The sequence below is a fragment of the Urocampus carinirostris genome, chromosome 1 (genome assembly GCF_059441175.1).
Source record: "Urocampus carinirostris isolate Australia breed hairy pipefish chromosome 1, RoL_Ucar_1.0, whole genome shotgun sequence".
NCBI classification, from domain to species: Eukaryota; Metazoa; Chordata; class Actinopteri; order Syngnathiformes; family Syngnathidae; genus Urocampus; species Urocampus carinirostris.
The window spans coordinates 2575110-2863467 of NC_142349.1; the positions used below are offsets into that span (position 1 = coordinate 2575110).

The window sequence follows — 288358 nt, forward strand, 5'->3', positions numbered from 1 at the left end:
CTCATTAAAGAGAGCCGGCTCTCAAACGGCTCACTTGCTTTGATGCATTACATTACGAATTATTATGTTGTATAAAGAAGTTAAGAAAAAAAGCAAGTATAAAATGAGAAAATGAAAAAAGAGAGGTTTGTGGTTATCCCTTCAATCAGTATATTCCCAACAATAATTTAATGCAGAAAATGAATTAATAATTTGAATAAGGAAATGTATTTCTACTTAGCTATATTTGCATCTATTTTTTACATAAATAAACACGTTCGAAAAAAAAATATGGTGTAAGAATATTTTGTATTTTGTAAGGGAAAATACGACAGTTTGTAAGGGCATGAAGCCGTGGTGGTTGACAGGTGTGAGTTACAAATGATTGTGATGTTGAACTATGTCCCCTGCCTTAAATTTAATCATTATTAATAATTTCTTCATTGACAACTTTTTCGTTTATTTAGTGGTAATTATTTATCTTCAGTTGTGTTTTACTTTGTAGTCAGAAGTTGCCTTAAGCACCCTTGTTAGGACTATAACCGTGCTTTAAATGGAATACACCAGGTGTCACTTATGCGCCCTCTCACCCGTGCTGGGTCATTGTGATTTTCACTTTTCTGAAAAAGGGAATGACACTTTACACCATAAAACAACAGTGACCAGATGATAAAGGTGCTGTATCTGAGTCAGATCAGGGGGCTTCACCTGCAAACCCCTACCCATTAAAACTGGACTGGAGAGGGACAGGCACCACCAGGCTGTACTTGCCCAAGACACACCACAGGACGTGATGCCCCATCGAGTCTGGTGTTTAAGGAATCCTTGAACTGTGAATAACATAGTAACAGCATAGTAATAACATAATTAGTTGTGATTTTAGAAAAAAATATCCAACTGGGTGCCCTTTGCCCTAATTTGTAACAGAAAGTAGCTCTCGGCTTCAAAAAGGTTAGAGACCCCTTAAATGCATAATAACAGACAGGAAATGTCAAATTCAGCTCATGAATAACAGCGCAGAAGATCACATGAAGCTACATCAAGCTTTTTTCCCTCTCAACATAATACAATTGATTTTTGTGCGTAAATATTGAGGGGTTTGAGCAAGGATATGATATCAGTATCATCAGTAGGATAGAGCGCTATTTAACTCTTTCAACGCCAGATGTTTTACCCAAACGGGTAGTGCGGGTGCCAGCCCAATTTGGCTATTTTGACTTATATTTCAAGGCCTACAGAAAATGTACTTCTGTAGCAATGTAGGGATGTGGAGTTTACCACTGTTAAGTAAACAAGAATGGAAAAATGCAAAATTTCTTGAAAATACTCGTCTACAAAAAAACTGAGAAAAAAACAACTTTTTGTGGAAGGATACAATTCAAGTAGCGCTTTTACTTTGGCGCTCTTTTTTGCCTTTTTGATACGTCTATTATCTAAACAATGCTTTCCATGAACACAAGGGCACTTTGCTTAAAAGATGTTAATTATATTGCAATAACACTGAACCTATGCACTAATGATGCATGAACTTTGCAAGAACTGTTCAGGGCTCTATGTATCCGGTGACGCGATCACATGATTTCGGTCACTTGGGGGCCGCCCACCTACTCTCAATCGCTGGATAAAGAAAGCAACAGGAGGAAGTGGGAGCTCCTCGATATTTGGACAAAGATCTGATCAAAGCCATTCCTGCCATCACGTGGTGATTTATCATACTGAAACCATTTCCAAAGATTTGATACTTATTGATCAGCAGAGCCAAAGCCTTAATGATAGTTTTTTTTCTTTGTTTAGAAAAAAAACAACAAAGCAAAAATGTTTCTGAAAATGTGTTTATATATTATGGCATGGAATGAATTACCTTTGTAAAATATCTACAATGAGGGTTTGAGCCGTTTTTTTTTGTATATAATGATGGTAAACCACCTCAGTCTTTGCACAAATTAATTTCTACAGGCATTGGTCCGTAGGTCATTTGTGCTTGGGATATTCTGTGATCAAACCTTTGAAGGATGTCACAATCACATGTATTGGGAACACCTGTGCTCAGGTTTTGGCGCCAACAGCCAGGACAGCGGATTGGCGCACCCTGTACATTTAAATCCCCAGCTTCCGGTAACACTTTGTCTGATTGTACTCATGCTACCTGTTGCCTTCAGCTCAATAAGCCCGTACCTCTGACTCTTTGCCTGCTCCCTGTTTTCTTCTGATTGATCTCCGTTGCCGACCCGTTTCTGTAATCTGCCCTGCCCGTCTGACTCCTGAACTCTTTTCCGAACACTACGATTACGCCTGTCCGCGACCATTCCCGCCAAGCCTTCACCCGCCTGTCAAGTTCCGTCAATCCGCCAACCAACGGATCGAAGAGTCCCACCTTGTCATTTCCTTCCTTTCAATAAAACCAAGAAACGAGCGCAAGTGATCTCAGTCTTCCTTTCGTCCTGTCTGACAAAGGAACTTTTCATCTCAGCCTTTAATTTAAAAACCTCCCACCTCACCAGAGGTAATTGGGCCCGGGGGTATTAAGGCCCGACAAATTTACAAGATTTGCAATTGCGAGCTCGAAGCAAACACAAAATTTCACATCTTATTTGGGATGACTCGGGAGGAGGAGAGGTGATATATAATAACAAATTAAAGCCTGCCTTTTGTTACAAAATTAAAGTTAAACAAGAAGGTAGAAATATTTGAATTTTTAATATTTCTGTGTCTGCAGCTTTCATTAACCGACAATTTTCTATCATTACCAGATTTTTTTAAGAGTTGACAGGAAAATTTTAAGGCCGTCCGTCATTTAATGAGTTGAAAATTGGGCCATAAACCACAGCAGCAGTACATTCTTAAGAATCTAGCGCGGTACTTTAAGATAGAGAGAGACAGAGAGAGCTTTTAATGTATGGTCTGCAAGAGCAGAATCACAGAGATTTTTCTTTAAAAAGTATTTTTTTGTTTAGTATCCACACATTACTTAGTATCCATCCATCGATCCATCCATCCATCTATCCATCCATCAATTATCTGCACGGCTTATCCTCAGTAGGGTCGCGGGGTTGCTGGAGCCAATCCCAGCCATCTTCGGGCAGTGGGCACGGGACACCCTGAACTGGTTGCCAGCCACAGAGACAGACAACTCACTTGCTCATTCACACTTAAGAACAATTTGATCTGGCCAATTAACCTGACATGCATGTTTTTAGAATGTTGTAAAGAAACTAGAGTGCCCGGAGTAAACCCACGCGACCACGGGGAGAACATGCAAACTCCACACAGGAAAGTTCGATCTCATGACCTCAGAAATGTGCCGCGGACGCGCTGCCCACTCAGCCGCCGTGCTGCCCATTTAATATACATTTTTATAAATATATGTTTAGAGAAGGTCGGCCGACCCGGACGTAATGATTGACATTTTAGGCTCGACTCGGGCCGAATTTTGGGTTCGGTTGGGTTTAGGTCAGGGCTCGGACTGAAGATCTTACCTCTGCTCCTCACCTCACAGAATCACGCAAACATGCAGAAGAAAAAAATACATTTTACAACATTACTTTTGCACCAGTTACATGTCCGTAGTGGTAAAATTACAGTAAACGTATTATTACAGTTTTAAGTTTGCTGCAAATATGTATGTAATAATTTGCACGGATGTAGCATATATGGATTTAATTGTTACCTATGTTATCCTGATTAGGTCAACAATTCATTGACAGCTATAAAGAAGCAATGAATTGATGCTGATACAATCAATATAACTATTTGGGTCTGATTTTTTTGTACCTCTTTTTGTTATTAAATACCATCTCGATTTTTGAACACCCCTGCCACCAATTCCTGCTTCCCCCACATTCCATCACCACCAAAACCTAACGATAACTAAACCAATTTTCAGTTAGGAAGAAACTGATTTCGAATGCAATACTGTACTATTACTGTCAATTCATCTTCAATACTGTGTCAGTGCAAATATCTGGATTTCTTAGTTGGAATATAAAACATTTAAAAATATTACCTAACCTTTGAAAACCATACTCTAAAGGTAAATGCCATGATGTCTGAATTTTCTCACTTTGGCATTGGACAGAAAACAATGCAAGGAATGTATTTTGTACAAAGAAAATACATTTTTTATTTCAAAGAGTTTTCATTATGCTCTGTAAAACACAAATCAACAATGTTCATGTGGATATTTATTATATATGTAAATACATAGGAAATCGATGGAGAGTGTGTAAATGCGTAGTAGGAAGGCGTTTGTATTGATACAGAAGTTCGGGATTGAGGACATTGTGGAATTACTTCTTTATAGGGCCTTGAAATCAACAATCATCTTGTACATTTTCCAGGCCAAATCCAAAATTCTGAAAATGTGAGCTAATAATGCAAAAATATTTAAAAATCTAGTTGAAATATTAAATGCATTTTAATTCAACACTCTTGCTCATGTGCCTCTGCAATAATTAGGAGGATAAGCGGTTGGGCAAAGAATGAATAGAAGAATGGATAATCCCCAATCTTTGGATAGCTTCCAGAATCGACAGATACCATGTGGATGGTACCTGCGTTTTAAGTCGCCAAGAAACAGCAATGCTTAATGACCCCAAAATGATCCGGTTAAAAAAAAATGAAAAGATGAACAGGAACTACAATGTGGTATGTATAAAGCTCGGTAGCCTAGATGGTAGGGCGCCCGCTCCGAGACTGGGAGGTCGCTGGTTCGAGCCTTGGCTGAGTCATACCTGAGACTCAGAACATTGGTACTCATTGCCTCAATGCTTGGCGCACGCCATTAAGGGTTGGAATTGGGGGGTTTGGTCACCTAATGACTCCCAACTCAGCAGTTGGGTCTAAAATGGCGCCCTGTTTGGCTGCAGCTGCATCGGCTTGCTACAGTTTAACTGTAAGGGTCAGGTGTATCGGCATTTCGGTCTGTGTGCATGGTTACAAAGAATGACAATAAAAGTAAATTCTATTCTTCTAGTTTCATTTACGTGAAATTATTTAAGTCCTTTTTCATTTATTTGAAAAAGTAGAAAAACAGCTAGAGGACAAGCAGAATTTTTGGGAAATAATTCTGAATTATTTGATTGATTCAATTAAGACTCTTCAGGACTTAATGCTATCTATTAAAAGCGAATTGATTAAGCTAAACTAAATTAGGTAATATTAAGACACACATCTATAAACCTAGTAGTTTGGAAATACGCTAGATATGTTAGTGTTAAGCAGTCAAATTGTTTGTCAGACAATTAAATCAAAACCTAGCTTCCCATGATTGTATTGGACACCCGCGTAAAGAATAATATTCAGTTTGCAGTTTGACAAAAATAAATAAAAACAAAATAAATGAAACTGGCCACTAGGGGGGCAAGAGGATTTAGAGTATCCATAGCCCCCTCGGTAGCATGTTACAGCACGGCCTGGAAAACTCCGAGATACATTAAACTTGACTTGTTCTGACATGAAAATAAATATATGCTAGTGTTTAGCCAAAATGCATAAGCACTGTTTATGAAAATATAGCTTTTAGTAAGTGTAAAATAAAAACACAGATGAGCCTATAGTGCATGTGTCAGAATCAGTTAGCTGGACCTCTGTACAGTGAGGCGGACATGCTAACCAGTCATCCACCGTAGCCCTGTTAGTTCAAGATAAAATTTATAAATGTTGCTTACTTGTGAAATTAACCACAGTTAAACCATAAAGGTTTATGCTGTTGATCAAAAGTTAAATAATTTTAAAAGTCTATTATTAATGAAATGGCTGTAAAAATTATAAACAGATCTGAATGTGTCATTTGCGTTCTTATTCGTAGCTGTGACTTCAAGGTGATACTATAAACTGTAAGTAATACACAATTATGCTTATTACATGAAAGAATAGCAGAGAATACAACAAAGTATTTGACAGACAACCCAGAAAACACAACATCCAAAAAAATACAACAAAACAAAAATAAAAACAACTTTAATAATAGCTCCAAATGACCGGGAACAATTCATAGAGTTTCAACAATCACAATTGTGCACCACCATGAGTTTAAAAGGTCTGTAAATCTAGACACGTAAGAGCAGGGCTCTCCAACGTGGTTCCCTCGGACACCAGGGTGCCCTCTAAGAACACTTCAGGTGCCCGTGGACCCATTCTGAATATAGCTCAACAATGCTGGTGCATTGTGATATTCTAGTAAAATGTCTTTGTGGTTGACTGAGTCTATTTGCCCTTAGTTCCAATTATTAACCTGATAATAACATAGTGACGACATAGTGATAACGCGATAAGCTGTTGTTTTAGAAATACATATCATACTGAGTCCCCTTTGCACTAATTAGTCACAAAAGTAGCTCTCAGCATGAAAAGCTATGTTAGAGTTACACCTTAATACTTCTCAGTTAGACTTGAAGCGTTGAAAAGCCTAACGTACTGTATTATAAACAGTATATGAATTTGAGGGTTGGGAAAAAAAGAAAAAAAAGAATGGAATATACAGTACATTGGCCTTTCTCAAAGAAACAACGTACCCTGCCCCAAGAACTACAGCACGAATGTGATTATCTATTCCATCAGACACACTGGAAGTAAAACATGAGAACATGCTCTTAATCTTAATATACAAATACGCAAAACTATTTGCCAATAGTTCACACTTTGTTTCTTTTGGACAAAGCATCGGCTTTTACGTCTCAAACTTACTTTCAAGTGAAAACAACACACGAAGGGTTAAACAATCAATATACTGTAACTAGCATGCCATATGCAGGTTGCCATGAAGTGTGAGTGAAAGGTAGGCATAATGGGTTTTTAGGGATTTAGTTGAAACATTGGTCCAAATAATTTTGAAAATCAAATATGTAATTCAAACCCCTTCACTTGTTTAATTAAGTTTATGTAATGCCTTGGTCAAGGTCAAAAAACAGAAAAAAATTCTACCCAGATTGGAAAACTGTACTTTTACAAGGCTACTAATAACTAGGATAAAATAAAAGTTGTTAGCACTTGCACATTTGACTTGAATACATTTTCTCAACCTTCAAAATGACATCCGCGATGATGCCTATCATACGAACAGAACATGCCTATGTATGTGACATTCAAAAATATTTATATTTTTATTCAACTGTATAAAAAGTGTTCTTTAAACAAACAAATTGTCCATCAACAACAAAAATTGTTGTGAAAAAGTCACTCTTGTGCCATCATTAATGAGAGGAGATGGGTTGCATCATTCCTTGAAGAGGTCAAGGCTGACAAAGGCATCAGAGGTGGCTGTCGGATTCACATTTATCAGTAGTTCCATTTTCCAGCAGCTCAAGAGAAAGTCCTTGTTGGATGAAATTGATGTTACTCTCATTAAGCCGGCGTACACGATACGTTTCATAGTGAATGTTGTGTGTAACGTCTTTCAGGTCCTGCAGGTGAGACCTTCAAGGAAAGATTAAAAATAAAGATTGTCACTTGTCAAATTGTTTTACTTGACTTCTTCAAATAAATTGTACAGCCAAGCTAAGCAAAATACACTACTGTAAGTCTATAAGGCACAAACAAAAGAACAAGATTTTCTTCAAAATCTTCTGCGTGCATAGAAGTGGGGTGCCCCCTTTGTGTTTGATTTGTCATAATAAAGACATGATGAGAACATAGGGTAAAGCCTAAAGTGTGGGCGAAAGAAAAAGTAACAGACGTTGTCCTTACATGCACAGTATTCACCATATAATGGAGGATACTACTGAAAAGTGTAGAAAAGAAAAATCTATGTATCGTGGGGGCTGGTGCAGTGGGTGTTGTGTCAAGTTCTGCACGGTTGCCATGGCGCCCAGCTGGCACCGCCCCTTGACACCAGCCGACTTGCATTTACCGATTACTTCTGTGGGTACTTAAACGCGCTCTTTTGAACTGCGCTTTGCCAGATCGTTGTTGAAAATGTGATTATGCTTGGTTATACTTGTTGTGCTTGTTGGACTTTGTTGTAAATTCTGAGAGATTCCTGCATGTTCTGTTTAATTCTGGAAATGCCTCGTTTGTAGTTTTGCCTGTGTTTGACCCATTTTGTTTTTTGGTCTGGTCCTACTTCTTGCTTCCCGTTCGGTTTTGTGACATGTTGTGGACAGGGGCAAGTGTCCGTGGTTAACACATTTTGCCACTTAGGTGTTTCCCATTTTAGTCCTTGTCCTCTATTTTTTTTCATTTTCAATCTCATTTGCAAAAATCCCATGAATGCATAAGTCATAAAAGCAAGCTGACCTGATGAGAAGATCTCGAAGGTTGGCAAACTCACAGTGCGCCACATTTTCAACTGCGAAAAAAGGGACAAAGATAAAACCATTAGGGGTCATAATTTATTAAGGGGGAGTATTTGTTTTAAAATATATGCTTTTAGTTGTTTCAATATTAACAGTTGGCTAATTTGGAATCCCCTCCTATGCATTGAATGCAACATTACACAATTCATTCTTTAGGGGGATGCCTGTGTCCAAAAAAATTGACGTTAAATATACTGTCGCTAAACAATTAATGTAACGTGTATGTTTATTGAGATTTAATGCAGTTTTGATGACATGCATTGTAAAATTTATGCGCTTATATTTGGCTATAAAAGAGAGCTTGAGCATTATGCCGGACTTTGCCTGACAAACACATTTGAGATTAAATGCATGCAGTTCGGAGAACAAGCATCAGTTGTTAAAACGTTAAAAACTACAGAAATCAGTTTTTTAAAAGGTTGTATTTTAAAATGTTGCGATCGTTCTTTTGTTGCAAAACTTTGCATTTGACCACTGAATATACTTCACAAAATTCACATAATATTTGTTTTGTTTACTGTTCTACTGCTGCTAATGAGCCTGTTCTTGGTCTACAGGGATTAAAAAAAATGTTAACTTGATTTTAATTTATTATTTATTGTTTTTTCCTTAAAAATGGACGGAGGTTTATTTATGGATTAGTGTCTCTATTGCACCTTATTGGTTTTAGATGAGATTTTAGACAAATGTATTTAATTTTTGTACGGATCAGCAAAAGATGTATTTTTCAGTGAAACAATTTTTCTTGTGTTTTTTGTCATTTTCCACATAATTAAATCAACTTCATGCTTGATTTAACAAAATAAAAATAATCCAATTATTCGACTAATTGTTTCAACAGTTTGTAACTATTGAAATATTGACAGTTCTGCAAACTACATGAGCGGAAAGAACTAAGAAAGATGCTGACATATTTATTTGTGTTTATTTGGTAAATAAAATGTTTTACACAAACTGTCTTTGTGTTTTTTCAACAAAGTCTGTCTTGCTGTGAGTAAATAGGTGCCACGTTGTGTTTGTAAGGTTTACTATTGGTTAATAAAGGGAATTGTTATCATTAATAAGGGAAGCGATTGGTTGAGGTTGACAAGTATGCCGCATTGGCTTTGGGACAGAAGTTCACATCAGCCATGGTAACATTCTACCATGTGTAAACTGAACATTCCAACCACACTAAACTGGACTGTCATACAACATTAGTCATTCAAATTGTTAAACAATTTCTGCATAGTCTTATTTATCAATTGTATATTTCAACTTAACATTACTCCACTGAGGTCAAGAATGCCTTTGTTGTCATAGATAAGAATTTAGTAAACATTGCTGACAACGAGATTAGAAATGACACTCCAGGTTAAAGATGCAATAAAGACTTAAAAAGGTATAGTAGGATAAAAAGAATGTCAGTATAGACAACATGATTCTTAAGGTAGTGCTTGGAGACTGTCCCAAGTTGTAAGTGCATTGTAAAGTAGTGCAAGAACATTCAGGCTCCATCAGGGGTGTCAAACTCAATTGAGCTTGGGAGCCACAACGTAGAATAAAAACTGTGACGGTAACCAGACTGGAACACTAAAGAGAGAGAGAATGAGATAGTGGTGGGGATAGAGAGGAATTGAGGGGAAAAGAAAGAAAATGAAGTGAGGGAGAGAAAAAAATATATAGAGAGAAAACAAAGTAAGAGGCACAGTGAGAAAGAGAAAGAGAAAAGAGAGAGAAGAAAATAGAGAAAAAGGGAAGAGAAACTGAGAGACAAAGACAAAGTGAGAAGAGAGAAAAGAAAGCTGAGAAAAAAGAGAGAAGAGAAGAGAGAAAAAGAGAAGAGAAAGCGAGAGACAAGACAGAACGAGAGAAGAGAGAAGCAGAGAAGCAGAGAAGAAAAGAGACAAAGAAAGAGAGTAAAGAGAGAAAGAAACTGACAAAGACAAAAAAAGAGGGAGACAAAGAGAGAGAAAACAAAATACAGCTCAAGCATCTTTGTGAGTGGTGTCTGGCTTTCAATCTGTTGACACGCCTGATCCGGATCCGGATTGACACCCCTGCCCTACATAAATGATGTTTTCTTTTGCCGTTGGTCACTTCTCATTTCGTAATATAAATTCTTGTTTCTATGCTTTGAAACTGTTCTCTAAAGATAGAAACAGGTCACATTTCATAGAACTCTGGATTGTGGTCTATCAACTTGTGTCAGGAATTCTTCTCACCTTCAATAATCCCCCACTTGGTTTTACGTCCTAACACCTTATTTCCGTTCACCTGGTGCTCCTTGTCAGTCCCCACCACTGCAAAGGGAATACTTTCCTAGATACAAAAAATAAACACATTTCCTCAGCTTTATTTAATCAACGAGATGGCAAGACGCCTGTGGGCAAATCCTGTCCTGGAATTTTGCGGTCCTTTATATTTGCCTCCTGCAACACAAGTTACTCAAATGATCAGCTCATTGTTAAGTTCTGCAGGACTTCTATAACAATCCATTTCAATCATCTGTGTTAACTTATATTCAGTAGCACTGTCCCTGAGTGCCAAAACATGAAAATGTGTTTTTTTTTAATGTTTTATTTTAAAAATAGTCTTTTAAATAATTGGCGCTGCTGATCAGTAAGTATCAAGCGTCTAGGAAGGATTTCTATATGATAAATCACCACAGGACTAGCGTTGATCAGATCTTTGTTCACACTGAGGACCCCACAAATCTTCTTGTTGCACTGCTTCCTCTGTCCAGAGCAGGGATTGGTAACCATATGTGGCTATTTTCATGAGTATGCGTGGCTAGGAGATAAAATAGAACTTGCGCAATAATTTATAGTTTATCGTTACATGCTTAGCCGATTTTTGCATGTACAAACCAACTATTAAAGAGTTTGGTCCAGTGCATATAGGACACCATTTTTACTCCAGTTTACAGTCAAAACGTCACATCAACAGACCTCGTTTTGGCTGTAATTTACTAAATAATCCTGTATATGGAAGATAAATAAGCATACTATGTCCATTATTTAGAGACTTAATAGGTAAAATCCACACAACAAACTTCAAATATCCAGAAGCTCTAGCAAAGCGCCAAAGCAGTTTTCTTGGGTGAGCAGTAGGAATGGGCGCAGCTATACACAGGACAGGACGCAAACACTCTTTCTTGCTCAGCGCCGTCTGCACTGAAGGTAAATACATTCGTATCCTCGTTTGCGATATTTTGTGACATTTTAACAAAATAACTTGCTTTCACCCTTTTTTGAACCATTATTTAGCACAAAATGAGCCTCAACACTCTTAAGTAACTGCGGGAGGGAGACACATTTTAAATAGTATACGTACATTTAAAAGTAAGTATACCAGACACAGGCTCTGGTTTTATTATGTTTCATAGATTTGATCAAATCATCAAACAACATACCGTGAAATAAAATGTGCAAAAGAATTTGATTTTGTCTGGAGAGCAGGTTTGGCGGTTTTGTTGAATTTTGTCTTCAAATATATGGTGTGGCTTTCTCTCTCTCAAAAAACAAAAACAAAATAGTTTCGCTTTTATTTTTATGCTTTTGGTCAAAAAGATTCCCGACTTGTGTGTGAGCTGCCCACGAGTGACCGAAGTACTGTGATCCTGTTACCGGAAAGACCAGGTGCTGAAAGGTTTTTGCAAAATTCATGCATCGTTCATGCATAAGTTAACTGTTCTTGCAATAAAACATGATTTTGCAAGCAAGGTGCCCTTGTGTTTATGGAAAGCTTTGTTTAGATCAGGAGTCTTAAACTCAATTGAGTTAGGGGGCAGCTGAAGCTTGGGTCCGGTTGGGCCCAATGGGTTTTTTTCACAAAAAGTCTGCTGTTTTGAAAGGGACAATGTTTTATTGTTGTCCAATAGAAGTCGCTGTAATGTATACTGCAACCAAAAATGAGTCCAATTTAAATTTTTACCTTGGCTATCTCAAAGATGGAAAAAAAGAAAGTTTTTTTTTTTAAGGAAATAAAAAGTAGGGAAAAATAAATAAGAAAAAAGAGGTAATAAAGGAAAAAGGGAATAAAAAGTAGGGCAAAAGAAAACAAACAAAGGAAAGATAGAAAAGAAAGGAATTAAGTAGAATAAAGACAAACACGGAAAAAAACAAATCATTTTTTGTTTTTCTCGGGAGGTGTTCCGAGCATGTCCCACCGGCAGGAGGTTCCGGGGACGACCCAGGACACGCTGGACACACTATGTCTCTAGGCTAGCCTGGGAACGCCTCGTGATCCCGTCTGATGAGCTGGAAGAAGTTGCTGGGGATAGGGAGGTCTGGGCTTCCCTGTTAAGGCTGCTGCCCCCGACCCCAGATAAGCGGAAGATAATGGATGGATGGGTGGATGTTTTTCTATTGTTTTTTTGGTCCTTCTTTTCTTTTTTACATTGAGTTTTACCTTTTGTTTTATAACTTCACTCTTCTTTTTTTGTTTTTTGTCATTTTTTCTTTTTTCTCTTCTTTTCAAAAGTAACAAGATGTGTTTTGGTCACTTTGAGTCACTGCACTTTGTCTTCTTCTGTTGTGCTCTTTGCACTAGTTTTTTATGGCACGACAGAATACAGCGACAGCGAGTAAGTTTGATACCTCTGGTTTAGATATAAAGGTGTCACAAATCCAAAAGAAAAAAAGAGCACCAAAATGAAAATTCTGTTTTAAATTTATCCTCTCACAAAATGCTGCTTTTTTTCAGGTGTTTTCTTGGAAACGAGTATTTGCAAGAAATTTAGTAATGTTCAACTGTTGTGAACTAAAAAAATGGAAAAAGTTTCTCATGATATGTCCTATGTATGTATAGCTACAGAACAAAATTTTCTTGTCAAAATGGCAAAATTTGTCTGGCACCCAAAAAGAATCGTCTGCCATTGAATAAGTTAAAGAAGAGACAAATCCCAAACAGAACTCCAGCAATCAGGGTTTGCTCACCAACTATGAACAACTACAAAACAAGAGATGATTTTCTCCAAAGAAAAAACAAACAAAGGATACACTATGAAAACATTTTCTGCTTTCACTTAACAAAGGAGAAAATAGAGATATTGTTCCTACCCGTATCCTGTCATTGAGGAAGCGCTCCTCTTGATCGCCATCGTACTCTTTCTGGGGATAAACGCGAATCCCGTTGCCTGCTAAGTCTTGCCTTATCTGTCAGTGATTCAAAGGTAAAACAGCGGTCAACTTGAGGATTGCAGAATTGTACATGTGAATGTGTCCGCACCCTCTCCTTGAACTCGTGCCGTTCCTCAATTGTGAGTGTGTCAGCCTTGGCAATGACAGGCACAATGCTTACTATCTTCCCCAACCTCTTCATGAACTCCACATCGATGGGGCGTAATCTGGACACAGTGCATTTTCTAGTTATCCGGACAGATAGTATGCTTTTTATCCTAATTTTTACCATTGATCCTAAAAGTGCAACGAAACACAGTTAGATGTTTATAGTACCTCAACACTTGCTATAGCAAGAGAATGAAGAAAATGCATTTCACACTTGGGCCTTCAGTGAAGTGAGTTCGCAAACTAACCGGCTCTATGAGCTAGATTCGTGGAAGTGAACGACAGGAGCCGGCTCTCCACCAATCAAGAGCCGGTTCCCTTCGAGATGCTCTTTTTCTCTTGGTTTTGCTTAATAAGCATCCCCTCTCCCCCAGGAATTCTAGTTGTTGACTTTGAATTTGTTGAGCATAAAAAGGGTTGAAATTTTCCTGTATATTATCTTTTTTTGTACATCTGTAAAAAATTTATTTATTTTCTTGTGTTTTGAAGGATAATGTGTTTTACAAAACAAATGTAAATTGTACTCTTGTATTGCATAGTCAATTTGTCGTTGCACTGAAAATTCAATATTTTGATCAACAAGATTCTGAGTTATACATTAAAGTTGCGTGGTATAAAAAGTTTAAAGTTTAAATGAGTTAAAGTTTGCCGTAGAGTGAAATAAAAATGTTATTATAATATGGTAAAAAATATATTTTAGATTTTGGTGCATTACCAACCCCTAGCTCAGTGTTTTTCAACCTTTTTTGACACAGGGCACACTTATTTTCATGAAAAAAATTTGAGGCACACCGTCCATAGAAAATGTTTAAAGATGAATTGCCAGTACTAGTTTCATGTTGTTGATTTTTTACTTAAATTTATGTTGCCAAAATGACAGTATAAAGTATAGTCATAAGCACTTTGGCACCCTGAAAGGACTGTTGTGAAGGGCTGTGTAAATAAAGTACTGTACGGTTAACATTAACATTTTTATCATCATTTGTGGTCACCGTGGGTCAGGAGGTAAACCAATTTATTCATTCTGGTTAGTAATTTCACTGTGATTTGGGATTCAGATTCAGATTCAGATTCAGATTCAGATCTACTTTATTGTCATTCTAGTACACGTGTATACAGAACGAAATGTCGATGCATCTGACCCCCACAGTTTCCTTGAATGTACAGATATAAATAAAGTTGTATTGTATTTTGGCTACGTATAGTATTTTACCATAGTGCCGATAGTGCAAGAAGAGTAGCTAACCAGATGTGCAAAATGGGCAGTCAGGTTAACAAGTCAGGTACACAGTAACATTAACACTGTAACAATAACGCTGTAATTACCATAGTGCAGTGAGCAATGTGCAATGAGTGGCAAGCTATAAAAAACTGCCAGTAGTGCAAAAAGTCAGATTAGCAGCCGTTTAGATTTAAGTTAACTATATGTTAGATTGACCATTTAACAGTCTAATGGCCAGGGGGACTAGACTATTGCGGAGCCTGGTGGTCCTGCACCGCACACTGCCGAACCTCTTCCCAGAGGCTAGCAGAGTGAACAGTCCATGATGGGGGTGAGACGTGTCCCTGGTAATGTTCTTAGCATGGGATAGGCAGCGCTTCTGGCCAATGTCCTGAATGGAGGGAAGTGTAGTCCCGATTATTTTCTCTGCTGTCCTCGTTACCCTCCTCACACTACCCCAGTCGGTAGCGCTGCAGCCTCCACACCACACAGAGATACAGCTGGTCAGGATACTCTCTATGGTGCCCCTGTAGAATGTGATGAGGGAGGGTGGGGGCAGGTGGGCTCTCCTCATCCTCCGCAGGAAGTACAGGCGCTGCTGTGCCCTCTTAACCAGTGATGCAGTGTTCACGGACCAGGTGAGTTTGTTAGTAATGTGCACCCCTAGGAACTTGATACTGCTGACAACCTCCACAGCCTTGTTGTTGATGCAAAGTGGGGCATGGTTGGGCTGTTTTTTTCTAAAGTCGACAATGATCTCTTTAGTTTTGTCAACATTCAGGACCAGGCTGTTGTCCCTGCACCAGCCCACCAACTGCTCCACCTCCTCTCTGTAGGCTAGGTCATTGTCATCCCTGATGAGGCCCACCACTGTTGTGTCGTCAGCATACTTCACGATGTGGTTTGTGGCGGACCTAGGGACGCAGTCGTGTGTCATCAAGGTGAACAGCAAGGGGCTTAGGACGCAGCCTTGGGGGGAGCCCGTGCTGAGGTAGATGACATCTGAACTGTTCTGACCTATCCGCACTGATTGGGGTCTGTCACAGAGGAAGTCCAGCAGCCAGTTCCGCAGGGGGGTGTTGAAACCCAGGAGTCTCATTTTGTCTACCAGATGTTGTGGGATGATGGTGTTGAATGCTGAACTGAAGTCCAGGAACAGCATCCGCACATGGGTGTTCTTCTCCTCTAGATGTGTCAGGCTCAGGTGAAGCGCAGAGGAGATGGCATCCCTGGTGGAGCGGTTTGTCCTGTAGGCAAACTGAAAGGGGTCGAATGAGGAGGGGAGACTGGAGGTGATGTGCTCTTTAACCAGTCTCTCAAAGCACTTCATTATGATAGGAGTCAGTGCAACGGGCCGGTAATCGTTGAATGATAAGATCTGGGGTTTCTTTGGCACTGGGATGATGTTGGCAAATTTGAAGCATGATGGTACTTTGGCTTGGTCTAGCGAGGTGTTGAAAATGTCTGTTAGTACACAAGCCAGCTGATCGGCGCACTCCCTAAGTACCCGCCCCGGAATGTTGTCCGGGCCTGGAGCCTTCCTTGTGTTGACCCTTCTCAGGGTCTTCCTCACGTCAGATGAGTCCAGGTGGAGTGCTCTTTCGTCCTGATTTGGAACCGCTTTCGCTGCAGTGGTGCCGTTTTGTGCCTCGAACCTTCCAAAGAATTTGTTGAGGTCATTCAGAAAGTCCATGCTAGTGTCCTGCACTGGGGCGGTGGTTGGCTTGTATTTGGTAATGGCCTGAATGCCTTTCCACATATCCCTGGTGTTGGTTTTGTTGAGGAAACGTTCCTGGATTTTTTGACTGTACGTTCGCTTTGCTAGTCTGATAGCACGGTTCAGGTTAGCCCTCGCTGATCTCAGCGCCTCCATGTCACCAGATTTAAAGACAAGGTTCCGTACTTTTAGTTGTTTGCGTATCTCAGCAGTCATCCAGGGCTTCTGATTGGCACGGGTGCATATAGTTTTGGTATTGCTGACGTCTTCTGCACATTTACTGATTGTATTATATGTTTCATCTGTTTTCAAGTGTATCTATATTTTATGCTGTTTTCCTCATGCTGTGTTCTCGTTTGCGTCCCTCCGTCCTAGACGCATCATTTTTTCTGGGGACGCATTGTGTCAAATCAATGTGCGTCTTTTTTTGACATAAAATTGTCATTATTACCCGATACTTTTTTTTAACAAAGATTTACCGCACTCAACTTTTCGTCAGGCAGATACGCCATTGTTGTTTTGGTCTCGCTGTTCGAGTTTTCGTCTGCACGCCGATCTTTGAAAACAAGATTACATCATTGTTGTGGTGGAAGTCCGTCTCTTTTTAGAGAACCAGCTTTTTCAGCTCAACTCATTAAAGAGAGCCAGCTCTCAAACGGCTCACTTGCTTTGATGCATCATATGTATTACAAATTATGATGTTGTATAAATAAGAAAAAAAAGGAAGTATAAAAGGAGAAAATAAAAAAAAAGACACGTTTGTGGTTATCCCTTTAATCAGTACATTACCAACAATAATTTAATGCAGAAAATGAATTAATAATTTGAATAAGATAATGTATTATTCTACTTAATTATATTTGCATGTATTTTTTCCTTCTACAGTGAACGTCCAAGCTACTTCATTTTGAACTTTTTTTTTATGATAAACCTCATTCATGTCGAGCAACTCAGTGTCTCACAACAAAATGTTCATTAACAATATATGATGTAAGGAAACACATGTACAATATAACATGTTAAACTACATAAACACGTTTGAAAAAAAATATGGTGTAAGATTCTTTTGTATTTTGTAAGGGAAAATATGACAGTTTGTAAGTGCATGGAGCCGTAGAGGTTGACAGGTATGAGTATGCCTCCAAAAAAAGTTAGTATTAGGTGAAAATCAACACAAAATTGGTAATTTCTTCAGTGTCGGTAATAAGTCGAAACATAATGCAGAAAGTGATAACAACGGCAGTAATTCTGGCAGGAAAAAACGGCAGATAAATTCTTTGGAAGATCGCGGAGGCAAGGAAAACTAGTGTGTTGAAGCCAACGATTCAATGAAAGAAAATAAACAAAAGAATATAGATTAATATAATTTTTTCAGCAATATTATTTTGTATAATGTAAAATATTGTTGTGAACTGAAAAATCTTGAAGTGATAACTGATTTGTATTACCAATAAACTGTGATGTATATATTTGTCGCCGATTTACAATTTCAACCACGATACAATAAATTTTGGGGACCCATAGATCTCTGTTGGGACCCATAGATTTTTGAGCATGCGAATCCCCGGGACCCATCACTTTTCAGAGGTAAACTGAACACTGCTCATGTTGAGGTTTTTGAGGTTTTCCTTGCCCTCATGTAGGTTTTAGATCAGGGGATGGTGTAATAATAGTCTGTGGTTTGCAAAAATCTGTGGTCTGTGCAGACCTTTGAGACTCTTTGTGATTAAGGGCTATACAAATTAAAATGACATGACTTGACTTTTTTTAGAAAACAAACTAAAAATGAGTAAAAATTGTTTTCTAGTAATAAAAAACATGATTTAATACATTCTAACCTTTTTTTCATTATTTGGGGGAGATTATCTAGATATTTAAATTAGATTTTTACTTTATTACATTTATTTCATTATTTTCTGTTGGTTAATAGATATTTGTACCGGTTCTGTCTCATGTTCAGAGAATTACTTTAAAAAAAGTAAATGATACCACCTATCGATACGGATGAATGTTACAGCAGGGCGATCAATGGCAGAAAGTGATGTTTTATTTAAATACTAATGAAATACTAATAAAATAATACAATTGAGCAATTTCCTGAGGCACACTAGACAAGGTCTCGCGGCACACTAGTGTGCCCAGGCACACTGGTTGAAAAACACAGCCCTAGCTGATATTTTTTAATGCCTTTACGAAAGGAGGCCTTGATGTCATCATCTTGGTATCTGATTGGCTAAGCCAACAGCATTATCAACACCCATGCTATGCAGATCAGCTTGTGAAGGCCTCCAGGCAGATTTATGACCCTGGCAACAAGTAATGACTGAAATGTGATTGGTAAATGCCTAAATATGAAAGAACACACCTGCAATGAAAAGAAACTCAAAGACCACTTGGAAGTATCTAAGTATTCATGGACAACATATAATTACATAACATGATTCACATATTTTTAGGCCAGCGGAGAAGACCTTGCAGGCCTTGACAATCTACCAATGTCATATACATATTCATACTTTCCAAGACCTAGATTTGCTGATTACATCCATAAAAATATTTTGTGGGAAAACAAAAACTAATGTATTTAATTGTGAAATCTTACCTGTGCCCTGTTGCAGCAAGGAAGTAAATACAGCAATGGACTCTCGTATCGGGTATTCTCTGCTTACGGTTGACGTGCAGTTCTTCTCGAAGATATTTCTCATACTGCTCATTGATGTACTTCACAATGGGTTCCCAACTTGAGGAGAGACAATAGGGATAGAACATTGCTCCAGCAAAAGACCACACTCTAATGGGAAATATTACAAAACTGCCTTTAAACTGGTTCCCTTCTAATCAATTCTAACCCTCGTGGCATGCGTTTTTTTTTGGTGACACAATGCTTGTCTATGTAAATTTTTCGGACGTGAACTTAAAAGTGTGATAACTCTTTATGAATATGTTTTGACTTCCAACCACTCAAAATGTTCAATGGCATCAGACCTATCAATACACATATAGTTTTTAATTTAATCATTTATTTTGACAATAACAGTTTCCCCCAAAACCCCATGTGTTAATTTTTCCCGCAAACCACTATTATTTGCCTTTAGCACCACCAGCTAGTGTGGTGTGAACAATCAACAACAGAAAATCTATGCATACAATTGACTCTATGGCACTAAAGAGAAAAAAAAAATCTCGGGAGATGCATTAAAATATAGCATGTTTATGATATATCAAAGATATGGAATTATAATGGATGTCTATAGGTCCAAATAATGTACATAACTTATTTTGTGTACAGTATGTAGTTGTCTACCAAATATAATAACATATAAATCACATTTTGAACATCTACATGATCTCAGGTTTAAGCTATCATGTTTTTTTACTTTTGAATGCTTTCTTTTTTATTTAAAATGCAAAGAGCATGCCACGAGAGTTAATAACACAGATTCAAGACAATTCCTTGTAAATGTTTTTAATGTAGGTTGAAAATATGTTATTTTTACTTTTAAGAAGTCATGTCATCCTTAGTTTGGCTCTAGGGCCAGATGCAGACTTTATGATATCAGTTTGGCCGGATCAGTAAAAAAATTTTGATGCCAACCATTTCACTTTTTCAGTACTCTGCTTTACCCATTGAGCCTACATTTGTAGTCTACCCTACAAATTATAATCATGTGTGATAAGGGATTTTTTCTCAGCACAATACATTTATTTAGAAACAACGGAAAAAAATGATTTTCATATTTGGCATTTAATGGGTAGACAATTTGTTTATTTTAACAATTGATTTAATGTAGGTTTACATCTGAACCAACTCACAAAAACATTACAAACATAAACACACTCAAGTGACTTATGAATAAAAAAATATGCTTGCTCCAAAGGTCATAATGCGTTGAAATAAATAAACTGTCGGGTTCTGGACAGTTGCCATGGCGCCCAGCTGGCACCGCCCCTTGACACCGGCTGACTTGCATTTTCTGATTACTCCTGTGGGTACTTGAACGTGCTCTTTTGAACTGCGCTTTGCCAGATCGTTGTTGAAAACTTGTTTATGCTTGGTTATACTTGTTGTGCTTGTTGGACTTTGTTGCACTTCGGTGTAACATTCAGAGAGATTCCTGCAAGTTCTGTTAAATTCTGGAAACGCCAAGTTTGTAGTTTTGCCTGTGTTTGACCTGTTTTGTTTTTTGGTCTGGTCTGTTTGTGTTTTGGACAACTTTTCTTTCTCAATTAAAGTGTGAGGACGTCTATGCAAATGAGTTCCTACTTCCTGCTTCCCGATCCGTTTTCATGACAGAACAATCTGGCCAAACGATGAGGACTCAGTGAACGATCCCAACACAATTTGGGGAAAGCTGGAGACTCCCTACGCTCTCCAGCAGTTGGACCGGACGGAGGACGCCTTTTGGCCATCGCCTAGTGAGGTCGCCGCCCTTCAGCTGCAGGACGAGCATGCTCAACGGTGCTTCCAACGCCAGATTGAGCAATTAACTCAGCGGACTGAGCTCATGTCGCGTCAGATAGATGAGCTCCTATCAGCAACGACCCTGCGCTTCTTCTCCGGCCGCGTTGTCACCTTTCCTGCCGACTTGAATCACGGCCCCGCCCGTCAAGGCAATTGCTGTGCCTCGAATGGGGTTTCCGGAAAGACTTGGCGCCGTGCTGTCCGAGGGCCCCGTCGACCTTAACGACAGCCTGTCTCGACGTCCGTCCGTCCGCCTGCCTTCCCACCGGTCTCGAGTTCCGTCCTTCCGCCTGTCTCGATGTCCGCCCGTCCGCCTGCCTTACCACCAGTCTCGAGATCCGCCCATACTCCTGCCTCGACGTCCACCCGTCCGTCTGCCTTCCCACCAGTCTTGAGGTCCGTCCTTCCGCCTGTCTCGACGTCCGCCCGTCCCGATGTCCGCCTGCCATGTCTGTTTGTCGACCTGTCTGCCTGCCTGATTCGCCCGTCCGCACATCTGATTCTTCTGCTCGACACTCCGATTCGTTTGTCTGCCATTCCAACTCTTCGACTCGCCCGTTCGACTCTCCTGCAATGCCCAACCCGTCTGAGTCAGACTCGTCTGCTCTCCGCTCCCATTCATCCGCCTGCCGCCCCTGCCTCTCCCCGTTCCTGCGTTTTCGGGGGAGGGAGTGGGGTTGCCCTCTTCAGGAGCGTCAACCCATTCTGGGGGGTGAGGTATTTGTTTTTTTGGGGACCTCAGGGGCTGTCCCTTGAAGGGGGGGTTCTGTCAGCTTCTGGACCGTTGCCATGGCGCCCAGCTGTGTTTGACCCGTTTTGTTTTTTGGTCTGGTACGTTTGTGTTTTGGACAACTTTTCTTTCTCAATTAAAGTGTGGGGACGTCTATGCAAATGAGTTCCTACTTCCTGCTTCCCGATCCGTTTTCATGACATAAAAACAATTTTGAGCAGAGAACATCAATAATGAAGCTGAGAAAATACAGCAAAATATAGTCTTTTACATAAAACGTTAGCACGTTTACACGTCTATGGCCCTATGTCTATGTGTTTTTAAAAAAAAAATCATAACTTTTGATAGAAATAAGCTAGACTGCTAAAGACTTGTTTGATTTTTGACCTATGTACTCGAGATTTTATGGCAGGCAATGGGCAGAATCCAACTGTGTTTGACCTTAAAGAAAACTAATGTTTGACCCAAGATGTCACTGTATTGTGTACTGCAACTGAAATCAAGTGCTACAAAACAAACAAGGGAAATTACAACAACAGAGACTCATAGTGAACGAAACGCAACATTATTCTTCTCAGTGTTTTCTCAGCCTTTTACAAGTATTTTTTGTTGTTGTTGAGGTACTCCTACCAGCAAGGTGGCGGACATTTGCGTCAGCTCTCTCTCGGTAAGCCTCATCTTATGTTAAATAAATACACATTTTTCATTCTATTAGTGTTTAAAAATGCTGTATGCATGTACAATTGCTATTATTCATCACAATTCATCACATCCACTACACAGCATCATCTCCAAACTGAAGAGCAGCTTCAGCGACAGACTGCTGTCACACTCTTGTTCCACGGACAGACTAGGAGGATAATTTCTTCCTCATGCCATGAGGCTCTTTAACTCCACCCGGGGGAGTAAAAGCCCACATTAAACCACACCCCCACATTGCATATTACCCTATTTTTATTACAGTGTGTATTTTATGTAGCACTATTTAAATACTCTATATCAACACGTTACATTGGGTATTAATGTATTATATTCCTTTTACTTATTATTGTTTTATTTTCAACACAAGGATACTGCTGGAAGTGTGAATTTCCCTACGGGGATGAATAAAGTATCTATCTATCTATCTATCTATCTATCTATCTATCTATCTATCTACCTACCTACCTACCTACCTACCTACCTACCTACCTACCTACCTACCTACCTACCTACCTACCTACCTACCTACCTACCTACCTACCTACCTACCTACCTACCTACCTACCTACCTGTCTGTCTGTCTGTCTGTCTGTCTGTCTGTCTGTCTGTCTGTCTGTCTATCTATCTATCTATCTATCTATCTATCTATCTATCTATCTATCTATCTATCTATCTATCTATCTATCTATCTATCTATCTATCTATCTATCTATCTATCTATCTATCTATCTATCTATCTATCTATCTATCTATCTATCTATTTATTTATTCCAATCAATATTGTTACTTTTGTAAATATAGGTTTTTTAACCCCTTGGTGGCACTAAATAATACACAATGTCCCTTTAAAATGACCCACCACAGAAGTGTACCATGAAGTTTATCATTCAATATATTCCAGTAAATTCCATCAGACCAATAAAATATCTCAAATGTACTTTTAAAATGGTTGTACCAGATTACACAAAACAAAATTTGTTCTGAGTACAATCTACAGTAGTGGGTCACATAGTGCCTCCAGTATAGCCCTGGGTAATATACTAATAATACATTTAGTACTACTACCATATTTACACACATTTTTTGTTGTAAAAATGGGTATCAAATTGTTAACTTTTCCCACCAACCATTATCAAAGGATTTATTCTGGTTAAAAAATGTTGATGATGTGTGTACTTCGTGGCCCTAAACATTTTTTCACTTACCAGTTCTCATTGTTGATCTGGTCTCCAAATCCTGGGGTGTCAATCACTGTCAGCTTCATTTTTACCCCCTTCTCTTCAATCACTATAATACAAAATAAGGGGACATATGAGTGGAATGCACAAACAAGTCAGAAGCTCATATTTTTAGCCATAAGTTCAATGTTATCTTCATCAAATGATACTTTTCTGGTAGATGAATTGATTAGTTAAACAAAAACAAAAAACTATGTACAGACCTTTTGTTTATGAGTCAGTGTCATACGGTTCACAGTTCACAGAGATTAGAGATGGCTCTAGGGTATAACATGTAATTACGACATTGAAGGAAAATGAAGAGAAGACTTGCACGATAAAAATACAAAAAAATCAAAATAATTACAACGCTGTGCTAGGAAAAACTGGCCTAAGTTATTATAATAATGTTATAAAAAAGAACAGTTTATTGTATATATATATATATATATATATATATATATATATATATATATATATATATATATATATATATACACAGCCTCTGGCGTTGTAATTACAAATTTCATAAAGTGAATACGTCACACAGTGAATTAAAATGCAATGAAGAATTAGCTTTTGTCTGGAGATAAGGTTTGGCGTATTCGTCTGATTGCGTCTTGAAATATATGGTGTGGCTCTCACTGAGAAAAGTTCTGAATATTTTGCTGTCATGGCTCTTTGAGTCAAAAAGGTTCATGACCCCTTCCTCAGCCGATATGTTTATACATTTGCTGAGCATTTATTTCAGCAAATTTTTTTAGAAAAAACGTTACACACATCTACTGTATTCCTAATTAATGTTAACAGCAGAAAAGAAAAAAGAGGTTGTCGTGAGGATTCTTTGTACGCTTGAGTTCCATGACCATATGAAGTCTTTACTGCGTCGTCGACCTCTACAGCCTTCTGTTTTGGTTTACATTTCTGCACGCCTGAATCTTTCTTGACAAGTTTGCTTCTGTTCAACATTATTCAGTATGTGTACTGCAGAGGTGACATCCAGTACTGGCCGGAAGCGACATGTGATAGGAGAAAAAAAGGTGGTGTCCCAAAGACTGAAAAAAACACAGCACCTAAAGATAATCCCAAATTCTTAAACATGCATTGTTGAGGAAATAGTACATGTTTTTGACACAAAAACTTCTGAGATAATGCATTTTTAAATATAGCACTTGTCTTTGTCCTCCTGAGCTGTAACGTCACTGGACGAACACCAGAACCTAATAAAGCCAGTCGCTATACTTTTTTCATGTGTTAACTAGTTGAAGAGATTACGAGTGTCTGTGTGCAAAGTTTTGATAGTTTTTGTGCAGAATGCCAAAGTGTTGTGTCACAAATGGAAGCAGTAATGGTACAACAAAGTACGTGCAGCCAAAAAGAGGTGAACTGGCAAAACAACACAAGGAGATCCGCTATATATCTGGGACGATCAACGAAATGCAGCCGCAGTCTCGGCGGTAAAACACAAGGCTGGCCAACTCAAAGAGACTCAGTGAGCAGCCAGGTAAACCGCAAACCAACAACAAGCTGGCCAGGAGTAAACAAACCAAGAAACTAGCGGGTCAAGAACATATTTTGGGGAGAAACACTACATATTCTGTGTCTAATTGAAAAAAAGGTCTTCTCCCTTTAAAGGGTTACAATTTTTTTCCAATTAGGCACAGAACATGGAGTGTTCCTACCCACAATCATGCAGATATGTTCCAAAATATTCCACGCGCGATGAATCTCGAAAAATCTGGTCTCAAAGATTTAGGTCAAACCTTGTAGAGCTGCGACATTACCGGATGCAAACAAATACTCATACCAAATGGTGGATCCCATTAAAAAACAGACGGCAATTGAAGTAATCTGCAAACGCATAGCGCTCATATCTGCTTGGAGTAATTCTGACTGTTTTGTCTGAGTTGTGTGCTTTGATCATCAAAAACTGCATGGGGTAAGTCAAGCTGCCGTTGTGCACAGCATGCGTTCGTATTTTGCCTCCACCTCCTTTTAGGTATGTGATTGTGACTTTTCCTTTTGTGTTTTTTACCACATGTCTTGCAATTAATATAACTGTCCAGATAGCTAACCATTAGCATGTGGGCTTCCAAAGGCTTCAAGTTTTGTTTGATCCAGATTAGCCCCGTTGGCAGTAGGCTAGCTGGCTAGCCTGCCATTCATTGTTTTGTCCCCAGTTTCCCTTGTGTTTGTTGCCGTGGTCGTTTATTGTTGGTGGCTCCAAGGTATTCTTGCTGCCTACTGCTTTTGTTCGGCCAGACTCCCGTTATTTGGCCGATCACAAAACGGGCACCCCCCTTTGTTACCCCTTTTTAGCAGCCGGCGAACCTGCCGTTATCTGTGTGTGTTATTTTTGCCAGTTCACCCCATTTTTGGGTGCTCGCCATTTGTTGTACCATTGCTGCACCCAGTTGCGACACAATGCCTAGGCATTCTCCACAAAAACTACCAAAACTTTGCTCAAAACACTCAAAATGTTTTGACTGAGTAACATGTAAACTACTAGGGCGACTGCCTTGCTAGGGTGCTGGTTTGCTTCACATAACGTCACAGCTCAGAAAGTTAAAGATGAGACAGACTCTCTCCAAATGCAATCTCGAAAAAGTGGAATATACCAATGACATATACATACTGGACTGTCTCAGAAAATTAGAATATTGTGATAAAGTTCTTTATTTTCTGTAATGCAATTAAAAAAACAAAAATGTCATACATTCTGGATTCATTACACATCAACTGAACTATTTCAAGCCTTTTATTATTTTAATATTGCTGAATTTGGCTTACAGCTTAAGAAAACTCAAAAATCCTATCTCAAAATATTAGAATATCATGAAAAAGTATACAAGTAGGCTATTCAACTAATCACCTGAATCATCTAATTAACTCGAAACACCTTGCGAGGGTTTCCTGAGCCTTAAAAACACTCAGCTTGGTTCAGTAAACTAAATAACTGCTGATCTGACTGCTGTCCAGAGGACCATCATTGATACCCTCCATCAGGAGGGTAAGACACAAAAAGAAATTTCTCAAAGAGCAGGCTGTTCACAGAGTACAGTTTCAAAGCATATCCACAAAAAGTCTGTTGGAAGGGAAAAATGTGGCCGGAAACGCTGCACAACCAAGAGAGATGACCGCAGCTTTAACAAAATTGTGAAGAATTTGAGGGAGCTTCAAAGACAGTGGGCTGAAGCTGGAGTCCAGGTATCAAAAGCCACAGTTCACAGACGTGTCCGGGAAATGGGCTACAATAGCAGTATTCCCATGGTCAAGCCACTTCTGAACTCAAGACAACGGAAGAAGCGTCTGACTTGGGCTATGGAGAAGAAGCACTGGACAGTTGCAGAGTGGTCCAAAGTCTTCTTTTCAGACGAAAGCAAGTTTTGCATTTCACTTGGAAGTCAAGGCGCCAGAGTCTGGAGAAAGGCTGGAGAAGAGCAAAATCCAAGTTGCTTGAAATCCAGTGTGAAGTTCCCACAGTCAGCAATGGTTTGGGGAGCCATGTCAGCTGCTGGTGTTGGTCCACTGTGTTTCATCAAGTCCAGAGTAAATGCAACTGTGTACCAAGAGATTTTAGAGCACTACATGCTTCCATCTGCTGAAAAGCTCTATGGAGATGAGGATTTCATTTTCCAGCATGATCTGGCACCTGCCCACAGTGCCAAAACCACCAGTAACTGGTGCACTGACCATGGCATCACTGTCCTTGATTGGCCTGCTAATTCCCCTGACCTGAAACCCATCGAAAATTTGTGGGGTATAGTTAAGAAGAAGATGAAAGACACCAGACCTACAAATGCAAATGAGCTGAAGGCCGCTATCGAAGAATCCTGGGCATCAATAACACCTCAGCAATGCCACAGGCTGATTGCCTCCATGCCACGCCGGATTGATGCAGTAATCTGTGCAAAAGGATTCCCAACCAAGTACTGAGTGCATCAATGGACATTTTCAAATGTTTGATTTAGTTTTGCTGTTATAAAATTATTTTTTTACTTGGTCTGAGGAAGTATTCTAATATTTTGAGATAGGATTTTTGAGTTTTTTTCAGCTGTAAGCCAAAATCAGCAATATTCAAATAATAAAAGGCTTGAAATAGTTCAGTTGATGTGTAATGAATCCAGAATGTATGACATTTTTGTTTTTTTAATTGCATTACAGAAAATAAAGAACTTTATCACAATATTCTAATTTTCTGAGACAGTCCAGTATATAGATATTATGCAAAAAAAACATGTACTATTTCCTCACATTTTGTATGTTTTAGGATTTGGGTATCCCTTTGGGCACGTGCGTGTGTTAGTGTGTGTTTGCATGCATGGACTCACTATGGCTTACTGACTGCAGCTTGACTGTTTGGGATATTTTCTCCTCAAAGTTTGGCGTGCAGGACTTCCTGCTGACTTTAGACTTGAAGAGAGTGTTGACCATTGTAGATTTGCCTAAACCACTCTGACCTGCAGAAACAAATCAGGTTACAGGTGCCAGTGGGTTTTATATCTGATTAACTTATCAAAGGAACAATGTTTGACCACCAGATTTTGCTGCATTGTGTAGTGAAATGAGAAACAAGTGCTAAATAGCACAGTGGGAAATACAAGCTACGGAGGCTCAAAGTGACCAAAGCGGACACTTTTGTCTTCTCATCTTTTTTTTTTTTTTGCCACGCCAGTCGCAAGGTTTTTGGTTTTTAGGTACTTGTAGCAACAAAATGGCGGACAAATATGTCAGGTCCCTCTACGTCAGTCGAGTCAAGTCACATTTATTTGTCTCCAAGGACTTCACAGGCCAAAATGACACCAGCCCCTGATCTGAAACCAACACGCGGGCAAGGAAAAACTCAAAATCCTCAGCATGAGGAAGATTAGAAGTGTTTCTCAAATATTTTGTGTCGTGTGATCCTCTCAGAAGATGAAATCCTTTTGTAGATGTATAGTGTATCCAAAATTCAAAAAACAAAACAAAAATCCTTAAACATTAAACGTTTAATGCATACTGAAAAATAAAATAAAATGAAATCAATAAACACTAATGCATTAAAACATAAATAACATTGTTAATTCAATAACTCAAAATTTATAGAACTGCAAAAAAAAATTTATAAAATAATTAATGCTGATTTTTTGGGGGAGCGGGGGGCAATAAGAATGAATCGAACGAACGAATCAGCACGTTTTACAATACTCATACTACACACTCCCTAGTGTAGTGAAGGTGCAATTGCACTTGATTAAAAAAGAAAAGAAAAAGTTCCCCGATGTCAAATACCCCGGCGCCCCAATTGACTGAGCCCCGTCCCTCTAAATGAGCCTCATCTTATGTAAAATAAATACAAAATTCTTGACCTTCTAGTATTAAAAAAAACTCGTTTATAATAATAATAATTTCCTTGTATTGTCATTCTGTGTAACAATGTACAAAGAACGAAATGTCGATTGCACCTGACCCGTTGTAGCGAGCCGATGCAGCCGCAGCCAACAGAGGGCGCCGCCGACCACTTTTTAAGTCTTAGGAATGACTCGGCCGGGGCGCGAATCACCGACCTCCCAGTCTCAAAGCGGGCGCCTTACCATCTAGGCTACTGAGCTGGTATGGGGTTTTTGGGGTTTTTAAGGGTTATTGATCTATCTTCGTTATTCATTATCCATTATCCGTTATCGGTCAGTTCATAATACGCTACAAAGCCTAGGAGCCGGGACACTTACTCTCAGCCAAAAGGCCAAGCTAAGGTCCTAGCCCTAAAGCCTTGCTGCGATCATTGCGAATGCACCGTTCCCGGAGGTACTGCTATACCGGGCCGATGCGTGGAGTGGACAAAGCAAGCTCATATTCCATCTCCGAAATGCAAAAATCAAAGATAGTGACTTCATAGAAAGTACACAAGGCCAAGCTAAGGATCTAGCATCAAAGCCTTGCAAAAGGCCAAGTTAAGGTCCTGGCATTAAAGCCTTGTTTGCCGATGTCAGGTAATTTTTCAGGTGGTGCTAAATAATACACACTGTCTCTTTAAACCAGGGGTCTCCAACCTTTTCCAAGCCGAGAGATAGTAAGAGATTAGCGCAAAGGACACCCACTTTAAGACACATTTCTAAAATAACAAAGTAATTAAATTGCTTTCTAAATAGAAAAAAGGAAGCTTGATAGTTAGGAAGATAAAAGGTAAAATGTTAACTAGATATCATGCTAAAAATGTAAAAGGCTAGCTAGATAGCTTGCTGAACAACTTAAAAGGTAGGGAAATAACTAGCTACAAAGCTAAAAATGAAGCCAGGTAGCTAGCACATTTTTGCACATAAATTGGAATTTAGTTTGTTGTTGGTTGGTTGGATCCCTTAACTACTAGGGTTGTAGGGGCACAAATTCATGTGGTGTGTCTTGGTGAAGTACAGCCTGGTGGCACCCATCCCTCTCCAGGCCAACACAGGTTTCCACCCGGTCTTGTACTGAGATGCTTCTGTGTGATAGGCTAATGTGCTAACCACTGCACTACGGAAACATCTGTTGTTTTTCCTTTAAATAAATCACTAAAAAGATGAATGAATAAATCTGTTCAATACAAAAATACATTATCATTTTTCTCACTTAACTAGTGGCTTAAAAATAATTATCAATACTTGAATACATTTTTTTTGTCTGTGAGGCCCATGAACTAGAATGTATTTATTTAATTTTCTCATGTTATCATGATATTACTATGTAGTCAACCCCCTAAAAATCACTTTACTAGAAAATCTCAATGACCCAGCACTGCTATTTTCAGAAAATTTACGCAGACACCTTAACTGTCCTTAGAGGCACCCTGGGCACCACACTGAACCCTGGTTTAAACAAACAAAAACACACAGGCAAACAATGTTTGATAAATATCATTATGGTAAATGTACTGGCACATCGCTTTTTGTATTTGATGCATAAAAATCCTCAAAGCGATTCAAATACTTACCAACCACCATAATATTGAATTCAAAGCCAGCTTTCACGGTCTTATGTCTCATCTGGTCCAGCACTGCCTCAATGCCCACATAGCCAAAAAGGTCACTGCCTCGGATAAAACTTATCTCCAGGTCTGGCCCAGATTGGCGTAATTCGACTTTTATCTCTGACTCCTTCTTCATTTCCCCCTCCTCCATTCCTTTCTCCCTTTCCTTCTCTACTACTTCATGGACCTCAACATCATTGGTTTTTGCTCCCTTGCCAGAATTCTCTGTGCTCGCTTCGTTAGTTTCTTCTGCAACTTGCTCTTCTACCATGATGCCGTTCTCCTTCTTCTCGCTCTCCTCCATCAGGGAAACTACTTCCACTTTCAGATCACCAGCACTTTCTGCAGAGCAAGACACACAGATAGATTAGACATGTAGGAATTTTTAGTCATTAGTATACGCACGGTTAGCGCCTGTGCGGCACAGTTCTGAGGTCATGAGATTGAACCTTCCTGTGTTGAGTTTGCATGTTCTCCCCGTGCTTTTGTGGGTTTCACCCGGGCACTCTGGTTTCCTCCCACATTCCAAAAACATGCATTTCAAGTGAATTGGCTGGTCCAAATTGTCCCTAGGTGTGAATGAGCGAGCCAATTGTCTGTCCCTGTGTGCCCAGCGATTGGCTGGCAACCAGTTCAGGGTGTCCCCTGCCCAACTGAGATGGGCTCCAGCACCCCCGTGACACTACTGAGGATAAGCGGTGCAGATAAATCGTGGATGGATGGATGGATAGTATGCGCACGGTTCTTAGACCTTTTTCATGGCCAAATTCAAACACTTTTTAAGGACTTACAAAGCCAATTTTCCAATTGATCCAGTTTTAACCAGTTACAGCAGGGGTCTCCAACCTGGTGCACGCAGGCACCTGGGTGCCCCCTGAGGACAGCTGAGGTGCCCGCGGTGTCACAATCACCCGGATCGGGAACAACTGTGTTCAGGATTTGGCGCCAACAGCCAGGACAGCTATTTGGCGCACCCTGTATATTTAAATCCCCAGCTTCCGGTAACACTTTGTTCGATTGTAGTATGCGATCTGTTGCCATCTGCTCAGAAAGCCCGTACCTCCGACTCTTTGCCTGCCTCCTGTTTTTCTACCTGATCTCCGTTGCCGACCCGTTTCCGAATCTGCCTACGACCTGCCCTGCCCGCCTGACTCCTGATCTCTCTTCCGAACACAACGACGCCCTTCTTCTCCAGCCCCAACCAACAACACGACGACTACGCCTGTCCGCGACCATTCCCGCCAAGCCTTCACCCGCCCGTCAAGTATCGACAATCCGTCAAACAACGGATCGAAGATTCACGTCTTGTCATTCCTTCCTTCCAATAAAAACCAAGAAACGAGTGCAAGTGATCTCAATTTTCCTTACATCCTGCCTGACACGCGGACCTGTTCTGAAAATACCCCGCCAGTGCTGGGTCATCGTGATTTTCTAGTAAAATGATTTTTTTTTTGTGGTTCTTTCTTTCCTTTATCCTTGGCACCCAAAAAAATTGTAGTAGTACTTTATTTACTATAATATATATATGTATATATATATATATATATATATATATATATATATATATATATATATATATGTATATTGGGCGGCACGGCAGTTCAGTGTTTAGTGCGACAGCGGGACAATTCCCAAAAACACGCATGTCGGGTTAATTGGGCGGTCCAAATTGTCCCTAGATGTGAATGGGCATGTGAATGGCTGTATGTCTCTGTGTACCCTGTTACTGGCTGGCAACCAGTTCAGGGTGTCCCCTGCCCACTGCCTGAAATCAGATGAGATGGGTTCCAGCGCCCCCGGGACCCTACTGAGGATAAGCGGTGCAGATAATTGATGATTGGATGGATTGTCATTGTATTTTGAAAACCTGGTCCTCAAATCTCCTAAAGCACTGAACCTAAAATCGCCCCTCGCATAAAGTATGGATTGCTGAAATGGAGCAACAAGCAGCCCCTACAATGGGCTAGAAACGTCAAGACCATGTATTCGGTCCAAGTGAAATTGAGAGAGAGCATACACGCCACTGTTCCCATGACAGTGAACCTAAATTTGGCACGGACACACACAAACACTTGCAGGGTTACCTGAGCACTGAAGTAGCACAAGTGTTTGTGTACAGTCTGTGTCTATCGTCTACTCTGCTCTAAGAGGATTGACACTTGAGCGATTACAAAAGCATGACTGAAGAATATTGCTGAGAATGACTTCAGGAAGGACAATTGTACACACACCTTTTCCGAGATCATGTCTTAAAAATCAATAATGAACATGTTATAAAATCAATCAACAGGGGTGTCAAAAAACGTATGTAATCCAGCCCACCAGACAATGATGAGAGAAGCATGAGAGAAAAACAGTTCTAAATATGTCGAAATCATGTCGCTAAAGCTAAGAACCACTTCCAAAGCAAACCACCAACTGTAGCTGTATTTGCTGACTACCATTTATCAACCAGAGATTGTTGAGGAAAAACCATCCCAATGTTATTTTACTTGATTGTGAGGTCCCAGATGCGCTTCTTAAAGTAATACGATTGCACACACGTGTAGTGTGTTGATTTTTTTAACAGCAGCTTTCGCAACTAAACTACACTATTTTATCCTAAAGGGTTGGAAATTGTCTGTTGGAAACAGCATTAAAGGTACAAGGTTAAAAAAATATGAAACTTAACATTTTCAACTAAATATTTTCATTTAAAAAATACTTTTAAATCCTCAAATAAATAATTTCAATTATTAGCACTTGAATTAGTGCTTGTGTTCCATTTCTGTGTTCCATTTTGTCACTTTTCAGTTTGTATGAGTTTCCCTGACTTAGGTAAACTGTAGTGGAATTGAAATAAATGTTTTTTTTTGTTTTGTTTTGTTTTTCAAATGCAAAGTTGATAAAGTAAAAAAATCTGTCTTAGTAAAGGAAAACATATTGAAGTGGGGGGGACCTCGATAATACTAATTATATAATTGAATCCTACACCCCTGAAACAAAATCATGATTTAATTGTGAGCCTTTGCCAGATCCTTAGCCCTACAGCTAAGGAACATTTTTTATGCCATTCATTTTCTAGTTCGGTTTGTTACATTATTTTGGTGTTTAACTTCATTCTTTTAACACGAATATGGTCTTCAAAGCTACATTTTAACTGGAGTGCCAGCAAACAAGTTGGGTTGTACAAGTCTTTAGTCTGATTAATGATGAATACCCATTTTGAAATGGGGTTATTTTCGGCTCAGTTTGGTACACCATCATTTTCGGGCATTTGAGAAGTGATGCGTTGAGTTTTAATAACCAGCGTAGTAAGATTCAATGACGATTCAATTACAGGAGCTTAGAGCAATGGTATTTCATTTGGTTTCCGCTTCCAGCTAAATGCAAAACTTTATTGTTAAAGTCAGAAAAAACAACATATGTGTTTTTCTTTATCACAAATAGATTGTGTGTTTCAAAAGTATACTTTTTTGAAATAGTTTCTATCACACTTGCTCCAGATTAGTTATTTCTCCTGTTATATCAATAACTAGGTTCAATTGATTAGGATGGCTGCGAAAAACCTTGGGGTGTTGCAATTAATGTACAACCTACACTGCCCGTGATAACCAAAACGACACGCATACAAAAATGGAGGCTACCCTGGAGTGTTAAGCTGCATCATTTAATCTGCTAAAAATATCCAAGTGTAAACCATCAGGACATAGCTAATCTCCTGTACAGTCGAGACAGCAAAAAAGTGAAACAAAATCAAGTCTAGGTTTGTTTTAAAGCAGGAGTGTCCCAACTTTTCAGAAAGAGGGCCAGATTTGGTAAACTGAAAATGTGTGAGGGCCAACTATTCAGCCTGGCATTTTTTGAACAGTCTTTAATAAATTGTCATGATTACTCATTGCCCTCACCTGTGCCCGCTCATTTTGCGCCAGCTGCTGCTCGTTGCCTGATTGGTTACCTTCCTATTTAAACTTGGTACTCCATTCATTTCCTGTCAGTCCGTTGGCGAACCTCCGCACTATTTGACTCTGGCTCCCGTCTGTCCCGTCCTCACATGTATCTTGCTCGTTTGTCCCTGACTGCGCCCATCTCCCGCTCCGGCTACTTTACCCGTTTTTGCCCACCAGCCACGCGCCGATCTCCCGCTCCGGATACCTGACCCGTTTTTGCACATCGACCACGCTGCGATCGCCCGTTCCGACAACTCCACTCGTTTCCGCATTCCGATCCTGTGAGCTCACTGCACCTCCTGCCAAGCAAGCACCAGATCGCTGTTGTTTGTTTCCCCGCACCCGACTTCCTCGATTCTCCAATAAAGCTTTGTGTAAGACGTTACGCGTTTGGGTCTACCATCTGTTCTGGCTCTGACATAAATTCACCCTCCATGAAAGGTTTGCAGTGCTTGACCGTCGTAGCAACCTCATAGCTTGCCTTTCTAGCATTTTCTAGCAGGGTCTTGTGAACAAGTGCTGTCGTGCAATTGAAACAGCTTCCAGTGACTTCTCCTTTACACAGCATTCGTTTCCAGTTATTTTTTTGTAGACAGCATGTTTCGTCTGGCTGTGCCTCTTGAGATTATATTCTTTGAAAACTGTCTCTCTCTCTCTCTCTCTCTCTCTCTCTCTCGATGCAAATTAGGCAAACACATTTGTTTCGGATTTCAGTGAAAAAAATACTACAATTACCACTTCTCCTGGAAGCGGCTGCTCTCACAGTCACCGTTCATTTTTTTATTTACAGCCACTGTATCGGAAATGGGGTGGGCTGAAAAGTTCTTGCATCGTTCATGCACAAGTTCAGTGTTCTTGTAATAAAATGTTATGTTAGCAAGCAAGGTGCCCATGTATGTATGGAAAACGTTGTTTGGATATTGGAAGTTTCATAAATGCAAAAAAAGCACCAAAGTGAAAGGGAAGGGGTATTACCAATTGTGTGGCTCCTTCTCAATGTTTCTTATTTTCCTCATGTGGAGGTTTTGAATTTTTCCTTGCCCGCACGTTGGTTTTAGATCAGGGGATGATGTAATTGTGGCCTTTTGTGATTACAAAATATATGTGACTTGACTTGAAAGTACTGTCTAAATGCTTCCTTTCACAAAAAGCCATTTTTTAAATCAGAAGCTTTCTTGGAAACGAGTATTTTCAAGAAACTTAGCAATCTTTATTGTTTACTAAACAATAGTAAAAGCTAGAAATGTATATTTTTCTTCTAATGAAAGATGAGGATTCAAGCTTTGTTTTGGCTGCATTATCAAAATGGCAAAAACTGACTGTCACAGGCTCTTCTCATTTGAGAGAAACATTTGGCATTAAATGCAAATTAGGTCCTAAAGGAGCAACAGACATACCTTATCACAGTCTGCTAAGACATTTTGGTAGTCTCAAATGTCCTTGCTGAACAAATAACCTTTAGAATGAAGGCAAATTGCGTGACGACTAATTAAGAAGCAGCAATTAATACACATCAGTTCAGCACATCAAATCATTTCTTAACGCCCAGACTCTGCCTTGAATAATGTGTCGCAACATGGCTCTTTACAAACTGCATTTGTTGAGGGGTGCAGCTTACGGTGACCTGCTGCAGACAATAATATTTTGAATGCACATTTTTGCAGCAACAACGCAATTAAAACGTTCGGCCTCAATTTTCGATCTGAAATATAAAAAATTGACTGAATAACAATAATTAAATATGCAGGGTTCATACACCTTTTTCATGGCCAAGTTCAGGCACTTTTCAAGGACTTTCAAAGTCCCTGTTTTCAATTTCCCTGGTACCATTAAAAGAAGAAATCAGGTGTGAATAATGTATTTTGCCAATATACAAATATATCCACGATCTACACATACGAATTTTTATCTTGTGTGTGCATTTTTTAAGAGATATAATTTAGGTGACGCATGTAACTGTCCCACAAGAGGCAATGATGCTTTATCGGACAATGCAATACAAACTAATGTCAAGTCATTTTTATTTGTATAGCCCTTAATCACAAGGAGTCTCAAAGGGCTGCACAGACCACAGATTATTGCAAACCACAGACTATTATTACACCATCCCTTGATCTAAAACCTACATGAGGGCAAGGAAGAACTCAAAAACCTCATCATGAGGAAAATGAATAAACCTTGAGAAGGGACCGCACATGAGGTAATCCCCCTTCCAGGATGACCAGGCTGCAATGAATGTTGCAATAACAAATAATACACAGATATTGTCAGCTGCCATTAATCAAGAGGAAAGAAGAAATGCAATGGCCAAGCCAAGCCACCAGAGAGCAGTGTTGGCCTAATTTTCAAGCTTGTTGAGAAACATGGCACCAAATTTAAGTATTTACAAGCACTTCACCCAGAATTCAAGCATTTATAAATCCTTGAAAACACAACATTAAAATTCAAGTATTTTTAAGGATTTCTAGCACCTGTACTAACCTTGTGCATGAGATGCAGTAAGGGTGCCACAATTCCTTTTTGTGGTATGGTATAGTTTCCCTTTTATTTTGGGGAGTAAGTGATAAGTTTATTCTGTTTTTAATATTGGACAATTGTAAAAAAAAGATTTCATAGGATTCAAATTCTACTTTGACTATAGAGCACTGTTGTTTGTTGTTTTGATCAATACATCATAGTCGCTATCGTCCAATCGTGTCGCTGTTCTTTGATTACCACACCCCTTATGGCTGATCTGCTTTTTTAACATTGAAGATGTAATAAAAAGAAAGGGGTCAGAGGAGGGCCTTAGGATGGGATGGAATTTACTCATCTCAAGGCTCCTCTCCTGGCCCTACCTGCAAGTTTAAAATCCATTGATGTCTTCTCTCCTCCTTTTACGTGTCTACTAAAATCTAAACACTTAAAGAAGGATTTATGATTTGAGTAAAAATAATAAGAGTAAATCTTAACAACATGATGTGCTGGAACTTCTTACAGTCTAGCTTTCAAGTGTCACATGTTTAACTGTTGTCCTTAAAGTATTATTTCCTTTAAAACACATGCATGCATGCACACACTATTACAGTTCCATTGTAAATAAAGTTTTTGCATCTCAAAAAGTGGTTTAAAATCTTAAATTTGTAAATTACGAATCTTGCATGCCACAGTAAACTGTTGATTCAAGACTTTCAAAGAGGTTTGCTCACCAGACCCCTCCCATCTTTCCCTATTCTGCCCGCCAAAGTGGACTGGTCCTGTCAGCTTTCATTGTTCACTGATGAGACTGAGTGGACCCCACCGTTACCAATGGGGGATGCGAAGAACAAAAGGAAAAAAATCATACCTTCCTCCATTTAGAATCTCCACTTGTGCGATGCTGTAGCAAACTCTGCACAACGAGCGGTTTGGAAGAACTTGATCCTAAATAAAGGTTTCTGTTTGTAAAGTTTGACCACGACAACCACTCTGACGTCCTTCGTTTCCCTGAGTGACTGCCTCGTGCTCACTCTGATTCTCCCTGATGTGAGAAGTGTGAGGAAGAGGCCAAAGAGAGGGACTGAGAGGGGGGTTTGCTAGCTAAAAGAAGCTCCGGGATCAATTCACATGTAAATTTGCCAAGGAGCTTCCACTAATCCCTATGTGGAGAAGAACGCCTCCCCTTTTGCCTCGTCCTCCCCCCTCTCCTCTCTCTAACTCTGTTGTGGCTGACCTGTCTGTCAGTGTGGCTGCAGGAGACCTACAGTAGCAACCAGACTGCTCTTACATTACAGTTGGCCTAACCTGGCGAGTTTGAGGAAACCTATGATTATCACTAGCACTTTCTGATTCAGATAACACAGCGAATACATTGCTTTGCAAACGATTGCAACAGATTTTTCTTTTTTGCTAAAATCACCCTGTGTTTGTCTCTATTTATTTTCCCATCTACTATGATGATCTTCCCAGTCCCGGCTGAAGAAAAGCAACCCCAGAGCATGATGCTGCCACCACCACCACAGCGGGGAAAGGGTTTTCAGGGTGATGTGTAGTGTTACTCTTCCGCCAAGTGTAATGCTTTGCATTCAGACCCAAAATTTCAAGTTTGGTCTCATCTGACCAGAGCACATTTTTCTACAAGTTATTTGTGTCTCCCATGTGGTTTCACGGGCCTTTCATGGTATTCTTTCAGAAATGGCTTTCTTCTTGACACTCTTCCATAAAGAGCAGATTTAAGCCAAGTACGACTAATAGTTGTCAGCTCAGCTGTCTATTCATGAGGTACTCAAATGTGATAATGGGTCTCTTGGTTGGTTCTCTGTTTAGTTTTCTACTTTTTTAGAGGGACGGCCAGCTCTTGGTATGTTTAATGCTCTCTCCATTTGGATATTATTGCTTGCAGAATTTTCTTGGAGATGTGTAGATGTTGCAAATTCTTATTGACTCCCATTCCTGCTTTGCAATTGCCACAACTTTATCCCAGACCTGCCTGGAGTGTTCTTAGGTCTTTATAATACTATCTGTTGTCCAGTATTTGCTTTCACATACCTCTGAGCCCAACACAGAGCAGGTGCATGTAAACCAACACTGTTTGTCATTGATAGTCATTTAGGTCAAGATTGGATCATTCAGAAGTCATCAAGGGAGTCCTGAAGTCACCTGCTTTTCAGTTTTTTCGTTGCACATACAATGTATAATGTGTCTCACATGTTGATTTTCAGTTGTTTAGCTTTATGTTTGAAGCCTGAAATGTGGCAAAATGAGATAAAGGTCTTGGGTGGCATATATTTTAACTAGGCACTGTACATGTATCAATTGAATTCTAAAGATTTTACCCAAGTAAAAACTAGCACATTTAATGTTAAGCAGCACCCTTGCCAGTTTTTGATGGGAGAAGTCCAATTATTTTCATCATGGACCTATCCACCGTTTTGGAGGTGACTACAAAGTGCTTTCTCGTATTCTATTGCGTTATCAACGTATTTCAGTGTCTGCGTTTGAATATTTTACTCTACTGCTGTCTTACATCATAGTGAAAATAGATAAGCAAAGGTTAACTTTTTACATTTTTAGAACAGTAATCCTCAACAGGTCTGACTCCAGGACCCACCATTCTACTGTGATTACAAGCAGCAACCCAAATCAAGAACAGCATTGCAACTTCTTAAATGTTTTGAATAAAATGATTATGCAGTTTAAATCGGAAGGAGTAGAATCAATTAAAAATAATTATATAAAAACCTAAAGTGACCAACAAAACTGAAAACAACTTCAAGTAACATTATTTCCTTTAATGATCAATTGACTGCTTTTCGAATGATATCCGAAACGCTCCAGTTCAGTGGCTTTGTCTTCAAGAAAATTAAATCCTTTATCTCATATATTCTCTCCCCTGTTTCCGCATCTGGCCATGCTCAACATGCCTAAAATAACTTTTGCGGACTTTTCAGTGGTGTAAAATGGTGGGTGTCAACTTTCATTTGCAGCGAATTATCACCATCTACTGTTAAGAAGTTAAAATGACCCTTGGTTGTTTATTTCTTTTTCCTAGCATTATTTTGGCAAGGCAAAGGCCTGCGATCCACAGCAAACGGATCTGTGACCCACTTTTATGTCCCTACCCACCAATTGAGAAACACCGAAAGACAGACACAAAACTATATGAAATCATTTGATTTTGTAGTGTATGAGAAAAATTGATACGGTGAAAACCTGTCAAAGGTGATAGTATGTATTTTGTCATAAAAGGCCTTTTATCTTGTGGCAGTCATGCCTGTGTGGACATTGTGAATTATTTAGCGCCTCCTCTCGAGGTAAAAAAAACACCTCGTTCATAGAAATAAAAAAAATATAGATTTGAATAAGAAGAATACATGAACTATCATTTGAACATGCATTTTTTAAATTCTCATGGGTTAAATTTTTTTGTATTTATTTTACAAAATATGACATGATTGTCATCTTGCTGCTATGGGTACCCCCAGACACCCCTGGAATGCTGGGCAAAAGAAAAAGAACAAATTGGTGCAGTTTAATCTCTTTAATTCCCTTGGTTTGTATTCTCATCTGTGCTTGGTATCACTTGTTTTCAGTTGCACTTCACAATAAAGCGACATTAGTGGTCAAATATTATACAGTGTCCCTTTAACTAACAGCATAATTCTATAAATAACTCGTACATGGATACAGCTTCCCTAAATCACACTTAAAAACATTTTAGGAATTATGTTTATATAATACATGTGGATATCCTTTATCAACAGAGTAAATAATATGTTTAAAGTTTCAAAATATACTTTAAGACATTGGCAAGTTTTACACATACAAGACCGTTAAAAATTTAGATATTAATGTTTCATTAAGAATATCTGGCAAAATTCTAAAACACATGTATAAGTCAGTGTGGCTGTCAAATCGTAATATAATGTTATTAAACCCCCTGCGATTGGCTGGCAACCAGTTCAGGGTGTCCCCTGCCCACTGCCCGGAGATGGCTGGGATGGGCTAATGAGATGAGATGTTATTAAACCTACACTGAAACGACCCAACCTTGATCCAGAAAGCATATGTAATTATAGACCTGTGTCAAACCTTCTGTTTCCTTCTAAAGTACTTGATAAAGTTGTGGCACAGCAGCTGAATGGTTTTATATCTGAGAACAATCTTTTTCAATCTATGTAATGAGGATTCAGCGCTAATCACTTTACTGAGACAGCCCTGGTTAAGGTAACCAATGGTCTTCTACTGGCGATGGACTCCGGCGCTTCATGACTGTTGCTGCTGCTGGACCTTAGTGCTGCCTTTGACACTGTGGACCATAATATCTTACTAGACCGGTTGGAAAAATGGATTGGTCTCTCAAGAATCGTCCTCTTATGGTTCAGATCCTACCTCTCAGATAGGACGCACTGTGTTAATTATGGTGAAATTACATCTGAGCCCTTTAGTGTTACCTGTGGTGTTCAGCAGGGTTCAGTACTTGGCCCCTTCTTTTCAGCATTTTCATGCTTCTAATAGGTGATATTATTTCGCAAGAATAATATCAGTTTCCATTGTTAAGCAGATGACACTCAAATATATCTTTCGATGGCGGAATCTGACACACTAAACTGAGGACATTTGGAGACCTGCCTTACTGAGATAAAAGAATGGATTTCACTCCACTTCTTGCGCCTTAACTCTGAAAAGGCCGAAATGTTAGTTATTGGTCCATCTAAATGCCGTGACTTGTTCTCAAAAACTGCTCTGAACATTGACAAATGTACTATCACCGAGAGTGACTCAGTCAAAAATTTGGGTGTCACATTTTACCCCAATCCGTCCTTCCAAACACACGTTAAGAATTTTACTGGAACAGCTTTTTTCCATCTTCGCAACATTGCTAAAATTCGCCCTATGCTGTCCCAGTCCAATGCGGAAATTATAATTCAAGCGTTTGTTACCTCCCTTCTTGATTACTGTAATGCACTACTCGACTATATACTATTACCATCCCAGCAATCATCGGGCAGTGGGCAGGGGACACCCTGGACTGGTTGCCAGCCAATCGCAGGGCACACAGGGACAGACAACTCGCTCGCTCATTCACACCTAGGGACAATTTGGACTGGCCAATCCACCTCAAATGCATGTCATTGGAATGTGTGAGGAAACAAACTCCGCACAGGAAGTCCGGTAGCTGGATTTGAACCCACACAGGAGGTTCCCGAGACCTTAGAACTGTGCCGCATCTCATCTCACCTCATTAGCTGCACTGCTTATCCTCAGTAGGGTCGCGGGGGTGCTGGAGCCCATCCCAGCAATCATCGGGCAGTGGGCAGGGGACACCCTGAACTGGTTGCCAGCCAATTGCAGGGCACACAGGGACAGACAACTCGCTCGCTCATTCACACCTAGGGACAATTTGGACCGGCCAATCCACCTGAAATGCATGTCTTTGGAATGTGGGAGAAAACCGGAGTGGTAAGGAAACCCACGCAAGCACGGGAAGAACATACAAACTTCGCACAGTAAGTCCGGTAGCTGGATTTGAACCCACACAGGAGGTTCCCAAGACCTTAGAACTGTACCGCACACGCGCTGACCACTGCGCCGCCGTGCTGCCCTTGCCTATATTATTTTTATATTATATTATATTATATTATATTATATCATATTATATTATAATATATCATATTTTATTATATTATATTATATTATATTATATTATATTATATTATATTATATTATATTATATTATATTATATTATATTATATTATATTATATTATATTATATTATATTATCCATCCATCCCTCTATTATCTGCACTGCTTATCCTCAATAGGGTTACAGGGATATTATATTATATTAAATTATATTACATAATATTATATTATATTATCTCATCTCATCTCATTAGCCGTACCGCTTATCCTCATTAGGGTCGCGGGGGGGCTGGAGCCCATCCCAGCCATCTTCGGGCAGTGGGCAGGGGACACCCTGAACTGGTTGCCAGCCAATCGCAGTTATATTATATTATATTATATTATATTACATTATATTATATTTTATTAATCACAATCAATGAAGTATGTCGCTTGTTTCCTTTTCAGTTGTGCTCGTAACCTAGATCGTCAAAAGCATGGGCTTACAATATATGTGAATAAGTACAACAGAGGTATTTCTGCTGCGGGGAAAGAAAATAAAATAGAAATGCCCTGGAGAAATCAACCATTGCTTTTGAGACTTATTTAGCGAGCTAGCTGGAGTTAGCGTGTATCATTTGTCCACCAATTTTTGAGGCAGGAACAATAAAATCAATTCCCAAATAGAGATACTGCACAAGGGCATTAATGTGGACAATTAATCAGATCAGTCAAATACGTTTTTACGCAAGAGTAATCTAAAGATAAAATAACTAACCCAACACTTTGAATCAGATTATTTGCAGTTAGACTAAGACCTTAATAGGAACATTGATGTAGCTTCGTATAACTGGAATAGTCAAGATTTAAAATACCTGCATGTAAACATCCCCAGCGTTTTTTTGCTCTGCTCAGTAATGGGATGTCAGTATAAACTACAGTTCCATGACATTCCCCCTGTTAATTCTTCACTAGACCACCACTCAGCTAATGTCTGGAAACCTTCAAATACAAATTTAAACATAAATCCTTGTATAAACTGTTTAATGGTAATCAATTTTAATTGTGTTATATTTCACTACTAGATGTTGCTGTATCATAGGAAGTCCCCAAAATGTTTATGCCTTTTAACCATTCTTGTGTTAGTTAGGGTTGCCATCCAACACGTACATTTGTGTATAACATCGAGGCTTCTTGACTTTGTCAGGAATATCCATTTAAACTAAATCAAGAAAAAAAAATATCCCATTATGAAATGTTCTAATTAAAATTGTTACGTTTGTAATGGTTTCAACCCAGCTACAAAAAAAAAAAAATCATAAAACACAAGCTACAGCCAAACTGGACTGGAAGTATTATGTATTAATTTCAAGTAAAACCTTTGCAAAAAATACACTAAAAGCGTCACTTCTTAAAACATACTTGCATAAACATGCAAGTTCTTCCACACAAAGACTTTTACTCACATTTACTTATGTATTTGGTTGTTGCAACGCCCAATTTCGTTGTCACAATATGTTAACCCATTTTGTAACAATGACAATAAAGGTATATTCTATTCTATTTGTTCTGGAACAAAATAATAATTTTGGTCCTTCTTGGCTGTTGTCTGTTTGGTCTTTTTTTGATTGGATTTTTGGTGAAGAGGGACACAAACATACTGTAAAAGAACTTAGGTATGTACAAGAGTGTTACAGCATTTAAGGTGACAGACAATCACTAAGTCTCTCTTCCTGTCCATCCATCCATTTATCAAGTCTACACTCATTTATAAATACCGATTTGTATGTGTGCGTGTGTATTACTATGTGACTTATAGGCTCCGAAACGGCTAAAGATTTTCATGAAAAGTTACACCGTTGTACTTTAGGCCTCTGGGAGTGTCTTTAGCTAGGTTTGGTGTCAAGGCACCCCCAATAAATACCAACAAAATCAATGAACATTTGCTTTCATGTACAAGTGGCTCGAAGCTGCATGCGCCCAAGCGGCTATTTGGCACTTCTTAGTGGCTCCCTGGCGTTTTTTCAACAAACAAAGGACCCAACAACCTTGCTCAAGTATGATGCCCAGCAATGCCAAGCCCGTCAACACCAGGCCATTATGCTTGCTTAACATAAAAAACAATCAACCAATTATACCCACAATTACAACAACAACAGGACTAACAGAACAGAACAAAAAGTAACAAAACAAAAGTAGCTAGGAATACTCAAAAAAAGCAAGTAAAGTAAATCGACCCGCTTTAGTGGGTTGCTCCCCACAAGTGAGACACCTGAACACATTATTGTAAGAAAAAGAAATACATACATAACCTTGCGCAGCAAATTACAGTTTGTTCATTTTTTGGGTCATGCAAATTAAAATTTTCTGTTTTGATCTGTTGTGCTTTTCATTTTATATTTTATTAAAGTTCAATTGCTGAAAAAAAGATTTGTAATCTTGTTCTGTACGTAAATACAGATACTGCACTACTGTGGTGTCGTGTAATACACTCCCCTTCCTGCGGTGTCACTGTATACTTATGCGCAGCCTTGACTTGTGCTAGAGAACTACCGAAGGAGAAGTGGAGAAAACACTCTATGACTGTACCGTCCGGGCCTGTCTCTGAATCCGACTGCAACCCGACTACATACACAACATATTGGCGACGAGGATGACTTGGATCGGAATTTCACAACCCCCTGCTTTGCTTGAAACCCCGGGTGAGCCTACGATGTTGTACTCCACGTGGATTCAGATGTTCGAAAATTACCTGCTAGCATTGACTGCTAACGAAATGCCGGACAAACGAAAGCGCGCACTACTGCTGCACTGTTTAGGCACAGAAGGGCAGAGAATTTTTCTTTCCCTTCCTGACACTGGCACTTCTTACAAATCCGCCTGTGATGCGCTAGAAATTTTCTTTGTACCGAAGATTAATGTCGTTGCTCAGCGTACCAAGTTCCGTCAGCGTGCTCAAAGACCGGGCGAGACCACTGCTCAGTTCATTGCCGCATTGAGGGAATTAATTGCTAACTGTGACTTTGGCACGTTTGCTGATGATATGATCAGGGATCAATTCATTGAGAAGATGTCCTCTTCGAGAATCAGAGAGCGCTTGCTGCTGGAAACGGACTTAAAGCTTGACAAAGCGATCGCTATTGCTACACAAGTCGAATCTGCTATTTCAGAAGCTAATGCTATTACTCATGTGCACGTGTCCGACACTCCTGTGAAGTTTGTGCAACAAAGAGATAAAAGGAATCAGAGCAGTACACATACACAGCGCTCGAGAGATAAAAGGAATCAACACAAAACCTGCTACCGTTGTGGATCCAACTCTCATCTAGCAAATGACCCCAAATGCCCTGCTAAAAATGCAAAATGCAACCAATGTGGGAAAATTGGACATTTTAGTAAAGTGTGCCGCAGCGCAATTCCTACTCGATCAGTAAGAGAAGTTACTGTCCCAGAACTTACTGTGTGTCATGTAGCCCCTACAGCTGCAGTCCCAAAGCGCCTTACGTGTACAGTTGCTCTCCATGCGAATGATGAACAGTCTATTACTACTGACCTGCTTGTGGACACTGGTTCAGCAGTCTCAATTCTGCCAGAGAGAATTTACAGACAATCATTCATGCACTTGCCTCTCTCAAAGCCTACTGTACGTCTGGTGACCTACATGAAGAAGCCAATTCCAGTGTTGGGCTGTCTTCAACTTACTGCTACATACTGCAACCAGAGTGCACATACTGACTTCTACATAGTTCCTGACGGTACTCCACTACTGGGAATGGACCTGTTCACTGCACTTCGCCTCCAGATACAAGATGGGCAGATTACAACACCTGCTGCATCGGAGATGAGTCACTCTGTCAACACTACAAATGCTCTAGGCGTTGCTACAGGTTTTCTACACAAATTTAAAGTGAGTGCAGACGTCCCTCCAGTCCAGCAAAAGCTACGCAGACTCCCATATGCCGTGCATGACAAGGTGTCGGAGGAGCTGACGAAACTGGAAAATGATGGCATCATGGAGATGGTGGCTGCTGTGTCTCCTGATTTTGCTGCATTCACTGCTGATGAGCTCTCCAGTGCATGTGAGGAATGTCCAGTGCTACAGAAGGTGCGACAGTACATGCAGAAGGGATGGCCTCGTACTGCAAAAGGCCTTGACCCCCTCATCGTGCCATACTTCCGTGTGCAAAATGAGCTTGCCTTGCAGAACAGTGTCATTGTGCGTGGCACTCATCGTGTTGTGATACCACAACAGCTACAGGGAAAAATGATCCAACTTGCTCATGCTTCACACCAAGGGATAGTTCGCACAAAACAAAGACTGAGAGACTTGTACTGGTGGCCTGGAATGGATTCTCACGTTGAGCTCGCCATCAAATCATGCACCACCTGCTTGCAGCATGATAAAACCGCAACCACACGTACTGCACCATTACAGCCTGTGCCTACCCCAACTGCTGCCTGGGAAAAAGTTGCTGTGGACATTGTTGGTCCTATTCACTCTGCGCCTGCTGATTGCCGCTTCGCCATCACCCTCATTGACTATTACAGCCGATGGCCTGAGATTGCCTTCTGCTCAAATGTTACTTCTGCCTCTGTTATGACTTTTCTTTCCATTGTGTTTAGCAGAGAAGGTAATCCACAGGAAATTGTTACTGACAATGGCCCTCAGTTCGTGTCGACCGAGTTTGAAGCATTCCTTAGTGACAGGAACATCACACACCGTCGCAGCTCTGTGTACTACCCCCAAGCCAACGGTGAAATTGAGCGTTTCAACAGAGTCTTCAAGGACTGTCTACAAACAGCCAACATCGAAGGTAAACCACTGAAAGCCTTCTTCACTGAGTTTTTACAGACTTACAGAGCTACACCACATGCCGTGACTTCAGTATCCCCCGCTGAACTGTTGCATGGTAGACCACTGAATACAAAGCTTCACATCACAGGTCTTCACTCCATGCGTCCCACTGCTGACAAAGGCAACATGCTACAAAACATACAAAACAAACAACGGAAGTACAAACGATACACCGACAAACGTCGCGGTGCAAAATCACCCAGCTTCCAGATTGGCTCTGCGGTTCGCATCCGCAAACCTGGAATCATTGCGAAAGGACACTCAAGGTTCACCAAGCCACTGACAGTGGTAGCTCAAAAGGGTCCAGCCACTTATCTGCTGTCTGATGGAAAGGTGTGGAATGCTTTCCACCTTGCCCATTCTTCCACCTGTGCTGCTGTTTCAGCGCCACAGCCTCCTGATAATGATGCTAGCCTCCTGCCAAGCGACCAAGTTGCTGAGCCACCCGAAACTGAAACTGTGCCCTCAACACATCCCTCTCCTAGTGCACCGAGAATACGACATGCTCCTGCATGGCTTCAAGATTATGTGACTTAAAAAAAAAAAAAAAAAAAAAATACAGAAAAGATGTGATGATGTAAAAAAAAAAAAAAAAAAAGACATGATGAATGTTCATTGTTAAAAAATTGTCATGTTTGTTTATGATGTGATCTTCATACAGTCTGCTTAAGTTTACAAGGTTTACACACTTTTGCTTACCGATATTGACAGTATAGTTCCTTACGTTATTGCTTACCTCTGATAAATATTTACCTCTAATCTGGTAATGAATATTGAAATGTATGTTTTCTACAAGCTCATACTTACCGAAGAGTTATTGCGTATTTTAGATTAATGCTACTGTTGTGTCCTATGCTAACAAAAAGGGAATATGTGGTGTCGTGTAATACACTCCCCTTCCTGCGGTGTCACTGTATACTTATGCGCAGCCTTGACTTGTGCTAGAGAACTACCGAAGGAGAAGTGGAGAAAACACTCTATGACTGTACCGTCCGGGCCTGTCTCTGAATCCGACTGCAACCCGACTACATACACAACACACTACTTACTGTGATGATTGCCCTATTTGGAACACCTGTGGCAGCTTGATTGGCGCCAACAGCCCGGACAACCTGATTGGTGGCCACACCCTTCTTAAGCCCCTGTCTTCTGTTCAAACTTTGTCAGATCGTTTGCGAGCTGTTGTGTTTTCACTCAGTGAGCGTTTTTGTCCGACTCCAGCCATGCTAAACCTATTTTCTGCCTGATTCCCGTTTTCAACCCATTTCTGAACCTGACTACGCCTGTTCTGCCTGCCGCCTGCCTACGACCGCTATTACGAACTCGACATCGTCTCTGATCTCCAGCCCTGGTCTTCCGACACGGAAGTGTCATCCCCGCTTTGCTCGATTCCGCTCTCCGCCATTCCTCGGATCCAGCAATCAAGCAAGCCTAAAATCTCACTCTCTTCCAATAAAATCTGATAAACACATGCAATTGAGTCCTGAGTCCGTTCTGGTCTGTGACACTTACAAACGAATAGGTTCCAGACGATCGTTCGTAAGTTGAATTTGTAAGTTTCTTCAGTGCTATATTTTGTACGTTTAAGGTTTATCTAAGTATGTTTAAAGCTTGTATAAGTAACCTATATTGTTTTGTACTAAAAAAATAAACATTTAATAAAATAATATGGTCTATAAAGTGAAGTTTAACTTACTTTTGGAAGATGGGCTTCAAGAGTTCGGCGACTTTTTCGTCCGTGGTAAAAAGTGGACGAAAAAAAGCCATTCAACCATTCTTTACAATTTATACCAACCATATTGAATGGATTCACGAGATATTAAACAATAAAAATGTCAAAGTTATTAGCGCGCTGGGGATACAGTATAGATGTTTACAAACGAACTAGGAAGAGGAAGCGGATTTCTTCTTTAGGGTGGATGTTTGGTGACCTCTCACAGCGCCACCACACACCGGTAGCGGCGGAAAGAAGCACTACAGCACTGTCCTCTACTCGGAAAAAGGTGCACACAATACAAAATCTAACTTACAGCAATGTCCGGGTATTTTTCGACATCCAGAAAAAAATGTTTGGATCTACCGTTTTTGGTAAGTCGAATGGTCGTAAGTGGGGGAGCGTCTGTATATTCTTTGTGAGTCAAAACCTACCTCAACGCTGTAGATGTTATTATAGTTAATAATATTAAAATGAACAAAATACAATACATTCCGCAGAAATGTAGTTATACCCCGAAGTAATAGGCAACAAAAATCTTGTATTTATTGGTATAATATTTTAAGTTAATTCTAGCATTTTATTAAAATCGAAATTGTGGGGTATACAAGCAAAGAAAAGGTCCAGACTACCACAACATAAATAGAAAAAAACCCCAATATTTTCATGGATAAGGCAGCCTGGCATGGTAACCAAGAGATGAAGAAAATATAGATGATGTAATATTGTTTTTAGTGTATATTACAGCTGATTTAAAACACAGGTCACCACCGACCTGCTAACATGGGGCATGTTGCCTGAAAATGTACCTAAGGAGGGTTAAAGGAGCCCCACTACGGTGACCATAAGAAGTCACACTTTGCATAATTCACAAGCTTACCTCCAATTTAGACTATGTGGAAGCAACATATCCCAGCAAATTGCAAGTAAAAGCTTGCAAGAACAGACTAGAAGGTGACACGGGATGTCTGAATCATAGGATTCAGCGACAATCTTCTGCAAGACCCAACTGTGAAAAGCTAAACCAAGCACCACCAAGACAATCCGCAGGATCTGTCAAGACAGGTTACATTTATTTGTACAGCCCTTAATCACAGTGAGTCTCGAAGGGCCGTTCGGACCAACATTGAAAAACCTAAATGAGGGCTAAGAACAACTCAAAAACTGCCAGCATGAGGACAATTAAAAAACCTCGAGAAGGGGTCGCACATAAGTAATTCCCCTTTTGGGAAGACCAGGCTGCAATGAAAGTTACATGGGCATCAATAGACAAAACAGTCAGATTCAGATATACTTTATTGTCATTCTTGTACACGTGTATACAGAACGAAATGTCGATACATCTGACCCGCAGTTTCCTTGAATGTACAGATATAAATAAAATGTTGTATTGAGTTGGAGTATTGAAGTACTAATAATATACTAAATAATTATAGCTATGTATAGTATTATACAGAAGTACAAAGAGTGCAAGAGGAGCAGCTAACCAGATGTGCAAAATGGGCAGTCAGGTAAACCAGTCACTATACAATAACAATAACAATAACAATAACACTGGAGTATGATAGTGCAGAGGAGAACAGATGTGCAAAGGAGTGGCTAGGTATAAGAGAACTGCCAGTAGTGCAAAAAAAACAAAAAAAACAAACAGATGTACAGATTAGCAGCTGTTTAGGCTTACTGTGTGTGTGATTAACCATTTAACAGTCTAATGGCCAGGGGGACAAAGCTGTTGCAGAAACTGGTGGTCCTGCAACGCACCCTGCAGTACCTCTTCCCAGAGGCTAGCAGAGTGAACAGTCCATGATGGGGGTGAGAGGGGTCCCTAATGATGTTCTTGGCTCGGGATAGGCAGCGCTTCTGACCAATGTCCTGAATGGAGGGGAGAGAAGTCCCGATGATTTTCTCCGAAGTCCTCATCACCCTCCTCACACTACCCCAGTCGGAGGCGCTGCAGCCCCCACACCACACAGAGATACAGCTGGTCAGGATGCTCTCTGTAGAATGTGATAAGGGTGGGTGGGGGCAGGTGGGCTCTCCTCATCCTCCGCAGGAAGTACAGGCGCTGCTGTGCCCTCTTCACCAGTGATACAGTGTTCACGGACCAGGTGAGTTTGTCTGTGATGTGCACCCCTAGGAACTTGGTGCTGCTGACCACCTCCACAGCCTTGTTGTTGATGAGAAGTGGGACATGGTTGGGATAATTTTTCCTGAAGTCGATAATGATCTCTTTAGTTTTGTCAACATTCAGGACCAGGCTGTTGACTCTGCACCAGCCCACTAACTGCTCCACCTCCTCTCTGTAGGCCAGGTCGTTGTCATCCCTGAGGGGGTTGATGAGGGCGGGTGAGGGTCAAACAGAGTTGCCGGATACAACCGGAATGTTTGATCTTACATTACACATAGTCCAGTGTTTTTCCGAATTGCTCAGTCCACAATTGAATGGATTTGGGAGTACAGTCCATAAACATGCCCGATTAAAGTTGACGATAAAGCTCCGTTGGGGTGCGTAAGCTGCTGTTTATTGATAGCAGCGGGCAGGAGATTTAGCGCTATGCTAACGTTAGCATCCGGTGAAACGGTTAGCGGTGGAAAGTAAACAGCAAACACAAAGACCACAGTTAACTCTCCCGGTACATAGAAGGGTCTGCACGATACTGCTAGAGACTCCATATCGAGTGAGCAGTGTGTGTCAATGGTTCGGCTGTTATTGTAGCGCGTAGTCTCCAACCCCTGTTTTTACCGGAGTCTTCGTCTCGTTCGAGCCGGTGATGTAATGCGGCGTCGGGAAAGCCAAGACTCCGTGATGACAAAAAAAAAATCCTCCAATTCCGGATGTTGTAGGTGGCGATCCGCAGCTCAAATTCACTCATTGTGGACGATGGATCTGGCGTTGGTTGAACATGCTTGGGAGCGCTGGTCTGTGTGGTCGCCTTCTTAGCTCAGCCTTTGCTCCATCGTTGTCGTTGTCGGCAGGCAGGCAGATCTTCTCTGTATATCCCTCGGGATGTAGTGGATATTATTGTATGAAGGGAGTCGAAGGGAAAATATGAGGGATCAGGGGACACTGAAAAAGAAAAGACGAACTGCGTCTGCACAACGCGCCGCCATCTTGAGCAGAGGAGATGTAAGTGGCAACCCCGGTGGAGTGGTTTGTCCGGTAGGCAAACTGAAAGGGGTCGAGTGAGGAGGGGAGACTGGAGGTGATGTGCTCTTTAACCAGCTTCTCAAAGCACTTCATCATGATGGGAGTCAGTGCAACGGGCCGGTAGTCCTTCAATGATGAGATCTGGGGATTCTTTGGCACTGGGATGATGGTGGCAATCTTGAAAGATGATGGTACCGTGGCTTGGTCTAGCGAGGTGTTGAAAATGTCTGTTAGGACACAAGCCAGGTGATCGGCGCACTCCCTAAGGACCCGCCCTGGAAAGTTGTCAGGGCCTGGAGTCTTCCGTGTGTTGACCCTTCTCAGGGTCTTCCTCACGTCAGTTGAGTCCAGGATGTGCTCTCTCGTCCTGATGTGGAACCGCTTTCCCTGCAGGGGTGCCATTTTGTGCCTCGGACCTCCCAAAGTTGTTGAGGTCATTCAGGAAGTCCATGCTAGTGTCCCCCACTGGAGCGGTGGTTGGCTTGTATTTGGTGATGGCCTGAATGCCTTTCCACATATCCCTGGTGTTGGTTGTGCTGAGGAAAAGGTCCTGGATTTTTTGACTGTGCGATCGCTTTGCTAGTCTGATAGCACGGTTCAGGTTGGCCCTCGCAGATCTCAGTGCCTCCTCATCACCAGATTCAACGAGCACTTGATTTCTGGATGATCGCATATCCAGCAAAAACCTGCGATCGTATATTAATCTGCAGTTTGAGTTGACTATGTTCGCCGTCAAAAACTGAGTCGAAGACTGGGTTTTATGACCAAAACGTAAAAAACTGTGGCGAGCCGATGTAGCCGCAGCCGAACAGGGCTAAGCTAACAACTCGCAAGCCACCACTGTCGAACATAGCTAGTCACAAACGCCAAATCCATTACAGTACCAGTAAAGCGGACGTCTTGGGAGCGACCACTCGTGGAAAACAGCTACACTTGTGACTCATGTTAATCATCAGAAGTCGCAGGGACCAGACTAATGTGTAGCTTGCCACCAACTACATGATACTGTTGTCAATTGATGACGTTGGAAGCTCGATCCGCGTAAAAGAAGGATGTAGATATTCGTGTTTCGGTATTGTTACCTGAGAACTATAAAAATAAGCAAGAAGTAAAATGTATAAAAATTACCAGTTGGCCGTCAGGGCCTGTAAGGCTTTCCCTGCTGACTTAAAACATATCTGAATCATGTGATGTTATTTGTCTATCAATACTTATTATACAATTCCAAATTGTCTGTCAGCTTCCTTCAATTGGTTGCACTGCTTCTAGATGTGTGTGTTCATATTTAAGCATTTACTCAATCACATTTCAGCCAATACTTGTTGCAAGGCATAAAAATCTACCCAAAGGCTTTAAAAAACAATTCTGAAGACCTGGCAGCATAACATTAGTGTTTGATAAAGCTGTTGGTTTAACCAAGAAGACTTTGAGTTGGAGAGTCACAAACTATGATTGTCTGGGGGGCGGTAAACACAACAAAAACATGCACACAAAAAAAAACCTGTGTCCACTGCTTCTGGCGAGCAGGCAGCAGCCCTAAATCGAATAAAAACTTGTGCCAGAATTACGAAAGGACAGGCTCAACTTTCAGTATTAGCTTTGATAGCAATAGAAAAGAACTTCCCAATTGTACTAAAACACATGAAAAATCTGTATGGCTGAATAAGTGAAATCTTCTTGAGAGAGAAAAAGGAGGATGGATTTTGAGCAACGATAAAAAGTTTTTTGGGGTGAGTAAAATGTGGCCATATTTTTATTTAATTTATTATTGATGCTTTTTATATGTGTTGCAGTTGCATCTGCAATAAATGTTTTATAACCATAAAATACTTATTGAGGGCTGGATTGATTCAAACTGAAGGTGTGAAATGCATGGCCCGGCACTGGTAAAAAGTCCAATTGACACCAATAACACAATTTCCATCTCAAAATCTCTCTGTGGCATGTAGCATGCCATCTCTGTTGCAGGATTGTGGCAGCAAAACATGTCACTTTACTGCATGATGAGGGTCAACTCAGGTCATTTAAATACTGATTTACTATAGCTACATATTTATATTAAACATTTTCATAAATGTGATGTCACATAAATCAAAGTGTTTTCATTTGTAACTTATACTCATGTAGCAACATCTAATATTTTGGAGTGTCCCTTATATAAGTCTCAAGGTGACAAAAAATCTTCAGTATATGTTAAACATAATGTACATACAGTATGTCATCATAAAGGAGTCTACAGTAAACCGCTGTTTATTGCGGATTTTTGATCCAAAAAGAACCCGTGATAGAAATCCGTAAAGTAGAAACCATGATTTTTTAACAATTATTAGACAATTAAAAACAATATTATATTATTAAAAATAAAAAAATAAACCCTTTTAAAGCATCCACTTGACAAATAAAGTATTGCATACTGTACCTGTAAAAAATTTATCTGTTTTTTTACCAATACCTTCTTTCTTAGGGACTGTTAAGCTAATCAGAATGCAGAAGAGGATACATGAGGAAAATCAATGACGCAGCAAAACTGTGAAAGGTGAACCAGATTTAAGCGAGGTATTACTGTATTGTCATTAGCCATCACATTTGACCTCTTCTGATACATTGTACATTATGCTCTTTTCCACTTCCTCAAACATAAAGAAATCTTGGGCAAGTACCAATAAACGTTATAACTAAACTTTTAGATTTGCAACCAAAAATATTTAAAAAAGCACAATAGTAAATCGTATTTGTTCATATTTTAACTTCTTAAAAGGTCTGAAGTGCCAAACAAGATAACGTTGTGAAATGGAATAAAATGAAATAAAACAAAAACCTAACAATGTTTTTTGTTTTGAACAATTGTATTGACACTATTAACAGCAAATAAACAATGTGAGGTTTGAACAATTTGTAATTAACCATTTGAGCAATTTAAAAAAGCCTTAAAACATTAAGAAGAGAACTGTTCTTTACCTGGTGTGGAAACCTGGCAGTTCAGCAATGACACAACAAGGCAGGATGTCATACCAGCGTGTGTCAGGAGGGGTGTGTCATGATGCATCTGTGTGTGTGTCAGTCAGAGAATGATGCATTTCCTGGATTGTGGCAAGGAAAACCGTTTCCTGGTTTAACTTTTCTGAATTTTGTTCAAACTTTAGAACATCAAATGGTCTCTCTGACTAAGAGCGTGCCATCCAAATACAATTAACCCCTTGCTGTTCCTGTAAAAATCCCAATCCAAGACATATCCAAAATAAATTGAATGCTGTTCTTAAACCATTTGGAGAATATGTTTTGGTCTCTTTTGAAATGTTGGAGGTCTTTCCCAAAATGAAATAACTACTGCAAGTGCTACTAACACCGAGTAATCTGAGATGGAACACACAGAAATAGAAGGTTATTATTCTAAACTGATTTTTTTTCTTTTGCAAATAAATGCCTGCAATTGAGTGTACTGTGGGCATTTTTGCTGGAAAGCTAGTACCTTGTCAAATCAAAATTTTAAAAACTAAACATTGGATTTACATTTTTCTAATTGTAGGTCTAAGCATTTCCAAAACTGGCCATTTTGAGGGGACCGGTCCACAGCCCTCAAAACTTTGCATTAGTTATTTTACAATTTTTAGACATTGTGAAAGAGTTGTAAATGTTTGATTTGTCTTTGTAGAAGTCAATCCATAATTGTGCACAGCTTGAGCCTAACAGGCGGATTACAACAATGATCGTCAAACGAATCCGTAATGCTTTTCTTTTTTTAATCTGTCGGCATTATCGTGTGTTTTGGAGTAAATTTTTGACATGGATGGTTTCACTGGACTATCGTGATTATAACCAGACCATGTTTGCGGAGAATCGGTTCACGAGTGGATAATTACAAGACTTTTGGGTGAGTTATAACGACTTCATAGTTTTCTGCAAGGTTGTTTCAGAGTGTTCGTGATGTTTCTGTAATGAGTATATTTTGAAGACTTCAAGCTTTCCAATGATATTTACAATGACATATTTCATTGACTGTTGACATCGTGAAGACACGACTCTGTTTATCACAGGTATGACGGCGTGCGGTGGAACGTTAAGGAGTTAAATATTCTGAAACTACTTGATTATAAAATAGTAAAACCTCGTCAGAATCTCTGTGAAATTTAGTAACACGAAAAGCTTTGAATAACAAATGACATCTGCTCCGGGAACTATGTATCTCGTATTTTGAAATTGTTGAAACCACATACACAAGGAGTATTAAGTTCTGCAAGTTCAGTTCAATCCTGTTGCGCTTCATACTCAGTACAGTATTGCACTGATCATGTTTCAGTAATAGGACTGCATTGTCAACTCTTGATGAATGAGATTTCTAAATGATCACCTAGTAGTTGCTTGACCTGATAGGGAAGACATTTAAACAAAATCCGAAAGCAGTTTTGAAATTTAACATTCTGTAAGTCACTTTATAACAGGGTTGCCCAAACTTTTCTGCTCTAAGGACAGGTTTAACCATCCTCTTGTGTCATGGCTTTCACCGACCTGTTTTGGATTTTAAATGCATACAAAAACCAAAAGCTTCTTGGAGTGGTTTGGAACGTCTATTTCATCTAAATAACACCAAAACCATAAATTATAAAAATACTGTAATTGATATTGTTACATTTGCATCGTTAAGGTCTGTGGAGGATGTCAATGGGAAATCATTTCCACACTGCAGCTGGAATTGCTAACCAGTTCACTGCTGAACATGGTCTCACCATACAGTGTTTTGCTGTTTGAGAGCATTTGAACTGAAGGCCTACACTACAGTGACCAAACCTCTCATTAGCAAAAATAGTAATAATAATAATAATAAAAATGCTAGACCAAGCTTTGCTGATGTGTATCGGAACCTTTTTCAACAGCACATGGTTCCGTACTTGCGTTCATCGCCCAATCAGCCTGCAGCCCTCATGGAGTAAAATGCTCCATGTCACATGGAGGGCTTGCCTTCATTGCATCTTCTATCTTTGACTATTTTTTGGCTCTCCACACACATAAACACATTTATATTCCCACACAGATGTGAGTGTGAAAAGTTGTCAGTCAAATTGATTTATAACCACCTTTGTCAGCTGACACTGAAGAAAAAGTATAATTATGAATACAAATGCATTTTTCTTAAAATGATTGTGTGAAATCAAGCCTCACATATAATTTTCTCACAATTTAAGTGTCCATTTTTTGTAAACAAATTGTAAATGTTTTTCCAACTCACAAGCTGCATTGGCTGCTTTGAAAGTGACCTTACTCAGGAGGATTTTTCATATTTTTTTCAAGGTTTACTGCCTGCATGACACTGATGTCTCGTTTGCAGAACACTTGAGGGATGACAGCATTCCAGAATCGCCCACATTATACTCTTCCCAGACATCTCACATTCCCATGCTGCTCCTTGTGCGATACTACAACGAACTTCCCATGGTTTGTATTTCCAAGAAGACAACAGATATCTTTATGAAAATGCAGATACCTGGATATTACATATTTTATCATTAAAAAAAAACTCCCTTAACTCATCTAATGTCTTCTACATGGTTTTGGAAACACATGCAAAAGACATTGTAGTATTGAAATGCTTGACATTTGCGGGATACAAGAAATGTTTGGTGCAGAGCATAGAGAAAAAACAAAAAAACAAAAAAACAAACGCACTTAAACATTCAGAACATGTGCATATCTGGGAACACACAGGGGTATGTGCTCAGCTCAGCCCTCTTTACCCTGTTTACTCACAACTGTGCTGCCATGCATCCCACCAATACAGCTGTGACATTTACGAACAAAAATGGTGGTGGGTCGCATCACTGGCAATCATGAGACCCAACTGGTGCTGAACACTGAAAAGACGTGATATGTCATTGTGGATTTCAGTAGGTACAGAAAGACTGATCACACACCGCTCCATCTGGATAGAGAAGTGGTGGAGCATGTAGTCAACATTAAGCTCCTGGGTCTCCACAAACCGTCATACCTCTCCTAGTCTATTAACACTTACTGCCTGGCGAATAAGGCTCAGCAAAAGATCTCCCTCAGGAAACTCAAACGGGCAGGTCTCTCCCCTTGCTTGCTCTTCAACTGAGTACATCTTCTGCATTAATGTGACCGGGTTGTATGACAGCTGCACGACACAGGAGAGGAAACAACTGGCACAGGTGGTAAAGACTGAATGACACATCGTGAGCTGACCCTTGCTGTACTTGGGAATCCATACAAGCAAGCCAAGTGAAGAGGAGAGCAAAAGCCATCTCCATGGATCCCAGCCACCTGTTGGAACTGCTTCCATCAGTAAAGCAGTACGGGAACTTCTGTGCTACCACAAACAGACTGTGGAACAGCTTTTTTTTCCCAGAGCCATCAAGTAAATCAGCTCCTTAACTGCAGAACAATAAGCCATAGGCTGTGAGCCTCAGCACAAGACACTTTGTTTACATTCAGCTGCACCTTGTTGTACATATATTACAACACTAAATATATGTGCCTGGTCTTTTAACGACCATAAGGCACACCTAGAGTCTTAAATTTTCTCTGAAATGTGCGGCACACCCTATTGTTTGGTGCACTTTGTGTTATGTAAACCGGTAGACATGGACCACCTTGGTGGCCGTAGGGTTTGGCGCCTGCCCCGAGACTTGGAGGTCACAGATTCGGGCCTTGAAAGAGTCATACCTTAGACATTTTTGGGTGAAATCCGATGTTTTTGTGAGATTGTTCACATTTCCAACAGTTGCTAATTGTATGCGAACTCCGGTGAATTGTATGCTTCCCCAGTGTAAATGCGACGACGTCCCGCCTGTGCAAAAGTGGACACGTGACGTCACATGCAATGTGAATGTGAATTGCCCTTCGGGGATGAATAAAGTATCTATCTATCTATCTATCTATCTATCTATCTATCTATCTATCTATCTATCTATCTATCTATCTATCTATCTATCTATCTATCTATCTATCTATCTATCTATCTATCTATCTATCTATCTATCTATCTATCTATCTATCTATCTATCTATCTATCTATCTATCTATCTATCTATCTATCTATCTATCTATCTATCTATCTATCTATCTATCTATCTATCTATCTATCTATCTATCTATCTATCTATCTATCTATCTATCTATCTATCTATCTATCTATCTATCTATCTATCTATCTATCTATCTATCTATCTATCTATCTATCTATCTATCTATCTATCTATCTATCTATCTATCTATCTATCTATCTATCTATCTATCTATCTATCTATCTATCTATCTATCTATCTATCTATCTATCTATCTATCTATCTATCTATCTATCTATCTATCTATCTATCTATCTATCTATCTATCTATCTATCTATCTATCTATCTATCTATCTATCTATCTATCTATCTATCTATCTATCTATCTATCTATCTATCTATCTATCTATCTATCTATCTATCTATCTATCTATCTATCTATCTATCTATCTATCTATCTATCTATCTATCTATCTATCTATCTATCTATCTATCTATCTATCTATCTATCTATCTATCTATCTATCTATCTATCTATCTATCTATCTATCTATCTATCTATCTATCTATCTATCTATCTATCTATCTATCTATCTATCTATCTATCTATCTATCTATCTATCTATCTATCTATCTATCTATCTATCTATCTATCTATCTATCTATCTATCTATCTATCTATCTATCTATCTATCTATCTATCTATCTATCTATCTATCTATCTATCTATCTATCTATCTATCTATCTATCTATCTATCTATCTATCTATCTATCTATCTATCTATCTATCTATCTATCTATCTATCTATCTATCTATCTATCTATCTATCTATCTATCTATCTATCTATCTATCTATCTATCTATCTATCTATCTATCTATCTATCTATCTATCTATCTATCTATCTATCTATCTATCTATCTATCTATCTATCTATCTATCTATCTATCTATCTATCTATCTATCTATCTATCTATCTATCTATCTATCTATCTATCTATCTATCTATCTATCTATCTATCTATCTATCTATCTATCTATCTATCTATCTATCTATCTATCTATCTATCTATCTATCTATCTATCTATCTATCTATCTATCTATCTATCTATCTATCTATCTATCTATCTATCTATCTATCTATCTATCTATCTATCTATCTATCTATCTATCTATCTATCTATCTATCTATCTATCTATCTATCTATCTATCTATCTATCTATCTATCTATCTATCTATCTATCTATCTATCTATCTATCTATCTATCTATCTATCTATCTATCTATCTATCTATCTATCTATCTATCTATCTATCTATCTATGTATCCATTGTTTACTGAAGAACTCACGGATTCTAACGCCGTAGCTTATCTAGAAATTTGAAAGTTATTGTGCTAATGGAGGCTGAACAGAGTTGTCCCCTCAAATATTAAATGCTTTCTCTGTTTTCGTCCACCATGGTGTGTTGATTTCTATGCTACCCGGAACAACATGGAAACCGAGCAGCTGTGAAAGAATTGAAGATTTATGGGGAACTAGAGGAACCTGAAAACGAACTGGGACAAGTTTTTATCTGTGTGTTTTATTTTGTAATCAATACTTAAATAAACAACACTCAGTCTTGCTCCCTATATTTTTTTAAATACGCACACTTGTATGCTTGTAAGTGTTGTTGTAGGGCCGTGGTTGCAGAGGACACCCGAGCCTAATCAACAGGTGCGCTGTATGTATGTGTTAAATACAGAGATGCGCTTTTTGACACGATGCGCCTTACGGTCGGGAAAATACAGTGAATATTTGATTTTGTTTTTATTGTATTCTAGTTGTAAACCTCTTTTATCAACATTGTCCACCGGGATTACAAAGAAACATTTTATTAGCATTTATGTAAATGACAATAAAGACAATCTTGAATCTTGATTAAACTGAATCAATCCTAAAAGTAACAACCATAGCTCAATCAGATATTGAGGTCTTGTGAAACACTCATGTGCACCTGGAATTATGGAGCACATAAAATAATGACTCATACTGAGTTTGTGTCTCGCCAGTGAATCATCACAAGTTGAGAGGCTGAATCCACACAGTATGGGAGCCTTTGCTGTCTAAACGTGTAGTGATATGTCTGTAACAACATGTAGTCAACAATCCATATTTATGACTGAGCTTGTGTCATTAACAGTACAATACTGAAATTGTGTTCGCATAAACAAAATTACGCGTCAACTCAAAAACACTCTGAAGTAATTCTGGAATCCCAGAGGCCCTGTCTTGTTTATTTACCCTTTAAACTTTATCATGACTTGGTTTCCGATCAGCAAGTCCCTTATGTAAATAATTTGTTATATTGTCCATTGTTGATCTTTAAGTGGTACTGTGCACTGTTTATTCAGGTTGAAGTGGGTAGTAAAAGTATGACATCTTATCTCTAGCAGCAGGGTGCTGCCATTTTCAATTGCAAATCCTTCACAATTTTAGACTTGATCTTTGTAAATCCTTTCGAGATCATATGTAGCATTAAAAAGGGTTGGCTAGGTCTAGTAATAATATTAGTGTCATAATTATAATAGAGGAAGCAGTAGCCCAATATACTGTATATATATAACATGTTGAACATGTTGTAGTACAATTTTACACCACAAGAGTGTCTCTTTCGCCACAATATAATAAGCAGAAGTTATCCAATCCTAGTAACAGTGTCCATAAAAATAATAGCAAATCAGAAAACCTGTAAACAAATTGTGTAGCATGCTAATTCAACCTTGTTGTGCAAGACAGAGATCGCAAATAGAATATTTTGTGAGGGTCACTCAACGTGCACAAGCATGCAAACAAGGGGCATGTTTTAAGAGTAGGGTGAGAAGGTGAATCCCTCACCACTAGGGTCGTAGGGGCTCAATTTCCTGTGGTGTGTCTTGTGTAAGTACAGCCTGGTGATGCCCATCGCTCTCCAGGCTATCTAAGAGTAATGTGGCACTAAATCTAAATGACAACGGCCATTTATTCATTAAATATTTTCTGCAATATTCGAATCTTGTCTGTCAACATCATACTCCGTTACATGTTCACGTTTCATAAAGTAAAACATTTCATTGACAGCTAAATTGATATGCTAGTTTAAGAGGCAAATGTTTTAACAGGCTCGGTTCCACAAATTTGAGGAAAACCAACATGTTAAACAAAAAGAAAAAAAAAAGAAATTATGGTTTGAAGCACTGATTCTCCACCTCTTCGACTTCAGGACCCACCATTTCACCCGAATGACTCGTTGTGACCCTGAAAATAAAAATCTGCTTCTCAAATGTATTAAATGAAAAGAATGTGCAGTTTGAAGCAGATAGTAAAATAGATACCCTTTTTCTAAATCACATATAAGCGACCCATTAAAACTGCTTTGATAACTATTTAATTATGAAGTTAATAAGAATAATATTCTAGTAAAAAGATTAAAATATAAAAAAATTTAACCATATAATATACCTTCCAGCATCGCCTCAATGGTAGACAACTTGTACACCGTTTTTGTATTTCATAATTGTTTCGATCATTGTTGTCGCTGTTTTACACTTTTCCTTCCTGTTTTCACCAACTTTTTGGGACTAATTATAATGGGCAGAAAAAAGAAATAAAACCCAAAAAAGCACAATAAAATAAGAAGTGGACGCTCTCAAACGCGCTGATTGACTTAACAGGTAAAAGAGATCGAGCAGGGCATTATCACCATGTACTGTTTTGGTGTGTAATTGACCCTCTTTTTTACTCTTCTTCCTGGAATAAGCCTGGGACTAAAATAGGGGTTCGCGACCCACTTTTGGGTCTCGACCCACCAGTTGAAAAACACTGGTTTAGTTTTTTCAATCCGACCTCTTAAGCACAATAATTGCAATGTCTAAAGCAATCACATAATATGTCTTTTATTTTATTTTTTATTTTTTTCAAAATAAGTATCAAATTTGCGGCCTGTGGGCCAATTGCGGCCCCCAAGATGATAGTTTGAGACCCCTGCCTTAAAATGAAAGTTAAAGGGACAATGTGTATTATAGGTAGCCAGAATTTGACAACACCTAGCAATTCTGCCTGGCAAATAGGGACAACACAGAAAGAAAAGAAACCTAAGCCTACACACACACACACACACACACACACACAAATATATATATATATATATATATATATATATATATATATATATATATATATATATATATATATATATATATATATATATATATATATATATATATTTTTTTTTTTAAATTAAATTGATAGTGTATATCATTTGACCACAATATGTCGCTGTGTTGTGCCATACAATCGGAAATGAGTGCCAAAAGCATACGGAAGTATACGAACTACGGTGACTCAAAGTGACCAGAATGATCATTTTTCTCTATCCTTTTTCCAGCTTTTTGAGAGGTTTTTAGCGGTTCCCGTTTCATTAATATGCCAGACAATGATGTAGGTGAGGCTCATGTTATGTAAAATAAATACAAACATTTCAAACTAAGACCAAAGAAAATGGACCTTTACATTATGGAACAAAAACTGATCAGCAAAACCAAAACGACTTACCGTATATGCATATGCGCCCTAAAACTGCTTTAAAATAGCCACATACTAAAAGAGGTTCGAACCCTAAATATAAAAAAATTCGTAAACATAAACGCTAATCATTTAATTGTGTAGATGATAAAGATAAATATACTGTTAAAAGAGCTAGAAATGTAACATTTTTAAAACATTTACAGTATCTTCAAGCACTGCTTCAAAGGCAGACACTTGTAAAATATTTTCGTATTTCACTACCTTTTCTTTCTTTGACTCAATTGTTATCACTGTTTCCCAATTTCCTTCCCCATATCACTAATTTTCTTGGGAAACATTATTATGAGAAGAATACGGAAATAAAATTAACAAAATCACAATAAAATGACATGTGTTTCCTCTCAAAGACAATTGGGATGGTGCTCATTGACTTAACAGGAAGAAGGGATCGAGCATGGCATTAGTGCCATCCACTGTATGATTGACCCTCCGTTTCGTTCTTCTACTTAGTAATCTTTTGCCAAAGCAAAGGCCTGCGACCCACTGAAACCGGGTCCGAGACGCACTTTTGGCTCCCGACCCACGAGTTGAGAAAAACAGATTTACAGCATTATTAGGGCAAATGACCCATGGGGTTGTAGTATTGAAAAACAGGTCGAGAACTAATAAATGACTTTTTTTTGTCACATGCTCAAAGAGGAAACATTATACACATACTTGTACATCCACACTCTGTTAGCAGCAAACTATGCAAGTAACCTCAGTTGCCCCGAAGCAAACCAATGGAGGCGTGGCTACAGCCGCACTGACTACCACCAAAGACCAACAGTTTTCAAGGGCCATAAACCATTTTCCAAAGCCATAAATTAGCTTCAATGAGACTGGAGGCAATCTGCGTGAAGTGTCTTGCTTGAGGAGACAGCGACTCAAGACTGATCTACAGGCTCTAAATCCGGGGTCTCAAACTCAATTGAGTTGGGGGCCGCTGTAGCTAGGAACTTGGTGAACTGTTAATCTCCGCCATGGAAATACATAATATATAAGTATTCGCTCCTTTTTCATGAAGGTCGTGTTCCAAAAAAAAACGTCCCTTGATAGTCAAAACCCCCAAAAAAACATTTTTATTTACATAATGTATATAATTATTTAGTTATTTTTCAAGAATTTAAAAATATTGCAGAAGTGTATGGATTAGGGAAATTATCCACTTTACTTTACACCATACCTCGCAGCCAAAATGTGGCTGTTATGGAAAACTTTATTTACCTACTGGTTCTGGCCTACAGAAACTATATTTTTTCCCATTATCTAACATTTTTTAAAAGGCGCCAGGGAGCCACAAGGGCTCCAGAGCTAGTTTGGTAGGTCTAGAAGTCCCATTTATAGTCCATTATAATTCGGCCATAGGATGGCATAAACATATTATCCTTACCATTTGCCTCACCATCTCATCTCATCTCATCTCATCTCATTAGCTGCACCGCTTATCCTCATGCTGGAGCCCATCCCGGCAATCATCGAGCAGTGGGAAGGGACACCCTGAACTGGTTGCCAGCCAATCGCAGGGCTTGCCTCACCATAACTTTCTGAGGTATTTCAACTTTGACATGTTGTTGATTATCAGAAAATATTTTTAGTTTTTTAGCTTTTCGTTTGAAGCCTGAAGTATGGCAATTTGACAAAATTTATTGGGCGAGGGGCAATAGTCTTAACATGTGACTTTTTCAGACAGATTTCATTTAACTTTCCAGTTTTGCTAAAATAATAGTCCAATTATTTAGCACAGAAATACTACTCTTTGGCTACCGATGATAGTGAAAGGATTCAAAGGACCTCCTCACCTTTTTGAAGCGCTGCCCTCAAGCAGTAATTACCCTTTGACCAACACTTCTTGGAATGAATCTTCAGACTCAATGGTTTGACTGATGGAACTGTCTGAGAGTGTCTGTTCAAGACCATAAACCAGGGGTCTCAAAGTAAATTGAGTTGGGGGCCGCCGAACCTAGAATGCAGGTGAGATTGGGCCCAATGTTCTTTTCCACACTGATAAAAAAACATTCAGCTCTTCTTAAAGCGGCAGTGTTTTACATTTGTCCACAAGATGTTGCGTAGTGTGTAGTGCAAACCAAAATGGGACCAAGGAAGACTAGAAAACTATGGAGACTGAAAGTGAGCAACAAGCACCCTTTTTCTTCCATTTTTACCCAGCCTTTCTCAAAGAAAGACAAAAGAGATTTTTTAAAAAAGTGAAAAATAGGGAAGAAAAAGGAAAAAAACAGAAAACAGGAATAAAAAGAAAAGTAGGGGAAGGGAAAGCTTAAATGGAAAATTGAGAAAGAGAAAGAAAAACAGGAAATGCAAAAAGAAAGGATTTAAAGGGAAAAGAGTCAAAAGTCAAGTCATGTTTATTTATACAGCCTTTAGTCGCTGGAAGTCACAAAGGGCTGTTCTTACTACAAAAATGTTCACCCTACAAAGAGCAACGAGGTGTAACAAAAAATGTAAACATGTTACTGTTACTGGACAAAAAACTTGTAAAGCCATTGGTAGTAAGGCAACGGAACCATAAGGGCTTCTTCGTTACATTGCTGACTTTTCGGTTGGACTCTCTTGACTTTTGCTCTGTAACACTTTTTGCAAAAGTATTTTTTGTTAGAGGTTTTAAGATTCTACTGTTTACCATATATGCGCTTTCTGACTTTCTTTTCAAAATATAGTGCAATCGAAAGTATAGTTGTCAGCGGATATTGTTATATTTGTATTTTTGTTACATTGCTGCTTTGTTCTTTGACTCTCTAAGCTTTTGTTTATAAACAGTTGTAATATAAATGGTTCAATTTATTTGTTTGTATTGTTTAAGTCTGAATTGCAGTTATTGAATGAAAAATAAAACATTTTTTGTGTAAAATATTTGTATTGTATATATAAAGCAACTCAAGAGGGAAGGATCAATTATTTAATGATTATGACATTTCCGTACAAAAATGTAAGTATTGGATTGTTATTGATCAATAAGACCATTTATTTACTTTACTAATGCCTAGAAAATAAAATGTTGCATTTCTTTTCAGTTTATTTATTTTGACTTTGACTTTAAATCAATCAAAATTAATCAACACAACCTCAATTTATTATTTTAGTATGGTAAATCACCATTCAATAGCAGGAGTGGCTTTGATCTGATCTTTGTCCACACATCGGGGAAGCCCAACTTCTCAGTGTTGCTTCCTGTATCCAGGGATTGAAATGTGTAGGCGTCCCATCTATAGCAACTTAGCCATATTCAACTGTTTACTAAACAATGCTGACAGCTAGAATATCACATTTTTCTAATGAAAGATGGAGGTTCAAGCTTGCTTTTGATGTCCTATTTCTAAATAGATGTCATGATTACCTAAGTGGAGCCACCTAGGGTAATCATCTGGCGCGCTGGAATGCGCTTCCTGATTGGTTTATGTTCCCTTTTTAAGCATGCTACGCCGAGACCTCTGGGTCTGAGGATTACTTCTGTACCCCGTATGACTCTCCCGATTACATGTGCCTTCTTGTTTACCTGATTCTGCCTGCCTGCCTCCGATCCGACCTGCTTCCGTCCCACGCTACCATCTTCTCTTCAGTCCCGGTAAACTCGACTTGCTTCCGTCCCACGCTACGATCTTCTCTCCAGTCCTGGTAAACTCGACCTGCCTCCGTCCCACGCTACGATTGGCTACGGCTTCTGAAGTTGTCTTCACGGCGTTGCTGCTGCTGACGGTCATCGCGTCTCCCGCTAACCCTTACGCTTCCCCAAATAAAGAATTGTACGAATGCTCTGGGGTCTCCTGCTCTGTTCTGGTCTCCCTTGACATAGATATAGAACTACATTTTCAAATTACTCATAATGATTGAGGATAAGTGGCATGGACAATGGATGGATGGACGGATCGATTTATTTTATAAATAAATACATGTATTTTATGAATTATATTAATTGAAAAAATAAGTATTAAACCTTGCAGCAGCGCCCTTCTGGTAATCGTTTAGTTTGACGGTGTCATCCCTCCATGTACTTGCCCCTTCAAAGATGGGATAGGCTCCAACTGCAGCATATTACATGCAACAAAAAGTGGCGTGACACATGAACCATAAATGGTAACTAAAAGTGCCAGTTCTAACAAAAAAAAAAACTGGCACCAATTGATTATACAACCGTCTCTTTTTGGCAGCACTATCATGGTTCAAATGTTCACATCTTAAAAGGAGAGCTTGATGCTAGTCCCGAAAGCTGGATGAGCAAAAAAGAGTTGAATGTCCTTTTAGAGTCTTGCAATAAAAGCAGTGACCGTCACGGGACATGCAACTTTTCTCACAACCATGCTGCCACATCAAACATTGTCATTCTTTTGAAACTTCAGTCCTTCTAGTTTAAACAGAAGTAGCATCTTGCGCAGACAGATTATTCAACAATTTAGAAATATGTTTATACACAGTGACATGTTGACTAGGGGTCGACCAATATGGGGTTTTATAGGGCTGATACCGATTATAGTATTAAGAGGAGGCCGATAACCAATATTTGGAGTCGATATTCATTTGCTGTAGAAGCAAGAATTTTTAACAATACAAAAAAAAGAATATTTGTTTTAAATTTAAATAAAACTTAAGTACCTTTCTGAAACATTTTGCAGTAATACATTAAAATGTCAACACACCTAACATAACTAATCTTTCACTTAGACAAAAAGCTAACGGTGCAGGAAATAAAATTAGGTTTACCAGAAACATGTAAAAAAGGTACATAAAAAACTTAAATAGCTCCTGAAACTTTTTACAATATCCTAAATACACAAATTACAATACAACCATTTTGACTTAAATTAACTCAAAACAAAAAGTTCAACAGAATGTCAACGGAGCTCGCAAAATGAAAAGAGTGGACACTTCTGTTTTAGAGCCAAATTGACTAACTAATGTTATGATAAGAACTCATGACTTTTATTTCAGCTCTCAGTGTGTTGTTTATGCTGTCTCTCAATCACAAACAGACATGATTGATTGATGAACTAATGTTATAATAAGAGCTAATTTATCAGTCTCCATCTTTCACGTACCTCTCTAAAACAAGTTACACTTTTTACGCTATTTCTTAACCACACCCATATTTTTTGTCCCTGACACAGGCAAGTAAACTGAGCTGTGTCTCTTCAGCTGCTGCTCTTTCCTGCTTAAGTGGAAACTCCCACGGTCTCTTATTCAATGAGAAGGTGCAGGTGGGTCGAAAGAGGGAGAATGAGGGTAGGGGAGTTTTTCAAATTTATTTCATAAGAGCAGGGCTGTGAGTGGGGAACAATAAAGCATGAGAGAGGGACTAAATAATTGTCTCACATATGAAAAAAGGCAATTATTATGATATCCGTCAAGTTCCCAAATATTGGTGCTGATAATCCGCCGGCCCGATAATGGTCGACCTCTAATGTTGACCTGCTTAGCCTATGAACAGGGTTCGCACACCTTTTTTCGTGGCCAAATTTAAGCACTTTTAATGCCCTTAAAGACAATTTTACAAATTTTCCAGTACTATTAAAAGAAAAAACACATGAATCATGTATTTTGCAGAGTCACAAATATATCTGCGATTTACATATGCGATTTTTAATGTTGCGCATGCATTTATCAAGACATATGATTTTAAGATATTTTGTAAATTGAGAATATATATGTTTTGGAGACAAACCTCTCCCCATATAGGTGTTGGGTAAAAATGACACTAATATGTGCCTTACCAATAACCATTACCGACCTGTTGACGGGTTACCACCCTGAGAACGCTCAATCTCGATAAGCTAAACAGGGTCAGGCCTGGGAATACCAGGTCCTAGAAAACATTCATTTGGCACACCCACTGATGCAGCACTGAGTGTACAGTTACATTTCATGGTGCCTTGTTTACGAGTGTCATGCACCTATCTTCTTGGACACAACACGTAGGGTGTGATGACGCTTCATAGGACAATGCTGTAAAAACTAATGCCAGCTGCAGTTAATCACAAAGGAATAAGAAACACAATGGCAAAGCAAATAAACTAAAGAGCAGTGTTGGTGTCATTTTCAAGAAGACTTCTTGAGAAACTGCGACAATGTTAAGCATTTACAAGCACTACACCCACAATTCAAGCACTTTTCAATCCTTGAAAACCCAACATTAAAATTTGAGCATTTGCAAGGATTTCAAGCACCCGTATGAAGCCTGTATTAAAGATTGAGGCACCTATGGAAGCATGTCTTAAAAACACAACCACAATGTTGGAGTTATTGAAGGCATTGTTGTTCAATCAAAATAGAAGCTGCTGGTGTCTTTCTACAAAGCCACAGTGGAGAGTATTCTGGCATACGGTGTCAGTGTTTGGGATATTAGAAGCATGGCACCGGACAGGAAAAACAGTAATCAACACAGCCCAGTAGATCATTGGCCGTTTTCTGCCCAGTTTCGAGGAAATTGCCAGATTGCAATACGGCAGAAGAGCCACCAATATCATAAAGGACTCCTCACAGCCCAGCCACCACCTCTTTGACTTGTTGCCCAGTAGTAGGAGCTATACGTCCCTCAAAACAAGGTAAACAGACTCCAAACAGCTTCTTACCAAGGAACATCACCACCCAAGACGAGCACACAAAACTGCAAACATATATCTTGCGACTTATTTTGTTTATGTTTGTTGTTGCTGAATGTTATTCCACAAAACTGTGAAAATATAAACCTTGTGACTTGGGGTTCTTATTGCTGCTAAATGATATTGCACTGCTTGTCATTGCACTATTCTTACATTGCACTGTTCTCTACATTACACTATTACTGTATTATAATTTAGGCCAGTCTCTAAGCCAGGGGTCACCAAGCTTTTTCAAACTGAGAGCTACTTTTTGTCAATAATTAGAGCAAAATAACAACTTATCGTGTTATTACTATGTTGTTGTTACTATTTTATTACCAAATTAATTATCGGAAGTAGAGTTTTATTGACACAGTCACCCACTACAACAATTATTTTACTAGAAAATCAGAATGACCTAACACTCGTGAGTTATTTTCAGACTATGTCTGCTGGCACCCGAGCTGGGGTCACCGCGTTGGAAAATTCTGCCCTAAGCACCACATTGTAAATATTTTTTGCCCATCTATCCTCACAGTCTTTTCTCCTTTTTCTTTTTAAAGTCTTTAGTACATGTTTAACCCTGGAGTGCCATGTCTAATCTCATTGTATACAATGTTTCACAACGTTGATATCAAGCTAACAGCAATTTTTTTTTTAATTCCAACCAGTTTTGCCTCAGTAATCCCTCGTTTATGGCGGGTCTTACGTTCCAAAAAGAACCTGCGCAAGGCGAAATCCGTGTAGGACAAACCTTTATGAATACAGTTATCAAAAGATTTAATACTCTATTATACACTGAAACAAAAGAAACTAACGTTTTTACAGGCTTAAACATTTGTTTGATAAAGAAAAATACTGCATAAACGTTTTTTTAATTTTTGTTCTGTTTACAATTAACTACTGCACCCTCAAAAGTTAATAAGCCGGGAGACTGTTTAGCCAATTAGAACGCAGAACACAAGTCGTTTTGGGCTGGATTTTTACCCTTAGCACAGTTTTTTTTAAAAGATATTTTCTACCAAGATTAAAACAAAATACATAAAATGAGTGTGAAAATCTGCAAGATGAGGACATTTAGTTTATTCTTTGTATAATGTTCTTGTTTTACTCCCAAAACAATATAGATATCTTAGAATTTGAAACAATTACACATGATTTGTTATTTGTCTTTTCTAATTCAATGGAACCTGTCATTAACTTTGGACAAACTATTCTGCTCGGATGACTTTTTTATTGTACCAAAACTCTCATGTTTTTTTAATTCAGTAATGACCGTTTACAATAATAAAAGGAGCCCAAATTTACAATTTGTAATTTTCATGCCAAAATAATCTTTAACAATTAGCAGTATGTCAAGAATATATAATTTTTTTACTGGAGAATGTTCACACGCTACTACTGTTTTACTGTATTGCTACTTTCCCTAGGCGTGTCCATTCCATTGGAATGACGAAACAATCACTAACTAAACAGCTGTTGGGACGACCAAGAATTATGATTTGGGAAGAGTTTTTTCACCTTATGCATAAATAACATAAAAAGTAATGACCAAAATGAAAAATTGTGGGTAAAATTGAGACCATCTGTCTGCCAATTGTAGCTCAAGAGAGCATATGATGCCACGAGCCAAATCAGACAAATACTTCAATAATAGAAGTATATACACGTCTGGAGATTCATAGTACAAGACATGAATTCAAATCAAAACTACACAGTACATTTAACAATATTTAATATGCATTGCCAGAGTGTTTTAACTGCTCTGATGTTCTTCCAACAATAGACAGAGTAAACAAAGGAAACAAGAATCTACAGTGTTGATGAAAAAAATTTAGTTCACATAAGGTTCATACAGTCACTCTCATATATTTATATTAAAGTTTATGCAACAATGGTAGGAGCAATGTACCTTTTTAGTGTAGAGCAGGGGTCGGCATCCTATGACACGCGTGCAACCAGTGGCACGCGAGCGTATGGAAAAATATAATGTTTATATTTTTAAAATGTGCATTTTTACCTGAAATTTAGACATTTTCAGTTGCGCGCCGTGTTATTTAGAGGCATTTCGTTAGCTCCCCTCCGTGTGTCAGTGCGTGTTTGCGCGGCGCCTCGCAGAGGAGAGATCCGTGTTTTAACCCAGCCAACGAAACACACGCGCGTGATAAATAAATGAATCATGATGGCTCCTCGAGCGAAAACATCTCGTTCTTTACAGCCAACATGGACAGATGAATAAGGCTTTTATATATATATATGTGTGTGTGTGTGTGTATATATATATATACACACAAAGTTATAAACAAAAAAGAGGGTTTGCAATGCCCAAGTCAAATTCCAGATCTCAATCCAATTGAGACTACGTGGAAAGAACTCAAAACTGCTGTTCACAAACTCTTTCCATCCCACCTCACTGAGCTCGAGCTAATTTGCAAGCAGGAATGGGCAAAAATATCAGTTTCTCGATGTGTTGATAGAGACACACCCCAAGCGACTTGCAGCAGTAATCGCAGCAAAAGGTGGTGCTGCAAAGTATTAACTCAATTGGCCTGAATAATTTTACACACCCACTATTTTGTTCTTTATTTGTTAAAAAGTTTGAAATATCCAATAAAGTGTGTTCCACTTCATGATTGTGTCCCACTTATTGTTGATGCTTCACAAGAAATTACAGTTTTAGATCTTGATGTTTGAAGTCTGAAATGTGGCAAAAGGTCACAAAGTTCAAGGGGGCCAAATAGTTTTGCAGGCCACTGTATCTTTGGGCCATTTTCATCTTACTTCCATGCCAGGTTTGTTTTTCTTTTGTTTTGGGTTTCTTGTTTGGACATATTATTCTTTGTTTAGTGCCCCCTTGTTGGTTTGTTAATTTGTTGCTTGCATTTTCAATTCCCAGTTTCTGTCATTGTTTCTGTTTTTGACCTTGCCATGTTTGTTTTTTTTTGACATATTGTTTTTTTGTGAACCCTTGCTTGTTCGTCACTTTGTACCTTCTTTTGTTTTTAAATACCAATACTCTCTTTGAGAACCCATGCCTCCAGTTCCTGCTCTTCCATCCTCCAAAAACCATGACAAAGTTGTTACAAACAAGTTATCTGTCGATGTTTTATTGAACATGGTCCAAAGTATGCTAAAAGAAATAATTGGTTGTATGGATTACGATTGAGTGCTGTAAGATTAGATTATGAAATTATTATTTTTCCTGATATCTGATCTCTTTTAAAGTTAATCAATTGTACATTTGTTAAAAAAAAAAAAATTGAAATCATTTTCACAACAGTTTTTTTTTACCTCGGGAAACTATATTACACAAACATACATTTAAATGCAAATGATTTAAATGCTTGTTTAATGATTTACAAGTTGTCTGTTTTGGTGTTTGTTTTTGTTCATGTTTTTATGAAATGTTTATCTGAATTTGGTATATTTTTTTGATTTTCTATTTTCTAATCCAAGTGCCAATGGATAAATTCCAGTCACTGGGGATAGAAAGTGTAGTTTATTAGCAAATGTTGCAGTTAAGAGAGACATCCACACACCACACATGAGCGCATTTGTATTTCCCTAACCCAGCGCGTCTGTGACTTCTATCTTAAGTAAAATAATATTAAAATAAATGTTTTTCCTAAATGTTTTCTGGTTGAAAGGTGGTAACCTGCATATAGAGCTACAATGTTAGCTTTGGGAGTGGCACCTAGCTTTTGTGACATCCAGTGGACATATTTAAAACAGCAGGTCATTGTTTGACATGATACTTCTTATTATTCTCTTGTACTTCTGTTGGAATTGTCTTGTACACCAGATTAAATCAGTTGGTGGGCCTGATACAACCCTGCTCTGAAGGCTTTCTTTAACTTCCAACGAGGTATTAAATTCCTGTAGTATGTATTAGTGCCCATTCTTAAGAAAACATCTCCAGACCAGTCTGGTTCATTGGTTTCGGACCAAAGATTTTCAATAATATCCAGGTCTGGGAACCATGATTGCCATTCCAGCACGTTGTACTTGTTCCTTTGCATCATTGCCTTAGTAGAATTTGAGCAGTGCTTTTGGTCATTGTCTGGTTGAATGTAAACAACCAGTCGAATCAGTCACTCCTTCTACGCTGACTTCATTTTCACTTTTTGTCAATTTTTGCATTCAATTTATTCAAAATTTTGACTGGAAAGTATTAATCCTCAAAAATGGGGATATTAAACCCAGATCTGTGACACTGATCCTAGTAAAATCGGGATATGGATTTAATCCTCCCCAGAATCCCAATTAAAATTGTTCTCGGGCATTTTAGAATTCCAAAGTGACGATTAACATGGTTTTGATGCTAAAGATCAGGATTATGTTGATCTGACTGGAAAGGCTGGCTAAATCAGGATTCATGGTGGATTCGGGATTACAATTAGGAATGAAACTGGGTCACGTGTTTAAAAGGTGAAAACAAAATATTGAAGTCTGTCGACCCAAATCATGTTTCAGTGATCTGCAGATGGCACTACACGCACACGCATACAAACTCACCAAACAAATCAAAAAGTGTGTTGGGGTTAGCAATCAGCATCCTTTGAGATAGTTTACTTTCATGACCATAGGGCGCACTGTAAGAAAGGGCGGAGTCTTCCTAGCTGGTTCTATTTCTGTATTCAACACATCCAAAAAGCGCACTCCATGATAGGGCGCGGAAGCCCTCTGCTTGCGGCCGTGTTACAACAACACAGACAAGCATACAAGTGTGAGTATTTAAAAATACAACGGAAGCAAAAGTGAGTTTTGTTGTTTATTTAGGTATTGATTACATAGTAAAACAAATGGATAAAATAAAATTTAAAAATAAGAGATGGTGCAAAACAGTTTTGGCATTCCGTCAAAATCCTTGTCCTCTGTTTCTGACCAGAACAGCTTCGCTAAATCTCCATTAAAAGGTTTGCTTTCTTCACTTTCAGAGTCACATTCAGAGCTAGAGCAGTCCCGCCAAATCTTTGACAATCCATTCATTCCATTATAAACCCATTTAAATTTTTGTGCCACCATAGTCTTGGTCCATGTGGAAAAATGACAACACAACAATATCAATAAATTTCAAATGTCTACAGTAGATACGCTACGGCGTTAACATCTATGAGTGCTTACGCAAACAATGCATTGTGTGTGACGTCACATGTCATTTTCTGCTTGAGGGAAACTTGTGGCGAACACAAGAGAAAGCATAAAAGTCACAGGATAATGCATACATGTCGCATTTTAGTTGGAAATGTGAACGATCCCATGATTTAATTCAACTCTGCTCTGCCTCTGGTAGCACAATAACTTTCAAATTACTAGCTACACTACGGCGTTATCATCCATGATAACTTTAGCTAACAATGCATTGCGTGTGACGTCACGCCTCCTCTTTCGCACAAGTGTAATATGATAGCAAGCAAACAAGACACGCTTAAAAGTTACAGGAGACCAGGGTTGGGTAGGGTTACTTTAACTTGATTACTTTCAATTACTTTTGGATTACTCCAATACCAAATATGCTAATAAAAGACAAAAGAAACTAAATATGAATAAAATTATTACTCACAACACGTGGTAAGCTTTCTCACCTGGCTTTAATCTCTTTGATTTCCGGCAAAACTAACATAAAATGACAGAAACAAAATGAAAAAAAATCAAAACATCTTGCCAACATCATTTTTGCCGTTCTATGTATTCCGTTACTCCCCAAGCCTGCACAAAATTTAGTAATTTAGTAACCCTGCCCAGCCCTGCAGGAGACGCATAGAATTCACATTTATGTGGAAATGTCAAGGATCTCACAAAAACATCCGATTTCACCAAAAAAGATGGCAAGTCCTGACTCAGCCAAAGCTCAAACCATTGACCCCCCGGGCTCGGGCACGGCACTAAACCCTAAGGCCACCAAGCTGGTCTACGTTTACTGCTCTGCATGAGAGACAAGGCGCAGTGCACGATAGGGCTCACCGCACAACTTAAAGAAAAATTTTAGACTTTTATCTGCGCCTTACGGTCTTGAAAATACGGTATGTCTCATGATTTGTGGGCTGCATATCACCATTCTCTCCCTAAAAATAGATATAATCTTGTCTGATTCATCCTTGTATCTTCCCTGGGCAGTGGTGCTCACTTTTAACATTATCAAAATTTATATTGACTGATGATAATCCAATAATTGGTCTAATAACATGTCAAAAATAAAGTAAAAGTAAAAGCAGATGTGTTCTACTCTAAGTATGAAACAAATTAGAGGTCCACTTCCATTAAGTTTTGCAGAAATCTGAGAATTGGATCTTTCCAAATTAAACCAAGATGATTTATTCATAACCAAAACAATAGTGGATTGAATCAATAATTCATTATTAGGAACATTCATTCAATTCATTTATTGTTGTAAAACTGATAGTGGGATGTTGATATGTGTTCTAAGGGACGGGCATGGCACCTGCATGATGCGGCAGGGGAAAACCAGTGAAAGCTGTCGGGCCCGGCTGTTGAAAAGAAGAGTGTGTTGTGTCACCCTGACCCTAGTGACATGGCCGTTTTCTTGTGTCCCGTTTCATCTGGAGGGACAAAAGCATGACCAACTTGGGTGCCGAGGTGCTTAACTTATTTGGTTGTTTGGGCATTTGGGTTGGCCATGGTCCAAAAACATTTGTGTGTGTTTTTTGCTACTTTTTTTCCCTTTTTTTTAAAATTTTCTTTGCTTTTGTATGTGTTTGTCTCGCTGTCGGTCACTCCTCTTGAGGGGTATGACCAAGATAGATAGATAGATAGATAGATAGATAGATAGATAGATAGATAGATAGATAGATAGATAGATAGATAGATAGATAGATAGATAGATAGATAGATAGATAGATAGATAGATAGATAGATAGATAGATAGATAGATAGATAGATAGATAGATAGATAGATAGATAGATAGATAGATAGATAGATAGATAGATAGATAGATAGATAGATAGATAGGAACACTCACCCATATTAGAAAAGTTTTGAAGGGTGTACGTACAATTGCAGTTAAGGATTACTCTATAAAAATATCCAAATTTTAAATGTTTACAGTATGTGTTGATGATAATACTGTGGATAATAGATCTAATAAAAATACTGTAAGTGGCCTAAGACTACTACACTAAACTACAACGAATCGAATAATACTGTGAAAATCACCAAAATAAATAGCAGGAAATCATGCTCTGACTTTAAAAGTCTGTGCGCACACCATCTGTCAATAAAGTTGTGATTTATTGCACTGGTGAAATATTACCTTTTTACTCTAATCACCTCTTACACATAACTTTGAATGACAACCAGTCGTGAATTATCCCTTCTGACATTTCTTTACCCTTGCCCCCCTGCTCCTTCCTTTTGAAGTCTAGGTTACCTTTGAAGAACTGTGTGAGGTGTTCTGAGAACAGTTTTACAAAGTGAGGTCATTGTGAGAGACCTCCAAACCTTGTGAGGACACGTTTGAAATTAAAGCCACCGACAGATCATCTTCTTATATATTCCACTCAACTTATGGCAGTGTTTAAAAAAGGGGTCAGCAACCTATGGTTTGCAAGCCATGTATGGCTCTTTGCATGAGTACATACAGTGGCTTGCGAAGCAATTTGTCCCCCTTGAACTTTGTGACCTTTTTCCACATTTCAGACTTCAAACATAAAGATATGAAACTGTAATTTCTTGTGAAGAATCAACAATAAGTGGGTCACAATTATGAAGTGGAACACACTTTATGGATATTTTAAACTTTTTTACCTCGGAGATCAAATAGATGCTGCGCATTATTTCAATATGCTGCTATATGTTAAGCCAATTATCATACATCCGAAGCTGAGACATTACAAATATCATAAGGATTCGGTCCAGTATATATATAGGACGCAATTTTGACGACAGCTTACAGTCAAGGTGTCACATCAACAGACCCCGTTGTGGCTGAATATTCCTTTAACATTCCTTTATATGGAAGGTTATTTAAAAATCTATGTTCATTGTTGAGATACCTTATGACAAAAAGCCACAGAGAGCAAGAGAGAGAGCAAGAGAGAGAAAAAAAGAGAAAAAGAGAGAGAGAAAGAGAGGAAGAGAACAAAGAGAGGGAAGACAGATTAAAGAAGTAAGAGAGTAAATTATTTGCTATTTTTATATAAATGTTTACTACTGAGTAGAATGTTAAGTCTATTCAGGAATAAAATGAAATTAAATTTGAGACATATCGTGTTTTTCATCTCTCAGGACAGACAAGGCAAAAGGATTCTTAGTGAGCCTTAAAGGTATTCCAAAACTCTAAGGGAAATAGTACATATCTGCATAAAATCCAGACGTATATCTTTGGTATATTTCAGTTAATTTACGAGTTAATGCATTTTAAAGACAGCTTGTCTTGTTTTTGTTTTTGTTTTTCCTTAGCTGTGACGTCATGTGAGGAACTCCAGCATCCTACAAAGCCAGTCAAAATATTGGTTTTCGAGTTAATTATTTACAGAGGTTACGATTGTTTTAAGTGAAGTTTCTGTAGTTTTTGTCAAGAATGCGTGGGTGTTTCGTCGCAGGTGGATGCAATAATGGTACAACAATGGGCGTGCGGCCAATAAGGGGTTAACTGTCTAAAATAACACACGGAGAGCTAAAGGGGGTCAACCAGGACGATCAACGAAAGGCGGACACAGCCTCTGGGGAAAAAGCGATGCTAGCCATCCAAACCCACGCAGTGAGCAGCCAGGTTAATCGAGAACCAAGAATAAAAAACGTCTACAGCTACATACACGAATACACTGTGTCCAGTTAACGGGGGCTAACCTGAAGCAAACAAAACCTGAAGCTTTCAACAGACCCGATGGTAACCTGAAGCTAGTCAAAAAAATATCATACCAACGCGACATAAGCAGGAAAAAATACAAAGGAATAGCCACAATCTCCTACCCAAAAGGTGGCGATGGCAGAAAAGGAATACACGCTGTAACGGCGGCAGGAAAACTTACCCCACACAGCTATTGGAGGTTGAAGCACGCAACTCGGACAAAACATGTGACTAAAAGGCCCCAACGACAGGGTAAGCGAAATTCCAATTTCTCCTGTCAGAAATAAGCTCTATGCAATCGCTGTTCACTACAATCGCGGTCTGTTGCGGAGTTGCATCATATGTTGTGCTAAAAGGATTTTCCATTTTAAAAGTGTTGTCTCTTAAATGACATCCCAGCTCTAGAGGATACAAGCCAGATCGGTCAATTTTGAGTCTAATGTCCTCCAGTGTCCAGGCGCACAACATTTTTTGAACAATATTTGCATAATAGTGGGGACAATACAGGTTCTGAGCCTAAGGTCTATAAGGCCTTTAAGGTCTAAACACAGATGAAAACACAGCAGTTTGTCTGTGGATGGAGGTTGTGCCGATTGTGTACAATGGAATAATTTCATGTAAAAGACATTTTCACTGATTTCCAAACAAAAAAGAACACTTCAATTTTCAGGCTTGAAATATGTAAGCAAATAGTTCAACTGAATATTTTAGAAATGATCAGACAAAACAACAACTGCAGCCAAAATAAGCAGCAATCCTAACCGTATACCTGGGTCCCATATAATGATAGACCAAAATATCTATCAACAGGCTTGTGGGAGTTTTGAATATACAAATATGACTAACACCAAACATCATGAGACTTGTTTTTAAATTATTTTTTATTTTGACATTATTCAAAATTCACATTATTGGTAAAAAGTAGATTTGGAAGCATAACATAATGTTTGTGTATACACATTAATTACAAAGAAATGTTACTAAAATGACTAAAACACGATTGCCTACTACCTTAATTGCGTTCTTCTGGTCAATCGCAGAGGTACTACTGGTTGATCACAGGAGAATTCATAGGGCTTGCATTTGTTGGGACACTCTACCATGTAACGGTCTGATGTAGAATGTCAGCAGCATAGAACATTCTATGTATTTCTTTGCAAGAGCATCACTGAATAAAACTTTGGCCAAGAAAAAAAACAATTGAGTCATGCTGTTAAGACTTTCTACTATTTGACTATAATATTTTATTTGTACGAAACATATTTGATTTATTTAGGCATGGATAAATAAATATTGTCAGCAGTTATATGAATTAGGAAGTGTTTTAATTACTAGACTGTCACATAGTCTTCATTTGTTTTAGATCAGGGGTCTCAAACTCAATTGACCTAGGGGCCGCTGGAGGCAGATCCTGGATGAGGCTGGGCCGCATCAGGATTTCCACAAGAAAAGCGCTGATAAAACATTCCAATGTTCTCAAATACCTTTATTTTAAACACAAAATAATAATTAAATAGATAAATGAAAATGATCATACAGCAGATACAGACGATTATTTACACTTAAACTTTCTGAACATGAATATAACATTAAACCTCAACTGTTCTAAATAAGGCTTCTCTTGCCTACTTCTTGCTGCTAGAGACCTGGCAGCGCTTCTTCTCACATAGCCGAGCCACATTTGGCTTGAGGGAGGAAGCAGTGGAGACCCTCAGTAGGGCTTGAAGGTGCTCGTCAGTAAGTCTGGACCTGTACTTGGACTTATTGAAGTTCAAGGTGGAGAAGAGCTTCTCACACAAGTATGTGCTTCCAAAAAGGCACATAGTCCGCTTGAACACTCGGGAAAGTTCAGGGAAGCTGGGTGTCAACTCTCTCGAAAATTGCCCAAGCTTGTCTGCTTCTCCACTCACCTCCCTGAACCTAGCTTTGAGTGCAGAGTTGCACTGCAAGTCAATGAGCTCTATTTGAAGCACAGGAGGGGCATCTTGCACATCAAAGGAGAAGGGGTTTGCAAAAATTTGAAATGTGGCTCTGTGCGTCTTGAAGTCCGCAAATCTGTGATCAAATTCCTCCTGTAGCTTCAAAATGGCCCCAACATACTTCTCACTACTGAATAATGTGCCTGCATCCACGAGTGCCTTGCATGCTGGGAAATGGCAAAGGTTTGTCTGAGAGAGCTGGGCTTTCCACAACACAAGTTTTGTGCAGAATGCTCTCACATTGTCATAGGTATACATTGTCCTTTTCTGAGCGATTCACTCGTACAGTGTGAGCTGTAGCTTTTGCCGCACAGTGTATACCCGGCTTTACTGTTAAATTTCAGTTTGACCGGGGCACCGCACAGTCCGGCTGATGTCCCACCCACCAGACCCATAAACCTAACCGTGATTGGTTCATTCAGCTCCCGCCCACCAGACCCATATACCTAACCGCGATTGGTTCATTCAGCTGCGCACACAACAGGTGTCATTCATATCACTTTTGCGGGCCGCACTAACATTAATAACTTTCATATTAAGACGGGCCGCAAATTATCGTCCTGGGGGCCGCAGTTGGCCCGGGGGCCGCGAGTCTGAGACCCCTGTTTTAGATAGTTCTTGAATTGATACAAGAATGTACAACAAATCCTCAAAATATTCAGAAGTAATTAAATGTTTTGAGACATGAAAAGATGCCACACAAGAACATGAACATAAACCCCTCCTATGCCTCTGCACCCTTCTGAAATCATCATAGGGTCTGGGTTAAAGAACAACAAAAATTCCCTAATGTATTTCAAACACACAAGTATAATCTGCATGATAAACCATTTCTCATCCGTCTGTTATCTTTTTTTTGTAAAATCCTCTAAAGCACAGGTGTCAAACAGGCGGCCCGCGGGCCAGATCAGGCCCGCTGAGGGATTGAATCCGGCCCGCGAGACAACACTCAGAGATGCGCAAGAGAAAAACAAGCTTCTTTTTTTCCTTTTTATCTCTTTTCTCTTTCTCTCTTCCTACCCTTCATGCTTTCTTTTCTCTTTTCTCTCCTTCTGTATTTCTCTTTCTCTTTGGATTCCTTTCTTCCTCTCCCTTTCTTTCCCCCTCTCTCACGACTTCTCTTTTTTCTCTTTTGTTTCTCACGCTCTCTCCCTCTCTCTCTTTCTTTGTCCCATCCTCTCTCCTTTTCCGTTCCTCTTTGTCTCATTTCTTTATCTCTCTTTTTCTTTCTCTTTATTCTACTAGTCCGGCCCCCGACAGAATGTTTGTTCTATCGTGTGGCCCCCGAGTTGAAATGAGTTTGACACCCCTGCTCTAAAGAGTTTGAAGTAGAGGCAAGGGAAACCTTTAAACACACGTATCCTGCTTGACACTCAGCCAGAAGAAAAAAATCCAGACACTCTCTCGTGTAAATATACAACATGGCTCATCAATTGAATAATATAATAGAACTTGGCTGGTGTAGGGGAAATTCAGTTGAGGTTCTATACGCTTTTTATGTTCATGTTCATTGAGTAATCTTTGATAGAACTTAATTAAACCATCATATACTGTTTGTTTTCCCAAAATTATTACTTTGAATTCTCAATCAACTGAGCAAGCACTTCTACAGTTTTGAAATTTGAACATAATTGGTAACTGGTTCCCGCAGTATTTAGAAGAAAGCAGAAACTCGAGGTAAACAGGTTATTAGCTAAAATTATTTTGACAGTGAAAAATATCCCACACGTTCAAAGAAAATGCAAGACAAACATACACGAATACAGAGAGTGAGGTCCGAATTAAACTCAAGAAAACAAAACAGTGATAACTCATTCATCCATGTCTGCAAACCTTACCAAAACATAAATGATGTAAAATAGAGAGTGGTTATATCTGTTAAAACACACAACTATACCCCAGTAGAGGAGGAAACCATTGCAATGGGTGTGGTTACCCTACATCTCCTAACCTTGTCTTGTTTTCCTAACATGACATGAGGGAAGTCCCCTGTCATCATTTGTTAAACAGACCTGATTACTCACGCCCAGCCACCCACTCATACAAAAGCAAACATGCAAAGACATACGTCATAACTGAAGAGTAAGTGAATGGGTGTATAAATCTTTTTTGGAGTTGACACACAATTATTTATCTTTCATAACTCTTGATAATACTTTGATTTCAAACAACTGTCCAAAATGCAATACTGCAATTATACATTACAATTACGGGCAAAAAAACTCCATACATACAATAAAGCTAAAATGATAAGCACATTCTTACCTTTATTTATTTTTTCGCCATGTCCTTTTTTTGGCAAATGTTTGTTCTCTGCAGGGCAGCCTAAGTCAGAAGACAGCGTTTCATTGCTTGGAAATGCAGTAGGTAGCAAGACAGTTTTTGGGGTTGTATGGGAGATAACAGGCCGGGAGAAGGAAGCAATTCTTTGTAATATTGAACCTACACTATCACCAACATCACCAGGGTGTTGTTCCAAGAAGCAATTCAATCTGGGGCTGGAAGGGCTAGTGGACTTATGAGGGACAGGATTCACATGATGAATTTCAGGGCTGAAAAGCATTCCTAATTTTGGCTTCTGGGTTGGAGACTGAGGCACTAGTGAGCAGCTTAATTCTGGAACAGATATTGAGTTTGAATGACTTGAGAAGGACACCATAGGATGATGAAGAGAGACAGGCGGTGTATCGGAAGAACTATCAAGGCTGCTGACGGAAGCTGATGGGCTTGCCGAAGTAGATGAGAGGTTAATGTGATGGTGAAGGTTCCCAGTGACTCTTAAGGGAGGCCTTGGAGGGTTGGACTTGATGGGTTGTCCATGAACTTTAGCAGAGGGTTTAACTGTATTGGTGCTCACCAAGCTCTCCAGGTCCAAAGGAAACTTGCTAAGACGCGGCGTATCTTTAGCTTTAGGCTGGTTAGTCTGAGGGTTCGAACAAAGCTGATGGCTGCGGCCACAGCGACCATTCAAGTCAAGGGAACTGGTATTTTGGAGCCTATTCCACGTAGTGTTAGGCTTTGTATATCTCAAGCCAGGAGAAACTTTGTTTCCACCTCGCTGGTCACCGAGCATGACACCTCCTCCATCAGAGATTTCAATATCTAAGCTGGGCATTGAAACATGACTCATCCCATGATGATCCAGTGTCCCTGATGCAATTTCTACTCCCTGATCCAATGCTGAGTCGAAAACTGTCCCATGAGAGGAGAGTTTGCTCAAGTTGAGGTTGTTTCCAAATGTAGAACCCGTTTGTAGCTGTTGTTGTGAAAACTGGGTCTTAACTGGGGGATAATCAGACTGTTGCAAAGGACTTGCATATAATGTGGGCTTGTTGGGATGAATCGAACTTGCGCCAATTCCAGGATACTCAAGGCTGGAAGTGGAGCTATGAAGGCTATCATTGTCACTTCCAGGCCTACGCAATTTGGAGAAACCATTGCTGGGGTTCATCTTGCTTTGAAATGATGCTGCCCGAGTCACTGAGGAATTATTGCAGTAAACGGTTGGCCTGTTCATGGTTCCTCGATTGAAAGACAGACTACTGACAACTGTGCGTGATCTGAGCTCAGGGCTGGGATTGGAACTCCGCCTGGTCTGGGTTTGGTATCCTGCAGAACCTCGATTGTGAATGCTGTTGAAAGATGAAGAAGGAGAGTGTCCTTCTCTCTGATTCTCACTGGCTTTGTTTTCGAAAAAATGGGATGGTGAAGGAGAGACTGGGGAGGACGCTGTGGATGGTATGTCATCCACATCTTCGATGTCAAAGGATCTCTTCAAGGCTGTAAGTGAAACAATTGACATGGTAAGTTATGATAATAAAGACTCTAGAATCAAAAATGTATGTATTTGGATTTTGGAGGGATGAGAGTCAGTCAATAATTTTTTTTTTTTTAACTAGTTTGATCCATCAATTTTTTGGACAGGTATGACTGTTGCTACCACTCCAAGCTTACTGTATCAAACTTTATCATTCTAAATCAATGTGTTGAATTAAGTTGGTTTCCTCTTACTTAATGGAAGGAAAGACGATAATGGACTTGCTGAAGGGCAATGTTTATAAAGTGTGAGTCAGGATACTTATATTTTGACTTGAAAAGAAAAGTAAATGAAATATGAATCCATTATTTATGGTTCGAATCAATGACTTTCCGCCAACACACACTTTAGATTTAAGTCCCAATAGAAATACTATATAGCATAACCTTTGTCCTTACTCAAATTATTATATCTAATTTCTTCTGCTTTCTTTAACTTTTGTTCAGGTCTCAATGATCTTTGACACTTGCCTTTGTCTGGCAACAGTGTCCCTTTCCTCTGTTGAACATAACAAATTTTCCTTCATGCCGCAAATACAAAGGGGAAATTGAGGTAGGGTCTTAAGTCTTTGTAGGGTTTTGTGTTACCAATACTTAACATGACATGTCCCAAGAATTATTGCAAAAGCGGTTTGCAGAAAGAGTGAGTGATTTTACAGAAAGTTAAAGGGATTCTTTAGGTCAGGCGTGTCCAAAGTCTGGCCCGCAGGCCAAATACAGCCTGTGATCAAATATTTATTGGCCCACAGGCCTCTGTCATAAAATTATTAATGTGTGGCCCGCCAGTAATGTTGACCGCAGGCTAAAATTAATTTAGACAAGCAAAAAAAAAATCACCATTTCACCAGATGATGGCAGTAGCCCTTTGGCCACTGTCCCATTTCCAACATGGCGATTGTAGATGAAAAAAGGAAAGTTGACTGTGAGGGCTGCTGCCTCTCAGGCAAGTGGTAATTGGAGTATTTTGTCACCGAAATCCAAAACAACTGCACTTCCAAAATTTAAAACGAGAGCTTGCACATTAATGTGCATTGGAGCTTAAGTCAAAAGAACCCGAACGTTAGCGTGCGTTAAGTGAAGCAAAACGCAACCAGTAAGTCCTCCTTGTTTTGCTTACATATGACTGTTGTTGTTGCTATTTCTGTGAGCACACATTAGTTTTCGTTTAGTATCGCTGTCTTTGTGAACACTGTTTTAATTGAGTTTTGCGGTTGGCAAATATTTAGATTCAGCACTGTCACAGGACCGCACTTCTGCAGTGTGATGGGTATTAAAACATTTGTGGGGAGTTAGGATAGTAAATGTTGCTTTAAAATATACATCATTTAATTGCTTTATTGTTTATTTGGTACCTAGAATGAAAGTAAAGTAAAATATGCTTTTTGTATTGTAGGTTTTTAATCTACCTGACTGTCTGAATGACTGAATGGTGCTGATGGATCCAATAGCGATATTAAACCTACAGCAAGTGTTGTAACACTGATTTCACTTCCTTGGCACCCCTTTTGGTGGGGAGAAACCCAAAATAAGAACCACCACAAGTCAAATGAAAATGCTACATAGGCGAGCTACGAGATTGGGACACTGATCACCAAGCACTGCAAACCTTTCACGGAGGGTAAATTTTTTTAAATGTATGTCATAAAAATGGTCAAGAACATTCGACCGGTACTCGCACATTTTCAGCTTACCAAATCTGGCCTGCTTTCTGAAAAGTTTGGACACGCCTGCTATAGGTTATCTTGCAAATAGTCACAGTTTAAAGTCATTATGAAATCCAATATGACAAAAACTATTTGACCTTCCCCACTCTGTATGATGAAATGTTTTATCCCTTAGATACAATTTACATTTTTAATACTTTATTGAATTGATAGGCTCATGCTGGTGTTCATTTTTCAGTTTTTCAGCATTCTCAACATTCACAATGCTGAGAATGCTTGTTTTTGCATTTTGTTCGTCTGCATTACCCGGATGTCAGTATAATCCAGAACGTATTTGGGTGAAAAATATTTGCTATTCAAAGTAAATGTACAAACAATGGATCAGATGCAAGGTTCATTACTTTAACCCAAGAATAGTAGGTTTGCTGGACCTTATCCCAGCTGTCTTCAGGCAGATCTGGTTAACAACCAATGGCAGGGCAAACAGGACAGGCACTATTCACACACTACTTGCAATGATACCTGGGAATAATTTGAACTATCCAATGAACCTTACAGTGCCCCGAAAAAATTGGAGGAACATGCAAACTCCAAAATTGAACCTCAGGAGGGACAACCAAACCCAGTATGACTGAACTGCGTTGTCCTACTAAAAACAACCACTGTACCGACTGCATTTATTCAAAGCAGTGCATTTACACTTTTGAAGAGTTAAATGTGTGTTTGAATCTATGAAGGCCCAGTGAGCTTAACTGTGATCAGAGAACCCTTCACATATATGACTCAAAGAGTCTGTGTGTTGCACAAATCAAGCAGTGCCACACACACGTCAGGCAAATATTGACCGTTTTTAAAGTAATGCATTTCATGAATGTACTTTTGATCATTGTGAATTGAATGCACTTTATTGAATTTCAATATGTCCAATGTGAAGAGAAGTAGCCTTCTTTAGGACTCTATTTTGAAAAACCTTACATTTGAAAATTAAAAACACCTAGCACATTTTTGCCGAATTTCTGTGTTGTCTGAATGTGTTCTATTTAAAAGCTGCCATTGTTTTCAATCAGTGCTTTGTGCTGGGATTCACATCCTGTTTTCTCAAGTGGCTCCAGAACAGAATCCTTATCATCCCTTGTCGGCTGACAACTTAGTATGGCAGCTGTAAAACATGCCTTGTGTGAATAATTGCTAGTTAGCTTTTGCCGCACTTTTCAATTCCAAGGTTTGTCACAAATGCTGTATTTCATGTAAGCTTTTCTCTACACTGATAAAACGTTTGCTGCTTTATAAACGCACAGTACTTTCTTTTTTTGTCTTCCGTATTGAACTCAATTCTTACTCAACACCTATAGAGCCTTATCCGTGTTTGTAAACAAGTGTGACATATTGAAACTGCTTGAAAAGTGCCTGAATTTGATTCATCCCTCGGAGTTCCTTCCGTAGGCAGGGATCCTTAGTTCCAACATAACAGTTGCACTGCCTGACAAAGAACGGCTCCCACCTGTGCAGACTATGTTGACTTTAATTCAAATGCACCACCTCAAAAGCCTAGTTCGTGATCTAGATCATAATACAAATAATACACCACCACATTAAGTGATAATGCTGAATTTAATACAATCTCCCCAGATAAAATCATACGAGTATGCATTTATTTAAAGATGTTTCTTGCTAAAGGCGATGATGGCCGACCTGTTTTAGGTTTCTTATTGGAAGGTAATATTCGAATTGATGTTTATCTCACTATCACTAACTGTGATATTAATAGCAAATAACATTCTGAAATCACGTTCTAAGAACGTTGAAAAATAGCAACTAAATCAACAGGGCTCATATTGCCACCATTAGTAGAGAGCAGCAGGCAGCTCGCTGCAACACAAAGCTCTATATGGAGTCAGTTTATTATTTTTGAAAGCCCTAATGTGTAATATTTGACCACTCGATGGCACTATAGTCTAATACTACCACGTTGTGCTCTGTGGCACTGGCTTTCGTTCGCAAGACGCAAGACAAACATGGCGGAGACCTCTAGGTATGAATTACACTTTGTAAAAGAAATACAAATTTGTCGACCTTTGATTTTTTTTTTAATAAACAAATAACATTGGCACGATAGTTCGTGTATTTTTGCCTAGTATACAAATCAATGTTTTTTAACTGAATAAAAGTTTTATTGTACCGATAGGAGGCAATAAATATTACATACTGTCCTTATAAAGGCAATTTATATAAAAAACTGCAAACAGCTAACTGGGTTTTGATGCCAGGCTGTCTTGTAGCCTAAAATCTTTAATTAGAAAGTGTTGTTGGACGTGGAGGGTTTAATTTAATTTTGAAACACAAAAAAATTCCGAACACTAAGAAAGGAGAAAGTTGTAAGCTATGCATACTCCCGCAAACAAACATTGGCACTGAAGTGTAGCAAATAGCAATTTAAAGAGCTGATGAACTATGCACTCACTATTGTCTGACCGGCTTATTTTCACGGGGGTCAAAGGGCTCTATTGCGACTATAATTATTTCTTCAGTCTCCAGGAGGGCACCAGCAATTACCTGATACCAGGACTCTTTATCTGATGTACAGAAGGCAGGTTCACACTTGTACCCTCAGACAACTCAGGTCACACACTCCTTAACTCACACAAATGCACACAAGCACACCACCCAGCCTTCCTGGAGCCTGCAGAGGCCAATAAGTTTTCACAGATATGGACTAAAATTGGACTTTGGTTCGCACAAGTTACATCATGGTTGTCCAAACTTTTCAGAAGGCAGGCCTGATCTGGTAAGCTGAAAATGTAAACGGGCCAGATATTCAGCCTGGCATTCTTTTAACAGTCTTGAATAAATTCACCCTCCGTAAAAAGGTTTGCAGTGCTAGGCGGTCAGCGTCGCAACCTCGTAGCTCGCCTTTGTAGAATTTTCATTTGACTCGCAGGGTCTCGTGAAAAAGCGCTGCTGAGAGATTTTGGTGAAGATTTTGGTGAAGTGCTTGTAAATGCTTGAAATAGTTGCCATGTTTCTTAAGAAGTCTGCTTGAAAATGACACCAACTCTGGTGGCCTTGCTTTGCAATTGCATTTATTCTCCCCCCCTGATTAACTGCAGCTGGCATTAATTTGTACAACATTGTCTCATGATGTTTCATCGTGCCCTACAGTCACAACACCCAAACAGGCCATTCTGAAATATGTATCAGTGCTAACAGTGTATTACGTATCAATTATGTGCATTTATTTTGGGCCATGCAAAAAATGTAGTTACATAAATCCCAGCGGTAAATTGTAACGGGAACAACTTCTCGCAACTGAAAATGTAAGCTACATATTACATATTACTAAGCTGCAGTACATATTACTGATTTTTACCTAACACCTATATTAGGGAGAGATTAGTTTTGAAAAAAATATATTTTTGTGAAACTCATTTGTCTTGATAAACGCATACCCACGATTACAAATCACATACTATAATCGGAAACATATTTCTGGCCCAGCAAAATACATGATTCAGACAAGATTTTTTTTAATATTACTGGAGAAATTGGAAAATTGGCTTTGACAGTCTTAACAAGAGCTTGAATTTGGCCCTGAAAAAAAGGTGTACGAATCCTGTACTACTCACAGTGAGCAAATCTTTAATGCAAATCATGCAAAGTGGCAGGCTATGTGAAGTTTGAAAACATTTTGTGCTGTTTTAAGCAAGAACATAAGAGGATCCACTTGTACCAATTACCGCATTTCCCACACTATAAGACGCACCCAAACACCTCCAGTAGGCCAGAAATTCAGGTGAGCTTTATATGTGGACAAAATTGGAAATGTGTTATGATATTTGGAGAAATATTTATCCGTTCATTTAATTGCTGATTCCCATTATGCTTTCTGAATGACCAGCTATAAAAAGTAAGATGGATTGCATAGAGAACCAGTAAGTTACTGGAAAAACTGCAGGCCCAGTTTGTCCTTTAGGCACATAATAAGAGGCCCTGTCTCTGCATGTCCACGTCCATCCTCCCCCTATCCCCTGCACATTCCATACAGGTAACACTGACGAATAGGACAAAAGTTCAATGACACGTGAAGAGTCCTCAGTGCACTCTAACACCTTCATACGAACAATAACAATTTGTGGGACTATACAGTGTACGCGATAACACGAGTTCTGACAAATGATCTATGCCAACTTCCTTTTATTTCAAACACATCTGGAAAATACATTCCAAGCATCCCTTTGCAGTGTTTACCACTGAAGGTATGTGTGCATCCAAACACTTAACTGATTGATGCTTATGAGTATTATGGATGTCTGGCATTTATCTATCGCAAAAACACATGTTGCTCGAAAATATAAAACAGATGCTGCAGTCTATCAAATGGGTAATGATCGGGTGTATTTTTGACTACTAAACAATCACTTCAAAATGGAATAATGTGGCTTAAATAAAGTTAACATAATATACATTCTTAATAACTCAAAGGGACATATTAGTGCTTAATTGTGATTAAAAAAATTGTCCCATTAAAAAAAACAAAACATTGATTTGAATGCTATGCAAAAATACAAGGACTATAAAACCAAGGTTAATTTTTATAAAAGAAAATCATAGAATTTGTATTTTTTATACATTGGAATCCCTATCTAGAATTCGCCGCCATGTTTGTCTGGTATATTGCTACTACGCTGTGCTTTTGAACCTGGTTTTCGTTCGTTTGCATTAGACAATATAGTACCATCTAATGGTTGAAAATTACACACTTGGGCTTTAAAAAATTAAAGAAGATCAATATTTAAATCTGCTGTATGTTTAAACGTCTATTTATGCATTACTTAATAATCTGGAAAAATCACATTTTAAAGCGTTTCCGTACAGTACCTAATAAGATAATAAGGAAACTTGAATGGATGTGCATTAGAGGTAAGATCGGGCGTAAAAAATTCAGCCCGACTTGACCCGAGTCGCGGGTATGTAAACCCAAACCCGCCTGATCCCGGCAGATTAATTTGATTTGATAAACGAGCCTGAAATTTACCCGAAGCTTTAATTTGCGGCAAAGTATACACAAAGTTTTACTCCGGCTGTGCGTAGTTTATGACCGAACAATGTGTTTTGACTGAACTACGCAGGTTGGGGTTTACTTGGGGCGGAGTCTCTCAAATCAAGTGTGCAATGCAAGTGCAGCCCCTAAATACGCAAAAATTCGTCACCAAGCGCAAAGTACCCAGCGAACAAAAGTAAAACTGAACAAAATGGCACTGAAAATTAAACCAAATCAGGTAACAAAACCATAAAGGTCTATTTATCTACCCTGGTCATATCCCTCGAGAGGGGTGACCGACAGCAAGACAACACATACAAAAATATATTTTTTTTTAAAAGGAAAAAAGTAGCATCAAAAACACACACAAATTTTTGGACCATGGCCAACCCAAATGCCCAAAAACCCAAACAAGTTAAGCACCTCGGCACCCAAGTTGGTCATGCTTTCGTCCCTCCAGATGAAACAGGACACAAGAAAGCGACCATGTCACTCGGGTCAGGGTGACACAACACACTATACTGTTCACCAGCAGGGCCCGACAGCTTTCACTGGTTTACCCCTGCCGCATCATACGGGTGCCCTGCCCATCCCTTGGAACGCGTCCAAACATCCCATTATCCTTTCACAACACTTATTCTCTCTCTTGGGACATGTCATTCCTATCACCAACAAGAGCTCTAGCTTCCATTATATTCAGACCTCTTTCCTGCAGAGCATTCATAACACTATCCATCCACGTCAATCGCGGCCTTCCTCTTGGTCTCCTTCCATTTACTTCTGCTCTGTAGATCCTCTTCAACATTCGCTCCTCATCCATCCTCTCCATGTGTCCAAACCAACCGAGTACTCTCTTGTCCACACGCTAGCTCAGTTCCACTACTACTCCAGTTCTTACTCTCACAATTTCATTTCACAATCTATCCAATCTTGTCACTCCTAACATACTCCTCAAACACTTCATCTCAAAAGCATTTAATTTCCTTATCAAATCTGCGTTCAGGCTCCAAGTCTCAGCACCATACAACACAGTCGGCACAATCAGACTCTCGTACAGTCCCCTCTTAACATCCGTAATACTCATACTCTTGTTGCTCATCACTCTCCTCAGAGCACCCAAAACCTTGCTTCCTTGATTCACTCTTTGCAATACCTCGCACTCCATTCCACCAACTGCAGCCACATCACAACCCAAGTACCTAAAGCTTTCAACTTCTTCCAGCACCTGTCCAAGCAACCTTATTTCTAACCCCATGCCCACTCCATCACGTGAACACTTCATCACCTTTGTCTTTCCAACATTCACACATAACTTGTGCCTATCACTCACTGTTCCGAACTCCATGACCAACCTTCTCAATGTTTCCTCAGAATCAGCCACAAGCGCTGTGTCATCTGCAAACATGTGAAAAACTGCTAGGTCAAAAAATACAAAAGTGCGGAATCAGCGGTTTTTGGCATTTTGTACATGTAGGGTAGCCTAACAGACTGCCTGTGAAAGATGGAGTTCATATTTGAACTCCTTCCCCCTTTGTTTAAGTGAACAGACATACAAACAAGCAGACGAACAAACAATCAAACAAACAAACAAATATATATTCTCAGATCCCAAACAAAAACATTACCACACCCTCACTTTGTTTGAGGGTGATAATGAGCCACACATTTTTTTAAAAAAAAGTTTTGTATACAGTAGACCCCGATGAGCATAAATGAAGCACACTTTCCTATTTCTCTCAACTTTGTGTGGCCAAAAGGTGTAAAAGTCAAAATAAAAAGAAATAATTTTGTACCCAAAGTACTGTATATGTGATCATTTGTGTTAACTATTGTAACTGAGATGCAGAACTTTTAGCTAACATCAAGATTGTATGCATTTTATTACATTTCCAACCCATTAAGGGCATTTAATCAACCAGAAAAAATCTTTTGGTGTACTTGAATTTGCAAAAACCGAATAATGGTCTGTTGCTCAACGTGTATCTTGTAAAAAAAATCGGGAAAATATGCCACCAAAGAGGAAGTCATAGTGAGACGGCATGTTAAATCCATAACAAGTGGTTGCTTATACACAGCTGAAAAAAATGGGACGCCCTTCAACTTCAGAATATATGATTAAAACAATTTCGAACTGCTTTTCAGTGGAGCCCCATAAATCGATCAAAAGAGCCAGAAGAGAACTTTGGTGTCACCAACTGTTCGGCATGTCTTAAGAAGACGACTGCACATAAAGAAATACAAGCTACAGTTACTTCAACAGTTGAAGGACGCTGATAAACCAGCTCAACGTGACATTTACATTGCAATGCAACAAAAGATGGAAGATGAAGGATTGGACAACCGGCTTGTTTTTAGCAATGAAGTGACTACACGCGGCAAAGTTAACAAGCATACCACTTGCAGATGGAGTACTGAAAACCCACATGAACTCCTTGAGCATCAGCGAGATTCCCCAATGCTTACGGTGCTTTGGGCTATGTCAAAGAAAGCTGTCTACGGTAAGATGTACCTCGACATGCTCGAACTCTGATGAATGGAGAAATTGAGTGAGAAAGAGTCTAGTGACTTTTTTTTTCAACAGGATGGGGCGCAACCAAACTGGAGCTTCAGGGTTTCTGAAAACAACACTGCCAGAAAGATGGATTGGACGGTCTAGGCAGAATGATGACAATCTCATGTCCTGGCCACCCAGATCTAACATCATGCGATATCTTTTAGTGGAATTTGTGAAATGATTGGTCTATGTGGACTTTTTCACAGAATTCCAACAAGGACTAACACATCCAAAATAGAATAAGCAAAGTCAAAAATTAATTTTGTTCGAATAATTAATTCACACAAACTAAAAGAAGAAGAACAAGTGTACTTATAGAGTCCCTTAGGCACAACAAAAGAGTGAAAGTGGAGCGTTTAAAACATATTGGTCACTTGTGTCACAGCTTCTGCACAACTGAAAATGTGCAGGTCTAAAGGAAAAGTGGTGACATATCAAGTTGTGTCTTAAAGGCACAGCATGTTCAAAAGCAAATACACCTGCACAGTAGGAAAAAAAACATTTTTTAAAATAAACATTGTATTAATTCCTAAATACATTTGTATTGAAACATTTTAGCAAAAACACATGTAAATTGGCATTCCAGAAGATAAAGTCTACACTCGGCAACACCAATTACATACTGCTTATATTTGCTAGAACAGTGTTTCTCAACTTGTGGGGCGGGACCCAAAAGTCCGTGGGTCGCAGGCTTTTGCATTGGTAAACTAATGCTAAGAAGAAAAAAGACTGATGCTCAATGACACTAAATTCCTGCCCGTTCATTCAATCGCCACTGTCTCAAATGTGTTTGAGAGGGACCAAATATTGTGTTATTGTGATTTTGTTTGTTTTATATCCTTTTTTTGCCAATAATATTGGGTCCCAAGAAAATGAGTGATAAGGGGAAGAAAAAGAGGGAAAAAGTGAAAACAATCGAGTCTCCCGGCTCCTCCGTGTTACATGTCGAAGTGTCCTTGGGTAAGACACTGAACCCCTAATACCCCCAATAAGCAGGTTAGCGCCTCACATGGCTGCACAGCCGCTATTGGGAAATGTGAAGCACAATGTAAAGCGCTTTGGGAAGTCTTGACTTGAAAAGCGCTAAATAAATGCAGATCATTTTATTTCATTTCATGTCAAAGAAGTAAATGTTTGCAAAATGCAAAAAAGGAGTACGAGTGCTGTTAAAGCTCTACTGCAAGGTACTGTGAATGGTTTCAAAAAGAAATTTTTTTTTACTTGTCATTAAGGTGGAATGGTGGGTCCTAAAGTCATACCATTTGGAAAAAACTGTACTAAAAAGATGTATGATACAAAATTTCAAATAACATGACCATTCAATGCCCCATAAACCTTGCAGCAAAATTAATTACTAACCAAACATCACTAATCAGAAAAAAACTGAACAGTCAACGCCAATCTCTCTTCCGAGCAATGAATTTCTAAAAGAGACGTAAACAAAAGCAAAAATCTCCTATTTGCACTATCATTTCAAAATCTTACACACGCATGCCTTTGTAAGGGTGCAACTGGCTTATTTTTTATTGCTTTAGAGTGGAAGTCCACCTAAAGAATTTCCTAACAAACATTTTTTTAGGACCCCAACTAGTATAATCATGGCAGTTTGTTTAATATTTTGTTAGTAGAGGAGTTAAAAAGCAATATCTCACTGATTTTTTTCATCTCAGAGGAGGCCATTTTTCTACCTGCTAGCCACTTTGGTAGGGGGCCCTTCCTGCTCCAAAAAACGTATGAGCCGACAGTGATTTACATATTTGTATTTTCGTTACATTGCTGCTTGTTTGGTTTGACTCTCTTTTGGCTTCTGATCTGAAACGGTTGTAACAAAATTATTTCTTTTTATTTTACACTGTTAAAGTTTGCCATGTCGTTATTTTAGAAAGTGAAACATTTTTAGTGCCTAAAATCTGTGTGCTGTGTTTATCATAATTATAAAGTAACTCAAGTGGGGAGGGTTCAAATATTCAATGAATGTAACATTTCCAAGCAATTCCAAGGTATTGGTAATGATCAATACTACCGGATATTCACTTAGATCGTATCGATACCACCTCCGTAAAGTGACAATTATACATTAGATTTTGATTTATTATTATTATAATTAGGTTAGCGCGGCTGTGGCGCAGTTCTGAGAACATGGGTTCAAATCAACCAATGTTTTCCCTGTGCCTGCGTAGGTATCTTCTGGGCACTCCGGTTTCCTCTAACATTCCAAAAACATGCATGGCAGGTTGATTGGTGACCTCAAATTGTCCCTAGGTATGAGTGAGTGTATCAATGGTTGTTTGTCTCTGTGTACCCTGTGACCGGCTGGCAACCAGTTCAGGGTGTCCCCTGCCCACTGATTGAAAATAGCTGGGATTGGCCCAGCAACCCCGTGACCCTAGTTAGGACAAGCGGTGCAGATGATGGGTAATGGATGGATGGACAGTTATTGTTATTGTTACTGATATTATCACCCATGTTATAATGGGGGTGGGCGGAACGGCGGCTCAGTGGTTAGCGCGTGTGCAGCACAGCTCTGAGGTCATGAGATTGAACCTCCTGTGTGGAGTTTGCATGTTCTCCCCGTGCTTGCGTGGGTTTCCTCCAGGAACTCCGGTTTCCTCCCACATTCCAAAGACATGCATGTTAGGTGAATTGGCCGGTCCAAATTGTCCCTAGGTGTGAATGAGCGAGCAAATTGTCTGTCCCTTTGTGCCCTGCGACTGGCTGGCAACCAGTTCAGGGTGTGCCCTGCCCACTGCCCGAAGATAGCTGGGATGGGCTCCAGCCTCCCCGCGACCCTACTGAGGATAAGCGGTGCAGATAATGGATGGATTAATGGATGGATATTATGGGGGTGGGCCAAAGAATATAGTCAGACATTAAACAGGTCCGTGGTAGAAAAAAGGTTTCCAACCACTGCTTTAATCTATCAAATTAATTGTGTGACATTATCTATGTAATTTTGCTGACCACGGACCTGAATGATATACTTTACTACAATAATACAAGCTGGAATTATTTGTGTGTGCTACTCATCATGAACACAGACTGTGGGCCACTTATGCATTAGTTTTTCTGTGAATCGGGCTTTAAGAGTAACGGAAAAAATGTAATGACATTGCGTAATTGGGACAAAAAATGTATTTGTATTTAGTTAGAGCTACATTAAAAAAGACGTAAACAAATTACAGATATATTTTAATTAAAATAAAGAAAACTTTGCAGGATTACAATTTTCACCCCCAAAAACGGTCTGGAGAAGAATGGGCTCTACCAGGCTGCACTTGCCCAAAACACTACACAAGAAGTGGTGCCCAGATGACCTTGTCAGTGAAGGGATACGTGAACCGTGATCTTTACGTATAGTTTCGGTTTAATTTCAATCACCGGCAGAGAGAAATGAAGCTTACACATGATGTGCGCGCGGATTGTAGTAACGTCCGTGTCTGCTGCGCGTATTATAGGACGGCGACTTATCCACCGTTGCATGTTTGGCACATTGTGTTAAGGTAAAGCACATTTATTTTTGTCTGTGTTCTGTTTTTCCTTCAATATAGGATTCATTTTGTTGAAAGGGCGCAAGATTGCAGTTTGTAAGTCTCCTGAAGTGTGTGCGTATTACGCACTGCAGTTGCGTGCTAGTGATGCGTTCAGGTACATTTAGTAAATCTGATTGTAAATCTAATTTTGTATTTTGCAGTTAAATGTTCAAAATCCAATTGAAGATCACTGTATTGTTATTTGTAAAAATGTTTCACTCCCCCTACATAATTGTTGTAAATAAGTAGGCTAAAAGTTTTGCATCCCCATTTCAAACAAGTAAAACTTGAACTTTGACACAAAGCATCCCAGAGTTTGTTGGACATTTAGAAAGTGACCACTTGGTGTGTTTAAAACTATATTGGCTTCTGGAGGTGCTTATAATGTGAACTAAAACAGAGCATATCTTGTCTGCCATGTGCAAGAGAAAGTTTTGATTCTGCAAAACTATACTACATGGATACAATTTTAGCACTTTTTGTAAGAATACAAGCAGCTACTTGAGTTGGTTTGCTCATATTCTTTTTCAAGGTTGTTCAGCTATCTGAAACAAAATGTAGTAATTTATTTTAAATTGTTTATTTTAGTTTTATTAACATATTTGGTATTAGAGTCATTCAAAAGTAATTGAAATATCACTGCAATATTGTAGAATTTGTATTATGTTACTGATAACATTTGTCAACAGGTAACTAGTAACTGTATAGAACTAAATGTTAAAGTAACCCTTCCGACCCTGGTTTCAATGAACATGTGTGTTCCTCGTCTACTTCTGCGGTTGGGGTAGTCAGGACTGTTGACTGGGTCAGTAAGTCATGGGACCCTCTCTGATCTCCAACAGTACCAGGATGTGACAGAAATTGCAGCTTTTAGCCCCCTGGCCTCTCGTAATCCTGCGGGTCAGTCAAAGGTCTGAATGCTCGGTTGTTTTACGGTCCAATCAAGTGGCTGTACTCCATTCACATTTGGATCCTGTTACTTTGGTATGGTATTTTAAATTTTCTGAAGAGAGATTATCCGTATGTGAGGAATTATTTTTTTGCTTGATAAGGTGCACTGGATTGCACACCCAAAAATATTTTTTTGTCATATTTTTTTCATGCTATGAGGTCCATTGAATTGAGACTACAGTCGGAACTTCTGTGTGTATTTGTGTAAAACTGTTGGCTCGTCACTAAGAGCAGTTGACCATATCCACAACACATTATTCGCAATGAGAATCAAACCCGAGTAGTGGTGGTGAGAGCGCTGCTACTTTATCCTGAGACCACTATTAGTATGGATGACATACAAAAAGGCATTATAGCTTATCTATTTCTAACACTATGTTTACGGTGCCAGTAACACTGATTTGCATTGTGCAAATGAGTATTTGATATTTGTTAAACAGTCCCTAAAATTCTTCATCTGTGTGACAATAACCTCTCGGTTTAATATGTAAACGTATCTAAAAGAGCTTGCATACTATTTTGTTGACAGACTTTCTGTTTTATCCATTCTCTACCATTGGTTGGTGAAGACGTTGAAATACTTTAACCTATCAGCATTCACTATGCAAATCAGTGTTCCTGGCACTAAGTAAAAATAGTGTGATAATGAGATAATTTCTAATGCCTCATGGTGTGTTATCTGTACTACTGGTGGTCTAGTGGTAAAATGTCAGTGCATTTGTTTGCACTGCTCAGGTTCAATACCTGTTGCATAGAATGTAATTTCAGTCAACGATGTTTAGCGATTCGATCAATCATTGCGCCATCATTGCTCAAATGTGGTAATATATAGTAGAATATTGTATGTTTAAATAATAATAATAATAATAATAATTTCCTTGTATTGTCATTCTGTGTAACAATGTACACAGAACGAAATGTCGATTGCACCTGACCCGTTGTAGCGAGCCGATGCAGCCGCAGCCAACAGAGGGCGCCGCCGACCACTTTTTAAGTCTTAGGAATGACTCGGCCGGGGCGCGAACCACCGACCTCCCAGTCTCAAAGCGGGCGCCTTACCATCTAGGCTACTGAGCTGGTTGTTTGGTAACACATACATATACTAGTTCGCGGTTCCACTTTTGCGGGTTCAGAGCTTCGCAGGTCTAAAAAATATAGCTTACCTTCTCAATAAAAGCATTTATTGACTTGAGCAAGCGCGAGCCTATGTCAACTGAGGACACGGTGTGGACACTCTTATTGTGAAGGGGAGGGGAGGCCCTGACACAATGCTTAGTCATGGTGAGTTACCGCTTCGCTCACCCCCCCTCCTTCAACTCCTCCCACCTCACCCCCTTCTTATGTGGCGCTGTTTATAATGGAGGAACTCGGCGACGCAACGTAAGTATATTCTCTTCTGTCAGGTTTCATCTCAAGTTTGACTTTATTATACCAAAAGCGAGCGATTGTTTGTACTACCCAAACACGGCTAATCGTGTGTGGTTTCGTGTATTTGTTGTAAAAGACGTTCAATGCCGCTAGCTAAAGTATGTTGTTATTGTCAGAAGGTAGCTCTTTCACTTTCATTAAAATGAACACAGGCCATTTTTTTAACTGTTGTTTCCCAAACACTCACCGAATATCACATTTTCACTGTTTTTATTTTCAATATGTAACCGGTAGTGTTAACAAGCAAAATAAGCTGCGATGGCTGCATGTAGTTGAGAGCGATTAATACAATCATACTGAATGGTTCGTAGTGGTTTCGCCGCAGTCCCATTCCGAGTAAATTGATTATGTAAGACATGGCTACACTTGTGGGTCATGTTTTGGTACATTCAGTTCCAGTGCGAAGAGTTCTGGATGAGTCACCCAATAACTCCTTGCCATCATGCCAGCGATCACTTCGGTTTAATGGCGGGCGGGTATACTGTATACCTGTATACGTTTTTTTAAGCATTTTTGAAGGGGCGCCGCTACACCGCGGATTTTCAGTTTTCGCGAGTGGTCTTGGTCCCCATTACCGCGATAATCGAGGGATTACTGTAATTACAGTATTAATTTTGAATCATATTCACTGTTTCCTTGATAAATCTGGTGCATTTTCTCATTTCTGTCCATAAAGCGTTTTTTAGGTGCACCTTATATTTCCAGAAAATATAGCATTTACAGATTTGTGCTCCAAAGTATTTCTGTTAACATGTAATAACAGTCTCAATTCTTTGACAACGTGACACAAAATTCATTTATTTATTGGGCAGTTTTGCCTATTCAACTTTGCAAAATAACAAGCAAATTCAGGTTGGGCATCAGTTTAAGCCTACTTTTAGATCCTTCCAGAAATGTTTGGGCTCTGGCTGGACATTCAGAGATGTCCTCAAGCCACTCCTCTGTTGTCTTGGCCCTGTGGTGAGGTGGTTGCCCTGTTGGAAGGTCAACCTTTGACCCAGTCTGACCACTCACGAGCAGGAGGAGGTTTCTGCACATTGAAGCATTCTTCTGTCAGCATGATGCTGCCACTACTATTTTTCAGTCTACGAGCGGTTTTGAACATGCGATAAGCACTACTCGTTAACTCCAATTAATTAAGTCTGGAATTCACAGCAAATCTTTCTTTCAGTCTTTGTCCATTAAGACCAACACATTTTTCTTTCTGATATTCTTTACCAGCTAGGAGAAATCTAAATTTTTAGCAAACTCCAGATAACCTGCCGTGTTATATTTAAAATGGAATGTATTCTTGCCACTCTTCTATTTATTCCTGGTTAGTGGAAAGCTGCATAGATAATTGTGCTTCTGGAAGATCACTTTCCTTACTCACATCAGTAAAAACCTAAGACCAGCTTGAAAACAGTCCTGGTGGACTACCACATAGATAATCCAGTCCATTGTCCGCATTGGAAGTTTCAAAGCAGAACAAATGTTGCTGTAATGTTCCCAGGATTTTTGCATTGACAATTCTTTGGTACTGAGGCCTCCAGAAAATATATTCAACTTTATGTTCTTCGGTGTCTTACTCAAAAAGTGTGTATCTTTACAAATCACGTCAATGTCAAAAAAATTTACCAAAGGTGGACTCAAATGCTCAAGGAACGCTGAAGTACTGTAACCATAATGCTCAATTTTGAGTTTCATTGCAAAGTTATGTGATGTGCGAGTGTTGGGGATGGACAAGGTGGTGTTTTACAAATATAGTGCGGCATAAAAAGTGAGGTAAACGTAAAATATATAAAGAAATAAATGAAATGTAAAACTATTTTCCAGATCCCCGGCATTTATTATTATATGAGTAAGGAAACATAAAAATATTTCTAGGTACAGCAGTTCTTCCCCAATGTTTTTGCAATTGTTGTTGTAAGGGATTTGTGTGGGTACATATAGTTGTGATTACACAGATGAAACTCATTCAGGGGGGCTGTGGTGTTTTTTGCACACAGCAACCCAGATATAAAAGGGCTCATGGAATGCTCAGTCTTAATACAAAAACAAAACAGGGCATGCGTTGGAAATTTAACAATTTATCTGTACAACCCAAGCCTAACATCAAAATGGGATGTTGTTCTCAAAGCAATTGGGTCAGATTTTGATGGAACTGATCAAATGTGTACAAAATATGCATGGTAAGATTAATGATTCATAAACATGTGACTGCAAAATAGTGTAATGTCCAAACAGATTTTACACTGACTGATTTGGGATAATATCCAACAAAGAATAGATAAATAAGTGTCACGACAGGTAAGCAGGGGACCCAAGTGCGTAACGTTTCACACAATGCTTTATTAAGGAATCGGGTCATGGCGAGAGGAAAAAGATAGCAATTTGGTGCTCGCTGGGCAGAAGGAGCGGGGAGCCCTCGCGAACGAAGCGATGTCGGAGATCGGAACAAGTCAGTCAGCCAGGACGGGAGACAGAGCGTGGTCGGAGATGGTAATAAGTCGGGTAGCCGGGACGAGAGAACAGGGCTTGGATCGGGGATCGATACAGGAAACAGAATCAGGATACGGGTAGCCAGGACAGGAGAACGGAGCTTGGATCAAGAATCGACACTGAAAACAGAATCAGTATACAGGTAGCCAGGACAGGACAACAGAGCTTGGATCGAAGATCGATACAGGAAACCGAATCAGGATACGGGTAGCCGGGACAGGAGAACGGAGCTTGGATCGGGGATCGATACAGGAAACAGAATCAGGATACAGGTAGCCAGGGCAGGAGAACAGAGCTTGGATCGGGGAGCGATACAGGAAACAGAAACAGGATACAGGTAGCCAGGACAGTAGAATGGAGGTTGGATCGGGGATCGATACAGGAAACAGAATCAGGATACGGGTAGCCGGGACAGGAGAACGGAGCTTGAATCGGAGATTGAAACAGGAAACAGGTCGGGATCAAAATGGGAGCCAGAGTCAAAAGTGCTTGCCTTGCATGCGCTGAGGTTCGCAGACGGACTGACCAGGAGTGAATGAGAACGATGTGTTTAAATATGAGGGGAACTAATTAGGAAACGGATGGCAGCTTTTTGCTTGGATATGTCATGACCAATATTCCCTCTAAGCTGCGTGCCTGTACAATTACCCACTGCCCAGACCTTCTCAGGGCACAAGAAAATTGCGATATTAATTTACTGGCAATTTCGGCCAGAATTACAATCCATGCAGGCAAAAACAACCCGGGTTCCCTCTGTGATGTATTTTCACCATGGTATTTCAAAGTCAATATCTGTACAGGATCTGCGCAACTGGGGGGAGCCCGCTCGTCCGACGACCCCAGTAGCGCGGTGTGACGACCGGCGGCCGTAAGGCGCCGGACGTGCGCGGGACCCCGGTAACTGGGGAATCCCCCTCGGCCGACGACCCTAGCACGGCGCGCCGTTCTCGTTTCCCGGCGCGCGGTTTCGGTGCGGCTTCCGCTTCACCGCCCCCTCCTCACCCCACAGGTCCCCCCAGCTACCCTTTTCCCCAGCGGCCGCCCGTCCGTCGGCCGGAGCCATCGAGGGCCGTGTAGCGCGCGCTTGGGCCTTCCGGGGACCGGGTAGGAGACGCCGGGGGCCGGCCTCAGCGCCGAGCCCCCGGCCTACCGGGCCGAGTCGGCCCTCGGGCGCCATCGCGGCCCGAGCGGGAGACGCCGGCCTACGCGCCGAGCGCCCGACCCGCTCGGCTTGTCGACTTGTCGGCTTGTGTCGTGCGTACCGCGCCCGAAAGTACTCGCGCCGCTGGTTAGGGGCTCGCTCGCAGGAGCGACCGAACGGCACCCACGGTGCGGCGCAAGTATAAACCCTGTCGTAAATTTGTCTCCGATCGTCCCGGGCGGACGTAAAATCGCCCAGCTGTACGACTCTTAGTGGTAGATCACTCGGCTCGTGCGTCGATAAAGAACGCAGCTAGCTGCGAACTAATGTGATTTGCAGCTGCGATTGGCTGGCAACCAGTTCAGGGTGTCCCCTGCCCACTGCCCGGAGATGGCTGGGATGGGCTCCAGCCCCCCGCAACCCTAATAAGGATAAGCGGTGCAGATAATGAGATGAGATGAGGTCTTTTTTTTGTTTTTTTTTAAGGGGCGTCGTTACTTCGCAGATTTTCACTTTTTGCGGGTGGTTTTGGTTCCCATTAACCGGGTCGAAAAAATAATAATTTAAAAAAAAAAAATCTTTTTTTTTTTTTTTGGAAGGTGCGCCGCTACTTCGCGGATTTTCACTTATCGCGGGTGGTTTTTGTCCCCATTAACCGCGATAACCGAGGTCCCACTGTATAATCTTGTGACCCACTAGAAACAATAGTACAGTGATAGTTAAAACGGACTGACAGTATCAATCCCAAAGCAATACAGTAGTACTCATTCAGTATCGATTCAGTATTTAGACCGATCTGCCCACCATTACTTTCAAATGACCACAGTTGTCGGTCATGCAACAGACACATTTTTCAACTTCAAATTAATGTATCCAAAAGTCCAATCGTTTTTACTACTTGTCTACAGACAGTATTGTGGATAGAATTAAATCATGTTCCACAGATAGCCACACAAGTTCAACAGTTGTCCCAATGTTACCATCTATAATTTGAAACATTTCTACCTGATTCCATTAAACCTAAGATTCCTGCCAGAGTCACAGTTTATTTATTACACAATATTAAAGATTTAGAGGGTCTTTGCATGTGATGGAATTTCTCACAAAAGCATTCATTACTAGAGCTTTCGATCTTTGGCCCTGGTGACCTTGTCGAGGTTTTCTTGAGAAACCCCTGAACCTCAAGGATCTGGCAGCGCCTGAAGCCCCGCAGCTGATGACTGGTGTATAGAAAATGAATGGGTGAATGTGACGCATCACACAAAATGAGTTCAATCCCATTTTATATATGCATGATAGAAATTGTATGCTTTAGCAAGGTTATGACACATAACAAATGTTATCTTTGTTACTTCTGTCAAATTTTAACCTAACCCTTCTATTGACATATTATCCAAAAAATAACACTTGTAAAGTACAATGAGAGACTTGTTTTGTAGAGGTGTAATGCTTTAAGTCAGGCATGTCCAAAGTCCAGCCAGTTACAGCCCAGGATCAAATTTTTACTGGGGGGCAGCCTTTGTCATAAAATTAATAATATGTTGCCCGCCAGTAATTTTGATCGCAGTATAAAATATATTTGTACCCCCCCAAAAAAAAAATTACCATTTCACCAGATCATGACAGTAGCTTTTGGCCTTCTGTGAGGATTTTAGCCAAAGGTGTGCAGTAACAAGTTACATTTACTTGAGTAAGTTTTGGGACATACTTGAGTAAATTTGTGAATAAGAAACTGTACTCTTACTCCGCTATATTAGGCGACAATGAACCTGTTACTTCGTTATTTTATGACCCTCCTCCTAAGAACGCGTCTGTCTCAGTGGCAGACCGTGCATTAGTGATGTGCGTTGGCGAGCCAACCGACCCAATTAGCCTTTTTGCGTGTCAGGCAAATGTGCTAACCACTGCACTGTGAAACACTTATATCTGCTACTTGTGCTTAATTTATTTCTTTGATTTATACTATCTTTATTTTATTGCTCAATAAAGTACTTTAATTTACCCAACATATTTTAATACATTTTCAAATTAAATGTTTTTTATTGTTGATTGAATGGGTTTTGATATTTTGATGATCTGATTAAATGTTTTTTTGAAACAAATCGCTAAATATGACGTTTCTACATACTCAGGACTTGAGTAGTTTTTACCAAGTACTTTCTTACTTTTACTCAAGTAATCATTTAGGTGACTACTTTTGACTTCTACTTGAGTATTATTATTTTGAAGTAACAGTTCTTTTACTTGATTAAAAGTTTTGGCTACTCTACCCAACTCTGATTTTAGCCCACCTCATTTCCAACATGGCGATTGTAAGTAAAAAAATAAAAGTTGACCGAAATCCAAAACAACTGCGTCTGCCTAATTTGCCAAGAGACTGTGGCTGTTTTAAAAAAATATTGTATAAAGATGCACTGCCAAACGAAAAATGGTGACTACAAAAAGCTAACTAGAAACAAGCGGTGCTAAAAGGTGAAGCAACTGGAAGCTGCTTTAACGGCACAGCAGCACTTTTTCACGAAACTCTCCAAGTCAAATGAAAAGGGCACAAAGGCAAGCTACGAGGTTGCAGCACTGATCGCCCTTAAAACATTTTATGGAGGGTGAATTTATGAAAGACTGTTCAAAAAATGACATGCTGAATAGTCGGCACTAACACATTTTCAGTTTACCAAATCTGGTCTGTTTTCCGAAAGGTTTGGACAACCCTGTCGATTACAACAATTGAGTTGAACTTACATGATGTGACACCATTGTGTTGCATGCTTTCCTTTTATTTCCTGGCCAATTGACTTTTTAAAAGTGACAATGGTCTGAGGTGTCCAAAAGCATTTCCCAATTGAGGAAAAGCAGCTACTGTGGCAGTCTGTGGCTCAAAGCTACACTAATTTGTTCAGGAGCACAGATCAACCCCAGTGGAATATGGAGGGAGAGTTAAGAATGAAAGGAGAGCGGCAGCTTTTGTCGCAATGGCCCTTCGGGGCCTCAAAAAAAGATGGATTATCCTGATGAGGGATGGTGTGTGTTGCTTCTGAACCCAGCCATCCATACGTTGAAAATGTACACTAAATTAAAGGTTAGCTTAATTTAGATTTAATTCTGGATTTCCAACTTTAACTGGAGAAGGACAAGCTGTGTACAACCACTGATCTGACTGCACATGAGAACATTCCATACTAAAAGCTCCATCCAAAAATTATGATTAGATATTGTATCGAAATGACAGTACATCAAGTGTGTCATTACTTCAGATTAGGTTTTGGCAATGTAACAATTTATTTTGATTTAAAAATTTTATCATGTGTATTTGTATAGCCCTTAATCACAGACCCGGCAACTGGCCTTAGCAGCTAGCATTATGGGTGAAAGCATTGGTGACTAGGATTGCCGACCCCAATGCTAACACTAGAGACCAGCCTTAGTTTGGCTAACAAGGGCGAAAATGGTTGAAGGATGACTATTTGTCTAGTTGACTTTGTGTTAGGTTAACCCCAACACTTGTAGTAAAAACCTGCACTCAAAGAAGACGCAGAGGCGTGAATATGACTTACTTACTTGCAAGGAGAGATGACCATAGACTGCCAACTACAGTCTACTAGACACTCTGAAAAAGTCTATTTTGTCCTTGCCTTTTTATTGTATTAGGAACGCCCTACTTTACATGTTTCTTCTGTTAAAGGGAGGGGGAGTGACCAAAAACAGTTTTCACAACAACATCTTATCGTATCAACACCTGTTTGAACTTACAACAACATCTTATCGTATCAACAATATTACTACTATTGAACTGGGCGAGAATGGCACACTAAGCAAGAATATACACAGTATGCAACAGTAGAATAATTTATTTGCAGTTTAAATCCATCATTTTGTCAAACACCCTATATGACAATGACTAGTCAGAAGGATCATAGTTTTGCTAGAGCTTGTGAGTAAAGGTGAGGTGAGTTTAGTAGCCAAAAAATGTACTCAAGTAAAAGTACTTTTACTTCAGAATAATATGACTCAAGTATACGTAAAACAAAATCATTCAAATAATTATTTGAGTAAAAGTAAAAAAGTACTTAATGAAAAAACTACCGTTACTCAAGTATTGAATACCTGCATTGGTTATTGTTTCTTTATCCCCATTTCTTTCACACAATGAAAATGTGTTCAAATGTAAAGAATGGCCATGTACAGTATGTACACAGATTTATACTTCTATCTTGTTCCTAACAAGTTTGATGAAAAAACACAAAAAATAGGCACTAGTCCATTAGGTTCTGAAAAAATAATGAAGAGAAATGTGGTTAACCCCTTAACAATCCTGTAGAATTAGCCTTAAATCCTAGTCCAAGACATACTCAAAGTAAAGTGAATGTTGTTCTTGAACCGTTTGGAGAATATGGATGGTTTTAGTCTCTTATGAAAGGTAACACTTTGAAGTTTTGTCCCAAACTGAAATAATCACAAAACATCACTAACATTGAGTAATGTAATCTGGAACACACAGAAATAAAAGGTTTTTATTCTCGTCTGATTTTTTTTTTTTTTTTTTGCAATCACATGTCTGCAAAAGAGTGTAACTGAACTAAAATTTAGACATTGTATTTTACACATTCTTAGACGACCAGTTTTACAGCTCTAAAACCTCTGCAACCATATATTTTACTTTGGGCAATTTTTATACATTGTGAAAGAATAAATGTTTGAATTCTCTTTCTAGAAGTCAATCACTGATTGTGCACACTTGCTTGTGATAATTGCGCGTGTGATAATCCCAAATTCCATTACACACGTATATTTCAGCTGTACAGGATTGAATAAACATTGTAAATGTGAATACATTTATGTTGGGAATTTTTTGGCTAACCAACGTGTCAATCATCATTTGAATTGGTCATAATTGACTGAGGATGTTTTGAAGCCAAAGTAGGTCATGTCCGTTTTCTCAGAGGCATGCATTGGCTATGGCAGGCTAAGGACAGTGAAATAAAGCTTGCATTTGGTTGAGAATGGTGTCAGTCAAAAGATCAGAGGCTAACAGCCACATTGGAAATTATCTCACAAGTGTGTTTATTTTTAGAAGGAAATTAAAGAAACCACTAAACAGAAAGATTACAACAAGGAATGTCAAACAATGCAGGAACGCTTTTAGGCAGATTTTTTTTCTGTCGCCATTATCGTGTTGGAGTAAATATTTTGCATGATTGGATTCACTGGGATGTCCTGAATGTAACAAGACCATGTGTGCAAAGTATCGTTTCATTAGCTGACTATTAGCACGTTTTGTGATCTTTGCCGGCTTTATAGTTTCCGGGTATCTTGTTTTAGAATGATCGTGATGTGTCTGTAATGAGTACAATTTGAAATGGCCAGGAGAAGGATAGGCACCACCAGGCTGTAATCGCTCAAGACACATCACAGGAAATGATGCCCAAACGGCCCTAGTGTTTAAGGGACACAAACAGCCACCCATCCACCATCATATATTGAATCCCAAGAGTTTAGGCTTTCCAATGATATTTGGCAGTTTGAGTTAGTTGAAATAAGAGGAACAGACGGGTAGTAGTGACATAGAACCTTTTAATATTTATTGCATCTCACCAGCAACAGATCCATCCTACACTTGAAGTGCAACAAAAATATAAAGTGAGTCCTGAAATCTGACTACAAAGTTCCGTTGTAGAGAGGGGAATTCCGACTCTTTCTGGAGAAACGGTTTTTATGGCTTGTCTCACTAAAAAGAGTCAGCTCTTTCGGCTCCCAAATGGCTCTCCTGGTTGTTTTTGTTGTTTAATCCATAGTTACCATGTATTATGCAGTATTATCAATGACTTCAAAAAGAAAGCAAAATTAACGCTTAAACGTTAACACTGAAAACCACAGGTAACATACGTTAAAATTCTTTATAAATCTAACTTTTTTATATTCAACAAATTCAAAGTCAGCATCACAGAATCCCTGAAAAATGTGTCTTTTTTGGGGGGCGTTGTACAGCCAAAGTCCTGCATCGCTTTTGATTGTCAATAACGATAACGCCTTTGTAACGTCAGAAAAAGTAATTACCGTAAATTCCGGACTATAGAGCGAAACTGATTATAAGCCGCACCCATCACATTTTAAGGGGTAAACCGATTTTGTCCATACACAAGCCAAACCTGTATATAGCCGCATGCACCTACATCAAAAAAACACGAAATTATTCTAAGCCAAACTTTAAGTCCCGCGATTGACACTAAATTTCCTTCATTGAAGCACACAATCCAAAAATCACAGCCGCCAAAATTACGTAAATTGATATAGGTACTTAAAATTTGTTGCAGACCTGCAGATTCTTGGTGCCCGTTGATAGTAATCCAAGGAATAAAAGTGTATATTTCAAAAGGTAAGGGTGGGAAAAATATATATCCATTATTGTCCGCCGTGTCCACAAAAACTCACCTTTACCGGTCCCCACTTTCCCATCAGCCCAGGTTTGCTCTGCCCCTCTTTTTTAATTTGCTCGTGCAGAATAAGTGTCTCAAATAAATACAAATAAATACATTACAAAAATATACAGTTGCAAATATATATTACACATATTTACAAATAAAGACGGTACATCGAGAGAGTTTTCAAAGCTTTAATAATAATATTATAACTTTCATCCTAAACCGCGCCTTTGGGAGGTAGCCTCACGCTACTAACAACACGCTAGCATACCGGCAAATTAGTCTGATAAGGGAACAAACGCTGTATTCGCTAGAATTGCGGCGGACCATCCGCGTCTTCCTTCCTGTTAATGACATGTAAGTTGACTTACTCAATGTCGGAAAGAAACTTTATCATGATGACGTCGTCCCACGCTCCCCTACTTAACACACCCCAGCAATATGCCCGCTTGCCTTTACTTTGGAATCTGCGACATGAGCCTTATTTTGTGCAATATGCACGATGAGGGTATGTTTACGCTCAGAAGTTGTGTTCTTCCTCGGCACATATATTCCACCGGTCTAAATCTTACCTTACATACCCGAGCGCCGCTGGCGGCCGTTAAAAAAATTACATAAATTGGCCCCATATCTGAATAAGCCGCAGGGTTGAAAATTTGGGAAAAAAGTAGCGCCTTATAGTCCAGAATTTACAGTAGTCAGATTACCCTGTTACTGAAAAGATCATGCTGTTACATAACGGCGTTAAAAATAATTATTATCAACACTTGTTTATAAACTCTCTGATGGCCTGCCGGCTAGCTGTCAATACATTGAGGGGTTAAAGGACTGTCAGTCATCTGCACAAGCAAGCGACTGGGACAGAACAGACTCAAAGAGGCTGGCTATTCACAAAGCCAAATTTACCACTGCCACCCTTGTTTACAGACACAGAGAAATCTGTCAAGATATATTTTTTTATTGTTTACTTGCCCTGTGTTTTACAAAGTGCTCAAATAACCACAGATCAAATAAATAAATTAAAAATATACCACCTGAACTACTCACGCAGACTTATCTTCGTTAAAGGATGCAATTTAGTTAACATGGCACAATGTCAAAGAGAAAATTCAATACGAGTTTTCGCCCACCCACTTCCTTTTCCGTGGCCGAGGAAAAGGAAAGCTTGGGTTCCCACATTATGATTGCTTGGGAAAATACGTCCGAAGCTTGGGATTTAAAAACACTATGTATATATAGTGTTTGGTTGTCAATTAAAGTGCATTTCAAGCAATTCAATAAAGTATAAAGTAATCCTTACCTAAATTTCACAAAACACACGAGGATGATGCTTCAGTTAGGGACCAACAAGTTATGGAATGGAATGAAGGCAAACCCTTAAAGATTAAGGCTTAAAAGGACATTGTGTATTATTTATTGCCTCCAATTGGTGAAAAACATAATTCCTTAGAAAAAAACAACAATATTGATTAGAATTATAAGCAAAAACATACGAACTATCACATAAACATGCATTTATTAAATGCTTGTAGGTCAAGAAATTTGTATTAATTCTACTTGATTTAAAAATCACCTAAAACGGGGTTGTTCAACTTGTGGGTCTTTGTCAAAATAATGCAAAGAAGACAAAATGACTGAGGGACAATTACACTTTATAACAATAGATGGTGATAATACCCTGCAAATGGGAGTTGACAGCCACAAAAAAAGACTGGCACAGTTTGTTTACACATCTTGAGCATGACCAAACGCAGATACAGTGGAGAATATATGAAATATGAATGTTATTATACTGGAGACAAAGCTACTGAAGTGAAATGTTTTGGATAAAAAAAATAAAAAAAGCAGATAACTGAGTGATAATGGGACAGTGTGTAATATTTGACAACTAGCTGACGCTGTATTGTGTATTGCAACCAAAACTGAGTGCCAAAAAGCACTAGGAAGAATACAAACAACGGAAACTTGAAGTGACCAAATGAAACAATTTTTCCCTCATTTCTTGCCAGTCTTTTCTGTTACGGTCGCCATGACGACCAGTATGCCACGCCCCGAACTCAAGCTGAAGCAGATCAGCTGATTGCTGTTCTGCTTTTTAAGGCTGGATTTTGGGTTTGGCGGGTGCTGGTTAATACTCATTATTCACAATCCCGGTCTGTTATGCCTTGTCCTGTTTTAGTCTGTTATGCCTTGTCCTTTTGAGTTCGTGCCGGAGGAACTCTGTATTGTTCTGTTTTGCCTCGGAGTATTGGGCGACTTTTATTTTATTAAATAAAACCTATGGATCGTCAACGCATTTGAGTTCTCCCTTCATGCCTCCTGCCTCCGTTCTGGTCCGGTCACCTTCCACGCCACCACGCCTCGTGACACTTTTCGCAAACATTTGTGCAGCAAGATGGATGGAAAATTATGGTGAAGTACATGTTATGTCAAATAAATGCAAATTTCTCAACTTTTTAAAAAAACGGTTATCAATATGTGTTTTTAGATATATTTGATTTTACGACGCTTTTTTACCATTAAAGATATTACGGTTGCCATGGCGCCCAATTGGCCCCGCCCGTGGGCGCCAGCTGGAGCTTGTTGACAGATAAGCTCCCTGTCAGTATTTAAACGCTGTCCTGACAGTCTCCTTTTGTCGGTCCGTCTGCGAATCTCCGTTTTTACACAGCAAGCCCTTTTATTCTGTCCTGTGTTTTTGCTCTTGTTTTTCTATCTGTTTGATTTCGACTTTTTCTGTTTCCGACACCGCCATCGCTTGCCACGAAAGTCCCACTTCCGCGGCTGAGCAACCTACTCCCCGCGACCAACGATCTGCGGATCGAGTGTGCGCTCCTTTTTCTTTTCCCCAATAAAACTGTGAGTAACGTTACACGTGTGGGTCCTGTTTGCTGTGCTGGTCCTGACAAAAGAATGGCTAAAAATACATACTGTCCTTTTAAAGGAAATATTATAACTTAAGAGTATATTTGGTTTTGCTGGTCTTAGGTTTTTTTTGTTTTTTTTAAATGAATAAATCTGAAACAGTTCGGCTTTGTTCCAACAGAAAGCCAAATTTCGACTGTGCAACCATTACCGACTTGACGTCAGCGTAATTAGTCAGGTAACATGATAGTTAATTGTTTAGAACGATTTTTGGGGGGGCGGTTAAATTGCGAATTTTCCTCAAAATTCATCATTATAAAAACAAAACGAGTGAATAAAAAATACTAAAACAAAACGTTCAAAACGTCGGATCAGCAATTTTAAAAAAAGTTTCCTAAAAATGTGGACTCTTTTCAAACAGAAAGACAAATTTTGTCAACATGATCATTACAGACTTGACATTAGCGTAATTAGTCAGTTTACAAACATGTTGGCTAATAGATTGGAAGGATTTTTTAATTTTGGAGTAAAATTGAGAATTTTCCACAACATTCAAAATTATAAAATCATAGCGATTGAATAATGTAAAAGTAAACGTTCAAAACGATGAATCGGAAAGTTTCGAATGAGTTTCCTAAAAATGTTGACTGTTCCAGCAGGTAGCTGAATTTCGCCTTTGCGATCCTTACAGACTTGGGAGGAAAAGTGGATTTTTCTTTAGGGCCGCAGCTGGTAATAAGAGTGGTATGATGGGTCTTGAAGTCAGACCAGATAAGAAATACTGACCTAAACGGAGCTGACATGCTTGTCCATCATCTTGCTGCTAAGGGTAGCGCCAAAAGCCAAAAAACTTGTAAAAGGCTTAGTAAATAGTAATAATAGTAATAAGAAATATGTTGCCGTTTGGTCACTTTGAGTGTCCAAAATTTGTGTTATTCCTTATGCTTTGTAGCATTCATATTTGGCACTATGCCACGGATTTGCAACCCAAAAATGTTGAAAGAGCCATAACAGACCAAAGAAAACCAAAACACTAATATGTCTGGAGCCGCAAAAAAAAGAAAAGCCATATAAAAATGTATTTAAAATCAAAACAAAAGGATTATTCATACTTAGAAGCTAGTCATTTTGTGTTCATTTTTAAGACGTTTTAAAGCACTATAAAACGTCAAAAGTGTTTGCGTTGCATTTGTCCTCTTACAGAATACATATATTCTGCCAGTTAAACAAATCATTTTCCATTTTGATAATTCCTGAAAAAGGCAGTACTAAAGAGCCACATGAGGCTCTAGAATCTCAGGTTACTGACCCCCGCACGATACAACACAGTAATTTCGAGCATTTAATTTTACTGTGTCTCTTTAATAAAACACTGGGAGAACATTTAACACACAACATCAATATGAGCTCATTTAGTGCCATAAAGTGTAAATACATTTTCAGAAGCATTATCCCAAGTGACAAAACATTAAATTATGTTTTTTTTGTTTTATATCGAAAATTATTCTAAAGGCTTTGGCGGTGATGATCTAGGAATGATTTCAGCATAATAAATAACCACTAGATAACAGGAATGGCTCTGAACAGATCTTCCTTGGAGTGGCATTGGCATTGAATAAGCTAAGTATTAAAATGCTGTATACCTTCTATCACATAGATGAGGACATGTAACCAAAAAAAAAACAAAGGAAACACAAAGCAACTTTTATCCTGGTCCATTTTTTAACATCAAGCATCTCACGCCAATATTTTCTTCTGCAGCAAAGGCGTAACCACCCAAGAACCCCCAAATAAAACTCTCTTTCCCCTAATAAAGATCAGGATAGGCCTATTTATGATGAAAAACGTTAGATATGAAAATATGAACAACGCAGCGCCGGAAATATTACGCTGCTTTGCAATGGTTCGGTTACTTTGATCCCTAGCACCACTTTTGATATTTAGTTTTGTAGTGCCGCTGTAGTTCTTTTTGTTTTAGGATATTTGTAGAATTTCTGCAGTCACATTCTGTATTTTTGCAGAATTGTTGTACTTTTTTTAGTATTCGTGTGATGATACTTCTGTAGAAGCATTATTGTAGTATTTATGTTGTAATTATTATGTAACAGGATTTCTGTATTACACTATTACTCTATTACTATTGCTTTTTTTTAGTATTTCTGTATTTTTGAAGTGTTTCATACTAGTATCTTTGTAGTATTCCTTTAGTATTTTTAATATTACTTTAGTTGTATTTATGTAGTATTTATTTTGCAATATTTCTGCAATAGTATTTTCGTATTGCAGTATTACTGTAGTAGAATTTTCGTAGGATTTTAGTTTATTTTTTTCTTATCACAATGAAGACAAAATAATATGCCAGCTCCATGTTTTAAGCACTAAATTTGATATTTAGTTTTGTAGTAATTTAATAATAATAATAATAATAATAATAATAATAATAATAATAATAATAATAATAATAATAATAATAATAATAATAATAATAATAATAATAATAATAATAATAATAATAATAATAATAATAATAATAATAATAATAATAATAATAATAATAATAATAATAATAATAATAATAATAACAACAACATCATCATCATAATAATCCCTTTTCTTGTCAAGGTGGGTTCTCACCACCCCCAAAGCTCTGAACCTAAAAACACCCCTGCTCTGCAGCCTGTCGTGTAGACAAGACTTCTCTATGCACTTGAATGTGCAAAGAGCCTGAGGGTGCAATTGCACATTTGTTTTTACTGTCGCAACAATAAAGCAATCCAATAATACAACTCTACATACCTTCAAAATCTGATAAAATTCCTTCGAGGTGCTCATTCACAGAGAGTGCCGACATCCTGTCTCAAGTAAAGATGAGTCCGTGAAGCCAAACGAAGTGTGATGAATGATTTTTTTTCTGTACTCAAAAAATGGGCTCCCGACACGACAAATATTCAAAAGTCAATCCGTGGAGGAATCTGCGTTTAAAGTGTTTTCACCCCGCGCTACAAACACTGACTGGGGTCCGAGAATGCAACAAGAGCACTCAGTCTCAGGGAAGTGGCCCCGCCCCCTTTTAAGCCAACCCTCCAGCCCTAGACCCCAGCTCGTGTGGAGCCGAGGGGGGCGCGCATGGGGGGACATGCAGATAAGAGGGAGGATGGATGGTGGGCGGAGACGCAAGCGACACCTGGAAAAATCCCCAAACCCAATTTCCCTTTCTTGCACCCCTGAATCCAAATGTGTCCCCTTAAGCTACGAATTGGACTAGATCAGGGGTGGGCAATTCTTCGAGGTGGGGGCTGAAATGGTCTAGATACAATTGGCGAAGGGACTGACCGTGGAGACCTGTCCAATTGTACTCTTTTCCGAATAATATACACACAGACAACAAAATGTTATATTCATCCATGCAAGCATAATGGCCCAACGTTGCCATATTTGGCGTTGCCGGGCTTAGCATTTTCGGGCTTGGCGCTGCCAAGAATGGTCTTGCCAGGCATTCTACTTTAGCGAGGTTGCTGGGGCCGTTGTTTGTTGAAAAAGCTGCAGGGAGCCACTAGAGAGTGCCCAAGAGCAGTATGACCGCATGCAGCTCCAGAGCCGGTTGTACCCAAAAGCAGATGTTTATCAATTTTGTTGGTATTTATTGGGGATACATTGACACGAAACCTAGCTCAAAACACTGCCAGAGTACAACTGTGTAATTTTTATGAAAATCGGTTCAGCCATTTCAGAGCCAAGTCACATACAAACACACACACACACACAAATTGGGATTTGTATAATAAACTCGTGTGCGGAGTTTGCATGTTCTCCCCGTGCTTGCGTGGGTTTACTACGGGCACGCCGTCTTCCTCCCAATTGTCCCTAGATGTGAATGAGCGTGTGAGGTGTCTGTCTCTGTGTGCCCTGCGACTGGCTGGCAACCAGTTCAGGTTGTCCCCTTCCCACTGCCAGGATAGCTGGGATGGGCACGAGCACCCCAATGACCCTACTGAGGATAAGCAGTGCAGATAATGGGATGGGGATATTTCTGTATTAGTATTTTTCTATTATAGTATTGCTATGGTAGTATTTTTGTAGTATTTCTAGTGCAATATCTGTGTCGTCACTTTTTGATATTATAGTATTACTGTAGTAGTATTTTTGTAGTATTTCTAGAGTAAAATTTCTGTTGTAGTATTTATATGTTATAATATTACTGTAGTGGTTTTTTGTAGTATTTCTGTAGAATTATTTTTGCATTTTTTGTAATAATACTGTAGTTGTATGTCTGTAGTATTTCTGGTGTAATATTTCTGTAGTATTTTGGTATTAAAGTATTACTGTAGAAGTATTTTTGTAGTATTTCTATTGTATTTTTTTCTTATTATATTGAGTTCCAGTTCTTAAGCATTACTATTGATATTTAGTTTTGTAGTACTTTCGTAGTTGTTGTTTTTCGTAGTATTTCTGTGGTAGAATTTGGTTCTACACACGCAGAGCGACAATGGGGACAAAATTGGCACCCAAAAAAACTTATTTTTTGTCAGTAATACTTTGTTTACTATAATATAGTCTATATCCTCATTATTTTCTGACCATTTTTTATTGTCAGACCGGGTAAAAATGTTTGTGGCCCATGGGTCATATGCTGCCCACCTCTGGACTAGATGCTTTGGTAAAAACATTTCAAACTCAAATTCCTACCATACCGTAGTTTTTCAATACACTTATGCTTTATTATTCAGACGACTTTAAAGTGATCGGAATTCCGGCTCTTTTTCCAGAACCGGCACTTTCAGCTCAGATAACTAAAACGAGTTGGCTCTTGGCTCTGTAAAAATTCTCCTTATTTGTTTTGTTGTTAATGATATATTACCAATAATAATGAAACATTCAGCGCAACTTCATAATTTTTGAAAATGTATTATGCTTCCATGCTATAATAGCCTTTATTGTTTCTTTATGACGTGAACTTATTCCCAATTAGACATTAGATTTTTGATACTAAACTTCGTTTATGCAAACAACAAAGAAATGACAAAACTCATACTGATCAGAAATGAGCACCTTCAAGAGAGAAGAGAGAGATAGAGAGGGGGGGGTTTAGAGAGCAAGACAAAGAGATTGAAAGTGAGATATCGAGAGAAAGACAGAGGGCAAGAGAGAGAGAGAGAGAGAGCGAGAGTAAAAAGGGAATGGTAGAAGGAAAGAATGAAATGTAGGTGGATCGAAAGAAATAGAAAGATAGAGAGAGAAATAAAGACAGAGGGAGGGATAGGGAAAAATCAAGAGCAAGACAGAAAGAGTGAAAAAGAAAAAAAGAAAAAAGAGAAAGGTAGAAAGAAAAAGTGAAAGATAGATTAGGGATAAAGGGAGAGTGAGGGAGACAAAGACAGAGACAAGGTGAGAGAGCGAGAGAGAGAGAGAGAGAGAGAGAGAGTGAGAGAGAGAGGGAGAGAGAGAAGGAGGGACAGGGAAAATGGAGAGCGGGACAAAGAGAGAGAGTGTGTGACAGAGTAAAAAGAGAAAGGTGAAAATGAGAGTAAATGAGAGAAAGGAAAGAAAAAGAGAAAAACCAGTTAAGGGAAAAAGGAGACAAAAAGGGAGAGAGAGAGAGAGAAAAGAGAGAGAAAAAGAAAGAAAAAACACAGAGAGAAAAAGAAAGAGATAAAGAAAAAAAAAGAGCGAGAGAGAGAGAGAGAGAGAGAGAGAGTAATTTTTCTACACTGCGTCTCTGCTTTTATCTTAATTTTAGCAACGCTGTTTTTGGACACAACACATACGGTATTGAAGGGCGGACAACAGAGAGTGAGTTTATGCTTACCGTTTTTTGTTAATGTAGCATGAAAATTGTCGAAGTAAGAAAAGCCAGTTTCAAAAAAAGTCCAAACGCAAACCCAATTTTTCGTTGCAAAATCACTAATATTTCAATAATTTAGAGCAGGGGTGTCAAACTCATTTTAACCCGGGGGCCACACGATAGAACAAGCCGGGGGCCATACTAGTAGATTAAAGAGAAAGAAAAAGAGAGAAAAAGAAAAAAGAAAGAGGAAGGGAAAAGAAGAGAGGGTAGGACAAAAAAGACAAAGAGAGAGAGGGAGAGAGCATGAGAAACAAAAGAGATAAAAAGTCATGAGAGAAGGGGGAAAAAGGGAGAGGAAGAAAGAAATCCAAAGAGAAATAGAAAGACAGAGGGAGAGAAAAGAGAAAAGAAAGTGCAAAGGGTAGTAAGAGAGAGAGAGAGAAAAGAGAGAAAAGGAAAAAGGAAGTTAGAGCAAAAGAAGTTAAAAAGACACTGAGAGAGAAAGAAATAAAGAGCAACTAAGGAAGAGAAAAAGAGAGACACGGAGAGTGAAAGAGACAGAGACAGTGAGTGGGAGAAAAGGGGTGGAGAAAGAGAGAGAGAGAGAGAGAGAGAGAGAGAGAGAGAGAGAGAGAGAGAGAGAGAGAGAGAGAGAGAGAGAGAGAGAGAGAGAGAGAGAGAGAGAGAGAGAGAGAGAGAGAGAGAGAGAGAGAGAGAGAGAGAGAAATAAATACAAGTACAGTGTCTTTGTTCGAGTCACCTGGCTTTGGCAACATCTAGTTGACATATTTGAACCTGCAGCTTGTTTTTCTCTTGCACTTCTCTGAGTGTTGTGTCGCGGGCCGGATTCAATCCCTTAGCGGACCTGATCTGGCCTGCGGGCCTCCTGTTTGACACCTGTGATTTAGAGCATGTTTTGATGTTGTTCCTGTGTTTTCCTATTCGTTATACAGTTATAAAAAATAAAGAAATACCACTCTATGTTATCGTGTGTTTTTATATTTTGATACATTTCTACAACAAGTAGTGTTTGGGGTACTTTATATCGGGTCAGAATCATCCAGCAAAAGTGATCACGTTACTTTACAGGGCAAAAATGTTGATGGCGGCAGTGAGTAACGAAGTTTCAAACTGCAGACAGCATCTTTAACAGTTGAGTGAATACAGTTTTACTCCTGAATCAACTCACTGTACTATACAAACTCAAGTAAGTGCTATGAAAAAATATATACCATACTTAATTGTCATACTAGTTTAAAATGAATAAAAAAATAAAAACATACAAGCTTTAAAAGTGAATGACTATGATTACACTATATTAGATCAAACTACTTGGCTGGGCCTACGAAGAGTAGGAGTAGGCTAATGATGGCAAAATGAAGCACCGTACAGCAGTGAAGCCCTCAAGAGAAATCCTTTACACACACGTAGGTGCTTCAAAATGATTCATTATCTCGAACCACACTCAAAGCTAGCGAATCATATCCTGGATCAGTCATGCGTTACATCAGCTTTGCTGGCCTTAAACATCACCACTTACTTGCAGTCCATGAACCACTCATTTAAGATACTCAACACATGCTTCAGGGATTCGAGCGGAGGAGAGTACCTCATCTAAGAGTTTATCATTTACTACATTCTCGCTGCCAGAGGTCGCGTTCGGTTTGGATTTATTTTAAAAATAATACATTTTGATAGAAATAGCATAGAGACTCGCTTCTTTTTTGACATACTAAAACAATTGGGCGGTCCACATTAAATCGCATGTTTGACACTGACAAGTAATGTAATCTGTTTAGGGGATAAATTGTATGAAATGTCAATATGTGAATCAATCAGAAATTAGATATGTCATTGATAACAGCGCAGTGAGCATTGTTTGGTAAGCGATTATGAAAACAGCGCAGTGAGCATTGTTTGGTAAGCGATTAGACACGGCACTCCAGAATAAACATCATGAAAAACACGTACTATAGTCTAAAAGGTATTGTCCGTAACTTCAAAATGTTCCAGGTTCTGACGCCATTCTTCTGATATAGACCCTTGTGGCAGTAGCCACTGTAGCCCATGCATTTTTTGGATGCAACTTAAAAGTGTGATAACTCAGCCATTTATGAATATTTTGGGGCTTTCAACCACTCAAAATGCTCAGTAGCGTCAGACATACTCATACACATATAGTTTTTCATTCATTTATTTCCCTGCCACCCTCCGCTTCCCACAAAAATATCCAGGGTAGTGGTACAAGTTGTAAGTAGTGGTACACATGTACCCTCTAGCGGTAAACTTCAATTTATTCCGAGTTTTAAAGCAATTGTTTGTAATTAAGAATGAAGGTCAAAATGAGCCTCTGTGATCTTAAGTAATTGCGGGAAGGAGTTTAAAGTGGTGTTTTTGTTGATATTTGGGGCTCAGGGTCTGGCACGATTCTTATTCTTTAAATGTTATCAAATGTCACACAGTGAAATAAAATGTGCTGCAAAATAAGCTGTCTGTCTATCTATCTATCTATCTATCTATCTATCTATCTATCTATCTATCTATCTATCTATCTATCTATCTATCTATCTATCTATCTATCTATCTATCTATCTATCTATCTATCTATCTATCTATCTATCTATCTATCTATCTATCTATCTATCTATCTATCTATCTATCTATCTATCTATCTATCTATCTATCTATCTATCTATCTATCTATCTATCTATCTATCTATCTATCTACGCACACACCCACGTACGCACACGTTTATTCGAGATATGTCCTATTCACACTCCGTAACGAAAGATGGCAGTAATCCCCACAAATGTTAGCTAACCGACGAAAGAGTAAAGTTGAAAAGCGTGACCCGGCAGTGACGACATCACTACAGGAAAGGAAATTCGTTGTTAGACGAAGAAGAAAAAGCATAAGTTATAACGTACTGTATACTGGAGATTGGGTTTCCCTGTTGCAGCTGTTTTCAAAGTAAGTAGGCATTTCGTAAATTATTTGACATTCTAAATTGTTATCCTACAATTTGTCTCTTTCATGTCGAAATACTGCCGCTCATTCACTCCCAAAAGTGTTGCCATATCACAATATTGTGCTTTGTCCTTAATTATTTGAAGTCTTGTGTAAGAGTATCAGTAGGTCAATAAAACAGGATAAATACATCATACAAAATTTAAGTTGTTTGACCTGGTAATGGAGACTCCCTCATACCATTGATACTTAGTGTTTTGACATTAGGCCTCACGCGCTAGGCCCTTTATACGGTTATTGAAACTAAAATTTCAATGGCTTTTCCCCCCGTCAACCATAGACCGTAAACATTACACGTCTAGTCTAGAAATTAACCAATCACATTTAATTCTGGCGTGAGGTGTTTAGAAAAAGTGCCATAATGGCAAAATGATAGTTCAAGAAAGGCTGTGAACAACTGCACACAATGGGCACAGTGCAAACTATTTTACAGCCGATTTTAGTTCCCCCTTTCCTCAGTGATTCCAACCACAGTTCTGTGTATATCCCGTTTGACAAGCGTGTTGCAAGTAAAATTTTCATTTCTGAATTTATCACACATCTTCCGTTTACATTAGAACCGGGCTATTATTGGGTTGCGACAAGAGTATTGCATAGACAACTGTCTCTATTAATCTGATGTCAGATCAGGATAATAATTGAGTGTGCAAGACAGGGATGCACTCATGTGGTGCACCTGCAAGTGCTTATGTTGTGACAAGCTGGTGATCCATCCATCCAATCCATCCATTATCTGCACATCTTATCCTCAGTAGAGTCGAGGGTGCTGAAGCCCATCCCAGCTGCAGCCGGCACGGGACACCCATAACTGATTGTTAGCCAGTTGCAGGGCATACATACATCGGAACATTTAAACAAGCAGATGGAAAGGGGATCTGTGGGTGCACACAAAATAAGGCTCCACTGTTTGAAAGGGCATGGGAATTTACACTTGGGCAATCCTATTAGAGGCTAATAAATACATGGTCTCGATTCTGGTTTAATGCTGTCAATATTTAAACACACTGAATGAGCCCTGATTAAGTGCGCACATAATGGTGCGAAACTTCAAAAGTGTGAGGGGAGGGGCAAGGGGGCGGCTGATTAACAAAGCAGTGCTAGAAGACATAATTTATAATCAGTGATTTTCATGAGAAGATATTTTTTTTAGGAAAAAGCAAATGTTTCTTTTGCCTACCTTGTCAATAAGCTCATGGACTATTACGGAGTTCTTCTTAATCAAGACAAAACTGATTCATTCAAAGCAACTAAGTTAAGTACTAAGATGCACAGCAATTTATTGTTTGAACGTTTTTTTTTTTAACCAGATAACTGGTACGCTTCATTCACTGATATAAAGGAATAGACATTTTGAAAAATTGACTGACCTCAGAATAGTTCACTAGGATCATTGTCTCAAAGAATAATTGTATTGATTTTGTTTATTTTAATGGTGAAGTAGATTCCTACCTAACTTTAAGTTTGTGACTGTAAATTATTTCACATTTATGTATGATTTATAAACTCACAATTTCATTCTTTAGATAATATACTGTTTGTCCAAGTTAAAATGTATCATAATGAAAAATGGTATGTAAATAAATGTATATATGTTTTTTTTTTTTCAAATGAAGCATTTTATTCTGAATTCAAATTTTAAATCTATGCCCAGAACTAGTTTACTGTAAAACATAAATATTTAGAATGAAATTAAAAATAAATGTTTGTTTCTGTAACATCTGTATATTTGATTGTTCTCATTTTACGTATCCAGAGTGTGGCCTTGGGACAAGCTGACTTCAAAGTTGAAAATTGAGTGCTCCAAATAAGGGAAGTGTCCTCCTGGCGACCAGCAGATCAAATAGTTGAGGCTCAAGTGTCTGGCCATAGTGAGTGAGCAGCCTTCCCTATGTGTGTGACAATGGGCGACATCAGCGACTTGGACCGACAGATTGAACAGCTCAGGCGCTGTGAACTTATTAAGGAAAACGAAGTAAAAGCACTCTGTGCCAAAGCCAGGTAACATTTGTATTTACATTTAGCCACAAAACACAGAACGGAAGAAACCTTTACTATGTTAACGTCCTTTAAGTGTGATTGCTTTTAACTGTATTTTCTCCAACAATTTTGTTCTCTTTTACAAGATTGATAACCGTTGTTATACATGTGATCCTCTGTGGTATAAGGATTTTTTTTTGGAACGATTAGTAAAAAGTCTAAATTTGTGTGACCAAATTAGAGCATATACAGTGGGACTCCGCGATTCGACGTTCGCGGCTTCAGAGCTTCGCGGTCTGTAATGGTTAAAAAAAAAAAATCACTCCCGGGCTGCGTGACAGAGCGAGTTCGTCGGACGCGGCGTCACGCGGCGCGACGCGAGAAAAGGCGGCGGGCGTGATCGGGCTATCCCCGTAACTGGGGGGAGCCCGCTCGTCCGACGACCCCAGTAGCGCGGCGCGACGACAGGTGGCCGTCTGCGCGCGGCGGGCGAAAGGCGGCGGACGTGCGCGGGACCCCCGTAACTGTGTCGGTGTCGTGCGTATCGCGCCCGAAAGTACCTGCGCCGCGGGTTAGGGGCTCGCTCGCGGGAGCGACCGAACGGCACCCGCGGTGTGGCGCAAATAAAAACCCTGTTGTGAATTTGTCGTGAATAATTTTAATGGCACTGCTACAGTTTTGAAAGCTAGCAATGTCCTGTAGACAGGGTAGGAAACAGGCAACGATTTTTTTGGGGCTGTTTCTGTATGTTTTTCCTCTCCGCGCCGTCCTCCCAGAATACCACATGGTTATGCTGTGTGTCAGAATTCTCTCCACTTGGCTTTGTAGAAGGTCATCAGAAGTTTCTGTTCCAGTTTGTAACTCCTGAAAACCAACTTTGTAGTAGTTTCAGCGATTTTGTTTCCTCACATTTTGGAAACTCTGGTGAAAGGCGGGTGCGGCGCTGTCAACTGATCACTTCCTGGTAGTGAGTTGGCTCCGCTCGTTAGAGAAGATGCCTGTTCAACCTAGCAGACCAACATGTGTTATGAGGGTGTGTTGGGAAAGTCTGGCAATATGCCCTGTCAGTAAGAGTTTAATTCCCACCTCAGCACAATATTCCGCATGTACCAAGGTAGGTGAGTGATATTAAGCCCCGACCATGTTTACCGTAAGATGATTGATCAGAGCTGCGGCCATAAGGTGATCACTGCCTGTCATGGCGCCAACCTTTTGATTGACACCGGCAGTTAAGGGATGCTGTCAAGCTGATGGGTGCTGTATGGCCGGGAAAGTGAGAGCTGACTATATATTCGTAGGAAAAAAAATGTTTTGGGAGGAGTTAGGTGAGGCTAAAGAAAACGAGTTCTGGACTGAGTCTCAGGATGGGGAAGCAATCTATCCTTAATGCTATGTTTAGTAAAAAGGAGGCGCTTTCGGGCAGAAAAATTTGAAGACCTCTCAATACACTCAATGTCTTTCTTTAAGAAGGCAGTCTGGGACTTTGAGGTGACCGCGTTCATAAATGCATATCAACTTTTACTTGGCTAACAATTAAAACATCTTTTCAAAATTGTTAGTGTAATAATTGCAATGGATCTATGAAACCTAAAAGTTCACCCACGCCTTGTTAAAACTGCCAGTGTCTTATTTCGATTGGTTGTTGATGACTAAATTATGCTATTGCTTTGTTAGAGAGATCCTGGTTGAAGAAAGCAATGTCCAGAGAGTTGATTCACCTGTTACGGTAAGTGCCATTTTTATTTCTTTCAACAATAAGTAATAACACACATTTAACTTTTGACTTATTTTCTATCTTTCAGGTCTGTGGAGATATACATGGTCAGTTCTATGACTTGAAGGAGCTTTTCAGAGTAAGTTTTTGCATTCAAGACCATTTGGTATGTGCTTAAAATGCGGCTATCACTTTTTGAATATCCATAGCAGGCTATTCTAGCTTGATACTGTCCACCAAGATACAAAGTGTATTCACACTTAAGTTTTGTTTTCACAATGTCACCAGTCACTGAAAAGCATCATGCCACATATCATTAGAAAGCTTGAATTCTTGGGGTTTTAAAATCTAGTCCTCACAAAAAAACTTCACAATCAGTATGAAACAAGATTCCCAAAAACGATAAAGCCGGCAGAGCTCACATATAACGTCTCCTAGGAGTCAGCCATGATAGGATTCCCCGCAAATATTGTGTTGTTAGATTCATGAAAGTGAATCCACCCGTGTGAAATATTTTTTCCAAAACACATTATAATGCTGACGGAAAGGAAAAAAAATACCTGAAAGCATTACTGTATTGTCTGACGATCTTTGTTCTATCCAACTGTTTAGTTTTATTACTCCCTTTTTAAAAAGTAAACAAGACTAGTCAGATCATTTTCAATACATCCGTTGGCCTCTGACCTCTTGATTGACACCGATTATTGTCAATGGCAAGCTTTTTTTACAGTCCTTAGCCAGTACCAACTTTTGATGGGATGTTTTGGGAAGGAAAAAAAAAGTCATGACTAATTCGACTTAAAAAATCTTTAGCCAATAGTGACCGATTCAAATGTGTATTGACACATTGGTTAGCCAATGAATTCCCAACACAAATATGTACACATTTACGGAGTGTGTATTCATATCAAAGCCAAAAATAAACAAAGCCAATCGTGAATCATTCTTATTTTCATTATTATCCAAAAGTGTGCACAACTATGTATTCACTTCTAGCAGGAGAAGTCAAACATTTACAACATATCACGATGTCTATAAGGGCCCGGTCACACAGCCGTTTGCGTCTGAATCACGGCCAGAAATTTCTGCCTGTGAAGCAGACGCTGTTGGACGCTTTGAGATTGCCATATAGACGAGATACAGCAGTGCTTTACACGCGGTCGGAAATTCACACGCGGTTGGCCGCGCGAAAAAGTTTTGCGCTGCTCAAAACTTTAGACCACGTGTTAACCACGGGCGGCACACGAGGTAATGACGCAGAAATGACGCGGAACAACGTGCTCTGGCCGCGGCCAGGGCGTGGTTACACATGGGTAGGACGCGAAATTTCAGCGGGTAATCGTGGGTGGAGCACGGTCATAGCATGTTCTGCGCCTGTATCGCGGTGTTATTACGTGAAATTAGCGTGTTACGCGTGTGACTGTCAAACGCCTTTCTCCGCGTATATACAGCGCGATTTGCCGAGCACACGTCAGTTGTGCTCGAGACGTCAAGGGGTGGACATGGATCCCCGTCACCGTAGTGACGTCGGCTTAATCCATTTTTATTTCTTGACATTTCTTTTCATTTCATAACAAGATAATAAAATAAAAATGAAAAACTATTACAATAATAACATATTGGCTTCTTCGGTGCCATAGCTTGAAATCTTGATCTTCACGGGACTGTGTCTTGAGCGGTTATGATTTCTACAGCCCGGCGTTATGCCGAGAAATGCATCCCTGCCGAGATTTGCATCCCCTCGCTACTAGAACCACTTTTACCTCGTTTTATCTCACTTTTAGTGAATGTAATGGCGAACATATAACCAAATCCACTTCGTCTTGCATTTGTTGGGAATGTAATACAACACAAACCATTCCGTCTTTGTTTTTGTTGTTAACGTAATCGAACGGTAATGCACACCGTATATAAATCACTTTTGAGAACTGTTATGCACTCTACCGTAAAGCTTATTATGCAGAAATAAGCTTTATGGTAGAGTGCATAACAGTTTCAATACAAGCGATTTGAATAGAAAAAGGCAAAATAAACATGTAACCTGCTCAAAAGTGATTTGTATACGGCGTGCATTACCGTTCGATTACATTCACAACAAATACAAAGACGGAATGGTTTAAGTTGTATTACATTCCCAACAAGTGCAAGACGAAGTGGTTTTGGTTATATGTTCGCCATTAAATTCCCTAAAAGTGAGATAAAACGAGGTAAAAGTGGTTGTAGTAGCGAGGGGGGATGCATTTCTCGGCATAACGCCGGCTCGGCAGCTTTTATACCCGTGGTCCACACGAGAAAATGACGTGGAAATTACGCGATGAGGAAGCGGAACAGTCGCCGGCGTCTGTTTTGCGGGCATACCACCGATGAGCAGCGGGTTGGCCAATTTTGCGCCTTTTCCATCGCGGGCAACCACGGGCAAAAAAAAACCCGCAAAATTTTACCCACGATACAGACGCAAACGGCTGTGTGACCGGGCCCTAAATTGGCGAAAATAAAGTAGACGAATGCTAAGTTCCTCTTGGAAAAAAATAGTTTCTGTGCTCCGTCAGTTTAAGAGAAATATTAAAAATGTCTCTTCAGATTATTCATTCAAATAATTAATTGACCCCAACATTAACTACGATATATCACAACAGATATCATGCTAACAATGAAAATAATAATAATTCTTTGCATTGATAGGTATCTGTCTTGTGCGCTATTAGGTTTGCATTTTCATATAATTTTCTCTATATCATTCTACTTTCTATATCAATAATTTGAAAGGTTGTGTTTCTCGCAAAAGTTGCAGTTACCTGACTCTCGCAAAAAGCTGTTTAGTGATCAGTAGTCTCTGTCCATTTACGGTCTTCCAGACATCGCTAGCTGGTCGGTGAGCAGTACCCTTCAAACGGAAATTAAAAACGAATAAGATTGTGGCCCTTTACTGAAATTAGGAAAGGTATGCTAATGCATGGGTATCTTCTCTGTTAACTGTTGAATGAGCGAGAGAGTGGTATTTGTGTGTAGGCACACTGGCCATTTGTCATAGGGAGCTTCTCTGTCACAGCTATGTTCAGTTTTAAGATTAAATAAAATAAAGAGCACATTGTGACCCTAATAGAACAAAATAGACGAATGGAAAGTCAACAAAATAAAATAGGCTTGAAAAATGCACGATATAACAATCTTGCAGTTGTTCTATGATCACAATCTTGCTAATTGATCTCATATATCGCCCACCTATGATGTTGTTTTATTTTCAAAACAGGTTGGTGGTGATGTCCCAGAGACGAATTACCTCTTCATGGGTGACTTTGTAGACCGGGGCTTCTACAGTGTTGAAACGTTCCTTCTTCTGCTAGCTCTTAAGGTACAATTTCCTGTTAGAGTTACTAATTGCAAACAAGATTGGTGACAGCAAATACCCCTGTCTCACGCCTTTTACTCCACTGAAAAAAATCTGAGTCCTGACCATCTTAAGTAACTTTTGATCTTTAAGAAAGCAACCCACTTGACAATTACATTCTCCAAATCTAATTTCTATAAATATAATTCTAATAAGGCATCGGTTCACTCTCTCAAATTACTTCTTATCATCAAAGCTAAGAAGCACTGAGGGCTGTTCATCATTAATTTCTTCTGACTGTAGATTTACTGTAAATCTTTTTATTTGTTCCTTGGCATGCAAAACCGTGATGATCTTTTCCAACCAATAGGTTGGCGAGTTTCCTGGTTTTAAAATTTAGTTGTACACTCTATAAAGCAAGGTGTTTTCACTCTTTAAAAGCTTTGTTTTTCTTTTACCTAAAACATCTGTTCTTTATTTTTATTCTGTTCCACTTTAGTTGTTCTAATCTAAATTTTTCCAAAAGGTTCTACCACTATTTTACCAAATAATCTTGACCAGCCCTTCTTCCAGATTTACACTTTGAGGCCTCCTGATGACAAAATTCCCTTCTTTTTGTTGTTCGGCCATCCTTTTATAAACTTTGCCCGGATCTAAAAAATTTTGGAGGATTTAGGCTCCCAACTTAAAGGACAAACCAGCTGTTTTCACTCACTCTAACTCATTTTGCTACTTTCTCTGTGCATTTTGAAGTGTGTCTTTGTACTTACCATGCTTAGTGGGGAAGTATACCTACTCAAGATTCCTTCCATACTTACCTAACTCTTTGGTTTACTCAGTTTTACTCTTGGGGTTAAAAGCCAAAGTGAAATGGAACGCAAAAAGCATAATGACATCTGCAAACTGTCATCTGTTCTAACTGCACGATTGGTTCTTCAGATGATTTAAACTGCACTCTGAAGTTCCGGTTGCACGATTGACCAGGCTCTACTCTAACAAGGTTCAATGTCTTTTGAGTTCGCAATAGATTGGAAAAATCTGGGTTGCACGGAGGTAGAAAAAAAAATACATTTTTCCCAAATGAAAACGTTTAAGAATTCCCCTATTTCCTCAGCCTCTTCATGGCTGTCTGTTTCCCAAACTTAAACATGTTTCCCTGGCACGATACTAACTTCATGCTACATTATAAATTTTAACCCCTTTGTTTTTGTCACATTTTCAGGTCCGTTACCCAGACAGGATAACTTTGATTCGGGGAAACCATGAGTCTCGACAAATCACCCAGGTTTATGGTTTTTATGATGAGTGCCTTAGAAAATATGGCTCTGTCACGGTCTGGAGGTACTGCACTGAGATTTTTGACTATCTGTCACTTTCTGCTATCATTGATGGCAAGGTGAGATACAAGTTTGTATATTCTAAGTTACTGTTTTTTCATTGCTGTTTATATATATCAGAAAACTTTTTAAAGCAACAAAGCCTACACTTTATGTGTTTACTCTGCATGCGTTTGCATTATTTGTTATGGTCAAACAAGTTAGACACCTCGGCACACAAGTTGGTCATGCTTTTGTTTCATCTGGAGGGACGAAAGCATGACCAACTTGGGTTTCAGGTGCCTAACTTGTTTGGGTGTTTGGGCAATTGGGTTGGCCATGGTCCAAAAATGTTTGTGTGGTTTTTTTTTTTATGCTATTTATTTCTCTTTTATTTTTTTTTGTTATTGTATGTGTGTGTCTTGCTCTCGGTCACCCCTCTTTAGGGATATGACCAAGGTAGATAGATAGATGGATAGTTATGGTCTTAAACTTGCAGACATTAGTGGTGTTGGTGATTTCTGATTCTGGGATTCATCATAGTTGTGACGATAATTAATCTGAATCTTTCATAAATGAACACATTTCGATAGTTTAAAAAAATGTCAACTAAACTTAGGATTTAAATTCTGTTTTCACCCAAACACGACAAACGGGGATGCGCGCATACCTATGTAAACAAACAGTTCCTCATTCAAACACAGATGTGTTGACATAGCAAACGACTTCTGTGATGTAAAAAAAACAATATATAAAAAAATTCTTACTCCAAAACAATTGGTTTCAAAGATTACCTTTTCAGTGTTATTGTGAATTACATTAAATTTTTGCTTAGCAGCACCTGGTTATTCTCTCTAAAATAGAAGCAGATTGGCTTGTAAATTAATTTACATCAGAACCACATAGACAAGATTGTCGGGGGTTAAAGTAAGCTTAGGTTATTAAAAAGTAACAATAGGAACACATTTACTCAATTATATTTACTTGACTACGTTTTGGGAAATTTGGTTCTTCTAGTATTTTTAAATCCCTATACTTATACTCTTACTTGAGTAAATTTGTAAAGAAAAACGGTACTTTTACTCCGCTACATTAGGCAACATTGAAATTGTTACTTAATAAATCCCTTCCACGTAAGTACGTGTTTGTCTTTATTATGACAAGGACTTCCGCGAGCCTCTACCATGTTTAATCAATCAAACGTAGCAGCTTATTCACGTGACCATATTGAACTTCAGCGGGGGTAAAAATTGTTTACGGATGAAACAGATTGAAAATGTCCCTAAGCAATCCCGAATATGAAAACAGAAGAAGAAGAGCACCCTTGGCCTCACATCAAAAGCACGTTCCCCTTAAAAAGGGTGCCAAACACCCACCACAATATGCAATGTCTCCTTTGTGTGCTTAAACTAACGGAGATTTCTGCATTAAAGAATTCAACATCGAACTTGAGTAAACAAGTAGCGCCCAGTTTGCTAAATTCCAATTTTAACTGGACTTTGGTTTTATTTGGTATTTTTTACTTGCTTGTTTTATTTTTGGTTTATTGTTGTTTGATATAATGTGTACAGCGAACTTGGGTGTCCTGAAAGCTGCTTTGAAGTAAACTAATATTATTATCATCACCCATCTAGCGTCTTTGAATCAAGCTTGCTGTTTGAAAATTTTATTTTACATTAAATACATATATAGGAAGGCTTTTTTTACTGTGCTGTATGCACAGTGCATAGAAATTTAGCCTCACACAGAAACACACATATCTATATATCTATAATATACAGTGAAGAAAATAAGTATTTGAAAGCCCTGCTATTTTGCTTTTTTTCCCCCACTTAGAAATCATGGAGCGGTCTGAATCTTTCATCGTAGGTGCATGTCCACTGAGAGAGATGAACTAAAAAGAAAAATCTAGAAATCACAATGCATGATTTTTAACGATTTATTTGTATGGTATAACTGCAAACAAGTATTTGAACACATGAGAAAATGAATGTTAATATTTGGTACAGTAGCGTTTGTTTGCTATTACGGAGGTGAAACGTTTACTGTAGTCTTTCACCAGGTTTGCACACACTGCAGGAGGGATCTTGGCCCACTCCTTCACACAGATCTCCTCTAGATCAGTCAGGTTTCTGGGCTGTTACTGAGAAACACGGAGTTTGAGCTCACACCAAAGATTTTCATTCGGGTTCAGGCCTGGAGACTGCCTGGGCATTGCTAGAACCTTGATATGCTTTTTACAGAGACACTCTTCGGTTTTCCTAGCTATGTGCTTCGGGTCGTTGTCGTATTGGAAGACCCAGCCACGACCCATCTTCAATGCTCTGACTGAGGGAAGGAGGTGGTTTCCTAAAATCTCACATTACACAGCCCCCAGTCATCCTCTTTAATGCAGTGCACTCGTCCTGTCCCATGTGCAGAAAAACACCCGCAAAGCACGTTTCACAGTAGGGATGGTGTTCTTTGGATTGTACTCTTCATTCTTCCTCCAAACACGCTTTGTGGAATTATGACCAAAAAGTTCTATTTAGGTCTCATCTGACCACAAAACTTTCTCCGATGACTCCTCTGTATCATCCAAATGGTCATATGCAAACTTAAGACGGGCCTTTACATGTGCTGGTGTAAGCAAGGGAGCCTTTCATTCCATGCATGATTTCAAATCATGACGTCTTCGAGTATTACCAGTGTTTGAAATAATGTCTGCCCGGACGCCCGGGGCGTGCATCTTTTACGTCGGGCGTACAACTTACACAACGTCTCCGCCCGGGTCTCTGACAACGTTTAAAAAAAAATTGTTCATTTATTTATTTTTTTTTTTTTAAATCAAACGTTTGCTTTATTCCGATTTCGAAATCTGCGTTAAGTTTGGGAATTTCGGTTCGTTTAGCAATTTGCATACTCGGCAGCCGATCAGAATAATTTCGTGCTTCCGGACTTTCCCGAGCGTTATAAGGTCGTGCATTTGTATATCATTTTCCAAAGTAGACGCACAGAGAACACAAGAAAAATGCATAAGTGGTTAGGAATCAAACCAAAACCTCAGCCCCAGAAGAAATATTCAAAGCAACATTTATGACGCTACAAAACGTAAATGTACATTAAAAGCATCGTGGAAAGAGGAGTTCACGTGGCTTGTAGCAGACAACGTAACGCAAACATTGCATGAATGAAGAAGAGTAAATGCACGTACATATTGATGGCAGATGGAAAACAGCGATGTCATATACATGCAATGAATGTTATTAGAAGATTTATAATAAACTTAATTTTAAAGTGTTGTTTTGTTATATATTCTGATTATGAATCCTTAATACTTTGCAACAATGTTTTTTATTTTTCGGGTTTTTTTTTTTGCTATTAGTCGTCTTATTGTGTTTCAAGTTGGGAAAAAGGGGCAGGCAACTTTTTAGAGTTGTCTGCCCTAGTCTCCGGTAACTTTTTGTCACACGAGTTTCAGACACTGGTATTACCTATAGCAGGGGTCGGGAACCTTTTTGACTCAAAGAGCCATAAAAGCAAAAAATATTAATTTTATTTTGGGAAAGAGCCACACCATATATTATGAGACAAATTTACTAAATTGCTAAACCCGCGCCCCAGACAAAAGCTTAGTCTTCAGCACATTTATTTTTGATGATTTGATAAAAATTATGAAAAGAGAATAATGCCAGAGCCCCTGTCCCAAAATCAACAAACATACCACTTTAAACTTGTCTCTTTCTTGCAATGACTCAAGATTGGTTAAACTCCTTTTGACCCTTTTTTATCATACATATTGGTTTCAAAACCAGATGCAAGCATTTATTTTGTAAAAACGTCACAACATTCTGAGAATACGGAGCCTTATGTGCTTACCTTTGGCGAGAGATGGGAAGGAGTGCTTGTACTTTTTGCATAGCTCCACCCATCCCTCCCACTCACCCAATCAAATGACTAAGTTCTCTTCCGGTGTTTTGGCGTATTTACAGTTCTGTGGATTCATCATAAGGTATCTGAACACTGAACACAGATTACATAGTGAACTTTTATATAAAGGATTCTTTAGCGTTGTACAGCTAAAACGAGTTTTTTTTTCCCCCATTTTTTTGTGTGACACCTTGACTGTAAATTGTAGTGAAAAACGTGCCATATATATACTGCGAAGTAATCATTCATTAGTAAGTTTCGGTTTGGCTTTGCGTGTAACTTAATAGGATAGACGAAACAAGTTTTGGACAAGATGGAGAAATTTTGCATGCAATCAAATCTGTCCCTGAGCCACAGATACTCGTAGAAAGAGCCATATATGGCTCGCGAGCCATAGGTTCCCGACCCCTGACCTATAGTAACCTTGGAAACAGTGGTCCCAGCTCTTTTCAGGTCATTGATGAACTCCTGTTGTGTAGTTTCGGGCTGATTTCTCACGTTTCTTTGAATCATTGAGACCCAATGAGGTGATATCTTGCTTTCCTCAGATATTACTGTGTTTGTTTGCTATATGTGATATTAAACTGAAATTGCTGATCCAAACAACCAATGATTTATAAAGGAAAATCTTGAAAATGATCAGGGGTGCCCAAACTTTGGCATACAACGTTATATGGGGTCGGCTGAGTGGTTTGCATGTCCGCTGCACAGTTCTGTGGTCACGGGATTAAATCCAGCTACCAGCCTCCCTGTGCCGAGTTTGCATGTTCTCCCCTTGCTTGCATGGTTTTACTCGGGGCACTCCAGCTTGCTCCCACATTCCAAACACATGTATGTCAGGTCAATTGTCCAGTCCAATTTGTCCCTAGGTGTTATTGAGCAAGTGAATTGTCTGTCCCTGTGTGCCCTGCGACTGGCTGGCAACAAATTCAGGGTGTCCCCTGTTAACTGCCCGGAGATGGCTGGGATAGACTCCAGCACCTCTGCAACCCTAGAAAGGATAAGCAGTGCAGATGATGGATGGATGAATATTTTATATATATCTCATCCCATCTCATTAGCTGCACCGCTTATCCTCAGTAGGGTCGCGGAAGTGCTGGAGCCCAACCTAGCAAGCAGTGGGCAGGGGACACCCTGAACTAGTTGCCAGCCAATCGCAGGGCACACAGGGACAGACAACTCGCTCGCTCATTCACACCTAGGGACAATTTGGACCGGCCAATCCACCTGAAATGCACGTCTTTGGAATGTGGGAGGAAACCGGAGTGCCCGGAGGAAACCCACGCAAGCACGCGGAGAACATACAATCTCCGCACAGGAAGGCCAGTAGCTGGATTTGAACCCACACAGGAGGTTCCCAAGACCTTAGAACTGTGCCGCACACGCGCTAACCACTGCCCCGCCGTGCTGCCCCTCAATTTCAGCTTGAGATTGAGTAAATGAAAGCAAGCGTGCAAATGAGCTTGAGTTATTACCAAGAGAGAGGAAGAGTATTATTCAAGGGGGGACGGGGTAGTTTGCTTTAAAAAATATATTATTATTGTATATATTTGTTTATCACTAAGACCTTAAAATACAGACAAACATGTGTGGTTTACTTTAATTATCACCTGCACCGTTAGACTACGTAGCTACGGGACCTCTCTTACCTATGTGCCTACATCAATGTTGCCGCGCAAGGTTTCGGCTCCCAAGACCTTAGAACTGTGCCGCACACGCGCTAACCACTGTGCTGCCGTGCTGCCATTTTATATACATGTGTGTATATATATAATATATATATATATATATATATATATATATATATATATATATATATATATACTCTACCGCTTGGTGCTACATGTGCTTAATTTACTTATTTGATTCATACTATTTTTAATGTTTATAAAAATACCTTGAATTTACGTTGATTATTTTAATCTACTTTTAGATAAAGTATTTTTTGTTGATTAGATGGACTTTGAAAATTTGATTTGATTGGTTGTTGAAAAGAAATTAATATGACGTTGCTACAGTTACTCAGTACTTGAGTAACTTTTTATTGAGTAAGTATTTTCTTTTACTCGAGTATTTGGATGACTACTTTTACTTCTAATTGAGTAATATTATTCTGAAGTAAATGTACATTTACTTGAGTAATTATTTTGGGCTACTATACCCACCTCTGGTCATTTTAAACCTTCTAGCTGCTAACTTGGCAATGAAAATATGTGCTGAATCCAGGCCAGAAACCCAAAACTAAAGATGATGTTCAAGCCCGTTTGGATTAACACCATTCCAAAAATCTTTTATGACCTAACAATGAAATATTGTTATCAAATGTTGAATTTAGTTATTTTTGTCCCCAGATATTTTGTGTGCACGGTGGACTATCTCCTTCCATCCAGACACTGGATCAGATTAGGACTATTGACAGAAAACAGGAAGTGCCGCATGATGGACCTATGTGTGATCTTCTTTGGTCTGACCCAGAAGGTATTTGGGCACCATCCTCATTTAATCAACAATGCTCATACAAACACTATCCGTTTCCCCTAGTTTTCACATTAATTTCCTTTTTTAGATTTTATAAAGTATGTGCATTAGAAATCAAATTTACTAGAAAATCGCAATGATCCATCACTGGTAAGTTATTTTTAGAACGTGCCTGCTGACTACTCAGGTGTTCTTAGGGGGCTAAGTGGTGCCTGGGAGAACCACACGGATTTAACCAACTAGTCAGTCATCCGGACATTAAGATCATCAATCTAAAACAAAACAAAAAACATTGTCCGTTTATTTATGTTGGTCAGTCAATGGCTATTTCTGTTGAACTTGGTTTATCAGATCTAATACTTTGATATCCCAACAGAATGGGAAGATTCTAATAAATTTTAAATAGCGTGTGCAAACATGCCTATTTTTGTTCCTATCTTAAAATTGTGCCCGTTCCGGCAGGGTTTCGCTCTGCATGTCAATGCAAAGAAGTCACTGCAAGTCAAGTGCACTTGTGTTTATGGAAAGCATTTTTTACATATCACAACTATATATTAAAAAAAAAACATAATAATGAAAGTTCTGATGGAAATGCATCCTTTCACAAAAATATATTTTTCTAAGAGGTTTTCTTGGAAATGGGTATTTTCAAGGAACTCAGCAATGTTCTGTTGTTGTTTACCACACAATGGTAAAAGCTAGAAACAAACTTTTTTTCTAACGGAAGATGAAGTTTTAAGCTGTCTTTTTGATGTGTCTTTTGCCTATATAGCTAGATTTTTTGTAGGCTTTCAAAATTTAGTCAAAATGGCAAAATTTGTCTGGCACGGGAATTCCCATTTGAGAGATACATCTGGCACTGAATGAGTTTAAGTTGGTGACATTTGTATCCAGTCTTGAGCCTTATTGTTCACTAAACAAATACTTAAAATAAATTTAACATATTTGACTTGATTTCTTAAACTATTAACCAAAGAATTAGAAAATATTAGATTCACAATTACCTTTTAACAGTAGCATCCGAGTCATTAGTCAGGTTACATGCCCACAATCAAGCAACATGATCTCTTAGGCATGAACAATCCAGAACAAACTGGTTTGGATGACGTCAAGCACACTGTCTGGCAGTAAACTTCATTATTTGGCTTATATCCCAAGCAGAATATTACTTAAAGTAAACAATGACATTTTCATAACACTCTTCTGGTTCCGAGTAAAGTCAACAAGGCTAAAGACGATTCGGATCAAGCTAAAAAGAAAGAAAAAAAAAAGACTAGTTCAACTACAACCACCTTGTCATACATGACATAGCAACAAATAAAATTGTTTGAGCGAGGAGGAAACGTCTATGGCTAGGTTCACACTGCAAGGAAATCTTTTTTTTTTTTTTTCACAGACTCGACCTTTATCCGATCTGTTAGTCCACCTGAATGGCACATATTGTCTTTTTAACACCAGACCCAAGCCACTTTAGTATGTACTCCTAAATCCCATACGTATCTGATCTTTTGGAATGCAACTGCTGTCTGAACGGTCAAGGTGCAATCATGTGACCTGCATATTATCAATATATCGCATACCTAACTTTTCTACCTTCAACTGGGCAGGAGTAATTAGGGAAATAAACAACAACAGCGAATGAAAACAAGGAATGTCATTGAATCACACATTAATGGAAGAATAACACTTGTCTATTTTGAAACTCAAAATACAGCCAACATCGGATCGAGGGTTCACAACATGTCGCTTGAGTTCATTCTTAAAGCGATAGTATTCTTTAGTGGTAGTTAACAATAGTTACATAAACATCCCACCACACACAGTATTCAATAGGGGAAAGCGCGGTTTTAGATTGATTTAATATTTTGGGGGACAATGCTTCGCTGTTTACATCCATGAGTACTTCCTCAAACAGTGTCGCATGCGTGGCAGTGATGGCGCGTTCACAGAGAAATATGAAGTCAGACCAGTCGCGTTTAGTTGGTAAAGTGAACGATCTCACAAAAACATCAGATTTTACCCAAAAAATCGGGATTGAACATTAAGCTCAGTGGCGATGACTCCAGGTTATCTTGAAGAATTTGAAGGTAATCCTCCTTCTTTATTATCCCATTTACTCTCTGTAAAGCACCAGTTCCATTTGCAGCCAAACAGCCCCACAACATAATACTACCACCACTGTGCTTGACGGTAGGCATGGTTCACTTGGGGTTAAAGGCCTCACCTTTTCTCCTCCAAACATATTGCTGGGCATTGTGGCTAAATAGCTCGATTTTTGATTCGTCTGACCACAGAACTTTCCTCCAGAAGGTATTATCTTTGTCCATGTGATCAGCAGCAAACTTCAGTCGAACCTTAAGGTGCCGCTTTTGGAGCAAGGGCTTCTTTCTTGGGCGGTAGCATCTCAGTCCATTGAGATGCAAAACACTCTTGACTGTGGACACTGACACCTGTGTTTCACCAGCTTCTGATTCTTGATAGATCTGCTTTTTGGTGATTCTCTGTTGAATCTTCGCCCTCCTGACCAATTATCTCTTAGCAGCAGGTGATAGCTTGCGTTTTAGTGCCATGCACTTTGTACTTACAAATAATTGTTTGCACTGTCGCTCTTGGGACCTGCAGCTGCTTTGAAATGGCTCCAAGTGACTTTCCTGAATTGTTCAAGTCAATGATTCGCTTTTTCAGATGAATGTTGAGCTTTGACTTTCCCATTGTAGCATTTGTTGGCGTTGCATCCAATGAGCCTTATTTAAATGGCCTCTGAGAAGTCACCAGCTGTAGTCACCCATAATCACTCACAAGAAGTTAAGAGGCCATGCTATGAAGCTCATTTCACTGACACAACTTTTTAAGTCACCAAAATTGCGAATATGTGTTGCTGTATGTATATTTTTGACCCAGCAGATTTGATCACTTATTCTATTAACCGATAATAAAGTCATAAAAGAACCAAACCTCATGAATGAATGTGTGACAAATAACGGTTCCAATCACTCTAACACAGAAAAATGAGAGTTGTAGAAATAACTGGAAACTCAAGAGAGCCATGACCTTATGTTATTAACTGTATGTAAGCTTTTGACCACAACTGTGCATCTCATCTTGAAGGAAATTTAAAATAAAAATAGAAAACACGGTATACATTCCCGCATATCTTAGTCACCTTCATGTAAATCCGTAATGGCATAAAAGTGTTATTCAGAAAACTCTTGCATAAAGGTCATGCAAGGTAAAAGAAGGACTGTTCTTATTTATTTTATTCATCTTGTACTTTTAGCCTGTCATCTGTGTATCTTCAGTGTGTGTTGGGCTACGTGTTTGCAGAAATTAGCAGTTAACTGCCTTTACCGGTTAGCTCATATAAGTTTGTAGTGATGGGAATTCTACTACTCCTATCTTAAAGCTACTTTGTAAGCAAAAGGTTCGTTTCAAGCTTAAATCTGTTTGGAAAGCAAATGCAATTTTGATTATTTATATACATAGGTAGAAATGTTGTAATTTAGATGAGAATCTTTACATATTTTTCCTTTAAATTAAAATGGTAAGTTTTCTGTTAACTTCTTAACATATTCCCTAAATTTCTTCCCAATGAAAATGCATCATAAGTACTTGCTGCTGTTCCATTCATTCCAATTCCTCCTCCATAGCTAAGCGAGTCGGCTTTTGGTAGAAAACTCCCCGACTGAAAAAGGCCTCACTCTGGCCCTGTGTGTGGAACCCCTGTTTTCACACATTAATTTGTTTTACTGGTTTTCTTGTGTATAATGTGTTGGCTTTTTCAGTTGGAAATTTAATGTTCGGTTGTATATATGGTACAACTTGACAAGTTACAAAACACCTTTACAAGTCTTTTTTTCAACTCTAAAGGGTGGAATGATAAGACCTAAATGTGAAAAGGAATTCCATAATGACCGAATATGGACTCCAGTAAAGTGGCCTTTGTAGCCAAATTTATAGCATAGTATTAGCTTAAGTACCGTATGTGCAGCATTTAAAAAATTGTGAACATTCCTTCAGTCCAGCCCTCGGAATTTTAGCCAATTTATTTTATCTGGCCCGCCGTCCATTCGACTTTGACACCCCTGATTTAGAAATAACGCTTTTAAGTACTTCATTTTTACTTCTCATCGTTGATATTTATGCACGGAATATATTTTTAAAGTGATTCTAATGACTGAAACGATGTAAACACTTTATCTTAAAGCCTATTACAATGAATATTATAATGTACTTTTGGAATTTCTGTGTCCGTTTCAGACACGACTGGATGGGGTGTGAGCCCGAGAGGTGCTGGGTACCTGTTCGGCAGTGATGTAGTGGCCCAGTTCAATGCTGCCAATGATATTCACATGATTTGCCGAGCACATCAGCTTGTCATGGAAGGCTATAAGTGGCACTTCAATGAAACTGTGCTCACTGTGTGGTCAGCACCCAACTACTGCTACAGGTAAGAGTTATCTATGTAAGAGCACATAAAAAACACATGAAATATTATTAAATACAAACACAAAACAATTTCCGCTTTTTACACACTGAACAGATTTAAAGTCGAACAACACAAAATCCCTGGAAATGCAAAACAATAAAATGAAAATTAAAAATATTAACTCATCAGTGCGATAAAAAAAAATAAAAAATGAAAAAAAAAACCAATTTAGATACAGATCCTCCGAAAAACGTGCAAAAAGTATGGGTACAATGGGTGGTTAGCATGTAGCCGCACGGTGCAGAGGTCCAGGGTTCAATTCCAGCTGCCGTGGCCTTCCCATGACAGGTATGCATGTTCTCCCCGTGCCTGTGTGGGTTTCCTCATGGTGCTCTGGTTTACTCCCTTATTCCAAAAACATGTCAGATTAATCAGCCGGCCCAAATTGTCCCAAGGTGTGAATGAGCGAGTGAATTGTCTGTTGATTTGTGCCCTGCAACTGGCTGGCATCCGGTTCAGGGTGTTCCCTGCCCACAGCCCGAAGATGGCTGGGCTCCAGCACCCCCACGACCCTGGTGAGGATAAGTCAAGTCAAGTCACGTCATGTTTATTTTATAGCCCTTAATCGCAAAGAGTCTCAAAGGGCTGCACAGGACACAGATTATTGCAAACCACAGACTAATTATGACACCCCTGATCTAAAACCTACATCATGGCAAGGAAAAACTCAAAAACCTAAACATGAGAAAAATGAAGAACCCTCGAGAAGGGGCCGCACATGAGGTAATCCCCTTTCCAGGATGACCAGGCTGATATGGATGTTGCAATAACAAATAATACACAGATATTGTCAACTTAAAATATAGGTTATTCAGATGTTATAAAATAGAAATATGTTTTAAGCCTAGATTTAAACAGAGAGAAAAAAGAAAGGTCACAGAGTGAAAGAGAGAGAAGAAAGGTGAAAGAAAGGGAAAGTAAAAAAGACAGATAAAAAAGAAAAACCAAGAAGGAAATACAGAAATCAAGCAAAAAGAGAATGAAAGGAAATGAAAAAGGAGAGAAACACGTAGGAAGTTGGGTTAATTTGACTCGGTTAACCACAGAAAAAAATCATTTTACTAGAAAATTACAATGACCCAGCCCCGGTTGGATGTTTTCAGAATGGGTCCGCAGACACCTCAACTGTCCTCAAAGGGAACCCAGGTGCCTGGGGGCGCCGGGTTGGAGACCAGGGATTTTATTTTAAATTTAGCCTAGTGCTTAGTATAAGATTAAGCAACACCTACTGTGAGTAAATAGGTGCCACATTTTTATTTGTAAGTTTTTTTTTTATCACTTATTAAGGGGAATTGCAATCCTTAGTAATGTAGAAGTTGCCATATTCTTGTTTTTTTCTGCAGTATTTTTCTTGTAGTATATCTGTAGTACATTTTGTAATATTTCCATTGTAGGAGTTTTGTAGGATTTCAGTAGTTTTGTTGTTTTATTCCTGCAGTAGTGTTTTTTTAAGCATTTCTTTCGTAAATAATTAAGAAAGATTCTAAAGGAACTTTTTGTCTTGTTTATTTGGTAAGTAAAATGAGAATTTTTACTTTAATAATCTTAGTTTTTGTTTTTATATATATATATATATATATAGAGAGAGAGAGAGACTCTCAGTGCGGTTACTGGGTGGTCAGCACGCAGCCCCACGGCTGTGGAGGTTCAGGGTTCAAGTCCAGCCTCCCTGTGTGAAACTTGCATGTTTTCCCCGTGGGTGGGTGTGTGTGTGTGTGAGAGAGATGGCATGCACGTGTGTCCGATTCTTAGTTCAGGTTGTTGGGTGGGGGAAATAGAGGCCATTTCATGTCTTTATTGTATTGTAACACTTTGAATTGCAATTTGTTTCCTCAAAGGTCTTCACAAATAAGGTTTGATTGCTTGATTGATTGAAAGCAGAGGCGATTTTGGGTTCAGAGCTTTGGGGGTGCTGAGCACCCACAGTGTTTGGCTGGTTACTATCAGTATTGTTTGATTTTCATTTTACTTAGTGATTTAGGATCATTCAGCACTATTCGAGAGTGTCACTTCCCATTAGAGAACATCTCATTTGATTTCAAAGTCAAGTCATGTTTATTTGTATAGCCCATGGGTCGGCAACCTATGACACGCGTGCCAGCAGTGGAACGTGAGGGGTTAACCAGTGGCCCACGAGCGCACGGCAAAATAATAATTATTTTTTTTAAATGCGCATTTTTACCGAAAATTTAGACATTGTCAGTTGCGCGCCGTGTTTACGGTAGCGCCCCTCCTCCTCTGCTTCGTGTGTCAGTGTGTGTTTGCGCGGCGCCTCGCAGAGTAGAGATCCGTGTTTTAACCCAGCCAACGAAACACACATGCGCGCGATAAATAAACGAATCATGACGGCTCCTCTAGCAAAAACATCTCGTTCTTTCCAGCCAGCCTGGACAGAGGAACGGGTTTTTGTGCAAAAATAAAATACTGCTGTTTTGTGCATTATGCCTCGAGAGCGTTGTACCTCGCACAGCAAGTGTTAAATGTCATTACAAGACGAAACATGAACATGAATTCAAGGATGAGTCTGACATGGCGGAGACATTAAAACGCGCAGTGTCCAGGTATGGCTAATAAACATAGACTGTGAAAACCTTTGTCACCGCTAAAAACACCACCACTGATGCAAGTTATCGCATTGCTTACTGCATAGCAAAGCACAAAAGACCATTTACTCATGGCGAATATTTTTAAGATGTGTGCGTGCGCGCACATGCTTTGCTGCTGTTATTTCAAGTTTTGATATTTTCTGCAACAAGATATCATTGATGAATTGTATGGTAGCTGTCCATAGCACTTGTTTTTTTTTATTGTAGTTCAATGTTAATGTAGAATGGTTAATTCTGGTTCATTCTTGTGGTAAAAAGTTGAAGTCATGGATGGCTACAGGCTTTTCCCCTTTTTTTTTTAATATTCATTTTTTAGTTAATTGATGAACAAGAATAGTGGAAGATAAATTGGTGAGTTATACGATTTCAATGTATATCCATGTTGTATATTTTGACTGGTGTACAATGACGGCTCTGTTGGATATACACTGAAAAAAACGCACCGATTTACAAGTAATTTTGAATGTGGCACTCCACACCAAAAAAGTTGCTGACCCCTGGTATAGCCCTTAGTCACAAAGAGTCTCAAAGGAGTGCACAGGCCACAGATTATTGCAAACCACTGACCACTATAAGCAGTGCAGTAAATGGATGGATGGTAGTAAAACAAAAAGCAAAAGATCAGCAAGTCTCTAAGATTTAAAGATTGACTGCACAGAGCAATCAATATAATTAAAATGAGTCAAAATTTAGCTCATTTTTTTGCTTTTTATACATACAGTACTTTCTTTGTTTTTTGTCTTTTGTATTGAACTAAATTGTTGACCAACTCCTATGAAGCCCTTTTCGTGTTTGTAAACAAGTGTGACGTATTAAAGCTGCATGTGCATTGTTGATGCAGAATGGCAGAATCCATGTCAGTTTACTGCAGCCCATAGACACAAAACAATCGTAGATCATAGATAGGAAAAGCTCAAATTACCACTGAGTATGGGCTATCAGCAAGATGGCAACTTTATTTCAGTCATCAAAATAAAAATAAAAGAGGAACCTTCTTTTGATCGGCGCAGGATATTTTCTTTTTGAACGTACTGGAAAAAATTGAAAAATTGTTCCTAAAAGTGATAGAAAATTGCTTGAATTTGGCCAGGAAAAAGGTGTACAAACCCTGAATTTTAATCAGTGATATATCTTGACTGATTAAACATTGCACAAATACAGTACTTTTTTATTTATTGTGCAACCCTATCCCTCACTATAGCTGTGCACCTTTTGGTTGGGAAAAATGGCACATGCAAGTGTGGTGTTGTGGAATTTTGGTCTTATGCCAACCACATCATCTTTTTGTCTTACAGATGTGGTAATGTGGCAGCCATTTTGGAGCTGGATGAACACTTACAGCGAGAGTTCATTATATTTGAAGCAGCACCACAGGAAACAAGAGGCATTCCATCAAAGAAGCCTGTTGCAGATTATTTCCTGTGAATCTTGTTCAGTGAAAACTGTAGTTTGACTGAAAACACAGACCTGGTTAAAAACTATCAATTCTTGTTTGTCCTTTGCTTTTATGTTCAACTCCTCCTGTATTCATTATTTTTGTTAGTTCATTTGTAAGATGCCACGATAGCGGTTTTCTTTCTTTTTAATGAAAACTTTGGGTAGGTTTTGCAATTATTTTCTAATGTGACATTTGACAGGCTGGCCAAAATGAGGCACTGTTTTCTCATTGGTAATTTTTTAATCTCCGTAGTTCTATATCCATTTTGACATTGTGGAATTAAACAATTTTCTATTGGTGTTTTTTCTAAATAAAAGGCACGAGTGCAGACATTTAAATGGAATTCTGCTTTTCTTCCCTTTTTTTTTTTGCAATGCTCACATACACTAGACCTACCTAGTTTCCTGGTTCCACACTTTTTACTCTTTGGTGATGTGAATAAACAAACACCAGAAAATTTGACAAGGTCATTGTGATCAAAAAGTTACATTTATGTCACGCTTTCAATGGATGCATTATTCAGGGTTCATGCGGTTACTTGATATCCTCGAACATGCTTGAATTTTAACGTGTTTAAGGATAGAAAAGTGCTTGATATTTTGGTTAAGTGCTTGAACTTGTTGCCATGTTCAAGTCTGCTTAGAAATTTTGCTGACACTTCTCTGGTGTCTTTGGTTAGCTAATGCATTTATTCCCTCATGATAGATTGCAGCTGATATTAGTTTGTACAGCATTGTCTTCTGAAACATCTGTTTGTGTCCGAGTTAAGTCAAGTATATTTGTATTGCCCCTATTCATAAGCAGTCTCAAGAAGACTGGTGCATGCTACACCGAAAGAGGGGACTATGAAATGTGTATTAGTGCAAACATAATGTATCTATTAAAGATATTTTTATGGGCCATGCAAAACATTAAACTTGTTTCCGGATGGTAAATTGTAATGGGAAGAACTTCCTGCAACTGAAAATGTAAGCTACATATGTCATTTGTACCCTATGCCTACATTGGGAGATTTTTTTCTCAAAAACAAATTCGCTATTTACTCAAGTTTTACTTGATAAGTGCACACGCAAGATTAAAAATTGCAAATGTAAATTGCATGTATATTTTTTGTTCTGCAAAATACATGATCGACAACTGATGTTTCCTTTAATGGCGCTGAAAAACATGGAAAGTTTGCCTTAAGTCCTTCAACAGTGTTTGAATTTAGCCATGAAAAGAGATTACGAACCCTAGATCAGTTATGGAGAGCATCCCGGGACGTCTAATGCACTATTTTTGTCCGCAGCTATCTACATAAATATCTCATAATGTTCATCTTCAAAAGCAAATGGACCTGCCCTGTCTGAAAAGATTAAGCTTAAATTATCATGTCGCCAAAATGACAGTATGAAGTTTTTATTTGTTGGCTCATTCATTTCAATGAAATGTTTTCTGTTATTTTTTTTATTCTATATTTTCCAATATCTTCAAGTTTAAACATGTTTTAAATCTTTTTTTCTTCAAAATAAAAGTAATACAATGCCAGAAATGTCCTGCCAGTGGACGAAACGTATTATGGTGATATTGTTTTCAATTGTGATCTCATTAATTATATCTTTTTGTATGTTTGTGTGTCTGTCCACACAAGAAAAGGGGGAAGAAGTTTAGATATGACAATTTTTCACCAGCATTCAGGTTGGTTACCCGAGATGTGAGAATACCAAAAAGCTGATTCAGCACTTTTGTTGACTGAGCATTTTTTCACAGATTGACATTCACTCTCCCAGGCCAGAATCACAATGCATATCAACATTATATTTTACAGGGAGTTACGTTACCCCATATGTAAAAACTGCCCAAAAAGCTAACTTGACATTTTTGGTACTGATGACTCAGCAACTTTCACAGAAAGACTTTCTACTCCTAGATTAAAACATGTTTGGCAAGGGTCACAACCAATGAGGTAGGTCATTTTCAAGGTGGGGGAAAAATGTCTCAGCAGTTTTCTATAAAGGCATTGTAATGTAATGTGAATCTGCATTCATATAGCGCTTTTCAAGCCAATGAAGACCTCCCAAAGCGCTTTACAATGCATTCCCCTCTTCCAGGCTGGAACAACACTCAGTTTCTACATGTCCTACAGACTTTCAACAATTTCTGTAACTTCCAGCAGTACTTCAATGGCAGACACATGTACATAATTTTCATATTTTGCAATTGTTTCCTTCTTCAATTGTTGTTGTCAGTGTTTTCCCTTTTTGCATCCCCTCATCAATTACTTTCATGGGACCCATTAATATGAGCAGAACTAGAAAATTAAACCGACAAAATTAAAATAAAATAAAATGTGGTCCCTTGCAAACGCATCGATTGACTGAACAGGAAGAGATTGAACAGGGCGTTATCGCTATCTACTGTTAAAGAGTGTAATCTACCGATGGTCATGTCTTGTTGGCCTTAATTTGCCAAGGCTAATCCGACTGAAAACAGGTCTGCGACCAATTTTTTGTGTCCTGACCCACCTGTTGAGGAACACTGCATTAGACAATATGTGTCATTTTTTGGAAAGCAAATGCTTTTTTTCAACATTTAAACAGTCCAGCTGTTAGCCTGGAGCCAATATTTTTATTTGGACCTCTGTCCTTTTGACTTTGACACCCCTGCAGTAGAGAATAAACCACCATAGTAAATTAAGCAAAGCTAGATTTTATCTGCATTCATGCAACCAACTTCGAACTAAATTCAGCCACAATAATAAACATATTCCGGCTCTATCCCTTATATTGGTTTCGTGTAATAGCGCCCAGAATGAAATTTCAGCAACAATGTATTTTCAAGAGAACTACGTTACCCATAGTCCTCTTCGTTATGCGGGATGAGCGTGCGGAAAATGGCCGAGATTGATGGAACTGAACTGCTGTTACGTTCGTAAAACCAAATACAGGAGACTGCGTAATTGTTACTTTCCATTATCTTGTGATCAAAAAGAGAATCAGATATGTATAGAAAGGAAGCAATAACCCTATACTGGATGTAACAGGATTTAAGGTAAATCCCACACACAGTCTATAGTTGATCCATTTCGATAGCTAACTGCAGCTAATTTGGGTTTACTGAATGGATACATGGTTCTGCAAAGAGTCTAGATAGGTGTCATTTAAGAAACGCGTTATGTCCTTTTAGTTATAAAGAATGAGTGTTTGGCACGCTAACATCGTAAAAACATTCGATAGTTGTAGAGAGCAATGCTGACTTGGCATCAGTGGTAGGTAAACTAGCATCTTTTTTAGCCAATGTCCCTATGCGAAGGCAGTCCTGCCGTTAGTTTGTATGCTTTAAAAAGAAAGATTACTGTAAATTAGTGTACTTTGCTCTGATTGAATAGAGCGTCTTCTGTACTGTATTGCACAAACACGTTCTTTTTTGTTTGTTGTTAATAAGAGGACCAGTTTAAATAAAACGTTTTGACGAATGAAAAAACGACTTGTGCGGATGAAGGTGCTGCAGTAACATTTCTCACATATTGCAAGTATGGTTGGATCCCTCAACCTGTCGGGTCGGCGGGGCACCATTTCCTGTGGTGTGTCTTGGTCAAGTATAGCCCGGAGTATGAAAAACTGTTGGTGGCTTAATATTTTACAACAAACTGGAGGTCATAACAGTTATTAAACTCAACTGATCTTCATTTAGACCAGGAGTTTCAAACTCGAATGACTTGGCGGGGCTGTTCGGACTCAGGCATGGGTGACTTTGGGCCAAAATGTTTTTTTTTTTTTTTCTCACAATAAAAGCTATGATAAAAAACATTTCACTTCTTTTAAACATCTTTTTTTTTCTTTTTGAAAAACTGAATAAAAGCTAAAAGTAAAAGAACATTAAAGCCCCGCGGTGTAATATTTGACCATTCTATGGCACTATATTGTCTAATGAGAATCCAATTCAGTGCCACAGAGCACAGCATAGCAGCAAGCTACCAGACAAACATGGCGACAACCTTGGGAATTTCACTTTGTAAAATAATACAAATTAATAGAACTGTGATTTTTTTTTAATGAAAATTAACTGGTACAACAGTTAAGGTATTTCACGTTGTATTACAATCAATGTTTTTTTGTTGTTGTTTTTTTATGCTGGATGAAAGTTTTTTGTACCACTAGGAGGCACTAAATAGTATACACTGTCCCATTAAAAATGAACATCGATGCAATAAACCTGCATCATTATTCTCTTTCCTGTCTTCAAGGTTGGTTCTGGAGTTCCAGTAATTTAAGAGCTTTTATTTTCCAACCCCAGGTCCAACTGACCAACCTGTTCACAACTGTCTTTCTTGACCCATGGACCTGACATCTACATCGGGCCTCAAAAGAAGGCTGGTAGCCGCATGCTCACCTACTGCTCAAAAGGAGCTTGCAAGAAGCCCCTCTCGTCAGTCACCATCATTGTCTCGATCCTCACCATCTTCGGATCAATCTTTACCCTCATCTCCATCTTCCTCTCCATGTGCCAACTTATCAGTTTTTCAAAATCATGATAAAGGTCAGTCTTGCGCTTCAGAAAAAGTGAAAGTTTCTTCCACATCTGCTTCCCTTTCAGTGTCATCCCTCCCTACGTCTCAGTCTACATTTTCAGAATCCTCTCTACCTTTATTGCAGTCCGTTTTTTGTGATCAAGAAGGGAGGAAAGGAGAGATATACGATCCTTTCCATCCTACAGACGGGGAAAAAGAAGTAATTATTGAGGAAGGTGAAGGGGAGAAGTATGATCCATTTGAGCCTACTGGTTCCCCGGCATCAGACGATGAGAATAAAAGCAAAGTTGCAGAAGAACTGACGATTGTGGAGGGAGCGCTAGATGAGGAAAAACATGAGGAAATTCCAGATTCCACTGACCTTTTCAGGGAGTCACCGAGCCCTCCGTTGACTATCGAACTCTCTCACAGAAGGCGGGTTGACTACAACACTACCAAAGCCAAGAGACAGAGGGCTGATTCTGACCATTCTGAGATTGAAGAGGGAGAGATAGTTGTCGCTATTGAGAGAGATGTTTGCCCCAAAAGAACAGCAGTAGAAAATCTTTCAAACTCTCCCACGATCTCTTTTCTTGATCCAAAACCAGAGCGCATTCTTCGTGTGTTGGATGGAGATGGCTTTGTGTCTGTTTGCGCAGACAGCAACTGGGATGTGGACACGGGGACGGAGGTTGAGCCAGTGGTAGTCATGGAAGATCTGAGAAGAAAACTGGTCAGCAAGCGAAAGGAAAGATACATTTCCTTTCCTAATTCACCACCACACACTTCTAAACCACCTCCTCCCCCTTTTCCAACTGTTGACTTGATACCTTTGTCCCCACTCGCACCTTCTGCTGAGCAGGTAGAGACCAATTCCAAGTCCTCAAAAGGATCTAAAGACCAGAGCAGACGAAAAACTAAGGATAAGAAGGGTAAGGAGAAGGATGAGAAACGAAAGAAAAGAAGAAAAGTCAAGGAAGGAGATCGGGAAAGGAGTAGAGAAAAAAAGCCTAGGGACAAGACCAACAAAGAGCGTAAAAATAGGAGAAGCAGCAGAAGTAGTAGTCAGATGAGAAAGAAAATGCATCACAGTAGCCCAGAACCTTCACAATCACGCAACTTTTCAAAACGAGATGGTCACAATAGACATACCTTCTCTAGCCTTTCTTTGGAACGGCATAGAGAAAGAGGTAGGGATAGAAGAGAAGAAAGGGACAGAGGTAGATACAGGGATAGGAAACTTGAACAAAACCGGCATAGAGAGAGTGAACGAAGCCGCACCATTAGCCCAAGAAGAGATGAGAGACATCAACGCTCTAGCTCAATGAAGGATGAGCGGAAACATACAGCAATGTTTCATCCAAGCAATAGAGAGCGAGACGTTTTAAAGAGGCAGAGGAGAAGCAGAGAGAGGCAAGAGAGTGAAAGAGCTCGAGAGCATGGAAGGGAACGTTGCCGGGACGGGCGTCCTGTTGTCCCACCATCTATTCAGGACCTTAATGGTTCTGACCTTTTTGCCATTAAGAGAACTATAACAGTGACCACCACAACAACCACTACCACAGTACCTGGCTCTCCTATACTCACTCAAGCCTCACCATGTCGGATTGTACAGAACTTGGACATGCCACACAAGAGGAAGAAGAAGAGAAGATGGCACTCAGGTGGAGAGGAGGTGGATCAAGGAATTTGCCGTAGTCGATCACAGTCACTGTCACCACATCCACGATATCACAGATATGAATCAGACCGGTATTCCGATAAATTAGATATTGACTTGTTGTCTTTGGATGGTGAGGCTCTGGACTCAGACTATCCATCCTTGGAAGATACACCTCCAGCAGCCCAGCCACCAGACCCACCAGTCCCCAGTCCCAAACCTAAACTGACCCCGAAGACTGAGCGAGATCACCCAAAAAAGAAAGTTCGCTCATCAAAGAAATTAACTCAAACGTCATCCTTGTTCTCTTCCAATAAAAGCAAAAGCAAAGGTTCATCTTCTCTGACAGGCCCAACTGATTCTGCCTCTCTGTCGACCAGCTTTCCTCCAGCCAAAAGATCAAGAAAGATAGGTAAAGAAAAAGTGTGGGACAAAGACGGCAAAAAAGATTTGGGTCGGTCCAACAAATCTAAAAAAGAGAGTGGCAGTCGGAAAGGCAAACTTCAGTCAAAGGTGTCTGTTTTGGTGCGCGAGGGTGTGAGTAGTACCACTCGGACTCCAGTTAGCTCTGGTAAGATGAGCATGGACCTCCTTTGTCCTGGAGGTTCCGGAGGAGGTCCCGGGGGTTCGGTGGTGGGTGGCTCGATTGCTGTAGTGTTCTGTAGGGATAATGAAAGCAGGTCCCCTTTTCTAAAACCTTGCAATGAGCCTCTGTCAGTCGGAGTCCGAAATAAAGATCTGGTTAGTATGGGAAAGCGAAACCGCTTAACAACAGGAGCACCCCCACCAGCCAAAAATCCAGTGGGAATGAAATCTAAGAAAACAAAACCTGGCTCTATCACATCTACTTCCTCTTCTACATCCTCCCCCTCATCAACATTGCCAACCAAGCGCCGTCGTCGTTTGGTTAAAAAAGCTCGGGAAAAGGTTGGTGCATCAGATATGACGACTGGAGACAGTAGCCAATCAAAAGCGGCATCGGAAGGCTGGAGTGGACCACTTCAAGAGGTTTTTTCTACTACTCTAGATACAAGCAAGCCTGTCACACAGCACTGTGCCCAAACAGGGCCTGCTCCTTGCTCTGCATCCTCCTCCTCTTCCTCCTTGACAAGTGTGCTTCTGCCCTCATCCTCGCCACCGCATACACCCCAACCTTCAATTGCTCCTTTACGGGATACCAGGGAGTCTTCTCCAGATTCTCAGACTGTGGACAGCAGCTGTAAAACCCCAGAGCCTTCTTTCCTTGCCGACGACTGCCCGACTCAGACCAGCCCCACAAATGTCCCAGCCATTCCACCTAGCCCATCCATTCCCCAGGCTTCCACACCAACTGCCTTGCAGCACCCTTCAGACAATGCACCCAAATCTGTGTCCTCACCTCCTTCCTCTTCATCATCGGTCGGGGGTGTTCTTGGTTCCCTCCCTCTGCCTTTGTCCTCGTCAGACCCCTCTTCTTCCCCTGTGTCTTCATCCTCTGCCAACAAGCTTCCTCCACCACCTCCTTCAGAAGCCCCTGTCCTCCCATGGAGTCTGCAGACGGGGGTGGACTGCACAACCGGAGGAGTACTTGCATGTGAGTTTGACCCATCATCTACGCTAATTTACTTTCCTGCACTGTTAGTTTTTGGTTTGGTTTAAAGATTGACCGCTAGGCACTGTATTGTAGTGTTGTGCCTGGCAATTTCACCTAAAATAATACTTCACATTCTGGATGTTTACTTCAAAGAGCCCTAAAATTATTGTTAATTACAGACAGACACTAATAAGTGTTAACAAGTTTTTTGTTTTCATCTAGAAAGAATGGATAAGGTTTGTATCACAGTTTACTCCTCAACAACAAACACTGACCACCTGCAAAACATGACGATTTAGGTACATTGCCTGGCAAAAGTATAGGACGAGGGCTTTTCTCTTGCGGAGTTTTTTTTATCCACTTTTAAGTGTTCTTAGATCATTTATTTTTGGGAGAGAATCCGCGCATGACATGGATTCCCTCATTTGCACAACAGAGCCCGCGGACGCTCTGAGCCAATCGCGCAAAAAGGAGACAAAGAACAATTTCGGATGCGCGCCAAACGTCGATGAGAGAGAAAAACCAGCCCGACGCTGACCTGAAATAATGGTTGATATATTTTAGACCCAACCCAAATTTCTGTTAGGGTTCTGGCTTAAGATCTTACCTCTAGTTTTCTCCTTGTCTGGGCTGTAAATTCAGAGGAACTGACCAGTCTTGATAGGTTTGCAGTGGATTAACGCTCTCTCCATTGTGATATTATTGTCTGCATAGTGCTCCAGGAGATGTGTAAATTTTGTGAAAGATTCTAGTTTCCTTCCTCCTTTGAACTGTTCCAACATTTTATCCCTGACCTGCCTTTTGTGGTCTTTGGTCTTCATAATGCTCCTGTGTGACCATTACAGACCAGGTACATTTAATCTGAGACTTAATGACACAGGTTCACTCTTTTTGTCTTTGTTAGCCCTTTAGGTCAACATTGGATCATTCAGAAGTCATCAAAAAACTTCTGGAGTAGAGGTCGACCGATTATCGGCACTGGTATTTTGGGATTCAACGGTATCGGTATTGGCCTTTTTATGAAATCAACCAGCCAATTAAATATATTTAAAACTGGGTTAGAGGAGGAGTGAAGAGTTTTGCTTTCAAGCGGAGCTTTTCTTTCACTTACTCCTTCCCTCCCCCCTCTTTACTACCCACCCCGCAGCTTCTAATTTTCTTTCCTGCACTGTTAGTTTTTGGTTTGGTTTAAAGATTGACCGCTAGGCAGTGTTTTGTAGTGTTGTGCCATCGGCTAACTTAATGATTGTGTTTGTGAGGTTGGTCGGTGAGCAGTCAGATCATGGATAATAAGTGGCCACGCTTATATCCAAAGAAAAACACCCTAAAATACCCATTAAAGCCTCAGTAACATAACCATTGCCTGATAAAGACTTGTACTTTGCAAAAAAAAAATCAAGTTTTCTTAAGTATCATTTTATTTGACTGTTAGTGGGTTGTTGTTTTTTTTATTTCAAATTCTCTCGTGAGCTGTTTGTGTCAAGTCGAAACCACAATTCCTATCACTTTTTCCTTTCAGTGACAGCTTTACTCTTCAAAATGGAGGAGGCAAATATTGCCAGTCGGGCAAAAGCACAAGAGTTCATCCAAGCGACCAGTCAGGTGGGTTAAAGATCGACTATTTTGAGTTGTATCTAAAATAGGGGAACTTTGAGAAATGTACGTGCAGTGTAATTTTTTTCTTAAGACAAAATCAGACATGGCGTATAACCAATCAATTTGAAACATTATCTTTTGATATAGTTTAATTTCACGTTTGAAAAAAAAACATTACTTTTGCATAACGTACTGCAGGGGTCTCGGACCTTTTTCAAGCGTCAAGCTACTTTTTCTTACTAATTAGCGCAAATGGCATCCAGTTTGATATGAATTTCTAAAATAGCAACTTCGCTAGATGGCTTGCTTAAATAACTACAAAGGTAGCTTGATAGTTATCTACAAAGCCAAGCAGGTAAAAAACTAATAGGGAGCTAGATAGCTAGCTAGAGGAGTAAGAAGCCATCTAATTAGCCGGATAGAAAGCGAAATAAAAAGCTAGACAGCTACCTAGAGGCCAAAATTTATCTTGATAACTAGCAAAAAGGTCCAATGTTAGCTAGATGGCATGCAAAAAAAACTAAAATGCTAGCTTAATAGCTTACTAAAGACCTAAAAAGGTAAGGAAGGTAGCTAGCTACAAAATTAGCCAAATAGCTGGCTAAAGAAGTGCACATTGTTTTGTTCTTCCACTTTACCAAACCCACTTATTGGAATTGGGTTTGTTGTATTTCCAGTAAAACAAATCAAGATGAATAAATCAATTTGTTTAATACACAAATAGATTCTTATTCTACTTTTTGCTTATTAAAAAGTATCAATACTTGAATAGATTGTTCTTTTTGGGCAATGAGCCTATCAACTGGAATTTATTTATTTGCAGTTCTGAAACCATTACTTATGACGTTATTACTATTACTTTGTTTTTATCAGGCTAATTGTTAAAAATAGGGTTAAATAGATTCATTTTAATTGAAAATAACAATGACCCAGCACTGGTGAGGTATTTACAAAACAGAACAGGGCATCTCAACTATCTGTACGGGCACCATGTTGGAGACCTCTGATCTAAACAATGCTTTCCATAAACACAAGGGCATTTTGCCTTCAAAATATCATTTTATTGCAAAAACACATAAGCATGAACAATGCATGGACTTCACTAAAGCTATTCATCAACGGATGTTTCCGGTTACGCGATCGCATTATTTCGGTCACTGAATCTCTGGATAGAGGAAGCAACACTAAGAACTGGGGGCTCCTCGATGTGTCGACAAAGTTAAGATCAAAGCCATTACTGCCATCTAACGGTGAATTATCATACTGAAATAAATCCCAGAGGCTTGATACTTTAGAAAAGTGTTCCGCGGGTACCACTTTGGAGACCCCTGGAGTAATGTATGCAATTGCACACCCCAGTCCGAAAGGGTAAAATGCAATGTCAATATTACATTCGGCACACGGAGTCCTTTATTCATGAATGAAATCAGCTCATACATTAGCGTTGAACCCGAATTTGCGTTAGCCATCCATTTACGTCAACATACTTTGTATAAAAGACAGATGTACAGGGTACTAACATATCAGAAAATGCATATGTTCCACATATTCTAGACAGAAAGAATGCTTTGTTTTGACGCAAATTAAAAAGATGTTAGTTACTGTCTTAAATGAAAATGTGTTGTCTATTTTCAGGAAGATCATGCTTGTTTTCAGCGTAGTAGTACACACTAGAGATCATCAACTGAAACTTCTTGAACCATAGAGCAGGGGTCTCCAACATGGTGCATGCAGGCACCAGGTAACCCCAAAGACCACCTGATTAGCCCGCAGAGTAGTTTCTAAAATATATCATGGGTCATTGTGATTTTCTAGAAATTTTAACTGCATGATGTTTAGTGGTTGAATGAGCCTTTCATCTAGTTATTGCAACCTGGTAATAACATAGTAACAACTTAGTAATCAGCTGTTATTTTAGAGATACACACCAAACTGGTCGCCATTGGCGCCAATCGGTAAAAAAAGTAGCTTTCAGCTTCGAAAACATTCACCATAGAGGTTTTCTTTCAAATATTGTGCTTCAGTCAAAGCAATGTTAATTGTATCAAGGAGGAAAACTATTTAATTTCACTAAAATATGGCATATTTCAAGTATGCTTTTCTTTCAGCAATAACAGTCAAAATAACATGTCACGTTACAAAATGACTGTTTTCATTCCGTTTTCATTTTCATTGTTTTCATGTTCATTTCACTGTTTTCATATCATGCGCTTTGGGAGGTCTTCATTGACTTGGAAAGCGCTATATAAATGTAGACCATTTACCATTCTAATCTTGCCATGGGGAATAAAGGTTGCATCGAAATTACAATTCCCAGTCAATAGATAATGCTAGACCGTAAAAACACAGTGAAAACATAAAAGTGCTTAAAAACATTTATTTTGCTCCTACTTTCTAAATAGATACAGGCATATTACAGAATGTTAATTTGAGAGGGACACGGTGTAATATTTGAACACTAGAGTCGCTGTGTTGTATCGCGCAACGTAAAACTTAGTCCTACAAAGCACAAGAATACAATCTAAAGACCCTTAAAGTGACCAAACCGCACAATCTTTTAACTATTTTGCCTAGGTTTTGGGTTTTTGAGGGGTACCCGTAGCAGCATATGTGGGTTTTGTGTTTTTTTGTGCTTTTAATAACTGATTATAAGCTCCAAACAAAGTTTGGCTGTTCTTTAATGTCTATCTATATATGTATATATATATATATATATATATATATATATATATTCTGAAACTGAATTTACAGAATGACTCAATAAACGACTGCATCAAATTACTAACTTGTTTTAAAGCTATTTTCTGAGTCAAATCATTTGTTATCTTCCTAATTGCACTTCATTGGCAGGTCATGGAATTTTCACTTGTTTTCCTATCTTAAACACAGATCCTTTCACAAACTAACCCGAGTCAATCTCAGGTTCCAACAGCCGCCTCCTTGAGTGCCTCCCAGATACCTCCACCCCCTCCAAATTTACCACCACCGCCTGTGCTGAGCCCAGCACAGTTCATCCTCCAAAGTTCCCTGCCATTAGTCGGTTGCACCAAAACGCCACCCTCTCATTTCCACACCACGATCGGTGGTGGATGTGCACAGACACCGCCACCTGTCATGCCACTTGGGCTCCCAGGATTTACTGGGAGTTCTGGGGACAGTTTTTGGGACAATGACAGTAAAGATCCTGACAAGGTAAAGTTAAAAGTCACTAAAGGTAAGGTACACAACTCCAGTGCTAAAATGTTGGCCGCCTAATAACCTTCTGTCATATGGCCACATTTCAGGCTTCAAACTTGGAGCAAAAAAAAGAAAATATTTTCAAAGAATCAACAGCACTCGAGACATAACAGTGAAATTTAACCAAATTATTTTTATATTATGTATTATATATTATAATAACAACGAAAAATTTGTAAAAGTAGGTGTTTTAAAAATATTGCCCCCCTTTTCTCTTAGCAACTCACTCCAGAATTTCCCTGATGACTTCAGAATGATTAAATGTCGACTTAAATGACAAACAATGACAAATAGGGTGTCATTATGTTTCTGTATAAATGCACCTGCTCTGTAGTGTGCCAGGGGACAACAGACAGCACTATGAAGACAAAAGAACACACCAGGCAGGACCGGGATAAAGTTTTGGAAAATTTAAAAGCAGGAATCGCATACAAAAAGACTTTGAAACATTTACACATCTCCCAAAGCAATAATATCAAAGAGTAGAGAACATAAAACCACTGCAAACCCACCAAAACCTGTTCACCCTTCTAAATTTTCAACCAAAACAAGGAGGAAACTAATCAGGGAAAGCAACCATAAGACCCATAATAACATTGGATGAAATGCAGGCATACACAGCTAAGGTGTGACAACCTGTATATAAGACATCTATTAGTCATTCTCTGCATAAATCTGTCCTTTATGGAAGAGTGGAAAGAAGAAAGCCTTTTAAGACAGAATACTATACAAATGGCCTGTTTGGCGTTTGTAAGAAATCACATGAAAAAAACAAATAACATGTGGAACAAATTGAACTTATTGGGGTGAATGCAGAGCGTTGCGTTTAATTTAAGAGAAAACTGCATTTCGACCTGAAAACACCATCCTCGTGGTGGCAGCATCATGCTTTGAGGTGGCTTTTTTCGGGGACTGGTAAGATCGTTAGTTGATAGGAAGATGGAAGTTGCCAAATACAGCTCGATTATGGCAGAAAATCTGTTGAAGTCTGCAAGAGATAAGAGAATTGGGCACAGGTTCACCTTACAACGGGACATCAACCCCAAACATAAAGCAAAATCTTTAATGGAAAGGTTAAACTAACATTATAAAGGAGTTAGAATTGCCTGGCCCGTGGAGCATCTGTGGGAAAAAAACTGAAAGATTCTGTGCACAAACGATTACCATCAAACCTTAAGGTACAGCACTTAAGCTGTTTAGCAGAAATATTTCTGTTTCATGATGTGCAAAACTTGGAGACATACTCAAAAAGACTTGAGGCTGTGATTGCAGCAAAAGGAATTCAAAGGGGGCAATATATTTGCAATGCCTACATTTCAATTTTTTTGTTTGCAAAAAATTGAATATGTCTCACATTTTGTTGATTCTTAGAGCATGTTTTTAGTTCATCTGTAAGTTTATAGCCTGGAATATAGCTATAAGTTGAAAAGTTCTTGCTTTTGTAAAGCACTGTATTTCTAGGCTAATTACAAAACAAAGTAAATGTGCAACACCAAATTTTACACGGCGTTTCTCTCACATAGTATTCTACTGTTGTCCAGTACAAATCAGGTTGATCAAACAGCAAACTTAGAAATCAAAAGTGGTTCTGCACTTAAGTGTCATCGTTTTGTTGTGATTGAAGTTGCACTTAAAGAAATGATATTCATCTTGTGAGCAACCAGAATATTGAGGTTCAACATTAGAATAGAATAGAATATACCTTTATCGTCATTGTTACAAAATGGGTCAACATATTGTGACAACGAAATTGGTATGAGCCAAGAAGATAAAGGAACAGAGAAGATAAGGTTATAAAACAAGGGGGATAAGGCTATAGTTATAATTTACATGGTATTTACACAAGAAATGTCGGCATGTGGGATGTTACATACAGTTGTTATCGTGATACCGTTGGTATCGTAAGGGTTGTGCAATATTGCATTTGGTGCAAAAGTCATCATAGTGCAAAAAAATAGTCAGTATATGCATTGGTGCAAACATAGTTATCATAGTGCAGAAAAAAGAAATGGTCAGACATTGTGCAAGGTGAGCAGTAAACATAGTGCAGTCGACATGTGCAAGAACATAGACATGAGAACCATTATATTCGTATGAGGTAGTGTTGGCAAGAGTTTTCAGTTTTTTTGTGCGGTGTCTGTTTTGAGCAGTGAACAAACATAGTGCAGGCAGCATGTACGTGAGTACCATTTTACATTCGTGTGAGGTAGTTTTTTGCAAGAGTTTTCAGTTTTTTGTGCGGTGTCTGTTTAGGGTGGTAATGGCTGTGGGGAAGAAACCGTCTCTGAGTCTGTTTGTTTTTGCTTTGTGTGACCTGTAGCGCTTGCCGGAAGGCAGCAGGTCGAAGAGGTGGTGGCCGGGGTGAGAAAAGTCCTTGATGATGTTTTCTGCTCTGCTGAGGTAGCGAGAGCAGGCAATGTCCTCCAGACTGGGCAGAGAGCAGCCGACGATTTTCTGGGTTGTTTTGATGATCCTCTGGAGCTTTTTCCTGTCTGCTGCTGTGCACCCAGCATACCACACCGTAAGGCAGTATGTTAGAATGCTCTCCACTGTGGCTTTGTAAAAGGACTCCTGCAGCTGCTGTTTTACATCCCTGTATGCCGCCTCGTCCCCTTCAGAGATGATGCCGATCAAGGTGGTATCGTCAGCGAACTTGATTATAGTGTTTGTGGGGTGGGTCGGTGAGCAGTCGGAGCTGTAGAGTGTGAAAAGCAGGAGGCTCAGTGCACAACCTTGGGGGGAGCCAGTGTTCAGTGTTAGGATGGGAGGGACGTGGGTATTGAGTTTCACGGACTGTGGGCGGTTGGAGAGGAAGTCCATTATCCAGTGGCAGATGGAGGGAAGAGAGTCCTAGGTGTGCAAGTTTCTCCACCGGGAGGTCAGTTATTGGGTATGTGGCTTTTCAAGAGAAACTCTGAGTTGGACCTGCTGATAATATCGCTCTTTGAAATGCACAATCCACTGATGCACACTTCTGCCGCAGTTTACCTTATGTATTAGTCTATAAAACTTTTTTTACCTTTAAAAGAACTTGCAATGGGAATAGAACCTGAGTCGCAGCTGTGAAAGTGCCAAGTAAGTGATAAAGATGACATACAAAAATAATTTGATTTTATCTCATTCTAACACTGTTTATTCAAGGTACCAGAAACAAATGGTCGAGAATAGAGAAAACAGATATTCATCCTGTAAGATAAAAATCAACTAAAAAACGACCAGAGAAGCAATTCTTTGATGTATGTGATGATGAATCACTTTGAATTACATTTTAAAAATACATTGTAAATGTTATGTTTATATTGTGTTCCTCGTTTATATTGTCAATAAATTATTTTAATCATGGCCGCACGCATTCAACAATGTTTGTCACTTACAATGCATAGTGTGAGCTGAGGAAAAGTGAGGCAAAATTTTATACTGATTTTTGATTTTAAAAAAAAATAAATTAGAGGTGCGAGTTATACACAAATAAATACTTCTAAGGGAACATATTCCAGGTTATATTTTTCTTATATCCTTGTAGCCCTAATAGTTGCATTTGCAAAAAAAATGCATCTTCCTTGTCTCTTAGATAGATAGATAGAAAAACACTTTATTCATTCCCGTAGGAAAATTCACACTTCCAGCAGTATCATTGTGTTGAAAATAAAACAATAATAAAGTAAAAGGAATATAATTTTTAAATTCTGTTCTAATTATCTCTTTTTCCCCCTTTTTGATAAAATGCACAGTACCTGAAGAAGCTACACACCCAGGAACGGGCAGTGGAAGAGGTTAAGCTAGCTATCAAACCCTACTATCAGCGCAAAGACATCAACAAAGATGATTATAAAGATATCCTCAGAAAAGCTGTTCACAAGGTCAGTACACCTCACACACAATTGTTAAATTACATTTTCAAAGTAACCCTCCAAACCCTGCTTACAACTGGGATGTTCTGACCAACCTGTCCTAAAGCCATTACAATGGCGTCGAGATGGTATCTAGATACCGTACTGAGTGTATAGTGGTAAATGGCTGCCAAAAATGTTATACAAGTTGTCGGGCTGCTACACCCCGTGGTGCCGGACAATGAATTAAACAAAATGAGCATCTGCTGGCCGTGGTTGTAAGCAATTTGGTTGTGACCGGTACAAGATTTAGATACAAGAGATTTAATAGGTGTTTTATTTAACTTGCTCATACCAAAGTGATTTCCTCGCGTAGTCACAATTAACTCACATGCACGGTTTTGCAAGTATTTGAACTGATTGAGGACATTTGTGATTCTGTGATTGCTAACAGATCTGCCACAGTCGCACAGGTGAAATCAACCCAGTCAAGGTCAGCAACCTTGTAAAGCTGTATGTGCAGCGCTACAAGTACTTCCGAAAACACGGACGTAAAATGGATGAAGAGGAGAGGGATGACAGAGAGCAGGGCGGGCCGTTTTAAATTGTTATCCTACTCTGCCGTCTGTTGCCGTGACCATGCACAGCTTTTTGTTCATATTTCTGTTTTTTAGTTTGCTTATCCTTATTCATCTTTTTGGTCTGACTTCTTGTAAATAGTTCCACCTGAAATTAGCTTTTAGAACAAGTCATGTATAGAAGATTCTCAATTCATCTCTTTTACCTGTATGGGAATAAAATCAAAAACCTTGACAATGCAACACAATAATCCTGTACAATGATTCTACAAATGGAAAAAATCTTTTTATTTTTTTTAGCTCACGTGTAGGATATAATGCCGTATTATGTATGCAGCAAAAATATGCTCAACCTCACAGTAAATACCTATACAGAACGTTACAAGTTCGATAACAACGGGACAGTGTCTCATGACTGATGCCTTTCCTGGTCCTTTACGCAACCAATTATTGTAAAACTTTTCTTCCTTCCAGCGAGTAGAGACCATGTTATCCTTTCATATAAGTAAACTAACCCCTAACCCCCCCACACACACACAAAAAAAAAATGCTATTTCGCTCTTCAAAAGTGTCTTAATAAAAAAATGAGATATTCCAGGCATTAACGTCAGAAAACAAAGGTGATTGAGAAATAAACAGCTATTTGATTTTTTAATTGAAAACAACCAAGGATTCTAAGCAAAAATTCGACTTGTTCCTACACCGGTGGTGGGCTGTGCATTTGACACCTAGGCCTTCAGCTTCTGTCTGAACTAATGATGTGCTGGTAAACAAAGCAGCAAGGTTCTTGGAAGTGAAATTTCTTATGTTATTTGTGAGAATTGAAGTTGAAGAGAGGAGATTTGGTCCAGAAGAACAATGAAGGGTAGAGAAGCCTGACTCAAACGTAATGATTGAGATGAGAAGCCTGACACGTATTTCGGGTCAGTCTTGAGTGTAAGATCTTACCTCGAGGCTTAAAGTGGCAAACAAAAGCTTGCTTGCTTCAGAATTGATCATAAATCTGTGAACAACTCAATTTTTTCTCCTGCTTAAGCCAGTCTGGGTTGACAAAAACGCTAATAAATAGACACAATATATTTCTTTGTAAATTTTCTGCATTTATATAGCGCTTTTCAAATCAATGAAGACCTCCCAAAGCGCTTTCCAATCTGCTTCACACTTTCCCTTTTATACACACTAACTGATAGCAGCGTCACTATGAAAGACAACTACCTGCTCATTGGGGGCATTAGGGATTCAGTGTCATGCCCAAGGACACTTCGCCATATAACTCTGGGGAGCTGGGACCTCTTGATCCCATGCCGAGCACTTTACATCCTGAGCTACTGCCACTCGTTCTCTTCAAGTAACTCACGCTGAGGTTTTGAGTTCTTCCTTGCCCATATGTTGGTTTAAGATCAGGTAATGGTGTAATTGTAATCCTGTGCAGTCCTTTGAGACATTTTTGTGATTAAGGGCTATATAAATAAATGTGACGTGACCTGACTTGACCTGACTTAACTTTTGTTGCCGTTTTTGTGGATTACCGCCCCCTAGCCGATCAGTTAGTGAAACTGGTGACCTTTCCAACAAACGCATGCAGGAGCTCGAATGCCAACTCTGAATCTGATTGGCTAAACCAACAGCTTTTTCGAACAATGATGTTATGTCGCTTGACCAGAAGTCTGTGTTAATACCTCCGGGTAGATTTCTGAGCCTAGCAACGCTTGAAATGTGATTGGTTAAATGCTTAAATATAAAAGCACACATCTGGAAGCAGTGCAACCAGGGCGAAGCAATGGGGAAAAAAAAGCTGACGGAAAACTTGCAATTATTTAACAAGAAATGATAGACAAAATATAATTAACATCACATGATTCTGATATTTTAGGCCAGCAGAGAAGGCTTTGGGGACCCTGATGGACCTTCACTATTGAATGATAATTAAATCTAAATAAGGTTTCATCCACTTTCAACGTTCTTGTTTTGTATGATATTGTGTATCACCCAGAGTGACTCAGTTAAAAATGTAGGTGTCACATTTTACCCTAAAGGTTCCTTCTGATTACATGTTAAGAATATTACTACAACCGATTTTTTTCCATTTTTGCAACATGGCAAAAATTCGCCCTAGTCTGATGCTAAGAATTTAATTCATGCGTTTGTTACCTCTCGTCTTGATTACTGTAATGTACTCTTCTCCAGTCTCACGAAGTCTAGCATCAAAAGCCTGCAACTGGTACAAAATGCTGCAGAGGGGATTTTAACTGAAACTGAAAACTTTGATCACAATCCCCTGATTTTGGCTTATCTGCACTGGCTCCCTGTGAGTTTAAAATTTTATTCTAAGATGCTGTTGGTATTCTGCAAAATTATGCGTGGACTTGCCTCCTCATATCTTTCAGATTGAATGTCCCCCTATGTTCCTGCTTGGAGCCTTAGCTCTGAAAATTCTGGTTTAATATTGATTCCAAGAGCCAAGAAGAAATCCACAGGTTTGAAAGCATTCTCTATTCTGGCCTGGGTGTTGCAAATGCTTGTCTTTTGAGATTAGATCTGCAACACATGTGGGAGTGTTTAGAGGCTCAAAACACCCTTTTTTTTAAATTACTTCAAAATCATGTTGACCTCAGGAAGCTGTCAATTGGATCTTCTGTTATTATTTTAGGTTGATGTGTCAAGTTTATTTTTGTGGCCCTTAATACAGACGTCGACATGAAAAACATCAAATATTGTATTGTCTGTACAACCATTTGAGAGGGCTGCCGCTATTTAAATAAACATGACTTGTCCGAGTGTAATACAGTACAGTATAACCCTAACTGTCGCGCGTGCACAGAAACACCCACTCCCTTTTTGCGACAATTGGCCTTGTTCCACGGCAACCCGCCATTTTGGTTTTACAGAAGTTGCACCAGCTTCGCGTTGATCTTTGTAGTTGACGCATTGTGTTGGGCGTGCTCAGCAACTTTACAATTCTTTAATAAACGAATTTGAAACACACTTCAACTGAACCCAGTCGGTTGTTAGAAATCTTAAGTGTTTGTTTAAAGTCGATGGTCTGATTTATCTTTCGACGTTGGATGCGTGAAGGAAGGTAAGATTGACCATGTTTCCAGTTAGCATAGCTATCCTGGTGTTTTACAGAAATTGTAGTCGAGTGAGCTAAACAAAAGTTGATAATCTGACTATATCGATTTCCAATGATTAGTAGTGTCGTTCATTTAAAGAAGAACCACCAAGTCATCTAGCTTCTCCATAAATCCAAATAGAACGACGACGGACATGCTAGTTAGCACGATAAGCTATCAGCCATGTCCGCCTTTGTACTCTGGTTGACCCGATACTGTTTCACAACATTCCTTAAACATGGGGTACTAAACAATACTTATACATGTGCCGAAAAGGAGTAGACTGAAGCCTAAGCTTTTAATATTCATTTTTTTCCTCGCAAACGTATTCAAAACCAAAATAAGGAAATAGCATAGTATCCATCATAGGAAAATTGGAAACTTAAACAACATTTCTGTCTTTCACGAGTGACTCTTGTATATCATACCCAGACATACTCGATGTATTAATCTTTGGTATGTTTATCTAAAATACCAATAGTATAGATCTGCAGCAACGAATCGATAACATGGATAATTAAAAAAAGTTGGCAAATAATTACCTCGTTGATTCGTCGTGTGGCGTAATTTATGAGCAACTTTGCACGTTAAATCATTGCAGATAATTGGATTTCCTTGTGAAGTTTTAGGGTTGTAGTACCACTCTGGTTCGCCATAGAGCGCCCTGGGACCCTTTTAATAAAGTATCTTACACCTTTTTAAAATTATTTGTATTCAACATTGCATCATTAAAAACATTATTGGCATACTACAGTCAAAAATATTCCAGGGAACAAAGTGCTGCAGAAATTCAGAGGAAAAAAATATGAAAATATAAAGTAAAAAGCCAAATAATATATACATGTTTATCTCAACACAGAGTGCAGATTCTTCTCCATATTATATAGCATTGGCACACTTTGAATGTTTATCATATTCAAAGACTTAACCAAAGGAAAAAAATAAATGATCTCACATTTTGTAAAGTGGGTTTACTTTGCGTTTCTAAACATGTCATGTGATTACTAGATTATTATTGGAAGTGGTGTGAAATAAACACCGTTAACCACTCCAAAAATAATTTTATAGAAAATCGCAAGGACCCCAACATTGGTGAGCTATTTTCAAAACAAGTCTGCAAGCACCTTAGCAGTTCCAAGGCGGCACTACGTTTGAGACCCCTGGCCTTGTTGGGTGGCACAATGGTTTTCCATTCTTGTGCGGGAATTCTGGACCTCAAGGGTTACAACATGTGTATTTATTTTGTCCATTTATTATCTTCCGCTTATTCATTTTTCCAGGTAAAAATGACACAGTTTCTACCCCCGAACCTTCTTGCCCTTTTTGCGCCACGTGACCCCATCCCTTTTCTGCCTCAATTGGAAAAGTTGCCGCACGAAAAACACCACAATCAACCGTACTGTGGTATCGCCCCGTTCATCCGGCACTTTGAGGTTAGGACTTTATTAAGTATACACAACTTGCACAAGTGATTTTACCACCATTGGGGAGTACAAAACCTTTTTAAATGTATTTGCCGTTCTGTGATTAGGATCCAAGAGATGCCCCTCCACCAACAAGGGCTGAGACTCGGGAAGAGAGATTGGAGAGAAAGGTGAGGAGAGGCAGGGGGCTTTGACATGGCTATTCATAATGCTCGGACAGGGTCAATGAATGATGAAAATAGATGTTGTCGCATTGACTGAGCCATTGCTCTGTAGAGCGGCTCGGTTTTGGTAAAAAAATCTTAACTGCGATTGTTTTGCATTTTCTGTATTTTTTTTTTTTTTTTTTTGAGTACTTAATGATACTTGCATGTTTTAGCTTATTAAGGTCCCGCTAGTGGTACAAACACTACTCATCCAATAAAAACATTTATTTAAATATTTGGCTAAAATGCATGAACTATCATACCAATTATTTTTTTATTAAAAAGGTGTTTTTCTTTACACCGTGGAATTCCCACTTTGATTGGCCATGTTTTTCCGTAATCCTGCCGCCACGCTGTGCCGTGTTTCATTGGCCCTCACTTGTACCAGACAACACCGCCATCTAGTGGTTTAATAATACTCATTGGGGTTTTGAGAAAACAGGGCCCTCTTCTCAGGAGCTTAGTTAAGGCCCGGTCACACAGCCTTTCACGGGCCTATCGAGGCTAAATCACGGACAGAAATTTCTGCCCGTGAAGCAGACGCTGTTGGACGCTTTTGAGATCGCGATACAGACGAGAGACAGCCGTGCTTTACACGCGGTAAGAAATTCACACGCGGTTGGCCGCGCGAAAAAGTTTTGCGCTGCTTAAAACTTTAGACCACGGGTAACCGCGGGCGGCACAGCGATGCAGCCGCAGTTACCAGCGATAAGGATGCGGAACAGTCGCCGGCCAATTTTGCACATTTTCCACCGCGGGCAACCATGGGCAAAAAAAAATCGCAAAACTTTACCCGCGATACAGACGCAAAAGGCTCTGTTACCGGGCCTTAAGGGTTGCTGTCTGCTGACACATGGTTGGTTTGTGGCATAGTGTGCTGTTTGCAAACTTTGCCTTGCCTTTAGCCTTCATTGGCTCGTGCCATTAAAATCTTGCCTCTGATTGGCCGGCACCATTAAAACCTGAACTGTGACAATTCACACTCAATTCCTCAAATAAGAACAATGCAAAAAAAACGAAAAACATGGGCTGATTGCGATTTTTCAGATCAGTATCTCAATTTCGATGCAATTTTAGATTATTTTTAAAGTGCATTTTCTAAGCTAGTTTTCGTTGTACTTTATCGTAGTGAGCAGGGTTTTCCATATAATTTTATGACATCCTGTTGGGTGGACAGTCTAGAACAGAGGTGTGAACGTTTGACGCCCCCACCGCAATAAAAAGGTTAAAGCGATAATTGAATGATTCAGCCCCTCCAAATGGGGAAAAAAAAAATCCACTGTTCCAAAAACCATATTGATTGTTCCGGGATTTGGATTTTTTTTTTTTTTACATAACATGAGCTGATTGTCTACCTTATAAAGGCTGGCCAAAAAGGGGGGCTTAAAATTTTGCGTTTTGGTCACTTTGAGTCTCCATAGTTTGTAGTCTTCCTTGCACTCGTTTTTGGTTGTGCTACACAATACAGAAATATCTAGTGGTTAAATGTTCTAGATTTTAGATGACTAAGAACATTTTAATTTTTTTCCGAATTAACTTCACTTTACAAATGCAAATTGTATGATTGATGTAGAAAAAACAGTATTCTTCTCACACTTAATAATTATTTCCTGTTGTTTCACTTTTTTGTTTCTGGTACCTTTTGCGGGCTGTGTGAGGATCAGGGTATGATCCCAGGCTGCTCGGTGACCATGTCAATATATCTATGAGCAGTTAAGATAAATGAAGCTAGGGTGGCCCCAAATGTGGTATCTTTACTGGATAGATGAGATGTGAAATGTACAGGCAAAGCACTTTGTAATGCCTTGTAATATGGAAGAGCGCTGTGTAAATCTGGTACTAGTATTATTACCCGAGTCACTGAAACAGCTGTTAGTGCACCAAATCATCTAAATTGTTTATTCATTTGCAGAGGCGAGAGAAAATTGAAAGGAGACAAACAGTGGTGGAAACCGAACTGAAACTTTGTGAGTTCCCTTTATAATAAATGCTGAGCTGTCATATCAGATTTTTTTCCTGTGCTTGAAAATTGTTCCTATCTGCATTCATTTAGGGGACCCCCACAGTGATCCAAATGCCCAAGGAGATGCCTTCAAAACATTGTTTGTTGCTAGAGTGGTGAGTATAGTCTCTATATGACAATTGTATTCTCACAGTGAGAGTATTGCCACTGGTACTGCTCTTTGCTCCTACAAATAACGACCAAAATTTTCTTTTGTCTAGAACTACGATACTACAGAGTCCAAGCTTCGCCGGGAATTTGAAGTTTATGGCCCGATTAAACGGGTATGTTTGCTTTTTTCCAGTTTAGACATTCTAAGATGCATGAATGAACAAAAAGCTAAATTTGAGGTACCGTATTTTTCACACTAAGGCGCACCCGGTTATAGGGCGCACCCCGAAAAAATCGTTTTTGGTCCTATTTTTGACATACATAAGACGCTACAATGGGAACGTCGACAAAACAGTCAGATAGTTCAGTCAAACTTATTACCCCCTTAACATTCCGAAAGCTTGCAAAGACGCAAATACGTGTCGAGAACATGTGCGGATGCGGTGTCCGTACGATGTCACTCAAATGCATCGTTCCATCATTCGGAAGGTTAAAGTCTTGGGATTCAAGAAATGCCACACATTCCTTAGTTTCTATTTTCTTTTTCACTCGCAACTTTACCGTGCATATGACAATAAACACTTGGAAATGAGTTTAATTTAAAAATAGACACTCCATTCCATCCATTATCTGCACCGCTTATCACAGAATTATCGAGTTCAGTCTGAAACAAGATACAGGGACAATATAAAACCCGGAGTAGCTCACCGAAGTCGTTGTGTTCATAATAATGTGCAGCCAATGTCCTCTTATATCCGCGAGTGCAGTAAATCCAGGAGAATAAAATATTTACGAATACAGAATAGAAAAAAATGCTTTCTGTGTGCCGTCAGCCACGTGCTATACGCATTCATCTTTTTCGGCCAATTGCAGGCTTTGTTTTGCCGTTAAAGCCAATGCCAGCCTGTAAATGATAAAAAGTATCCGCCTCTTGACCTCCGAATAACTTTAGCCAATAGTGATTGATTCAACTGATGATTGACACATCTTTTTCGGCCAATTGCAGCCTTTGTTTTGCTGTTTAAGCCAATGCCAGCCTGTAAATGATAAAAAGGATCCGCCCCTTCACCTCCGAATAGCTTTAGCCAATAGTGATCGATTCAAATGATGATTGAAACATTGGTTATCCAATGAAACGCCGGTAAATAAATCCCAGCATACACCGCGTACTACTTGGCGTTCGGGGGGAAATCTAGTCGGCGGCTGCAAGTTAGTTGGAAAACTTAATGTTGATCCATAAATAAGGCGCACTGTATTATAAGGCGCATGGTCAGCTTTTGAAAAAAATAAAGGCTTTTAGGTGCGCCTTATAGTGCGGAAAATACGGTAATATTAGAGGTGACATTTGTTGCTGAAACCACCTCAAATTCATTTGGAAAAGGTTTGGAATCTGTCTCGAGTTGGCGTTTGGACTGAATTTAAAACCGTCCTTTTCTTACTTTTCTCCCGGACATGAAATTACTTTCCACCCCTATTCCCTCTGCCTCCTTTGCTCCAGCCCATGTTTTACATGGCCTGAACACCTTTAGTAAAAGGTGCAGGGGGAAAAATTATAAAGGCTTTTTAAACTCATTTGGGCATCGTTCGACCAATTATTGGGTGTGCCGTTTATCGTCACCGATATTTGGGAATTTGACGGATATGGATATCGCCATATTATGAAGAAAGTTTTAGAAATTATTTAACTCATGAGGGAAGTTTGGGTTGAATTTGGGGGTGCTTGAGCCACCTAAAAATGGGCTGGTTTTGCCCATGTTCACAACCTCGACTAGTGATACACAAGTAGGCCTTATATAGTGTACTATAGTAGCCATATTGTAATGCATGTTTATTGTACATGGTTTTTCACTAATTGCTGTAACCAGGGGCACCATTGTGACTGAGACACCGGTTTTATTGGCTTTCCATGTGAAAGTAACACACTTATTTTGTTTTGTGAAAGATAATTTATGTCAGTTGTGTTGAAATCGTGATTTATTTACTGTAAGGGTTTTCAGTGCGCGATTAATGTTTTTTTAAATATATAACCAATATTCTTTTTTTTCTTTTTTTTTTCAGAAAATGTAGTCGTATGCAAAAGTTTGGGCACCCCTTATCATTTAAGATTTTCCTTTATAAATCATCTGTTTTTCAGATCAGCAATTTCAGTTAAATACATCAAATAGGAGACAAACACATTGATATCTGTGAAGTGAAATGAAGATTATAGGATTTACAGAAAATGTGCAATAATTGCTTAAACAAAAGTGAATTTGCGCTCTGCCTTAGGTTTTCATTCATTTTCAAATGGTAATGGTGAATGTGAGTGAAGGACTGTTGTTTCAAATACAGTTCAAATGCCAACCAAAATCCTTAATATGAAAAATTTGAGTGCATCTAAGTCACATTCGTGGACACGCCACAGAAGCAGCATGAAAGTCTGCGATGATAATTTTTGTGAAAGGATGGCATCAGCAAGTAGAATATTTTGAACTTTCGGACACAACCTTTAAAATCTGACTATTTAAAATAAGACACACTTCAAACCTTTTTGCATTTTGTGGCTTTGGAAGAATATAGAGGAACACCACACTTATTAGTCATGTGAAAGTGAAAGATTAGTCATGTTAGTTGTGTTGAAGTTTGAATTTATTTGCCGTAAAAAAAGGTTAAAGCACTACAAAAGTTTCATCAGAATTTATAAGAAATATTTTTTGTTTCTTTTTACAATATTTAAAATGTCTTATGCCAATATTGTAGATTTTACAGCAAATGAATATCAGCTCCAAATATGTTATCGGCCTCTTAATACTAATAATCTGTATCTGCCCTGGAAAACCCATTTCGGTCTATCTTCAGAATGCAATTACGATAATTGTTCGTCAAAATATCTAATGACTGCTGATGTTTTGCCTGTTGCTTGCAGATCTATATAGTCTACAACAAGAAGACAGGAAAACCTCGTGGATATGCCTTTATTGAGTATGAGCACGAGCGTGACATGCACTGTGAGTACAAGTATAGCACTGTGAGCACACAAACATATCATAAATTCATCAAGCTGCGTTAAGGATAGATCATTTGTTGGTGCCACACTTTTTGGTGGGGTTGACATTGTTGATTAGCTTGGATCAGTCACAATTATAGATCAGAAGTTATTGTACATTCCTCCTCACATTTGCATGATGAAATCAGTCTTGTGGTTGTGTGATGTTTGTCTGTCCGTTGCGTGTCATCAGTTGGCTGATGGTTTGGTTGTAGAAGGTATTGCTTCATTCAGTGAGGCATCATGGGGAAAATGGGTGAAGAAAAAGGTAGAGGGTGTGCCTCTTCTGTGAACCTGAACCTCTGCCTGTGAAAAGGCGCGTTGTCTTTGAACTGTTAGGTGATGTAGCTTTGTGGAAGGGCACCACTGCTGGTTGGACTCCATGGGTAAGCACACGGTTAGATTAGTCACTCATCCAATGGGGCATATGCTGGAAAATAATTACTGTTGATTTTTTTTTTTTTTTGTCCCATAGAGTTGGCTTTTCGTGTTGTGGTCTTCAACTTTAGTCATGGTGAAATATGGCTCTGACTAAAATTAACCTTATTAAAGTATTTTTGAAAATTATGTCTTAATGGATCATCGAAACCTGTTTAGACAGGTAAGAGGTGTCAGCTATGCAAGACCAGAGTTGCTGATCACAACAACATAGTTAAGCAAAGGGTTAAATGGAGTTGGGAAGCGGGGTTAAACATCATATTAACTGTGTGTTATTTTCATTGCCACTGCAGCCGCCAATCTGTGATGGCTTTTGGCCAGAGCTGGCTAGCAGATGATGATGGTGGTTATGATACATCTACACCCTACTACCACTGCTCAGTATATGGTTGGTATAATGGGTTTGTATGATGGGTAAGATTTCTTTCCACCCTATACAGGGAAGAGGAGCTACGTTCAATGGAAAAAGCTTTTTTCCTGGAAAAGCCCAGGAGCTTTCCTGTTGGTTGTTTTTTAATTTGACCATTGGACGCACAGCAAAACAAGGGCAAATTTAATGGTACCCACCCATTCGCTCTGCCTTTTTCTCTTAGAGCCACCTTGGGTTGATGCTAGGAAGTTTCAAAGAAACGAGAAACGCATGAAGCAGAAAATATATCATTAGTCAGATAGGGACACCTCTTATTTGTTATTCACAGTATTAAGTGTTTATCCTTGAGTCCCAGTGCCATATCTAATCTCTTTGATAAACAATTTGTGGTTTCCAATGACTATAAAGAATTCTAATTTACAAAAGCCATCATAGGACACTAATAAATCAAATATTGTTCTTCTTTGCTTTCTTTTTTATAATATACATATACACTAAGGAAGGAACTCCTCTTACCTTGCTGACGTATTGGAGTGTGTTACACTTCCTGTTTGATGTACGGTAGAAACAAATTCTATGGGCTTAGAAATTAGCCCATATATGACTAGTTTTTTATCAGGTTAAATATGTAATCTCTGTTAGTTTCGGGGGGAAATTATCTCTACTCTAGATTTGTTTATATTTAATTAATTTGATAGCTAAACCGTAAGCTTTTGTCAGAATCGCCTATAGTACTGAAATATCTCGTGAATAAAGTGTTACTGTTAAGTTTAAGGTGGCTTTAATTGAAAATTCAGATGTCTATTCCAGTTAGTACTGATTTGGGGCCATTCAAAAAAAGACTTATTTACTACATTTACAAGTTGTTAGATTTAGTTACACAGTGATAACTCGAGTTACGCATATTGAAGCAAATTTTCTTTCTTTTGAGCGGCTTGTGTAATTGCTAACCATGAATTAGATGGAGTTGTGTAAAGGCTACATCAGTCTGGAGACTTTTTCACCTTTCTCTGGTCAGTTTTTGGAGTGCTGGTTAGGGTTTGGTAAGGCCCTGTTATTGGATGGCATTTAAATGGCATCCTTATCGAAAAGGGGGAGTGGAGGGGTTGTGGTAAGGCCCCTGATGTTGTGATGAAGTGAATTCTGCTGTTGAGGGGTTGTGGTAAGGCCCTCAGACTGAGTTCTTAAAACTCTTAACGGTCGATGTGAGATTCTGTGTTGTCGAAATGGTAAAACTGGGTGGTTTTGGTAAGTCCTGGTTCGTCAACCTCAAGATGGTAGAAACGTCATTCTGCACCAAAGACCAGTGTAGCAGAGGATGCATCCCAATGTCAAAGTTCTTCATTTGTGCAAGATGGATCAACAAACTGTGGTTTAATATTACGGGGTGAGGTGTGAGACACTTTGTGAATGTGCACATTTTTGTTGGTTTCTCCATTCTACTGCTATTGCATTGGAGGATTGTAACGACAAAATAATAGTTATCTGATGGAAACTACCTCAAAGTATACATTTCCTATATAACACAAAATAATGTTCACAAATAATATTTGAAAACTTTATTCCAATTCTTAAATCATTATAAGCGTGCGTGTGTGTGTGTGTGTGTGTGTGTGTGTTTGTTTGTTGCTGCAGGTTTGTTTTTACTAATTTTGTAGTTGCAAATTTTTATCCGTTGCATGACTCAGTCGTGCTACAATGTGGTAAATGATCAATCCTACCACAATGGCAATTCTTTGTAAAATCTTTGTGGAAACGTGTGCTGTAGAGTCGCTTAATTTAGAAATTCAATAAATTAAAATTGACTTCATGCAGAAATTACATTAAATATATAACATACGTGTTAAATACTTCAATGTAACACCGCTTTAAAATGAAAAGTTAAAATAAACGCGTAAAGCATTGAGCATTCATCGGGTGGAAAGAAGGCTACTCCAATTATCCTTCGGCTTTTATCCAGAGAGCAACTCTCTTGGCGTCACCTGCTCTTGGTCAGTATGCAAAAACACTGTTTCATCTGGTTAAGTGACGCACTTAACTCTTATCGCTTTTTTCTCCTCCTACCCCCTACTCCTATTCTCCAGCTGCATACAAGCACGCAGATGGCAAGAAGATTGATGGTAGAAGAGTGCTGGTGGACGTGGAACGAGGACGCACAGTCAAAGGATGGCATCCTCGGAGACTCGGTTGGTTTTGGAAGCTCTCCTGGTTAGGGCTGCAACAATTAAATGACAAAAATCTAGAAAAGAAATGGTCAATAAAATAATTTACTGTCAACTATTGTCGCCAGACATATTTTTCCAAATGTTTGGGGGGAATTTTAGTCTGGATACGGCCAATAGAGACCACTTGTAAAATTGCAAAGCAGACATTGCGTATCATGGCAGTAGATTGGTGACACATGAGCATTTCAAAAGCAGTGTCTTTAAAGATTGATACAAGGTTCAAGCTAATGTGGTTTTGATGACATCCATTGTACATTTTATTTTTGCCATAAGAGTTCTTGAGCATTATGCCAGACAGCACCTGAATAACATTTTAAACAAAATGCATGTGTTTTGAACAAACGTCAGTTGTTAAATCTTTTAAAATGACAAATGTCAGTGGTTACAGTTCAATTGAAATGTTTAATTTTAATCTGATCGGTAACGTTTAGTCAAGTCATGTTTATTTGTATCGCCTTTACATTGTTACAAAGAATGACAATACAAAGGAAATTATTATTATTATTATTATTAATCACAGTGTCTCAAAGGGCTGCACCGATGCCATCCCCTGATCTGAAATCTAAATGTGGGCAAGGAAAAACTCAAAGCTCACCATGAGGAAAATTAAACATTGAAGGTGTCGCACATGTGGTCAAGTATGTTTTAAGCCTAGATTGAAATGCTTTCACTGAGGTTGCACATCGAATCTCAGAGGGCAGCGCATTTTAACCACCAGGGCCCGAATGGAGAACGGTCTTGAGCCTGCTCATATATTTTTGGCTCTCGTATGATAGTAATAAAAATAAAATACATATTTTACATTGTACCCATTTTTATCCTGTTTATAATCATTTGCCACGTGACATATTTTCACAGAAATAAGGCGCATCGTTGTAAAAGGCGGAGTCTCAATTGCTGGTTCCATTTCTGTATTTAACGCATACATACGGTGCATCTGATTATTGGGCGCGGGTGTCCTCTGCAATGTCCGCCTTACAAGAACCGACAATCATACAAGTGTTAATATTTAAGATAGCAGGAGCAAAACTGAGTTTGGTAGTGGTTCATACAAGTATTGATTACCAAGTACTAACATATTTTTAATCATTTAAAGGCACAGGCATGGTAGAAAAAAAGATACGTTTTTTTACAGGTAATCGCTATCACTGAAACGCATCGGAGTCCTCATCTTCTGTTTCTGAACTGAACAGCTGTGCTAATTTTCCATCAAACATGCCAGGTTCACTTTCTCCACATTCGGTTACTTTGTTTGCCGTGGGATTCCTCAGAAACGAGGCCGGCTTTTACAGGAGTTCGAACAGTCCCAGCAGACACGTTAGCCCAGGCATTTACAATCCATTTGCAAATTGAGTCGTAACCCGGCCGGCGCTGCCTTCCGGCCATAGTGAAACTGGACTCTTGCTCCAACGCCACTCCAGCTTTACTTTGAACGACCAGTTCATGCTGATGTGTAGCAGTTGGTTAAACACTTGACCCTTTAGCGTTTTTATGGTGTCGTCTCTTACGTCCGCTTAGCAACACACTCAGGGAAAACTGCACAAAAGAGTTTACCGCACAAAAACTTTAATGTGTGCCGTATGGTTGTGAAAATAATAATTAATCTAACTAGTCAACCATTGAAATAGCTGTTGGTTGCAGCCCTACTCCTGACAATCTGTATTGGAAAGTCAACCAAATATTAAAAATATTGTGTTTATATTTGGCCCAGGTGGAGGATTAGGAGGAACCAGAAGAGGCGGCGCTGATGTCAACATCAAGCACTCCGGCCGAGATGACGCCACTCGCTATGACGAGCGACCCATTGGGGGGTAAAATGACCTTTTGCCAATGCTCAGTTAAAATTTAAGTTTGTAACAAATTTCGCTTTGTCCTGCCACCTCTATAGTGAACGTGATCGCGGAGATCGAAGGGAACGTAGTCGTGACAAGGATAGAGAGCGTCGTAGGTCCCGGTCCCGTGACCGCCGCCGCCACACCCGTTCTCGTGAGCGCGACAGGGACAGGCAGCCTGTACCAGGAGAGGAGACGACCCCAAGCAGTCGGCGTCGAGACAGGGACCGCGATCGTATGGTGCCACCTGGTGGGGACAGCAGGAGTAGGGAAAGGAGTCGAGATCGCGACAGGAAGAGGAGAAGTCGAAGCCGGGATCGCAAACGCGACCGCGAGAGGGCCAAGGGAACTGAAGGTGAGGAAGCCAACCCAGGAGATGTAGGTCCTGGTGGCCCAGATGGTGAGCGAGGACCTGAAGAAGCTGAGGGAGAAGCAGGAGCGGCAACAGAAGAGCGCAGGGACAGAGAAAAGGATAGAGATCGCAGACGCAGCCACAGGGACAGAGACAGGCGTAGGGGTGACCGAGAGAGAGACAGGGATCACAAGAGAGAACGGGGAGATAGGGATAGGGTTGATCGTCGGGAAGAACGCCATACCTCTTCGCGAGAAGACGCAGGCCCTCAAGATGAGATGGCCAATGACGAAGGAGAAGCACCGCCTAACATGGAGGAGTACAGTCAAGATGGAATAACGGACCAGCAGCCAATGCCTGAGGAATACGCTTCTGGTGAGAATGGCTATAAGGTAGAGGCAACCACTGGTGATGAGTACTAAGTTAGACCCACCCCCATCAAGCTCACTCAAATAATTGTTCTCAGTCTATTTTACTGTGACTTCCTAAATTCTACAAAAAACATGTTGTCCATATTTCTGCTATTTCTAAACAAATGATAAACGTCCTTCCAAACGGTGTTTTTACAAATTGTCCAAATTAATTAATACGCTAGTTTTCTGATTCAATTTGTTTGTTTTGCCTCTTGGTTGAGTAAGGTGTACAGCAGTCTAAGACATGCCATCATATTTTATTTGTTAAACAACAAGTCCAGTTGTAAGTGTTTGTGAGACCTTAGTTTTTTTGAGTTAATAATTCAAATTTTTGAAAATTCAATTAAATTTTTTTAAATGAAGTCGTGGTGTCTTCAATTATTGTCCTGTAATTGAATTTGAAAAAAATATGAAGGCCGCCAAAAAGGTGCTCAGGCTACTTGGTGATTTTTCACTTCGATAATTAACCGCCAAAACCAGGGGATCTCTGTATGGAGGGCAAGATTAAATCATTCAACAGGTAAACTTTGGCCCCTGGGCTGGAGGTTTGAGATGTTGCTGTAATGTGATGTGCCACACTGCTTTCAATAATTGTGCGTTTAAAGTTATGTGTGTTGAGTCAGTTTGCCTGTTGACCAATTTGTAGTGAAGTGCATCTAATGCTGGGGTAGACGGACTACGGCCTGCGAGTCACATGGGCCCGGAAGGCTCTTCAATCCCACCAGTCGAACGAAAATGGTAAAAATATCTCAACAATATAAGTAAAGTATAATAAAAATATATTTTTCTAGCTTTGTCTCAGAGGTCATTTTGTGCCTACTACAAAATTACCACAAAATATCAAATTTAATTAAAACAATTTCTTGCTTTCTGCCGCTATCACCTGGCTTTTGTTATCACTGCTGCTTCAGCTCGTGATGCGAGTCGAAGTACGTGAATTCCTTAGATGCGCTCGGGTAAACTTTTTTTTTCTATCTTGGTTTATATTGGCGTTCGGACGACTTGAAGGTATTTTCTTACTTTCACCATTTTCTTGGTACACTGACAAATACAAATAAAATAAAAACCTGCGAGGATGCGCATAACTCCAGCACTCACCCCAACCCCCATTCAGACCTAGTGAGTTCCTCCGTGAACAGCTCTCATTAAAGTAAGATAAAAGCAGATATGTGCAGTGGAAAATAAAGCATAAGAGCTCTTTCAGCTCAGTTGGGCATTGTCAAAGGTGCTGCCTGGGATTTGTAAATGTTTTACTCTCTGCTGTCATCTGGTTTAAAGTCATGAGCACAGCTTAATGCATCAAGTATGTGCATTTCTTGGACGTGCTCGACTAAACTCTTGGTTTTTCCATCTTATTTGGAGTTTGTTTTGGCATTCAGATTGTACTTGAAACAGGCCATTTTTTACCGTTTCCTTGCTACACTATCAACTGATCACAATCATGTAAATACCCTAACTCGCCTTTCCTGCTTCCCTAATGTGTTGAGCTTTCCGAATAGCTCTGAAAAGAGCAGTCAGGCCAAAAAAAAAATAGGACCTTTGAACTATGTCCATCCCAGCTATTGCCAGGGAGAACATGCAAACTCCAAACAGGAAGGCTGTTAGCTGGATTTGAACCCATGACCTCAGAACTGTGCCCCGGACGCGCAAACCACCGATTCCAGTTGGGCTTTATTAACACATACTTACTAGAGAAAATATTCTACTTATTACAGACGGCGCACCAAACCCATCCTTTAAAATCGAAGACCTAATATAATATTTGCAAATTATGGGGGGGAAAAAACAACACATTATACCATAGTACAAAAGATAGACTTTAGAAATGCTACTTTAGAATGCTGCTACATAAATGCCAAGGAAAGTACTACTAAACTAAGATTCATTACTTAAATGTTGAATGGTTTACATTTATACAAATACCATATTTTCCGCACTATAGGGCGCACCTGGTTATAGGACCCACCCCCAAAAAATAGTTTTTGGTCCTATATCTTCCATAGATAAGGCGCACCATATTATAAGGCGCTACAATGGGAACGTCGACAAAACATGATTCAGTCAAACTGATTACCCCCTTAACATTCCCAAAGCTTGCAAAGAAGAAAATACGTGTCGTAGACACGTGCGGATGCGGTGTCCGTACGATGTCACTCAAATGCATCATTTCAAATATCATTCGGAAGGTTAAAGTCTTGGGATTCAAGAAATGCCAACCATTCCTTAGTTTCTATTTTCTTTTTCGCTCGCAACTTTACTGTGCATATGACAATAAACACTTGGAATTGAGTTTAATTCACTCAACTCATCACAGCAACATCAAGATCGTTCTAAAACAAGATACCGGGAAAATATAAAGTCGCATAGCTCACCGAAGTTCTCACGTTCAATAATGATACGCAACCATGGTCTTCTTACAACCGTGAGTGTAGTAAATTTAGGAGAGTAAAATATTTACAAATACAGACTAATGAAACATGTTTCTTTATGGCGTAGTTTAGCAAGCTTGCTATTCAGTCATCTTTTTTGGCCAATTGCAGGGTTTGTTTTGGCCCTCTAGCCTATCCGAGGCTCCGAATAACTTCAGCCAATAGCGATCGATTTAACTGATGATTGACACATCTTTTTCGGCCAATTGCAGGGTTTGTTTTGGCCCTCTAGCCTATCCGAGGCTCCGAATAACTTTAGCCAATAGCAATCGATTCAAATGATGATTGACACATTGGTTAGCCAATGAAACGCCGGTATATAAATCCCAGCATACACCGCGGACTACTCCACGTTCGGGGGGAAATCGAGTCCGCGGCTGTTGCGTAAATTGCGAGACCTTGCGATTTAATATTGAGCCATATATAAGGCGCACTGTATTATAAGGCGCATGGTCAGCTTTTGAAAAACATTAAGACTTTTAGGTGCGCCTTATAGTGCGGAAAATACGGTACCTAATATTTGCTTTAAATCTGAGCATTTGAAAAACCCCTGGATTAAACAAATCTATTTTAAAACAAATGTAAAAAGCAACATGTAGATGTCTGAATGTGTATTAATAAATACAAATAAAACAATTGGTTAGGTTCTTTAGGACTGGCTCCTTGGCAATTTTTTTCCTATCCCAACGTGGCCCGCAACTAAGTTTGCCCACCCTTGATTTAAAGCTTGAATTATAATGTTACCTACTGTTTAAAGTTATTATGATATGTGGTCACTGGCTCAGGAAGTAATAAAGGAAATTCATTATTTGGTTAATAATTTGTGTTTTTACAATAGTTTTAATCAGTTTCACTGTATTTTTATTTTTTTTCTCGTAAAATAAAAATTAAAACTTTTATGCAAGTGGAACAAAATCATACCTTTTTCTTTTGGGGGGGAATCAACATTCAAACCAGCGTAACAGTTTATTGACCACGTATACATAAATACAACATAAAATTTAAAATGTTCTCAATGTCTTTCAAAGTCCAATTCATCATTAGACACACCAAAGAGTTGTGTCCATTGTTGTACTTTTTGTTTTTGTCTTTAAGGATGATTTTCTGCTTCTCCATTCCCTAACATTTGTCTTTGGTACCATGGATACAAAGTGTGATAAGATAAAATCAAATGTGCGTTTAACACAAATAAATGCAGTGCTCCTGCCCGTACGAATTACACTGATTTGAATTCAAACGCACCGCCTCAAACACCCGATACATTCGGGGGATATCACGATACCCCCCCCCCCACCTAAATACATTTTCTCCTCCATGGGTGCAACCAACCGATTTTGGGAGGGGCTCAAGCACCCACAAATTCAACCCAATCACCCCCAAGAATTATAGCATTTTTAAAACTCTTATTCCTCATAGACGATAGGATAGGCTCAAATATGATGAAAACGCTAGATTAAAAAAAAGTACAACAATACAAAAATGTGAACAAAGTACTGCACTGTCTTGAAATGTTCAGTCCATTTGATTCCAAGCTCCGTTCTCGCTTCCATCCCCGCCCTATTTCGGAATAAAAAAGTGTTAAATAAAATGCATCATTGTCTAGCACAGTGTTTTTCAACCTTTTTTGAGCTAGGGCATGATTTTTACCTTGGAAAATTTTTCCGGCACACCACTAACCAAAAATGTAAAATGACACTGAACAGTATGTTTATTTACAATATAATTTATAATATCTCCAGTTTTTACAGCACAGACACTTGGCAATGACATAATATTTGCAGAAATCGATTCATAAATGTTTTATACAATTATAAATTTTAAAAAGTGACATTGGATAATTTATCACGCACACCTGACGATCTCTCACAGAACACTAGTGGTTGAAAATCACTAGTCTAGCAAGTTCCCTGATTCTTCCAAATGTGCAAATTTATGTGTATTTACTCTTGGAATTAACATCGTAAATACTGGGCGCGGTGTGGTAATTGGGTTTCTGCTAACTACAAAGTGTAATGTGATGTTTACGAATGGGAAGTGATACTCCTGAATAGTCTCCTCCATCATCTGGTACCTTATAGTGGTGGAGGAGTTTGTGTGTCCCAATGATCCTAGGAGCTATGTTGTCGGGGGCTGTAAGCTCCTGGTAGCGTCACCCATGGCAAACAGGTTCTAGGTGAGTGGCCAGATCAGAAGACCCCTTATGAAGAGAAAAAACGTTGGTCCACAATTTCCCTCGCCCGAAAGCGGGTTACCGGGGCCCCCTTCTGGAGCCAGGCCTGGAGGTGGGGTCCGCTGGCGAAGGCCTGGTGGCCTTTACTCACAGGGTCCGGCCGGGCACAGCCCGAATGGACGATGTGGGTCCCTCTTCCCATGGGCTCACCACCTGTAGGAGGGGCCAAAGGGGTCGGGTGCGCAGAAAGCTGGGTTGCGGCCAAGGGAGGGGTCCTTTGCGCGACGATCCCCGGCTACACAAACTGGCTTTTGGGACATGGAATGTTACCTCTCTGGCAGAGAAGGAGCCCGAGTTGGTGTGTGAGGTTGAGAAGTTCTAACTAGACATAGCCGGACTCACCTCCATGCACGGCTTGGGCTCTGGCACCAGTCCTCTCGAGAGGGGTTGGACTCTCTTCCACTCTAGAGTTGCCCATGGTGAAAGGCGCAGAGCCGGTGTGGGCATATTAGTTGCTCCACGGCTCAGCGCCTGTATGTTGGGGTAGCCTCCCTCCGCCTTTGGGCGGAGGGACGGGTCCTGACAGTTGTTTGTGCTTATGCATCAAATAGCAGTTCAGAGTCCTTGGAGGGTGTGCTTGAGAGCGTGCTGCCTGGGGACTGCCTCGTAATGCTGGGAGACTTCAACACTCACGTGGGCAATGACAGTGAGACCTGGAGGGGCGTGATTGGGAAGAACGGCCCCGTAACCTAAACCCGAGTGGTGTTTCGTTATTGGACTACTGTGCCCGTCATGGTTTGTCCATAACTAACCATGTTCAGACATAAGGGTGTCCATATGTGCACTTAGCACCAGGACACCCTAGGCCGTAGTTCGATGAATGACTTTGTCGTCGTTTTGTCGGACCTGCGGCCGCATGTTATGGACACTCGGGTGAAGAGATGGGCGGAGCTGTCAACTGATCACCACCTGGTGGTGAGTTGGCTCCGATGGTGGGGGAAGATGCCGGTCCCAGGGGATAGGGACGTCTGGGCTTCCCTTTTAAGGCTGCTGCCCCCGCGACTTGACCCCAGATAAGCGGAAGATAATGTATGGATGGATAGACTCCTGAATAGTGTTGAATGATCCTAAATCACTTAAAAGTGTAATATTTGACCACCAGGTGGCACTGTATTGTCTAATGCGAACCAAGACCAGTGCCAAACGAGCACAGGGTAGCAGCAAGATGCCAGACAAACATGGCGGCGACTTCTAGGTATGGATTCTGATATGTAAGAGAAATTTTACCAACCTATGAATATTTGTAAAAAATGGCATACAATTCCACTTATAATTATTTTTTTTGTGATAGTTCATTTATGCCTATTTTTTCTTTTTTACTGAATGAAGATTTTTTTTTTGTACCACTCGGAGACACTGAATATTTCCCACTATCGCTTTGAGTGAATTAAATAATTGAAATTAAAAAACAAATTTGACCAGCCAGACACTGCGTGCTCAGCACCCTTAAAGCTCTGAAGTTAAAATCGCCCTTGTTCTCTGATCGATCTATTCTCGGCGGTCACCCTCTTTGAATTCAAAACGGTGAATTTGTGACATGTTTACAAAAGAACATACACCTTATTTTTGAGATCACAATTCATGAGAAAAATTGAGATCAAAATGAACCTCAACGATCTTGAGTAACTGCCGGAGGGAAACAAGTTTAAAGTGCTTAATTTGTTGATATGGGACACAGGATCTAGAATTATTCTTACTTCATGCATTTGATCAAATCGTCTAACGTCACACAATGAAATAAAATGTGCAGAAAAATTAGATTTTGTCTTGAGAGCGAGTTTGGCAGTTTTGCTAAATTCTGTCTTAAAATATATGGTATGGCTCTCTCCCCCCACCCAAAAACAAGATTTTGTTACTATGGCACCTTGGGTCAAAAAGGTTCCTGACCCCTGTTGGACAGGATAGGCTTATATATGATGAAACATGCTGGATTTAAAATGAAGGTAAAACAATATAAAAATATGAACAACGCAGCGTCGGAAATACTCCACTGCCTTGAAATAGTTCAGTCCATTTGGTTCCTTATACCGTATTGTACTCTTTCTGCAGTAATTTTTGTAATATTTTACATAGTAGAATTCTTTTATTGTATCTGTGGTATTACTGTAGTTGTATCTGTAGTATTTTTGTTGTATTACGGTAGTTTTTCCATTGTAGAATGTTAGTAGTGTATCTGTAATATTTTTGTAGTATTACTTGTGTCCCAGGCAACACGGCGGATGAGTGGTTGGTGTGTCCGCGGCACAGTTCTGAGGTTATGGATTCAAATCAGGCTACCAGCCTCCCTGTGCAGAGTTTGCACTTTCTCCCTGTGCTTGCATGGGTTTCCTCCCACATTCCAAAATTATGCATGTCAGGTTAATTGGGTGGTCCAATTGTCCCTAGGTGTGAATAAGCGAGTCAGTTGTCTTTCTCCTGTAACTGGCTGGCAATCAGGGTGTCCCCTGCCCACTGCCCGAAGATAGCTGGGATGGGCTCCAGCACCCCTCGGACCCGACTGTGGTTAAGCGGTACAGATAATGGATGGCTAGATTACTTGAGTCCCATTTTTTTAGTATTTTTGTAGTATTACTGTACTTTTTTTTGTATATCCTTGGTATTTTTCGAGTATTACTGTAGTGGCATTTTGTATTATCTCTGTCATAATATCTACGTAGCATTATTTTTGTATTATAGTGTTACTGTAGTGTTATTTTTGCAGTCAATATGTAGAAGTATTTTGAAGTATTTTTTGTAGTATTTCTTAAGCATTTTTTAATATTACTGTAGTTGTGTTTTTGTAGTATTTCTGTTTTAATATTCCTTTGATAGTATTTTTGTATCATAATATTACTGTAGTATTTACATTGTATTTTTTCTGATCAGAATGAGGAGAAAATATGCTAAACCTTGTTTTTAAACACTAAATTTGATATTTAGTTTTGTATTATTTTGTGGTATTTTTATTTTCATGGGGACAAAATCAACACAAAAACACACTTTTTTATTCATCCATCCATCCATTGTCTTCCGTTTATCCGGGGTCGGGTCGCGGGGGCAGCAGCTTTAAAAGGGAAGCCCAGACGTCCCTATCCCCAGCCACCTCCTCCAGCTCATCCGACGGGACCCCCGAGGCGTTCCCAAGCCAGCCGAGAGACATGTGGCCCAATCCCATTCCTCTCACTTGGCCCTGAGAACCCTCCAGTGAGGTCCCTCCATAGGCAAGTGCCCTTGGTGAGTGGAGTGCAAAGTGGAGATTGCCCCCTAGGAAATTGGACAAGACTTGCAAGGTTCCACCCCAGTCCAGTAGATGGCCGTAATACGAATTTGCTGTAGACCTCAGTGACGTATTAGTCCACGTCACATGTAAACAACTCGAGTCTCAACCTGTGGTGTGTCAGTTGGAGAGTTCGTGCAACGTTAAAAATGCCCGCTACAGCTGTGTTATTACCGATTGCCTGAAAGCTCATCATCTTTTCCGTGTCTCCAATCAACGGAGGAGAAATGTGCTATACTGAAGACAGCTTCGGCGCTATGTAGTGCTGATTCATCTTTACAAGGTACGTACACTCATTAAAAAAAATGACCCGTTCGGTCAAATACAGTAAGTTAACATACAATGCACGTTCACATAATACCTTATGTTTGTGTAGACATAAATGGCAATCTACTTATTAGTATCTTAATGCCATTTTATGACATATACAAACACAAGAACAGTCCACCTGACCCTTAAGCTGACATAATATCGTCACCAAACTTCCTTGTACGACCCAAAAACCTTAGTTCATAAGGAATTCTATTCAAAAGATTTGTCATTGGATACAAAAAAGGTCATTTCAACATTTTTTCATGATGCTTACATCACGAGTAAAAGCTGTCTTTTTCTTTTCTATGCCCAAATTTATGTCTAAATTGTTTGTTATCTATTGTGTTCCAGAGTGGCTGTCCCATAAGCGTGGACAGGTTGGACAGGAATGTTCCCATCCTGTGCTTATGGTTCGATGTGAAGTCAAAACTCTTAAGGACTTAAGGTTGAGCAAGAAGGTCATGTGGGCCCTGCAGGAGCTGCTAAAGAGGGAACAGGGCCATGGCTGGAGGGCCTGTACTGGCTGGCCCACGGTCTGTCCTACCGTGTGGTGTCACGGGTCTTCAGGGTTCCCAGGTCCACCATACACAGAATTGTCCACAGTTAATATGGAATAAATTGCCCAAAAGCCATGTTTTAGGCTTTGGAAGTCAGACCCACATTTGCATTCCGTGCTTTTCTGCATTACTATTCAATAAACATCTTTATTTTGAGTAACACCTTGGTGGTTTATTTCATAATGATGTGAGATACTGTGTGTGAACTATGTGACTGTTGGACAGAAAACAACTACAAATCACTCCAGTTTAAATAATAGTTTACTTTCAGAAAAACAAAATCACATTGGGCCGAAATACATAATAGTAAATAAATAATGTGTCACAAATTGTAACAAAAATATACCAATACTTCCATAAAGCTGGAAAACACAAACTGGAACTTCATTGAGTACTTAATAAAATAAAATATTTTCCTTTTATAAAACAAAGGGAAACATTGCAGAGATGTCACTGTTCTGGAAATTTGTCCACGAGCTTCCCAAAAAGGACGGGAACCGCTCAGTTTTGGCCACAGTTTCCTCGAGCCTTTTCGTCACTCCGGCAGACTCCTCTTTCAAAAAGTCAAGGAGTGTATCGTGCTTCCTTTTTTTTCTGGGTGATTTGGGGTTTGGCGCCGGATTAGAAGATGCCAACGACGTGCCCGTCGGTGTGGATGGCGTGGTAGCTGTGATGGTGGCCAGCTCTTCCACGGGACGTTCTACATTGGCCTTTAGGTTGGGTGGAAAAAACAAGAATTACTTAATGCTTGTGTATTGCACAAAAACAACTGTGTATAGGATGCTCAACAATTTGATGTGAGAAATTATAGGATGTGTTCTGGATAATTATTTGATAGTGAATAGATACACAAAATTGACATGTTATTCTTGTCTTAGGCTGTAAGAGCCTTCTATTGGCCAGCATCACATATGCTTTAGAATTGTCTCCACATTTTGACAACATTTTGAGAAGGTAATTAGTTTACTTAATATGTGTTTACAGAGAAGGCAGTGGACTGTGTGATAGTAATTTGTTTCAACTGTATTTCCACGTGAAATGCGGAGACATTACTCATAATGCATGATGAAAACTAATGCATTCTGATCTCACATGAAAGAATCATATTGTAAATAAAACACGACACCTGAAATTGTGTGCAGTAAACAAGCGCTTATGTACAGAACGTTATTCTGACTATGCTCCTTTAGCGACTGGCCATGTAGATGTAAAAGCACGACTCGTTTAAGATACAAACAGGGATGGGCTGAACCGTGAGTTTCTGCACAGTTATCCTACTTTACAGTTTGTAGCGTGAAGATTCTTTTTTGGCAGCTCCCTTGGTAGATTTGTGCACTTCGTAAAGTAGCGATTTTGCAATGTTCATGTTTTAACGCGTAAATACGATTTTCTATTGCATTTACGTCTAACTAAGATATCTCAATACATTTTGTTGCAAATACATGCGTGGTTGTGGAAAACTACTTACATTTGTGCGGTTCCTTTCCGGGCATGTTTGTTGATATTGAGAATTCGCAAAGCCTTCTGGGTAGTCACTTCGCCGCCAAGTGAGGTAGGGAGCTCCCTAGGTCTGAAGTGGTTATGACATGGTTTGAGGGCACTTCTCCCTCGGTCTTGAGAGTATCGGGACACACCCCATTTTCACGTGAACGCGCAAAACCGAGTGACTAGGGCACATAGCGAGTGAAAGTGCGAAGAATGGGACTCAGCCATAGTCTCTCCAACGTGTCCTGCGATGCCCCCGGGGCCTCCTGCCGGTGGGACATGCCCGGAACACCTCCCGAGGGAGGCGTCCAGGAGGCATCCTTATTAGATGCCCGAGCCACCTCAACTGGCTCCTCTCAACGCGGAGGAGCAGTGGCTCTACACCGAGTCCCTCCCGGATAACTGAGCTTCTCACCTTATCTCTAAGGGAGAACCCAGCCACTCTGCGGAGGAAACTCATTTCGGCCACTTGTATCCGGGATCGTGTTCTTTTGGTCATGACCCAAAGTTCATGACCATAGGTAAGGGTAGGAACGTAGATCGACCGGTAGATCGAGAGCTTTGCCTTTCGGCTCAGCTCCCTCTTCACCACGACGGACCGGTACAGGGTCTGAATGACGGCAGACGCTGCACCGACCTGTCTGTCGATCTCCCGTTCCAACCTACCCTCGCTCGTGAACAAGACGCCAAGATACTTGAACTCCTCCACTTGGGGCAAGACCTCCTCCCCTACCCGGAGAGAGCATACCACCCTTTTCTGACTGAGAACCATGGCCTCGGACTTGGAGGTGCTGATCCTCATCCCGGCCGCTTCACACTCGGCTGCGAATCGCTCCAGCGAGAGCTGAAGATCACGGCCTGAGGAAGCCAACAGCACCACGTCATCTGCAAAAAGCAGTGACGCAATGCTGAGGCCCCCAAACCGGACTCCATCCCCGCCAAGGCTGCGCCTAGAAATTCTGTCCATAAATGTTATGAACAGAATCGGTGACCCCTCCCTTGGGGCTTGGCTACCCAGCTCTCTGCGCACCCACAGAGAGCTGGGTAGCGGACTATATTTCCCAATACTATAATGATAAAATGCATATATATATATATATATATATATATATATACACAGTGCATCCGGAAAGTATTCACAGCGCTTCACTTTTTCCACATTTTGTTATGTTAGCCTCATTCCAAATTGTATTAATTTAATCTCTTATCTCAAAATTCTACAAAAATACTCCATTATGACAATGTGAAAAAGTTTTTTTTTTTACTTTTTTTGAATTTATTAAAAATAGAAAACTAAGAAATCACATTTACATAAGTATTCACAGCCTTTGCCATGAAGCTCAAAATTGAGCTCAGGTGCATCTTTTTTCCACTGATCATCCTTGAGATCTTTCTACAGCTTAATTGGAGTCCACCTGCAGTAAATTCAGTTGATTGGACATGATTTGAAAAGGCACACACCTGTCTATATAAGGTTCCACAGTTGAGTGTGCATGTCAGAGCACAAACACCAAGCATGAAGTCAAAAGAACGGTCTGTAGACCTGCGAGCCAGGATTGTCTTGAGGCACAAATCTTGGGAAGGATACAGAAATTTCTGCTGCTTTGAAGGTCCCAATGAGCACAGGGGCCTCCATTATTCGTAAATGGAAGACATTTGGAACCACCAGGACTCTTCCTAGAGCTGGCCGGCCTTCTAAACTGAGCGATCGGGGAATAAGGGCCTTAGTCAGGGAGGTGACCAAGAACCCGATGGTCACTCTGTCAGAGCTCCAGCGTTCTTCTGTGGAGAGAGGAGAGCCTTCCAGAAGGACAACCATCTCTGCAGCACTCCACCAATCAGGCCTGTATGGTAGAGTGGCCAGATGAAAGCTACTCCTTAGTAAAAGGAACATGGAGGCCCGTCTGGAATTTGCCAAAAAGCACCTAAATGACTCTCAGACCATGAGAAACAAAATTCTCTGGTCTGATGAGACAAAGATTGAACTCTTTGGTGTGAATGCCAGGCGCCATGTTTGGAGGAAACCAGGCACCGCTCATCACCAGGCCAATACCATCCCTACAGTGAAGCATGGTGGTGGCAGCATCATGCTGTGCGGGTGTTTTTCAGCAGCAGGAACTGGCAGACTAGTCAGGATAGAAGGAAAAATGAATGCAGCAATATATAGAGATATCCTGGATGAAAACCTGTTCCAGAGCGCGCTTGACCTCAGGCTGGGGCGAAGGTTCATTTTTCAGCAGGACAACGACCCAAAGCACACAGCCAAGATCTCAAAAGATTGGCTTCAGAACCACTCCGTGAATGTCCTGGAGTGGCCCAGCCAGAGTCCAGACTTGAATCGGATCGAACATCTCTGGAGAGATCTGAAAATGGCTGTCCACAAACGTCTCCCATCCAACCTGATTGAGCTTGAGACTTATTGCAAAGAAGAATGGGCAAAACTGCCTAAAAATAGGTGTGCTAAACTATTGGGATCATATTCAAAAAGACTTGAGGCTGTATTTGCTGCCAAAGGTGGATCAACAAAGTATTAAGCAAAGGCTGTGAATACTTATGTAAATGTGATTTCTTAGTTTTCTGTTTTTAATAAATTCAAAAAAAGTACCAAAAAAAGTGAAGCGCTGTGAATACTTTCCGGATGCACTGTGTATATATATATATATATATATATATATATATATATATATATATATATATATATATATATATATTTATATATTTATATATTTATATATACTAGTATATATACTGTATATATATCTGAATATATATCTGATCTCATCTCATTTCATTAGCCGTACCGCTTATCCTCAGTAGGGTCGCGGGGGGCTGGAGCCCATCCCAGCAATCATCGGGCAGTGGGCAGGGGACACCCTGATCTGGTTGCCAGCCAATCGCAGGGCACACAGGGACAGACAACTCATTCGCTCATTCACACCTAGGGACAATTTGGACCGGCCAATTCACCTGAAATGCATGTCTTTGGAATGTGGGAGGAAACCGGAGTGCCCGGAGGAAACCCACGCAAGCACAGGGAGAACATACAAACTCCGCACAGAAAGTCTGGAGCTGGATTTGAACCCACAACAGGTTCCCATGACATGAACTGTGCCACACAAGCGCTAACCACTGCGCCGCCGTGCTGCCCTATATATATATATATATATATATATATATATATATATATATATATATATATATATATATATATATATATATATATATATATATATATATATATATATATATATATATATGTATGTATATGTATGTATCTATGTATATATAATAATAATAATAATAATAATATCCTTTGTATTGTCATTCTTTGTAACAATGTACACAGAACGAAATGTCGATACACCTGACCCGTTGTAGCGAACCGATACAGCCGCAGCCAACAGAGGGCGCCGCCATTTTTACCAATGTTATAAGTCTTAGGTATGACTCATGTATGTATCTATGTATGTATGTATTTATGTATGCAGCACGGCGGCGCAGTGGTTAGCGTGTGTGCGGCACAGTTCTAAGGTCTTGGGAACCTCCTGTGTGGGTTCAAATCCAGCTACCGGACTTCCTGTGCGGAGTTTGTATGTTCTCCCCGTGCTTGCGTGGGTTTCCTCAGGGCACTCCGGTTTCCTCCCACGTTCCAAAAACATGCATTTCAGGTGGATTGGCCGGTCCAAATTGTCCCTAGGTGTGAATGAGCGAGCGAGTTGTCTGTCCCTGTGTGCCCTATGATTGGCTGGCAACCAGTTCAGGGTGTCCCCTGCCCAATGATTGCTGGGATGGGCTCCAGCACCACTGCGACCCTACTGAGGATAAGCGGTGCAGCTAATGAGATGAGATGATTATATATATATATATATATAAAATCTTCATTATATTTTTGTTTGGCGGGCCGTAGTTTCCCCACCCCTGATCCGGGTGCTCAGCACCTCCAAAGCTCTTAACTTAAAATCGACCCTAGTGCTGGGGTTGGTTTGCAAAAGCACCCCCCCAAAAACGGGGTGGTTATGCCCATGTTCGCAGCGTTGTTCCGCTGTTCTGCCGAAACGTCCTACCTTGTGGGGACGCCCTACCGATGCCTAGTGCGCATGCGCATACGACTGATTGCTATTTTCGAGGGGAATAACTTCCAATTTTAGTTTTGATTTAGTCTTATTGTATTTGAATTTCAAGGCTTCATAATACTGTTTTCTGTCGTAGCTTTCAAGCCTGGTGCAGTTTTGTTTGGTTGCTTTTTAGCATGGTGTTTGTTGACTACGTAATCAGGCACTGTATGCATACCAACCTTTGTTATATGTCATGAGTAAAAGTTCTGTTTGCAATCGTTCTCAGTTTCGGCGTTGCTAGTTTTATTTGATCAGAAAGAAAAAAAAATTGCTGTCAGATTAGCCTATGGTATGACGTCTCCACAAGGTTGGACGTTTCGGCAGGGCACCGGGCACAAGACGCTACCACGCCCCCATTTATCGATTTCCCATGCTTGTAAACGCACCTCTTGTTCCTGCCTCTCTGATCGTCAATTCCTTTCCTTCCTTACGTCGTCGGGCTCACAATGTTTGAGGCGATTCTGTAATGATTGGTTAAGCAAAAAGCGAGCAGAGAAAGAAAGCCTTTGAAAGATGATGTCCTCCTTCTATCATCCAGCCAAGGATGCGGCCATGGCGGAACCACTTTGCTTAGAAAGAGGTAGCCTTCGGAGAATATTTGCGCGTATGCATGCGTATGTGATTGTGTGAAATATATGCCCATAAATGTCATCAAGGAACTATTTGCAAAATGTCCGGAACAGGTGTCCATTTCACTACAAACATGGAATCGGGGTCAATGACGTCCTTGGTAAATGAGGACGCTAGGGTGCGGTGAGGCCGAGGGTGAGACTCTGCGTGCTCAACTGGTATTTATCCATATCAGGGGTCTCTAAGCTTTTTAGCCGACAGTTACTTTTTGTTACCAATTAGCACAAAAGGACACCCAGTTTGATATCAATTTCGAAAATTGCAACATAGCCAGATGACTTGCTAAATAGCTAAAAAGGTAGCTTGATACAGTAGTTGGCTTCAAAGGTAAACCATGAAATAAAAGGGAGCTAGATGGTTAGCTAAAATATATAAATATTCAGATAGAAAGCTTGAAATGAGGCCAAAATGTTGCTTGATAACTAGCCAAAAATGGAAAAAGTCAGAAGGCTCCCTAAAGCTGAAAAGGTAGCTTGATAGTTAAAGAAGACATTTTGATTGTAGTTCATTGTTGATGAAGAATGGTTGATTCTGCTTAATTCTTGTGGCAAAAAGTTGATGTAATTGATGGCTACAGGCCTTTCCACTTGTTATTCACATTCATTTTTAGTTGATTGATGAACAAGAATAGTGGAAGATAAATTGGTCGGTTATACCATTTTTGCCGGGGGCACACTATTGTGCCGTGAGACCTTGTCTCGTGTGCCACTGTAATTTGCCCAATTTTATCTTTCCAAAAAATCAGGCCATTATTCAGGATTTTTGCAGTCTTCAGACGAGGAACTGTAATAGTCATCCATATCAGTAGGAGGCAGTAGATTTTTTTATATACTTTTTATGTTCTAATTATACTAATAAAAAAAAAATAGGGATGCTTGTTATACACAAAATTTACATAGTAGAATTATTTTATTGTATCTGTAGAATTACAGTAGTTGTATCTGTAGTATTTTTGTTGTATCCACACCCTTCTCACCTTTTTAAGCCGTGCCCCATTTTCATTCCTGACCACAGGGTGCGTGCATTGACCCAAACAGTGGCAATGGGTGTGTGGGTTTGAATACAGTGAGGGAAGATTTGTATGTTGAGTTGCGTTAAAAATGTTGCAATTTACAAAAACTATTTTGAGGAACACCATTTTTGGCAATTCCAAGAGGAAACAGGTCTTTGCAAAATCACTGTAGGAGCCTGTGGCTCCATGCTATTAGAAGCATTGACTGGACCAGGGACATCATTAGGAATATCCACGTTTGCAGTGTCCATTTCATAACTGGCAAGTTATCATGGCAATCTGGTTTGGATTTACTTGAATGCCGAATGCCTTAGTAGGTGTAAGTTTATGGCATCACAAGTGGAGCCTTTTGCCTTAGAGGCAAACTCACAAGGGTCTTGTGTGGGGAGTCTTTGATGAGGTGGGATTATAAGCTTAAGTGCAACAAGGTTGTAGTCATTGAGGCTGAACAGACCACAGATTATTGCAAAATACAGAATATTTTGTTACACCACCCCCTGATCTAAAACCTACACGAGGGCAGGGAAAAATTCAAAAACCTCAACATGAGGAAAATGAAGAAACCTTGAGAAGGGACCGCACATGAGGTAATCCCCTTTCCAGGTTGACCAGGCTGCAACGGATGTTGCCATAACAAATGATACACAGATATTGTCAACATGAAATATAGCTCATTCATAAGCTATAGAGTATAAGTGTGATTTTAGCCTAGATTTAAACAGTTCCACGAGGTTGCAGATCGAATCTCAGGGGGCAGAGCATTACTCTTTTTTTCTCTCCTCTTTTCTAGCTTTTTACTTTTTTTACTTGATTTTTCCTACATTTGAGTGTGTTTACGTCCGTTTTTTAACTTCCTTTTCTCATTTCTTTTTTCTTTTCTTTTTTCATTCTTGTCCATTTTCCTTTTTTTGCTTTAATTTCCCCTCCTTTTGTGTCATTTTGTGACTAATGTTACATAGATGAAAGCAACAAAAACCGGGGGCCGGAAGAGCGTTCCTCTTTAGTGAAAAGAACCATTTCTCTATAAAGAGACGAAACCTTGTGCGGCAACATTGATGTAGGCACATAGGTAAGAGAGGTCCCGTAGCTACGTAGTCTAATGGTGCAGGTGATATTTAAAGTAAACCACACATGTTTGTCTATATTTTAAGGTCTAGTGATAAACAAATGTATACAATAATAATATATTTTTTAAAGCAAACTACCCCGTTCCCCCTTGAATAATAACCTTCCTCTCTCTGGTAATAACTCAAGCTCACTTGCACGCTTGCTTTCATTTACTCAAGCTGAAATTGAGGGGCAGCACGGCGGCGCAGTGGTTAGCGCGTGTGCGGCACAGTTCTAAGGTCTTGGGAACCTACCGTGTGGGTTCAATCCAGCTACCGAACTTCCTGTGCGGAGTTTGTATGTTCTACCCGTGCTTGCGTGGGCTCTCCGGTTTCCTCCCACATTCCAAAGACATGCTCTCAGGTGGATTGGCCGGTCCAAATTGTCCCTAGGTGTGAATGAGCGGGTGAGTTTTCTGTCCCTATGTGCCCTGGGATTGGCTGGCAACCAGTTCAGTCCCAGTCCCCTGCCCACTGCCTGATTATTGTAGGGATGGGCTCCAGCACCCCCGCGATGCTACTGAGGATAAGCGGTGCAGCTAATGAGATGAGATGAGAAGCTAAAATTGACATAAAAATACCACACCTAAAACACTGCAGTGGGAACTTGCTTTGTTTTTGCCCGCTTGCACTGTTATTCTGGACTAATTTTCTTGTGAATTAATTTTGCAATGACGTGCCCTAATTTTGGTGCGCAGGTGGATTTTTTTTTTTTTTGTGCGCTGAAAGGGTCTGGCCAGTGCGCCCTCGCCCACGCTTGCAGCTTAGAGGGAACATTGTTGAAGATCCCTGCTGTATGGAATGGGATTCTGTGACAGGGGCTTTGTTAAAAATGTGGTTAAGCTTGCAGTCGGCCAACCAGCCAGCACAGACTAAGTACCCTCCTTGGTACTCCATTTGTATTTGCTGCCTTTCTGGGGTTTACAGTTCTTAGCACACATCTAGATTTATGCTCTTGAAGTACTTTGCTGTTGTGGGTGTGTGTGGCGTGACAGCTTAAAAGCAGGTAAAACAGTCATTTAAATCAAATGCCTGGAAAGTATTAGCCACAACAGTCACTAGGTTATTGCTGCTGTAGTTTATTTTTTGCAGTCCCTACCACATCTTCCTTAGTCATTTCCAGCAAAGTGGTCCTTAATGCTCCCCGTATATACGGCCTAAAATCCTTGATGCCTTTCTACGGGTCAATTCTGGCTGGGCTGTAAAAAGCCTTGTCAGTGTCATTTATGAATAGAATCCATTATTCAGCCTCTTGAACTTTTCAAACAGAAAATTATTCCTGTTGGTCAACATACACTGGCATGGGACACAATCGTGAGGTGGAACAAAATTATTTGGATATTTTATAGTTTTTAAACAAAATCATTTGTTGTTGATTCTTTTTAAAAAAATATTTATTTGATATAACATGAGGCTCACCTGACATTATTGGTGGCCATCTTGCCGCTAAGGGTACCCCTAAAAACAAAAACTTTTTTTTCCCCTTTTCTTATTTTATTATTTTTTTAAAAAGCTTTTTTCTTAATTTTTTCTTCTTTTTTCCTTTAGTCTTTTTCTACATTTTCTTTTTTTTTTCTTTCCATGCACCCTTTTTTCCTTATTTTTTTCTTTCTTCCTTTCTTTTCTTTTTCTGTTTTTGTTCTTTTTTACTTTCCTTTCTTTCCTTTTTAAATGTGTTTTTCCGTTTTTGCAATTTCTCTTTCTTTCCTTCTTCCTTTCTTTTTGTATGTGTATTTGGATGGTATTATGTCACCCAAAAGCCTTATGCGTTTTTTTGTGTGTGCTTATTAGATATGTGTAGGGTGATTGAGCTGTTGGATCGGCTGCAGCGCCGAGGCGAAATGCCCCCTCCCAAATTGCAAGCGTTGCAGAGGGTGCTGCAGAGCAAGTTTTGTGCTGCCATCAGAGAGGTATGAAAGTACAGAAAAGATAATGATTCACCCGTTCATCAACATATGTTTCGGTGGTATAATATCTGTGAATACATACTCAATACCAGTTAAAAGCAATACCATGTAAGATTTGCATCTTAATCCAACAAAAAAATAATTTGATTGTGGTACACAAGCAATTATTAGTGAGAGTATAAAGAAGATATAATAATATATATATGTTGTGATTACTTTCAAGTTTAGTACACACCCAAAAGAAGGGGAGAAGACATCAATGGATTTTGAACCTGCAAAGAAAACAGGAGAGTACTGTGTGAACAACCCTCTGATAAGAAAATTTCAATCCGTTCTAAAGGTCCTCCCCTGAGTCCTATCTTTTTGTTAAATCCCCCTTTGTTATGTTGGCCTGGTCAATGTAATTTGATTCTTAATTCAATGTAATTGGTCACCTTAGGGAAATTGATTTTGACCAACTGCACCTGGGGGTTACAGTCAGTGCTGTAGCATCATAGCGCGCACCAAATGACTTATTTACGGCACCTGAGGCGTGTTCAGGAGAGTGAGCGATTGCTATCGCTAGCTATCGCTAGCTTCTGAACGGCCAATGATTATTGAGCGCTCGCGTGCCCGAGTAATCACGGGAGAAAGACCGCTTACTTTGATTTCCAACATGGCGTCGACAGTGCAGAAGATGGAGGATCTCACCCTGACGAGTGCTGTTGGCGATGTAATATATCGTCTTACATTGCCTGGTAATGTTTGTGAACAATGCAAGACAGGTATGACCCTTCCACTGCGTTTAGGATAACCTTAACTGTGTCAATATGCGAACTGTCGCTAATACTAAGCCAACTCGCTCAAAGCAAGCTGTAGAACGAAATCCATTGTACTGTCGTCGGCCATTTTGGATCAGTAAGGCAATCACAGTGAGCGATTACAAAACGTTCAGCAGTGCGCGGCAAGCGATTAACAAGCGACTACATGTCTGATTACTCTCCTGAACACGCCTCTGGTATTCACAGGTACTCTCCCATCCGGGTACTAACCAGGCTTAGCTTGCCGAGATCAGGCGTTCTCAAGGTGGTAGGGCTGTTAACAGGTCTTTGTCCTGCCATAAATGTAATTCAACTTTTGGGATTACGACCGAGTATTTAAAAAAAAAACAAGAGTAAGAGAGCAGTTCTTGAGGACTTTTATTACAGAGACACAAAATAAAAATAAAACAGAACATTCTGGGCTTGTGAACAGGACAAAGTCATCCATAAAAAGCACCTACGACATTTAGTGAAAAGGGGCATGAATTAAGAAAAAAATGAAACTTAACTGCAATGGGATTTTCCTGTCGAAGTAAGGAGTGCAATTTTCTCAAGAGTCCAAAGACTGGATCCAACTGTTTTTTGCAGGTGGTATACAATTTTGGCAGACTTACCAGAACACCACTCGGAAGCAATGCTAGGCAGATACTGAATCAAAAGATACATTGAAACCTCAAATGAATACTTATTCAAATATGTGGATGAACGTCAAAGTGCATTTATAACAACTAAATGAATGATCCAAAATGGCGGCGCCCTGTATGGCTGCAGCTGCATCTGCTCCCGACAGTTTCTCACATTCTGGTCAAAAACCCCAATCTTCGACTCAGTTTATGAGGGCGAACAAAGACAACTCTAACTGCAGATTAATATACGATCGCAGTTTTTTGCTGGATATGCGAACATCCAGAAATCCAGCGCAAATTTCTACGATCACTCTGGAGTGTTTACTTAGCCTCGGAGTGCTACGTCAACAGAACACAGCGGCCTACAAAGCAGCGAGTAAAAGTGGCAAGCGGAAGCGCTGTGACCGGGGAAGGAAACGAGGTTGTCGGGCCGGGCTAACGGCTCGGATGAAGGCCAAACCCTTCAAAACGCCTCTACCATCCATTTTCCTATCCAACGTCCGCTCCCTGGACAACAAACTGGACCATTTACAAGTGGAATTCACATCGAACCGCGAGTTGACGAACTGTTGTGCTTTAATTCTGACGGAGACATGGCTAAACTCATCTATCCCGAATGACGCTGTTAGCATTGTGGGGCTAACTGCTTTCCGCGCTGATAGAAGCGGCGAGCTCACCGGCAAGAGCAGGGGTGGCGGTCTATGCATTTATACCAACAACAACTGGTGTAGAAATGCGAAGATAATCTCGAATCACTGCTCACGAGACATTGAACTTTTGACGATGATCTGCTGACCCTTCTACCTACCGAGGGAGTTTAGCGCGACCATCAATACTGCCGTGTACGTGCCCCCCAGCGCTAATACGAAGGAGGCAATGGACGTTCTCTACCGAACTGTGAGTGAACTGCAGCATGCTTACACCGAGTGCATTTTTATTGCGGCGGGGGACTTTAACCAGGCCAATATGAAAACAGTTCTCCCACATTTCCATCAGCATGTAAACTTTGCTACAAGAGGTAGGAACACATTAGACCTGGCCTACACAAACATCAAAGGTGCATATAAAGCAGCCCCCCGCCCCCACCTTGGCTCATCAGATCACCTTTCTGTTATGCTAATTCCAGCATATAAGCCCCTGCTGACCAGAGAAAAACCTACAGTGAAGCAGGTGAGGGTGTGGTCTGAGGGGACAATGGAGGCACTACAGGACTGCTTTGATTGCACTAATTGGGACATGTTTAAATCGGCTGCCACTTACAACAACAAAATAAATATAGATGAGTACGCCATTTCTGTGTCAGCCTACATCAGTAAATGCGCAGAAGACGTCAGCAATACCAAAACTATATGCACCTGTGCCAATCAGAAGCCCTGGATGACTGCTGAGATACGCAAACAACTAAAAGTACGGAACCTTGCCTTTAAATCTGGTGACAAGGAGGCGCTGAGATCAGCGAGGGCTAACCTGAACCGTGCTATCAGACTAGCAAAGCGAACGCACAGTCAAAAAATCCAGGAACGTTACCTCAGTACAACCAACACCAGGGATAAGATGGCGGCTGCGCATGGATACATGCTTGCGGCTAGCTCTCCAGCTAATCTTCTATTTATTGCCGTTCTCTTGTCTTTTTTGCTTTCACTTTTGGACACATGTGTGGCCAAAAACACTTACAGTAGGGACGAACTTATTCGGTTGGGTGGGCGTCTAAATTTCGATTTTTCGGGCACTTTTTATACCGCCCATGATATACCGAGCGAACTTCAAAGAGACCCGGCATCCTTGTGGACAGCTATTCCTCTTAATAAACGACGCCGACGGCGCCGTAAAGAAAGGTCACAGAAGCGTGGTTGCCGTGCAGGTAGATGTGTGAAGCGTGTGAAGTCCAAGCAGCAAGATGGACGCGAGGATGGACGCGAGGATGTAACTAATTCCACCATTCATTCCTCGCCGGACAACCGACGCTTTAAACTCAGCGCTCACGAGCGGCCACAACGCCGGGAGCTTTTGAAGATCTCGACAAAGACTACAAAGAGTTCAGCTAAGTCAAATGATTCAGCAAAGCTGAAATTTGGTCTGTTAAATATTAGATCGCTTGCTCCAAAAGCTTTACTTGTTGATAACATCATTCGTGATTATAAACTTAACTGTATGGGTCTTTGGGAAACGTGGTTACGCCCGGATGAGCACTTAGCGCTAAATTATGCCTCTCCCCCAGACTACGAGAGTAGTCATATAGCACGCACGCTGAAAAGAGGTGGTGGTGTTGCGCTAATCTCTGAAAAATCGCTCAAATTTAATACACGTACCTCTAATAATTACAAAACGTTTGAGGCTCTTGTGATGCGGTCCCCTCAATTGTCAATTGATGTAATAACTATCTATCGTGCACCTGGGCCATACACAACTTTCTTAGACGAATTTGCTGAACTTTTGTCTGAACTAGTAACCTATGCAGACAAAATTATAATTATGGGAGACTTTAACATTCATATGAACTCCCCACACAGTTCACTTACTATTGCGTTTAGTTCTCTAATTGATGCATTTGGTTTTACTCAACTGGTTGACTTGCCAACCCATAAAAATGGGAACACGCTAGACTTGATTCTGACTCGAGGAGTTTTAACCTCAAACATTATGGTTCTACCGTGTACTACTGTTATCTCTGATCATTATTTAGTGACATTTGAGGTGCTAACTAAATGTAGACTTAATAAAGCTGAGGGATTTAGCGGACGCAATATAAGCACTGGCACAGTTTCTGAGCTCTTTGAACTCCTTCCTGGAGCAGTTGCGTCCTTTCCTAAATACAATGGCTCGATTGACTCACTCATGAATGAGTTCAATACCACCCTGACTAGTGTGCTGGATTCAATAGCGCCCATAAAACTAAAATCACGTCCTAAAAGACGCACACCTTGGTTTACTGATGAAACTAGAGCCCTTAAAAAAGAATGCAGGAAATGGGAGAGAAAATGGCGCGCTACCAAGCTTGAGGTTTTCCATCAAACCTGGTGTGACAGCTTGTTAAAGTATAAAGCGGCCCTTGCCTCTGCAAAATCGGCCTACCTTTCGAAGGTGATTGCGTCTCAAAAGAACAACCCCAAAGCCCTTTTTGACACTGTAGCATCGCTTACAAGGCAACAGGCTATCGCAGACAGTTCGACACACTCTGCTCAGGACTTAATGGTCTTCTTCACTAAGAAGATTCAATGCATACAGGAAGAAATTGCAAAAGATATTGTTAGTACCACACGTATTAAAGGACTGAAATTTACAGATGCACGACAGGGTGGCTGCCCTGGGAAAATGGCCGGTTTTAGTGAACTGTCACTTGATGATCTCAAACAAGTGGTGAATGCGGCCAAACCGACAACTTGCCAGTTCGACCCTCTCCCAGGTTCACTTATTAAAAGTCTTTTTAGCGTCCTTGGGCCTTCAGTTCTAAATATTATAAATACATCACTCTCCTCAGGTGTAGTTCCAGCAGCTTTTAAGTCCGCCGTTATTAAACCCACACTGAAACGACCCAACCTTGATCCAGAAATATTAAGTAATTACAGACCTGTGTCAAACCTACCTTTCCTCTCTAAAGTACTCGAAAGAGTAGTGGCACAGCAGCTGAATGCTTTCATATCGGAGAATAACCTTTTTGAATCCATGCAATCAGGATTCAGGGCTAACCACTCTACTGAGACAGCTCTGATCAAGGTAACAAATGATCTCCTAATGTCAATGGATTCTGGCGCTTCATCACTTTTGCTGCTGCTGGATCTTAGTGCTGCTTTTGACACAGTGCGCCACAATATCCTACTAGAACGGTTGGAAAAATGGATTGGTCTCTCAGGAGCCGTCCTCTCGTGGTTCAAATCTTACCTCTCAGATAGGACGCACTGTGTTAAATATGGTGAAACGACATCTGAGCCCTTTAATGTTACCTGCGGTGTTCCGCAGGGTTCAGTGCTCGGCCCCCTACTTTTCAACATTTACATGCTTCCATTAGGTGATATTATTCGCAAGTACAATATCAGCTTCCACTGCTACGCAGACGACACTCAACTATATCTTCCGTTGGAGGAATCTTCCACACTAAACTGTGGAAATTTGGAGGCCTGTCTCACTGAGATAAAAGAGTGGATGTCACTCAATTTCTTGCGTCTTAACTCTGAAAAGACCGAAATGTTAGTCATTGGTCCTTCTAAATGCCGGGACTTATTCGCAAAAACTGCTGTGAACATTGACAAATGTCACATCACACAGAGTGACTCAGTTAAAAATTTAGGTGTCATATTTGACCCTGATCTATCCTTTGAGATGCATGTAAAGCAAATTACTAGAACTGCCTTCTTCCATCTTCGCAACATTGCTAAAATCCGTTCAATACTGTCTCAGTCTGATGCGGAAACAATAATTCATGCATTTGTTACCTCCCGTCTCGATTACTGCAATGCACTACTCTCCGGTCTCCCGAAGTCCAGAATCAAGTCTCTTCAGCTAGTACAAAATGCTGCAGCGAGGCTTTTAACTAGGACAAAAAAGTACGATCACATAACACCGATTATGGCTAACCTGCATTGGCTCCCAGTTAGCCAAAGATGTGACTTCAAAGTTCTCTTAGTATTGTACAAAATCATACATGGACTTGCTCCCTCTTATCTTTTAGATCTGATCTGCCACTATGTCCCGGTCCGAAGCCTACGATCTGAGAGTGCTGGTCTTCTGATGATCCCGAGAGCAAAGAAGTCTTCTGCTGGTTCGAGAGCGTTCTCCATCCGGGCACCGGTGCTGTGGAATGCTCTTCCCCCTGAGATTCGATCTGCAACCTCAGTGGAAATGTTTAAATCTAAACTTAAAACTCACTTCTACTCCATTGCATACGAATAACCTACTCCTCTTGTCGGTTGAAAATAGTTTGTGTAATATAGTGTAACAATCTGTGAAGCCCTTTGAGACTCTTCGTGATTTAGGGCTATACAAATAAAAATGACTTGACTTGACTTGACTTGGATATGTGGAAAGGCATTCAGGCCATCACCAAATACAGGCCAACCACCGCCCCAGTGCAGGACACTAGCATGGACTTTCTGAATGACCTCAACAAATTCTTTGGAAGGTTCGAGGCACAAAACGGCACCCCTGCAGCGAAAGCGGTTCCAAATCAGGACGAAAGTGCACTCCACCTGGACTCAACTGACGTGAGAAAGACCCTGAGAGGGGTCAACACAAGGAAGGCTCCAGGCCCGGACAACATTCCGGGGCGGATACTTAGGGAGTGCGCCGATCAGCTGGCTTGTGTACTAACAGACATTTTCAACACCTCGCTAGACCAAGCCAAAGTACCATCATGCTTCAAAATTGCCAACATCATCCCAGTGCCAAAGAAACCCCAGATCTTATCATTCAACGATTACCGGCCCGTTGCACTGACTCCTATCATAATGAAGTGCTTTGAGAGACTGGTTAAAGAGCACATCACCTCCAGTCTCCCCTCCTCATTCGACCCCTTTCAGTTTGCCTACCGGACAAACCGCTCCACCAGGGATGCCATCTCCTCTGCGCTTCACCTGAGCCTGACACACCTAGAGGAGAAGAACACCCATGTGCGGATGCTGTTCCTGGACTTCAGTTCAGCATTCAACACCATCATCCCACAACATCTGGTAGACAAAATGAGACTCCTGGGTTTCAACACCCCCCTGCGGAACTGGCTGCTGGACTTCCTCAGTGACAGACCCCAATCAGTGCGGATAGGTCAGAACATCTCAGATGTCATCTACCTCAGCACGGGCTCCCCCCAAGGCTGTGTCCTGAGGCCCTTGCTGTTCACCTTGATGACACACGACTGTGTCCCTAGGTCCGCCACAAACCACATCGTGAAGTATGCTGACGACACAACAGTGGTGGGCCTCATCAGGGACGACAACGACCTGGCCTACAGAGAGGAGGTGGAGCAGTTGGTGGGCTGGTGCAGGGACAACAGCCTGGTCCTGAATGTTGACAAAACTAAAGAGATCATTGTCGACTTTAGGAAAAACCAGCCCAACCATGCCCCACTTTGCATCAACAACAAGGCTGTGGAGGTTGTCAGCAGTATCAAGTTCCTAGGGGTGCACATTACAAACAAACTCACCTGGTCCGTGAACACTGTATCACTGGTGAAGAGGGCACAGCAGCGCCTGTACTTCCTGCGGAGGATGAGGAGAGCCCACCTGCCCCGACCTTCCCTCATCGCATTCTACAGGGGCACCATAGAGAGTATCCTGACCAGCTGTATCTCTGTGTGGTGTGGAGGCTGCAGCGCTACCGACTGGGGTAGTGTGAGGAGGGTAACGAGGACAGCAGAGAAAATAATCGGGACTACACTTCCCTCCATTCAGGACATTGGCCAGAAGCGCTGCCTATCCCATGCTAAGAACATTATCGGGGACCCCTCTCACCCCCATCACGGACTGTTCACTCTGCTAGCCTCTGGGAAGAGGTACTGCAGTGTGCGGTGCAGGACCACCAGGTTCCGCAGTAGTCTAGTCCCCCTGGCCATTAGACTGTTAAATGGTCAATCTAACATATAGTTAACCTAAATCTAAACGGCTGCTAATCTGACTTTTTGCACTACTGGCAGTTCTTTATAGCTTGCCACTCCTTGCACATTTGCTCTCTGCACTATTGTACTTACAGCGTTATTGTTACAGTGTTAATGTTACTGTTTACCTGACTTGTTAACCTGACTGCCCATTTTGCACATCTGGTTAGCTACTCCTCTTGCACTATCGGCACTATGGTAAAATACTATACGTAGCCATAATACAATACAACTTTTACTTATATCTGTACATTCAAGGAAACTGTGCGGGTCAGATGTATCGACATTTCGTTCTGTATACACGTGTACTAGAATGACAATAAAGTAGATCTGAATCTGAATTATGTGATTATCAAAGTCATGATGTGATAATTGAACAATAAAACAAATATAATTCAAAAACCCATACAATCCTGACCACATATTCACATTTTATTATCCCGGGGTTACAGAAAGCAGATCTCCCTCTAAAGAGCCAGGGAATCAATGACCAGAAACATTATTGACACTGATGTAAACAGTGCATAATAGTCAACAATATGAAGGAATAATAGTCAAAATAACAAAATGTCATTATATTCAATCTCCTTTGCAGGTGTGTTGTATCAAAAACAGAAAAAGCAGAATAATCTGATCATGTAACGAAAGAAAACACTTCTTAAATAAAAAGTTGGGGCATTATCCCATAGAAAATAATTTTATGCATAGAAATTCTCAAAGTAAATACAAAACTGTAAATGTGTGCATATTTATAACTTTAGCCAATGCTTAGTTAATTCTGTTATGATAGTTTAAGCTTAAAAAACATGAAACCGGTGCCGGTCATACATTTTTGAAATAATTATGACAGACAGTGTGCCTTGGCTCAAAAAAGGTTGAAAAATACTGGAATATAGTAGCATATTTTTTCAATGGTCACAAATCTTGAAAATAAAATGTTAATCCTTGACCTTTCAGGGACCAATGGTGGAAATCAATATAGTCAATCAATGGTCGGAGCAAGAATTGCCCTCCCACCTTAAATAATATACCAAATGATTTTACAAAAGAACATGTTTATTATGAAATACATTTAGTTTTAGGTGCTTGTGTTTGTTTTGTGTCAGGTGTACGAGGAGTTGTATGACACTCTCGACATTGTTGGAGGACCAGAGGTGCGAGCTCAAGCTACAGCGAAGGTATCACAAGTTAATTAATACAAGGTATTACAAGCAGTGGTTCTCATCTGAAGAGTCACGAACCACTTTTGGGTTGCTGATGCCTTTTCAGCGGGTCACGGGCCTTTGCCTCGGCCAAATTATGCTGAGAAAAAAATACTGCAGGTCAATTACACCTTATAACTCATTCAATGTCAAATGTGTCTCAAATTGGAAGAGTCAGTGCCAGCCAAATTTTGCTATTTTAACTCATTTTTGAAGGCCAACACAAAATGTAGTTTTTTTGTTTTTTTAATGATTCATTATCAATAATAATAAATTATTGTGCACCAAATTATTTACTTATTAGTATTTTCATATGTTTTACGGGGATCCCTGAAATACACATGAAATATAAATCAAAGCATTCACACATCTACAAAAAATCTTTAAAATACTAAACAATTTTAGCTTTTTACACTCTGGATAGATTTAAAGTCGAACAACAACACAAAATTCCTGGTTGTTAAATGAGCTTTCTTATAAAGGTTTCTTTAGTGATGTACTATCAAAATGGGGTATGTTGGTGTGTCACATTGACTGTAAACTGTACTTGAGACTGTGTTCTGTATATACTGGACCAAACCTTTGTGGTCGGTGTTGTCCCAGCTTTGCACATGCTACATTCGGCTTTGCATGTAACAATGCAGTGTATATTGTGCATGTTCCATTTTGTCTCTGAGTCTAATGTACTCATAAAAAGAGCCATAGATTCCTGACCCCTGGTTTGGATATTGGAGGTATCACAAATGCAAAAAAAACACCATAGTAAAAGTTCTGCTTGAAATGCATTTTTTCACAAAAAGCCCTCGTTCCAAAAGGGTTTTTGGAAATGAGTATTTTCAAGAAAATTGTCAATATGGTAAAAGCTAGAAACACACTTTTTTCTGATAGTTGAAGCCTTTTTTTGATATGTCCTATGACCAGACAGCTACAGACCCACATTTGCTGCTGTAGACCTTCAATAATGAGTCAAAATGGCAAAAATGTATGGCTTTTTTCCCAATGGAGAGAAACATCTGGCATTTAATGAGTTAGGGCACTGTGATAGTATGACCGCTTTCCCCTTTCTTTGTGCTCTGCTACAATTTTTTTCTGCTTTTCACAGTCGAACATTATTTGAGACCTCTGAAAATAGGAGTTGACGTTATTTTTTTCTATCTTTACCAACCAGGCCACAGTAGCGGCGTTTGCAGCCAGCGAGGGCCACGCCCACCCACGTGTGGTGGAGCTACCCAAAACCGACGAGGGCCTGGGCTTCAATATTATGGGTGGAAAAGAGCAGAACTCCCCCATATATATCTCCAGAGTGATACCCGCCGGGGTGGCCGATCGTCAGGGGGGACTGAAGAGAGGAGACCAGTTGCTTTCTGTCAACGGCGTGGTAGGAAGCCCTTAAAAACATAACACTGACTACATCTAAATCCGGTCTTCTATCCGTCATCATTTATATGCTTGTGTTTCAGTATGCTTTTTAAACTGTGCCTTGCAAATGTATTGGCCCCTCAAAAACGTTTTGACATGTTGCCATATTTCAGGCTTCAAACTTAATGGTAAAAAGCTCAAAAACATTTTCTATGAATCAACAACATGTGAGACCTGGTCTTGAAAAGAAACCAAATTAATACATTTTATCTTGTACTAACATCAAAACCTTTGAGTTTTTTTTTTGCTGCAATCACGGCCCCAAGTATTTTTGGGTAAGTCTAGGGTAAGTTTTGCACATTTTGAAAGAGAAACATTTACCCATTCTTCCTGACAAAACAGCTTAAGTTCTTTAAGGTTTGATCGTGATCATTTTTGCACAGCATTTTTCAGATCTTTTCTCAAATGCTCAATGGGTTTAAGGCCCGGATGTATACTATCACCTTTATATTAATAATTCTAAACCATTCCATTGTAGATTTTGCTTGGTTTAGGTTCATTTTCCTGTGAATCTGCACCCCACTCTCAGCTTTTGCAGACTCCAAGGGATTTCTGAATCGCCCTGCATTTGGCTTTAGCCATCTTTCCATCAACTCTAATGATCTTCCCAGTGCCTGCTGAAGAAAAGAAACCTCAGAGCATGATGTTGTCACCACCATGTTTGACAGCGGCTGTTTCTTTTCAAGGGGATGTGCAGTGTTACTCTTACACCACACGTAAAGCTTTACATTCAGCCCAAAAAGTTCAATTTTGGTCTCATCTGACCAGAGCACCTGGTTCCACGTTATTTGTGTCTCCCATGTGGTTTCTTGCAAATGTCAAAAGGCCCTTTCAATGGTATTCTTTCAAAAAGAACCTTCTTCTTTACAATCTTCAATGTTAGGGGAGATTTATGCAGAGCACAACTAATATTTGTATTATGCATAGATTGTCCAACCTCAGCTGTGTATGCCTGCAGTTAATCCAATGTGATAGTCGGCCTCTTGGTTGCTTGACTCCTTTCACAGACCTCTGAGCTTATCAAATAGCAGGTACATTTAAACTGAGACTCAATGGGATAGAGGTGCACTCTGTAATTTTTAGTCAACATTGGATCATTCAGAACTCGTTAGGGAACTTCTGGAGTCGGTTGGCTGAGCTGAGAGAACCAATATCAGTGTTCAGTTTTTTCATTGTAAATATAATACAATATTTTGTAAATATAATACAACATTTTGAAATAATTTGGTTCCACTTCACAATTGGACCTCCAAAGCCCTTTACAATACACTTCACACTTTAACATTCACACACAGTCTCACACACATGCACACAAGTTGCAGAGTCAGCCACCGGAGGCATTAGGGGTTCAGTGTCTCGCTTTGTCTTGGTTTTCTTTAAAAAGTTAAAATGTTTCTATTTTATTTAATATGTATGTGTTCACAATGCAACACTGAGTTCAAAGAGCCTTTATTTTCCCCCCACCGTTTCTAACTGCTTTTACCTTACTTTTACCCCTTGCTGGAGAAAATGAGGCGGGGTTGAAGGGGTCAGAGGGAAGAATGATTTAACGCGCATGCCCTAGGATGTTCTAGGATGAAAATGGTGAAAATAGGAATACGACTGTTTCAAATAGAGTCCAAACCCCCAAAAGTTGAAAAGGGAAGAGTTTATCCGAGCGCATATAAGAAATTCACATACTTGAATGTGCAACAAAATGAGTTTGACAAAAGCTGCAGTGTTGATTTGAGCTAGAAGACGGCGTCAAGTTGAATGTTTTGATGTTACGGACACAACCTTTAAAATCTTTATTGCCTTTACAACCAAGTTTTGTGGTATTTTAGCCAAAGCAGAATATGAAACAAGAGCATGTTTGTATCTGTGCAGACTGTGGAGGGCGAGCATCACGAGAAGGCCGTGGAGCTGTTAAAGGCCGCCCAGGGATCTGTCAAGCTAGTTGTGCGTTACACCCCAAAAGTTCTTGAGGAAATGGAAGCTCGCTTTGAGAAGATGCGCACGGCCCGCAGGCGACAGCAACATACAAGCTACACGTGAGTCCATAACTGCTTGCCACACCAAATCCATTCTTCATTTTTCATGCCTTAAAACAGCCAAAGGCAGGATATTTAAGAGCAGGGGTCTCAAAACCGTTTTCAAGCTAAGAGCTACTTTTTGTTATTAATGAGCACAAAGAGCACCTAGTTGGATATGTATTTCTAAAAGTCCAACTCATTGAAATGAATTGTCTTTGTCATTGATATCAACTTTGGGAAACACATAGCATGTCAACTGGATTTAAATCTGGTCTTTGATTTGGCCATTCCAGAATCTTTAGTTTGTTTGTTTGCTGTATCACACTGCTACCACCCTTTACTGTCAGCATCATGTTGTATTTGTAAAATGCTTGGCTATTCCTACGCCAGATGTAACAGGATGCGCACGTTCCAAAAAGTTACGAAAATTGACTCATCAGTCCACAAAATATTTGTCCAAAAGTCTTGGGGGTATTCAAGATGCTTTTTGGAAAATGTGATATGAATCTTTGTATTCTTTTGTGACAGCATTGGTTTTTGTCCAGAAACTCTCCCAAGGTGTCATTCTTCTTGTGGAGTAATGAACACTAACCTTAACTGGGGCGGCTTTTCTGCCTTAGGACCAGGACAACTGCTGCGGTTGACAGGATAACAAATTCTGGTGTTTACCAGAAGATCCTGAAGTAGAACGTCTAGTCTTCGGTTTGTGCGCTCAAACTAAAGTGCTCTTGGATCATGCAACAGGACAAAGATCCAAAACACTCACTTCTGAATAGCTCCAAAAAACAAACTGAAGGTTCTGGAGTGGCCAAGTTGAAATCTGGTTTCAAGTCCAATTGAGATGCTGTGGTGTGACCTTAAACAGACAGACAAGTAATGTTTATTTGTATAGCCCTTAATCACAAGGAGTATCAAAGGGCGCAGTCCCTCCTCAAGGTTTTTTCATTTTCCTCATGCTGAGGTTTTTCAGGTTTTCCTTGCCCTCATGTAGGCTTTAGATCAGGGGATATGGCAGATGTGATACAATTTTGCAAAGAACAGTGGGCCATTATGAACGGACTCAATACTAATAGTTTCTTTTTTTTCTTTTTCACATAGGGCCACATAGGTCTTGATTTTCAATATGGCATTTTTTATTTCGTTGGGTTGTTTCTGCGTGATATTAAATTGGTTTGATGATCTCAAACCTTTGTGTGTAATAGATACCCAAAAAACACAGAAATCAGGAATGGGGCAAATACTTGTTCACGGCACTGTAATAACTAAAATGTATTCTCTTGCTTGCATTATTTTCATTTATCTTGTCATTACATCATTTGTGTATTTATTTATTTTGGTATTGATTTAGTCATGTAACTTGTAGTGTATATTTTCATTGATTATGTTATTTAAATGAGACGGCCCAGCTGCCTGAGCTTAAGAGAGAGGCATTGCAGTTAAGCATTTTAGCGATCAACCAATGTGTGAAAAGCTTAGCCAGTTTGACCCGACCCTCGTCTGAATAATAGAAGAATAGAATTAACTTTTATTGTCATTCTTTGTAACCATGCACACAGAACGAAATGTCGATACACCTGACCCATACAGTTAAACTGTATCAAGCCGATGCAGCTGCAGCCAAACAGGGCGCAGCCATTTTAGTCAGTAGGTGACCAAACCCCCCAATTCCAACCCTTAATGCCGAGCGCCAGGCAGAGAGGCAATGAGTACCAATGTTGTAAGTCTGACTCGGCCGAGGCTTGAACCAGCGACCTCCCAGTCTCGGAGCGGGCACCCTACTATCTAGGCTACCTAGCTGGCTCCACTTCCTGTTGTGTGTCTTGGGCAAGTACACGATGGCGGCGCCCATCCCTTTCCAGGCTGTTTTTTGGGCAGGGGTTTGTTCCCCCTACATGAAAGACACATAGTACTGGATTCCATGGTCACAAGAAGGAGAAGAAGCCACCTGATTTGGCCTTCCTCGCCTCGCCTGGCCTTTTCCCGGGTACCTTTTCCATTATAGGTCTGTGTTGCGTCTTGACATCATTTCAGCGTTAAATTTGGCGTGAATCTTCGACTCAAATCTTCGGCGCGAACCAAAAGCACACTCAGACAAGCGACAATAGATGGACGGGCAGCGGAGCGGTTAATGTACTTGGTAGTCTGTGTGTGTTTTGTAAAGAGACATGAGAGGCGTATTACTTTGGAAGCTATTTTAAAAGTTGCGGGGAGGACAAACTAAACCTTCTTTTCTCTACTAACCTCTCTGAACAATCAGTGGTCATCAGTGCGCCTACGTAGCGCACCAATCAGTGGTCGGCAGTGACGCATGTGACGTTTCAAGTCCCCAGTCTGGGGTACAGAACCACAACAGAGAGGATGCCTAAGGGCGGACTCCAGGGACTAAGAACCGGTTACTTTTTCATCATGAAGAAACAAAAAAGGCCAGGCCAGGCGAGTAAGGCCAGAACTGTGTAGTGGAAAATGGCCATTAGATACAGCACATTCATTATCTGGTCACTGTTGTTTTTCAATGTAAAACGTCATCTTGCTTTTCAAGATGAGCCAGACCTTGGCAATGACAGGCAAGAGCGTTCCTGTGACACTACAGACAATGGATCCTAAATCACTGGGGAAAAACTATTTTGTTCCAAAATTTGGAGTATCACATCGTACATTACACATTCCATCACCTGTGGATGTCTTATACAGATATTTATTTATCTTTATCTTAATGGAGATATTTACTGAATATATTTATTAATTTATGTGTTTTAATAAAACAAATTTACTGAATTGTTTGTTGATGTATTTACGTTACTTATTTTAAATAATTCATGTGTCTAATTTTTGAAGGAACCATTTCATTTTGTATCAATCTAGTTATTCATTTAAATACATAATTTGTATGTAGATATAATTCATATGAAATGTGTATGGAACTCAAAGTCTTCTGTGATTTGTTTATCCTATTATTTGTATTCCATATTTTTGCAGGTATTTATTTATACATTTATTTCCAATATGGCAGAATTGGTTCTTCATACCACTTGCTCTTGTATTTGTTACGCAAAGCTTGGCACACTGACTAATTGCTCTGTCTCTCTTTTTGCAGTTCTCTAGAGTCCAGAGGCTAACCCAGCTCCTTCCTCCATGCCATCACCCGTCTTACCTTACTCATGTGAACCGTTTAGAGACATAACTAGCGCTGACAAGTAGTAAACCAAAGTAGCCTACCAATGGCTGCTACCAGAAGCAAAACTGAACAACGACGTTCGGGTTTATCCTTAATTTATTAGTCAAATCCAGTGACAGTGCGTAATTGATAACTCTGGTGTGAAAATCTCCTTGAGTGTTCTGGTCCAGTAAATATGATGTAGACTGTATGTTGTGTGGCATGATTAGGTCTTAGTGGTGATAATTCCAATTTGTGCTCTTGAGAAGTGTGAGATTTAAGACAATTGAGGCCTCAAGACCGTTTCTGTGACATGATACCTTTCAATAGGGTTGAGCATTAGATAGATAGATAGATACTTTGTTCATCCCCGAAGGGAAATTCACATTTCCAGCAGCATCCCTGAGCTGAGAACAATCGAGAACAATCGAAAATAACACGGGAGCTGCTGGAGTGGCTGCCATTCGTGACGGCGCCGGAAGAAAAGATTCAATTTGAATCATGTACAAACAAACAAACAATTGAATCATGTACAAACAAACAAACAAACAAAATATTCATGTTTCAATAAGTGGAGTGTTAATAAAATGGGGGGAAAATAATTTCTGATACTGATATAACCAGGTAAAACTAATTTTAAGTTACCTGTCCAAATGAATGTTGTGCCATCTCACCTTTCCCACTCTCTCTCCTCTCACCTTTCCCACTCTCTCTCCTGCAGTTGACTTGCTGCTGCTCGCTCCTGAAACTAAAGGAAAAAGTACTGTCTGTTGCTGCTATATCAGATATTAGGTTTTAAATGTTATTGATTTATTTCCTTCGGTTCTTCATGAAATAAATTATATCAATAAAAACAGTTTTTACAATGGTCTTGTTTTTTTTGCAAATATAGATGCCACTTGTTTACCTTCAATTTAACGTGTGTTCCAGTTAAACTTGATTGGTTTGATTTGTACAGTTTTGGGGAAATTGTCAACAGGTGTAGGGTATTGCTTAATTTTAATCTGTTTCTTGTTAGGATCTGATTTGTGGCCTGGCAACCTGTTTTTGCAGTTATCAAATTTACCAACTGAGTTTCACCACAAGAATTAGGTTTTGTCAGTTTCATTTATTTCTTTAAAATAAGTCTTACTTATTCTTTCTTAAGGGCAAACACTCCATTTATAAATTTCATTTTATTTTCAAGTTATCAATTTTTCAGTTCATTATTTTTGATAAGAATTATTAATCTGAGGAAATTGGAAACAAAGGTTTGAATTCCTTGAAATGCTTGAATTTTAATGTGTTTTCAAGGATTGAAAATTGCATGAATTTGAGTTGATTGTACATGCTTGAAATTGTTGCCCTGTTTCACAAACAGTCTGCTTAAAAATGACGCCGACACTGCTCTTTGGTGGCTTTGCTTTGCCGTTGCATTTCTATGGAGTAAGGTTGCTGTCACCGAGAAAAAGACGGAGAAATACGATTTGTACACGGAAAAATATTCCCTGTGTGTGAAATAAAAAGATTTATCTATTCATACCGAAGCCATGTCCCGCTAGTGGGAGGTGGCTAGAATCAAGAACACACTCACATTCACCAAATATTGATTACCTTTTGCTCTTCCAACCTGACACTGACCAATAAGCCCACGGCACAACAAGGGGTGAGTTGCTGTGCCATGTGACCCTTCATCAGCAGAAAGGCCAACAACTGGTTTACACCCTCTTTATCATATGTGTAAATATCAGTCATCCTTAACTATCTTGCGCCATTCACATCTATCCCATGCGCACACTCTTGCACACTGATTTACAAGGAAATTTGAAAGTGGCACTCCACACCAAAAAGGTTCCTGACCCCTGAATTAGATTAACCAATCTCATATCCAGGGAACGTTTCACCCCATCCATCCAACCATATTTGAGACTTCTTCTCATTCTATTTCCCACCACTTCTGCACTTTATTATTTTAGTCAAATGGCCATCATCCATTCTTTCTATATGTCCAAACCATCTCAGAACATTTTCATCAACCCTCTCTTATACACTATCAAACTCCACTACCAAAGCACGTCGAGAACATAAGTGACAAATCAAGTTACAGCTATAAAACAAAGGCCGCGGTCAGATTTACGGTTACGTTACCCGGTGGTATGCAAATTATGATGATGTCAAGCGCAGTGTTGGGAATAACGCCATCACGTAACGGCGTTATTTTTCAGCCACGGAGTAATCTAGATAATTATGTATTTCTGCCGTTATAACGCCGTTACCGTTACTGACGGTCAAAAGCGGTACGTTACTTTGGCTGAAGAATGGCAAAGGCAGCGTGCACTGGTCAACCTGACGCTGTGTTCATGCGGCATGTTTTTTCCCTCTCCTTCGAGTTGTTTTACGTGACGTCACGTCTTTCTAGATAATGTCACCATTTAAAATAGCAAATTCCATAGAGTTGGATAGCAATTACAAATACAGTATAGCATACCTGTGAACCTCCACGGCTCCATGCCCTTACAAGTTGTCGTATATTTCCCTTACAAAATAATCTTACACCATATTTTTTTTTTCAAATGTGTTTTTTATGTAGTTTAACATGTTATATTGTACATGTGTTTCGTTATATCATATATATTGTTAATTAACATTTTGTTGTGAGATCCTGAGTTGCTCGACATGAATGAGGTTTATTATAAAAAAAACAGTTCAAAAATTAAGTAGCTTGGATGTTCACTGTAGAACAGACCTGGGCACTCCGGTCCTGGAGGGCCATATGTCCTGCCAGATTTTGAAGTTTGCTCTTCTTTAACTCAGGTGATACAAATTAAAACCTTGTTAGCAAGCTAGCAAGTGCTCGTTAACGATACTGGTGATTGGAATCACCTGTATTGGATCAGAGAAACCTCAAAAATCATGCAGAACATACGGCCCTCCAGGACCGGAGTGCCCAGGTCTGCTGTAGAAGGAAAAATACATGCAAATATAATTAAGTAGAATAATACATTTTCTTATTCAAACTATGAATTAATTTTCTGCATTAAATTATTGTTGGTAATAATTTGATTAAAGGGATAACCACAAACGTGTCTTTTTTCATTTCGTCATTTTATACTTGCTTTTTTCTTAACTTATTTATACAACATAATTCGTAATATAATGCATCAAAGCAAGTGAGCCGTTTGAGAGCCGGCTCTCTTTAATGAGTTGAGCCGAAAAAGCCGGTTCTCTAAAAAGAGACGGACTTCCTTTCACTACAAACCCCTCGCTTCGTTTGCAACGAAAAAAACGATACCGAGATAGACGCTTCCGCAGCGACCTCGTTTGACTTGATTGATTTGCTGTTTCGTGATAGTCAGTGTGTACCGGATGGTACCCATAATTGACAAATGTGCGTTTTCCGTACAGATTTTCTCAAACGTCGTTCACGTCTTAAAATGCATAATAAACGTACTTTGTACGGCAAAACCGTACAGGTTGACAGGTGTGGTATAGTATTTGCTAATGTACCGAAAGAAAAGGTGAATGAGGGCTAAGTTTTGACAGCACCCGACTTGTGTCGTTCACGAACGAAATGTCTAGAGCCGGTATCCCCACAAATCAACAACTGGTTCCCCCGAGACGCCTTTCTTCTCCTACAATTGCTCAATATAATTTTGGGGGGAATCTTTGTTATAGAATTTGAATTTGTTGAGCATAAAAAGCTTAAAAGTGTTTTGCATGTTACCTTTATTTTGTATATTTAAAAATGTTCTAAATATATTTCACGTGTATTCCAGTTTTAACATGTTTATATGATCATGTAAAGTAATCTTTTTTCTTCTTTTATCGCCTCCTTTTTTCTTTTGTTATTATGTTTTTCCTTTTATTTCTTTTTTTCCCCAATTTTTTTCTTCATTTCCCCTTCTTTTAAAATCATTCCGTGCATAATGTCACATAATAATTGGTATTGTAAGGATTAGAGGTAAAATCGGTCTTAAAAAAATTGGGATGGCACCGAAATATATATATATATATATATATATATATATATAGCCGAAACCCGCCCAAACCCTTTATTTGATTAACGAGCCATGATATTAACTCTGGCTGTGCGTACTTCAGTGCCGAACTGTGCATTTTGCCTGAATTGCTCTTGGGGTTTACGTGGGACACAAAACAGGGAGAGAAGAAGCACGACCGGTGTTATGCCGAGAAATGCATCCCTGCCGAGATTTGCATCCCCTAGCTACTATAACCCCATTTACCTCGTTTTATCTCACTTTTATATCACTTTTGGGGAATGTAATGGCGAACATATAACCAAAACCACTGCGTCTTGCATTTGTTGGGAATGTAATACAACTTAAACCATTCCGTCTTTGTATTTGTTGTGAATGTAATCGAACGGTAATGCACACCGTATACAAATCACTTTTGAGAACTGTTATGCACTCTACCGTTAAGCTTATTATGCTTAAATAAGCTTTATGGTAGAGTGCATAACAGTTTTTTATTCGAGCAATTTGAATAGAAAATGGCAAAATAAACATGTTACCTGCTCAAAAGTGATTTGTATACGGTGTGTATTGCCTGATCTGTGGCTCAGAGACAAATTTAATTGCATGCAAATATTCTCCATCCTGTTCAAAACTTGAGCCATTAACTCTGTTCAGACACACGCAAAGCCAAACCAAAGCTGAATTGCATTTCAGTACTTTTCAGAATATATAGGGCATGTTTTCACTACGATTTACAGTCAAAAAGTGCAAGCACTCCCTCCCAACTCTCGCCCTACTCCGTCTGCACCAAAGGTAAGCACATCAGGCTCCCTGTTCTCAGAATGTTGTGACATTTTTACAAAATAACATGTGTAGCATTTTCATATGTCTACTTTTGACAGGAGATATATTAAGGAGAGCAAAATCTTTTGGGATAAGTTTTTTTTAATATATACATTGACATAGGAGCAAAGGAATTTGAATGTTATTTTAATGTTAAGTTGTTTAAGTTAAGTTCTACGTTGTATAATTTAACAAGATATTTTTATTTAAAACAAAAAAATAAATACTGTATAAGTGATTTAAGGTTTAAATTTAATATTCTTGTCTGTTTTTATTCATATTTATGTTCCAAAAACATTCAGTTTAAGTGTGTTCAATAAATGTTTTTCCTGGTTGGCCTGCGACCTTAAGTGTGTTTTGAAGTTTGGCCCCTTGTGCAATTGAGTTTGACATCCATGCTCTACGTGGTTAAAATGTGCGCATTTTTTTAAAATAAACCACAAGCAACTACCTGATCTTGGTTTCCCCTATTTCTTTTCAGGGTTACTTTGTCATTTTATCTTAAACAAAATCCTATTCAATATAAACGTAACTTGACTAGGTATTGGGTATTGGAGTAATCCAAAGTGATCGAATTACTTTAATATACTAGTATTCGGATTACGTTACTGATTACATTTTCCAAGATGCAATTAGTAACTGTGACGAATTACGTTTTTAAAGTAACCCTCCCAACCCTGTATATTCACATATTCTTGAAATCAATTTGGACTCGGGACACAAAGACTTTGAGAAGTGCGGCTTTTCATCCAACATGTATTTTGCAGTTTCGAACATGCTAACGCCAAATCTTTTGTCAAGGAAGGAGTTGAGTGTAAGACCTAAAATGTAATATGACTTGAGCATCGGCAATCAGAAAATGACAATTAGGTCATGATGGTGGGTATTACATGTTATGTAGGAATGACCGACATTATGGGGATTGACTTTTAATTTCACTTTTGTAGAGTTTTGAGAACGTGGCTGCGTGCACTCTATTTTCCCCGTACAACCATATTTGGGAATATTTATCAAACTTAAAGATTCGACCAAAAACTGAATTCGCTGACCATTCCCCAAAACGGATTTACTTTTAATATGTATATTTTTGTGGATATTTTTTCTGTACATTGAAAAATATTTCTAGTAATATTATAAGTCCAAACGTTATATGATCACTGGACATAGTGGTGGAGATGACAGTAGTGAGCCAGGGCTGAGCATCCCCTTGTATTGAATTAAACATGTCATAATAATTGATCTATTCTATTAGTTACTCTCTTTCTCTCTCTGTGTTTCTACAACACCTTCTCGGGCTATGACTGGCAGCATGCAGGATTGGCTCTGCCGCCGCGCATTCATTGCTTTTATTCTGTTTTCAATGAAAAAACGTCCCAGTCCATTTAAATATAGATAGAAACATAAACAAAAAATAAATAAATAAATGAACTAATAGATGATTACATAAATATATAAATGTAAAGAATCGAAACAAGCGCGTTTGTGGGGCTCTATGCGTTACAGGCACGCACTTCGAGATGGTTGTATTTCCACAAAATACTGTAGACGTGTATATATAAAATAAAATCAAGCCTAGGTTTAGTGTTTGTTCGTTTGAGAGGTTGAAAGTACACGAAAATGACTGGAATAAGTTTGTTCAAAAGAATTGTCATTACATTTAAAATCATTCCGCTTGTAGGTTTTTTTCACTCTTCATTGGAAGTCAAACAACTTCCAAAAGAGCATATTTTTTGATTCAGAGTTCTATTTCCATCCTCTTTTTTGTGTTTTAATCGTATGTCAATTTGGCCATGGTTCATTCGTCCAATACTCCTATCCGTATATTCATTGTGGCGCCCGAGTCAAGAGCCGCCGTAAAACGGATTGTGCTATATGAAATTTCTTTAAATAACCACATTTTTATATAGAAACTCTTTCAATAATAAATCTATTCATAAATATTTACATTATTTCACTGCGTTTACACGTATTAATTTATGTATGTATTTGTTTATTATCAATAGTGTCTAATCGAATACAAAGTATGAACAGAATCGCAGGATGCCTGATTCAGATTCAGAATATTCATTGTCATTGTTCAAGAGCAAGGAAACTTCGTTTTGGGCCGTTAATTTGCAGTTAAAATGCAAAGTGATGGATACCATAGTAAATGTCCATCAAAAATATCGAGACAATCTAATACACTTAAATAACCCAATACAAACATAAAGAGTGCAGACATGGTACCATTGAAACTTTATATCAGCATAATTAGATACATCGATGATCCTTGAGTTTTAAGGTGTTTATTCTGTACTTTTCAAATTGAACGTCGTATGACTTAAATGTGTAGGTGGACCGTCTGCGGCCTTAGGTAAAACACACACACACACAAAACATCACGGGTTTGAATGACATATTTGAGAACGAATTCCTAAATATTCTAATATCGCCGCAATTGCGTATTGCAGTAAAATTATTGGATTTACACTTAAAACCACTGCAGCATCTGCTGCAGCAACCCAAACTAAGCTTAGAACATTTAACAGAGTCAATAGTTCATGAACATTTATGTGGTTTCTTCAGGCAAATTTTGGAATACAACAAATAAACGGGCATTTGTCATTAATTGAATAAAACAATATAACTCAATGAAGGCTGCATTTTTCAAACACAAACAATAATTCTTATTTAAATTATTCATTTGTGTATTTCTTTTTTATTTGTCACGAACAATGCATGTTTTTCAAGTAGTTGTTCCTACAAATAGGCCAACATATGTTTTTACCAGAGACCGAAGCTAACCACTGCATCATGGTAAAATGAAGTACCAATAATAAATACATGTTTTTTTTGGTTTATATTTTATTTAAATTTTTATTGTTTGTTAATGCAAAACCCATTAAAGCCTGGTCATCCTGGATGGGGGATTATGTAAGTGCGGTCCCTTCTCAAGGTTTTTCATTTTCCTCATGCTGAGGTTCTTGAGTTTTTCCTCGCCCTAATGTAGGTTTTGGATCAGATTGTGTAATAATAGTCCGTAGTTTGCAATAGTTTGTGGTCAATGCAGCCCTTTGAGACTCCTTGTGATTAAGGGCTATACAAAAAAACATGACTTGACTTGACATGACATGAAAAAAAAAACCTGTATTGTCGTGCTCATCTTTCATATTCCGTCCTCAAGCAAAATGCGAGTAAAAAGCATCTTATTTTTGAGGCCCTTTAAAAACAAATGGGCTATTATGATACCTGCGTCACCACCAAATGCGATTTAAAACCGCTGCACGTTGCATTGATATATAGTTATTTTTTGGAGATCACCTATCTCAATGTATAGGTAGATGTCATACTATCTTGATGTGTTATAACTTCAGTCTGCTTTCCTTCTGTGTTTTGCCACTGGACATAATAGCATCATTTTCGGAGGAGTGACGCAGGAGTGATTATTGAGACAATATGGCGTCGTCCTGGTCTCCATCAATGCTTGTACCCACGGACTCACGAGCAGCTACACATGCACTCTTACCACAAAGCATTCGGTCTGTGATGGCCTTGAACTTGAGTTTATAGGGTGACTGTCTGGAAGACCCCTCAAACCCCCAACTTCCTTTGCTTCAAACTTGACCTTGAACCCGCAAAGACCGTCTGAATGCAGACCACACGGCAGGACAGCACAATCTGTGTGTGGCCTTTGGCGAGTCCACGTATAATAAGCCATCTACATCTGTGTGCATAGAGTATGACGGTGTTTCCATATTCGGAGTAGCTTTTAGGCGCATTAGCGTAGAACATTCATGAACGCAAATCCAATCTAAGTGCTTGCCAACTGGTCCTTTTTCGGTGCCCAAAACCTGACCTTAATTTTAGGCTGCAACTGAAATCAATAATTCACAGAGTAATTGAATGAAATGATTGTGCAGTTTAAACCACAATAGTGAAATATATTTAGGTGTATGTAAACAACAAAACGACCAGCACAACCAAAACGACTTTAAGTATCAATATTTCTTTTAAAGCAGGTGTAGGCAACCCATGGCTCGCAGGACAGATATGGCTCTTTTTTTGAGTACATATGGCTCGGAGATAAAATCATACTCTTCCGAATTTCACCCATAGCGTTCCACTTCTGATAAGCACCAAATCGAGATTGGTGTGTCCATATAGCAGACATAACGCAAGTCATATGATTGGTCTGATCCAGTACATAAGGGGCACGGTCCCAACTACAGTTTACATTCAAGGTGTCAAACCAACAGACCCCGTTTTGGCTATACGTAGCTAAGGAATCTTTTATGTGAAAGTTTATCAATCAATGATTGTTCAGTGTTGAGACAACTTACGATAAAAACCCACAGAACAAATTGTAAACACTAAACGCCAGCCAAGCACCCAGATTGGGTGATCGGAGCTATGCACAGTGTTTTCTGCACTGAAGATTATACGCCATCATCCTCGTTTGCAGTATTTTGTGAAGAATCCTGCTTGCACGTTGTTATGAAGCTATTATTCGTGTAAAGACTGACGGTTAAAAAAAAGCTTTAAAGAGCTTAAGTAACTGAAGAAATTTACCACTTTAAACTGCAGACAAGTTTAAAGAGGTAAATTTGTTGGTATTGGACTCAGGCTCTGGCATTATTGTTATTTCATAAATCGTATCAAATCATCAAACATCACACAGTGAAATAAAATGTGCTGAAAAAAACGGGTTGTGTCTAGAGAGAAGGTTTGGCGATTTTGATGTACAGTGGAACCTTGGTTCTCGACCATAATCCGTTCCGGAACCTTGTTCGAAAACCAATTTGTTCGATCACCGAAAATCGTTTTTCCCATTAAAAGTAATGTAAAATTGTTTTAATCCGTTCCAACACCCTGAATGTTTACCATGAACGTAAACATGAAGCTGACCCAGGCTAATCGTACGTTCGCGTTAACGTAATCTTCCGTACGAAAGATTACGCTAACATGAACGTGTAAAAATAAAAAAATCAGGCCGTTTACACGTCATTTAGCACCCGGGTCTCCACAAAAAGTGGTGAGCGGAAAGGATAAAAAAAAGAGTTATGAATAGGATTTCTTACCTTTGTGGTGGTCTGCAGAAGCCATGCTCTATTTCCTGGAAAGAAGGGAAACTTGCACACCTTCTTCATTTTGCTATTATTTCTTTCTTAAATGCAATAGTTGTACGCACTACTCTTCTTTTTTCACCTGTAGCAACTTTGCTGCTTGCACCGACCTTCTTCAGAGGCATAATTAGGGGCTAAAACACTCCGTTCACCGATTGTAAAAGCGAAAGCGAAAAGAAGTGCGCGCGCACGTCATAACAGTTCTTCACAAGGGGTGGGGGCAATCTACACGATCTACACCCGTACGTCGCTCAGCATCGCACCCTAGCATACTGGTGTTCGAACTCCGATTTTTTGAACGAAAAGCGAAGCAAGAAATTCTCGAAATTTTGGGTCGAGAACCGATTTGTTCGAACTGAGAGCCGTTCGAAAACCGAGGTTCCACTGTATTTTGTCTTATAATAATAATAATAATAATAATTTCCTTTGTATTGTCATTCTTGTAACAATGTACACAGAACGAAATGTCGATACACCTGACCCGTTGTAGCGAGCCGATGCAGCCACAGCCAACAGAGGGCGCCGCCATTTTACCATTTATGCTATGGCTCACTCCAAAAAAACTCAAAATATATTGCCATTATTGCTCTTTGGGTCAAAATAGTTCCCGACCCATGCTTTAAAAGGATGATGTTTATTTAGTGAATTTAGTGGCTTCTAATGGTAAAAAAAATAATTCATTCAAAAAATGTTGTTTTAAATAATAAGCAAAAATACCTGTAACAGGTACAAAGATGCATTTTTTTCCTCTTAGGTAGAGAAAATTTCATTTATTCATATAACATGAGCGTCACCGGCAAGAAGCCATCTGGCTGCAACCTGGTACCCGGAAAAAAGCTCACAAAAGACTTTGAAAATGGTGTGGTTTGGTCACTTTGAGTTTCTGAAGTTTGCAATTTTCCTAGTGCTTATTAGCACACGTTTTTTTTTGTTGCAAGACACAATACAGCGACATGTAGTGGTCAAATAATACAGACTGCCCCTTTAATGTTCCTTTAGCTGCATTTTCAATGAAATAAAAAACGCTTCACTTCAGTAGCTTTGTTTCACATTGTCAGGGGCATTAATGCCATCTACTCACAGATTTGTAACCTTTCTTACTATTATTTTGCCTGCAGACAAACCCATTTGGTCTGTGACACACTTTTTGGTCCTGACCCATGCAGTTGAAAGACCTAGTCTTATCCAAATAAGCATTTTAAATAAAATTCTATAACTACAAACAAAACACACACATATAGTGTATCAATTTATTGAAATTGTTAGGTCTAAATGTGTGCGTTATATTAAAGCAAATGATGTGATGAAAACATGTACATATACGACATGTATTTTCAGATTTTTAATTAAGTGCTCATGATTTATGAGATATGATACATATTACACATATTACCTTGTCATGATAATCTGATTATATCTTTTGATTAACGTGGGAAGTGTTTGGATTGTCAACGGGAAAAAAACAAGATAAGCTCTGACTTCTCCCCGTCATCCCTTTTCTTTCTGTTTATCAATTGTTTATGAAAGTTTTCGATTTTGATTTCATGGTAACCTTGTATTTGAGAACCAGTGGGGAAAATGTCTTGATCAATCAATCGCTGATTTGGACTAGTTTTCTTGCTATTATTTGATCAAAATAACCGAACCAAAAATGGTAATCAAATGTATTTTTCTGCTTTTTTGTGGGACTTGGAATTAGGTTAAACTACATTCCTTCGAACGCACTCAATATTGGTGGTGCTACACTCAATATATTTGGCTGCGATCCAATTAACTGTTAATTTCTGATTGTCATTATTGTTATTATAGAGTCATTCTCGCTGTGATGAGGATGTTGAATATTGTATTATTAGTTGGCTATTATTGTTATTATTAGCAATAGTAGTAGTAGTAACAATCTTCTCTGCTGTCATCACGCCTATGGCGACTGCACTTCAAGTGAGAATCTTTCTTAATCACCTCAGAACAATACATAATGATTTTGAAATAAGTAATGGCTTACATAATTACAATCTAATATGCTATAATATAATATAATAATAATTACTAGTTTGCTAGTAAATATTACCTACTCTTTTGTTTTGGATGTTTGTGGTTTTTTGTTAAGGCAAGAGCAAAAAAAACAAAAAACAAAAAAAACATCAGTCATTCATTCACAAAAGGGTCAACACACAATAAACTATTTACACATGAAAAATAGCTGTACAATACTTGCAGGAAAGACATATTTAAAATCAAAAGAAAATAACAGAACCTTGCCCCAACAGAGGAAAATTGAAAACAAAGAATCGGCATTTCAAACGCATCCCCACTAGGTACTCCTAAAACATAAATACCCAAAGAAACTCGATGTATTTATCTTCTTTCATAAATTCATCTAAGATACTTGTATGTTTTTATTGATGCAAATTAGGGACGTTTTGAAAGTTATCAACTAAATCGTTCCATAAATTAATAAATTTTCGGGCGCAATTGCTTTAATTGTTGTGCAAGAATATTTGACCTTGAAGTTTTACATTACACTGAGATGATGAGCGTCAATTAATGTAGAAACAACTGTTGAATATTTGTTGCTAACTTGCTTTGTAAAGCGATTTAAGTTTCACCATATCTTCAAAATGTTGGATTTTATAAACAGTTTGTTCGTATGTTATTTATACTCAGCGTTATACGCAATCCTAATAGCTTTCTTTTGCAATCGGACAAGCAATTCTATATTGCTGTTGTATGTATTTTCCTGAATCTCAATACAACAACTTAAATAGGGCAACATTATATAAAAGGGGTTTTGGTCAAATTCATGCCTGTATTCATAACTGCATTGTTCTCCAATATCTTTATAGTATACCCTTGAATTTTCATTGGCTAAGCTACTGCATTCCATAGGTTTGGACACTGCATTGCGCATTCTTTGCGCCCGGCGCAAAATGTGCCTGTTGAAGTTACATTTGTTAACTGTAATTGAAGAAGGAAACCTTCTTGAGTTGATTGCATTAGATAAAGATAACTGGTAAAGTAATTACTGATAGCCATCTGATTCATTTAGTTAATAGTATGTCTACGTGCCGGGTACAACCCAATTAAATTATTTTTCTTGAGCTATAATCACAAACCACGTCTTGCTATTTTGGGGGGCGCAGTGGGGGGGTGTCACTATGTGTCCATACCACGTGATTCATCTCGCTCATCCAATGGCGTTTTGTGTCGGAATATGAAATCGGACGTCAGCCACAGTATTTCCCTCATAATCTACAAGCAATTCGCGTCACGTACACGATGAGTGCGTGTGTGAGGGTAATATTAATCGCATCTAGTTTTGCTCTGCGTGCACTGCAGTCGGATCAGATCCGTGCATCCTGACGTCCCGACCTTTACGCGCGCAAATAGGGGGTGGACGTGGGGAAAATAGCTCATATGACAGCTGCCTTGGTCCTAAATCCTCGCTGGTCGGCGGAAACGGTATTGTTCGTTTATGATAATAATCGGGACAAGTTGAACAACAACATGGAGGGGTTTATGGGTAGCGGAAACTTCGCAAGCGCCTCGGCAGTGAACCAATGCCGCAACCTAATGGCTCATTCAGCGGCTGCAGCAGCAGCACTCAGCGGTCATCCCTCGGGTTTAGTGCATTCCTCAGCGGGTTATTCTGCTATTGACGTTTCAGTGACCAGTGCTGGCGATCCTGGAGCGTCCTCGGTGAAAACATGCGCGGCGGGGCAGTATCCGGGAGCGAGCCACCAGAGCAGTTCTGCAGCATCCGCTTTGCCTTATGGCTATTTAGGCAACGGCTACTATTCTTGCAGGACGGGGCGTGGTCCCGTCAAATCGTGCACACAGGCTGCAGGAGCCTCGCTCAGCTCTCCATACATGGACACCACGATGAGCTCCGATGAATATCCCAATCACAGGCCAAAGGAGTTTGCCTTTTATCACGGCTATCCGGGTCCATATCAGCCCATGGCAAGCTACTTGGATGTATCCGTGGTCCAAACACTTGGTACTGGTGAGCCGCGGCACGAGACTCTCCTCCCTATGGAAAGCTACCAGCCATGGGCTCTCACTAATGGCTGGGGAGGACAAATGTACCACCCCAAAGACCAGGGGCAGGGTCACCTCTGGAAATCAGCACTGGCCGGTAAAAGTTTGTTAATCAACACTTAAACTACAGGACAATTAAATTGTCTTTTGGGGGGTACAAAAATGCTACCTATAAACATTGAGCAAAAAATATTATGTGTCCCATTTAAACCTCGTGTTATCCTCATTTCGAGGACCAATTTGTACTTATACAGTTTACATCAGGGGTCTCCAACCCTTTTAAAATTGGGAGCTACTTTTTGTTGTTAATTTGCATAACGGGCAATCAGTTTGATGTGCGTTTATAAAATAATAATTTATCATGTCTTTACTATGTTTTACTATGTTATTACCAGGTTAATAACTGGAAGTAAGGTTAAATAGACTAAATCAACCACTAAAACAACATTTTACAAGAAAATCACAATAACCCAGCACTGGTGAACTATTTTTAAAACAGGTCAGCAGGCAGCTCAAATGTATTTTGCAGGCACCGTGGGCACCACGTTGGAGACCCTTGGCTTACATGAAAATGTGAGTAAAAATAAAACGCCAATTTTCTTCCGGTGGTTAGCCCAATCCAGGAAAATCTTAACATTTAAAAATAATTAAAATATAATTTAAAGATTTTTTTCTAACAACACTGTGGAGAATCGTTTTCACTGGAAGACAGCAGGAGGGATACTCATGAAGCAGTATATTCATGTTTAAGAGGCTATTTTGTATAACATTCAAATCATAGGCCATATTTTCTTCTGTTCAAATTCAAAGCAAGCTATTTTTGCTAGGTATTAAAACAGAATACAATGTTTCAAATCTGTTTAAAATCAAACCGGGTGCTTTCTAATTTTAAATGACTAATCCCAACATTCCTCTTTTTTTTAAAACATGATTGCCAAACTGGATTTTAAAGATGAACGAATGTAAAAATGTAACCCCTAACTTATACTCGGGCCATTGTGCAACCCGAAAATGTTTTCATTTATGGAAAGATTTAGATCAGTGTTTCTTAACTGGTGGGTCGGGACCCAAAAGTGGGTCAGTGAGCCGCGGGTCTTTAGTCTGGCAAAATGATGCTGAAAAAAAAAAAAAATAACTGAGAGTTTTGTAAATCCATTCCAATGGAAGTCGAGACCCACCGTTTCACAACAAAGGCATTTGTGTGTATGTGCACGGCCATACAGCAGAGATTTATATGATATATGGATTTTATTTTCTTCAAGACAAAGCCACAGAAGTAAAGTTGTTTGGATACCATTAAAAGGGAAGATAAGTGAGCATTATACGAATATGATTACTTGACGATGCTTATTATTTGCTCGCCGTTTAAAAAATCGAGATCTACTATCTCTTTGATCAATACGATTTGGGTCGCAGCTTATAATTAGGGTGTAATCGTTCGCCCTGAAGTCAGACCAATGGAGAACAACTGATTTAAATGATGACTTTAAATATACACAATACTTCAAAAGTCATACACACATGTAATTTGGATGAATATACTCAACACAATTAATATCTCAAGTTTCTTTGGGTATGTTACAGGAGTCACTAATACTATTATCCTATTTCTTTGTTTTTGATTTTTTTTCTCTACGGGCATGGAGCTATTTTCTTGTTTTCCAAGCAATGAAAAAAATGGAATAGGGTTAGGCACTAAAAAACTTCTGCATACTCCATTTGAACACGTGTTTATATATTGTATTATTGCGTTGTACAGTTGTTGTTTTTTTCAAATATAGTATTGTTTCCTTTTGCTTATTAATGATTTATGTTGTTTTCATACTCTGCCTTAATAAATAGCCGCTAGAAAACAACAAAAACAAAAACTGGATTTCAAAACAGAACGGCACATTTTTCATTATCGATTGTCACTAATAAACCTATTATTAAACTATTACTATTAAACCTATCTATTTGATTTCAATATCGCATGGATTTTGTTGAATTGGCAACTGTTTGGTTCAAATAAAACACTAGTAATTGCGCTCCAGGCTTTATGGGTCAAGTCTTACTGATCATAAGAAAGTTTGTTTTTCTAAAAACGTGTCTAGTAAAAAAACTGTACTTTTCCATACATAGGGTTCACTTACATATGTTTTTGTCATGGCATACTCCGCCCGTTCAATGCTTTTCAAATGGGACGGACCTCTTTTTGTCTTCGACTTGATCTTTATTGTAAATTGTGAGCGGTGGGCGCCACCAGGCTGCACTTACCCAAGACACACCACAGGAAATGGTGCCCCCACGACCCTAGAGGTTAAGGGATCCAACCAACTAACTATATGCACAACATACAGCACAGATGAAATTACTTCCTCTTCCCCGCGTGCAAACATGCATGCAAAACATTAGGCACAATGCAAAAACAAATAACAGCAAGGTAAAGAAATAAAAAAAAGTAAGCATGTAAAATTACATAACGTTTCGAATAAAAAGGGTACAAAGTATAGACTGAATCTTGCATTAAAATTGCTAATAAATTGTCTTGGAACTTTCACAAGTTTTATTAGCAGATATCATAAGTATCCATTGATATGACGCACAAATTGTTTCATATTGTGTCCCCTTCTCTTTCTTTCACCAGATGTGGTTGCGCACCAACAAGAATATTCCCCTTTTCGCCGAGGCAGGAAGAAGCGCATTCCTTACACAAAGGTGCAACTTAAGGAGCTGGAGAAAGAATACTCCGCCAACAAATTTATCACAAAAGACAAAAGGAGAAAAATTTCTGCTGCAACTAATCTTTCGGAAAGGCAGATCACAATCTGGTTCCAAAACAGGAGGGTAAAAGAGAAGAAATTTGTGACTAAATTAAAAAACACCACACCTTAACAGTCTGTCACATCGAAATTGTGCATTTTAAGTGATCAATCGAATACTCCATACTCCAACTCCACTGATTTAATGACACATACATGATCTCTTAAAATGGGACTCCCTAAATTGACATATGAATGATGATAACAATGAACCAAAGTCCTCCAACAAATCATCTGCGTACATTTTGTAAATACAGTTCACTATAGGCCGTGTACTCACTCACCTATATGAACTTTCTTGTTTGTTTTGTCCTTCTTGTTTGTACAGTTATAGACCTTATTGATAACAAATTGTTCATAAAATAAATGGCATTTGTCAAATGTTATTTCATCTTTTTTTGACGCAGGTTCCTTTATTCCAGTGAATTTAAAGACGCCCCTGAAATTAAAAAATCTGCCAACCTAAACACATATGTAAATATGTAAATGATTTGTGTGCTGTTATTAATGACCAGTCAGCTCCCATGTTTAATGTATAACTCCCTTGAAAAGACACGTCTTCATTCAATTCTTTTAAGCATGTCAAATAATAAAATGTATTGCGGTTAAAGCAAGTATGCAGTTGTCCTTTTTGTACTTTTCACAATTAATATGTAACAATTTCATGCATATTAACCATCTTGAAGTGAACGTTAAGCAATGAGTTAGACAATAGCCTGTGCGCACGCGTGCACGCGTGCAAGCGGTTGCGTTGAATTGAATTGTCTTTAGTGTCATTGACAACAACGTAGTAAACATTGTATGCAACGAGATTAGGCATGGAACTGCAGGCTAATCATGTAATAAATACTTTGAAGAGAAAAAAAGATACAAGACTACCATGATAAAAGACCAAAAAATGTATTTACAACGCGTGTGCTTAGAGACTGGCTTTAGTTATAATAATAGTGCAATGTTTGTGAATGAAAATGAATATTGTAGTGCATATTTATAATAATGCAATGGAAATAAGTTCAATAACTCTTAGCATCAACAATTGAAAGAAGAAAATGATAAAGAAAGAAGAAAAAAAAGGACTGCAGGAAGGAAAGAAAGAACAAATAATAAAAGAAAGGGAGTAATACACAAAATGATAATTAAACAAAAAAGTAAAAAGAAGTAAAGAATACAGAATTTTGTATTTGGTCTGTGCAGCCCTTTGAGATGTTTGGTGATTCAGGACTATACAAAAAAACATGATTTGACTTGACTCGACCTACAAAATCAGTGCGGCACTTATAAGACATATTATGTAGAATAAAAACAAAAGATCACTGTAAACAAATGTATGCTGTTTACCAAATAAACAATATAAACAATTCTTTAACACACTTGCAGTAAAGTCAGCTTTATTAAGTATACGAGTACTAAGAATTATTATCGTTAATTTTTTTTTTATCACAGCTACATACATAATGCAATTAAACTTTAACATTCTACCCAGCCTGGTTTCTTAAACAATTTCAGATCTGTTTATTTTATTTAAAAGCGCCTTTTGAAATATTTGCAATAAAAAGACAATGATTTAAGAAAATTCACCCAACAAATGTTGCATTCGTTTATTTATTTATTTTTGGTCACGGAGTTGCACGAAATAAAATTACTCAGTCTCAGATGTATCTTTTAAAAATATCTATTTGAAATATCCATGGCTACAAATGATTTTTGATGCATCGTGCCTTCACTGCATAAAATTGAGGAAACTGAACGAATCATTAGGCTACATTGGGGCCTGGATATGGCTCACGAGCCTTATATGGCTCTTTTCATGGGTACATATGACCCGGGGATAAACTTATATGCATGCAATCTTTATGGTTCCAATTCTGTTAAGCGCAAAGACGAGTCTGATGAGTGAATAGCTGATATACTGCTCATAATAGCAAGTGTTTGGTCCAGTATATACACTGTATAGGGCATACTTTCTACTACAGTTTGCAGTCAAGGTGTCACACCAACAGTTTTGGCTGAACTTCGCTCAGGAATTCTTAATATGGAACCTCATTTAACAATATATGTCCACGATTGAGACACTTTACGATGAAAACCCACAGAAAAAAAACAAGCAAACAGAGCAATTTGTTTGGGTTAGGCTGGGGGGTGGCTGGAGCTATGCACACAGCATACCAAAGCCGTCTGCACCAAAGGTAAATACATCGGTATCCTCGTGGGAGTATTTTGTGACATTTTTAGAAATGATTTCTGCTTTCACCTTGTTTTGAAACTATTATTTATGGTAAAAAATAAAGGTCAAAACGTGCTTCAAAGAACTTAAGTAATTGCGGGAAGGAGACAAGTTTAAAGGGCTATATTTGTTGATATGGGACACCGCATATTGCAATATTCTTAGTTCATACATTTTATCAAATCATCCAACATAGTGAAAGAAAATATGCAAACATTTTCGATTTTGTGGGGATCGGGTTTGGTTGTTTTGCTGAAATTTGTCTTGAGCTATATCGTTTTGAATGTAAAAAAATAAAAATAAAAAGAAAGAGGTCTTATAAATTAAAAATAAAAGTTACTTATACAAATCCAGTTCCATTGCTTACAACAGAACCTCTCTGAAAAAAATACACCATAATGATTTTTTTGCGTCTGTAAAATCTAAACAAAGAATTAGGGCTGGTAATATTTATCCTAATAAACATTTTTAACAACCACAAGACTTGTTTAAACAACTCTTGTTTCAGCTACAAACGCAGATCCGTTGCATTTTTAAATGAAGATTCCCCTACCCAGAAAAAAACAACAACATCATATTCATGTGTTTATTTGTGTCTGTAAAATTTAAACAAAGAATTAGGACTGGTAATATTTATCTTCATACCATTTTTAACAACTGCTTCAGTAAAAAAAGCTAAATTTTAAATCATAACAATACAGTGATTACTTAGAGATGAGACCAATATGTTAATGTATTGAGACTGCAATTTCATTACGAGGAGGACATCTTTTGGCAGAAGTCAATGTTGTAAAGTCTGGAGGCATGGCTGAATTTTACAACATAAAACATGACACTATTTATTGTCAGTAAACAGTCCAGTTCTTTATGGCTCTCTTGCCGTCCGTCAACCAAGCTTTAAAAAAATATATTCTGAATAATGAAATAAATGAAATGAAACCCTCGGCACACACATACATTATAAAACTTTTCACACCTACATTAAGTATTGTTTTTTTCCGTTAGTTTGTGGCTTTGTGTTTAGACACAACAAAAAACGGCATCAATCAGGAATTATTTAAAGGAAATAATAATCTGTGTACACGCAAACAGCCGAACAATACAATAGTATACTACTTAAACATGCGCCTTTCCAATTGTATTCCTTTGTGGGAAGAAAAAAAATCAAAATCAAAACAGGAAAACAAAACTTTGCCACACAGAGGAAAATTAAAAAACAAATAAATGCCATTTCAAACGTATCATAGTATTGCTAGTGACTCGTATAACATTACGTTATAATACCTAAAGAAACTATTGATACATTAAGGCTATTTAGTAAGTTTATCCAAAATACGTAAAGTATATGATTTCATTAAAAGGAATGCAGTCTTATGGTTTGGTTTTTCTGAAGTTCAAGTTCAACAGTGAACAGCGCCTTCTTCTACTTGCAGATGCAAATGCACATTTATGCACACGAACACGCACACACGCGCCCGCGCGCGAGCGCGCGCACACACACACACACACAGAGCAATTTTAGCACCTTTTCTCCACCCCACCTCCTCCTTTGTCTGCATTGCGGCCTGCCTTTTTGTTTCCCAGGTTGGACTTTGCTGTTGAACTTGAGACAGACAGCCAGCTTGTAAACCTTTAGTAGTCTGGCCCATGTCTAGTCTGGAAAGATGTGCAATGGACTGGAGGGGCCATGGGTGGGGAGCATAAGGGCAATGACAAGGACACCGGACTCACTGATCGTCTCCAATCCAAACATATTTAATTTCATTTCAACAGTTGAATTTAGCGAACTACCATGGTGAGGACATTTAACAATCTATTTACTTACAGTACAGTGTCATGAAAAATGATTTGCCCAATTCCTGTTTTTTGTGTTTTTTTGTTGTTGTAAATTTCTCATTCACAGAGGGTTCAGATCATTACATACATTTTAATATCACACAGAGACAACCCAAGGAAATACAAAATGCCGTTTTGAAATGTTGATTACATCTATTAAGGCTCAAAAAAATCAATACTTATCCGGCCCTTTGTGAAGAAGAAATTTCCCCTTGAGCCTAATAGCAAGTTGGGCCACATTTGGCAGCGATAACAGATATCAAACATTTTTTATAATTAGTAATGAATTTTTCACAACGCTGTGGAGGAATTTTGTCCCACTCTTCTTTGCCAAATTGTTTCAAATCTGCCATATTGGAGGGTTTTCTAGCATGGACTGCCCATTTATGGTCACATCACAGCATCTCAATTGGATTTAAATCCGTTGACTTGGCCACTCCAGAACCTTCATTTTGAACTTTTTGAGCCATTCAGCGGTGGACTTGCCGGTGTGTTTCAAATAGTTAATCTGCTGCATGATCCAAGAACAATTGAGTTTGAGGGCGCAAACTGACCCTAACTGGGGCTGCATTGCTCTCACAGGACCAGGACAACTTGCTGTGGTTGACAGAATAATGAATCCGGAGAACGTCCGGCCATCAGTTTGCGCCCTCAAACTCGAGCGCTTTTTCACATAGGCCGAGATAGGTTTTGCTTTTTGATTGTTCCTTAATAAATTGAATCAACATTTCAAAATTACATTTTCCATTTGCTTGGGTTTTGTCTGTGTGATAAAAAAATGTGTTTGATGATCTGAAACCTGCAGCATGGCGGCTGTGTGAATACTTATTTAATGATTCCAAATCGTCTGTTGGCTCCCTTTTATTGCTTTCCCCCTGGTTGTGCTGCTTTAAGATGTGTGCTTTTATATTTAAGCATTTAACCAATCACATTTTAGTCACTATGATAGGCTCAGAAATCTTGCTTGAGCCCTGCAGAAGAGGATCTGCAGGCTCTCATAAGACTGAAAAAGTGATAATAAAATTCTTGATTTAGCTAATCAGACTCTGAGTTGGCACCTCAACCTGTTGAGGAACGTCACAGGTTTTACAAATTATAATTTGTTACGGGGCGGTAATGCACCTAATCGATCGTGTGAACAGCCTTTAAATGAAGAAATACACTGTTGGGTTTATTTAATAGCAAAATTTTGGACAATTCCAAAATGAGCAAGCCTTGCACAAGCGTGAAAATGGTTTGTCCCCACTTTCAGCCTCGAGGTAATATCTTAAGCCTGAACTGATCTGAATTTCGAGACCGGTCGGCGAAAAATGTCAATCAATGTCAATCATTACGTTCTGGTCTGGCTGCGCTCCTCTCTCGCTGACCTTTTCTTAATTCTCCATATATTCTTCTTGTGTTTGTACAGTCTTGTTTAACTTGGATTTTGTTACAAAGGACAGGCTCTCTTGACGGTTTTCCCCTGCCTCCCACTAATCCCCCTCTCATGCAGTCAAGCCGGCAAGAGGATTGTGCAACAGCAAGATTGATTTGGCAAGACCGGTGCCATTGGACACAAAGAACTGGGTGTGCGGTGGAGGTTAAAATCACTTCTACCCCACCAAATCCTTTTCATATCAGGGAATGTTTTTTTCAAACTTTCTTAGAAGAAAGTGCAATTGGACCTCCACTTCACTAGGGCGCAGTGCTTACATTTGGCCTCCACGCAGTGCATTAAGCAAAGAGTAAAAGCATTGAGTATTAAGTCTAGACACAAGTGACCCCATGAAATGAATATTTAACATGGATGCTGAGACATGCAAAGAATGAGGGGGTGTGTTATATTACAGTAAATAATTGAGCAGCACCGAAAAAGAAGGCGATGATAGTAAACAGCGATTGTATACCGCTCATTTCTGCTTGGAGAAATTGTAACTTTGCTTACTCTATCGCTGTGCCTCTTGTGACTGTTTTGTCCGAGTTGTGTATTTCGACCTCCAAAAGCTGTACCAAGTAAGTTTACCGTATTCCCTGGACTAAATGTCTCAGTTTTTTTCATAATTTGGCCAGGGGTGAGATTTATACTCCGGTGAGACTTCTATTTAAATGATGAACAAATTATTACAGTATATCCTTGAATTTTAGATTTCTATTACGGGTACAGTATTTCATTACACGTGTTATTTTCACACTAAACGGCTAGAAGGCGCTTTAGGCAGGTGTCGATAATTTCCACCTTGTCCCGTTGTGGGAGGGTCCTCGTTTCAAAGCGGTAGGAAGAAGTGTTATCGTCTACCTCCCAACTTGTGGGAGTTGTTTACTAGAAAAATTGACACAGAGAATGATGATTTTATTGTATTTTGTAACTTTGAGTTTAGTCGATAGTTGGGTAAGCATGCTCTTCATGCTAAAGTTATCTGAAAAACTCTTAAAATGGTATGTCATTACTGACATCACCAGGCATGTCTGTCATTTGTTTGTGTACTGTACACTTATTCAGCCTGCTGTTGACTATTTTATTTTTATTTCAAATTGCATTTCGAGATGACATGTATGTTTTGGTGTTGGATATTTTTCAAATATATTTCCCCCAGAAATGTGACTTATACTCCTGGTGTGACTTGTATATGATTTTTCCTTCTTAATTATGCATACTGGGCAGCACGGCGGCGCAGTGGTTAGCGCGTGTGCGGCACAGTTCTGAGGTCGTGGGAACCTCCTGCGTAGGTTCAAATCCAGCTACCGGCCTTACTGTGCGGAGTTTGTATGTTCTCCCCGTGCTTGCGTGGGTTTCCTCCGGGTACTCCGGGTTTCCTCCCACATTCCAAAGACATGCATTTCAGGTGATTTGGCCGGTCCTAATTGTCCCTAGATGTGACTGTCCACGTGTGCCCTGCAATTGATTGGCAACCAGTTCAGGGTGCCCCCTGCCCACTGCCCGGAGATGGCTGGAATGGGCTCCAGCCCCCCCGCGACCCTAATAAGGATAAGCGGTACAGCTAATGAGATGAGATTATGCATACTTTGGCTTGTGTGACTTATACTCCGGAGCGACGAACAGTTTGGAACGTACCAGCTGCCATTACAGCGTGTGTTCGTTTTCTGCTTTGCCTCTTTTTAGGTAGGCAATTGTGACTTTTCCTTTGTGTTTTTCACCGCTTAAGTCACGGTTGCTATAATTCTCCACACATAAACTTAAAACACTCCTATCCTCTTTGACAAGTTGAATCATAAACTAATATGGTCCAATTAAGTCGTGTTCATTTGCATAGCCCTTTTCACAAGACTACAGACTATTATAACACAATCCCCTGATCTAAAACATACATAAGGGTAAGGAAAAACGTAAAAAAAACTCAGCTTAAAGAGAATGAACCGACAGTACTCCGACATCATCAACATGAACTATAGGTAAAAGAATGTCTGGTTGTCAGCTTCCTAAGAGTATCATACTTCATAGTCTGTTTAATATAAGTGTGTCTTAAGCCTACATTTTAATACTTCCACTGAGGTTACAGATTGAATCTCAGAGGGCAGGGCATTCTACAGCACAGAGGTCCATATGAAGAACGCTCTCAAAACGGTAGATTTCTTCTTGCCTCTTGGGATCACTTGTAGGCCAGCGTATTTTGAGTGGTGAGTGGCTTGCTCGGGTGCCGATGTTCTTCACATGATGTCACACATCAAAAAGTCATAAACATGAAATGCTCTCTTTAATATTTGAAAATATTTGAAATATGTGAGGCAGCACTGAGGATGAGTGGTCAACAGTTCTGAGGTGATGGGACCAAATCCAGCTACCAGCCTTCCGGTGCGAAGATTGCATGTTCTCCCCGTGCTTGCGTGGGTTTCCTTCGGGCACTCCGATTTCTTCCCACATTCCAAAAAGATGCACGTCAGGTTAATGGTTCGATCTAAATTGTCCCTATGTGTGAATGAGCAAGTGAGTTGTCTGTCTCTGTGGATGGATTGATTTTATATATATATATATATAGATAGATAGATAGATAGATAGATAGATAGATAGATAGATAGATAGATAGATAGATAGATAGATAGATAGATAGATAGATAGATAGATAGATAGATAGATAGATACATAGATAGATAGATAGATAGATAGATAGATAGATAGATAGATAGATAGATAGATAGATAGATAGATAGATAGATAGAAAGATGGATAGATAGATAGAAAGATAGATAGATAAATAGATAGATAGATAGATAGATAGATAGATAGATAGATAGATAGATAGATAGATAGATAGATAGATAGATAGATAGATAGATAGATAGATAGATAGATAGATAGATAGATAGATAGATAGATAGATAGATAGATAGATAGATAGATAGATAGATAGATAGATAGATAGATAGATAGATAGATAGATAGATAGATATGCAATAACACATGTACTGTTTCCTCAATTTAGTAATACCTTTAGGGACAGGAAGATGGGGTTGCTGAATATGAAAATTAAGTTATAGAATAATTCTTCATTTGAGTTATAAGTGATGCAAACAATACTTGTCAATTTACTGAAGAATTACCAGAGACAGGTTTTCTTTTACAATGTATTTTGCGAGTATCTTCATTCACAGTAAAGGACCTAATTCTCAGTTCTGGAAACTAGGATCATGGCTGTGCATTTTGTAAAATAGATTGGGTTTTTGAATTTACTGCTGCTAAATTTTATTACACCTATTTTCACTTTCACTATTTGCACTATTGTTACAATGCACTATTGTATTCATTGCACTATTGTTATAACTCATTCAAGTTCCTAAGCTCTGTGTTGCAAATATTTTTTGCCTATTTGTCCTGACAGTCTTTTGTCTTTTTTGTTTTCAAATGCTTTATCACATGTTTTACCCTGGAGTGCCATGTCTCATCGTGATGCATACAATGTCTCATAATATTGATATCAATGACGATAAAGACAGTTGTAAGAGTGGCAGTGGCTCAGGAGGTAGAGCGCTCGTCTTGGGATGAAGAGATCGCAGTTCGAATCCTGGCTCCTCCATGTTGCATGTTGAAGTGTCTTTCGGCAAAACACCAACAAGCGCTTTGGAAAGTCTGGACTTGAAAAGCGCCATATAAATGCAGATCGTTTTGTCTATTCTAATCTATTCTATTTCTTTTCCAAACATGCAGCCTTTCCTCACACGGATCCAATAATACGGGTTGCAGGCAGACCACTGCAACCTCCCAGGCAATGACCTAGTAGATGAGCAGGCCCAACTCAGCTCCTCTATTCCCTAATCAGCCGCCCCGCTCGGAGATCAGACTCGTCTAGCAATCAATCGCAGGAGCTGCCAACCCCGGAAAAATTACAGCCATGCAGCCCGGCAGGCTTTTTAATGCTTCTATTCCATATGATTGATGCTGACCTCATACTTTTCTTTTCCTGTTGTTTTGGTCTGTCTGGTTGCTGGTGAAATGAAGAAGAAGAGTCATTGTTTTTGTCCTGTTTTTATTTTATTTTAAAATGTTGGAAATAAAGTTTTCATTCATTCAAAAGAGCGAATCGGGATGAGTCAACAAACCAACACCTGCACTTGTAGCATGTCATCTGCATCGACCAACCGGGAAGCTGCGTTGTTGCTGTCATGAACTTCTTGAAGAATTTTACATATTACCAATGTTTTTTTATTGCTGTTGACAAGGTTTTGTGTATTGTTACCCAATGCAACATTAATTGCAGCCTGTCCATCCTGGAAGTGGGATTACCACTTGTGTGGTCCCTGCTCAACGTTTCTTGTTTTCCTCATGCTGAGGTTTTTGAGTTTTTCCTTGCCCGCATGCCGATTTCAGATCAGGGATGGTGTAATTGTGGCTTGTGCAGTCCGTTGAGACATTTTGTGATTAAAGGGCCGGTCACACAGCCGTTTGCGGCTGAATCACGGCTAAAATTTTGCGTTTTTTTTTTGCCCGTGGTTGCCCGCGATGGAAAATGCGCAAAATTGGCCAACCCGCTGTTCATCATTCTGCTGCGATCTCTTTTGACTTTTTCATCCGCGTTAACAAACGCACTTTATTGTTTAAATAAACGCGTTATATACGTAGACTAGGATCTCCGAATTGTTATAATTAGCTCGCTTTATTGTTTTAATAAGCGTTTTGGTTATATGTTCGCCATTACATTCCCTAAAAGTGAGATAAAACGAGGTAAAAGTGGTTGTAGTAGCGAGGGGATGTAAATCTCGGCAGGGATGCATTTCTCGCAATTGCACCGGGCTGTAGAAATCATAACCGCTCAAGACACAGTCCCGTGAAGATCAAGATTTCAAGCTATGGCATCATTTTTATTTTATTATCTTGAAAAGAAATGTCAAGAAATAAAAATGGATTTAGACGAGGTCACTGCGCTGACGGGGATCCATGTTCACCCCCTTGACGTCTCAGCACAACTGACGTGTGCTCGGCAAATCGCGCTGTATATACGCGGAGAAAGGCGTTTGACTGTCACACGCGTAACACGCTAATTTCACGTAATAACGCCGCGATACAGGCGCAGAACATGCTATTACCATGCTCCACCCACGATTACCCGCTGAAATTTCCCGTCCTACCCATGTGTAACCACGCCCTGGCCGCGGCCAGAGCACGTCGTTCCGCGTCATTTCCGCGTCATTACCTCGTGTTGACCGCACGCGGTTTAACACGTGCTCAAACTTTTGAGCAGCTCAAAAGTTTTGCGCGCGGCCAACCACGTGTGAATTTCCGACCGCGAGCAAAGCACTGCTGTATCTCGTCTATATGGCGGTCTCAAAACGTCCAACAGCGCCCATCAGTGTCTGCTTCACGGCCAGAAATTTCTGACCGTGGTTCAACCTCGATACGCTCGTGTAAGGCTGTTTACCCGGGCTCTGAAGAATTGAGCAGCGCAAAACTTTTTCGCGCTGCCACCCGCGCGCGAATTTCCGACTGCGTGTTAAGCACCGCTGTATCTCGTCTGTATGGCGATTTCCAAGCGTCCAATAGCGTCCGCCTCACAGGCAGAAATTTCTGGCCGTGATTCAGCCGCAAATGTCTGTGTGACCGGCCCCTAAGGGCTGTATGAATAAATGTGACTTGACTTAACCGCCGACTAGGATTCTTCTTCAGTGAATTAAGGAGCCTCCCACGTGCAAGTCCAGTGGCACTAAGGAATTATCATTTTGAAATGTCTCATCTCATCTCATCTCATCTCATTAGCTGCACCGCTTATCCTCAGTAGGGTCGCGGGGGTGCTGGAGCCCATCCCAGCAATCATCGGGCAGTGGGCAGGGGACACCCTGAATTGGTTGCCAGCCAATTGCAGGGCACACAGGGACAGACAACTCACTCGCTCATTCACACCTAGGGACAATTTGGACCGGCCAATTCACCTGGATTGCATGTTTTTGGAATGTGGGAGGAAACCGGAGTGCCCGGAGGAAACCCACGCAAGCACGGGGAGAACATACAAACTCCGCACAGGAAGTCTGGAGCTGGATTTGAACCCACGCAGGAGGTTCCCATGACTTGAACTGTGCCGCACATGCGCTAACCACTGCGCTGCCGTGCTGCCATTTTGAAATGTAATTCTTTTTATTCTAATTTTCCTTGTGGTAAAGTTCTGTTTACTCGTTTTGATTTTGATTACGTTTTCCCTGCAAGGAAGAAACGGTACAATGGTCGGTACTTAGTTACGGCTTCAGCCAACTCTCTTGAGTAAACATGTTTTAATCATTGTATTATTGTGTTGTACAAATGTTTCTTGCAAATTGTTTGTTTTCTTTCCCTTTTGTTAAATAAAAGTGGTGTATGCAATACAAAAATATTCGACTTGATGACGCCATCTTCTGGATGAAATCATCATGCTCCTTTTGTTGCAAGTATGGGAAATTTTTAGATGCGCTCGAATAAACTTCTTTTTTCATCTTTTTAGGGGTTCTTACTTTCACCATTTTCATCCTACAATCAAAGAAAACCAAGATCGCACGCCCATTCTGTAACACTTAAACGAGACCCATCGCTGCAGGCAGTGGAGCTAAGCCTATTATTGTTTTGCTCGCTCAGTGTCAAGGTCGACTGAACAGCCTGGAGTATGCCTGCTCGATTAGGTGGTGTATTTCAAAGACCTAAGAATAAAACCTTGATCACTTGGAGGTTTCTGCTTCTTCCAGTCATTTCAGCTAAAATATGAATTATGTTTTTTCATGCACAGTTGCCTCTGTTCAACCAAGGTCAACTGATATGCAGCAAGAGTGTGTTCAGTAGACTTTAATCATCTGGATTTGGCAATAAAAGATCTGGTGTAGTACACGATTTTTAAAGAGCTCGGTGCATCCTGAAGTCATCCCAATCCGTCATTTAAAACAGTTAGGAATCCTACATCTGGTGTGCATTCATAAATTATCCTTATTAAAAGTGATTTAAACGAGGAGAAGGCAAAACGCATTTTGGTTGTCCTAAGGGCTATACATATTTTTTTCTTTTGACAAAGTTTCATCTTATGGGCCAAATTTGTATTGCAGTACATTTTTATTCAACGTATATACTGTATACTTCTGATACAATCATGCAAACATAAAATAATAGCTTGCATTTATAGTCGTATTTATTGTAATATCTGGGGTTATAGTGTCATCTTCTGGTAAAATCTTGTATTGCAGTCGATTTCTTTTGAACGTATACTTTTGGCGTCCTCGAATGCTAGAGAATTCACACTCACATCCCCAATTTGATAAAGTATGTTTTGTTTTTCTTCCAACTTTTGATTTAATCTTAAAAAAACACACAAAAAATTATACCTGCACTATGTGTATGTTATGCAAACTTTAAGATGCCAATGATTTGATTTTCCTGATTTTTAAAAAATAATAATTTCACAACACTCTTGTATAATCCTAGTTTTCAACCAAGACCAGCAATACGTGAATATCCCTTAGAGTGGGCGCAAAAAAAGGATTGTCAGTGTTTTGCTACTCATACTCTGTTGTCATTAGTAGTTATTATCTACCAAACTCTTGGGTTTATGGGCGCTGTTGAGTGTAAAAAATGTAAATAGAATTGTTGTTTACTGTTTCAAAAACAGAAATATCCAGGAACATAATTTTCATTGAACTGCATAAATATTTGTTAAAGAAATTTCCCAAAACAGTCGTCCATGCAAGTCAAACAAGGGCGCTGGGGTGCACTGGGGTCTATACCAGCTGACTTGAGGCAACTCCAAGTACTGTAGTTGCCAGCTTGTCACTTGGTGCACATACACTAATTCTATTGAGTTTTACTGCCATCTATTTGACAGCAGTTTTTGTACACGAAAATCCAACACATTTTGAACATTGTCTTTATCCTACATCAGTTTGGAAATGTAGACACACTACCGCATTCTCCACATTGATCTTTGTCGGTCGGACGGACGGACGGACGGACGTAGATCCGCTTTGGGGTATAAATAAAAAATTAAGCGCCCTCTACAGTCCAACAGGTGAATTGGTTTGGAAAAGAAAGTGAACGCAGGAAAAACACGCAGACTGAAAGCATTACAGAAGCACGGTGTTAAGGTCTGTGAAAAATTTCCTCACCTTTGTTGTTGCGTTGGACAATTATTGTCTGTAAGTATGAAACAGATTGTGAGGATTTTCTGTATATACTGTTTTTGTTGACTTTAGGATTTGAACACATTTACGCACGTGTGTTAGCGTAGCACGAAATGTTTATGTCACAGTTAGCGTTCTAACGACACCTTTTTTGTACTATTGTTCCAGTTTTACGGCGACCTTTTAAGAGTAATGGTCCAGGCCATTTCCTGGATAAACTGCAATCACAAAGAAAGAAGTCTGGGTATTCGGGACGTCGTTCGCTAGCTGTCTAGTTGGCTAAATCGGTGAAATTTGGGAGCGAGGGCAGTATAGTAAAAAGACACACACGTCAAGACACTCGGCTCGCACAAGCCACGAGGATACAGCACTACAATTAGCCTACTGTCAGCAATGATGGATCAAGCAGAGGACAGACTGCACAAGTGTAACCGCCGTGTACCTTTCCCACCAAAGATCCACATTCACGCTGGACTGGATGATGAGGTTTTTATTCTAGTTCCTGCAAATGAATGAGAGTCACAACACATGGTAAGCTTCTCTGCTGGCTTTGATCTCGTTGACAGCTCGCTGTTAGACTCTTTAAAACATATCAAAGACCTTTCTTTTTAGTTTACATAAAATACATTTTAGAATATCAACCATCACAATACATGTTTACATTCATTTTAACAAGATACTTTTAACAAGAGATCGAATAGTGGCTTTTTAACGTTTACAATGAATTCAACATATTTTTCTTTAGTCTGAATTTTAACCAACATCATCCTTTTTAAATATATGAGAAAATAGAAATAATAACAATAATGAGTAAAAAACTGGTACAATTTACCTGCAAATTAATGAGTCACAACACATGTGTGGTGTCGTGTAATACACTCCCCTTCCTGCGGTGTCGCTGTATACTAATGCGCAGCCTTGGACTTGTGCTTGAGAACTACCGAAGAGGAAGTTAAGTAAACACTCTATGAATGTACCGTCCGTGCCTGTCTCTGAATCCGACTGCAACCTTACTACATACACAACATATTGGCGACGAGGATGACTTGGATCGGAATTTCACAACCCCTTGCTTTGCTTGAAACCCCGGGTGAGCCTACGATGTTGTACACCACGTGGATTCAGATGTTCGAAAATTACCTGCTAGCATTGACTGCTAACGAAATGCCGGACAAACGAAAACGCGCACTACTGCTGCACTGTTTAGGCACAGAAGGGCAGAGAATTTTTCTTTCCCTTCCTGACACTGGCACTGAAACTTTCTTTGTACCGAAGATTAATGTCGTTGCTCAGCGTACCAAGTTCCGTCGGCGTGCTCAGAGACCGGGCGAGACCACTGCTCAGTTCATTGCTGCATTGAGGGAATTAATTGCTAACTGTGACTTTGGCACGTTTGCTGATGATATGATTAGGGATCAATTCATTGAGAAGATGTCCTCTTCGAGAATCAGAGAACGCTTGCTGTTGGAAACGGACTTAAAGCTTGACAAAGCGATCGCTATTGCTACACAAGTCGAATCCGCTATTTCAGAAGCTAATGCTATTGCTCATGTGCACGTGTCCGACGCTCATGTGAAGTTCGTGCAACAAAGAGATAAAAGGAATCAGAGCAGTATGCATACACAGCGTTTGAGAGATAAAAGGAATCAACACAAAACCTGCTACCGTTGTGGCTCCAACTCTCATCTAGCAAATGACCCCAAATGCCCTGCTAAAAATGCAAAATGCAACCAATGTGAAAAAATTGGACATTTTAGCAAAGTGTGCCGCAGCGCAATTCCTACTCGATCAGTAAGAGAAGTTACTGTCCCAGAACTTACTGTGTGTCATGTAGCCCCTACAGCTGCAGTCCCAAAGCGCCTTACGTGTACAGTTGCTCTCCATGCGAATGATGAACAGTCTATTACTACTGACCTGCTTGTGGACACTGGTTCAGCAGTCTCAATTCTGCCAGAGAGAATTTACAGACAATCATTCATGCACTTGCCTCTCTCAAAGCCTACTGTACGTCTGGTGACCTACATGAAGAAGCCAATTCCAGTGTTGGGCTGTCTTCAACTTACTGCTACATACTGCAACCAGAGTGCACATACTGACTTCTACATAGTTCCTGACGGTACTCCACTACTGGGAATGGACCTGTTCACTGCACTTCGCCTCCAGATACAAGATGGGCAGATTACAACACCTGCTGCATCGGAGATGAGTCACTCTGTCAACACTACAAATGCTCTAGGCGTTGCTACAGGTTTTCTACACAAATTTAAAGTGCGTGCAGACGTCCCTCCAGTCCAGCAAAAGCTACGCAGACTCCCATATGCCGTGCGTGACAAGGTGTCGGAGGAGCTGACGAAACTGGAAAATGATGGCATCATGGAGATGGTGGCTGCTGTGTCTCCTGATTTTGCTGCATTCACTGCTGATGAGCTCTCCAGTGCATGTGAGGAATGTCCAGTGCTACAGAAGGTGCGACATTACATGCAGAAGGGATGGCCTCGTACTGCAAAAGGCCTTGACCCCCTCATCGTGCCATACTTCCGTGTGCAAAATGAGCTTGCCTTGCAGAACAGTGTCATTGTGCGTGGCACTCATCGTGTTGTGATACCACAACAGCTACAGGAAAAAATGATCCAACTTGCTCATGCTACACACCAAGGGATCGTTCGCACAAAACAAAGACTGAGAGACTTGTACTGGTGGCCTGGAATGGATTCTCACGTTGAGCTCGCCATCAAATCATGCACCACCTGCTTGCAGCATGACAAAACCGCAACCACACGTACTGCACCATTACAGCCTGTGCCTACCCCAACTGCTGCCTGGGAAAAGGTTGCTGTGGACATTGTTGGTCCTATTCACTCTGCGCCTGCTGATTGCCGCTTCGCCATCACCCTCATTGACTATTACAGCCGATGGCCTGAGATTGCCTTCTGCTCAAATGTTACTTCTGCCTCTGTTATGACTTTTCTTTCCATTGTGTTTAGCAGAGAAGGTAATCCACAGGAAATTGTTACTGACAATGGCCCTCAGTTCGTGTCGACCGAGTTTGAAGCATTCCTTAGTGACAGGAACATCACACACCGTCGCAGCTCTGTGTACTACCCACAAGCCAACGGTGAAATTGAGCGTTTCAACAGAGTCTTCAAGGACTGTCTACAAACAGCCAACATCGAAGGTAAACCACTGAAAGCCTTCTTCACTGAGTTTTTACAGTCTTACAGAGCCACACCACATGCCGTGACTTCAGTATCCCCCGATGAACTTTTGCATGGTAGACCTCTGAATACAAAGCTTCACATCACAGGTCTTCACTCCATGCGTCCTACTGCTGACAAAGGCAACATGCTACAAAACATACAAAACAAACAACGGAAGTCCAAACGATACACCGACAAACGTCGCGGTGCAAAATCACCCAGCTTCCAGATTGGATCTGCGGTTCGCATCCGCAAACCTGGAATCATTGCGAAAGGACACTCAAGGTTCACCAAGCCACTGACAGTGGTAGCCCAAAAGGGTCCTGCCACTTACCTGCTGTCTAATGGAAAGGTGTGGAATGCTTTCCACCTTGCCCATTCTTGCCCCCTGCCAAGCGACCAAGGTGCTGAGCCACCTGAACCTGAAACTGTGCCCTCACCACATCCCTCTCCTAGTGCACCGAGAATACGACATGCTCCTGCATGGCTTCAAGATTATGTGACTTAAAAAAAAAATACAGAAAAGATGTGGTGATGTAAAAAAAAAAAAAAAAAAAGACATGATGAATGTTCATTGTTAAAAAAAAATTGTCATGTTTGTTTATGATGTGATCTTCATACAGTCTGCTTAAGTTTACAAGGTTTACACACTTTTGCTTACCGATATTGACAGTATAGTTCCTTACGTTATTGCTTACCTTTGATAAATATTTACCTCTAATCTGGTAATGAATATTGAAATGTATGTTTTCTATAAGCTCATACTTACCAAAGAGTTATTGCGTATTTCAGATTAATGCTACAGTTTGTGTCCTATTCTAACAAAAAGGGAATATGTGGTGTCGTGTAATACACTCCCCTTCCTGCGGTGTCGCTCTATACTAATGCGCAGCCTTGTACTTGTGCTTGAGAACTACCGAAGAGGAAGTTAAGTAAACACTCTATGAATGTACCGTCCGTGCCTGTCTCTGAATCCGACTGCAACCCTACTACATACACAACAACATGGTAAGCTTCTCTGCTGGCTTTGATCTCTATAAGGGGAATTAGCATTTTAGCACAACATGCAACGTCCGACAAAACTAACATAAAAGGCGACAGAAACAAAACAAAAATAAATCCAAACAGCTTGACAACATCAATCACATTCCTGTGCATGTTAAGAGATTTGTCAGCTGTGGTTTTAATATTTAAAAGTAACTTTTTTTCGGAGCACCAAGAAATCGTGTCTTACCGTTGACAGCTCGCTGTTAGACTGCCAACAAACCCCGCCTTCAGGTCACATGTCAAAAGCCAAACCAAACCTTACCCCATACCAGCAGGTGGCACTGTTGGACTCGTCATTGCAGGACACTTACACAAAAACTATACAACATTTTTCAGCAGGAATTCCAATAAAACAAAAGTTATTATTACACCCGTTACACAAGGACAATGCCAGCAACACAGACTCAGAGGTTAAGACTACGCGTTGGCATTGTCCTTCAAAGTGCTTGTCAATAAATTCTGCAGCAATTCTGTCAAAGGTGAAGGATTTTATACATTTGACTATAAAGGATTTTATACGATAGAATACAAGTTACATTCATTGAGTTTAATGCTGTAGTTATTTACTGAGTGTGCCTTTATTCAATGAGCAGTGAAAGTTCAGTGCAGGCATAAGAGGTGGAAGAGGTTGTTTACAAGAACGGGACGTACTTCTGATAAAATAATCAGCACACCCAGACTCTGTTGACGCAGAAACGCCCTGTTGACGCAGAATGGCCCGGTGTTGTTTTGAGGAAGCCAGACATCGGGACCCTCGTCTATGAGATGGTGATCGGGGGGATTCCTTGGCACGCCCATGGGAGGAGCTGCACACCATTATGCGGGGAGATGGCGGCCAATAGGAGAAAGCTCAAGCACTTCAGAGAAAGGCTTCCCAGAGACTCCAACGTTGCTTCCTCAGCCGTCTCCGATGAAATTCACTTAGTCTGTTAGGGAAAATAAATCTTCCCCCGTGTGGAAATATCGGCTTTCCTGTTCAATTTCCCTCAAGAAACAAGCGCATACATTGTTGGGTGGATGTAGGTTGTGTTTGGTTAATGTAGTCAGATAACTAATTCGAACAATTTGGTAAACGGTACATTTTGATATTACCGTATTTTCCGCACTGTAAGGCGCACCTAAAAGCCTTTATTTTTTTCAAAAGCTGACCATGCGCCTTATAATACAGTGCGCCTTATTTATGGAACAAAATTAATTCGCAAAGTCTTGCAACTAACTTACAGCCGCCGACTAGATTTTCCCCCGAACGCCAAGTAGTCCGCGGTGTATGCTGGGATTTATTTACCGGCGTTTCATTGGCTAACCAATGTGTCAATCATCATTTGATTGGATCACTATTAGCTAAAGTTATTCGGAGGTCAAGGGGCGGATCCTTTTATCATTTACAGGCTGGCATTGGCTTAAACGGCAAAACAAAGCCTGCAATTGGCCGAAAAAGATGAATGCGTATAGCACGTGGCTGACTGCATACAAAAAGCATTTCTTACTATTTTGTATTTGTAAATATTTTATTCTCCTGGATTTACTAAACTCACGGATATAAGAGGACCACGGCTGCACATTATTATGAACACAACGACTTCGGTGAGCTACTCTGGCTATATATATTATCCCTGTATCTTGTTTCAGACTGAACTCGATGTTTCTGTGATAAGCGGTGCAGATAATGGATGGAATGGAGTGTTTATTTTTAAATTAAACTCCATTCCAAGTGTTTATTGTCATATATACAGTAAAGTTGCGAGCGAAAAAGAAAATAGAAACTAAGGAATGGTTGGCATTTCTTGAATCCCAAGACTTTAACCTTCCGAATGATGAAACGATGCATTTGAGTGACATCGTACGGACACCGCATCCGCACGTGTTCTCGACACGTATTTGCGTCTTTGCAAGCTTTCGGAATGTTAAGGGGGTATCTCAGGAGGTAGAGCGCTCGTCTTGGGATCAAGGGATCCCAGTTCGAATCCCGGCTTGTCCGTGTTACATGTTGAAGTGTCCTTGGGTAAGACACTGAACCCTTAATACCCCCAATAAGCAGGCTAGCGTCTTACATGGCTGCAATACAAGGCCACTATTGGGAAATGTGGAGCGCAATGTAAAGCGCTTTGGGAAGTCATTGACTTGAAAAGCGCTATATAAATGCAGATCATTTCATTTCATTAACCGTTCTCTAGTCAAAGTTTTTTGAGCTTTTTAACGTCAAAGGACACTCTGACCCTTACAAGCTCAGAACATGCTCAGGAGTTTCAAATAATGTTGGAAGGACAGCAGCAAACCTTATGATTGAGTCAGTGGATGGAAGTGTAAAACACCCACTCCAAAACTTAATTGAATGTGACATTATCCTAGAAGATAGGAGAGAAATCCCGATTCAGCAAGGGGCTATGCAGTACCCACACTTGCAGAACATTGCAAACAAAATTTTCCCAGTGGAAGACAATATACCTATCCTGTTGCTGTTAGGTAGAGATGTCATGCATATGCACAAAGTGAGACGAGTAATAAATGGGCCACACAGAACACCCTACGGCCAAAGATTAAAATTAGGCTGGTTAATAGTTGGAGAAACCTGCTTGAAAAAGACCCACAAGCCTCTACAGTAAATGGCCATAATGACCCATGTCCTGCAAAATGATCGTGCATCATACATGAGCCCATGCAATGATTATTTTGAACTCAGTCAAGTGATTTCAATTGTCAAAGTGATTTAGCAATGTCTTTGTAAACAAAGACATTGCTAAATCACTTTTTGAGAAAACTAAAGATGACATCAAACCAGCACTGTTAGTAGAAGATAGAATCTTCATTGACATCATGGAGAAAGAAGTGTTACAGAACACAAGTAACTGTTAGGTGGCGTCATTGCCATTCTGTAAATCTAGACTAAAAGCTCAAGAGCCTTTAAACACTTAGAATAACACTGAATCAAAACCTTGAAATGAAAATAAAATACACAGAAGTCATGCAAAACATGCTGGACAGCAACCATGAAGAGACAGCATCACCCCTGGATTCAAACAAATAAAATTGGCACCAACCACCACAAAGTAAAGTTTTTTTGGCGGGAAACAACTAAGCAAATAGATTTGGTTGAACCACTCTCGGTATAAAAGGAAGAAGGGAGCGGATGGAAAAAAATCCAGTGTCTACAGATCCAGACAAGCAGATACTGCTTACACAGAAGATCGACGCAGTATCCGCATCAGGAGACTTTTCACCATCAGACCTCTACACCAGGCACTGGAAACGGGTTCAGTGCCTTGCGGACTCCTTTTTTGAAGCAAAGAAGAAGCAAATATCTTGCAACACTGCATCCATGAAAGAAATGGACCTAAGTAAAGCTAGATTTAAATGTGGGCGACATTGTTTTGTTGAAAGATGTTTCAGCTCACAGAAATGACTGGTCTGTTGGAAGAATTGTAGAAACAATTTTGAACAAAGATGGAAACGTTCTTAAGGCAGAAGGGAAAACTGTTAAAGATGGAAATGTGAAAGTATTTTTGAGACCCATTGTTGATATGGTGTTACTCTTTCAAGATGATTAATATGGCATAATGCACATTTTATTTTCATGTTTTGCTTACTACCAATTGTATAGTGGCACTATTGTATTGTGCCAGGCAAGGAGTGTTCCGTCCTAGGGTGTAAAAAGAATGGTCTTAAGCGCCCTCTACAGTCCAATAGGTGAATTGATTTGGAAAAGAAAGTAAACGCAGCAGAAATACGGAACTAAAAGCACTACAGAAGCACTGTGTTACGATCTGTGAAAATTTCTTCTGTTGTTGCGTTGGACAATTATTGTCTAAGTATGAAACAGATTGTGATGATTTTCTGGATATAATGTTTTTGTTTATTTTAGGATTTTGTACACATTTATGAACGTGTGTTAGCTTATCACGAAATGTTTCTGTTACAGTTAGAAAGCTAACTGCGCGTCTTTTGTAATTTTGTTCCTGTTTTAAGGCGACCTTTTAATGGAAATGGCCCAGGCCATTGCCTGAATAAACAGCAATCACAAAGAAAGATGTCTGGTTATTCGGGACGTCGTTCGCTAGGTGTCTAGTTGGCCAAATCTGTGAAATTTGGGAGCAAGGGCAGCACATAGATAGATACATAGGTAGGTACATAGATGATCTTGCAGTTTTTTAAGATCCTAATAATTAAATATTATCTTCTCGCCCACCTGTAATGATACAGCAGCTCATTTTGGACCAGGGATGTCAAACTCCTGATCCAGACTTTGTTTTCAGTTGGGCCAGATCCGTTCTAATATACTATTTTGGTGCGCTGCCTCTGTGTTTACACCTGGGTTCACTGGGTGTTTTAGGTCTCACAACAGTCCTTGCCCAGCCTGGGTTGATCAAGATCCACAGCTACCTGGACGCCTTCTCTGCTGCGCGGCTGATGTTCCCAATTGCTCGTCTGTTGTGCAGTCCCTTCACTCTAGTGGTAAGTTCGGGCCTAAAAAAATCCAGCCCAACGCGGCCCACGGGTATCAATGTCAAATTAACTTGATTTGAGGGCCCCAGCCCGAAAAACCTGAATTTGCATCAGTTTTTTGTCAGTTTGAGGGAGAGGACGAAGGAGGAAGAAAGTGTGAATTTGGCCGGCGAGTGCATGCGCTGAGCACACGCATTCCTACGTCGAACTAAAACCATGGAACACATGAGACGCGTGTATTACATCCAAACACGGCCACAGGATAATCTCACGTCTGCGTGACATCACGGCTGTAAAGTGTGCAGTTGCTGAAAAGTGTGGTAATAAGGATGACTCCTGTAAATAAACAACAGTGAGCAGTGCACAAAGACTGTTTCCAAGTGCCTTATTAAACTTAACCTTGGCGACAAGGATGACCTCCAGTCCCGTAACCTTGCTGGTTAAGATCTTTTTAAAAGTTTTATTGAAGCCATTGGGCTACTCTACGCTAGCGACATAGCCTGTGCAATGAGGGCAAACGCATCTCTCAAAGCCCCGGACCAGCCAGGACCTTTGCAGACTGTATTGCATAACTCTCTAGTCTAGATACTTCGTTGCTCTAGAGAGCAGCATGGTCTGATGGATTATCTTCTGATGAGTCGGTCCACAAGTGCGTCGCCAACCTCCTGGGCTTAGCCATTCTTTGTAAGTTCGGTCGGTGATTTGGAGGACGAGATGATTAGATAAGAGCGAGCTGAGCACACGACAGACATTAGACTGCAGGACAAGCTGTTTTATATCACCGGAAGGCAAGTCACTAATTTTAAAAAAAAAAAAAAAAGCAAGAGAGAAAACCCGGCCCAGCCCGAGCCAAAGTTAATGATTGACATTTGAGGCCCGACATGACCCGGATTTTAAGTCTGTCTGGGCTGGGCCAGGTTTGAGCCTGGGCCTAGGACTTCACCTCAACTTGCCCTGATGAAAGACTGACAGGCAAATCCTTTGCACCTGAGGCAAATCCTTTGCACCTTGGATACAAGTAGATTTCCCAAGCTTTAAACATCCCAAAGAGCACTGTACAATCAATAATATTGAAATGGAAGGAGTATCAGACCACTGCAAATCTAACAAGATCGGGCTGTCCCCCTAAACTTTCAGCTCATACAATGAGAAAACTGATCAGAGATGCAGCCAGGAGGCCCATTATCACTCTGAATGAACTGCAGAGATCTACAGCTGAGGTGGGCGAATCTGTCCATCGGACAACAATCAGTCGTTTACTGCACAAATCTGGCCTTTATGGAAAAGTGGCAAGAGGGAAGCCATGTCTTAAAGATATCCATAAAAAGTGTCCTTTAAAGTTTGCCACAAGCCACCTGGGAGACACACCAAACATGTGGAAGAAGGTGCTCTGGTCAGATGAGACCAAAATCAAACTTTTTGGTACCAATAAGACGTTATGTTTGGCGTAAAAGCAACACAGCTCATCACCATCAAAACAACATCCCCACACTCAAACATGGTGGTGGCAGCATCATGGTTTGGGCCTGCTTTTCTTTAGCAGGGACAGGGAAGATGGTTAAAATGGATGGGGAGATGGATGGAGCCAAATACAGGACCATTTTGGGATAAAACCTGATGGAGTACTCAAATGACCTGAAACTGGGACGGAGATTTCTCTTCCAACAATAATCCAAAACATAAAGCAAAAGCTACAATGGAATGGTTCACCCAAAATTGCTGTTCACAAACGCTTTCATCCAACCTCATTGAGCTTGAGCTGTTTTGCAAGGAGGAATGGGCAAAAATATCAGTTTCTCGATGCGCAAAACTGATAGAGACATAATCCATTTTTATTTATTTAAAAAATTTAAAAGCCTGGTCGACTGCCTCTTGATCTCACTACTTTCTACTTGTCCTCACCTGTATGCCAACCAAAGAGTTTTTGCTGACACTTTAGTCCCTATTCAACAGTACCTCTCTTGCTCGGGTAACCGTAAACTCCTGCTTAATACAGAGTCCCTTCGTTGTTCCCTCCCGTACAGTGCGATGTTACTGAGGCTTTGTGGAAAGTCCAGCCACCTCCACAAGAACGAGCAAACCCTCAGCTTGAGGCACTCGACGGCGGTCATTGGCACATCTTAGACCACTAATGGCCAGAGGAGTCGCGGCAAAATGCCATGTTGGTAGACCCAGGCTTTGAACTTGCCTGGTACCCCCGGCTTGTCCGCCGCTGTCAGCCAGGCTGCTATTTCCTCTGATGTCGCATGGAATGCTGAGGTGTCCTATAAGGTGCTGCTGTAGATCATTCCCAGGCTTTGGATTGGCTTCTCTCCCACTGATGGAATCTCGGAGTTTCCTATAGAAAAGTGGAACTTGTCTGAGACCTTCCACTTCCTCACCAGCAGAGACCTGGACTTTGCCGGCTTGACGTTGATCCTGTTCTACCAAAACTTGGCATGCCTTTTCATTTTTTTTGACTTAAGTGGACTTAAGTGGAGGATTGTGCATATGAGTTTCGGTGGGAGTGCTCATAATTACAAAACAAGCCAGAAAAAAGTACTAAAAAGAATTACGGTTACTTTAATTATTGAATTAAATTTTCTTTATATTTATTTTCAATGTTGTGAAACATTGTATGCAACGAGATTAGACATGGCACTTCAGGGTAAAGCATTTAATAAAGATGTTGAAGAGAAAATAGGCCCCAAAAAGAGTAGCGCAGTCGTAACAAAAGTGCAATTGAAAGAGCAATTTAAAATAACCAATATAATTTACAAGGTGTATTTCTTGTGCAATAGTATATATTTTCACAGTTTCTTTTAGCTAAAATAACAAGAAAAAAAAGAAGCAAAGAAATTCGTTAGATATGTTTTTACAGTTGTGTGTCTTTGTTTTGGGTGTCGATTACTCTGGGGTGGAAGCAGTCTCTAAGCCTGTTTGTCTTAGTTTTAAAGGACTTGTTTTGCCTACCACAGGGCAACAGGTCAAAGAGGTGGTGGCTGGGGTGAAAAGAGTCTTTTATAATGTTGATGGCTCTGTCACAGTATCACAAGCCGGCAATGTCCTCTAGACGGGGTAGAAAGCAGCCAATGATCTTTTGGGCTGTGTTGATTACTGTCTGTATGTTTTTCCTGTCCGCTGTCATGCTCCCAGTATACCACACAGTTACGCTGCATGCCAGAATGCTCTCCACTGTGGCTTTGTAGATGGCACATGCACCTCGATTGGTCCCAACAGTAGAAAAATTAAATGTTTTCATTCAAGATGAATGAAAACTTTATTTTGAACATTAAAAAATGAAAACAGAACAAAAAAGCAATGACTCAACTACAACGATAGTAACATTACATGTTCGAAAAGGGGTAGTAAGAAGCAGACGCTTATTTTCCCCAACCCTTCATATTCCTTATTAATTATATTTCACAGATAGCTCCTCTTTTTTGTCTAAATATAACAAAACCTCACAAATATACATATTACATAGGTCAGATATCAATATTTATAATACTCACATGTTATATACTAATCATCGTAGTGCCCATCTATTAACGTTATAATCCTACGAGTCACTATCACTGAGACACCAATGACAATAACAACAACAGCAATAATAACAGTTATGATATAATAATAATAGTAACAATAACAACCAGGTTAACTTGGTTGGAAACCATCCATTTGCTATGCAATATTTCCAATCTCTAGTATCACTTATACCCCATTTTCTTCATTTCTGTATTCTGCCAATAATATTTTTTTTGTATATAAATTTGAACACGTGAATATTTTGTCATGTCTGGCGCTGTTGCCATGGCGCCTAGCTGGCCCCGCTCATGGACACCGGCTGACTTGCATTGACTGTTTGCTTCTTGACTGTATTTAAACGCGTTCCTTTGAAGGGTGCGTTGCTGGATCGTTTGTTATACCTGTTAAACTTTGGTGAGACTTCTGTGAGATTTCTGCAAGTTCTGTTTATTTGCCCGTGTTTGATCCGGTTTTGTTTTTGGTCTGATCCGTTTTGGACAACTTTTCTTTTGTTTGGATTTCTAATCCAATCCGCGACCATCGATCCTCGGATCGAGTGTGCACACCCTCCTCCTCTTCTACCAATATATTATGAGTTTGTCTACGTGAATGGGTCTTTATTTCCTGTTCCCTGCTCCGCCACGTGACAGAACGATCCAGCCAGTTTTGGACCCAGCGGATGCTAACACCAGCGCAAATTGGGGAAACTAGACACTTCCTACGCTCTCCAGCAGTTGGATCGGACGGAAGGCGAGGTCTGGCAATCGCCCAGTGATATCACCCAGTGATATGACCGCCCTTCAACTGCAGGTCGAGCAAATTCAACGGAGCATACAGCGCCAGATGGAGCAATTAGCTCAGCGGACTGAGTTCATGTCACGTCAGCTGTGTGAGCTCCTGTCGGCAACGGCCCAGCTTCCCGGGGCCCCTTCTCCAGCCCGACTCTTCCGATTGGTCTTCCTGCCATTCCGACTCTTCGATTCGCCCGTTCGACTCTCCTGCAATGACCGATCTGTCTGAGGTTCCCGCTTGCTTGCCTGACTCACCCATCCGCCTGTCTGATTCTTCTACCCGCCGGTCCGACTCGTCTGCTCGCCACTCCGATTCGTCTGCCTGCCGGGACTTCAGGGGCTGTCCCTTGAGGAGGGGATTCTGTCATGTCTGGCGCGGTTGCCATGGCGCCCATCTGGCCCCGCCCATGGTCACCGGCTGACTCGCATTCACTGATTGCTTCTTGACAGTATTTAAACGCGTTCCTTTGAAGGATGTGTTGCTGGATCGTTTGTTATACCTGTTAGACTTTGCTGAGACTTCTGTGAGATTTCTGCAAGTTCTGTTTAATTCTGAGAAATACCTAGTCTGTAAATCTGCCCGCGTTTGATCCGATCCGATGTTTTTGAATATAAATAATGTTGGTTAATTGTTTGCAATTGTTCAATTATTTCAGCTCTTATTTTGACTACTTTAGTGCTGTTGTTTTTGCATTAGCTGTGTCCTAAGGTCCAAATTCAGTCTTCATCAGACTGGTTGCTCTGTGTGTGAATCAAGTGCAGCAATTGATGATTGCATGATAGTAAAAATGACAGGAATATGTATTTTAAAACATGCAGTGATGGAACTGTTCTACTCAGGTTTAGCGAGTTAAATATACAACATGCAAATAAAGCCACTCATATGAAGTATGCCGATGATGGTTTAGCTGAATAAACCAAATTACATACTGGTTATATACAAATCATTGTAGTCAGGTTTGATTCCGAGGTCCAGCATTGCTGTACGAGGTTTGCATGTTATCCCCTTTGCTAAATTGGTTTTATTTGATATTCAAGTATTATTCAGGAGTGTAGTCTTTACCAAGGAATGGTTGTGAGTTTGCATTGTTGTTGTTCTCTATATGCGCTGTGATTCGCTGGCAACCAGTTAAAATATTTTTGAGGGATAGTGTTTTCCTGTTTTAACATTTTTTATGGGTTAACTTATTTTTACACCTCAATACCAGTTGAGAAATATTACCCGAAGCACAGTTTTTGCACAAACTTCAATCAATCATTTGACATGTAAATATTATATGTATCAAAATATATACTGATATTTTGTTAGATTGAGCTGAAGCTTTCAAGGTAGTTCACATTTTTTTCCATTGTTTCTCGTCCGACTTGTCTGCTCGCCACTCCGGCTCATCTGCCCGCCACTCCGACTCTTCGACTCACTCGTCCGACTCTCCCGCAACGCCCGATCTGTCTGCTTGCCTGAAGTGCCTGTCCGCCTGTCAGACTCGTCCCTCTGTCCGCCTGCCATGCCTGTTTGTCGACCTGTGTACCTGCCTGATTCACCAGTCTGCCTGTCTGATTCTTCTACCTGCCGGTCCGACTCTTCTGCTCGCCACTGCGACTCATCTGCTCGCCACTGCGATTCGTCTGCCTGCCATTCCGACTCTTCGACTCGCCCGTTTGACTCTCCTGCAACGCCCGACCTGTCTGAGTCCGACTTGTCAGCTCGCCACTCCGATTCGTCTGCCTACCAGCCCGGTTCGTCCGCCTGCCGCTCCGATTCGTCCGCCCACCGGTCCTGCCTCTCCCCGTTTCTGCGTTTTCAGAGGCTGGAGTGGGGCCGCCCTCTTTGGGAGCATCGGCCCATTCTGGGGGGGGGCGATGTATTTTTTTTTTTTTTTTCGGGACCTCTGGGGCTGTCCCTTGAGAAGGGGATTCTGTCATGTTTGGCGCGGTTGCCATGGCGCCCATCTGGCCCCGCCCATGGTCACCGGCTGACTCGCATTCACTGATTGCTTCTTGACTGTATTTAAACGCGTTCCTTTGAAGGGTGTGTTGCTGGATCGTTTGTTATACCTGTTAGACTTTGGTGAGACTTCTGTGAGATTTCTGCAAGTTCTGTTTAATTCTGAGAAATACCTAGTCTGTAAATCTGCCTGCATTTGATCCGGTTTTGTTTTTGGTCTGATCCGTTTTGGACAACTTTTCTTTTGTTTGGATTTCTAATCCAATTCATGACCATCGATCCCCGGATCAAGTGTGCGCACCCTCCTCCTCTTCTCCCAATACATTGTGAGTTTGTCTACGCGAATGGGTCCTTTTTTCCTGTTCCCCGCTCCGCTACGTGACATATTTGGACAATTTTTGATCTTGTCTTGTAAATTGTTCCAAAGTTTGACTCCACACATAGACACACAAGTACTTTTTCTGGTGGGATTTTGAATTTACTACAGCCCCTTAAGTTATAACTTCCCTCTTTCCGAGTGAATACTTTTTGGATATTTTCTGGCACTATGTTTTTGTTGACCATCAATAGCAGTTATGAAGTGAAAAATTTTACTAAATCATGCAATTTTAATAATTTGGACTCCAGGATAAAATAATAGTATGATCACGATATCCTACCCTGTGTATGGTTCTAAATGCACGTTTAGGATAGGATAAAAAGGGGCTGCAGTGAACTCTTGTAATTATTGCGCGACTTCTGCACAATATGTTAAGTATGGCAGAACTAGAGAACAATATAATAAATACAATGCATCATAGTTTAAAAATAATTTGGCGTCATTAATTATTGAAATGCTTTCAGATACCTTAGTTTGGATGTGTCTGATGTATGTTTTCTAGCTTAATTTATTGTCTAATACGACCCCTAAAAACGTAATTTCTGATAGTGTCTATTGCAGCACCATCCATTTTTACTTCTAAATCTTGATTTGCCTTGCCATTACCAAATAATATTATTTGGTTTTATTTGAATTTAAAGATAATTTATTTATATCCATCCATACTTTTAGGTTAATTAATTCACGATTAATACAGGATACCAAATCAATATAGTTATCATTTGAATAAAAAATGTTAGTGTCGTCTGACACCTTTTCTTTATCCTTTAAACACTCACCACTTTTTGTGGAGACCCGGGTGCTAAATGAGGTGTAAACGACCTGATTTTTTTATTTGTTCACGTTCATGTTAGCGTAATCTTTCATACGGAAGATTACGCTAACGCGAACGTACGATTAGCCTGGGTTAGCTTCATGTTTACGTTCATGTTAGAGATTCAGGGTGTTGGAACGGATTAAAACGATTTTAGATTACTTTTAATGGGAAAAACGATTTTCCATGATGGACCAAATCAGTTTTCGAACAGGGTTCTGGAACGGATTATAGTCGAGAACCGAGGTTCCACTGTATATATAAATTAAATAACTTTGGACCCAGGATAGAACCCTGTGGTACTCCACAACAGATGTCCAAGTATTGAGATGACAACTCTCCCATTTTCACACATTGCTTCCTCCCCGTCAAATAATTTTGAATCCATTGCAAAGCCACGCCCCTGATGCCATATCTTTCCAGTTTTTTAAATGGTATATTATGATTAATGGTATCAAATGCTTTTTTTAAGTCAATAAATACCCCAACTGCTTATCTCTTTTTTTCTATGCTATGGGTGATTTCTTCTACTGCATCAATAACAGCCATTGTTGCTGATCTGTTTCCTCTAAAACCATATTTACTTTGATTGATCAATTTATGTTTATCTATAAATTTTTCTAGTCTATTATTGCAAAGTTTCTCTAATATTTTAGAACTGAGGAAGCAGAAATACTGGTGTATAGTTTGAAAAGATGTGCTTGTTCCAATTTTTGTTTATTGGTATAATTGGTATATTGGTATATATTTTCATTTGATTTGGAAATTTCCCTGTTAAAAATTGTAGATTACCTATGTAGGTTAATGGTTTCACAATGATATGTATAATTTGCTTAACTAGTACCATATCGGTATCAAAATTATCCATAGACGTTTTATTTTTTTACAGTTTTTTACCACGTCTAAGACCTCTGATTCTGTAACCCCAGCCAAAAATATGGTCTTAGAGTTAATTTTTATCAGTGACTCAAATTGCTTACTACTGCACTCTGGGATATTTGCAGCTAGCTCTGGTCCAACATTTACAAATCAACTTTTGAAATTCTCCACAATTTTATTTTATTCATAATTTTCACTGTTCTTATTATTAAAATAGTTTGGATATGTATTACTTACATTCTTTCCTTTTATTATACTATTTAATATTTCCCAAACAACCTTCATACTTCTTTTTTTATCATGTAATAAATTGGTATAATATAATTTCTTGCTAGATCTTAATATTCCTTTCAATTTGTTTTTATATGTTTTATATCAAAATTTGGCTTCCTAATTTCTCAGTTGAATACATTTTCTATATAAGGTGTTTTTTTCTTACAAGCATTATATAAACCCTTAGTTATCCATGGATGCTTTACAGATTTATTCTTAATATTGGTTTGTCACATTGGACAGTTTTTGTTATACTTGTTGGTGAATATTTCCAAAAATATGTCAAATGCACAGTCCACATCATCTGTACCATATATAGAATTCCAGTTTTGTTTAATTAAATCCTCAGTCCCTTCAGTTCTAACTCATTTGTAAATATATTCCATATTTGATTCTTGTCAAGTATCATACACTGTAAATACTGGTAGGTGATCAGAAATATCACAAACCAGTAAACCGCTGACTTTTGTAAATTCATTATTATTTGTAAATATATTGTCAATGAGTGTTGCACTGTGTGAAGTGATTCTACTAGGTCTTAATATTGTTGGGTATAAACTCATGTTGTACATTATATTACCATAGTCTTCAATGTTTTTATGTTTGTTTGTATTCATTAGATCTACATTGAAATCTCCACAGATGACTAATGTTTTGTTGCTTTTTGTTGAATATGTTTTTTCAGCCCAGTTTGTGAAGGTTTCAAGATTTGAGCCCGATCTATATAAACAACTGACGATAATATTTCTCCTTTTTTCATTTATACATTCTATTATAAGACATTCAAGTAAATCATCGATTACAAAAGATATGTTTTGTATTATCTTATATTAAAATCATTTGTGCACATATATAGCTACTCCTCCCCCCATTTTGTTTATTCTATTTACATAGTTCAAATTATAGTCATTTAATTCAAAATCAACTCCCTTTTTCTCATTGAACCACGTTTCAGAAACTCCAATCACACTAAATGGGTTCTCTGACTGATGTAGGTATTCTGTAATGTCTTCAAAATTTGTGTACATGCTTCCACTATTGAGAATTGAGAATTTCCCTTTAGATTTAACATAGGTATTATATTCATTTCCTGTATTATATTTGCAATTTTCGGTGGTCAGGATCGAATTAATCCAATTGTGAATTATTGTAGTCAGTGTGATCAATAATGCTCAGTTCCGGTAGATCATGGCCCAATGTATTTTGAATCCAAATGATTTTTGCTTTTTCTGGAGTGCCGTTTAACTTTATGTATACTTGATGTATACTCTACAATTTGAAGTCCAACTGATATTTTTACCCATTCCTACTTGCAAAACAGCTTGAGCTCAGTGCGGTCAGATGGAAAGCGTTTTGAACAGCACTTTTCAGTTCTTTCCACAGATTGTCAATTGGACTGAGGTCTGGACTTTGACTTGGCCATTTCAACACCTTGATATGTTTTTTGGTGAACCATTCCATTTTAGCTTCTGCTTTATGTTTTAGATCATTGTCTTGTTGGAAGACTGAAATTAAAAAGGCTGAATAATTTTGCACACCCACTTTTTCGTTTTTTATTTGTTAAATAAGTTTAAAATATCCAGTCAAGTGTGGTCCACTTCATGATTGTGTCCCACTTATTGTTGATTCTTCACAATCAATTACAGTTTTATATATTTATGTTTGAAGTCTGAAATGTGGCAAAAGGTCCCAAAGTTCAAGGGCGCCGCAATGTTTGCCTCTTACCGTGCTGCGTTCAAGTGGCGTAAGGAACGGATGAGACGTAGTGGCACAATAGGCATTGAACAGTGCGGATTGGCATAGTAGGTAAATGCGATTGTACCCAGGGGTCTGCTGCTCTTTTGGACTTGGTTAAGCTAAGCGGCATTAGCTCCCGCTGGCTTCGCTCGACAGCGTGACCACGTTGAACCCGGTTCCAAAATCAAGCAATCGGCCACCGTGGGCTTGTATTCGGACGCTAGCTCGGTTGGTCTCTGTGGTGCACGGCGTCCGAAAGTAGTTCTAGAAAACGAAGTTCAACAGAGTCAAACTTGTGGGGGTAAAATCAGTTTGTAGTCCACTCTAAATCCGGAACTAAACTGCGGGCCGCCATTGGTGACATTTCTATGTAAGCTGTATAAAAAAGTACAACATTGGGGACTTCCGGTGGCGCCATGTGGTAGACGGCAGCAAGGAAAGTAGCTCTGGCAAAAACCACAGCAAACTAATGTAACACCGACTAGGAAAAAGACAGAAAGGGGATAATTTGTAATTCATCTAAAAAAAACAACTCTTCAATAAAATTTGGTTTAGAAGGGGAGACTTGTCGAGGAAACTGGCGCAAAGGACAAAAAGAACGAGGGAGCAGAGGGGACGGCGCCGATAGGCGCCGGACACGACTCGGCCATTCTCGAAGAGATAAAATAAGGCAAGAACATACCGAAGCAGCCAGCCAGAACAAATTTATCATGGCAAGACTTGAGAAAAGCATCAAAGAGCTTTTGGAATGGACTGTGTTGCTGGAGCAAAAAGTGGAGCGCATGGAGGAGCTAAACGCTAACACAGAAGAGTGAACGGCGCGATTGGAACGCTCCACAGCCTTCCTGCTACAACAAGTTGCCAAATTAGCAACAGAATATGAGGATTTGGACTCAAGATCGAGACGCAACAACATTAGAATACATGGCATTCCAGAGGGTGCCGAGAGGAACGATACAATCGGGTTCATAACAGGCTTTGCTAGGTCGAACATTCTGACAACGGGGCACATGGACATTCGTATTGAGAGGGCACACCGCTCACTACAGACCAAGCCTCAAGGTAATACAGCACCGCCGCGAGCAATTATCGTGCCCTTCGTTGACTACAGAGTAAAAGAATCCGTGATGAAGGAAGCATGGAAACAGAAGGTAACGTATGAAGGCAAGACCGTTTACTTCAATCAAGACTACACCACGGTAATTTAAAAGAAGAGAAAACAAGTGAAGGGCGTCATCAAAAAGCAAAAGGAGAAAAACTAGAAGGCACAATCCCCATATCCCGCCCAGCTGAAGATGTTTTTGGACTCAGGAATAAAGAATTTTTTTACACTGATGGATGCAGCACTATTGCTAAAAGAAATTGGGATAGATGTGGAAGAAGACAATACGGAGACACTGCAGAGAATGATGGCAAAGAACATTGGGACTGGAACGAGAAGAAGGCGAAGGAACACCCCCATCACAGAAGGAGACTTACAAGCTCTCATGGAGCAAAACAAAGCTAAGTTCTGATTTGGGGTGAAGGAGTAATGACCGTTTCTGCCCTTTCTGTTACGTATTCAATAAGTTAGAAGTAAGTAAATTTATTATCTTTAAATTAAAACAATATCTTGTTTTTTTGTCTAGAGCTACACTAAAATATTTAGTTTGTTATAACTATGGACAACTGTACAAAAGTTGTTCCATTTCCAGGAGGGGAGCCACAACTCTCCGATTGGAATCTTGGAAGACATGTGTTTCTGTTTCATGGGTGTGTTATTTTTCTTTTTGGTGGGGTCTTATCTGTGTTTGCTAGTTAGTTTTTTTGTTTTTTCAATGGAGGTGTTAGTTCTTGATTTATTTTTTTGTTTGCTTCGAAAATCAGCGGGACTCAATATAAAACATGAGCAATCTAAATCTTGTTTCATAAAATGTACATGGGCTGAACCAACCCATTAGGAGAAAGAAGATATTGAATCAACTCAAACAATTGCAAAGCTCAGTAGCTTTATTACAAGAGACACATTTGACAGAGATTGAACATAAGAAGTTAAAAAGAGAAAGGGTCAACCAGGTGTTTTGCTTCTCTTATGGTAAGAGAAGGGATGAATGTATATCTCCTCTCAGATAAAAATGTAGAAGAGGAAATAAAGCAGTGTATAAAGGAATATTTTCAAATCAATGACAGCGGGGAGGTTTCTCCATCAATATTATGGGAGTGAGGGAAAACTGTAATAAGGGGGAAATAATTGAAATATCTTCTCGACTGAAACAAGCCCGATTAGATAATCAAAAAGAATTGGAGGATAAGATTAAGGAACTAGAAGCAGAACATAAAAGAACGCCAAATGAATCCAGATTGCAGGTATTAAAAGCAACCAGAGTTAAATTCGATGAACTTTTAACAAATAAGGCAAAAGGGGCTTTGCGTTTTACGAATCAGAGATATTATATAATGGGCAATAGAGCCAGTCGGTTACTAGCCTTCCAAATTAGAAAAGCTCAAACAAATAAACAGATAAAACATCCTATTTCGAAACAATGTTTAGCAAAACCCAAAGGTATTGCAGAAGCGTTTGCAGATTATTATAAAGATTTATACAGTGACTCGGAAAATGATTTGGATAACTGCACGGCACGAAACCTTTTGGAAAATCTACATTTACCAACTCTGTCAGGAGGGGATACATTGGAAATTATTCGCCCCATTACAAAACTGGAAATACAGGATACAATAAAAAACTTAAAGTTAAAAAAAACACCAGGAACGTATGGATTCCCAGGGGTGTTTTACAAAGGCTTTAAGGAAGAATTAACACCAGTACTACATAAAGTAATAAACTAGGCTCTAACAAAAAGGAGACCCCCCCAAATCATGGTCAGAAACCATCATAACATCCTGCATAAAGAAGGAAAAGATCCAATGTTGTAGATCAGTTAGTTTACTGTGTAATGATTTAAAAATTCTTACAAGCATAATGGTGTTGGAATTTCTTTTTAAATCAACACAAACTTCAATTAATCATCTGACTCCAATTTGTGACCTTTACCAATCACCACTCATCCAAACAATTTGCGCGCTCTTTTCTGCATAGAAAGTTCTCAATAAGCTGGCATTTTCACTCACGAGTGGATTTATTTCTAACACACAAATCAATACAGCTCTGCAAGCTTCTCCTTCCAACAGCCGACTCTCTTCCTTCTTCCAAGTTGCTCAGCAAAGAATCTCCTCCGCCACTTGGCTGGATTCCATTGGTCTCCCGTCCCGGAAGAATGGCACATCGACTCTGCCTGGTCGCGGGGCAGCCCACTCCCATTAGTCTCCCGTTCCCGGAAGAATGGCGCGTCACCCTCCTCCGCCTCGGCCCCCAGACAGCTGGTCACCTCCCTCTGGCTGAGAGCTGCGCCACGTCAAAATCTACTCCAGAAAACTTTTGCACTAAACACAGAGAGTCCAACAGACAAACCCAAATTGAAACTTCCATATTCCTTTAATGGCAAAAAGAATGCAGAAATTCATTGCGGGATTAATTAAAACAGATAAAACAGGGTTTATTCTGGGAAGACAAGGTGCAAACAATATTAGGAAGATATTAAACATAATTTCGAGCACAAAATATAAAGCCCAACCCTCAATGTTACTGAGCTTGGATGCCCCAAAACCTTTTGATAGGGTGAAATGGAGCTTTTTTCATCAAACGCTTATAGCTTGTGGCTTGCCTCAAAAATTTGTAGAGTGGGTGAAAATAATCTATAAAAATCCTAAATCTCGGTTTAGAGTCAATGGTCACTGTTCAGACTTCTTTGATCTTAAAAGAGGAGTCCAGCAAGGGGACTGTTTAAGTCCACTCTTGTTTGCAGTAAGCATAGAACCACTCGCGGAATTAATAAGACAAAATGAGCAAATAAGGGGAATATTGGATGAGGGAGAAGAAGAGCATAAAATATCCCTGTTTGCAGATGACTTGTTGGTAATGCTGAAAGGGCCCTCTCTATCAATACCACCACCGATGGCGAACCTTAAAATATATGGAGAAGTAGCTGGATATTTAAATAATGAGAGCAAATCAGTAGCAATGATGATATCAAGAAAATGTCCAACAGAGGTGATAGAAAAATTTGATTTCAAATGGACAAATAAAGGGTTCAAATATTTGGGGGTGACCATTGCACCACAATGCACACAACTGTTTGATGCAAATTATGGAAAGTTGATGAAAGAAATAAGGAAGGATTTGGAAAGATGGGAAATTTTGCCCTTAAGCCTTTTAAGAAGGATAGAAACGATTAGAATGAACATATTACCAAGACTATTATTTCTGTTTCAGTCTCTTCCTATTCTGATCCCGGCATCCACATTTAAAGTGTTAAATAAATTGATATAAAAATTTCTTTGGCAAAATAAGAAAACTAGAATAAAATAAAAAATCATTTTAGCTTCTAAAGATAAAGGGGGCCTAGACCTACCCAATATTAGCTCAAATTAAAGCTATTATTTTGTGGATGACTAGAGACAAAGATACGATATGGGTGGACATGGAGCAGTGGTCTTGTCCAAATGTGCCTGTGGAATCATTACCATTCATATTAGTAGTGATGTGGAAGAAGTTAAAAATCCAGAATGAATGGATTAAGGGAACTATTAAAACATGGTCAACAGTACAAAAAAAATAATAATATCAAGGTCTGTGAATAGGGCTACAAAAATTGTGAAAAACCCAGACTTAAAACCTGGGGTTATGGATGTAGGATTTAAAAAATGGGCACAAAAAGAATTGATGTTGAATACCCAAATGTTCAAACGACAGGCATTGAAATCGTTTGAACAACTCCAACAAGAATTCGACCTACCGAGGAATGATTTTTACAAATATTTGCAACCAAGGCATTACCTACAGCTACACTGGCTTCCTATTCAGCATCGCATCAGCTACAAACTGATCCTATATACATATATGGCCATTCACAACCTGGCTCCTCCTTACCTGTCCGACCTTCTCCAGGTGCACGTCCCCACTCGCTCCCTCAGATCCTCGTCCTCCCTCCGACTGTCAGTGCCCCCTGCCCATCTGAGCACCATGGGAGCCAGAGCCTTCAGTTGCGCTGCTCCCAAGCTTTGGAACAATCTACCTCCGGACCTCCAAAACTGCACACCTCTCTCCACTTTTAAGTCCCGTCTAAAAACACACCTGTTCAGGACTGCCTACAACACATAGCTTCTCCATTTCCTATGTTTTTATGATTTTATGTCTTGTTTTTATTTATTACTTCGCTTACAACTTTTTAAATTGTATTTTTTTCATTGTCTGTACAGTGTCCTTGGGTGGCCTGAAAGGCGCTTTTAAATAAAATGCATTATTATTATTATTATTACCTCCAGAAACATGATGAATGGGGAAAAAAATGTAAGGAGCCAACTAAAGTTGAGGAATTATTAATGTCATAATAAAAAGGAAAATTAATAAAGGGGGTTATCTTAAAATTCTATAAAGCTCTGCGAATGGATCTCAGTAATAATGAGATGGTTGTTAAGGAAAAATGGGAACAAGAAGCTAATGTAGTGATAAAAGACGACGAATGGGAAAAAAACCCTTGAAAGAGGGACACAAAATAACCAGCAGTCCAGCATGGAGGGAGTTTGAATGAAAAGTAAAAGTGTGATTCTTCTATACACCCTCTATCACTTCAAAATATAAAAATACCTCCAATCTATGTTGGCGTAACTGTGGGAGGGTCAGAGATTTCACACATATTTTCTGGAATTGCCCTGTAATATCAAATTTCTGGAGAAGTATTCAGACAGAAATAAAATTAATTATTGGTTGGGAGTTGCGGTTGGACCCAGTGACCTATGTATTAAGAATTTTGCCAGAAGAATTATTGACTGGACAAAATAAATATGTACTAAGGGTTATGCTTCTGGTAGCAAAGAAAATGATCACAGCTTTTCTGTCTGAAACCACAACCTGGCTGACAAATTAAAACAAATGTACGTTATGGAAAAAAATCACTGCAAGATGTCAACTGAAACTAGATCAATTCGAGAAAAGATGGAAGCTTATCACACAATTTTTACTTGATGTTGAAAACACCTCACCTTTTATTTTATTTCTTTTATTAACATTTTTTTGTTGTTGTTTCTTTTGTTATTTATGAGTATGTCAATTGTATGTATTTTTGTTTGTGTTGTTGTATGATGGATGCATCAAACCTCTGTCAAAGTGTGTGTGAGAAATAAAAGTTATAAAAATTAAAAAAAAAAAAAAAGTACAACATTGGTCCTTAAAATGAAGACAACACAAGCGTTTTTCACATTGACACGATTACATCTTGAGAAAACAGTGCCCTCTTCAAGGGAGCTTTGTTATGGTTTCTGTCTGCTCACACAAGGCTCAAACCCCAGTGTCTTGCAATTACATGAAGGTGCTACGTCACATAGCACTATCGATTAGATTTTTGGTTAATCATGGAACCCTATTTTGTGCTATTCTGTTGTGTATGGTGTTGGGGTAAGTAAGGGTGTGGGCAGTTAGGGTGTCGTGTGGATCTGCGAGGGAACGTTGATTCTGAGTTGACAGCTTTGTTCTTCCTCACTGACTGCCGGGTTGTTGGATTTTGTCGTCCATGGATATCACTTAGATATATCTATCCTCTATCCTCTCTCCTGACAACTTTAAGATGCTTCTGGGAGAAGGATATATCTAGTGATGGGGAAGTGTTTGTAAAGATATAAATCAAACAGCACACACACACAAAAAAAGGGAGCTATGATGATCTAAGACAAGGGTGTCAAACAAATTTTATCTGGGGGCCACATGCTAGGAAAAAATCCCTTGGGGCCCAGAATAGTACATTCAAGAGGAAGAGAGAATGAAAGAGAGAGAGAAGAGATAATGAAAGAGGGAGAAAGAGAGAGAGAAAAATAGAAAAATAAACCGCCCGCTTTCTTAAAAGTTTGGACACCCCTGCGATAGGAAATAAGCAATCCATATTGACAATGTTTAAGTGATATTTGCAGGGCAACATCTATATTTTACAACAGTTAATATTTTAGAAGAACAGGCATGTTTACAGGAGGAAAGGAGCACTACAGAAAATATATTTATTCTGCGCATCATGTGTGAGAAGTTTCAAAAACACCAAAGAAACCTCTACCACATCTTTGCGGATTGCAAGAAGGTGTTTGACAGAGTATGGCAAACCGCCTTGTGGAGTGACATGAAAATAGCAGTGAAATCAAATATCCAAATATCCATCCATCCATCCATTATCTGCACCACTTATCCTCAGTAGGGTCGCGGGGGGTGCTGGAGCCGATCCCAGCTATCTTCGGGCAGTGGGCAGGGGACACCCTGAACCGGATTGCCAGCCAGTCGTGGGGCACACAGGGACAGACAATTCGCTTGCTCATTCACACGTAGGGACAATTCAGACCAGCCAATTAAACTGACTTGCATGTTTTTGGAATGTGGGAGGAAATCGGCGTGCCCGGAAGAAACCCACGCAAGCACGGGGAGAACATGCAAACTCCACACAGGAGGTTTGATCTCACGACCTCAGAACTGTGCCGCACACGCGCTAACCACTGCGCCGCCGTGCTGCCCTGAAATCAAATATCAAACTCATGTAATGCTGCTTACTTCCATTTTCCGCTGCACTAGCAAGATATGAACTCTCACACAGTGCCAACGGTGTGTTACCAACCGACAAGCGGACTGCACTTTGTAAAGAAAAATTGCTAAATTACCTTTATGAAAAAGGGATATAAACTTGTAATTAGATCGAACACTATCTCAAGCGAAGAGTCTTAAACACAACCTACCAATCTCTGTTCCGGAAACAATCACTGCTTCTCTCTTCCTTTTCGTAAATGTCAAGTTTGCCCTCATCCTCGTCACTTGCCTCAACCAATGGTTTGAATTGACATTGCTTTATATCAATTCTCTGGCACTATAACTGATTTTTTTTTCTCTAGACGTATCTATCACAGACATTCTTTTGTCATTACCGGCCATAAATTCATAGTCAGACAAACTTTGTTTACTTTTATCGCTTTCTGTTTCGAAGCTTCCCTCTCATGTTGTGTTGATGGGGTCTGCCATTGAAAGTGTTGTGTTACTTCAATGATGTCACAGCTTTACAGCAAAAAAGGCAGATGGGTCAAATGTGAGACTAAATTTCTCAAGTCCCCTGGTGCGTGGAATATTTTGCAAAATATTTGCATAACAGAGGGGAGGAGCACTACACATTCTGTGCCTGATTGAAAAAAAAAATGTTTTGGAATATCTTTAAAGTTTAACCAAAATCACGATTAGATTTTGAATAAACACCTAACCCTAAAAGAGTCTGTCACAAACCTTGCAAAACATCTGCACCTCAACTTGCCTTTGATTAATTGGACTAGATTTTTCATATTCAGGTAAGTGAAAATCCTTGAATGTTTTTTGTTATTAATACAACGTCTAAAACATGTACATGTTTAGTTTCTGTGAAATACATTCATCAAAAGTTATTTTAACATATTATGTCAATTTTGCTATATGGCATCGTTGAGCTTTTTCGGGAGTCAAAATGTGCGAAATAGAGAATAGAATGGCCAGACGAGTGGATTTGAATTGTTTGGTTGGGGAAGATGTATGCAACCATCTGAATGTGGGGTGTTTAAATAAAATTGGTACATTGGCATGTTAATATATGCTTTACTGCTTCCGTTTTAGAATGCCACTAGTACAGAGAGGTCATCAAATCAGAGTGCAGGTTGTGATTTCTGCCATCCAGAGGGTGGCAGTGATTTTGAGATGGAAACAGACAGTAATGAGAGTGATGATAATTCATTTTTGTTTGGAGAATTTCTCTATATTTTTTTGTTTGTAATGTTTTACTTGTGGCTTTATGTATTTTTTACATGTTTATAAATGGATTATTTTCTGATTAGGTGAACAAAATAAAAAAGAGAGGACGGCCATCCTCTGTTGATAGGAGTGGGACGCCTTCCAGGTAGTCATGTGAACGACCCAACAAGTCATGTGGACACCCTCTGTTGGATGTGTGCAAGGACCCAATTGCAAATTTCCCACTGAAAACAAATAAAGGACACTGTAGGTTGTGATAAAGCAGACCTGGGCACTCCGGTCCTGGAGGGCCGTATGTTCTGCATGATTTTTGAGGTTTCTCTGATCCAACACAGGTGATTCCAATCACCAGTATCGTTAACGAGCACTTGCTAGCTTGCTAACGAGGTTATAATTTGTATCACCTGAGTTAAAGAAGAGCAAACTTCAAAATCTGGCAGGACGTATGGCCCTCCAGGACCGGAGTGCCCAGGTCTGTGATAAAGGGTACTCCACCCTGCAGTGTAGCAAATCCAATGTTTGCCTTTGCCTTACAGAGGAAAATAACTGTTTTCTGAACCATCACTTAAAATAAGTGAAGTAAAACGAGCAGAGAGGAAGCCAGTACAAGGGGATTAAAAAACTTTTTTTTTCTTTTGACTAAAATAAATATCAACAAAATATATTAAAAAAAATATTATGTGAGGTTAATTTTCATGTTATACTTTACACTGTTATGGGGTCAAGGGTGGCAGGCAACCCTGCAAAAAAACACTTGTTCTTTATGTTTGTTCAGGCATAGTGAGTACAGGTGCAGAAATCTTGCTCACCTCAAAGCCAAATGATGTCATATAATATATAATAATAATAATATAGCAACATTTTTAAAAAAACGTAGTGATACACATTCCTGGGATGGGCTCCAGCACCCCTGCGACCCAACTGAGGATAAGCGGTGCAGCTAATGAGATGAGATGAGACGTTTTCATTTCTGCATCAGAAGTCTTCTACAATAAAATCTGAAAGGTCAAAAAAATGCAAGTGATTTTCTTTATCCTGGCCTTACACAGAGGGCCAAAACTCAAACCACACCTCTGGTCGCGGGCCGAACGGGATAAATATTTATTGAATACACAAAAATAGAAAGCTGAATTTAAAATAGTCAAGAGTATGATTCCAGAATAGACAAACTTAAACATTAAATAAATTAAAAAACGTTGCTCTCTGTAAAAATATGTCAAAACTATACAAATTCAAAATAGGAAAAAAATTGAAATATCAATAGAATTTGTGCTTTTCACTTTGGGAAATTTGTTTTGTTGAAAAACATATACTGGTTCCCCATATTCTTCTTTAACTCGTTAATTTTCTGTATCTTCTGCCTGCATTCAGGTTTTTCAGCTTACTCTGATGTTTTGTCTTCTAGTACCATTTTACATTAAATTTCTTAATTACAGCCACATTAGCTCCACAAAGAAGACACATGGGTTTACTGGCAATGTCATTTAACAAGTATTCAGCCTCTCCTCGGTTTTGAAAAGCCGTGTTTTTCGTATCAACCTTTTGCTTGGCCATTGTGAGGGTTTAGCTTCCACGTAATCCACAGCAAGATAAATGTCACCCTGCTTTTCTCCGTTTAGCCTTCCTTTACACTGCGATGATAGAAGTTCATCCCTGGATGTCAAGTCTCCGTATCCTGACACTAAAGACTCATTATTAATGCACTTCTCCGACTTTTCAGGGCTGTTTGTCAGTAGCTAGTTTTAAAAGTGGCTGCGCTTGTCAGGCTACAGCTAACCCGCTTAAAGCGGGAATGTTTTCGGGAAGGCATTGTGGGATCTGTAGTTATCAGTGTTTAATAGAGCCGGGCCATTATTAAAGATGTATATAAAATTATTTCACGGGCCGGATATTATTGTATGCGGGGCCAGATGTGGCCGGCGGCCCGCGAGTTTGACATTCATGACATAGGCAATATGATTCTGTGGCAGAAGGATTAAGTCTGGATCTCCCTTACCAGTTTGCTGCCATTGCTATTTGTGAGGAAGAACACCTACTTGTGCTAGGGAAAGTCCACATGTGAAGAAATGCAATACGAGGTACAGAATGATGCCAGCTAAATCTTGGCGTCTCTGTTGGCAAGTTCATGAAGATTGTGGGTAAATTCCTGGACAAATTTCAACGTAAGGGTCAGAAAGAGCATACTTGAGCAATAACACACAAAGATCAGACATTCACTAGGCCTAAGTCTGAAAAAAAACAGAAAAAAGCTTGACATGGAGCTAAAACGTAAGAAAGTTAATGTCAGAATCTGGAATAGTCTGAGGAAACTACAGAGTGGAAGATAATTAAACTTCTCTTGAGATGACTGTTGTGTATCGAGGTGAGTCTGACCCGCAGGTGAAGATTTGACATTACGGAGGTCAATTGTCCCCACCAATATCCAGCAATCATTGTTTTGTCCTCTCATGTGATCATGCAAAATTAAAGATCGATCAATAAACGTCTCACTTATCTAGCAGTCCATAGAAAGAGTTAAATCATGTCACCGGCTGAAGTGCTGATTTATAGGACCAACATAAATAGCTGGTCCTTCCCCCTATTTAATATGTAATCCAAGTTTGCTTATAATTGGGTTAACACTAATGAAAAGACTAAACATTTGGAACAGGGACCAACGTGGTGTCTTCAAATTGACACTCTGGACCCCACCTCCAATCTTAAGTCCAGAGGTGAGATCCGGTCGGGACAAGTAAAATTGGGCTCAAGTGTTCTGTTCATTGTGAGAAACTTCCTGAACTGTGCAGCAAAAATTAGCCAGTTAGCAACGTTTGGGGATAATCCACACCAACATTAAGTAATTTTATTTTAACTTTTAATTCTTAATGTCGCAAACGACAAAGTAATTCAATTATTTTGATTCATTGTACAGTCCTGGCCAAAAATAGAATAAATTAACCCTCCAAAATGCGTTTATTTTCAAGCCACTTGTCATCACAATGTCACAATCCCGCACTCTGAGTCCTGTGTATCTGTATCTTCTCTCTCTTTCTGTTACAACAGCTCGCTCTCCCTCCTGCTCTCTTTTGCTTTATTTCAAGGGTCTCAAACTTGTTGCCCGGAGGCCAATTGCACCCACCAGGATGATAAGCTAAGGCCCCTGCCTTAATATGAAGGTTAAAGGGACAGTATGTATTATTTGCCCACTAGATGTTGCTTTATTGTGTTGTGCCAGCGAATACGAGTACAGATGCTCCCCTACTTATGACCATTCAACTTAGGTAAAACGTTAAATAAAAACATTTTTTGGAATGTCGAAAAATATCAGGACATTGCTGTAAGTAAGATTTTGTATCGTGTCCACCTTTTTCTGTGTAGAGGACAGTACTGTAGTGCTTCTTTCCGCTGCGTGGCGCTGTGAGAGGTCACCCAGCATCCAACCCGAAGAAGGTGTGTAAAAGTAACAACTGTACTGTACCGCTATTATTGTTTAATATCTTGTGCATCCATTCAATATGGTTGGTGTAAAGTGTAAAGAAGAGGCGAGCTGTTTCTTTTGAAATGAAAGTCGAATAAGAAAGCTTGATGCAGTTGAGAAAATGGTCGGAATGCTTTTTTTCGGCAACTTTTTACCACGGAGAAGGACCTCTTGAATTGCATCTTCCACAAGTAAGTTAAACTTCACTTTATTTATCTTTATAGAGCATATTATTTTATGAAATGTTTATTTTTTTAGTACAAAACAATACAGATTATGTATACAAGCCTTAAACATACTTATATAAACCTTAAACATACGTTCCATACAAACTATAGCACTGAAGCAACTCACAAACAAATTCAACATAAGAACGATCGTCCGGAAGTAGGGCAGCATCTGTATACTGTACTGTAATACCATTTTGAGGTATTAATTCATTTGGTGCATTATGTTTCATCTTCATTCGCGTTCGTAGCAATACAGCAAACCTAAAAATCTGAAGAGCCCTTTGAGAGACGAAAAAGCAGGCTCATTTTACTGAGCCGAGCTGAAAGAGCCGGATCTCTAAAAAGAGCAGGAATTCCCATAATTACCTGTTAATGCATTTTGTGGGGTATGTGAGAGGGAATTTGGGTGCTTGAGGAAAAATCCACCCAGTGACGCAAAAACATGCATTTGGTTTGAACAAATTTATTGACACTAATAACAGAAAACAAACAGTGTGAGGTTTGAACAACCCCTCTTGACAATCTCAACAGCAATCAAGCACATTCACGATATCATATTTCAATATGACGTTTAGCAGCAAACACAATGTGAGGTTTGAACAACCCTTCTTGAAAATCTTAATAGCAATCAATCATATTCACAATTTCGTTATCTAACATCCTTGTTAGTGTCAATAGATCCGTCCAGGCCAAAGTCGATTGTTTTTGGTCTGAACAAATCCACCGGGGTATTGTTCTATTTTCTTAATTACTTATTCATTATCCGTTATCGGTCAGTTCATTATATGCTACAAAGCCAAGGTGCCGGAACACTTACTCTCAGCCAAAAGGCCGAGCTATGGTCCTGGCCTCAAAGCCTGGCTGCGATCATTGCGAATGCACCGCTCCCGGAAGTACATGCATACTCCACACATGGAGGCACGGACCTGGAATAGAACCCAGGATCTCTGACCGATGAGGCAGAAGTGCCAACCTGACAGCCACTAATGTTAGGGTCTGGTGCAAGCCTGCTTCCACCAGAGGGCGCCAACTGTATTTGGAACTGGGCACAGGGGTTTCCAATCACAACACTCATGTCCCCCAATATCCTGACCCTCTATGTCAGGGGACTCAAACTCAATTGAGTTATATTTGTCCACTAAATTTTGCTGGAATGTGTAGTTCAACAAAAATTTAGTCTAAGGAAGTGTGGTGTCGTGTAATACACTCCCCTTCCTGCGGTGTCGCTGTATACTAATTCGCAGCCTTGTACTTGTGCTTGAGAACTACCGAAGAAGAAGTTAAGTAAACACTCTATGAATGTACCGTCTGTGCCTGTCTCTGAATCCTATTACAACCCTACTACATACACAACATATTGGCGACGAGGATGACTTGGATCGGAATCTCACAACCCCTTGCTTTGCTTGAAACCCCGGGTGAGCCTACGATGTTGTACACCACGTGGATTCAGATGTTCGAAAATTACCTGCTAGCATTGACTGCTAACGAAATGTCGGACAAACGAAAACGCGCACTACTGCTGCACTGTTTAGGCACAGAAGGGCAGAGAATTTTTCTTTCCCTTCCCGACACTGGCACTTCTTACAAATCCGCCCGTGATGCGCTAGAAACTTTCTTTGTACCGAAGATTAATGTCGTTGCTCAGCGTACCAAGTTCCGTCGGCGTGCTCAGAGACCGGGCGAGACCACTGCTCAGTTCATTGCCGCATTGAGGGAATTAATTGCTAACTGTGACTTTGGCACGTTTGCTGATGATATGATTGGGGACCAATTCATTGAGAAGATGTCCTCTTCGAGAATCAGTGAACGCTTGCCTTTGGAAACGGACTTAAAACTTGACAAAGCAATCGCTATTGCTACACAAATCGAATCCGCTATGTCAGAAGCTAATGCTATTGCTCCTGTGCACGTGCCCGACATTCCTGTGAAGCTTGTGCAACAAAGAGATAAAAGGAATCAGAGCAGTACGCATACACAGCGCTCGAGAGATAAAAGGAATCAACACAAAACCTGCTGCCGTTGTGGCTCCAACTCTCATCTAGCAAATGACCCCAAATGCCCTGCTAAAAATGCAAAATGCAACCAATGTGAAAAAATTGGACATTTTAGTAAACTGTGCCGCAGCGAAATTCCTACTCGATCAGTGAGAGAAGTTACTGTCCCAGAACTTACTGTGTGTCATGTAGCCCCTACAGCTGCAGTCCCAAAGCGCCTTACGTGTACGGTTGCTCTCCATGCGAATGATGAACAGTCTATTACTACTGACCTGCTTGTGGACACTGGTTCAGCAGTCTCAATTCTGCCAGAGAGAATTTACAGACAATCATTCATGCACTTGCCTCTCTCAAAGCCTACTGTACGTCTGGTGACCTACATGAAGAAGCCAATTCCAGTGTTGGGCTGTCTTCAACTTACTGCTACATACTGCAACCAGAGTGCACATACTGACTTCTACATAGTTCCTGACGGTACTCCACTACTGGGAATGGACCTGTTCACTGCACTTTGCCTCCACATACAAGATGGGCAGATTACAACACCTGCTGCATCGGAGATGAGTCACTCTGTCAACACTACAAATGCTTTAGGCGTTGCTACAGGTTTTATACACAAAGTTAAAGTGCGTGCAGACGTCCCTCCAGTCCAGCAAAAGCTACACAGACTTCAATATGCCGTGCGTGACAAGGTGTCGGAGGAGCTGACGAAACTGGAAAATGATGGCATCATGGAGATGGTGGCTGCTGTGTCTCCTGATTTTGCTGCAGTCACTGCTGATGAGCTCTCCAGTGCATGTGAGGAATGTCCAGTGCTACAGAAGGTGCGACACTACATGCAGAAGGGATGGCCTCGTACTGCAAAAAGCCTTGACCCCCTCATCCGTGTTCAAAATGAGCTTGACTTGCAAAACAGTGTCATTGTGCGTGGCACTCATCGTGTTGTGATACCACAACAGCTACAGGAAAAAATGATCCAACTTGCTCATGCTACACACCAAGGGATCGTCCGCACAAAACAAAGACTGAGAGACTTGTACTGGTGGCCTGGAATGGATTCTCACGTTGAGCTCGCCATCAAATCATGCACCACCTGCTTGCAGCATGACAAAACCGCAACCACACGTACTGCCCCATTACAGCCTGTGCCTACCCCAACTGCTGCCTGGGAAAAGGTTGCTGTGGACATTGTTGGTCCTATTCACTCTGCGCCTGCTGATTGCCGCTTCGCCATCACCCTCATTGACTATTACAGCCGATGGCCTGAGATTGCCTTCTGCTCAAATGTTACTTCTGCCTCTGTTATGACTTTTCTCTCCATTGTGTTTAGCAGAGAAGGTAATCCACAGGAAATTGTTACTGACAATGGCCCTCAGTTCGTGTCGACCGAGTTTGAAGCATTCCTTAGTGACAGGAACATCACACACCGTCGCAGCTCTGTGTACTACCCACAAGCCAACGGTGAAATTGAGCGTTTCAACAGAGTCTTCAAGGACTGTCTACAAACAGCCAACATCGAAGGTAAACCACTGAAAGCCTTCTTCACTGAGTTTTTACAGACTTACAGAGCCACGCCACATGCCGTGACTTCAGTATCCCCCGCTGAACTGTTGCATAGTAAACCACTGAATACAAAGCTTTACATCACAGGTCTTCACTCCATGCGTCCCACTGCTGACAAAGGCAACATGCTACAAAACATACAAAACAAACAACGGAAGTCCAAACGATACACCGACAAACGTCGCGGTGCAAAATCACCCAGCTTCCAGATTGGCTCTGCGGTTCGCATCCGCAAACCTGGAATCATTGCCAAAGGACACTCAAAGTTCACCAAGCCACTGACAGTGGTAGCCCAAAAGGGTCCAGCCACTTATCTGCTGTCTGATGGAAAGGTGTGGAATGCTTTCCACCTTGCCCATTCTTCCACCTGTGCTGCTGCTTCAGCGCAACAGCCTGCTGATGCTGATGCTTGCCTCCTGCCAAGCGACCAAGGTGCTGGGCCGCCTGAACCTGAAACTGAAACTGTGCCCTCAGCACATCCCTCTCCGATTGCACCGAGAATACGACATGCTCCTGCATGGCTTCAAGATTATGTGACTTAAAAAAAAAAAAAAAAAAGATACAGAAAAGATGTGATGTTTAAAAAAAAACAAAAAACAAAAAATAACCCATGATGAATGGTCATTGTTTAAAAAAATTGTCATGTTTGTTTATGATGTGATCTTCATACAGTCTGCTTAAGTTTACAAGGTTTACACACTTTTGCTTACCGATATTGACAGTATAGTTCCTTACGTTATTGCTTACCTTTGATAAATATTTACCTCTAATCTGGTAATGAATATTGAAATGTATGTTTTCTATAAGCTCATACTTACCGAAGAGTTATTGCGTATTTTAGATTAATGCTACTGTTTGTGTCCTATTCTAACAAAAAGGGAATATGTGGTGTCGTGTAATACACTCCCCTTCCTGCGGTGTCCTTGTATACTAATGTGCAGCCTTGTACTTGTGCTTGAGAACTACCGAAGAAGAAGTTAAGTAAACACTCTATGAATGTACCGTCCGTGCCTGTCTCTGAATCCGACTGCAACCCTACTACATACACAACAGGAAGACTAAGTCAAGTCAAGTCAAGTCAAGTCATTTTTTATTTGTATAGCCCTAAATCACGAAGAGTCTCAAAGGGCTTCACAGATTATTACACACAAACTATTTTTTCAGCCGACGAGAAGAGTAGGTTATTCATATGCTATGGAGTAGAAGTGAGTTTTAAGTTTAGATTTAAACATTTCCACTGAGGTTGCAGATCGGATCTCAGGGGGAAGAGCATTCCACAGCACCGGTGCCCGGATGGAGAACGCTCTCGAACCAGCAGAACACTTCTTTGCTCTTGGGATCACCAGAAGACCGGCACTCTCAGATCGTAGGCTTCGGACCGGGACGTAGGGGCAAATCAGATCTGAAAGATAAGAGGGAGCAAGTCCATGTATGATTTTGTACAATACTAAGAGAACCTTGAAATCACATCTATGGCTAACTGGAAGCCAATGCAGGTTAGCCAAAATCGGTGTTATGTGATCGTACTTTTTTGTCCTAGTTAAAAGCCTCGCTGCGGCATTTTGTACCAGCTGAAGTGACTTGATTCTAGACTTCGGGAGACCAGAGAGTAGTGCATTACAGTAATCGAGACGGGAGGTGACAAACGCATGAATTATAATTTCCGCATCAGACTGAGACAGTATTGAACGGATTTTAGCAATGTTACGAAGATGGAAGAAAGCGGTTCTAGTAGTTTTCTTTAAATGCATTTCAAAGTATAGATCAGGGTCAAATATGACACCTAAATTTTTAACTGAGTCACTCTGTGTGATGTGACATTTGTCAATGTTCACAGCAGTTTTTGAGAATAAGTCACGGCATTTAGATGGACCAATGACTAACATTTCGGTCTTTTCAGAGTTAAGACGCAAGAAATTGAGTGACATCCACTCTTTTATCTCAATGAGGCAGGCCTCCAAATTTCCACAGTTTAGTGTGTGAGATTCCTCCAACGGAAGATATAGTTGAGTGTCGTCTGCGTAGCAGTGGAAGCTGATATTGTACTTGCGAATAATATCACCTAATGGAAGCATGTAAATACTGAAAAGAAGGGGGCCAAGCACTGAACCCTGCGGAACACCGCAGGTAACATTAAAGGGCTCAGATGTCATTTCACCATATTTAACACAGTGCGTCCTATCTGAGAGGTAGGATCTGAACCACGAGAGGACGGTTCCTGAGAGACCAATCCATTTTTCCAACCGTTCTAGTAGGAAATTGTGGCGCACTGTGTCAAAAACAGCACTAAGATCCAGCAGCAGCAACAGTGATGAAGCGCCAGAATCCATTGCCAGTAGGAGATCATTTGTTACCTTGATCAGAGCTGTCTCAGTAGAGTGGTTAGCCCTGAATCCTGATTGCATGGATTCAAAAAGGTTATTCTCGGATATGAAAACATTTAGCTGCTGTGCCACTTCTTTTTCAAGTACTTTAGAGAGGAAAGGTAGGTTTGACACAGGTCTGTAATTACTTAAGATTTCTGGATCAAGGTTGGGTCTTTTCAGTGTGGGTTTAATAACGGCGGACTTAAAAGCTGCTGGAACTACACCTGAGGAGAGTGATATGTTTATAATATTTAGAACTGAAGGTCCAAGGACGCCAAAAAGACTTTTAATAAGTGAACCTGGGAGCGGGTCGAACTGGCAAGTTGTCGGTTTGGCCGCATTCACCACCTGTTTGAGATCATCAAGTGACAGTTCACTAAAACGGGACAATTTCCCAGGACAGCCACCCTGTTGTGCATCTGTAGATTTCAGCCCTTTAGTATGTGTGGTATTAATAATTTCTTTAGCAATTTCTTCCTGTATGCATTGAATCTTCTTAGTAAAGAAGACCATTAAGTCCTGAGCAGAGTGCGTCGAACTATCTGCAGTAGTCTGTTGCCTTGTAAGCGATGCTACAGTTTCAAAAAGTGCTTTGGGATTGTTCTTTTGAGACGCAATCACCTTCGAAAGATAGGCCGATTTTGCAGAGGCAAGGGCCGCTTTATACTTTAACAAGCTGTCACACCATGTTTGATGGAAAACCTCAAGCTTGGTAGTGCGCCATTTTCTTTCCAATTTCCTGCATTCTTGTTTAAGGGTTCTAGTTTCATCAGTAAACCAAGGCGTGCGTTTTTTAGGCCGTGATTTTAGCTTCATGGGCGCTATTGAATCCAGGACACTAGTCAGGGTGGTATTGAAATCATTTATGAGTGAGTCTATCGGGCCATTGTATGAAGGAAAGGACGCAACTGCTCCAGGAAGTAGTTCAAAGAGCTCAGAAACTGTGCCAGTGCTTATATTGCGTCCGCTAAATCCTTCAGCTTTTTTAACACTACTTTTAGCTAGCACCTCAAATGTAACTAAATAATGATCCGAGATAACGGTAGTACACGGTAACACCATGATGTTTGAGGTTAAAACTCCTCGAGTCAGAATCAAGTCTAGCGTGTTCCCATCTTTATGGGTTGGCAAATCAACCAGTTGATTAAAACCAAATGCATCAATTAGAGAATTAAACGCAATAGTAAGTGAACTGAGTGGGGAGTTCATATGAACGTTAAAGTCCCCCATAATTATAATTTTGTCTGCATAGGTTACTAGTTCAGACAAAAGTTCAGCAAATTCGTCTAAGAAAGTTGTGTACGGCCCAGGTGCGCGATAGATAGTTATTACATAAATTGACAATAGAGAGGACCTCATCACAAGAACCTCAAACGCCTTGTAATTATTAGAGGTACGAGGATTAAATTTGAGCCTTTTTTCAGAAATGAGCGCGACACCGCCACCCTTTTTTGACGTGCGTGCTACATGGCTACTCTCGTAGTCTGGGGGAGAAGCATAATTTAGCGCTAAATACTCATCCGGGCGTAACCAGGTTTCACAAAGACCCATACAGTTAAGTTTATAATCACAAATAATGTTATCAACAAGTAAAGCTTTTGAAGCAAGCGATCTAATATTTAACAGACCAAATTTTAGCTTTGCTGAATCATTTGACTTACCTGAGCTCTTTGTAGTCTTTGTCGAGATCTTCAAAAGATGCCGCGGTTGTTGCTTTTCGTGCGCGCTGAGTGTAAAGCTTCGGTTGTCCGGCGAGGAATGAATGGTGGAATTAGTTACATCCTCGCGTCCATCTTGCTGCTTAGACTTCGCACGCTTCACACATCTACCTGCACGGCAACCACGCTTCTGTTTTCTGTCCTTACGGCGCCGCTGTCGTCGTTTATTAAGAGGAATAGCGGTCCACAAGGATGCCGGATCTCTTTGAAGTTCGCTCGGTATATCATAGGCGGTATAAAAAGTGCCCGAAAAGTCGAAATTTAGACGCCCACCCAACCGAATAAGTTCGTCCCTACTGTAAGTGTTTTTGGCCACACATGTGTCCAAATGGGAAAGCAAAAAAGACAAGAGAACGGCAATAAATAGAAGATTAGCTGGAGAGCAACTAGCCGCAAGCATGCATCCATGCGCCGCCATAAGATGGACTGGGGGACCTGGTGGTGCTATAGGATCCATGGCAACAGTGATGGCAGAGGTCTCGCTGGGTTTGCCAGTTCCTCTTGCGTTAATGGCGGTGATGCGGTATTCATACTCCAGGCCTCCTATCAGACCAGAAGAGCGATACCTAGTCATGGTTACTGGGTTCTTGTTGATCCTCAACCATCGGTCTGAACGGGGCTCCTTGCGCTCAATAATTTAACCAGTTATGGACGAGCCACCGTTGTTCCCTGGTGGGTACCAGGTCAGGGTCATGCCCTCGTGAGTCACATCCAGCACTTCTGGTCTTCTCGGAGGTCCAGGGATGGTCTCAGCGCTCTTGCATTCGACCACTTCGGACTGCAGGAAGAGACCAACACCAAAGCGGTTCATCGCGGCAACACGGAATACATACTCGGTTCCCTCAGAGAGTCTGGTGAACTTGAAGCAGGGTCGGGTCACGGATTCAGAGATTGTGATCCAGCCTGGGCGGTGAGCATCGCGCTGCTCCACCACGTATCCGCTGATGTTTGCGGCACCGTCCTTCTCTGGAGGTTCCCAGCTTACAGTTACTAAGAGACCGTCAACCTCAACGATTTTCATGGGGCCCACAGGTATAACGGGTTTGTCGAGGATGACGACTTTAATGACTTCGGTTGCAACCCCAACGGTATTCTTCACTACTAGTTTGTAGTCTCCTGTGTCATTGATGGTTGTCTCACGGATAACCAGATGGGTGTATTTTCCATTACTCTCAATTTTGATCCTCTCCAGGCTGTCCTTCAGAAGGATGCCGCTAAAGAACCATGAACAAGCAGGCCGTGGTTTGGCTGTAATTGGCAAGTTAAGGTCGATGGGTTTTCCGCTGGGGATTTGAACTATCCTCTGAGGAATGTTGCTTATGTCAATCTTCGGCGATACTTTAATGTCCTGGATGGTGATGGGGCTTATAATGTCCACGGCTTCACTAGTTCCTCTGCTGTTACAAGCTCGGACTCTGAAGAAGTACTCGTCATTCTCTGTCAGAGACTGGATGGTATACTGGCAAGCAGTGGCCTTGATGGTGGCGACTGTGGTCCACTTATCTGTAGACACTCTGCAGGCTTCAACAATATAGCCTGTCAGTCTGCTGCCACCTTCATGGACAGGTTTCTCCCAGCGGAGAGAGGCTGAAGACTTTGTGACGTCAATTATCTGGAGATTAAGAGGCGGTGACGGGACTTCGCACACCAACACAGCCTCAGCTGTCTCGCAAGGTTCGCCAACGCCATAGATATTCTCAGGTAGGACTCTAAAGAAGTAGTGTGCACCTTCCTCCAGGCCAGTAATCCTAAACAGAGTCTTTCGACACTCTGTGGTAACAGTCTTGTAAGACTTTATGTCAGCTTCACGTTTTTCAATGATATAGTTGCTAACATGAGCACCGCCATCAATGCTGGGGACATCCCAGGTAATGACAACAGACTCCTTGGTATAGTCCTTCACTTTCACGGAAGCCGGAGGAGCAGGAGTGTCATAAATCTTGACTAGGATAGTTGCAGACTTTTTCCCCGATGGGTTCTCCGCCTCCACGATGTATTTTCCAGAGTCATAGCGGTCTACCTTCTCCACAATAAGCATGGTGTAGCTGTCAGTGGTCTCAATGAAGCCACGGCTCTGCAGCTCCACACCCGTTTTCCTCCAGGACACGACTGGCGTCGGGCGTCCGCCAACAGTCACAAAAAGACGCAAGGTTCCTCCAGCACGAAGACAAACAGTTTTCTTGAGGTCCTCGTCCAGCTCCAGGTCAGGCATTTCTATTCTCTCCAGAGGCTCAATCTCAGCACTAGGATTGCTGAACTCTCCGGTGCCATTGGCGTTGACCGCCGCCACCCTGAATCTGTATTTCTTATTGGCGACCAGGCCGCCGGCCAGATACTCGTTGGTCTTTAGAGCCTTGGCTGTGGCACGGTACCACTGGTCCTGGTCTCAAGGATTTCCACAACGTAGCCGGTGAAATCTGAGCTTCCATCATACATAGGCCTGGTCCAGGTCATGCTGATGCTGTGTTTGGTTGTGTCAGTGATGCGAGGCGTTGACGGGGGAGCTGGGGTGTAGGTAGGATCTTTGAGGAGGATGTACGGCGACGCGTCGCTCGGCTGGCTGTCTCCGGCCGCGTTTACTGCCGTCACTCGGAACTGGTATTCGCTTCCCTCCATCAGGCCTGTAATCTTGAGCCGTGTATCGTAGATGGTGTAGGTCTTATTGACCCTGGTCCACCTGGTGCTGTTTTTCTCCCGTTTTTCTACAATATAAGTCATATATAAATATATATATATATATATATATATATATATATATATATATATATATATATATAAGTCAACATGGCGGCGCATGGATACATGCTTGCGGCTCGTTGCTCTCCAGCTAATCTTCTATTTATTGCCGTTCTCTTGTCTTTTTTGCTTTCACTTTTGGACATATGTGTGGCCAAAAATACTTACAGTAGGGACGAACTTATTCGGTTGGGTGGGCGTCTAAATTTCGACTTTTCGGGCACTTTTTATACCACCTATGATATACCGAGCGAACTTCAAAGAGACCCGGCATCCTTGTGGACGGCTATTCCGCTTAAGAAACGATGACAATGGCGCCGTAAGGACAGAAAACAGAAGCGTGGTTGCCGTGCAGGTAGATGTGTGAAGCGTGCGAAGTCTAAGCAGCAAGATGGACGCGAGGAAGGACGCGAGGATGTAACTAATTCCACCATTCATCCCTCGCCGGACAACCCACACGAAAAGCCACAAGAGCGGCAGCTTTTGAAGATTTCGACAAAGACTACAAAGAGTTCAGCTAAGTCAAATGATTCAGCAAAGCTGAAATTTGGTCTGTTAAATATTAGATCGCTTGCTCCAAAAGCTTTACTTGTTGATAACATTATTCGTGATTATAAACTTAACTGTATGGGTCTGTGTGAAACTTGGTTATGCCCGGGATGAGTACTTAGCGCTAAATTATGCTTCTCCCCCAGACTACGAGAGTAGCCATATAGCACGCACGTTGAAAAGGGGTGGTGGTGTTGCGCTAATTTCTGAAGAATCGCTCAAATTTAATCCACGTACCTCTAATAATTACAAGGCGTTTGAGGCTCTTGTGATGCGGTCCTCTCTATTGTCAATTTATGTAATAACTATCTATCGTGCACCTGGGCCATACACAACTTTCTTAGACGAATTTGCTGAACTTTTGTCTGAACTAGTAACCTATGCAGACAAAATTATAATTATGGGAGACTTTAACATTCATATGAACTCCCCACTCAATTCACTTACTATTGCGTTTAGGTCTCTAATTGATGCATTTGGCTTTAATCAACTGGTTGATTTGCCAACCCATAAAAATGGGAACACGCTAGACTTGATTCTGACTCGAGGAGTTTTAACCTCAAACATTATGGTGTTACCGTGTACTACCGTTATCTCGGATCATTATTTAATTACATTTGAGGTGCTAGCTAAGTGTAGTGTTAAAAAAGCTGAAGGATTTAGCGGACGCAATATAAGCACTGGCACAGTTTCTGAGCTCTTTGAACTACTTCCTGGAGCAGTTGCGTCCTTTCCTACATACAATGGCTCGATTGACTCACTCATGAATGAGTTCAATACCACCCTGACTAGTGTGCTGGATTCAATAGCGCCCATAAAACTAAAATCACGTCCTAAAAGACGCACGCCTTGGTTTACTGATGAAACTAGAACCCTTAAACAAGAATGCAGGAAATTGGAAAGAAAATGGCTCGCTACCAAGCTTGAGGTTTTCCATCAAACATGGTGTGACAGCTTGTTAAAGTATAAAGCGGCCCTTGCCTCTGCAAAATCGGCCTACCTTTCGAAGGTGATTGCGTCTCAAAAGAACAACCCCAAAGCCCTTTTTGACACTGTAGCATCGCTTACAAGGCAACAGACTATCGCAGATAGTTCGACACACTCTGCTCAGGACTTAATGGTCTTCTTTACTAAGAAGATTCAATGCATACAGGAAGAAATTGCTAAAGAAATTATTAATACCACACATATTAAAGGACTGAAATTTACAGATGCACGACAGGGTGGCTGCCTTGGGAAAATGGCCGGTTTTAGTGAACTGTCACTTGATGATCTCAAACAGGTGGTAAATGCGGCCAAACCGACAACTTGCCAGTTCGACCCGCTCCCAGGTTCACTTATTAAAAGTCTTTTTGGCGTCCTTGGACCTTCAGTTCTAAATATTATAAACATATCACTCTCCTCAGGTGTAGTTCCAGCAGCTTTTAAGTCCGCCGTTATTAAACCCACACCGAAACGATCCAACCTTGATCCAGAAATATTAAGTAATTACAGACCTGTGTCAAACCTACCTTTCCTCTCTAAAGTACTCGAAAAAGTAGTGGCACAGCAGCTGAATGCTTTCATATCCGAGAATAACCTTTTTGAATCCATGCAATCAGGATTCAGGGCTAACCACTCTACTGAGACAGTTCTGATCAAGGTAACAAATGATCTCCTAATGTCAATGGATTCTGGCGCTTCATCACTTTTGCTGCTGCTGGATCTTAGTGCTGCTTTTGACACAGTGCACCACAATATCCTACTAGAACGGTTGGAAAAATGGATTGATCTCTCAGGAACCGTCCTCTCGTGGTTCAGATCCTACCTCTCAGATAGGACGCACTGTGTTAAATATGGTGAAATGACATCTGAGCCCTTTAATGTTACCTGCGGTGTTCCGCAGGGTTCAGTGCTTGGCCCCCTTCTTTTCAACATTTACATGCTTCCATTAGGTGACATTATTCGCAAGTACAATATCAGCTTCCACTGTTACGCAGACGACACTCAACTCTATCTTCCGTTGGAGGAATCTTCCACACTAAACTGTGGAAATTTGGAGGCCTGCCTCACTGAGATAAAAGAGTGGATGTCACTCAATTTCTTGCGTCTTAACTCTGAAAAGACCGAAATGTTAGTCATTGGTCCATCTAAATGCCGTGACTTATTCTCAAAAACTGCTGTGAACATTGACAAATGTCACATCACACAGAGTGACTCAGTTAAAAATTTAGGTGTCATATTTGACCCTGATCTAACCTTTGAGATGCATGTAAAGAAAATTACTAGAACCGCTTTCTTCCATCTTCGTAACATTGCCAAAATCCGTTCAATACTGTCTCAGTCTGATGCGGAAACTATAATTCATGCATTTGTTACCTCCCGTCTCGATTACTGTAATGCACTACTCTCCGAAGTCCAGAATCAAGTCTCTTCAGCTAGTACAAAATGCCGCAGCGAGGCTTTTAACTAGGACAAAAAAGTACGATCACATAACACCGATCTTGGCTAACTTGCACTGGCTCCCAGTTAGCCAAAGATGTGACTTCAAGGTTCTCTTAGTATTGTACAAAATCATACATGGACTTGCTCCCTCTTATCTTTCAGATCTGATCTGCCCCTATGTCCCGGTCCGAAGCCTACGATCTGAGAGTGCCGGTCTTCTGGTGATCCCGAGAGCAAAGAAGTGTTCTGCTGGTTCGAGAGCGTTCTCCATCCGGGCACCGGTGCTGTGGAATGCTCTTCCCCCTGAGATCCGATCTGCAACCTCTACTCCATTGCATATGAATAATAACCTACTCTTCTTGTCGGCTGAAAAATAGTCTGTGTAACATAGTGTACTAATCTGTGAAGCCCTTAGAGACTTATTGTGATTAAGGGCTATACAAATAAAAATGACTTGGCTTGACTTGACATATATTGTGTGACAGTATATTTGTGAAAATGCTATCAGCCAATTTATGTGCTATCTCCTGAATAATATTTGTGATGTGATCAGCTAAACCCTCAGAAATTTCACTCGT

The 288358-nt window shown here is 39.9% G+C and overlaps 6 protein-coding genes and 2 pseudogenes across 11 annotated transcripts; 5 read left to right on the forward strand and 3 right to left on the reverse strand.

Moving 5' to 3' along the window:
• Positions 1 to 5920: 5920 nt before the first annotated feature.
• Positions 5921 to 116161, reverse strand: septin12 (septin 12). 3 transcript variants are annotated; one of them, XM_088337507.1, is made up of 11 exons: positions 115966 to 116161; positions 83551 to 85065; positions 30537 to 30914; positions 27922 to 28050; positions 23579 to 23660; positions 19082 to 19219; positions 13482 to 13599; positions 13313 to 13408; positions 10475 to 10571; positions 8212 to 8263; positions 5921 to 7392 (listed from the first exon to the last, which is right to left on the reverse strand). In XM_088337507.1, exons 1-11 carry the CDS (start codon positions 116018 to 116020, stop codon positions 7227 to 7229), a joined length of 2826 nt encoding a protein of 941 aa, XP_088193633.1. In that variant the 5' UTR covers positions 116021 to 116161; the 3' UTR covers positions 5921 to 7226. The 3 variants fall into 3 exon arrangements, with proteins under 3 accessions (XP_088193633.1, XP_088193714.1, XP_088193791.1); XM_088337588.1 differs by lacking the exons at positions 83551 to 85065; positions 115966 to 116161 and adding an exon at positions 55260 to 55321; XM_088337665.1 differs by lacking the exons at positions 83551 to 85065; positions 115966 to 116161 and adding an exon at positions 37827 to 38060.
• LOC148373239 (U2 spliceosomal RNA) lies at positions 29353 to 29524 on the reverse strand (annotated as a pseudogene).
• A 5640-nt stretch (positions 116162 to 121801) lies between the features above and the next one.
• Positions 121802 to 145577, forward strand: LOC148373240 (serine/threonine-protein phosphatase 4 catalytic subunit B). The gene is made up of 9 exons (XM_088337801.1): positions 121802 to 121925; positions 123736 to 123980; positions 125634 to 125685; positions 125762 to 125812; positions 128924 to 129025; positions 130224 to 130397; positions 136578 to 136704; positions 140962 to 141151; positions 145092 to 145577. The coding sequence occupies exons 2-9, from the start codon at positions 123871 to 123873 to the stop codon at positions 145219 to 145221; spliced, it is 936 nt and encodes a 311-aa protein (XP_088193927.1). The 5' UTR covers positions 121802 to 121925; positions 123736 to 123870; the 3' UTR covers positions 145222 to 145577.
• Positions 145578 to 148083: 2506 nt separating this feature from the next.
• scaf1 (SR-related CTD-associated factor 1) lies at positions 148084 to 163695 on the forward strand. 4 transcript variants are annotated; one of them, XM_088338093.1, is made up of 7 exons: positions 148084 to 148264; positions 149510 to 149716; positions 149810 to 152956; positions 154476 to 154558; positions 157442 to 157744; positions 161521 to 161649; positions 162074 to 163695. In XM_088338093.1, exons 2-7 carry the CDS (start codon positions 149551 to 149553, stop codon positions 162221 to 162223), a joined length of 3978 nt encoding a protein of 1325 aa, XP_088194219.1. In that variant the 5' UTR covers positions 148084 to 148264; positions 149510 to 149550; the 3' UTR covers positions 162224 to 163695. The 4 variants fall into 4 exon arrangements, with proteins under 4 accessions (XP_088194219.1, XP_088194051.1, XP_088194139.1 ...); XM_088337925.1 differs by having other exon boundaries at positions 149510 to 152956; XM_088338013.1 differs by having other exon boundaries at positions 149510 to 152956; positions 157475 to 157744.
• Positions 163696 to 165053: 1358 nt separating this feature from the next.
• On the forward strand, positions 165054 to 178070 carry snrnp70 (small nuclear ribonucleoprotein 70 (U1)). The gene is made up of 10 exons (XM_088338309.1): positions 165054 to 165276; positions 166591 to 166743; positions 166842 to 166904; positions 168853 to 168907; positions 168994 to 169058; positions 169164 to 169226; positions 171959 to 172040; positions 174971 to 175072; positions 176823 to 176922; positions 177000 to 178070. The coding sequence occupies exons 2-10, from the start codon at positions 166597 to 166599 to the stop codon at positions 177715 to 177717; spliced, it is 1395 nt and encodes a 464-aa protein (XP_088194435.1). The 5' UTR covers positions 165054 to 165276; positions 166591 to 166596; the 3' UTR covers positions 177718 to 178070.
• Positions 178071 to 192404: 14334 nt separating this feature from the next.
• On the forward strand, positions 192405 to 213409 carry lin7b (lin-7 homolog B (C. elegans)). The gene is made up of 6 exons (XM_088339124.1): positions 192405 to 192672; positions 196632 to 196750; positions 205863 to 205934; positions 207127 to 207336; positions 209244 to 209407; positions 212484 to 213409. Exons 1-6 carry the CDS (start codon positions 192606 to 192608, stop codon positions 212503 to 212505), a joined length of 654 nt encoding a protein of 217 aa, XP_088195250.1. The 5' UTR covers positions 192405 to 192605; the 3' UTR covers positions 212506 to 213409.
• Positions 213410 to 225858: 12449 nt separating this feature from the next.
• On the forward strand, positions 225859 to 229356 carry hoxb13a (homeobox B13a). Its single transcript, XM_088352819.1, has 2 exons — positions 225859 to 226579; positions 229109 to 229356. Exons 1-2 carry the CDS (start codon positions 225859 to 225861, stop codon positions 229354 to 229356), a joined length of 969 nt encoding a protein of 322 aa, XP_088208945.1.
• Positions 229357 to 260295: 30939 nt separating this feature from the next.
• LOC148373245 (uncharacterized) lies at positions 260296 to 262557 on the reverse strand (annotated as a pseudogene).
• Positions 262558 to 288358: the final 25801 nt, after the last annotated feature.

What these genes read in the sequence shown, in the direction of transcription:
- scaf1 (XM_088337925.1), top strand. Translation starts at nt 149,551, where the DNA reads ATGGACCTGACATCTACATCGGGCCTCAAAAGAAGGCTGGTAGCCGCA. An exon ending in AACCGGAGGAGTACTTGCAT is followed by an intron (nt 152,957 to 154,475) that starts GTGAGTTTGACC and finishes TTTTCCTTTCAG; the next exon opens with TGACAGCTTTACTCTTCAAA. An exon ending in TCAGAAAAGCTGTTCACAAG is followed by an intron (nt 161,650 to 162,073) that starts GTCAGTACACCT and finishes GATTGCTAACAG; the next exon opens with ATCTGCCACAGTCGCACAGG.
- lin7b (XM_088339124.1), top strand. Translation starts at nt 192,606, where the DNA reads ATGATGTCCTCCTTCTATCATCCAGCCAAGGATGCGGCCATGGCGGAA. An exon ending in GAGCTCAAGCTACAGCGAAG is followed by an intron (nt 205,935 to 207,126) that starts GTATCACAAGTT and finishes TTTACCAACCAG; the next exon opens with GCCACAGTAGCGGCGTTTGC. An exon ending in TGCTTTCTGTCAACGGCGTG is followed by an intron (nt 207,337 to 209,243) that starts GTAGGAAGCCCT and finishes GTATCTGTGCAG; the next exon opens with ACTGTGGAGGGCGAGCATCA.
- septin12 (XM_088337507.1), bottom strand. Translation starts at nt 116,020, where the DNA reads ATGTCGGCACTCTCTGTGAATGAGCACCTCGAAGGAATTTTATCAGAT. An exon ending in TGGCGAAAAAATAAATAAAG is followed by an intron (nt 30,915 to 83,550) that starts GTAAGAATGTGC and finishes CTTGCTCTGCAG; the next exon opens with AAAGTGCTGGTGATCTGAAA. An exon ending in TCCTCAATGACAGGATACGG is followed by an intron (nt 10,572 to 13,312) that starts GTAGGAACAATA and finishes TTTTGTATCTAG; the next exon opens with GAAAGTATTCCCTTTGCAGT.
- snrnp70 (XM_088338309.1), top strand. Translation starts at nt 166,597, where the DNA reads ATGACACAGTTTCTACCCCCGAACCTTCTTGCCCTTTTTGCGCCACGT. An exon ending in TTTATGGCCCGATTAAACGG is followed by an intron (nt 169,227 to 171,958) that starts GTATGTTTGCTT and finishes TGTTGCTTGCAG; the next exon opens with ATCTATATAGTCTACAACAA. An exon ending in ATGGCATCCTCGGAGACTCG is followed by an intron (nt 175,073 to 176,822) that starts GTTGGTTTTGGA and finishes TATTTGGCCCAG; the next exon opens with GTGGAGGATTAGGAGGAACC.
- hoxb13a (XM_088352819.1), top strand. Translation starts at nt 225,859, where the DNA reads ATGACAGCTGCCTTGGTCCTAAATCCTCGCTGGTCGGCGGAAACGGTA. An exon ending in CTGGAAATCAGCACTGGCCG is followed by an intron (nt 226,580 to 229,108) that starts GTAAAAGTTTGT and finishes TTCTTTCACCAG; the next exon opens with ATGTGGTTGCGCACCAACAA.
- LOC148373240 (XM_088337801.1), top strand. Translation starts at nt 123,871, where the DNA reads ATGTGTGTGACAATGGGCGACATCAGCGACTTGGACCGACAGATTGAA. An exon ending in GCACTCTGTGCCAAAGCCAG is followed by an intron (nt 123,981 to 125,633) that starts GTAACATTTGTA and finishes TTGCTTTGTTAG; the next exon opens with AGAGATCCTGGTTGAAGAAA. An exon ending in CTGCTATCATTGATGGCAAG is followed by an intron (nt 130,398 to 136,577) that starts GTGAGATACAAG and finishes TTTTGTCCCCAG; the next exon opens with ATATTTTGTGTGCACGGTGG.